Source organism: Tenebrio molitor, chromosome 9 (assembly GCF_963966145.1).
Source record: "Tenebrio molitor chromosome 9, icTenMoli1.1, whole genome shotgun sequence".
In the NCBI taxonomy this organism is placed as follows: domain Eukaryota; kingdom Metazoa; phylum Arthropoda; class Insecta; order Coleoptera; family Tenebrionidae; genus Tenebrio; species Tenebrio molitor.
This window is the reverse complement of record NC_091054.1, coordinates 13,460,071-13,748,428: the sequence shown is the minus strand read 5'-3', so window position 1 is coordinate 13,748,428 and position 288,358 is coordinate 13,460,071. Positions and strand designations below refer to the sequence as shown.

Below are 288,358 nucleotides of genomic sequence, written 5' to 3'. Positions count from 1 at the left end.
AACTCACGTAATTCCGTAACTGTACTCGTAATCCGGTGGTGCGTTCACAATAGACTCTTCAACGCCAGATTAAAAGAAACACCCGTTATATGTACAGGGAGTCCCGAAAAAAAAGACGAGTCCATAAGTCTCTTATTTATTGGAGGATTTTAATTATTTATACACCAAATTAAATGGTTATGAATAGGCTACAAAATGGCTTAATAAATTCCCGTATAGCCCTAAGGGCTTCAAGGCTAAACTGTCAAAAAAAAAATTTTTTAATGGGAACACATAATTTTTTTTAGTAATTCTAATAGAGATTTTTATTCTAAAAACAATGGGCCATATCACGACACTCTTATTAAAGTTGCCGTTAACTAGAGTCCTGATTAAAGTAAACATAAAACGATATAGATTTATGCAATTATAACCTGCCAGAAAGAGATGAATTCGTCACCAAGGTAATTAGAGTCATGATTAAATTTAATAAGGGTGTCGTGATACGGCCCAATGTATCACAAGTATACACTTACATGCCAAAAATAAAAAAAAAATGTAAAAAACGCTACTACCGTGTATACTCCATTTTGCGCTAATCATTGGCCGCATATCTGCGCAATCCCATATGTTATTATTTGTCATTTGTTTTTCCAGCTAACTTAATTTGGTTATTACATTGTAATGCAATGCATTTTGATAGCTTCTCCCTTGGTGTTCGTCGTTTGTTTCAAAAGTTAGTGTTATTTTTTTATGTGAAGTTATACTTGTGATACATTGTTGTTTTCAGAATAAAAATCTCTATCAGAATTACTACAAAAAATATGTATTCCCATTTGAAAAAAAATATTTTGACAGTTTAGCCTTGAAGCCCTTGGAGCTATACGTAAATTTACTAGGCCGTTTTGTAGCCTATTCCCAATCATTTAATTTGGTGTATAGATAATTAAAATCCTCCGATAAATAAAGGAGCTATGGGCCTCGTCTTTTTTTTAGGGACACCATGCATAAAGAGCCAAATGAAAAGATTTCAACATTTTAACAAACCTAGGTATTTCCTCGCCAAAGTGTGTAAAGGTGAAAATCAGCATTCTGGTAATTAACTCGTAAAAACAATTGAACAATTTCGGACAATATCTTAATTGGTCGATCGATTTGACGTTAACAAACTGACGCTGTGTTTTTTTCCGTTGCGAGAGCACGCTTTTTCAGCCCCCGGCCACTAATAATTTTCAGAGATTTCAACGGGGCTCGCTGAAGAGATCCACTAATTAAAAAAACTAGTTTTGTGAAATAGTGTAATGTAATATCACCACCCACAACGTGTGTTGCTCGGGGAAAGTGGTCTTTAAGGAAGCATCACACAAGGACTTGCTTACGAGGACCCGGCCGCCTTTGATTGTAATTGTACCGTATTTAATGGCTTTTAGTGCACAATTAGAGATATATGATATTTATTGCGTCTAGTTTACTATAAATAACGACCGACGAGCTAATTGATGGGATCGGATTGAGATGTTGGTTTCGGTGGCTCTTTATTAGCGGTGAATGTAATTTAAATAAAGTCTCGGCCTTGGATTGATTAAGTTAAGGACTTCGATCTTCAATCGCTTTATTATATTTTTCATATGATTTGTTGTAAATTAAGTTTCGAAAAACAATAAAAAAAGAGCTCAAAATTTTGAAGTGGTGGATACAAAAAAATTAATAATTTTGCAAAAATGGCTAACTACAACGTACAAGATTTACCAAAGCGAAGAAAGATATTCTTGATTCGTTATTGTTGTATGTTTTGTAAAGCATCAATTAAAAAAAAAAACAACAAAAGTCAATTCTTAATTTTTTTGTTTGTGTTTTGGTCAGTGTTGTAAACTGGGTGTCAAAAAAAAATTACTGCGGTACTAAAATCTTTCTATAACACTAAAACACAAAGGGTCGTAGAAATATTTGTGTTATTTTTGTTAAAGTTGTTTGAATAGTTTCAAACTTTAATTATACAAGATACCACTAAATTGGTCAAATGAAATCGTCTTCTTTGACTTCCATTAAAAATTTTAAATATGTTGTGAAATTATTTAACCGACCCTGCAATTCTAACGGTACTTAGCCCATACCTTTTCTAAAGATTTTCATACGAGATTAGAAGCTTTGCAGGCTTTAGTACAAGATCTGACTTGAAATATTGGCGACATGCGATATACTCGTAGTCCATTAGGTCCAGATCTGATGAATATAGAGGCAATCTGTAAAAATGAAAAAAGCGAGATGATTTCCACACCACTGCTAAATTTCTTTAACTTTATGAGCTAGAGCGGAGTTTCATGTTTTCAAAATGTCCTGCTATCAGTAAAGATTCTTATTGATTTGGGCATCATCTACGATGAAAATCAAGGGTGTCTTGCCTCTTACACAAATTCCCCATATCATCATCCAAGACTGAATGTTTTGTCTTTGGCTAAACAGTGGCAAAAGTTCTTGGAGACTGCGTTAACCACATTCTATCATTACGAGAGTGATTGTCGACGTCCTTTAAGCCGTACCCACTTATATTTTCTGTTAGGTAATAACCCTTTTGAAGTCTACGAGATCTACCTTTGATTATTCGCAGATTTACCAATTATCCGTGTGTCAGGATCAATTTTTTCATTACTCTCAAATTTTTTGATTCGTTTCCGAACAATATCTCGGTTTCTCGAAGTCTTCACACTGCGTTCTGGATGATCATCAATGTGACCCAGATCTTTAAACGTTTTATCGCGTCAGAAACTGTTTGTTGAGGAAATTTAAAATCACGAGTAATCTCATTGACGCTCTCCGGAAAAGAAAAGAGCAATAATAGCGGCGCGAATATTTCATATTTTGTTACATTATAATATAGCAGTATAAATTGACAAAACAAAATGAAAATCATGTTTGACAAAATGCATAAATGGGTAAAATTTATCAGATTGTTAATTGATTGACGGAAGGACCAAATTTAACCGAGTTATTTCTATTTGTCGCTTTGGAGATTAGTTTCTTTAAATGATTCTAACATAATTTTTTGAAGAAGAAACGATATAGTTATTTGTGTATCAAGGCCAAAAAGTGCATCTTATTCGTCCGAGTCTGAGCTTGCTGGCCGAGGCGCAGCCGAGGCTTGAAAACAGGCAAGGACAAAAGGCACTTTTTTGCTGAGGGGCACATCAAATTTTTTAAGCGACCGCACGAATTACAAAGCAATTACAAATTTATTTCGTATCTACCTTTTTAAACATATACATTTATTAATACATATTCAATTTTTTTTATAGAGATATTTGTTATCACTCAGCTTGCCAACAGAACTAGAAATTTACTATTTGCAATACAATTACTTATTTACATAATTTATGGTGACAGGACAATTATCGGTTTTGTCGGTTTCGTTGCTAACTTACTAAACAGACCAACAGATGGCGCCACCGACAGCGTCCGAAAAAGGGTTACTTTTCATCCGCTTGTGAGTACATAAAATTACCGTTTTCATTAAGGGTGGCTAGTATCAGTATTTTCAAGAGTATTAATTATTACCTAGAAATGGAACAAAGGAGATATTCATTGATACCATAGTCCGTCAATTTGTATTTGTCTCAATTGTACAAATTTTTAAATTATTTTGAAACGTGTAAAGGCAAAGTCTGCCTGATTAGGATTCTTGTTTGTCTTTCGCCATCCAACCCGCACTTCTTCGGCTAGTTTTGTAATTTTTGCTTGGAGAATAGAAGAAGCCGTAGAGTACCTACGTCGGTCGGGGACTCGGGGGCAAAGCGGCACGTCGTCCGAAGACGTATAATAAAGAAATAATTACGTCGAGGACGGTTCTGCATGTAATTTAATTAAGATTCGTCGGCAATAAGTAAAACTGGAATAAGACAGGGAGGTAGAGAGGTAGATGGTCGGATGGATGATGGTTGTCGGCGTCCATATAGTGGTGTACGATCGCACAACAGATAACTTCATACGTCCATTGAGCGTATAATTTCGTGCGTGCACATTCCGCAGCATCCATCCCACTATTCGTCCCTCTGATCCTTTTGCTGCACAATAACGTTCTTGAAACGCTGATGGTGAGTATCTCATACGTGATCTAAGCAGTCGTCATTACCGACGAGCACGTGTGTCAAACGCAGAGACGTAACTGAATGTAGACAGGCCGGACACGAGTGAATTGTCCAAGGATGAAGAAAGACGTGCGGAATAAAATAACAACAAAAATAATATGAAAAAATATATAAAACCTAGGCGATTATTTTTAATTAATACATACAATAAAATAATCATCTTTTACCTATAGTTGGCGCGGCGAACCAGTGGAATAGTCACGGGGTGTTGACGTGATAGTTCGTAGCGCCGCGCCGTCATGAGAAGCCTGATTTACATTGCCTTGCCAAATTTGAGTTTTGTGCGGGAAATTTAAATCTTACTCGTTTAAGAATGAATTTATGCATCAGTCGAGAATAAATTTAAGTAAAATACAGAAGCACTGAAAACACAAGAGCACGAGGCATACAAGGAGACAGCAACACGCTTTATGGGAGCTTGAAAATTTCGGCTAAGTGCATTGAGCTGCACCATAGTTCTCGTCCTTTAACCAATGGGAAATCATCCCCCTAAAATCGCGTGAAGATCATGTCAGTTTATTACTCTATTGAGTCGCCGCGCCGACTATAAGAAGGCTCACCAAGTGGTAAAAAACGAAAATTTTGCATATATTTTATTAGAGACAACGTTTATGGTAAATTTTTATTGATGTTGGGAACTAAAACAAGTGTTTTGTTTGATTTGTATCGTGAATAGTAATTCTAAAACCACCGCTATGGTCTTAGTGTTAGTGTTTTGTTTGATCTGTTTCCTTAGCAGCAACTCTAAGACTATCGCCATGGATCGTGAGGGTTTAAGTGATTTACAGCATTTACCGACTATGAGATGTGCAAAAACCATTAAAAAACCCATTCAACAATTCTCAGAGCCATACGACGACCTGACCTGACCTGACCTGACCTAAGTAACTAGATTCGTATTGTGTCCCTCATCTAAAAATGACACGAGCTGCCACTGCTTCTTAGAAAAAGGCATTAACAATAACAGTTAATAACTTACGAGGAACCATTAATTTATTACTTAGGTTTGTTCAAATTTATTTAAGCAGAAAATAAATCTGTGGCGGTCGTGAAAAACTAGGTAAGTCGAAAATGTTAATTTTTCAGGGCAACGATTCAAAATTCCACATCATTCCTAAAATCCTGTAATTAAATAGAAGCTTCTTTCTACCTGTACTTGCTTTCAATATAAGTCAATTTTAAACTGTGAAAATCTGAATTATTTAACTCCATAATTTATTATTAAGGTGTAAACATCGCTAACTCATTTTTGAAATAATTTGACTTACCTACTTTTTCACGACCGCCACAGAAATATAAAAGCAGTTTCCAAAGATTACAACTTGCTCCAGAATCAAACAAAACTGATCTTACTTGATCAACTATTTTGCAAAATATCTATCTCCTTTTTTTGATGTTTTTAGAATTTGCAAAAAAATCTTGCAAGAAAATGTTGTCCAGTCAGAACAATTTACAGAAAGAAGGAAAATAAGCCAATACAAAAGTTTTGTCGGGGCAGTATTGTTAAGTATAAGGCCGGCCTGAGATATGACATTTGGTGGGAAAAATCTGCGCGGACAAAATATTCCAGTGGCGTGGCAAAACCGGTCACAGCAGAGAACAGCGGCCACAGTAACAATCAGCTGATTTTGAATCTGTTGAACACCCCTATTTTACGAAAGATGGACTCATCCGACTGTTTCCTGTCTATCCACACCCCCACCAAATGTCATATCTCAGGCAGGCCTTACTCTACGTTGTTTTTCTGAAACAATATGATCAATTCGATATTATTACATTTTTCCTAGAATTAAGACAAGCAGCTTTCATTCTGGACAGCCAAGAACATGTAGTGGCAGTTTACAAATACATGATAAATTCTTGGAAGCCCCAGGAATCTAATACCATGATTTCTCCAACATATGAACAACCTTGGCAACCTTGGAGAACCAGAATTGGTGTTTTTCAGGATTCTTATTTTTTCCTTCAATTGGTCGTAACGATCGATCTACATATGTTGCTTCCATGGTTGCAAATCTTCTTGAAGCTGCTCTGAAGTATTAGGCAAAATCGAGAAAAAGTGATGGAAACGGGTATGTAGAGTGTTAAAATTTTTGTTACATTTCAAATTTTGTTCTTGAGTTATTTAAAACACCTTGTATATATCGCGCGTTCAAATGAAATCCTGGGCTGGGGAGGCGTTGGAAACCGTCATTTGTTGTGCTTTTTTAAAGCGTAAATTAATTGGAGCATGTTGACAGCTAACCTACAATTTAGAGCCCAAAAATCTTTCCTTTTTTTCTTCTTTGCAATGTTTTACATTAAAAATAGAATAACGTAACGATTCCTATTCTCGAAGCAAATATCTAAGGGCACCCTTTGCTGAAAACAATCATGTTCAATTATATCCCGATTAAACATAAACAAATGTCATTCGTGTCAAACGGCGGGAAATTCAAACTTTACACTGTTCTAAACGGTTTAATTTTTCCAACGCCTACTCAGCCCAGGATTTCATTTGAACGCGCGATATTTTTAATATCTTGAACAGTAGATAGTAAGTCAAGAGATTCATTTACATTACAGACAAATAAATGTTATTAAATTGTTGTCAATCACTGTATATGTTTACGAAAAAATAAAAGAGATCCTACAACCGTTCCTTGTGGGTATTTCCATTTTAAAATAATTCTAATTGATTTTTTGTGGATTAAATACTTCGGTAGTTGTCGACGAATAAATAACACCTCAAATCCAGCTTGACATTATAACAATTGTAGATTTTTATTATCAAGAATAAAAAAATTGTAATTCTTTGTCGGTCTTCCTTCTTCCGTTTGATTTAACGCTTTCAATGAATTTACGTTTGCTTCTGAAGTCGTCGATTTCCTCGTTCGACTGCATCGTTTTTATTTTGGAAAGTTCCTCCTGGATTTTTTCGCACCGCCGAGGTCGCTACCCCCATCAGAAACGGCTCTTCGTTCTCGTTAAAAAGTCGTTCTAGTGTTTGTTATTTCTGTGGCGCACCCACTCGTCATTGTCCATAAGCTGCACATCCACTGCACCCAGTGACCCGCGGGCTACCAAACAATCCCGGATTTGAGCTCCGGTCGTGGTCATTATAACCAACAAACAACGACAACACACAACATGCCAAGAAAAAAACCAAGAACCCGCACACAACCCATGGGAAAAAGAAAGTCATCACCGTCCATTGTCTTGGTACAGCGGTAATTATTAATAGATCTGGATGAAGAAACGCGAAACCACCGTCATGTGTATCGATTTTTTCCGTTGTCGAAGAGGAGAGATGATCGATTTGCTTTCTATGGCGGTCGCGGCAGTTCACGATCAAAATGTTCCTGTTGAGAGCCATATACAGAGCCGTAAAATGTATTGTTTCATATATAAGTATACGGGTCCGGATTGATTAATAGTTCGTGTAAATCACGACGTGTCAACACATGGACCAAATAAAAATCTCTTCGGTCGTAAATCAAGAGCGCCGGAGGATACGAACATTTTACGGTTTATTGTCAATGCTAAACAAACCGAGGTGGTTTGCGATATCGCCCGTTAAACAACCTCTAACGGGGCCGAGATGCAGAGCCCTTTGAAATGAAAGGGGTGGATTTTGGAGGCAGGTCACGTGGGAATATTTTACAGACAATTTTCAAATTGATAACAATAACGGCATAATAATAAGTACATTTTTGACATATGTATTTTATTTGAAAAAATAATCGTAGATGAAACAAGGCTGGAAATACCTACTAAAAATGTATGACGTAGAATAGAGAACAAAAGGAACAATGTTTCAATACATTCAGGTTTGGAAATATTTATTTAAAAAGATCGAAAATGTGTGTCGTAGCTAACAATATAACCAAACTTTAATTGCGTTGCAAATTGAATTGTACAGGGTGATTCAAGTTTTACCGCTCGCACGATAAACCCTATTAAAAAATTAATAAAAATTATGAAACGTTGGGCTTACATTCCCTTCATATAAGGCTTCAAATGTGTGCAAACAATTTTCCCGTATCACTTCATTCAGAGCCATAAAATTTAAAAAATCGATTTTGATCCAAAAAATTTTTTTTGAAATTCGCATCAAAAGAAAATTGTTAATTTTCGAATTGCAATTTTAACATTAACTGCAGTGTCATAAACAAATACCTCATTGTTGGGTAGACATCTGTTGACAATTTTTCTAGTAATTCGTAAGTTCCTAAAGGGTACCATAAACAAGCCATATCAACCTCTTTTGTGGAAGTGACCGCACAATTTAATAATAAATCATAGCTAAATCTTGCACTTTAATATCAAATTCCATTTATTTCGGAAACCGGTGATGTCTCCATGATTTCAATGGCACCAAATTTTTCCCAAAGGTTCGAAAGGACTCCCAGTAAAAAATTATGTAAATTAATCTAGCGGTTATTGAATTAAAACGAAATATTTACCTGTTTCATTAAAAAAGTTAAAATTTTTACAGAATGTTCTTCAGCAATACACAATCATTGCTGAATTTTTTGAGAATTTTAAATCGATTAGAAATGGGTGTTTACGCTCGGGCGGTAAAACTTGAATCACCCTGTACTTCGCGATGGCCCCAGGGTCAAGTGTTAGTAGTTCTTAAACTTAATTGTCCAGGAAGTAAATGGTATTTTTTTAAATTTGGCCTCGGAGTTGGCGTTGAAGAGTCGATTGTGAATGAACCACTTGTCTTGAAAACACTGATTTTTCAAATTGCAGATTAAAAACACAACAACGCAAAAAGTGAGGTTAGATTTAAACAGCTGATCAACCACTCGTCTTAAAAAAGACTGATTTTTCAAACCGCATATTAAAAACATGCAAAAAGTGAGGTTAGACTTAAAGGGGTGATCAGATTTGTGTGTTCACAATCAACTCTTCAACGCCAACTTCGACGCCAAATTAAAAAAAAACACTACTTATACCTGGTCAGTAGAAAAGGTCATGAGTTATGACTATTTTTGAGAAGTTGGTAATATGTATGTACTTTTGAAATATCACTTTGGAAAGACTCCCTGGCGTATAGAAAAGTCATTTTGACATTTCTAAAATTATTTTCACTATTGAAGACAACATTTTTATTACAACGGCTTATTTCAGGTGCAGTTTTATTAATGAAAATGGTGCTTGGAAATATTTACAACAATCGATATATCACTAGTTTCTTGTTTTGGATCCAGAAGAGGAAGTGGAAAATTGTGTTTTCAGACACCTTTTTCCTTCCATCTCCAAAATGAACTTCTTTCATGTTAGGACTTGTATGATTCTTCAAAAAATGTCCTAAAGAAAAATTTACTTTTATATTCTTATAAATACTTCTTGGTTCAACAACTCGTCTCTCCTGATTTTTCTGATGAAGTTTGGTTTCAGCTTTCTGGTTTTGTTAACTCTCAAAATTGTATAATTTGGTCGGAATACAATCTCCAAAATGTTTTTGAGGTGCCATTCCATCCAAATAAAATTGGTGTTTGGGTTGCAATCTCTTGAAGGTGAATTACTGGCCCAATCTTCTTTGATGAAACTATTAACGTTCAAGAATACCAATGGCTTCTTCTTGAACCATTTATAATCAATTGGATGATGTGGAAGTAACGAACGACTATTTCCAACAACATTCAGCTACTGTTTACACGGCACGATCAACAATTAATTATTGAGAGGAGTTCTTTCCAGTCTGATTGATAAGTGTAGTACTGTGACTAAGTGATCACCTGACTGATTCCTCTTATTTCCTTCATGTTCTCTTATTTCTAAAATGTCGTTTTTAGAAATGTGAGTAACAATTAGCAAGAACTGCAACAAGTAATAACTTGTTGCTTTTGTTACTCTTCAGTTGAAAATTATTTTCTCTAGTCACTTACTTGTACAGTATACAGCCTGTCCCAGAACTGCCTCTCCATGACTAAAATAAATTAACCTGTAGCTCACATAACTGAGTTATAAAGTTTTCAATTTCAGCAATCTCAGAAGCGCGTCTTCAGGTATTAAGTACTAAAAAATCAGATAGGTTGCGAGGCAGCAATAGTATATTTTATCAAATGAAAGAGCTTCTACTCTCAATGATATACAGGGTGTTTCTGAAATAGGTGCATTAATTTTAATTGGTAATAGAACTCATCAAAAGGAACAACTTTTCTCTCTGCCATTTTGGCGAAAAACGTTGCATAATGGCTTAAAAAACTAGGAAAGATTTTCCTAAAACCGTTCATATCTCCAAAACTAAGCTACCTAAAAACGTGAAACAACCAGATTCTTACGAAGTGGTTTTTTTGCTATACGGGTAGATTTATTTGAATTTCAATTTCGGCGTTAAAACATGTTTCCTGAATGAAAATGGATGTTTTTTTCATATTATTGCTGATCTCAATTAGCCATTGCAGTATTTAGCGGCGTAGGGCTATTTTAGTGAAAAATCTCTCCAATTTTTTTTGGAATTAAACATCGTTTTTCGGCAAAATGGTAGATAGAATAGTTGTTCCTTTTGACGAGTTCTATTACCAGTTAAAATTAATGCACCTATTTCAGAAACACCCTGTATACCTACTATTTTATCTTCAAGCGAATTACAAAAAAAAATCGAACATGAACTCGCTTATTTATTTTTCTTTTCCTGCAGTTACAATCTTCAAATTTTAAGGTATGTACTAGTAATTTCTACTTCCCTTGTTATTGGTACTTGAAGTTTCGATAATATTAGTCAAGTCTACAATGCTATCCATTCTATTCGATGTATTTTCTGCAAATTTTCACGTAAAACTTTCCCAAAATTGTGAATGATCGCGATTTGTAATATTTAGTATCCTGAACTTTTACTACGATAGCAGAGCCCAAATCTTCAATATCTCTCATTGTCAAATTGGTGACTTCATTGCATCGAAAGCGGTCACACTTCAGTGACAAGTAAGACCTACAATTAATAATAATTTATAATTCTTCCTCTAGCGAACTCAGAAATTTTACCTATGCAGCCAGAAACTTTTCATCACGAGCAATTATGTAGAAATCATACATTTTTCGCCCGGGACTGTGGTTAGATTGAGTTTGCCGCGATCTGCATCAATTTTGGTGCCGTCGCCGTGCATTTCGTTTTGGAACAATACACACTTACTTCAGATATTCGCTAAATACAACAAAAGTTATCAAAACGTAAATAGCAAACGATTACAACTTACAACTGTTTACCTATTAACACTGAAGGGCAATCTTGCGCTATTTTTGACATTTGTTTGACATCCGATATCTGACATTCATGGATACGTCCACAAGTCCCATAACGGCCGGTTCGTCTGTAACCACAGTCGAATCGGTTAAATATTGGATAATAATTTCGTTATTTCGCTTTTTTAGAGGTTTTATCTTAATGGGGATAATTTATTTATTAAATATTTCGTGTAATTGATTGTTGTATGTGATAAATAAATCGTGACAAATACTTCAAATAACCTTACATTTGACCCGGTCGAGCCGCCTGTGGGACACTTCTACTCTAGGTCTTTTCGCCCGCTTGAAGATAAAAATAATTATTGATATTGCAACAATCAGCGAAAAGTTTGGAAATTTTAATAATTAGATAGAGAACTTCGAAATCTCGAGAACGCAAAGTTGTTCCGGCAACGCAAAATTGCGGTCATCCTACCCTGATGGTGTTCAACTCTGATTTGTCAAGTTTAGGCGGGACCTACGAGGTAGGTCCCGGTTTAGGATGTCTTCTCTCGATTATCGCTTGACACGGCCTTTTTTTTAAACTCAGATATCACTTCTACCGTTTTTTCTTTGGGGAGGCAGTTCTGGGACAACTGTATACAGGGTATTTCACGAATGATAATGATTAATGAGCCTAACGGAATTGAAAATGCAACCCACAATAGATTTGCAAAGTTAACCTGGATATTTTTTTATTTAAAAAACATAAAACATAGCTGTGTAGTTTCGTAAATTTTGACATAAACGTCATTCCCTTGGTTAAATGAAATTGTGAAAAACGAAGAGTTTTTGGGAAAATTTTTGCATAAACGCGCTATGGTAGAAGCATTTTTATTACATTCGCTATAAATCAGGATCATGTCTGTTTTCTCATCGTTCGAATACATTTTAATTGTCGTATTTTAACTCTTTCGTAAATGCCAGTTGTGACAAATAAAATTATTGGAAGCAAAGCAAAACAATATGATATTTAAAACAGCGACGTTAACTTTGGAAACGTATCGTGGGTTGCATTTTCAATTCCGCCGGATTCATTATCACTCGTGAAATACCCTGTAGAATTTGGTATTATTCTTCTTTATTGTAACATATTCATCGTATCGGTAAAAAATGTAAACAACATTTTCTCTTTTGGTCCGCTTTGTACTGAACGCATTTAAACAGTTCTTAAAAATGAATTCTGCCTCATTATGTTGCAAGAAGATAAACAGAAAATGTTGGGCTGTATCTTCGTTGATGAAGACGACGTAAGCAGCCAATAATCTCAATTGAAAATCTTAGACCTCCACGATTTACACGAGTCGAAACGATTTTCGTTTTTTTCACAATTTTATTTTTTACGGTAGAGTAATTCTGTTGGCTGTTACTTTCTCAGGAGATTTTTTATTACTGTTATTATTGGTTCCATTGATAAAATGTTTACATTTCACAACGACATCCGGCACAGTGTAAGAGTGCGCAATCGTCCACCTAATACAGTGTGACCCCGTCACGTCATACCAGGTGTCCACCTTTTCCAGCAAGCGGAGCCATTCATCGAAGCCGTCGATGCGTGGGCCGTCCGACGTTAAAAATTAAACAGCATTGATTAGTGGCTGTTATGTAATTGAACCCCTCCGAGCGCATATATGTGCACGCATTGTACTTTATAATTGAATTCTTCACAATCGGAACGGCTAAATGATTAGCTCTCGCTAATATCGCAAGTCACTTGGAGCTAATTAAATTTGTGTGTGCGATGAGAGAACACGAGGTGGTCCAGCCGCGCCTAACCATTTTTGTTCTTGCGGTGGCTGCGCCGCCGACGCCGCTCCGTCGTCGGAGATTTCGACGACGCGTCCGACAACCGGCAACGCTGCGAAAAAACCAAAAAAAAAAAAAACAAACGAGCGCCGGCGGCCAGGTGGGGGGAGGCGGCCCGAGCACGATACGATTACGATCACCGCTCCGACATATATCATTGTAGCTATTATTATTGCTATTTGTTACTAATGATTGTGTATGTTGGAATCGGTCGTGCATCATTACTCATTAATATAGTTCGATTTGATCTCGGCCAGCCATGAGAAACAACGGCACGACGTTGTTCGCTCATCGCCAACTCGCCGAAAACGTGTGCCGGTATCTGATTTGACAAGTTGACGGTAGAGGGCGTGATGGTGACTGGCAGCCGACCGCGTACACTCTAATTACTGGAAAACAAACGAAATCGTGATAATGGAGGTGAGCCTCGGGCGGATGCGCGCTGTGTGTTCCAGCCCCGTCTTGTTGAGGGACGGGGTCGCAACATAAACGAAAAACGAAAAAATATACAATCAGGAAACGAAAGCGACTGCGAGTTCCTAAACAGTAAAAAATGTCAATAAGCAACAGCTTAAATAAATTTTAGTTTATTCTTATTTCTGCGAATTTACTTGTTACTTTGAAAATCATGAAAAAATATCAGTTTTCACACCGAAAAGTACTGAAAACAATGTAGCAATTGGATCTATGTAATTAAATGGATTATGAAACAAACAAAACATTGTTTTCTTCAATTTTAGTTACGATGATAAAAATGCATTTAATAAATGCATTACCCAGCTTGGCCAATCATCCGCCTGGGTTTCCTAAATTAATAAAATACCTACTTGATTTAATTTTAAAATACCAAAACACAACGTATGCTTTGTAAAATGTATTTTGGGTTGCATTTTAACCTGATCAGCCTCGTCATCTTACGTGAATAGTGCTTTCGAACCTGAATCTCAAAAAAAGCCAACGTAATGAGTGATTCCCATAGATTTCAATGTAGGAAACAATAATTTATAATTTTTCTTAAAACTTCTAGTTGCAATTCCTGCCTTAGAGAATCAATAAAGATGGCCAGAATGCTTCCAAAAGTGTTTGAAAATTGTGGTTTGCAATAATAGAATCACATAAAAGTATGTATACTAAGTTAAGATGATCTTTTCCTCTTAGTCGTGGGCAAAGATGAAAAAATATATAAAGAAATTATTGTCAATCAACAAAAAATTAAAATCGTCACCCAATACTGTGCATAATATTTTCATAACATTTTCCTAAATTGTTTTCAACGTTCTTCAATATTTATTTACGTGTATCCAGATGAAGTATTGTAAAGGCCCAATCGATCCATTCTTGCAGATTACGTAATATTACGTAACAGTGTAGGAACTTAGCTTTATTATAAACTAGTCTGGCAATGTGGCACAATGGTTTGTTTACTAAAACAGAAGTTAAAGAAACACTAACTATTAGCTAAAACCCCATCAAAATATGTTTAGTAGTTCTTCAGATCTACGAGGCCAGGAGATACATAGATCTAAATTTTCCCTTTTATAATACGTTATGAGATACCTACAAATATGTATTTAAAAAATAGTAGATTATATCATTAAGAGTAGAAGTGTCTTCTTTTGCTAATAGATTGAAGACCGAGACGAAGTCGAGGTCGGAAACTGGGCGAAGCACAAAAAACCTTCTACTCTGAATTTGATCTTTCATATTATTGTAACAGGCAGCTAGAAAAACTAATTTTAAATCGGTTCAATCTCTTATTTTATCATGAAAATAACGTTCGACTTACTTAATATTGAAAGACAAAATAGCTGAAATCCAATTTGCATTTTATGGTTGGGCTATGAAGGCAATAAAGAGTAGGGGTGCACAGGGTTATAAAAACAATTAGGATAATAGAATATAACCAGGATGCAAACATCAAATTCGTTTAAGTAAGTGCCATTAGTGAAAAGATTTCTGCATAATGGCTAAATAAAAAACTTGGGTAATATTATTTAAAAAAATATGTCTATTGCTACTAATTACTCTGACAGAAATATCTCCAAGAGTAAAATAAAGTTTTGTTATATGATGCAAGAGGTTTTTCCTTGCATTTCTGCTACAGTTTCTTTGCACCATTTATTCGTTAACGTTTTACATCTGTTAATGTCCAAGATAGTTTTTTATAGTTGTACAGGTGACTCGGTTATCACCTTTCGACATTCTTCAAACAGCGACAAATCTTCAGTAAAAACAGAAATTGAAATTCCTCCACGTAAATCGTCGCTAAATGAGTAGAGTGTATCGTAATAAATCATAATAAATAACCGTTCTCTCCTAAGTGCATTTTTACCATGCAACACCTATTTTAACAATTTGGAGAAAAAACTAAACGGGATAATTATTATTTCAATCAATTCTAATTGTCAACACTCTAAACTAAAATATTTGTGTCATTTTTTTTACAAAGGACAAAGGTTCCAATAAAATCCAATAGAAAAAGAGGAATTTGAGCAAGATGATAAAATAATTTTAGTTGGAAGCTTTGAAAAGATAATTTAAATTCTAAATTTAGAACAGTTTTTTTTTTAATATTTAATCTTGGAAAACAAGCGATACGGATTTGCATTCTGTGGCACGATTTATTCTGTTCTCATTATTACACTACAAAAAATGACGAATTTGATTTTTTTTTATGTGGTAAAGAGGTTTAAATATACAGACTGATTCGCATAACTTTCCGACCCTAACGAAATTTAAATGCAACCAGTAATACGTTATTCAGTGATAACTTGATACCTTTATTTACTATGAAATCTGGACAATCCTGACACTATTGACAATCACTTGACAGTTCCTTTTTGTATAATTCTGAAATAATTGTTGTTAATTAAAATGTGCTGCAATGACGAAAGGATCCATATGATATTGATATATGATGAATTAGTTTCTTAAATAAACAAAAATATTATCGATTAATGCCATTTAAAAATGTTTGTAATTGAGACTTTTGTGAGGGATGTTCAAACCATGCAAAACTTTAAAATAATTCATGTTTTTGGATCAAGCTATGAGTGAAAAATGTATTGCTGGCTGTATTTCGTCCCGATGCAACCAAATAAACACATTTCTCAAACGAGTAGATACCAATTGATCTTTTTATTTTTTAATGAATCCAAGACTGCTTTTAAGTATTAGGACAATTTTCAGTTGTCATTACGTGACATCTATCATGTATTTGTGTTTAAATAAAAATAACCTAAAAAATTTACATTAATTTAGTCAACTTCATGTCAAATAAAAAAAACCTAAAACCGACTATGTTTTATTTTTCTTTAAATAAATATAAATGATCCACGAAGGCGATGAAAATGTATAACTGGTTGCGTTTCAATGTTTGTAAGGCTCCTTATTACTCGTGAATTACCCTGTATTTCTTCGGTGCTATTTTTGTTGTCGAAGGAATTAGAGGTAAGTCCTTGTCATCTTCGTAAGGGGCTAACAGTCCGAAGAAGCGTAAATTCCCGAAGAGTGTCGTCCGGTTTATTTGCGTGCGAATATAATAACGGCCCTAATGCAGGAACACTAATGCCAATTAGAATGTTGTGTCCGATAGATCTGTGACGTGTAATCTAATATGGAGCGGGATCTGTCACGTTCGTGTCCAGTACGTGACCCCACGCTTCGACCACGTGAACATGCCTCCACTATTTGCCTTTTAATGCGAACTGTCTCCAACTCAAAACAAAGCCTCCCTTCCCACCGACGAAATCGTCTAATGGCCATCTCCGTAATCTTTGCCTTATCGATCACGATCTCGTTCGATAAATCACTGTTAAAACCCCGACAATGGCCTCTTCGGGCACACGTGTTAACCAGGGCCGTCACACGTCAGCCCTGATTGTCACCTTCGCGGCTCGAAAGGCACGACAAAGCTGCAGAGGTGATGGGTGACGACGGAACTGCAACTCTTCTTCCGACTGCTGACCCAGTTTTTCTACAGTGTTTTTGTAACATCCACAGCTTTCAAAATACACTGCAGGACACGGAAACTAGAATGAAAAGATTCAATTTTTGGTTCCTGCTTCATAAATTCTACTGTGTGTTGGTTGATTAATGAAATGTTACTCAGGGAAATATTTTCATTGAATAAATTTACTTATCGCTCTAGAGCGCCAAAATACTTTACTGTCGTTAGGAACTAGTAAACACAACGTACTGTCTTGGAAACAGACGTGGTAAACAAGGAAATACATAACCATTGCATTGTTAATGGTAGGTATATGAAAAATAATGCTGATAAAAAGAAAGCATCAATTTTGTTAAAAAAAAGCAATGCAAGATATTTAAGTCTTCTTGTTAATTAAAATCATTGAAGCAACTAGTACCGTGTTTCATTACGGGCGTGGTAACTACTCCTCAATGAGGGAAAAAAAGATAATTTAAATGTTTCAAAGTTAGAAAAAAAAAGTAAAACACTCCTTTTTTTTTCCCTTCAAGCTATTTACTGACCACATTTTACGTTACTTTACGGCGCGCACTTCAACCAAAGTTAAAATATGTTGTTCGTCAGTTTTCCAAACTATCTTAAAACTATTCAGCCATCCATTTTCTTATGTTTGGGTGTTCTTAACGGCAGCATCCGCCTCATCCCGTTGGACGACGGTGTTAGGAGCGCCGGTAGAGAAGCCGAGGACATGCCGGAAGCGCTTCCATTAAATCTCGTCGAGAGTCCATTATTTTAGCGCTTTCTTTTCACTTCGATTCTCAAAAACTCATCAAATGGAAGAAAGCAATCGCGAGCAATTCCCTTCAGTAAAACTAAAAAGCTGCAATGAGTTGTCACGTACCAATCGATAAATGAGCGAAGTGCGCGACTACTGCGCCGTGATTAGCATTTCTTTCGAGGATTGTCCTCCGTTCCGTTCACGAACCCCGGGGTTTCCCGCTTCCACCCCCTGTCCCGGTGGCGCTTTTTTACACCCTCATGTAACATGTTACTAAATTCGATGCTTCTTTTTTTCCTCCTTGGAGAGGTTAACGCGCCAGACTCACCTTTGCCTCGGACGTGTGACGGACATTCCGGCCGAAGTCATGCGATTTCAAACACTTTTCTTTCTTCGGATTTATTGCTGGAGTTTTTCTGACCGGCGTATACAGAGTGTCTCTTAAAAAGACGCCGATCCCTGCGGTCGACGGCGCAAGCGGTGCAACAGGGGAAAGTGTGGCAGATTGAAAGTTACTAATTCAATTGGGAGCTGAAGAAATTGTCAAAATCTGGTAAAGTCGAAGTGATAATTTAATTTAATTTGACACCAAATAGTTGGGGGAACTATTAATAGAGGCTTATCGCCCTTTTGCTTCAATTACTTGTCTATTCTTAATGAATTGGAGCTGAACGTGAATGGAAGAATAATTTTTTAACATATTCAATGAAAAGTGACTTAAATATTTTATTACTAATAAAGTATCTGTTTACAACTTTTAGGACGAGACAAAAATAAATTTTATTTATAAATAAGTAACGAAACACCAAAATTATGTAAGTAGATAAAATATACAATTTAAAATAAGTGGATTATACCATTAAGAGTAGAAGTGAGTCTTTTTGTGCTAAGCCCAGAGATTGAAGCAACTGGGCGAAGCACAAAAAGACTTTCTTCGGGGTCACCAGCAGGTAATTCAGCCGAACCCCAATCATGTCCCACAACTCTTCAATTAGCGATAAATCTGGCGAACGAGAAGGCTACGGCAGCACTGTTATGTTAGTTTGTTGTAAGTAGTCACCCTTGCTGAATGAGAGCGCGTTGTCCTACTGGAAGGTAGGGTTATTTATCCCTTAAAGATGTGCAATGCATTTGGCTATAGTATCTCGGCAGCATTTAAATTGCCAGGAATAACAACCAAAGGGGACCCATACAACCCCCCAAACCATGACTCTCGGGGTAGAACACCGTGGCGTGCAAAAGTGAATTACAAATTGCGTCATTCTCCACGGCGACGCTTCACATTTCTTCGGCCATCGTGGGCTCATGAATAAAAACGAGATTCACCACAGAACACTACCTGACGATTCTTGCATCCAGTTACCACCATTCCAATTCAAGAGCACGATGTCTTTCAACTGACTAGGTGGGATTAACGTTGGACGCTAAGAATTTAAACCAAATGATCCCACCTCCTGTAGCTTCCTCCAATAATTGTCAATACTTGTTGTGTCGAATTTGTCTCTTAGAGCCATGATTTCCTCAACCCCTGATCCTTCGAAGACATCCAGATCCATGTCGATGCTCATCAACTCCTTACTCCGGTCACCTGGACCACCATCTACTGCTGTTGCTTGACTCCGATTCGCGACGGGTGATTTCCCTAAGCGGATCCCACCCTCTCTCGTGCCAATAATTCTTCCTCTCTCAAAATCACTCATTTGGCGATAATTTGCATTGTGATGAACTGGCGGTATTGTCGACACTATTGTCAAATCAAATGTGGGAAAGATAGTGAATTATCAAACAGTATTTTTAAGAAAGAAGAGTTTAACAACCAAATTAAGCGCACCTAATATGACTTTCATATTTGCATTATCTAGTTCTAGCAGTAATGCGGGTATTTTGAATATTTCAATAAAATTGGAGGAATCCTTCTTTTCGCCAGATCTACCCCCACTGATTACTGTGTATAGTGTCCTCAGGCTATTCAACAAAACATTAATAATTTCCTTATGGATTGTTATTTATGAAAAATTTTAATCAATTGGTTTTTTCATGTTTTGTTGTGTAATAATAAAAAGAATCGATCACTGTTTGGATGGGTGACCGCCAGAGAATAGTACATTCTTCAACGAGCCTATAATGATGACTATTATACAAAAGGATGAAAATTCCAACACGAGCCGTAGGCGAGTGGTACAATCGTCCGATTGAATAATAGCGAGTTGAAGACTATACTTTCTTCACGACTATACCAAGAAAAAACAATCTTTGAAAATTGAATTTAATTTGACAATTAAAATTGTGCCTCGTTTAGCGGTTGCTACGCGATGCGCGACTTATTGTTTACAAAGGCATCCGATTGGCGATCTGCCGGTGATAGAATGTAAATACGAGGGATGGACTGGCCGACAGCCGTGGGTTTTAAGTATTTTTCTATCACTGGGTGTGGAATTGATATCATTCTTTCGTTGAATATCCAACAAGAATGCATTCATTCTTTAATAGTTGTGGAGAAACGGAATTTCTTTCTTCAAAACTATTATAATAATAATAATAATAAAATTAAATACAGGATATTTTACGAGTGATAATGAGCCCGGCGGAATAGAAAATGCAACCCACAATACATCCGGAGGAAAAACGGGATATTTATCGCCTCCATGTCCAGGTTTACGTTCCAATGTATAGTGGGTTGCATTTTCTATTCCGCCGAGTTCATTATTATCACTCGTGAAATACCATGTATTACGGAAAAAAATTAAAAATAAATTTTTGTCAAAATAAGCTTTGAAATGTGTTTTCTTATTATATAAACATTATAAATCATTTAAATAGTCTACTTAAAATTGTATTATGATGCTGTCAGTGGAACACTTTGTGAAACATATATTTCTTTATTTTATCTCTTGATAAAATTAAATTTAAACGTTCTTTCAACACTAATTTATAATTCATACGGTTCTACGTTTTAGTTAATTTGAGATAATACCAAAAGCCCGTCAGATTTCACTTCTTTTTTTATAATATTAAATTAAGTTATACATAATTGCAGAAGTCGTACCGGTCTGGAGTTCTTGTTATTATCTTGGGTTAAATTTAAAAAATAAAAAATTTAAAATAATGCAATCTGCTAAATTATGAATGCCAACTAAGCGCAAGTTTTACTGTTGTTGGATGTGTTAAGATTTAAGAACGACGAAAATCGAGTCAAGGCATCGATCTTCAACTTCTTGTGCTTACGAGAAATTCAAATCCTTGCTAACCAAATTAGGAAAGTGGAGAAACTCTCGCTAAAAAATTCCTTTCGAAATTAAAAAAGCAAAATTAAAAAATCGAAAAACTCGGAATCGTGCAGTGACAAGAAACACTAATTATATCGGTGAGCATAGGCGAGCCGATGTTGGTCGTATTTTTTCCTTCCGCTATTTTAATGCAACATTTCATGGGAGTCGGCCGTTCGGTGCTGGAGGAATCGATTTTTATGAGACGTGCCATCAATAATGAGACATTCATTATGGTAAACCGTCCTCTAAAAAAACAAATGGCACTTTTCTGCTCTGAATGAGGCGATATTGCAACTGCGAAAGTACTCCACAGTCAATCAACTGTACACGATATGGGAACGAGAACCGTGCAATGACTTGCAACTGCACCGTTCCTACTTTTAGAAACTAGAAGAGCGTTCACTTGGACTTGCCGAGAGAGAAAGAGAGGAACGCTCCTGCAACGGAACAACACGGGAAAAAAGATTAAACAAATAGTCCGAAATGTTCAATTCGGAAGCGGCAGCCCGTGAAGAACGGAAAATCCAACGGGGATGACGTCACTGTACGGTCATCTTCGATTTTTTGGCGTGTGGATGTCGTTCCTAATTTGATCACCTCTTAACCGTAACGGATAATCGTGTTTAACATCGTAGGAAATAAACTTTGTGGTGGAATGACAATGTATCAGATGATTTGTGACAAGGTTTCCATCTCTGTATGTTGCCGTGTGTGAAGGAGCTTAATAGGGGGTACTCCGTGGTACTGAAAAAAAAATTAAAAATGAATTGCAATTGTCAAAAAAGAAGGAGAAACAAATACACGAACAAACATCACCTCAAGTTACTTTAATGATCATATAATACTGTCACTTAGGTGATGGGCTTTAAAATCAAAACGACAAAACACTTTGATCTTCAAGCGTTCGAAAATCACGCCTTTGTGATCTCTATAGAAACGGTTGAAGTGGCTTTTTTTGAAACACTTGAAACACTTCAAATCCTAGGAGTTGAAATGGACCACAGGAGTCTGAAGCGAATCAAATGTAAGGTCAAAAATACAAAAATATCAAAAAACAGAATCAATATATCAAAATATCATTCACAGTAGGTCTTTTTGTGCTTCGTCTGGTTGTCGACCTCGACAACGTCTCGGCCTTCAATCTTTGGGCTTAGCACAAAAAGACTCACTTCTACTGTTAATGATATACAGGGTGTTTTTGAAATGCGTGCAGAAATTTTAATCACGAGCTACTGGCTTCATGGAGAACTCGGAAAAAATATTTAAAAAATTCTATGTCAAAAAATAAAATGACATTTATTTTTTGAGCTACAATTTTTGTTGTTGTTGTTGTTTTTAGTTTTCTACGTGGTTCTACAACCTCGTAGGTAAAATTTCGGCACATTTTAAAAATACACCCTGTATATCATGTTTTATAAAATGTACGCCAATGCGAAGTAACCTATAGGAAATATGCTTTAAAATATGATATACAGGGTGTATTTTTAAAATGTGCCGAAATTTTACCTACGACGTTGTAGAACAACGTAGAAGACGAAAAGCAATTAAAAAAAAATGTTGCACAAAAAATACATGTCAACAAAATGTCAAAAAGCAGTTTTCCCATTATTTTCTACTGCGTATTCAGTCAACAGTTTTTTCTTTTTTCTTGTAATTGTCTTTAAATCATCCGTCAGCAGAAGTTCATGTCGTCTAGTCTAAAGGTGAGTCCAAACCGAACGCGCTGCGCTGCAACACAACAAATCTGTTCACACGTTCGCGAGCATTATTTGTTGAGACGGTGTAACGTATAAAAATTATTCCATTGTTAAAATTTAAACATTACATTATGGGTTGAACCAGCATTATCAATACAAATTTAAACAAATGTTAGTAAGGATTTTAGAAGGATAGGAAAGAGCAGGTTTGGAACGAGCAATCAAGGTGCAAAGAAGATAGAACGCTTTTGACAGACAAACGTGTATTTTTCTTTGATGTACCGACACTTCGTCGTTAACCGTGTTCGTTCGTGCGCAAAAGTGCGCATTACTGTCCATACCAAACGTTTTGCGTTTGGTTTGGACGCGCCTTTAGGTCTTCTTTAATGATGCGCAACCAGAATATTGCACTTGACGGTACATTGTTTTTTATTTTTGAAAAAAATTCCTGGAAGTATGAATTCTTTCGACCTGTAGTGTTGAAATGGTGCATGGATTTCATGGGCGTTGTATAGTACAACTAGTGTTTTCAAACAATTTTATCGTACGATATGCAAACATCAGGTTTGTTCCAAATGTGTAGTACTTTTCCCATACCACGATACCAAGTGCTGTTATAGAGCAACTTTCGTTCCTTTTCCAACCTAGACCTAGACCATGACTCTAATGGTGGTTCTCCGGTGTTATATTGTAAATTTAGAGTACCTTTTTTATATTTTTCATTGACGTAGAAATTTTTTATTGTTATTTCAAGTAATTATTTGGATTAAAGGGAAGAAGAAAAAATAAAGAAGAAGGTAAGAATCTCTTATTGGTGCATAAAAATGTGTTTAATAAAATATTTTCCAACAATTGTTTTTAACCACAAATTCTGCTTTTATTTTAAACAAAACCGTAAAAATTATGAGTCAACTGTTAACTCTCTCGTGTCGAAAGCTTAACCTTTACTTTTTTCCAATCCACTTCTTGCGAATTTCTTCATCTCAATAGTCGTTTGTTTTTGTTCTTTCATACATTATTTTAGACTTTTTACTAACTTTTCTATTTATTAGGACACAAATTTAATTTGTCACTCGAACGTCGCAACCTCCTTTCGTTTCCAGATTGATGAAACACGTTGTAGGTAACAATAAACCGGCAAATCAAATTATTTAGATAAATCAGCTGAAATTATTATATTTTTTAGATGACGGGCTTCGATAATCCAATTGAACTAATTCGGGAGGCGTGTCTTTATGACGTTTGCATAGAAAGTGCCACAAATTTCGCATTTCGGCGATCATTTTTATAGTTGACTGACCTTAAATAAGTTTCTTGCAATCGTTCTAACTGTTAACTCGCTCACACATAGTGTTCACCGCTCTGTGCGATTTTTCGTATCATTTGAATAAAAACCGAAACGTACGAAATTACTGACGGATTTTGTTAGGCTTTCCGAAAAACGTGAGATATTTTAGTTTACGACCGAACTCACCGATGCGTATTTTCAGGATGATGCAAAACTGAATCAACATCTAAACTTCAACATCATTAAACAGGTGAAAAAATAAATCATGCACACAACAGTTTCATGTAATATTCTGGATCTAGTTTTGCCATTGACCAGTCAGCACCAATTTATTATTATAAAAACATTTATTTATTTAGCACTTAATAATCATAATCTTCTATGATGTGGTTTGCAGTGTTTTTTGCATCTTATTCAGTAGCCAAGAATGTAAAAAGCTTGAGAAACTCAATACTAGTTGATACACCTCAGAGAAGAATAATTCCTGTCCCTTGATTTGATTTGCCTTGTCCTTCTTCAGGGCCAACAAGAATTTATCTCTCATAGCACTCCCACTAAACGAGTTCTAACTTAGTCCGGTAAAGTTCTTGAATACAACCGCTGCAAAATGTTGAGAAAGAGTAACTTCATTTTATATCATTTATAGTGATTTTTTATTTGCAAAATATTGTTTTTTTGAAGTAATTTGAGTTTATTTCCAGAGTACCGTTAGTGATTTAAATTAGTTTAATCTCTTAGATAGTCAAAATTGGTTAATATGGGATAAAAAATGGTACCGTTGTGACTTATATTGCTTTTTCATGCAGGCATAATCATATTAGTTCCGTAAAAATCGTTTCAGAACAATCCAGGTTGTTCGTATTTATATCTGTAAATTTTTCGACATCTTTGTAGATTACGTAGTTGTGACGAATATAACTTTGTACATGATGGAAAACTGAAAAAATATACATATTTTGTTTTAAACGCAGACATAGCTTAAGTTAAGTTATGCATGAACCTTGCTTAGAGCGCCATCTGGAAAAGCTTTAATTTCTTCCTCTAGAGAAAGCAAGGTCCGTGACCGTGCTTTTTAGTGAATTATGTAAGCTATGAACTATTTGAACATAAAAAGGGGCCAGTTTATGTTTTAAGAGGCGTTGACTAAATGTATCAATGGATAGGGCCTCACCATAGGGTGACAAATTCTGAGAATAACACAAAATATATCATAAGCTTTAGCTTATACATCCCACGCAGTTAATAATTAATTTTTTCCATGATCATTGAATTTCAGTGGTCTTTGGTCACTGAAAATAGTGAGCAAAGATGGCAATTGAATCACTAGTGAGGAAAAATATTTTCTCGCTAGTGAGCAAAATGTAATGTTTTGCGAGTTTGTCGATAGAGGGCGCCAAATCTGTTGTAGTGAGAGTTTTTTTAATATGTTTTTAAAATACTTTCTGAATGTAACTAAAGCTTGGCTTATTTTTGACTTATTTAAATTTTTAAACTGTTATTTAGATTAAAATTCACGAAAAAACGTGAAATTGCATTGGGTAAACTTCAGGAAAAATTCATGCTAAATGCTTTATGTGTTGGTGTCTCTGATTAAATTAAAATCAGTAAACCAATCACAAATAGGTACGCAACGCCTAACAACATAATCTCTTTTTTGGAATTTTGTTGATCCACGTTTTGTCGTGAAAAACTGTTTTCGTGAGTTCCCTGTTGGGCTAATTTTGTAGAAATTATTGTTTTATTTGACAAATCTGAAAATTTGACATTGTTTAATTTGCTAAAACGATTATTTAAACTATGTACTACAATACTCCACAAAGGAAAATTTTGTAAACGGAAAACCATGCTGAACTCTGCTAGAAAAAATTGGAGGGTCCATGCCCCATCGGTGAAGAAATTTAAATTACCTTGGTTTTTGATATTCAACTGTTTCAAAGACCATCTACACCATACAATACGCTTCTCTATTTCAAGAAGCATGTTGGTATCTAAAAAAGATGTTTCAAATTATTCTACGGATTTTTTCTAATCGATACCTCACATCTTCGATAACACCATGTTACGATTCCTGGTGCCGCTCTTCTGCTGAAGATTGCTCGTTTCTCTAAATAGAGCTACGCTGTGAGCAAACGCCTTGTAAAGAGCATTTGATTTGGTCTGATTCGCATTTTGATTTTTGAAAATTTTCGAATTTTGGACCGATCTAAATCAGCTACGGTTTGCACAGGAACTCGCTTATTCTTGAAGATACGGCAGTGATCCTTGCACCGCTCGATTCCTCTCGTTCTCCTGATTAATTTCCTTTTTTGGTTTTACAGATTTGTAATTTGTTTGAAATAGTGGCACAGACATCAATTTATTATGTAAAGACAACGCGGAGCGACATCTGTGGTGGTAGATGTAAAATCGGTAGCTGAGAAAACGAAATTTCAGCTTTCGTTTTCCGTTCCATCATATCAGGTCTGAGAAGTGGGTCGGATGGTGTTTCGGGGGCGTTCGTTTGGAAATAAGTTATAAAACATATCTCGTCGGATCTTAATTTAGAGAAACTAACGAGTAACATTTCGCCGAAGTATTCATAATAGCGGATATCTCGGAATAGTTAATTACCAAAGCAAAGGCTGCTCGATATTAAAATCGTAAAATATGCATTAATCCTGAGAGGCCCAAAGTTTTATGAAGTCCATGTGATAAAATCAAGGCGAATAATAAAATTGTGCGTCGGATCGAGAATAAGGTTTTATGTAAGTATGGGAGCGGAGCCGAGGAGAGGAGATTTTTGTGCGTGCTCTCCTTAATTTCCTTCGGAATACGTGAAGACGATGAATTCAAAACAGTCGCAACGATAATAAAACGAACGGGGTAAAGTTATTCGTATTTTAGCGAGGACGGCTCTTGGTTTTGTTTGAAAATTATTTCGCGCACTCAACACGCTCTCGGAATATTTCCTTCATGGAATTTTATCATAATAATAACAATAATAATTACTTTATCCAATCTTTTTTCTCTCTCGATCAAAAATGATATTTTATACGAATTGGGCCGTAAGTCTCTTAATGGAATACTCTTTACTCCTTACTGGAGTACTTGGTACGATGTACCCGAGGAATATTTTGTAATACGTAATACTAGCTTTTACCCGCGGCTTCGCCCTCAAATTTAAAAATGTTTTAAAATTATGTTTCGACTTTCATGTATTGTGATAAACGCAGTAATTTCCATATGAAGTTTGTCTTTTTACGAAGAATAATTAAAACTTTACTGTAGACTACTTTTTTCCTCGACTATATAAACAAAAAGATCAATACGATAAGAAACTAACACTATGATCACTTACCAATTCATGAAAATTATTTTCAGTTGTAACCTTATTTAGATCCTCCTATTGTTTGATTGTCTCGTTTGATTTCAGATACCTGCCTTTTGATTTTTCCGGTATTAAGCTATTTGAAGCTTGTTCTGCTTCATTTAAGACATCTTCCGGTAAAACACAATCATTCAAACACATTTTGCGAAATTGCTACTTTTATAAACAACCAAATGTAACTATGACACCTGAACATATCATGCAAACGTGATTTCCAACTCGAAAAACCTTTTTTTGTGCTTAATAGGCTTAAAAATGATAATAGGGGTTGCTTTTTGTGGGTGTCAAGCGGCGAAGGTGACGATATACTCAGAGGATGAAATAGGGGTGAAGCGGCGAAGGTGAGGGTATTTTCAACTCGAAAAAACTGTCTTTTTTTCTTAACAGGTTTGAAAATGGTTGTAGGGGTTGGTTTTTGTAAAATTAAAGTAGACAGTAATTTTCTTCTTGTTTTGAAGATCAAGTGTACAAAATTTCATCAAGATCGGAGTAAAACTGTAGATTTGCATACAAAATATACAAACAAACAGACATTCAGTTTTATATATATAGATTTGTTGAAACAAGTTCTCTCTGATAAAAATATGGATTTGTGTCTCAATTTCATTAAGTGTCAGATCGTGGGCTTAACACATTATATAGGGTGTTCATTTAAATGTATCCTCAAAGTAGGCGTTGAAGAGTCGATTGTGAACGCACCACAGATTACAGATCACAGATTAGTTGTTTAAATCTAACTTCACTTTTGCGTTGTTTGTGTTTTTACTCTGCAGACTGATGAGTGGTGCGTTCACAAGCGACTCTTCAACGCCAACTAGGACAAATTCAAATGAACACCCGATAGAAATTAAATTTAGATCAGGTCAGAAGGATATAGTGAAACACTGGAAGTATCACATAACTGTAATTTCCAGCGTCTTTTCACTATTTGGGAAATGGTTTTAAGATTTATTGAGTAGATTTTAGTTTCTTGGAAAGTGGGTCACCTGTCCACTTTAGTTTTTTAGTTGAAACAATAAAAGCTTCTAAAACGCAGTGAACTTTTTGACGTACATTGTCCGCATAAAAGAAATACATATTTTGTGCAATTTATACATTTAATTCCGTCTGGAACTTCTCGCCAAGACTAGGAAAAAATCTGGTCGTACGAGACAAAGAAATCACCGGTCCGAATCCGTCCCTGGATAATTAGTTTCGTGCCATTTCCACATATTTGCGTATTGTCGAAGGCAACAAAAACAAGATTAGCTATAATGGTCAGTGGTAATGATCCCGACGGAGCCGATTCTGGTTTAATTAGAAAACAAAACCGTGAGTGAGTGAGGCGGAAGTAAAGAATGCTGAATAGGAGGAAGTTCGGTGGGAAGGGGAGGAATTAACCTCGGCACGTATTTGCGCGGAAAGAAGAACACGTTACATTTAACTCACCGATACTTTGTAAATAATGTACCAGCAATAATTTCCCTATTAATGATACTCCGGATTGCTCCGGGTTCCGGTGGGGCCCCCTCCGACTATAACGAAACAAGGGTTTTTGTAAGTTTTAACCGAGTTTATATTGACAAATAAATCGAAACAATCTGAAAAGTTTGATGACCCACAATGTAACATAAAAAATGCAGAAGGTACTCTACAGCTACACTGCTGGTTTAAATTTTTTTTAAGGTAAGCCAAAGACTAAATAAATTCGTACTTCCTCAAATGAAAATTTATTAATTTTTTTGTAGAAAGTACAGGGTCGTTATAAATGATTGTCCCATCGCAGTGCGTAGTTGAATGTGCCGCAAGCCTCATAACATGAGTCAGACTAGTATCGCCGATACTGGCGGCAATAGAAATCTGTCTAGTAGTTTGTCTAACGTTGTAAGGCTTGCGGCACATCCAAAATTTGTGTGGGTTTTCAACGCCAACTGCGATGGGACAATCATTTATTAATGACCCTGTATAACTTCTTGTTGCTTTTCACATATTTTCAAAAAAGGAGAGTTTGATATTACGAAAGCCGAATTTAAAAAGACATTCATGGTTCTTCTCCTTCACTTAATTGAATTTGCAGATTATTGGGATAAATCGAATGTTTTTAAATGTTGCCACATTTAGTGTGACAAAAAGGTCCATATCTTCCACAAAAAAGAAGATAGATTTTTTAAATATTTTTACCTGATATTTTAATGATTACTTAACAACCTACTGCTAAGCTGTTTCGCGAATTTTGGGACACCTGTATATTTAAACCAATCCACTCTATACTTCTGCCTATCTTTTCCTAAATTGTTAAACATTCTTATGATCAAATTTGTTGTCGATTACTTTTCTATTCTCTACCATCGTCTTTCTTGCGTTTTTTCTTCCACTTCCTTCACGGCATTTGATACTGATTACGGCGTTTAGCTTGTTTTGTACGTCCCTTCTTTTACTCTGATTTTCTGTATCTTCACTTTTGAGGTTTTCTTGCATATTTCTCTATTTTTCACAAAGTTCTTTTATTTTTTCTTTCTTTTGCTTCACTTATCAATATCTCTTCAAATCTACTATTTTTGATTATCTATTCTCATACCTTCTTTCTTTATGTTCTTTAAACATTTTTGAATGACTTCCAAAATTCTTAAATCTTTGTAAAAATGTTTGATTTGATTTCAAAAATACTCTATCTTCTCTATCGTATCAAATTAAAAGATATGGTATTTTTATTAAATTTGTCCATTGTCCTTTTCATGATCGAAGGACCTGAAGGGAAACGATGTTTTGTTTGGTATTTAATCGAGTCGTAAATGTGGTAATAAACAGGAGGAGAAAAAATCGGTGCATCCGAACAGGTCCCTGCAGCGATTTGCAGCGATCCGATGCACTCCATACCCACAGGATATTGCACGGGCGGAGGAAATAGAAGAGACAATAATCACATTGCCTTTATCGGTCCTCCGAGATCACTTATCGAGTAGGTTAAGCAGACGCTCCCCATTTTTGGTCACTCGACAAATAAACGCTCGAATAGCTGTCACCGGAAGCTCACCCTTTATTGATATAAATCACACACTACCCGGCCGCGGGGTCAGGCGGGGTGACTTCTTCGGGGCGCACTCCTCTATTTTCGGCATAAATCACACCCGCCCCGTTGCTGTTTGCATTCGTCGAAAGTTGGCCATTTCTCCGCACCACGTGAAGGATCCCGCAAAGAAACCTAAGGGAATGCAAAACGCAATGTAAACAGGACGAGGAATTTGAGGCGGCGGCCACGTTAATTATAAAACAAACGAATGTCTGGATGGGGCGGAGGCGGCGTCGGGTCTCACTCTCTCTTTCGCCGGTTCGCGATATGTAAAGCTGGAGGTAATTCACTGACCTAATCAGAAAAACGGCCCTAACGAGCTGGCTAAGCGATATCTGAGACCCCGCGAGCTTCAGCTGAAAAAACACGTGAGTTTTCAGACGCTCCGCTACAGGCGGACGCGCTTTCAGGCTCTTAAGCGGTCGGTAAACAAAACACATGGGCTATTGAATTTTTTTTGTGAAAGCCAGAACGTTCTTTGAAAGTTCTTTAATTAATGCGATAAATAAAAAGTCATTTTGCATGTGTCAGCCCTAACCACATTCAACAACAAATTAAATTAAAACGAAATTGTTCAAAGTTTGTTTTATTATATTTTAAAAACAATTATAGAAAAACAAGTAAGGATGAAAAACTATTATTCTTGTTTAATAAACAGATATTACTAAAACCACTCAACTGAGAAGAGAATTTCATTAGCAAACGAATTTTAAGTGTAGAAATACGAAATACCTGTAGAGGACAACTGGGGAACGGGAAAGATGTTAATATAGAAGATGAAAAAATTAATACATTTTTTTTTATTGTTGTAAATTCCAAAAAGTCAATAGATCAGATGTAGGAAACAACAATGGTTAGAGGATCAACATCAGGACCCACAGAAAAACCGGACTAAAAGCTGTGGGAAACGCAATAATTCAATTCAGAGTTCTCTGACAATGCCTTCATGTACCGGTGACACTAACTGAATGCAACAGAGAATCTAGAGTGCATAGAAGGAAATTAAAAAGCAGATCACCTTGTAAAAAAGGGGTCTGAGAGAGTTCTAATTCAAAGAGGTGGACGCCTCAGGAAGAATAGCTTTTCTTTCTCTTTCTAATATTGCTGTTTGAACTCTCCCTCTATAATTGTTGGAATAATTTTTCATATTTTAAACAAAATCGTTAATTACGCGAGAAAATCTATGGATTCTTGCTGCATTGTGTCTATTCAAGTATCCTTCTTCCGTTAGCGATTTAATTTTCCTTATTTCTTCGACACCCAGTCTTTCTTCACTTCCCATTTTTTTTAATAACGAGTGTCTGCAAATAAAACTGGTAAAATAAGTTATGCTATTTTATTTAAAAAAAAGTGTTGAAAGTACATATCATCACTTTCTTTATGATATATTCTAAGTTTGTTTCTTATTCTATTTATTACATTTTGGAGTACATTTGGTCTATTATTAATTTGCAAATATACAGTGTGTATATGAAATTTGTGTGTTAATTTTAACACGTAACAGAGATTGTTAAATGAAACGTTTTTTCTATTTGAATTTTCTACGTAAAAGCGTTACAAATTGATTTAAAATGTGGAAGGGCGAAGAATTTTGTGTTGTGATTGAAACGAAGTCTTGTCAAATAAGTTACATTGTTATAAAAAATATACAGGGTGTCTCAGCTAAGACTTTCGAGCCTAATAACTCAGTTATTCTCCAGCGGATTTTGAATTTAAAATGCAGATATTTTGGACGGTGAAGAATAAAATCCCATTAATGCAATCACCCAAGTCTTAAAAACGTAATTTTTACATGCCTTTTTAAAATGTTGAATCAATTAAGATTTACATAAAAAATTAATCGTCAATAAAAAATGCTGTAGGGAAAAACTCGTCCTTGAAAGACGTCTGGTTTGCAAGAAAAAAGCAAAAAAACTGTGTTAAACGTGGCTGCAAATGCAAAAACGTAGACGCGTAGGAAACAAACGCGCAATTTTGCAGAATTTTGGTCATCCCTTTTCGCAGAAGCGCAGGTGACATATTTGACGTTTATTTTGCTAACCTTACAAACACTTATAAACTTATAACATTTGGACGTAACTTATTATACTGGATGCTTTCATTCTTCCATAAAGGACTAAAACACGATCGGGATATTTTAGCAAGGTAATTTAGTTCACGTACGCTTCCTGTGTCTTCAAATAAATTGACTCTCTTAACCTTACATTTTGTAAAGCCTACATTTGGATAGTGTTCCACGAGAAAACAAATTGTGTCATTGAAATTCTTACGACACTCTTCATAGGCAAAATTTTCTTCCTTTTTCAACAATATTGAAATTTCTGCCGTTGTAGTCTATTTTTAGAGTATTTTCAATAAATTTTCACAAACACAAACTTTAAAGGCTGTACAAAATGTTGTTTGGCAATTAATCATCAATTGTTTCAAAAGGTAACTGCTCAAATACCTTCAAATTTTACATTAAATTTTTAACGACAAAATCTAATCTTTTCGTTGAATCAGGCAAGTGATTTACTTGATCTAAAATATCTGCATTTTAAATTTCATAAAAATCCGTTGGCAAATAATCAAGATATTAGGCTCGAAAGTCTTAGCTGAGACACCCTGTATATACAATATGTCCTCGGATATGTGAAACGCCTCTTTAAAAGATAAAAAATTCTCGATTTAAATTTTCATTTTTTGGAGTTTATCCCTGCTTCATTAAAGACTAATTTTTAACATAATTTTAGTTTTAAAAAATCACGTATTAGTGTTAAGCCAGTAACTTGTAGTAATAATCTAAGTGTGAATTTTTTTACTCATAACAAAAGAATTGTTAAAAATAAAATTCTTTGATTTGTGAAGAAATAAACATTAAAGAAATGAAAAATCATATTTGGGCGATGATTTTGAAATTTTGTATAGGGTCCTAGATGTTGATCTGAAACAACTTTTCTTAATAACTTTTTGTTGTATTTGTCACATAAAAGGCACTTTATTCCACAGAAAAATAGGTTTCTTGAAAATTTCCAAGGCATACTTGATTTTTAAAAACTAAAATTATGTTAGAAATTAGTCTTTAACCATACAGGGCTGAACCCCAGAAAATGAAAATTTAAATCGAGAATTTTTTTATCTTTTATAAGAGTCGTTTGACGTATCCGGGGACACACAGTATGTATATTTAAATTTAAAATTTTCGTGGTTGCAAAAAAAAAATATATAGAAACTAGTTAATCAGTTAATCACACAAAACGATTCGTTCGGTAAAAATTGGGGGCCAAAAAAATCTTGGAAAACTTTTGTGAATTTTGAAAAGTTTCATAATACCCTGGTTAAAATTAACACACGTATTTCAGATGCACCCTGTATATTATACTTTACAAGGTTGTTAAATATTTATTTATAACAGAATCTCGGCAAATAAAAAAAAATGAATTTATCTGCTTTTTCTAATCTATCCTCGATTCTCTTATATCGTTCTTACTAACCTTGTATGTACAGCAACATACGATTATTTACATAGCACTGTTTTCTACAATAACGAAAAACAACAGTTTATAAAAGGGACTTTTGATGTATACATGAAATAACTAGACTAAATGTAATTGCACTTAATGTGTCACCACGGCGTTTTGAGAAAGGGAGACAATGAAAGATTCTTCTAACACTACCACTGTTTCATAAAGAAAATAAACTTTTAATTGAACTTATGGCCGAAAAACCGTTGCGACGAGGATTGAGAGCGAGTCGCCATTTTTGGTATTACCGGCCTAAAATCGACTTGTTTGATCACCTTAGAAACTGAAAAAAAAAAAATAAAAAGTTGAGGTTACGTGAAATAACCTGTGATTGGTTCGTTACAAAACTCCGGGATGCAAAACTCGGGGTGTTCTGGCTTTCTGGCTAGCGCTTCATTGGATTTTTTTACCGTCGGTGACAAAGGTTTGCAATAAAGGGATACTTTTAAGGTTATGAGGTCCAGTTCTGAGACAGGAAACGTTTCGAGCGAGTATGACCAAGAAAGAACAATATGAGTAGCACCACATTTAGGTTCGTTTATAAAATATTTTTTGGTTTTTGATCCATGTTGTTGGAATCCCTTTGGTCCGTTGGTGCCATCACGTGAGCCATTGTGAGAGATTCCTCGAGGACCGAAGACACGAGATCTCCGTCAAGTCGATCACACATCCTCGCCGTGGCTAATGAGTCCGTGCCACCCCCCGTCGTCCACCCGACAAAGAGACGCTCTCGCACCAGCCACTCCGGGCCTCGCATCATTGTTAGAGAGGACAATGTGTGGTCCACTTTGTACCGTCCGTATAATCGTCCGATGTTGAAAAATGAGCGACACCGTTAAATTTCGTGTACCGAAAAAGAGCAATATGTTTCGGACGAGCAAACGCCGTCATCAATCAATCGGCGCGCCGTCTCTTGTTTGGGTATCTTCCCCGATTGCCGCGATCGCATTTACCTCGACTGTGTGAAACTGACTTTCACATCGATTATCGAATCCAACTCGAAACTAATTCAAAGACCATCGAGTTACGTGTACATGCACGCGTGAACAGATCACGATCGCTTTTTGTTTGGCCGCCATTAAATACCTCCCCCTCGTAGGTGGCTGTGATGGCCTCTGGCCAACTCGATTGTTTCCCGCGAAAATCATGATGTCTTGTTGCGGATTTTTTCGGGTCCGGTGGCGGCCTTGTCGCTGCGCCCCCTGCCGATATTGGGCAATGTGAGCCGAGAGTGGGACGCCCCCGGCGCTCGTGTTATTGTTTTATTGTTCTGTAATCCACAGCACGAGAGAAAAAATTGTTTGCTCGATGTTAATTTATTAGCTAATGGGAAGGATGTTCGTTTCAATTGAATCAGTATTTGGGTCATTGAACAAGGTGTAGAACGAATTGCTCGCCCGAGGCGGTGGGGCGCACTATCGTCTGCAAAATCGACTTTTTTTTATACACACAGCTGTGCCAAGGAGGAAAATCAAGATTGAAGCTAATGCAACTGTTGTAAACACCAAAAAAACTCTACTCACAATTACACGTGATCTACTGTTGTCTGATACTGAAAATTTTACTGAAAGAACACCACGATCATGCACTTTTACAAGAATATAAAGTTATCCGCTCTGCAAAGCTCCACTTGGAGTCCTTTCTTTTTAATGATTTTTAATCTGACGTTATATCAAATTGAGTTGTCAATTTTGTTATTTGTCATATTTTCAAGCTGAATAACAATTAGCAAGAAATACAAATTTAGTTCTAATACTACAAATTGAAATTGAAGAAAATTTCGAAACGTTGTAAATGAAAACAAAGAAGCGCAAAAGAGAGAATCAGTTTTTTGATAAATTTTACATTTAATTGTTTTTGTGCTGAACCTCCAGATGTTGATAATTTCCGAGTTATGATTTGTGAATTATAAATTATATTTAATCATCAATTTCAAGTTGAATTAAATTAAAATTAATTACAAAAAGTACCTGCATAATATTTTTGTTTTACAATACAAAAATTTCTGATAATAATGCGCAATCTGGAAAAGTGCCCCGAATGCTTGCAGCGTTTCCACGTTGAATGGCAAGGGAAATCCTCTCGAAGAGGATTTTTTTTATATTTTGAATAGCCTGATTCCGCAATAAGTAGGTTTCAAAGACTAAACCTTTAAATATGTAATTTGACAAAATAGTTGAACTGTATTTGCTTTGTTTACGTTTACAAACCATTGCAGCGGCAAAGCCTGAAACTTCAGATGTTTTCAAAACGTAACTATCTACAAGTGTATCTACAACAGTAACGTCCCAAACTAAAGGTTGACCTTTAATCCATGGTACTAAAGTCACCCCATCTGGGCGTTTTACATCATCCCAAGACAGTCCGTTTGGTTCTAAAGTTGAATTAACATGAATAGTAGTCAAAGACCGGTTGATAATGGAATTAATTTCAGTGTGTCTGGAAAATCTACCACTGCTTTTGGAACAACTTAGACCGTGGATGCCAATTTCGTCAACTTTCGCATTGCATTTGCAAATATGAGGTGCACAAAGATTACAACCCAATCTTAAACCAATACACACTTGGAAGGAAGTGTTATCTAAAAGAGTACCAATATTAGGAGAAGGTATTGCATGTAACCAAGATCCTGATTCTCTGCATTGCAAAGCCTTAAAACGAGCCAAGTCTCTAGGTGAATTAAAGATTAAGTCATTGGAAATTCTTCGTTTGATATTGATATTATCCCAATTTTTCTGAAGTTGTGGAATTGTTGGTCTTTCGTTCTCATTTTCTGCATTCCAGACTGCTGAAGCTTCATCATAATGGTGAATAATAAGCTCATTATTCTTTGAATTTAGTAATAGAGAAACAAGCTTTTTAACACCACGATTGAAGATAGGAAAGCAGGGAGACAAATATCGGAAATGCGGCGAATTCCCAGTAAATTAAGTATTCTTTCTAAAGAAGACTTTAAAGAACAATCAAGTGAATTAACATAATTAGAAAATTTCCAAAATGGGGTTGTTTTTAATAAAAAATTAAATTTTGGTATGAAAAGACAGTTCTTGATTAAAGTATAAGCCACGTGTCTGCTAAGAAGTTTAGCTTTGTTAAAAAGATTTTCAACTGTAATTATAGTTTTTTCGACAGTGTTTTTGAAACCTTGGTCAAAGATTGGAGAGCCTAAAAGAGATAAACTTCCTCGGTCACAAATTTTAATACCTGGTGCTAAATTTTGAAATTCCTTTATGACTTTTTTTAAATCTTTTAAAATGACTTTTTAAATGACTTTTTTAAATCTGTGTCTCCAAAACAACAAAAGATCTCGCATTTGTTAAAGTTTAATTCAAGACCAATTTTTCTGGATAAATTGATAACTTTCTTAAAGTCAGACAAAACTACTTCTGGGTAATCAGCTAAGGTTCCATAATCTAAATACCAAATATTCAGTTGAGAATCCAAAGATAAAATAATTGGTTGAATGGCAAGACTAAAAATCATAGGACTGCAAGGATCTCCTTGCTGGGCTCCAACAGAAGAAGAAATTAAATGATTAAGTACCGAAAAAAAAATTGAAGGATTTCTATAGCATTGACAAATTCCCTCATATTATGAAAACAGTTGATATTGACCAATAGTGTGCCGAATATCGCGAAAAAAACTAGTCATGGTCAGAAAATGCGTCTTCCGCCGACAAAAATCTTCCTTCCGGTGAAAAACCACGTTGACAAGGCTTTTGTTTTTGTTGGTAACACAAATTAATGAACAAAATGTCAGAAAATTATTTTGACGTTTTCCGAAATGGATTTAAAAAATCGTTTTAGAAACGACTCCAGCAGTGAAAACAGTGTGAAAACAATTTGGAATACAACAGGTAAATTGTTGCAGGAAAAGTGCCACGATGAATATAAACTAACCTTTAATCTGTTTTGTGATGTTGTTCCGAATGTTTGTTTGAATTGTTCATTTGGGAATTTGTCTAGACAAATATAACTCGACTTCCCATTTTTTTTCGGAAAATTTTGATTTTATTAGACTCAAAGTTTGTTGGTTTAGGTAAAACCACTCGACCCTAACGGGTCTCGTGATTATTGCCAAGCAACAAACTCTTCGTCATAAAATCAAAATTTTCCGAAAAAATGGGAAGTCTTGTGATATTGTTTTTGATAAAGATAAGGGTAAAGAAGTGAGGTATGACACTGTACTTCTTTTAGAATACAATACTGAGTTAAAGACGTTTTTGAAATCTAATTAAGAAAAACTTCGAAAAAGATATAATATCTTTCGAGTATTGTGGTCTTATGCCATCTAAACCTTGTGAAGAACCGGCAGGAAAGAAATTGATAGCTTCTCGAACGTTTTGCTCATTGACTATTAAAGAAAAGTCTTCTGGTTTGAAAGAGTCTGTGGAAAAACGGTCGCGAGATGATGAAGGATGTTTTTTTTGAGTTCTTTGGCAACATCTTCATTGAATGAAGCTAATCCAAAAACAATAATTTAATTGCTCCTCTGATATCAAAATCGGCTACTTTTGCTTCCACTTTCTTAGCTAATGATAAATGTAGTGGAGTAACGATAGACAAAAATACGGCGTTATTTCGGAACCGGTAGCAAGACTTCCGATTGTAATAATTTATTTTTTTTATGTCATGAATACAAAATACTAAAACCTTTGTAGGTTAAAAATTGACGCTCATAGTGGGAAATACACTCACCGGCACAAAAAGCGACTCATTATGATTTCTTTAATAAATAATCTTGAAATTATATTTGTGCTTATTTTTTTTTATAATAGTTAAATTGAGATATTTTCAAAGATCGGGAGTGCTATGGTCACCATGGCAACCGAATTGTTTTGTTTAAATAAATTATTGAAAAGTTTGCGCTACTTCCATGTTGTGTTTTCGTCGGTTGTTTTACGTGTTAAAATTTTTAATTTGACAATACGAGATACTAATTCAAAATACTGTTCAAATTTTGACAATTTTTTATAACATAAAATTTTTTTCTAAAAAATAACTTTTATCATTTTTCATTAAAATCTTATTTCCTGTGTTTAATGTTTTGTTTGTCGGATATTTTTTGGCAAAGAATAACTTAAATAGCACCTACCAATACAACATGATACCAAAAAAAAATTCTAAGACAATGAATTACTTAAAATTCAAAGTGAGTAGAACTCTTCAAACGATCATTGTGACGGGTATTGGTAAAAAATATACAAGAGATGCTGAAAGTAAAAATTTATTAAGAGTGTATTATAAAAATTAAATATTTTCCCCGGTTTCATCCTCTTCTATGTCATTTTTATTTAAAATTGTTGATGGTGGGCAATTACAGTGGCCTATTTTTGAACACGTTGTTTTTCAGGAATGGAAAAACAAAATAATCAAGGCAAGTTGTTGGTACAGTTGGGAGTAAAAAAAACGGGCAACAAAATTTTGACATTTTCAAAAATTCAATATAACCCATTCTTTATTGTCAATGTGACAGTTTATGACAACGGGAACATTTGAAGAATTGATCAGACGTACCTACTACCTTGTCAAAAATAAATTACTCCCTATATTTCGAACTTTTAGAGAAACAACGTTTTTCATGTTGTGTAACTAGAATTTTCAGAAGTAATTTTGAATATCTAAGGTTGGTTACTATGAATGGAGGGATTAAGTTCAATTAAATATGCCGACAGAAACCAAAATTGATTGTGAAACGAAAAATCATCTATCACTTAGCGAGGCATTAGTCATTAATTTGCAACTGTGACAAGGAATTAGCCACAGCCTTACATTTTTGAGATATCTTTTGTCTGCCACCAGAAACCACATAGCCCCCAACTTAACCAAATTTATGGCAACCTAGTATCGAATATCCCTAAATCCTAGAGAGTAATTTATTTTTGACACGATTGTAGCACAGTTATTAACTAAACTGTCACAATCAGTCTAAATAAGTTTAAATGTAGGAAAGGCGGTTTCACACTTATGACTGTTATGTCAAAAATTATGTCTGGTTTTTTTTACTCTCCACTGTAAGTGCCTTGAAAGTCCGGAAACTTTTGTTGAAATTCCTGGAAAACTAGAGGTGTTGAATAGGACGATTCGCCGTTTCTGAAGTAACACTGCACAATGAAAATTTTTTGCTCTGAAGTGAACATATTGCAATAGCAATTTTAATAGTCAATAATTAATAATGACAGTTCTCCATTGTAATGACATCTGATGACATTTGAATTACATTTTTACGTGTTGCCAACCGAAGCGTATTACTCACGGACCTCTGGATTTTTTTATTTTCGATCGCATGGTATTACTAAACACTTTTTTGTCAAAAACCATTAAAAATAATTATATATTTTCTTCAAAAAATGCTAACTATGCGACTCTAGAAGACAAACTGAACGTGTTTCTATCTGAGCCGGTCAACACCGGGCTACCAAACATCTGCCTATTGTTCTTTTTTTTCCACATACAATTAATTCCAAACAGTTTCAATATAACAATATACTCTTCCCAAAGTCATTCTATATTGTTCTCTAGTATTTTTCTTGCGAAAATAACGATTTCTAACTGGAAAATTTCAGTTCTTATAAATAAACAATAAATTAATGAAACAAACAATGAGCGGCAATTTTTAACCTATACATTTTTTAATATGTTTTATTTATAACACATTAAAAAAATTTCGTTCAAATCCGAGCTCTTGCTACCGGTTCCGAAATAAAAACCTAACGTTACTCCACTAATGTGTACGTTTCTTAGAAGCAGTTCGTATTTGAGGTACTTCAAAATTAGAAAGATTTTCTTTTATATGTTTATTCAATGACTTACCAGATTTCTCTGCTACACTGAAAGCTCTATAGGAGAAAAGCAGAAGATTCTCAAAAGAAGAGATGGATTTGGTCGAAAGACAATGATTAATAATGGAGCTTGATTTATCTGCAGCTAAATGTCTACAAGCTTTTGGTAATCTTCTAATAGTTGGTAAACTGATAATATAATTATAAAATAATAAGCAATTTTGTGATTGAATTGGTTGAAGAAAGGTAGAAGAAGTGGATAGGTTATTATTGATATGATACTTATGTACGTGAATTTTCAATCTGGTATTATCCTTAAAAGATTTTCCAGGGCATAAAGGTAATCTTTGAGATCCACTAGAATGACTCGACTATCTTGAGATCCGAAGTGCTTCTCATAATCCATGGAAGTAGATGGAGTGTTATTAATTTCTTCATTTTTCCTTCTTGTTTTATTAATTTTTGAGGAAAATGATTTGCATAAAAACGGTTGGCCCATTAATCAATGAATTCTTGTCCTATGAGTTTTAAGGCTCTTTTCGTTTTTAAAATCCCTGTTGCAGTCTTGACATCGAAAAACTAATTTTTCTCCAGAAATTGTATGATGATTGATGACATTTCTTGACATTTCTGAATTTCTATTCTAGAAATTAAAATTTTCAAACAGATTAGTTAATTTGTGATAATTTAACGGGAGGAATTTTCTTTTATGTGTGCGAAGATGCCACCGTAGTAGACAAAACATTTCGTCCTTGCTCCCAGCTGTTTGCCGTTTTATTTATTCATGTCCTTAATTAATACTTAAGTTGGCTAACGGGCTTAGGTCAGCTAATCAACCCTTACGTCTTTTTCTTGTCCGTATCGGTATCGGCCGAACCTCGCATCGCCAAACAACCCCGTCCGTGCAGAAATGAAAATTATTTTGGCGATTAGCCCCCCGGCCGCAACCTCTAAATTAGTTCAGCTTGTTAGTTTCCCTTTCCTCCCCGTGCACTTGTAAACCCCACACATCCCCGGAAGACTCCCACCCGGAGAGGACACCCTGCTGGTAAAAATTCCGCGCGGACCCATCTCCACCCCCTCGACACCTTAAGTATGAGACGATTAGTCGAATCGTCATCGGGCTTTTGCGAATTTACATAGTCATCGGCGGCATAGTCGAACCCGGCACATACATATTACATTAAATCGAAGAGGGCGTAGGGAGCGGGGCACGGTTGCGGGTTCCGAAGGGTTGGGGGTAGTCGAGGGCTGAAGCAGGTCCAGCAGCACGTGCGTGTTAACCACAGTCTAACATCCTCCCACGCAACCCTTGTAAGGAAACAACACAACTACTATATCTAGCTTTCGTTGTCCTCGAGGAACTCGAGGATTCCACCACGGGTCCCGGGGGAGGGCGCCTCCTCGTCGTGGGGCGGGCGGGAAAAATCGCGACCGTGGTGGAATCGGGAGGGGGCGGTTTACAATGTCCATAGGGAAGCTGTCGGGGGTGGCTGGTGTCCGGGTAGGGCCCACTAATAGCGAAGCACACACGCACAGACCGAGATCTGGAATGGAATCAATAATCCACATTAAGGCCCGAACAATGCTACATCTGCACACGCATTATACATTCATATGTACACCACCCTCCCCTAAGAAATTCAATATCGGACTAATTTATGGCCCGGTCCATGAGGGCTTTGCGTTTTAGGCGACCTACCATAGAGGCGCGCTTCATGGGGTTGATTAATAAGGAATCGACCGGAGGGACGAGGTGGACACGATTTATAAAGACCAAATGTCAAGATCCAAGAAATAAACATTAAAAAAAAATCACTTTTAAATGGTTTGTCATATTATTGTACTTAGTGACTTTACTAGAATATTCTTTTCTAAGTTAGACTTGTTTTCTTTCTTTTTTTTTTCTTTAAATTTTACGACTAGAGCTTATTATTAAAATTCATTCAAAATAACATAATTTATCAAAAGATTTTTTTCTGTAGGTATTTAAGAACAAAAGAGCGATAAAAATATAAAGAACTAATTTTTATTTTTCCTCTGCATCTCACTTTTATGGTTCGACGTCCAAAAAACCTTAAAGCATTCATATTTGCGAGGAGCTTAATTTTTAGTTAATCCTAATCAAAATTCGATGGATTTGGGGCTAGCGAAACTTGTTTTCCAATCTGTCTTTTAGGGGAGATATTATTTAGCAGTTCCCTTGCGAGTCCTATGATATAAGGAAGGAAGATCATCATTTAGTTGCAATTGGGGTCGTTCTAAGGTTTGTGATTATAATCAATACAATTTTTAACCCTAGAAGGATTAATTTTTTTAGCCAATAATTCGACCAGAGGGGTTAACAAATGAAGAAGAAATTTTTTAGTGCAGAACTTCTCTGTCTAAGTGACAATCAATCAAAAGCACTCGACCAAGATCTCAAGTGACTGTTGCATAATTAAGAAAAAATAAAATGTTACTCAATATAGAAATGAGAAGAAAATTGTTGTATGTATTCTACTATCTTATTTCATTTTTTGCCAGTTTTCAATTTTGCATTTCTAACTACAACAACTGCCTTTGCCTGATAATTTGATCTGATGTTGTAAAACTTTTTGGGATAATTTTATCTCCAAGTTTTTTGTGACATTGTGATCTTCTTTACACATTTCTCAGCAAAAAGATGAAACCAAGAAGTTCTTTGGGTAGAAATGTCTTTTGGTTTCCTTTTACTATTCTCTGCAATTTCCATTGAAAAAGATTGTATCTGTCTTCATTTCGCTTGATGTGGCTTAAATATTGAAGCTTCCTTGTTTTGATAATATTGAGGCTTTCTTATTCTTTTGACACTTTTCCTAAGGATTTCATCATTGGTTACATGCTCTGTCTTTTGTGATATTGTGATCTGCTGTACACATTTCTCAGCAAAAAGATCAGACCAAGAAGTTCTTTTGGTACAAATGTCTTTGGTTTCCTTTTACTGTTCTCTGCAATATGCGTTGAAAAAGATTGTATTTGTCTTCATTTCGCTTGATATGGCCTAAATATTGAAGCTTTTTTATTTTGATAATATTGAGGCTTTGTTAACAAATATTTTGACACTTTTCCTAAGAATCTCAGCATTGGTTACATGCTCTGTCCAGGATATCCTTGGCATTCTAACTTGACATTCTTCATTACAGATTTTTTTTCATTTAGACATTGACATATTTCATGACATTTTACTTAAAGAATATATTGGCCAAGATTTTTTCTCAAAATTTCTTTATTTTTCGTAACGAGTATTAAAAAAAAAATCTGGTGAAGCAATCTCTTTCTTCTCCAAACGTAGATCATCTTTGATCAAATCTTCATTTATTCTGATAAACGACAAATTGAAGTTTTACCATTGAAGATAAAGCATTAATTATTAATAAAAGATTTTTCGAGAGATAGGCAACCAATAAAACGGCTGTGTGTAGCAAGTATACATATGTGTACGATTGAGCTAAGAGAGACAATAAAACAAAAGATGAGGTAGCACTCTTGATTTGTTTTCTTATCAATCAGTCTGAATAGACATATAGATAGAAATTTTGTCGTTTATATTATGTTAAGATAATAAGTAAAGTGTTAATAAAATACTGTATTATTATTATACGAGTACATGATCTCAGAATTCTATTTCCAGCAACTTTTAATAATTTATAATAATGAACAGTCTCTATCGAGAATTGACTTTTGACAAGCAAGTTTTTGACAGAACAATTTAATCTAAGTTTCCCGTTAAAAGAATCTGACGAAGTTTTCCGTGTCTAATTTTATTAGTCTCGTTGACGTATGTATAAATAGCACTTAACAGTTTTTTATTCTTTTTCTCACATTCTTCTTCCGTACTTTTGCCGAGAGCTTATCCCCGCAGGACGACCCCGCCGTCCTCTCTTTTTCCTGTCCCTGCGACCGTAGCGTCAGAGAGAGAAAGAAGCGTGTGTACGTACGGACAGAACGTTTCGAACAAATTGAGCGTGTCCGTTATGCCGTAACTAGTCATGAAGCAAATGAGGCTAGAATATTGATAAAAGTAATTGTTTGATAATAGTAGGCGATGGAAACGGTCGTGAGCAAACACTACAATTTGCGGGACGCGCGGCGTTAAAGAAAAAATTCAGAACGGGGCTGTTATCTCCGGGTCCGTGTATAAAGATGGAGGAAAGAAAAAAGTATACACTCTCGTTGTGAGAGACTGCGCTTTATATCTTTGCGGTACTCGAGGTGGTACCGCTGGTATGCATGCTGTCCGGGCAATTTGTGTAATCGCGATTCGGCGAACGGGGTGTCGAGGGTGGGCGCAGGAATTAGAAAACGTGTGGCTACACATTATTCGTGCACTTACCCCTATGTTAATTAGAAGATTAGAATATTCAGCTTGTGCGAGCTGATACGGTCGGATAAGAAAAAGTGCTACTTTTTGCGGTCACTTATCTACAGGGTGGTGACATTTTCACCGTTTAATCGTCAATTCAAAAATAAAAAAATCGTTGAGGATATTATTCATGTGTTACGTGATCCCAATTCAATGATTTTAATTGCTTGAAATGGAGTAAAACACACATCACAGCCATAAAAATCAAAAGAATCTATTACCTAATTTTGGTTCGTTTCAAACGGTAATGATATTTGCTAAATTTTAAATAAGGAAGCAATCAATAAGCCGGTTTCAAAAAATAGAGTTATCAAAAAGCAAAGCCAGTGGCATATGCTTATAGATTTAAATGCTCCTCGTTCATTATCTTCTTTTATTAAATATCAACTCCTGATATGACTCGTGAAACCGGAGCCACACATTAAACTCGTCCTACAGTCTTTATGTCTCATCAAAAATCACCGACTCCAGTACCTAACAGAACTTTGGTCAAGTACTGATCGAAGGCAACAAAGCAGTTGGCATCTAGAGGAGTCAGGCCAGGTGGATAAGGAGGCCCTTTCTATATCAAAATTAATTATTTTTTTCGAAACATTTTCTTACATGGACTATAAGGCATTCACGATCTTTTTGGGACCGAGTTGGCTATGACCATCTAGTGATTTTGTTGGCAGTACCTCGGTGATAACTAAATTCCCTAAAGGAAATTGACACTTTTTGTGTTAGGTTAGGTTGTTTTCAGTTTAGGGTTATATTTTCTGAATAGTACATTGTTGCCGGATCTCTTGAATCTGATCTGTTATGTTTAAATTAAATTAAATCGTTTAATAGAAATTTTTTATCGTATAAAATTATTTTGGCAATTTTGACTGTTCCTTTGACGGAAATTTAAATTATTTTTACATACTTAATAAATCATTTAGTTTCTTACGAATATTAAAATAATAAATCTGGCAATCCGGTGGCAAGAAAATGTCGAACCGACACTGACAGAAAAAAAAATTGCATCCGTTGCATCACTGAGTCAGTTAGTCCAATATGAAAAGAAAAAATCATAGCCAACTCGGTCCCAAAAAGATCGTGAATGCATAATACTTTGTGCAGCTTGTTGTTATTGGTCAACAGACTGTTTTATAAAAACCAGAGATAAACTTCCATATTCATAGTGGTTTTTACCGAACACTGTGGCTCCGCTATTAGCGCGTTACTTTGCACTCCGAAGGTGTTGGGTTCTAGTCCCAGGGCCGCCTGACCTGCTATCTATGGGTTTTTTTCTTGAGTATTACTACACCATTACAGCTTGATTTGTCCAAATCACAGATAGTAGAATGTGGAGTCAAATCTCTCTACCCCTCAGGACCCACCCCCCATCCTTCCAAACCAATCCCTACAGCCAGGTCTGTCGTGGATTTCTTTCCAATGTGGGTAAAAAGTCAAGGAGTGTCTCAGCAGTCCACCCTCCCAAGGGATGGAATGAAATGGGTCATTTAATTTTTGGTCGTAATAGTCGGCAGAAAATAGTTTCATCAAAACGACCATCACAACAAACATTCACTTTTGCTACGGTTTTTAATTTATTCTAAACGCGTTCTCATCCTTATATCTGACGTTTCTTCTCCAAACTGTGCAGGAGAGTAACTGCTATTTCCGAAGATTTAACTCTTGTTTTTTAAGCAATTTAAAAATATGATTCTACACTTGGATGAACTATTTCTTCGTGCCTATTATTGCTGTCAATCCTTCCACTAGTACGCCATCTACAGTTTACCAGCAGCACAAATTCCAGGGAATCACATGATAGCTACGTCTGCCCGTGCGTCGGTATTTGGGCGCTTAATTTAAATTATAGATAAAATTTGAACGTCCCTAGTATTTGTTACGTATATTTGGATCCAATATTTCTCAATCATCATCAATCAACAGTAATTCCAACCCACATAAAATTGAATTGAAGAAAATATTGTTTCTTTTTATTCTAAAGCCCAGTTGAAAAGGAATTTTGACGGAAAAAATCTGAAGAAAAATAATTTTTCAGTAGATTGTAGATTAAGACGTACAAATAAAGATTCTTGATTTCTTTAAATTTTCAATTGTTGATATAAAATTTTGTAGTGATAAAATTGTCTTTAAAATGATGGGAAGACAATTGGGATTACTCAATCACTGCAAGAGTTGTGGACGTTCAAAATTCAGATTATATAGTGTGTCGAAATTACCCCTGTGAGGTTTTTCCCGGCAATTCTTGATTATGTTATTCTACAACTTGTTACGTTAACTGGCGTTCCCACATTAGTGCTGTATTAAAACTTTTAATGTAAAATTGGGAGTGTGCAAAACGGGCAAATGCGCTGTACGCCGATTACACTAAAAGAAATAAATTTTAGTGCTTTAAAAAATGCTCTGAGAAGGTATAAACATTTTGAACGTAAAAATTACGAATGTCAAGAATAAATAAACTAGGAACTATTATTTTGAAATTTTTATCGCCCATATCTTAACTAATAAGTAATAACTGTGATACTAAGTAATTCATTTTCAATCACAAATTTAATTCTTTCAGCACGATTTATTCCCAGTTTTTAATGTCTTCTCTTAATTCTATTGTATCGGGTGTGCATTTAAATTTCTCCTCAAAGTTCTTGTCGAAGAGTCGATTGTGAACGCACCATGGATTACGGATCACAGATCAGCTGTTTAAATCTAACCTCACTTTTTGTCTTGTTTATGTTTTTACTCTGCAGACTGACAAGCGGTGTGTTAACAATCGACTCTTCACGCCAACTTTGAGGAGAAATTTAAATGAACATCCGATATAAAATCCTTCAACAATAAGAACACCCCCTTGATATTAATTATTGTTATCAAATATGTATGTATCTCAGATGTATTAATATTAAATGCGTGATTTAAATAATAAAACAAAATATTAGGGTCGATATAAAAAATTACTGAAACTAATCTGAAAACAGCGCACCTATTTACTTTTATTTCATAATAAAACTTTTGTTTCTTGCTTGTTTCATTTTTCTTGATAACAGATAATAAGGTAACATTTTAACTTGGTAAACTAGGTTTGCTTATAAAAAATTACTTATCCTTTATTAATCTTTTAGATTTAGATAATGGCTTCTAGAAATCTTAACATTGAAAACTGAGATCCGTCTGAAAACTGATACAAAACATCTTCTCTTTTATTTAATTTGTTTATATGCATGTATACAAATTAATTTTTTAAATTTGGTATCATAAGTGAGTCTTTGTGAAACTAAAAGTAGTGTCACAAAGGAACTTTTTGTGAAACTGGTTTTTTTTTTTACGTATTATGTTGGTATTGCTGTAATAGCACGCTGGCCGGCGTCCGGCATCTCTAGCGAGCTCCTGTTAACAATTAAAACATTTAAAATTTGACATAAATTTCACACAAAAGTCCCTAGATTATTTCATAATTACATTTTTGAGTTTTTATCAAATTAATGTGACCAAAGTAGAAGTAGATTTTATAAGACGCCCTGCGACACTCGTTTTGTTGGAGCACTCCTCACTGCGTTCGTCGTGCCCCAACTCGTATCACAATCAAGTGTCTTATAAAACTCGTATAATAATATACTATTATAAATTTGGGTGTTGTTATGGAGAGCATGAACCTGGAACATCCTTTATAATTTCTATTGAATGATTATAATCCAAAGGTTATAAATATTATAATATGTATTTCTCGAAACAAATGAAAACAAACACACTAAGCGTATTAAAATCTTAAATCTCGAGAATACCGTAATCGAAGTCTGTGAGAAAACCGCTGAAAATTGCCTGAAGATATTGGAAATTTAGCTTTACTTTGCAATATTTGATGAAAATTCGATGAAAATTTATTACTGCAGTCAATTTTAGACAAACTTTAAATGAAAAAATATAGCAAAAAATGATTGCTTGTTTTTAAATAAATTGTTAATTTGATAAATAAATATAAAATTAAGTGGTAACAAAATTTAGTAGAAACGTTCCAAATTAAGGACAATGGAAATGATAAGATTAATTAAGAAAACAAAGGGCCTTCAAATAAATTTATAATTAGAACAACCTATGGAAATTCAATTGTTTGCAACATTTTTCCAGCGTAGAAAATGACACAAGAAACGTCTGACATTTTAACGAAATAAAATTAGGTTCGAAAATATTTTTAATTTTTGTAGTGCATTCCCCTATTCCCCCTCCACGGAATATAACAATATGAAATTGGGAAAAAACTTACTATGTAACCTGTGTAACTCCGGGGAAAATAATTGGTTACCTGCAAAAATAACTTTACACTGTTAACAGAATTAGAATGTCGCCTACGCCTACTCTGAATATATATTTATTTGAAGGCCCGATAGAACTGGGGCTAGAATTTAAAAAGAAAGAAATACATGATAGATTTAGATTAAAAACAACGTAAGAAAATATGTAGTATAAACTGAAGACTATAATACTATAATTAAACAAGAATCCGTTTACAGAAATTTCAAAAGTAATGTTATTAAGATATAGAAACAAATAAATAAGTTAAAGTAAAAGTGTATTCACATGTTATTTTAAAGTAAAACATTTGAAACAACTTTAACATTTACAAAAGATAGCACCTCATGTAAAATTATTTTTATTAAAATTCTGGTGTTACGCAAATATCGAGTGTTCATTTAAATTTATCCTCAAAGTTGGCGTTGAAGAGTCGGTTGTGAACGCACCACTCATTCGTATGCAGAGTAAAAACACAAACAAGGCAAAAAGTGAGGTGAGATTTAAAGAACAGATCCGTAATCTGTAATCCGTGGTGCGTTCACAATCGGCTCTTCAACGCCAACTTCGAGGATACATGCACCGAAATACCCCAATCATAAGTGTGCGTTGAAAACAATTGAAGATGCCTGACACGATTTTCGCTTTAGAAACGTCAAATTTTAGATTTGTGTTTTGCTGTTCGTTGTTTTTAAAAGTTTTTTCAAATTTTCATTGAAGCATTACCTTTTCCTTTAAAATATTTAGTAGTTTTTCAGTTATTTTTTGTCAAGCCAAAGAAGTTTTAGGTCCGTCCTTTGACGACACTGAACGACAGACTCTCATTAAAACAATATAAACTAGTAAGAATACACAGCAACAGCCCCGTTTACATAATAGATGAAATCGAAGCGGGTGAAAAGTCCCGAAACCCTCCCGAAATGATCGAAAACAGCACCACCACCCTTTCGTCCCATGCTCAGCTCCGGTTATCTCAGAATAAAACTAATGTAGTCGCTCCTAGAAGTTATTAAGCAAGGGGGTAATTTCCCTTAATGTATACTTATGGTAACCGCCCCGGCGGCCTATTAAATATTACCGAGGATATGTATCACTGTTCGCATGCCATCTGTAATTAAATATCTTTTAAAAGTGTTTTAAATGTTTGAAAGAACGCCGTATATACAAGGCCCGGCCCATCTATTCTTCATGATTAAATTACCCGAAAGGATGCGAATGAATTATTCACACTCGATATTCGTAATATAACAAAACCGGTTGCGGTGGCGGTGGCGGCGTCGTTCTAATTGTCGGCTCTATCGACGTCCACGACTTATCAAATTTTAACGTGTTTGCTCCACACTTATTCTAGGATTTGTGTTGTTTTTCCGTCATGCATGAGCCGATGCGGTGTGGCATTGACGGCGGACTCGTAATCGACGAAACGTAATTGAAAAGGCATCCGTAAGGCGAAAAAACACCATCGTCATTAATAAAATGCACTCACATATGCAATCTTGGATTTGCTACAGGGATTTTTTGCCCAAGGTTGTTTGCGGAACGGTCGTCGTGTTTACCACGGATATGACGTGCGTTTTTCTCTTGCTCGAGGTAATGATGGTTTTTTAACAACCTAGAGAATTAACTCGGCGGAACCGACTCACATGTACCTACACACTTCTGCGAAGATCGGGGGTCCGAGTGGGCACCCCTGTCGCACTCTTTTGCCGCTCGACCCCCAAAAACAACACCCCATCCATTTAAACTCTTTTCTTTGATGTATCATTATGTCGTGCACAAACTACCATAAAATAATCATTTGTCTTGGAGATTTTAATTAATTAATGCTGAATATAGGGAATATTTTAAATTTTTTAATAAAATCTGGAGTTACCACCAAAATGGAAACTTGATAAGTGTTATTTAAGGGGGCTGAAAGTAGACGAAATAAAGTCAATAGTCCTACAAATCAGTACGGTTAAATATTCATGTCGACAAGTGTTCATTAAATAGTAAAAAACTGTTTGAATAATAATACGGTGAGTTGAGGCAATAAATTATGTTTAGGAGAAAAGTATTTTGACGGATTATTACATATAAAAAATTAAGGAGTCTAAAGTGGACGTACAAAATTTATACAATTTTTTAAAGAGCCGGATCGTTGGGCATTACATTGGTTTTATTAAAACCAACCAATTATTATTATTCACCAACTACTACACATTAAAATATGACACAATAGTTATTTACATTAGAGACCGGTAGGGGTACTTTACAGCTCGAAAACTAAGTTCCAGGCACGAGGAGAAGCCGAGTGCCTGATTAACTGGAGCGCTGTAAAATACCGTACGACAGTTGTATTAGACTTTTTCACACTAAATTAAAGTAACAACAGTTTAATTTTAAAGTAATTGTAAATACAGTAAATTATCCGTGCGTGTTGTGGCACTCCCCCATAAATTTACAACATCCATTGGTAAATTGCAGCTACCTTAAAACCTAAATTAAAAGATAAAGGTGTGTTTCTATAGTTAGGGAAGCCGAAAAAATTTGTACATGTTTATATTTAAAAATGTTGACTAGTTTTCAGAATCTATTAAAAATTCAATGGACCAGAGGTATTCCCTACTGTAGAAATGGCCATGTCCTGCTTCCTTGAATAATTTCGTTATGTAAAACCGATAACGACCCGTCCGTATTTTGGCCCGGAATGTACCTGTCGTCTTACACAAACTGACGATGTCTGAAATTGCGAGCGACTGTACTAGGAACAGTATGGAAGGGCTAACTAACATCAGTCAGTATGGAAATCAGTGTGTGCTGGCCGAAGGATGTGTTATATAAAGGAGATATTACATTTGCCGCAGGACATTATCTGAAGCTCATCGTGCCGATCCCGTGTACATGAAATCATCGAATGGGGATCAATATTGACACTGACGGTGTCGGGATGTATATGGACATAATTAGGCTTTATTAATTTGGCCAAGCGAAATCACAGAAATAATTCATCGAGAGAGTCAATTAATTTTTTAAAACATCCTCGAGCATGTGGAGTAATTGATACTCGCAATTGGTAACAACTAATCATGAACTTTTGAATAAATCAGTAAAAAATAGTGAAAAATGTTATAATGCATGAATAAAAAATGAAAATTAGTACTAATAAGAGAGAGTAGACACAAAAAAGATAAATTGAAAAACTATTTAATTTTCAACATTCATTGAAGGTTTTTGTTAACAAAAAAACATTCTCATAGTACTGAATTTATGCATTTTAAGCCATTTTAAATTGCATGAAAATTAGAAATTTCAGTAGATGATGTCAAAATTATAAATTCAATTTTAATAAATTACGTAACAATATTTAGTATTTTATGAATCCTTGATGTTTAAATAATAGATTTATTTCAGTTAATAGTATGTAGTTTATTTAACGAGTTCGTGTGTAAATTGGGCTTTTTTTGGTATTAGTGGGCTTAAAATCTTTAAAATTAGCTTGACGTTTCATTTTCACAAGTTGTGACATTTATAAAATCCGTTCTGACAGCGTCGAATAAAAAATATATTTGATACTGAAGAATACGTATTGATAATGAATGTACCGAATATTGATTTGATGTTGATGCTATTATTGATTTATGCTTATTACTTGACAATATTTGATCAAGACTTATATCAAATATATCATTTGAACATTTTTTATCATTTATTAATAAAATCTACATCATTTATCAATTTGAAATGTACCACTTTGATATCTGATATCATCCTATCATTTTATTGCAAAAGGATCATCATAGAGAGTGGATCTTTTCTTCATGAGCCTTTTGATATACCCACTCATTATGATGACTAAAATTTAGTGAGGATCTGATTTTTAATTTTTTGTTGGAATCGCCCAGATTTCTGTTATGCTAAATTCAGTGCTAGTGCATTGATATTTTTTTTTTACATAATTGACGTCACGAAAAGGCAAACTCCAATTAATATTTTATACCATAAAGTTTAAATTATTCCATTTATTTGCAAATCTTTCAAATGAACAAGACGAGGTTCGGACGGACTAGATTAGATGTTATTTTATGTCATTTCATATTATAAAAGACCAACTCGGTTTACTTTATTTCAACAATTGAGTTGCAAAAATCTGATGAAAAATTAAATCGTTTCAGTACACTAGTAGCTACATATGATTGCAAAATTAAAAATCAAAGATACTGGAATAGATTATATCTGTGTGTCTAGTCCTTTCATTTTTCTCCTTTATGAATGACAACATCAAGAACAAATATTTTGGTTTATGATAAAATGTTGTTGTCCTTTCTAAATTAGGTAAAATGTGAAGATTTGAATTAATTTACGTATTGGGATGAAAACTGCTCTCTTCCAAAATTACCATGCACTTTCTTTCAACCTTGTAGTTGTCCGTCCTCTTCACATGAAAGAAAGATGTGATAAAATAAAGTAATTACTAGAATAAAAATTTTGGAAAACTGCTATTGTGCTTATTTAAGTAATTCTATAAGTAAAAAGGATCCTTTCATCAGAAATAGAAGGAAAATCTATATAATGCAAAATTTGTTGGATGATAAGTGGTGGTCAAGTAATTTTTCAGTACCTAAGTTGAGAAATTGGATGCAAATTGCTTTTCTGCATATTATAAAGATGTTTCCAAAACATGGATTATTTTCACAGAATCAAGCATTCATTCGTAGCTGCACGAAAATGCATTTGATTGCATTATTTCTGGTGATAAATGTTTCTAACAATCTCTATGGAGTAGTGATAAGATCCTCCAGGAATAACAAAGAAGAAGACTATAAAGATTTTGTAGCCAAACTACTGACGAGATGTTTTAACATTTAAAGATATTTCCTCTACAAGTATTGAGAACGTTTCCATCAAGAAATGGAAAGAAAAAAATGTATCCTACTGAATTATGTTTGTATATTTTTCCCTATCTTCTTTGGTTTCGGTTCCTTTATGCATGTTTTACATTTCTATATCTATTCTATATCTAATATCAATTGCTATGTCGTTATCATCTGCTTCAGGCTGTATTCTTGACGACGATGGGATGATCTGTCAATTGAGATGATGAAGATCTCCGCATCTCATTTCTTGTATTCCACCAGATATAAAAATTATTATTTCAAAAAATTGTCTTCGTATGAATGAACGACGGGTATGTTGTGTCGTGATATCAACGTCCTCTTTTATCAAAATTTGATAATTCGATATATCATCAGTATAAGTCTCCATGGTATCAATTTTTGTAAACCCTTTGAAAAGCGTCCAGTTTCCGGTTTCCTAGTTGCCTCGTCGACCTTTCGTCGCAATTGTGATACGGCCTTTACAGTCCGAGGTCGGGCGATATATAACGTCGCCTGGTGACATTAGCAAGCTAAGACAGTGGTTGGCAGGCCTGCAGTAAGACATCGCATCGCGGTGGCCGGGCGGACACGCTATGGGCCATCCTTGCTCTGCAGTGGCCCGATAATTAATCATACATTGTAATTAGTTCCTATGAGAGAGCCTACTAGGAGCAGTCGTGACCTCCAGATATACACAAGCCATTGTATCATCGTCGAGTGTATACGACCAGCTTGCGCTCTACGCCCGCACCACGTCTTTGTATGATTCCTGCCCTGCCTGCACACGGTCCCTCCTTTGTCTCTCTCTCGAGTCGTGGACTGTTGCGACAACCCCTTTTCTTGGACGCGCGATACACGCACAGATATGCGACGATAATCGGATGCATTGTCCGAGGCGGGGACGCAAAAAGCGAAGACGGCGGAGGAGTCGGAGGGCCTTTCACCGACACGCCGGAGGGGTTGTGTCATTTGTTACATATTCAGGGTGGAGACGAAGTGTGTGGGAAGGATAAGACGTTCCTTCAAAAACTGTACCTTGATGAATTTCTTTTCTCCACCAAGTATACGCCATTATTTGGAGACGCACCGAAAGGAAACATTCTTATATTTCTTTGTAACCATTCATATCAATGCACTTATGCATTGATGAAATCAGTGATCAGAACAAAAATTTTACTGTTGTATATAGCTTCAGAAAGAAAGCTAGGAAATGATGTTACACCTGAGTGGCAAGCTATTTTCAAAAACAGTCTTGTCATATAATCTGAATTTGTTAGTATTCTGTAACCAATCTTAGCAATGAAGGTGTCTTGGAAATTGACCCAAAGCTAAAGTGGATCCCTATTTTCTAAAAAAGAACTTTAATAAAAGCACTATTTTCCAGATAATGAAGATAGGAAACCTGTGGAATACTTACACCTAAAAGAGTACGATCGAGGAAGTAGGATGCAACAAATTAAAACATTTATTGCTTTTACAGAAGATCTGATCGAAGCGTCTCAACAACGAATGGCGTCGCAATGCAAGTTTTACCAGTGGTGTGTTTCCAGAAATTTGTACGGAGAAGATTTAAAATATTGCAAGAGATAGAAGGCAGCAGAGTGAGAAACATCTAAAATCATATTTGGAAGGAGCAGAAAAGTGATTCAAGTTCTCGAAGTGTGGGGGAGTCTTGGTTTTGGCAGATGATGAATACATCACTTTAGTGTCCAGTATCGAATGTTATACCGAGTGAGTGAGGTTGTGTCTTAAAAAACCGGCCCACGCTATAAATTTGCTATTGAAATGGCTCTAAAAACACTACAAACCTGAGTAAGCATATAATTTTTATCCCATCTACCCATTTATGGGCAATGGAAAACTTTTATTTTTCAAATGGTAACCTATAATTTTTTTAATTGATTCTGTTAGTTTTTTTTCTGATTGTAATGGCTTTAAAAAACTATACCCTCTAATAACAAAATTTTCGGTTATAGTTTTTTTATGCCATTACAATAAAAAAAAAACTAAGAATCAATAAAAAAATATAGGTCACCATTTGAAAAATAAAAGTTGCCCATTGCCCATAAATGGGTAGATGGTATAAAAATTATATGCACATTCAGGTTTGTAATGTTTTTAGAGCCATTTCGTTTCCCTTCATTTGGGTCATCAATATTTAAGTTATAGCGTGAGCCGTTTTTTGTACCATTCTAAATAGGAAAAATAATAATGATAAATTAATTATTAAAAAATAATTTTTTATGATAAAGAAAGAAAAATAATCAAAGCTAATCGCTGCAAATAAAAAAAACTGTTAGAAGAAAAAAATGAAACCGACTTGATTTTCGGACAAAAATAGTAGATTATACACCAAGGGAGTAAAAATCATATTCTGCCGAGGTGTATACACATACATATCTACTATTTTTTGCACGACCCCACGATTTTAATTGAAAAAAGCCAAAAAGATTTCAAATTATTTTTAACTGTCAACATGACACTTGTTTTACGAACCCAATAAATATTTTTGTATTAAGGGCGTGAAGGAGGCGATTTTGGCTCGCGGCGGAATTATAAGCACGAGGCCCGAAGGGCCGAAAGATTATAAGACACCAAAGGGCCAACATCGCCGTTCACGCCCGAAATGAAAACATTATTTCTTGTAAAATCATTTTTGGACGACCTCTATATAATGAGCAATTTTACTCCCTGATCGTAGGGAGTAAAGTGGCTCTTTTTCTCCCTTGGGAAAAAAGCATTCCCAATTCAACCTTTTATGATACATTAAATAGGCAAAATCCATCAGAACCGATATGATTTTTTTGTAAAATAGGCCTAAAATCACATTGACAACCAACAACATAACTCTTGATTTTTGAAAACGAATCATGTCATTTATTTTTTCAAAGCTTGAAGGTGGATTTTTTTGTGTTTGTTTTTTAAAACAATGTGTGGAAGAAGATAGATTTCGAAATTACTTCGTAGAATTATTGTTTTAATTATTTCTTATATGAAAGACAAGCCTTGCATTGAACACTTTCTGCTAAGATTTTTATATTTTATAAGCACCACTTTTTCTCATTTTGCACACCGTACGCAAAATAACAGTATTAGTAATTACCTAATTGTTAACTAACTAATTTACAAATAAAAATACACCACAAAAGTCTTAATTTACTTAACAAGAATCACTCACATATTGATGTAGATTCCATTCACTTTCGAACATTAATGCCTCTACCAGAGTATCCAATTATGTTATTAGAATTAATTACCATCTAATTACAACAATAGTGAAGTTACACTTTAATTACAATGCAGCACTGGTTACGCTTAATTCAGTTATTTGTTACAATTAATTTTAAATATAAACGGACAAATTATGTAGAGGTTCCCAGTTCATTCATTTAAAATTCAATTACAAATTAATTGCGATAGTTTCCTTTTTCGAATGAAAAACATAAATTAACATCTATGTTCGTGTTAAACAGGAAACAAAAGTCCTTCCATAATACAAAATATTTTTTTAACGATATGATTTAATTCGATATGGTTATGCTGAATTAAGATCTAACAAATTGGACATCAAATTTTAATATACTCGTATTATTAACATAAGAATGACTGTAATAGTTATTTAAGCAACATGTGCATAAGAAACCTACTATTTTTTTCTCATCAATGGGGCATATAATTTTTATAGATAAACTGCATACATAATTTTTTGAAACATTGTTGTCCCTGTAAAATAAAATTATCACAAAAGAAGGAAATAAGAATGTTTCAAAAGATGATGGGGTAGCATTAATTTTTCACGGCAACTGCGTAAATTTGGTAAATGAAATAAAATTTTTCAAACTGTAAAGTAATAGTTACATTACGTATGCGGTAGGCGACATTTTTCAGCGCGAGGTTTTTAATTTGAAACACGACCGCGACCATTTGGTATAATGAAAGCTTAAAATTTTCGTGTTAGTTTACACATTCCGTGCGGTAAAGTGACAGTGTGTAAAAATCAAAATACCGTAGCTGTTCAAAATGTGTAAACATGTCAATTAGAGTAAGGAGGCCAAAAAGTACTTAATTCCTTGGCAACGTGTAATGTACCTTTTTAATTGAAATACCCCTGATTTCAAGGGTGTAAACGTGTCTGACAGAAAAAAGTGTGGTACTCTGATGAACAGTAAAGGTTGTAATATCACATAAATTTCACTTTATGTAACTTTTGCAGAGAGACAAGATTGTAATTGTTACGAATCGGAGCAAATTGGACTAGCAACTTATTTTTGCTATACTCCTGACTATATGATATTCTGTGTAACCCGTGGCATATTGACCGCACTGTATAGTATACGAGGTGTGTTCGATTATTCGTCGGAGATATCAGCTCCAAGATCTCTCATGGTGTGAAGAAATTTGCTTCACCGTCAAGCAAACCACCACGCTTTGTTTTATTTGCGGTAAATCTCGTCGAGTGTTGACCATCTGTAAAAAGAAGTAATCGAGTGTAGGAATTTGTTGTTAAGATGTGTGTTTAGGCAATCGATGTGTACGGCGGGGCCCAACGGGAGGGGAAACCGTGCAAGATTAATGGGCCGATGTTGGGTTTAAGGAATGGCTCGGATTAACCGGAAAGTCGGAAGGTCCTCTCCACCCCACCCCTCCGATAAGAAACGTCTTCATTCGGCCAGATCAGGATCGTAATTAAATTATTAGTTTTTTTTTGAGTGGCGCGAGCGATGGACGCTGAAGGGCCGTTATCCTGCGAAATCTGGCCGTTTCACATAATGAAAATTCCGATGTGTTCATTAAACGTGTAACTTCCCGAACGTTCCCATTATCTAAATTCGAGATCGGCAAATAGCGCGCGCTTATAAACCAACACAGAAAAATTGATTTATCTCTAAATGAAATAAAATACCAGAACAACGAGTCTCGCACATAAAGTCTGCAAGTGGCGGTTATGAGACTCTAATAATGGCGTGTGGGGCCGACGGTGCACAGCTGACCTTAGGCCCCCGCCGCAGGTGCGACTCTCCTCCACCACCGATAAACGCTCGTTGATGATGGAACTAATAAGTACCGACGTGGCTATTTGCATTCTTTCGCACTGCATGCATCATTATAACGCGTGGTGAGGTGCCGCCCCCGCCGCCAACGGATCGACGCTAATCTGCCGTGCAAATCCGAAATTACGCGAAACTGACACACGTTCGCGGACAGACCTTAGTCCTTTTGTCTGGAATTTCCAAAAAAATTGAAAGACATGGAGAAACGTGAAATTTTCAAAATGCTTAAAGCATCGGACCAAGCTCTACAGCCCTCGAGCTTTCAGTTTGGAACTGGTACTAGTTGTTATAATAACAATTTTCTTTCCCTCACTCCTCTTTTTATACAGTTTTTACACTAAATGAATCTGTATCTGCTAAATAATTCGCTTTTTTATTTAAACGCAAACCAAACGCGTGATTTATGGCCCAAATGCTATAATTGGCCAACAAAAGGACCATTCACTAATCACTAGTAGCCGGCCGTTTTGAGCCTCTTACTTACAGCTTTGCCATAAAAATGACAGTTTCCATTGTCATCTAAATTTACGACAGCACAATTAGCAGGTCATAAAATAAAAAAGATTTTGAAAATTGAAATGTAAAACTGTGTTTAATTCAAAAACTAATTGATTTTGGGTAGGTCAGTATAAAAATCAGAATTTGATTTTTTGGTTTAAATTTACATTATTTTTTTGGCGTGAAAAATTATCAAAAAAATATGAAATGTACCTTACCAATAGTAAGTGTGAAAAATTTCGACAATTTTATTTAATTAGAAGTCGCGATTTCTTGCGTGCGCGTAGACGATGCCCCACCCTGTATTTACAGGTTCTTTTTAATTCATATGAAACCAACCTTTACTTTTATTATTCATTTTGTCCTTTTAACTCTTTATCTATTTCTCGACTTCGTCTCGGTCTTCAATCTCTGAGCTTAGCACAAAAAGACTCACTTCTACTCTTAATGATATCGGGCCTTCAAATAAATATATATTTAGAGTAGGCGTAGGCGACATTCTAATTCTGTTAACAGTGTAAAGTAATTTTTGTAGGTAACCAATTATTCTCCGGAGTTACACAGGTTACATAGTAAGCTTTTTCCCAATTACATATTGTCATATTCCGTGGAGGGGGAATAGGGAGAATGCACTACAAAAATTAAAAATATTTTCTAACCTAATTTTATTTCGTTAAAATGCCAGACGTTTCTTGTTTCATTTTTTACGCTGGAAAAATGTTGCAAACAATTGAATTTCCATAGGTTGCTCTAAATATAAATTTATTTGAAGGCCCTTTATAATCTACAATCAAATGAAATTACTTCTTCTTATTAGTTATTATAGACAATTGTTGCCCATGTTAGATTTTTGGTAGAACGTATATTATCATTATTATTTTAAAGAAGAGTAATGGGGGTTACGAGCCGCAGAGTGAGGTAAGGAGTGAGAAATCCGGGGGCGGCACATGCGATTATATATTCCGCACCTAGCGTCTCTTCAGTCCGTCTTAAATGTCCGTGCTAATATTGTACCGGTAACGTAATTAAAGCGGGTTACGTGAGGGTGGAGATTTTTCGGAGGAGCCCGATAATTTATAATCGGAATTTTGACAGTTGACAGTCGGGGAGCGCCTTCCAGACGACCCTCCGCATCAACCCTCGCCGCGCCACAAAAATCGCGACCTCTAATCTGGATGCATTCCCGCCGAAAGAGACGGTTCTCGATTTGGGCGAAGTCGCCGCTCCCCAACCCCCCAGCCGGCAATTGTTCAAGATGTTCGCCGAGATCGGCCACAAAACATGATTTTAACGCGTCCGTAAGGTCGCCCACACCCCCGCCACCGCCGTCCCCACGCCACCGACCTCGCTCCCCGGTCCTCTAATCTGCATATACCGGAGTAAAAAGCTCGGAGCTTCCTTCGAAGACACTGCAAACTAGCAGTGGTCCGAGGCATAACTAAGGGTTGTTTTAGGTTGAGCAATCCGAGGGTGGGTCCATTAATCTTGGCTCATTTCGGTCCCCCCATTGCATATTCACGTCCACACATCACGGATCGCCTCGGATGGGAAGGAAGGACCTAAACCAGGCATGCATGCGAAAGATTTACTTAAGACGTTGCCGGTTCGGTCCTAGCAGAGGATAATTAGAAGGCTGTATTCTGGTGCATTATCAACCATCTCTTATTTAGTCAGTAAATAAATGTATCAAATAAGGTCGGCGATGGCGTATTCAGTTGGTTTATCTGATCCCCAGATACTCTAATTCTGTTCTGTTTTGACTAATTGTAAGATTTAAGTGAAATAATACACTGACATTTAACATTTCCAACTTTTTTTTATCTTATATCCATGCGAAAGAAATTAAAGTACCTCTACGCTTGATATTAACACAGTTTCACAAAAACGTAGCAATTTTATACATCATTTTAACAGGTGTTCAAATGAAAAGTTCATCGAGTTGGCTTTGACTTGTTGGCGCTGAAGAGTCGATTGTGAACGCACCAGAATAAAAACATAAACAACGCAAAAAGTGAGGTTAGATTTAATAATCCGTGGTGCGTTCATAATCGACTCTTCAACGCCTATTTTGAGGATAAATTTAAATGAACACCCGATACATTTCTAGGCAGTTTTTTTTGAGATGGTGCAATTCAGCCAAGAGAAGAATATATGTTATTTTTATAGTGCCATATTTTTTTTACTCGTGAAATGCATTTTTCACATCCATGATCACTGTGTTATTTCACATAAAAATAATAAATTCAAGTCATAAAATAACTGAAAATTTGAATGAAACTCTGATACTGACACTTAAATGACATTTATCGTTTGATGATTTTATGGTTTTCCAAAGCTATATATGTTTTTTCCTTAATTTTACTTCAAGGTCAAGTTATTAGATATCATTTGATTTGGAAAAAATCCTCTACCATACCAAATAAAAACATGCATACATCATCTTTTGAAAAAAAATTACTATCGCTTCACATTAAAGTTAATGCGGGAAAAAATCCAAATTAATACGTTCTTGTATTGGGTCATTATAAATGATTGTCCCATCGCAGTTGGCGTTGAAAACCCACACAAATTTGGGATGTGCCGCTAGCTTCGCAACGTTAGACAAATTAGTAGACAAATTTACACTACCGCCAGCAGCGCTACCTATCGGCGATGCTAGTTTCACTCATGTTATAAAGCTTGGGGCACATTCAACTACGTCACCAACGCCTACTGCGATGAGACAATCATTTATAATGACCCCGTAGTACTTCCTTGAACAATCATTTATTTGGGTTTTTTCTGAAATCGGACAATAAATAACTGAGCTAGAGCGTGCGGCGTTTTTTGGGAATCACCCTGTATATATCATTTACAGTTACTTTAATTTTACTTTAGGTTTTTTTCGTATGGATTAAGTAACTTTTCACGCAACTGTTTTTCTACGAAAATATATCTCTTAAAAACCAATTGTCATTAAAAAAATATTTTACAAAAAATTTTACTTATCCCATAATGTTATGGCGTAAACTTCAAAAATAGTAATATGTAAACGTTTAATTTAAATTACAAAACAATAATAGTAAATCTATTGAATATTGGTTTGTTAATTTAGAAAAAATACTTATAACATAATTTTATAATTTGATTTTTTTAGCTGGGAATGTATTCAACAAAAGGTGGCAATAAAATGCTTCCCTTCCCATATAAAATGTAGGTGATCTACATCAGAAAACAAATTACCACATCATGACATTAGAATTCTGTTCATAATATTGCCATCAAATTTAATTAAACTGACTGTAAGCAATCTAAGAAAACAAAACATTCTGTTATACCAATAACGAGTAAATGGATCATAGATAATATGTCTTTGTGTATTCCCTCCAGTAGCCGCATTGCCGTGCCTTATGTCCTACATCATCCACCTTATCTCCAAATCAGGAATATTCATGAAACGTCGTCCTTGCAAGCTTTTCTTTGCGTGTGAGCCACATCTTCCCTTGCAAAACTTGACTTTCTTCAAGTTCACACAGACTGCCAGATTTTTATTTTCTTCAGCTGGAGTCCAGGAATGGGCAACTCTTTTACCGCATCCACGTCCGCCCTGATCGGCTTTCTTCCGCATTAATACCGAATTAGCACACATAAATTCCCCGAATGACAGTCGAGGCTTATGTCTGCACTATATCCGGTGGTAATAACTCACGTATAGGTGGGATGTGTATCTGGTCGAGATAGAGTCAAGTTGTAATACGACCCTGGCAAGGGTTAGAGGGTAGAATCGGCCAGTACAGCACAGATATGTTACCCAACAAGGACCAAGCTAGGTGGTGGTGGTGGTGCTGCTGCTGGCCACATGCTATAAGGGTAGTTGCTTACTCTCTAATCAATAGATTCATACGCGGCCGTATCTGCATGCACACACACGAGCCGGGGGTCTAGGACAGACCAACCGCCCCCACCCCACACAACCCTCACGGAAAGGACCCGGGGACGGGGGCGGAATAAGGAATTGATTGTACACCGACCATGCCTTAGTCCTGCTGAATATGTACAAGGCTTGTCCTTGTCGATCTTTCGACTCCTTCTGACGTCGCTTGGGAAACAAAGTTCAGGATCAAGAACCCTTGTTTTAGAAAAAATTTTGAAAATCGACGAAAAACGTCTCAAAAATGTTGTCCCCGGACTCGCACGTCCGTCTCGAAAACATGCCCGGAATATGCGTGCCGCATCCTGGCAATAACAACAACACACCGGAATTATTTAATTTGAAGTTGGCAATTTGTATCAGGTGTCGGGGGTTGAGGGGTCGACGTTCTGTTGCTTAGCTTTGTTTATCTTACGTCCAATTAGGACTATCCGGTTCGATGTTATGTGTTTTTAATTAAAACACCGGAATAATTTAATTGTAATTTGAAAAGGACGCCGGCTCCGGGTGGTTTTTTTCCGGCCGTTCGGGTCCGAAAGGAGCAATTATTTAAAAGTTAGACGATATGTTCGCCTAACATGTGAATCTCGATCGGCGGACAACTTGAGCGGAAACACATCATCCCTATACATAAAATTAATTTTCTGCAGGGCGAGAGGGATTACGGCTGGAATTAAGAGAGAAGTTGAAACGGATTTGTTTCGAGAGCCTCCGGACACACACGCAGCGTGCCGGAAAAATGTCGGGGTTCGCCCGGATGGAAAGACAACAACGATAATCACAATATCTGTCAAAAATTCAAATGAAAACTTATTGCGAATTTCTAATCAAAAATCAAAAATTTTAACTAAAATAGTAAAAAGTTTTTCAAAAAAAAATTATGCAATTATCATCTCAAGGGGTAATAGCAATATCGTAAGGGAATAAATTAGATAAAAATGAAGAACGAAGAACAAAACAGTTGATGTTGTGATTAAAGAAATAAAACCGAAATATAAATTTAGACAACAGCTTGTTGTAACGGTTTAAAAAAGTACTAACAAAACTACTAACAATAGCTATTTACATTCATTATAGTACGATAGGGGTATTTTACAGCGCGAAAACTAGGTTTCAGACACGAGGCGAAGCCGAGTGCCTGATTAGTTGGAGCTCTGTAAAATACCTACCTAAAAGGTACTTTTACTTCCTTCCAGCATCCGGCGGCCCGGCAATTTTGCCGGAGTACATACACTATTACGGATATTACTATCAAGTAATAGTGCAGCGCTAATCAACATAATTACTGGCGTCTTGCCTCCACATTTTGACTTATTATGTTTTATTATGTTCTGTGTCAATGTTAAGGAACTTCCTCACGATATGACATGAGTAGGTATAATAATATGTATACCTTTTTGAATTTCAACTACCAATGTGTTCCCTAAATCCAGAATTTTTAAATTTTTAAAAAGAGATTGCGGTGCTATTCTCTTTGCTGGTAAAGTGGTAAAATCGGACTTTTTTCTAAACTCCAAAGATTTCTCATAGCAACGGAGAGCTCTAAATATTTATTAATTTTTGTGTTATATGTCTGTGTTATATTGTGTGAATTTGGAATAGCTATATCTAAAAGATATGCTTACTTTTGTTGTTTATTTAAAATAATAATGTTTGGTCTGTTATGCTTAATATGAATGTCAGTTAAAACTGTTCGATCAAAATATAATTTGTAATTGTCATTTTCCAAACAACTTTCTGGTTTATAAATATAATGTCGTTGTGTATCCTTTAATAAGTTGAATTTAACTGCTAAATTCATGTGTATAATTTTAGCGTATATATCATGACGTTTCTTATATTCGCTTTGAGCCAAAACGGTGCAAGAAGAAATGATGTGTTCAATTGTTTCCCCTTTAGTTCTGCAAATCTGATATTTATCAATGATCGATTGCAAAGCGCATATGTGTTTTTTATCATTTCTTGTATTTATAACACGGTCTTGTACTGCAAAACCCTCCGTTTCAGGGTGAATATTTGATTTCTTAAGCCATGCATGAGAAGCCTGAATATTAATTTCTGGTTGTTCCAGTTCTTTAAAGTATCTTCCATGTAAAGATTTCTGTTTTATATTTGCTATAGTGCCAGGTTTATTTGGCTCAACAATATTTGAAATTATATTATCACTTAAATTTAAACGTGTGTAACTTATCGGCTGAAACCAAAGCATTAAAAAAGGTGTTATCACGAGCTCCATTGAGGAAATAATTTTTTAGTGAAAAATTTGATTGTGTTGCAGTATTTCTAGATTTGAAAAACCCCTACCACCGTTTTCGCGTGGTAAATTAAATCTTTCAATAACAGATTTGGGGCGATGTTTACAAAATTTTGTAAAAAGAACTCTGGTTTTAATGTTTATATTCACTAAATTAGTTTTGGACCATTTTATAACACCAAAAGAATAGGTCAGCAATGGAACAGCATTTGTATTAACTGCTTTAATTAAATTATTACCGTTTAATTTTGTTTTTAAAAGAGGTTTAATTCTTAAATAAAAGTGCTTTTCTAAATTTTCTTTTATAATTGAGTGTTGAATATGATTTGATTGATTAATACCTAAATATTTATAAAATCCTCCTTTATTTAAATTTTTAATGATTTCTCCTTCTTGAGTTATATATTCTAAATTTTCGTAATGACTGCGACATATTGCTTGCGTTTTACACTTATCAATACCAAAACTCATCCCAATATCATTTGAGAAATTTTCAGTTATTGTTAGTAAAGATAAAATGTGATTCTTTTTAGATGCATAAAGTTTTATGTCATCCATATAAAGAAGGTGATTTAATTTGGATAGTGTGGTATTATTAAGTCTAATATTGAAACCATATCCAGTGCTATTTAATAGATTTGTCAAAGGATTAATGGCTAGACAAAACCATAAAGGACTTAAAGAATCTCCTTGATAAATTCCCCGTTTAAATAGGCTTGGATTTTAATTTAGTATTGTTTATTGATAAATTTAAAGTAGTTCTCTAAAATGTCATAACATGGGAAAAAAGTTAATCAAATCCAAAATAATTTTATAAATTTTAAGAATTTTAAGTAACCATGAATGTGGTATTGAATCATAGGCTTTTTTGTAGTCTATGAATACGGTATAAATATTTCTATTATTTTTTCGAGCTTGTTCCATTATCATCGTATCTATTATGAGCTGTTCTTTACAACCAAAAGACTCCTCAACACAACCTTTTTGTTCTTCATTAAGTATATTTAATTTTTGACAATGGTCATAAATTATTACTTTAATGCAAGATGTCATAATTTTATAAATTGTAGGCAGACATGTGATTGGCCTATATTTTGATGGATTTTTAGTATCGGAATCTTTTGGTTTCAGATATGTTATACCATCATGGGCCAAAAACTCTAGAAATGTGTTAAGTTCACTAATAAATCCCTTAAAGTGAAGAAGTAAGCATTTATGAATACAATTACTATTATTTCACTATTATTACAAACCGATGTTTTACATATAAAAAATGAAAATAGACTACAGTTTTTTAAACATCTGATGGCTGAATTGTTACATGTACAAATTTTTCATGTGATAAAGTTTCTCTAACAAGTTTTTTTTGTTTCAGGTTATTTCTGGTGAAAAAGGAGAAATATCAATCAGGGAAATCGAGCCATCTCTTGCGAAAACTTCATATCATCAGCGATCAAATTAATTAACTGTGATCAAAAGTGTGGAACGTAACGGGCCCCAATTAATAAACGGCGAGTTCTGACCGCTGCGCCCGGAAAAATCCGGGTATGCGATGTCGATCAGATGCACGCCGCGGCACTAAAAAAACCACTTCTGCTCGGGGTGCGATCACCATTATTGACTCCTCGCGCTAACATTACGGCATTATTACAAACTAAGTAATAGTTATTGCAGGCTGTACTTATGTACCAACTACTTATTACACTTAACTTTAACGCTCATCTCGTCGAGTTAACCTCCGTCTCGTTGCTGTAAACATATTGTGGAAAGGATTATCGCACCGTTGAATTATCTACTTGGGGCATGATGTTGACTTTTAAATAAACTGGAGCATGTGCGAATCTTGATAATTATAATGGCAATAATAAATGAGAGTTTGTCGGATTTTTACGAGTATCGAGATTGGGTTTTATTGCCGGTGCTGACTGGAGGATAACATGGAAAATCGCGATAAATTTCAAGGAACTCGGAGATTAATTTTTATATTATTCGTCCTGGTCTATAAAGTTCGACGAAAGCAGACAATGATCGATTGTGTTGTGTTCAGTCTAGTCGGGCCAGGGCCGTATCTGCACCGTCAGAATTTTTGCAACAGTCGAAGGAGTATTTTTGGTGGAAAATGTTGCAAACAGACTAAAACATCGCTAAGAGCCTTTTTATTAATAGTCGGGGACTCTAATCGATTCAAATAAAAAAACATGGACCGCATGAATAAACAGTAATATATCAGAAATGATAAAAATCTACATTCTGACACAAACATTCATTTGAATCCAAAACCACAAACAGTCAAAATAAATTGAGTAGGTACTTAAGCAGTGAAAAATTATTCTACGTGTTCTTACTATATTCATCCAATTTTTGAAAAAAGCTCATTGGAGCTTTAAAAGTGTCTATTGCCTAGGAAAACTTCTCAACAGTGTGCAACCAGAAGTTTGAAAAAATGGAAATATTTGCTTCCCCTTAAGTTTTTCGAAAAAAATAAGAAACATGAAAATTGGACTGTTCGAGTTCTGTTGGAAGAGCTCAACGGAGAAGAAAATATTTTCATTATTCCAGACTTTTCGCGTGTACTGAATTATCAATCTCATCAGTACCGTAATAACAGAATTGTACTTGTACTTGTACTTGAAAAATAGTAGCTTGAGAAAAATATGTACATATTTTCATTTATGTCTTTTGAACTGCCTGATGTGTTAGTTTGTGAACTCTGATACACTTTAGGATGTGTCTTGTTATGTTTAGTGATGGATACGAGTAAGTCCCAACGTTATGTTTGTGTTATAACAAAGGTTTTCAGGAAAATAAGAAAGCAATAGCTCAACATACAGGTGTCCCAAAACTGGCGTACAAAGTACTTACTCCCTTATCGAGGATGCTTAAATGTACATACATGAAAAAAAAAATGTAAAAAATGTTTCCAACAAAAAAATCAATGTAAACAAAGATATATTCGTACATGATTACCTTGCAATGTTACCGTAGTAGATTTAAAATATTTTTTTCGATTTCCATAGCTTCTAAATTCTCTATTATGCAAGATTAAACACTTTGTGATAATTTGTACGATTAGAGGTAGCTGTCATGACAATTTCATACATATATTTCAAAATAATTGACGTGTTAAGTGCCACTTTCAAAGACCGCCAATCAGCAAATAAGTCCAATAGAATTTTTTTAACATTTTTCTGACGTTTACGGTAATCTCTTGTACACCGTAGTGTACCGTTAGTACGCCATTTTTGGGACAGCCTGTATAAACACACAAACAAAACAAAATGTTCGAGAATGAAGAATATGAAATAATAGTAGTTTATTTGACGAGTTCTTGTGTAAATTGGGTTTTTTTGGCACAAGTGGGTCAGTTTAAAGGCCCACGAGTGCCAAAAAAGCCCAATTGACACAAGAACGAGTTGAATACATACAACGTTTTTTTGTTCGACGAGCCCCTTAAAGGCTCCAAATCGCTTAAAATCTTTAAAATTAGCTTGACGTTTCGTTTTGACAAGTGGTGACATTTATCAAAATCCGTTCACACAGGAGAAAATTCTCAAATTCTGAGTGTCGAACAAAAAAAAAAAAATTTTGTGAATGCATTTGTGTCTCGATTGATTCCCCAAATGTTCATTCTCATATAATAATAGATACAGTGTGTTCAAAAAGTCTGGACACACCCCAATAAAATAGAAACGAATGATTTTCGAGAAAAACGCAAAAACAGGTGAACTAGCGTTTTCAAAAAGCTTTCTGTTGATGGTATCTGTTTGCTGTTTTAGATGACCATGAGTTATGTTATGATGTGATCAGAGTTTTTTTTAAATGGCAACGTCGCATTTTTACTACCGTTTTTAATAGATCTTTTAATTGTCTACCCGACGTTCAAAAAAAAATTCTATTTACATAAGAAATTTCCTGAAAAAACCTAATTTTTTATAACATAACTTTTTCAAGGTCATCGAAAAGACCAAACAGAAAATATCAACAGAAATCTTTTTTAAAACACTAATAATTAACCTGTCTAGATTTTTTTCAAAAATAATGCGTTACGTTTTCATTTGGGTGTTTCCAGACTTTTTGGACAAACTGTATAATAATAATAAGCTTTATTTTGCCCAACGGGCTTTGGGATTCCTGATTACATTTTCTTTAAACACAAAATAGCAATTCTAAAAAAAAAAAAAATATCCCCCACCCCTTTCCTTCTCTGTTCTTTCACTCCTCTTCCATATTTCTTTCACCCATCTTTCCGTCTTCATTTAGTATTTCTCGATTGTCTCTCTCTCTCTTCGTAGTACATTCTGCACCTTCTTCTGTTTTCTCTTTCCACATTCCAACATCTGAATCTCGCCATCATTTTCCTTTCTCTTGCACTGTCTCTCGCCAGGTACTCCGGAATTTCCTCTGCCATACACCTCTCACACTCCCTGTCGTATCTGGATTCTATGATTCTCTCCCTTCTTCCTCGCTTGTCTGTGTCTTGTCCCTTTCACTCAGCTCTACATTCATCCATCTTCTTTTTGATTTCAATCTTTTCACTTCTTCACTGGCATACCCGTTCTTCTGGTAGTATCTCTCCCTCCTTCTCAATGTTCTTTTTCTTTTCTCTCCAGCATTCCGCCAGTATTCTGCACTCTTCCCTTCCATTCATTTTGGCCTCAAATCTTGCCGCTCTCTTTCCCGCTTTCACACTCAATGCACTCTTCCCTCATTATGTAACCTGGCGTTTCTCTGCCCACTCCTAGCAACCCTCTCAAATATTTTTCTTCCACCCTCTTTACCTCTTATGTTCATTCTCATATATACCTACTAGAAGTGTGATCAATTTTCTTTGAATTAAATAAGAAACAACATTTAGGTGTTTGAAGCCATGTTTTCTTTAAATGAACTGTTTCCTTACAACAAGAAAATTGAAACGGTAAACAATATAGGAAGATCGCGGATAAACTTTATCCTTAGAATTTAGAGTTAGAGATTTTCTCTGATAGATAGAATATATTAAGATAGAATTGTTTTTACTTTATCTATACCATTGTGATCCCATGGACTAAAGAAAAGAAGTTTGAAGTTTTAGGTTTGAGTCTTGACGTTTCTTTAGAAGAAGGAAGTAAATTTATTATACTCGGTGTTCTGTCTGTTTCATCAATTAAAGCCATTACACAGGCCTGCAAAACAAAACTTTTTAATCGATGTTTTGATTTTGATAACTGATTTTGTATAACATTGGAGCCCTGATTACAAAAATACAATTCATTTTTTTGTATCACGTCAGGTTTTTTCACAATTAACAAAAAAAAATTAAGCAATTTATTTAGGAAAATAAGATGTTTATAATAATTCTTGGTTAATAATCTAACTAAATTTTTTATTCCTTATGAGAATGGCATCTTTAACGCTTTGTGAGGAAACTTCTTTTAATTGATTGCCTGCTGTATTTTTTTTTTTTGGGTACATCGCGCTGTAACATCCAGCAAAAGTCTACCATCATTGATACGCTCCACCTTCCTTGATATCACCTCTCCATTTGTTTTATATCTTGATCAAGACGTTCCCCTTGTTCCTCGCTGACAGCACCAAGATTTTTAGGAAAAAGATTTAAGTGCGAAAAGAGGAAATTCACTTTCAAACTCATATTACATCCCAAGATGTGAAAATTTTTAAACATGATTCTTACAATATTTTCGTAGTCTTCATCTTTGTGATTTCCAAGCAATTTTTCTATGACATTCTTAAATGCCGTCCAGGCATTCCTTTCAACAACATTCATAGAATTTTGAAAATCATTACCTTTGTACAAAGATCTTATTTGAGGTCCTAACCTCTTTTCATTTGGCATTGGAGAGATCTGGTAACTTTGTACATTAATACTTGAAACATTGTCCATTTTTATCAAGAGGCTTTACAAATTGCTTCATCAACAAAGTTTGATATGCGTTGGTCGTACCTAATACTACATTTTTAGGATACAACTAAATTATTTTTTATTATTGCTTCCCGGTACAAGTCTAGTTGTTAAAGGCCACTTCTTTTGAGTCCAATGCTTGTCTCGTGCCCGGCAGTCCCACTCGCAAATAAAACAAGGAAATTTCGAATATCCATATTGTTGTCCGATATTACAATATCGAAATTTTGAAATAATTCATTCATTCTAGGTGGACATTTCAATTTTAAGAAAAAACGATTTGTGAAAAAACTAGACGTGATAGCGCAAAACCAAAATCATTTTCGTAATCAGGGGGTCGAAATTGTTCAAAAACTGTCAATTTTATGCAAACATCGAAATCAGTGCAGGCTTGTGTTATCATTATTATGATAAGGACTTGGTTTGGAGTCCTTTTTGAAGATTGGAAAATTGGAAATTGATTTTGTAAAACTACCACTTGCACCTTGAACCAGTGCGTTTATTCCAATCGTCTTTATTTGTTACCAGTTGTAGATGAGTGATTCTTTTTTTTTAGGAAAAGAAAAGAAAACCAAGTTTGCAAATCTTTTTGTCTTCGAAAACAAGACTCACAGAAACAAAGATACTGAAGAAGGGTTATAATATCATTCTAAACACTAAAGTCTTCGCTGAGAAGCATTAAATTTCATCAGGAAAAGAGCAGAAAAGAGTTCTTACGATGACGAAATGCACGCGATAAATAGAAGAAAAGTAAATTATAAAATGATAATAATAATCGCGAAATAAACGCACTTCGACATAGATGTTGTGAAAAAAGTGGAAATATAGCAAAATAAATTATAATACAAAAAATAGTGCTTTCAAAAGAATTATCATTACTTCATAGAAATATCGGAAATGACAAATAAATCTGGCCCCGATGCCGTGCCCTCTTTTTTTTACAAAGTAGGTACTTAATGAAATAGAATAAAACATTGTTCTAAAATTGTTTTCATGTTCGTTTCCTGAGATACATAACCGAGAAAGTGGTATATAACTAAATATACAGAGTGATCAACAAGAAACCAAATCAAGAGTGCTACCTCATCTTTTGTTTTATCGAAACGTATTTCTATCATGGATCAGCCGCTTTTATTTACTTGCTGTGGACCCTCGTTTTGTTGGTTGCCTACCTCTCAAAAATCTATCATTAATAGCCTTTATAAATTTTTTGTAATTCATGAATAATAGATTTAAAAGCAAGTTATAATTAATTATTATTTATTATTGATTAAGGAAAAAACACAGTTACACAAAATTCCTTCATAAGGCAATCTTGAGTTACAAAATTTTAAAAATAATTATTTTTCACAATTCTTTGTTTTGTTGTTTTCTGTAAGAAAAATGTAAAAGTTATTATTCTCTAAATTTTGGGTAATTGAGAACTTACTTGTATCTTTTCTAGCAGTGTTTAAAACATTTAAATTATTCCAAGGTCAAAAAATAAGTTTTCACAAAAACTGCTCAAAATGTTCTCCATTGTGGTCCAGACAGAATCAAACTCACCTCTCATAATTTCAAAAACCCTTAAGAAGCTGTCAATTTGTTTAGGGTAATGTGTGGGTTTTATTTCTTGCAACACACAAAGGGAAACAAATTAATATCCTTCTTAAAAAATTTCTGATAAGTGCCATAACACAATTTAACTTGTTGTCTTAAACGCCTTATGGAAGTTGAGGGATGTTCCTTGATAATTTGTTGAACATTTTGCACCATTTCTAAAATTTGAACTAAGGACTGACCTGACTTCTTCTTAATGATGGGTTATGATTTGCTAAAATTAGGCACTATAATTTTAAGACATTGAAAAACTTGTTGATAACCAATACCATCAGGTTCGGACATCTGCCTTAAAATTCTTCGGTGTAAGGGGGTACAAAGTAAGGCCAGTCTTCATTTTCTTGTTTCACCCTCTTTCGAAAATAATCTAATAAAAATGCCTTCTCTTTAATGGTAAAACCCATTTTACAACTTATTCTGGGATAATTATTGCTTACAACTTCAATAAACGTCTGTAAACTTTGCCGAAATCGAAGATTTGTTTTCTAGGTTAAATCACTTAAATTGTCAACAACAACAACCTTGAATTTTGCAATGTGGCATTTCAACGAAGCATCTTCGTACCAGTAGCGTCGCGTTTGGCAATAAAGATGATAATTTACTTACTCTTACAAATGTAAAATGTTGCTCTTGTTAATCTTATAAATTGTTTCCCTTATCTTATAATAATAATAAAATGCACAATTATAATTCCAACGTCTAAAATTCATAAAGTATCATTTTTATTAAGTAGCGTTTGAGACCATAAATTGTCTACGCCCTTGTTTCGACCGCTTATGTGCATATGATTTTGCTACGACGTGACCGATAATTTGCAACGCTTGCTCTGATTTGGATTCTTGTTGATCACTCTGTATAAACTTTCCGCGTTATATACCTAACTTGACATCTGTCCAAGATAACCTCAAAATTGACAATTAATTAATGTTTTTTTTAGACTTTGCCCAAACGAACAAGAACACACGTTATTCAACATTCGTGCGCTGTCACCTTTCAGGTATTCGGCGTGTTTTGCAACACTCGGCTACCGCCTCGTGCTTCAAATTTCGGCCTCATACCTGAAAAGTGATCTGACAGCGCTACTCACATGAAAATAACTACATATTACAATACTGTCTGTATCTGACAGGTCTATGTATTGATCTATTTTTAATAATAATAAATGAATGAAATGAAAATTGTAATAATTATTTATCAATTTATATCCATCTATGGCAGTTTTGACCCTACGTAAAGCCGAAATTTAGATAATTTAATATGTAATTTAATTGACTAAAATCGTTGATGCATTTTATAGTGGAGTTCTGGGAAAGATCTCTCCTTCATGTTTTCTATTATTAATCTAAACTTCACAACTTTTTCAGGAAACTAACTTTAACAAGTGTTATGTAAAGCACGAATGATGCATTCGAATAAAGGAGTGTCTGCACTATTCAATTTTCTACCAGTAGCTAAGCTAACAAGAATTTCAGTTTAAAAAGTTAAAGCTTGTAACATTTAAACCTCTTCCCAGAACAAAAAATGCAACATGTCTTGCCAGCATCCAAGCTCTAGTAAAAATTATCCATTTGATTGTATTGCTTTACCGGCTCACCTGGATAATACAACCGGTCCAGTGTTTAGTCTTCTTCGGTCATACCTACCACCATCCTCCATCACCAAATCAGTGACTGTTATTGTTCCGTCAAAATTCCAACCCACCACCCCCGGTCTCTCTCCCCATTATCGCCGGGCTTTAGCGAGAACCGAACGCGAGAAGAGGGTACCGAACATGTGGTCAGCGATGTCTTTTCGAACGTTTTAAGTGAAGAGGGTTGACTAATGTTCGTGAGGAACAGGATACATTACCTAGTTCGTGGTTGTTTCCGAGGTGGCTTGTTTTTATTTTCGTCTAGTGTGGCTGCGGTCGTCCCAACTATTCGCCCTTCACCCCGAATCTGCCGTTGCGGCGCTCTTCACATACTCGTACGTTTTGTACGGAGCAGAATGGACAAAAGAAAATGGGGAAGGAGTCTGTGGCGAGATTTCGCGTCAAAGAAAAGAATCCTGGGACGCGTAAAAGCTAAGGCCGATCGGCCTTAGTAACTCATTTCGAAATATAAAAATATGAAGGAAGAAGAATAATAGAAGTATTTTTCTTAATAAATAAAAATGTAATCATAAATAAACAAAGGCGTTCATTAAAATCTCATACAAATAATGTAGTATGTAGGCCACGAAATCATTCTTTAATGTACCGAGAGAAAAATTGTCGCCGAGGACGCTTACGGCCGAGGCAGCACAACCTCAAGGATGTTAAAGGATTTCGCGGCCAAGTAATTTTGTATGAATGTGCAGAATACTTTATTACCATTTATTAAACAATTTTTGATGAGTTTTCCGATTTCACACTCGAATGATAAGAGAGATCCTAACAATCCTATTGAACTTCCCGAAATTACCTTTCGAGGTTGATTTAGTTTAAGCAGAGCGCTTGGTTTATAAATTTGTAATCGAATCTCACCTACATTTCTACTAGCACATCGGTCCATATGCTACGTTCCAGCTTTCAATACATTTGAAAATTCCAGCAACGTTACATTTTATTTTTCATGGATCATACCAGAGTATTGAGTGGAATTCTTAGGATTTGTGTTAATCAACTGGGTTATCGAGAATTATATCATTTGTGAACAATGTTAAAATTAACGCATGTGTGGCTGTAGTAGCTATAAAGCTCCGACAAGTGTGGAAGCAGCAACTGAAAAAAAAATTGAATAAATTTCACTCTCCAGGAGTATGGTTTGCGGAAATGGTACTCATAAACGAATTATTAATACCACAATTTAAATGTACAGATATTAATTAATGATAATTAATAAGTACAAAAGCTCATTATCCTGATTTATCACACAATTCAGGAATGCGGGGTAAAGAAACCTCCAAGGCAGATATTTTGAACTGATTTAAAAGGAAAGAATTTGCTTTTGTATGTTAAACAAATATTTGATATATCTGACAAGAAATAGAAACACCAGCAAATACCACAGAACAAAATTGACATAAAATTGGCTTTGAAAATATTCAGGAAACAAATAGTGCGTTCTATTTCTTGCGAAGTGGCTTTTCACACGAGGTGTCGCTTGACATACCATTATACCTATTTGAAAAAAAAAAAAAATAGGGGTGGTTGCACACTTCTGGGAGCCAATAAACAAAAACCATATGTGCCAAAATGTGAGTAAGAAAAATAGTTATTTTTATATTAAGTGCGCGAAGAGAGTGTTTTTTGTGCATGAAAAGGTCTTTTACGCCGAGACGAAGGTCGAGGCAGTATAAGCCTTTGAATGCACAAAAACATCTTCGCGCACGAAATATAAACAATATTTTTTCTATAATTGATTCAAAAAATTGAAATTAAAAATTCAAATTTTTGAAGGAACTCTGAAGTTTCAATGCAGTGACCATCTTGCTAGGTAACTAATAAAAAACAGTGCGTGAAATGAAAAACAGAAATAGTCGTATGCGTGAAATTGCATTTCACACACTGTTTTGTATGGTTTCTATGGTTTCGATCTTACTAACAATGTAAAAAAAAAGACACGTAAGAAAATGACCCACTTCATGCACAGATAACTATGCGTGAATTTCAATTTTTTGAATCAATTATATAAAAACAATATTTTTTTTACAAAAATCCTAGTTACGAATTTTATTCCAGTTAAAGTTTCCACACTGTGTATGTTGTGAGAATATTTTTGTAATATTTTTTTGGCCAAAAATGTAATGTGAATTTAGTAAAAGATTGTGTAATTCCTTATCAAATTTATATTACCATCATTATTACTAATGTTATTATCTCTAGCACCATTACCATATTTGTTTCTGTTGCAATATACACATGAAAGATGAACGACCGTGGGAAGTCGCGTTTACCAAACAATACCAGAGCCGGATTCGATCCAATAATCAGGTAAATCACTCGTGTGGTTCCCATCTCCTTCTTCCATCTTATCCCGTCTCTCTCTCCCGTTGTGCACCGGTGCATCTACGTGGAGTGCAAAGAGTGTACCCCTCCTCAGAGTGTATGCAAATTCACTTTGCAATTTCTAATTTCTAAAACACGTAATAATTGCTTTCGATACGCCGGTTGACATTACTCGACCGGTTGGTCGGATCCCATTAGAAATCGGATTTTACATGGAAACTCACCGCAGATATAATAATTTACGGTTTCTATTATTCATACGTTGTTTTTGTGCGATTTTTGTTGCGGAATATAATCATTCAGGTCCAGTGGTGAGGCGAGAACCGGTGAAATTGGACAGGAAAGGAAGAAATTCGGCCGAGACGACCTAATAATAATAATAATTTGTTAGCTGTAAAATGCAAAATTGGACGAAATTTATCACATCTAACATCCACTAGAAATATAGACTATTATAAAAAATAAAGGTAACAAAAAAAGTAGCAAAATTATACAGTTTCTTGATAAACCCAAAATTCCACAAGTGCATAATAATAACTAGGATGATTTTTTACAATTTCGATTTTATTTTGGTATTTATTGAAGCTTTTTCTTTGATTATACTCTATAGGGAATAATACAACTTTAATTTCTTGTGGTGAAGAATCTAGGTAAATTAATCTAGCAATGTTCTGCAAATTTTTTTGATGTCAGAAGATCTCGTCAGTGATATCTATGTAATTATAACTATAATCAGATAGTGATAAATATAGTGGTGATCAAGAAAATTTGTAATCGAGTCTGCCTTGAAGATAAAATCGTATGTTTTTTTTCAATTGATATCCTTAAATGTGGCATCTAAAGTTACGTGATTTGAAGACATTATAGTAGGGTTGATTTGGCGCACGAGTCCCAAGTGTAGAAAACGAGCGGTAGGGGAGTTTTCTATGGGACGAGTGAGCCAATGCCCTTATAAAACGAGTTTTTTATGTTATTTTTTAGAATTTGCACCTTTGTTTTAATTTTTAAATAAAAAAATTACATTTTCAAATTCTAGGGAATTTTATTTTAATTGGTAATTCAAGGTAACGGATGCAACTACATCTGCAACAGATGTTAAAAAGTAGAATTTGAACATTAATATTGGAAGTTTTTTGGTGTAAATGACAATAATACACTGAAATATGTATACAAATTTTCTTAGAGATCTATTAAACCACGAGTGCTCTAATAGATAGCCATAAACGACTCCAAATTGAATACAATAATATACCTATTAGAGACGCAAATTCTAAAAACACAATTAATTTTAGTTGCAAAAAGAGTTTACGTACTTAATGCTTTAAAGTTTAAACGTATAGGTGGAAACTGCAGCACTTATAATTTATTATCTGGCGCAAATTTAAAATGTTCGTCAGATTCTTGGTGGGACCACGGCGCGACACATGCCATCATGGGCGTCCACAGTTTATAAGCAAGAGGGGGCGAATGATAAATTGACCGCAATACGTTTACAAACAATGTAAAAAGTGACCCAAAAATGTATGGAGAGGGGATCACAAATTTGAACTGTGACAATTATGAGTGGTGGAGTTGCAGAAAATAAAAAAAATTATCGGTATAATTTATTTCATTTATCAAGAAATAAATACATACATATGTACAAAACGAACAATTAATAAAAATTATGAAAAGAACAATAAAAAACGGACAGATTTTTTGGTAAATACATAGAAAGTATTCTTTGAAAAGTAACTGAAGTCGCATTTTTTGCGAATTGGGAAATGTTATTAATTAATAAACGAATTGGATATAATAGTAGTCAAAAGTATGACAAGATGATGTTATAAATTTTAGCCAATTGGATAAAATGTACAAACCACTCTATCGTGTTTAAATATACGACATATCAAGGTAAAAATGTCTGAAAACCTGGAGAGAGCAAGTGCTCCTTGTTGCCCCACTGGGGACGCCCATTCATGAAACAATAAACAACTACATATGTAACATGTAACAACCTTACCTTCTCACATTCCAGTGACGTTTCGACGTTTATACATTATACCTACAGGGTTATTCACGTAAGATGACGAGCCTCACCAGGTAAAAATGCAACCCAAAATACATTTTACAACGCATTCATTGTAATTTGGTATTTAAAAATTAAATCAGGACCAAGTAGGTATTTTATTAGTTTGAAAGGTGTACATCTGTCATTGCATTTTGCGTTCAAATTTAGTATTTGAAAATGTTTTTGAACGATGACAGAACCTACATGATCCTACTTACCCATTACTTTTGTGATTTTAATTGCTTATTATTGTTATTAAATCATACTTTGTTGAGAGAGGTACTTTCCTGTCAGAACTTGACATTCACTAGGCTGACGTTAAAAGCTATCTATGTTTTATAAATTGTATTTTGGGTTAAGTACATTTTTACCTGGTCAAGCTCATCATCTTACATTAATAAGTAATAACCCTGTACAATAATATTACAATTAATTATACAGGGTTATTCTAAATAATTCTAGTCATAGTAGGCCATGCCCATGTTATTACATTTTTGCCGCTTTCATGTGAACTGTCAGTTTTGTCGCTGTCACTGTCATTTTTTAGGTGAAAAGTGGGGTGATGTGATTTTTATTTATTTTTGTTAAATTAACGATTGAATCCAGAAATTTGAGTTGTTTTACAATCAATTTTAAAAATATTGAGTCGTTTTGCACCCAATTTAACTCCCATGTGTGAACGGTGTGTACTCACTTATTCACATCATTTTGATGTTTTTTTTATGTGCAGCGGCAACCATAAATTTTACATTCAGTTTTCACGCCTACTTCGACTACAATCATTTACGAGTAGAATAACCCTGTATGACAGGGTCGCTAAAAAGTATGGATACAACTAATTATTTTCAGAAGGGTTTAGCAGAGCTCGTTGAAATTTGGCACACAATTAGAAGTATTTAAATTCAATCATTGGAGATTTTTTTCAATTTTCTAACGTCATTTGTTCTAAAGATACATATTTTTTTTTAATAGCACGAGAAGTCAAATTTAATATCTTTAAAAAGAGTACTTTTTTGTGAATTCAGTTCAGTGATGTAACACATGCATATCTTATTTTAATCTAAACTTTATAAAAAATCATCGAATTAATAAAATTTAAAAAATGTAAAATTTAGTTAGCCTTGGAAATGTTGCCTTTAGTTATCGTTAGTTCTTTGCCGCCTATATTTTGACCAAAACATAAATAAAAGTTAATAATAAGTGTAAAAATAAGACATTTAACTGAAACAGAATAAATTTTAATAAATAAAAATAAAGAGTTTAAACGCGAAATACATAAATTTTATGCTAATTTTTTCAAAATGGTGGCGATTCACAAAAAATACTCTTTTCAAAAATATTAAATTAGACCCCGTGCCATTTAAAAAAAAATCAATTTAGCCTTGCATCTTCAAAACAAATGACGCTAGAAAATTAAAATTAGAATTTAAATACTTCTAACCAAATTTGCCAAATTTCAACGAACTCTGCTAAACCGTTCTGAAAATATTTCCTGTATCCATACTTTTTAGCGATCCTTCATGTATAGGTACTCCGCGACAACTGATTAGCCTTACCCATAAAATTCAGATTTTTTCAAAATTTTGATGCTAATTGGTATTATTGCTAGACTCGATGCATTAAGGTAGGTAACGATTGGTTTGGAAGACAATTAATTTGTCACTTCTGACAACTTAGAATTAACTGCAGAATTGTTTTTCTCCAAAAGAAGTAGGTAGGTATTTTAATCGCGACAACTGATTAGCCTCACTAATTATATTTATGTTTAAAGTAAATAAAATTTTCAAAAAAAATATAAATAGGTTATTTACATTAAACTTTGAAGTTGTGGAAATAAAATGGGTTGCGGAAAAAGACTAACTGCCGAAGAGATGTATCATGTATCTCGTAAGAAATTCTTGTAAAAATTCATATAAAATTAGCAATTTTTCTTTTGATTTTTCATTTTGTTTAGCAATTATGGAAGCAGTTCAATCAGCGACATTTCCACGACTGATTCGATTACAAATTTTCTTTGATAACACAATATTAATGATGTAATGACATTTAAGTGATGACCTTTAGAAATAAGACTTTTATTTGTCCCTCGAGTCATCTACCTCTATCATCACTGAAATTCTAAAAGAAATACAACAAGGTACTTTCTTAACTTTGGGAATGTTCGGTAGTCTGATGAATAAATGGATTTCTCCCACATGTTATGTATTGGTGTTCATTTAAATTTCTCCTCAAAGTTGGCGTTGAAGAGTCGATTGAGAACGCATCACGGATTACGGATCACGGATCAGCTGTTTAAATCTAACCTTACTTTTTCCGTTGCTTGTGTTTTTACTCAGCAGATTGACGAGTGGTGCGTTCACAATCGACTCTTTAACGCCAACTTTGAGGAGAAGTTTAAATGAACACCTATATCTATATTGTAAGTGGATAATATTAAAAATCAGAATACTTTGCCTTTAAAAATATGTCTTATAAATGTCAACAAGACAGAAAAGACGTTTTAAAAGAAGGAAAATATTGTTCTAAAATTAGATTTGTCAATAATAATAATAATATCAGTCTGTTTCCCTTATTTAACAACTCTTCATTGCAGGATAACAAGATAAAAAATAAAAATTTAAACAATAAACGAAAAGATTAAGAACAACATTGCACTGATGATGTTTAGCTAAGTCTCAGTATCTGCATATTTCATGATTTGCCAAGAAGCGGCAAAAACTTTGAATGTCTAGCTATTATGCTGGTTTAAGACATATATGTAATTATTATTTCAACTGCCATTTTGTAGGGTTTTCTTAACAAAACAAGTAACGTGTCTAGAATCGCATAAAATCGGAAATTGAACAATTTCTGTAGATACAGGGATAGTGCTAATCATGACAACAAATGTATCCATTACGTAAAATGTCTTTTTGTAAAGTGCGATCAGTAAATCGCCGGAAAGACACAATTTTACCAAAGAAAGGAATCGAGAATTCTGCAGTAGGTACATTGTATGATATTTTATCAAGATATAAGAAACATGAAACTATAGCAGTAAAAAAATCCCAGTCGTGATGTGTCTGAGGAATGAAAGAACTGAAAGAATGGTTTTTGCGTCATTTACAAGGAGGATCTTAACGTCTTAAAGCAGTTACTAAATAATACTCCTGTATATGAACATAAAACTTATTTGCATCAAATGTAAGTAGCTAAAGTAGACGCAGCTTGCAAAAAACCACTTGTCATTTGCAACAGCATTTTTTCAATATTTTTGAACCAAATAAAGGCACAAAGGGGCCAGAAAATCATAGTTTGGATTGAATATTTTCCAAATAACTATAGTTTTAAAGTAATTTCAAATGACTAATGCCCTAAAAGTTCTGTTGCAAATGTAAAGTAGTTTTTTGCAACTTGAGTCAACTTTAAATTGGGGTTGAAAAGTTATTAAGTCGTTAAAAAAGCATCCCGTTGAAGTGGCCCAAACCATAACACTGGAAAAAATCTTAATGAAAGGCACCTTTAATGAAAAAGGTAATTTTACGTACTCCCAAGCGGACCAAAAGTAACTCTTTTTCGGCCGCACCTTTCTATTTAGTAAGTTAACAACAAAACCGACAAAACCGAGTAAACCGACCGAAAACAAATAAAAATTTGATAATTAAATTTAACTAAAGTATTTTATTTGCTCGAAAAAGTGTTGTATCATTTATTTCTGATGCTTATTTGGTGCATAATAAGAAAATTAACCTTCATATAATCGATAGATGAAGAAATGTGTAATACAACAGCGAAAGTGATGAATAAATGTCTAATACGCCGCTAAATTATGTAAATAAGTAATTGTATTGCAAATAGTAAATTTCTCGTTTTGTTGGCAAGCTGATAAAAAACACTACCTATAAAAAATTGTTAACATGTATTAATAAATGTGTTTAGGTATTTGAAAAAGTAGATACAAGATAATTTTGTAATTTTTCCAATGATGTCTTTTGCTTTGTGGTTCGTGCGATCGCCTAAAAACTGTAATGTGGACCTCGGCCAAAAGTGCCTTTTGTCCTCCCCTGCTTTTAAGACTCGGCTGCGTCTCGACTAGAAAACCCAGACTCGGACGAAAAAGATGCACTTATTGGCTTTGATACACAATAGTTATTTGTGTTTGGACGAGTTTTAGACGTAATGGTATTTCTTCTCATCGAGTACAATATCCAAATCTTTCACTATGTCATATCTTCTAAACCGGTACTAATGAGTACCTCAATTACAGATATTGAGATTGAGAAAAAATCATCATACTTAACATTGTTTAGAGAAGCTCTTAACTCATTAAAAAAGCAAAATCAATTTAATTTGAATCCATCAACATCGGACTCCAAAACTGGTCATTTGTGTCACGGGATAAGGCAGAAGGAACATTTTTTTCTTCTTAGCAAAACGGTAATTAATGACAAATTTGAACCATTTTGTTTAATAAATATTTTCAAGGCAAATGTTTTTTCTAAAAAAAAAATATTTAACTGAGAAACATAAAGTTGATGGTGAACAATATGTTTCCCCAAAACAAAACAAATTTTATAGAAAACATTTACTTATGTGTAGTTTAAAAGTCAATGAATATAAAATATGGCATCCACAGTTACAGAATCCCTTAATGTTTTTTTTTTGGCGATAATAATAAATATCTACCTATATTCTCAGCATATTGTTTTATCGTGGTAACGTAAAAAAAAAATTAAACTGGAACTGATGTTTTGTAGTCACAAAGAAGACTTTAAAAAATAATAATTATTACTGTAGATAACTTAATTACATACGAAATGTAAAACAACAATAAGTAAAATAGGTGTGAATAAAGTGTTTTTTTTTCTTTTATACTTTCAGACTTTTCGGTCAGTATGTGAGAAATTTTACCATCGTCGAAAACCAAAGAAATGCGCTTATCGGTGCAGTTTGTTAGGTCATTGTTGGCGGCGGTTAATGACAGTAAATCAATCTCGGTTAATTGTTGATAATGCCCGGCTAACAATGACAAGAAAACGGGAGTGGACGGAACTGTCAGCAAACTACAAGGCAAGGAGTCTGTATGTAAATGAGCCGGAGGGAGGTTTCCCCGAAACCTCTAAGATCCTCGCCTCACTAAACCAACGTAGCAAGGACCCCGGTCTTATCAAGTCCTGCTCCAGTCACACACAAGGACGAACATTTCTGTCCTGTCAGGACCCTTCTCCCGGACAATGCTTCAGCTCCAACCTCTTCCGAATCTAAATACAGGACCTGCATCATACATTATCAAAACCGGACGGATTTCAAAAATTCATTAGATGACGCAACACCTCCTGTTTCAATTTTTTTTTCCATTTTTCCAACACTAGAAAAAATAGTCAGGCTGGAATCTTGATTGTTTAGTCTCGATCATAAGAAAAATAAAAATATTTTGCAACGTTATAATTTAATACAAAATGGTGTAGCTGCTACTTACTACTGCATTTAGTGACGAGAATAAAAAATAATAAAAAAAACAATGTACCATTTCAAGATGTTTTAATTTGGTAGCCCAGTAGCGAGGGAAACCTAAAATGGTCAAAAAAGCGTTTTAATCAGATTTGTGTCAGTCCGATCTGAAAATGATTCAAACAATTTTTGTAGCTTATTAAATTATGAATATCTTTTCTCATGTGCAAAATTTCGATAGGACTAATATTTTTCATGATAATGCCGTTAGAAAGTTCGCCGCGCGACGCAACAAATCACTAACCAATTCAAATGTTGCCGCAATGTTGAAGCTACCAATTGCTAAACTGATGGTTATATTTTGAATTTTTAACACGAGGTTTTGTAGTAAAGAAAATTATGTTTAAAACGATGGCAGAAAAATTGCTATTGGACAATTATTTCAAAAGTTATAGCCGTTCAAACTTGATACTTATCGGTCATGTCTTTCCAAATTAAATTGAATTAAAATTTTCATGGATAGTTAAAATTGAAATTTATTTGATCACTTGATAATTCTTGTCTTTTTTATTATTAGAAGAGCAGATAAAATAGCAAATGTAAAATATACACACGAATGTGAAACGTAAAAATGAATGTAAAACAACACTAATTTCGAAGTAATGATGTTTACAACCTGGTCGGAAATTCTCATCTCAAAAGAAAAGTTATTATTTAGGGGTAAAACCTTGAAAGAGAGTCGAAGAAAATCTGAAAATTGAAACATAACGATATGTGGTTTCTACAATGACCAATTTTTATTAATGATTTTTTATAAAATTGATGAAAAAATTTTGAACAGTTGATGACGAGTTATGTATACATTATGAAATTTTATTTTTCCTCATTTATTTCTCATTGCCAACAAGTTTATTACGACATCAACCTCTTTCTTGCTCTCTAGCAGCATTTTGTTCTATCTTAAATTGAAATATAAAAATCTGTTGAAAGTTACGTTTTTGCATTATTCATTTAAAAAAACGATAGAAAAATAAAATTAAGAACAAATCAGAAACCACAAAGTGCCGGAATCGCAAGAAATGGTGCCAAACACGATGACATACTCGAAATGATTGTCACCTGTTTTCAGCATGCAATCTGTGACATTTTGACAACCGACGTTTATGATGGGACATTTTGCGAAGCTAATAATGCAAGGCATTTTAAAATTAATCATGCAGATCATTTTGAACTGTTGGTTAATAAAGCACGATGATCGATGCAGCTTTCCTGCATTAAAAATTAACCTTCGCCAAACTAAATCTGCAAATTTCCATATGAAGAACGAGAGCCTCGCCAGCGCCGACTTTCGAAGTAAAACAGTTTCCGGACTAATATTTCGCGTTCCCCCGTGAAATTACAGCCCTGAAAAGTAGTTAAAAAGCAAGCCCAGTAGTAAATTCGGCTGCACAAAGAGTTCGCGTGAATACAATTAATAAACATGCAGCCGTATTCACCGTTCGATACGGACCTTCCTCGTTTCTGATTTATTAGACTGCACCGATTCCGTTCCGGTACCCAAAACAACAAGAAAAAAAAACCCGAACAGACCGACAAGCAGAAGAAGTCGAATCAATGGGAGCCCCTTCCTCGCTTTTCGAAGGCAGCGCTAATAAAATGGAAAGCCGTGTGAGCGGAAATCATCGCATTCTCGTGACGACGTCTCGGATCGGACCTCACAAGTTTTCGATTGCCAAACTAGACTTATTACCATTTTAATGTCTTCATTATGCCATTTCGACGTAATTGCGAGTTTTGGTATGTGCGGAGTCACGAAGGAAAAGTACGGTGTTGCGTCACGGCGAGTCGGTACGTTTTGGTGGTGTATGAGCCGGTCCTGAACTATAATGGAATAAGAGCCCCACCTTACTACACTCCAAAATTGGGTTAGAGGAAATTGAGTTTTCGTGAAGAAGCGGTGTGCCACTGAGCCTTACTTGAACCGAAGATGAATGTCAGAGTTCGAAACAACGCCACACGACTAAGAAGAAGAAGAATCATGCTTGTTTCGACACATTTCAAAAATTATTTAAACTGAATAAGGGCCAGTTTATAGAAAGAGAATTAAATATTTCATTCGAATTAAATTTTAATGCGCGATTAACCCATGAATCTGAAATTTTGATTGGTTCAATCTGATCACGTCTTCAGTTAATCTCGCATTTGATTACGATTAAGTTAATTTCGCTTCTGTAAACTGACCATAAGTGTGTTTAAATTTTTACAAGAAATTTACACTATTTAGCAAAGAATATTCTGGCACTAGTCTTTTTTAGTATGTTTTTAGGCACCCTTAATGAGAACGGTAATTTTACGTACTCATAAGCGGACGAAAAGTAACTCTTTTTCGGACGCTGACCGTGGCGCCATCTGTTGGTCTGTTTAGTAAGTTAGCAATGAAACCCCTGTCACCATACATTATGTAAATAAGTACATAATTGTATTACAAATTTCTAGTTTTGTTGGCAACCTGATAATAAATACTATTAAAAAATGGTTAATATGTATTAATAAATGTATCTATGTATTTGTAAAAGATATATACGAAATAATTTGTAATTTTCCAATGATGCCTTTTGCTTTGTACTTCGTGCGGTGTTCTCCCCTATTGTGAAGCCTCGGCTGCGCCTCGGCCAGAAAACTCAGACAAAAAAGATGTACTTCTTGGCCTTGATACACTATTAAAACTGTTTGTCGTCGAAACGTGCCTCAGCTTTAAGAAAAAGCGTATTTGAGGTCTGGGAAATTTCATCAAATACAACGAAAGTTTACTTCCGAAAATGTGAAACTTTGTTCTTTTTATTTTCATTATCATTTTTTTCATTTATTTTCTACCAACTATATTTATCTCTTGTTCTATTCATCGAATTGTTACTGGACATAGACATCTAACTTGCTAGTTTTTCCTATCTTATGCCAACGGAGAGTAATGGTTGAGTGGGATATACGGATTTTCTTCGATACTTACTTACTGGTGATTTGTGTAGGTCTTGTTCTACAACAGTCGTCAAAACATCATCATCAATGTCAGACGTTTGACCTTATGTCAGTTCATCACTCAGCATCGTACATCCGGAACCACCTTCTTGCAGATCTCTTACGGCGTCTGGTCTGTCCACGTTGCAGAATGTTTCAATTGTCGTCAGAGTACTATCATATGTCATTCATATTACAACAATTATTTATTTCCCTTCTAAGCACACATAATATTGAAAACAAAACAGGTTAACTAATATCTAATAAGTGATCAATACACAATTACGCCTGTGTTATCAGAGACACAAAAAACAAATTGAGAAAGTGAATAACAGTTCAATTAATGGTGGCTAACCTCGAGGCTAACCTGTTAGTGAACTGGAAGTTATTTTGACTCAAACCAATTTTTCCACCATTCAGACAAAAATTCGTCGTTTTCCTTTTGTAATTTCTTCTTAAAAATTTTTTTCTTCCGTATTATTAGAATCTCAGGAGCTCCTTTAAGAGTACGTTACGTAAGTTGAAGCTTTTCGTTCCAAACCAAAGAAATAGTTATTTCTATCACTAGGCCAGAAACGACACGTTTGCGAGCGCGAGTAAGACTTGCGGGCCGAGGCGATAGCCGAATGCGAGTACTCAAAATCCCTACTTTTTACCGGACCAGGCCGGCAAGACATGTGTTTCTGGACGATTTCGAGATCTACATAATACAAAATTCCGGCCGGAGGCACGAAAACTGTCAAATTTCTTCACGCTTCAAATTTTTTTGAGAAACTAGTATCCATTTGGTAACACCCTTAATCATTGTTGTTCTTTCAAAACTTACCTTCAACATTGCCTTCCTTACCTATGTTCTGAATTTGTTGCAAAAAAAAGATTAAGAGGGGAAAAAAACATATGGCAACATTTTTCGCAAAAATTTTGAATTATTTTATTTTGTTGCCCGACAATTGGAAGAAAGTAGAATAAAATTAATATAATGTAGTAATTTTTGAGAAAATTTTGAATAACACGGAACAAAAAAAAATCTCCGTTCTCAGTCCGTTTAAGTAAAATTAAAAAAAAAAAAAACGGTAAAATATACTCGTAGTACACACTTTCCCAGCACCTTTTAATTATTGCATTTTTAATGCCCTCCGCTGGACTAGTTTCGTGATCCTGGCCCCCGGTACCGGGACGAGCGGCGTCAGGAGGGCACGTTGCAATTACTGCAGTCCCGGATCATGCACGTCACTCTTCGTCGGCATGCAACTCCGGGGTGTAGCGTCCATTGTGATGGGTGCGTACGACTATCTCGATTGTGTCGAAAAAAATCCGACAAACGTGATCGCAATTAACATTTCGTTGGTAGTATTGCGAGTACGATCGAATTTTCGTCATTCACAACAACAGATAAAGAACAGAAATGTGGAGCTTCCTCTGAAACGGTGTCACGATCCGGCTGTTAAAAATCGGATTGTCGAACGCAAAATGGGCACTTAATACGAAATCAAACATTAAATCAGATAAAACGATAGATGATAAAGTATGGTATTGGTCTAACTCGTTCTGAAACGGTCTAGTAAACACTGTAATTTCGCTAATGCAATGGCCAGCCCATGGAGGAACGGATACACATTCAACGGCCAATCTTCCAGAGGAAGGTTCATTATCATTTATTGAATTTTTTTCGCCCTATCTGGTTACGTGTGTGTGCCGTGTAATTTGCCGAAGGGTCAGCGGTCCCCGTGCATGTGTGTGTGATTTATTAGAGAGCCGCCTCTGGGGGATTTATCATGTACAATTCACCCAATTCGATGTTACGTAACGTGTGACATAAATAAAGAGTTTGTAATGTGGGGAATTGCGACGTTTACAATGTCCACGACAAAGGATGATAAATTGCGGTTTATTGAACTGTTTTCAGAGATTGCAACCGGATAAGAACCGATGTTGTGATGCTGCAACTGTCATTTTTCATATGTTTTTCTACACATGTGGGCCGACAACGACGAGAACTTTGACCTTCTTTAATACACAAATTGAACCTCACATTCCTTGACCAAATATACAACTGACGAAAATTTCTCCAACGGACAAATAATATAAAATGTAAATTAGATACCTATTTGGAAAATATTTATCTAGAAAATTCTATTTTAATTTTTTAAAGATACTTAACTTTGCAGTAGCTTTAGTCTTACTAGAAATAACCTTTACCAACACAACCAGCAACAATAACAAAGATAGAAAAAATCTATTGTTATCTATTTTTATTGTTAGTTTCATGACCTAAATCTTTCTAGTCCTGTTTCTGATCGTAGCTCTATGAGTTTTTTTTATCTTTATGTAATTCACCTGCGCATTACATACATTTCTTATTTGCATTTTACTTTTTTACTATTGAAAATTACAATTTATTTCTTTTCTTCTTCAAGAGGTCGGTGACCTGATTTGTTCCTATTTATTTTATTAAATCTGTCTCACTTTTATTTGCTTATTTTATAAATTAATATTAATATTCCTACGAGTATTTTTTTCTATACTTTTCTGTTTTTGCAATTTGTTACTTAATTTCAACTTTCGTTTGGTACATGATTTTTTATAGACGATATTCCGATTTTTCACATTCCTCATTTTCTCAATTCCCTCAAGACTTTCTGCAGTTTTCAAAAATGTATGTTTTTTTGACAAATTATGATTTAGTGAACTATCGAGGATAATAAAATCCGAAACTTATAAACTTCGTATGTATTTTCAAGGAAAAAGAGAATTATCCTGTGAGATTAAAACTGAAAATTCTTAACTGTCTTATTGTATGATTTGCAGCACTCTTCTTTAGTTCCTACCTTTTCTCTATTTATCCAAGTAAAGCAAACGTTCTTCTCGTGGAAAAACTATTATAGAAGTAAAATCTTTCCCAGGGTGTCATCCATTAAAATACTGAAGCTGAAAACAGTATAGTTACAGTAGATGTAGCTTGGATTCCTCATTAAGAGCCAGAGAGCAAAAAATTTTCAAAAAAGTGAAAATATGTTGGTTCTCGACCTGAAACATTTCTCAAGCCGAAAGTCTGTCGGAAAAGTGTACGCTTCCATTTTCTGGGATAAAGATGGGGTCATTTTTAGGATTATATGCAGCAAGGAAAATCGATAACGGGAGATTGTTACTGTTCTTTGTTAAGAAAACTTTGAACTAAAATTGTGAAAACGCGTCGTGGAAAACTTTCTAAAGGTGCGTTGTTCTTGCAAGACAATGAAGACCTACTCTGTGCCTGCTAAAATTCAATGAAATTGGTTATAAAACTGTCGATGATCCAGCATATTCTCCGGACTTAGCTCTCTCGGATTATTGCTGATTTTGAAATCTCAAGAAAGTCTTAAAAGAATGAAGATCCACTTCAAAAGAGATCGTGGTCAAGTAAATGTTGCTAAGTTTCTCAACGCTTAATAGTCTGAAATGAAAAAATTTTCTCCACTATAATGTTTCCAGTAACAATCAACTTTTAACTTTTCACGCTGTCTTCTCTTAATAAATAATAAAAAAATACCACTAGGACATTTATTATATTGAATTGTACCAACAATACGCATTGCATGAAACATAGCCAGAAATAATTAATGCGGGAGAATAAGGTTAGGAAGTTATTTGCTAACGGTTCCGAACAAAATAGTAAAAAAATTGTAATGTTAATTTAATTACCATCAAAATACAAGGTACAGAGACTGCAGATTCTACATATGTCTTTAAAACATTAGTTAATTATACAGTTAGCGGCAAAAGTATGGAATAAATTCCTTAAAAATTAAACAAAATTTTTTTCCAAAAAACAGGTCAATTTTAGTTTATAAAAATACATGCCTCAGTACCAAAGAAAATTCCAAGCAGTCATTTGTTTTCGAGTTATGACGTCATCGATAGTTTTTTTAAATGGAAACCCCCTATTTTTTTTCTTGATTTTTATAGCTCTTTTAATTGTCTAAATGACAGTATAAAAATTTTGTTATCTTACATAAGGAAATTTTTGAGAAAAAAATAAATAAATTTGAAAAAAATAAATTTTATAACGAACAAAAACAAGTCAAAAAATCAAGTAGGTAAATCAAACAGTCAAATGTTACTGTCAATTTCATTCGTATGTTTTACAAAACGTTTTCGAAAATGACTCATTTAACAGAAACACAACGTATAGAAATTTTAATTTTGATTGGGTGCGGGGTTAAAACTAGATAAAACTAAAACAGGGGGAATTTCTTCATAAACTTGCTTATTGTCAACAAGCTGGAGGATGGCCATTCGAACATTTAATTCCATAATTTTAAGTACTTACTAACACAGTTTTTGACTTGTTTTTGTTCGTTATAAAATTTATTTTTTTCAACTTTATTTTTTTTCCTCAAAAATTTCCTTATGTAAGGTAACAAAATTTTTATATTGGCGTTTAGACAATTAAAAGGGCTATCAGAATCAAGAAAAAAAATATGGGGTTTCCATTAAAAAAAAACTATCGATCACGTCATAACTCGAAAACAAATGACTGCTTGGAATTTTATTTTGTATTAACATATATATTTTTATAAACTAAAATTGACTTGTCCAAAGATTTTTTTGAAAAAAATTTTGTTTAATTTTTAATGAATTTATTCCATACTTTTCCCGCTCACTGTATAAAGTGTTTCATGAGTTACGTCATTACTTGTCCTAAACGTCGTAACAATACAATGTTCCCAAATGTGGCCACCTAAATTAAAACTGTTCGGAAGCGCATATGGTGTAAATTCTAAACAGAGAACTGACAAATGAAATCGAATCTGGCAACGTTGCACAGTATTGCCAACGGTATTTTCTTTCCCCTAAACGTTTATTCCGAACTGTCGGGTGTTCATTTAAATTTAACCTCAAAGTTGGTGTTGAAGAGTCGATTGTGAACGCACCACTCGTCAGTCTGCAGAGTAAAATCACAAACAACGCAAAAAGTGAGGTTAGATTTAAACAGCTGATCCGTGGTCTGTAATTCGTGGTGCGTTCACAATCGACTCTTCAACGGATAAATTTAAATGAACACCCGTATAGGTAGTTCAATTGAGTTCTGTTAAAGTTTATTGTCTTAACTCTTGAAACACACTATATCAAATTTTTAGCAACAAAAATTAATTACACAAGACTCTTAAAATGACCCAACTTTTCATCATAAAGCATATCAATGATATGATCAATCCGAAAAGACTGACAGGACTGACTTATTTAAACATTTTTTTAATCACGTGTTATTATCAGCTCAATGGTCTACTTAAGATAATACACAAAAAGAAACCACGTTTTGAAGACTTTTGGAATAAAATTAATTAGAAGATCCGCCGTATAGTCTTCACCTGTCAACTTGCGATTTTTTTTGATCTCCCAAAATTTTTTTAACAAAACCGATCAAAGTTAAAATACATACCTTGTAAAGTAATTCAGAAGAAGTGGAATTTATGTTTTGATCACTGGTTGGTTACATGGAATACATATTCAAATGACCCAATAAAACGATAAATAGGTACTTCCAATCTATCTATTTAATTGCTGTTAGTTGCCAATAATATAAACCAACAGGTTGTCGCGCATTACGGCATTTAAATAGTGTACAGTAACAAAGAAATTGTGACCAAAAGTTGGCCAGTGACAGCTCCGGGCTCTCAGGGGGTTTTCGGGGCATAGGGCGTGGGTTCGGATTATAAAAAAATGGGCGCCAGGCAGCTATTGTCTTGAGCTGGTTGTTAAGCTTGTCCAGCTGCCGGGACAAGTGCTCAGTTTCTCGGATGCTTCGGAGTCAATACGAAAGAACTTAATTCCTTGCGAATTAAATAATTGGTTTATTCAATTTTTGTCCAACAGTCCAGGAAATTCGAAATGCTTACTTAAGTGTGCACTGGTCCGTGGAATTGGCAACGTTACTCTACGTAATTTTGTTAATTGAAATTTCGAACCAGTTCACATTAATGATCTTATTCAATACCTTATTCTGGTCTTATCAAGAAAGCTTTCCTTTACAGGTGACCTTGTAACTTATTTGTGAATAAACTTAAAATTAATACAACTCCGAAAAAAAAAAAAACGAAAGGAAAATCTGTTGCATGCGTGAAACAAGAATGAAGCGCAGTCTTCTGCTTTCATAAATTTACAACGTTAATTTAACATCGATTCTATAATTGAAAAAATTGCAAATTTACTGGAAGTAGAAGAACTGCTACTAATAATTGAAATGTGAAATTTGAAAACTTGAGCTTTGTGAAGTCTTTCTAAAAATTTGAAATTATTGAAATGCGAGATTTTTACAAATTGAAACGGTTCTAAATATTGAGAAGCGGGATATTTGAGGCGTTCTTTGATTTTTCGCAAATCCGCAATTAAATTGTGCGACTTATCTTACGCCGGTAACGTGGTGTGACCTTGACGATTTTCTTTAGTCCTTGGTGAAACGGTACGTGGTCCGATGACCTTAATGGACGGTTTGCGGTCTGGCGACGACCACTCTGACGAACGATGTGGCGACGATCACCCCATATAACGATAGTCCTGGTGAACAATCACCCTAAAAGCGACGCGGCGACGAATGACCCTAAAGAATAACGTTCCTGGTCCGAACTATCGCCCCAAATAACGATGACTGGTCCGGCTGACCCTAAAGAACAACCCCTAACGAATTGTCGTTAGTGTTGCGAAACTCAATCGATTCGGTAATTACCTTTCCGCTGAAAGGGGTTGCTTCTCGATAATTCGAAGGAGGACTTTCCGGTTCTCCTTCGCGGTACGGTAACGGTAATCTGGCTCGAACTACCCCTAACGGACGAAAATTAGTGAAGTGAATTCGCTAATGAAGGATAATTACCTCTATCTCGCTAGATGACGAGGGGTTTCTCGACCACGGCAAAACGGTAAACGGTAAAACGGTAAATCTTCGGGCTCCTCGACGGCCCCGAAGGCTGGCAGCGCCGGACGATAAGCGCCATGGCGTTCGGCAATCCACCCACAGGGATGATTGCGGATCCCGAACGCCACGCACGTGATTCGCAGCTCGCGACTTGCGGCACCTGCCGCCCGCTCGGCGGTCGCCGACCGAGTCCTCTTTAATTTCCGCTCGCGATCGGTTTTTTTTTTTTTTTGGCTACCCCCGGCTCTAGGAGATCAACCCGAAAGATCTGGACCTTATTCCGTTGGGCGATAAGGCGTCCCGGTTATTGTACTGACCGCGCATCTTGATGACAACTTCCGGCGATCCTACACTTGCACGCTAAATGACAGATGGTCGAACATGGCGCCGGTTTGTTTACGTTGGACTTCACCGATCGAAAAATCCGGATGTCGAAGCGGTAATGTGTCGGTGAGTCCACGCGTAACACACGATAGATGTTGACGGCAATTTCCCGCAGGATCTCAAAAGGTTGGACACCACAAGGATGAAGGAAGAAGGTTAGGGAAAAGAAGAGAAGAAGATAACTTTCCGGCAAGTCACGGGAACAAAAGGGAATCGGAATTAACTTTGCCGTACGGTTACCCGAGCTGAGAAGAAGAAGAGGAAGGATTGAAGGAAAAGGAAAGGAGAAAGAAGAAAAAAGCGAACGATGAATAGATAGGCCGCAGCTAGACAGCCTAGAGGCGTGAGGCCACCTCAGCCTAAAATTTAGGGGCTAACATGTGTGATTCCAGCCGCCCCAAAACTGGCTGGCACAAAGACTCTACAATGAAAACTCTAAAGAAACCGCGAAAGAAACAAACGAAAACCGAAAGTAAAACTGAAAGTGATCCGATAAACAAAAATGAACCCTGAACCGATAAACTCAAAATGAATTGACTGACGGCACAAACAAACTGAATTATTTCGAAATGAGCGTCCCCAAAAAAGGTTACGGCAGGGTGGGCGCGTCGCGACGTCATATGCCGTGCGTTGTGTTGCTTGTTCCTGATCTTCGAACAGCGATCTTATTGTCCCGCGAGCATAAGTAGGACCTCTTGGCCTCCTACCCCGGCCAAGACGAATAGTGGCACTTTGACCTGCTACAAAATGTTAAATTTAGATAAATCATATTTTTCTAGTCCTTTATTTGTTGTAGATTTGTGGTGCACCTGTGCCACCGGACATCACCAGTCACCCCATCCGCGAAGACGAGTGCAAACCCCCACCCCGCCCAGCCCTCACTTACCGCACCCCGTTAAAAAAATCTCCACCTGTATCCCGATCCTCGCTCCCGTCCTTCGGCAAAAATCCACTCTCGCAGGTAAAAAAGGGCGCACCACTTGGAACTTTCGTTTTTTCCCCCATCCGAAACGCATTTTTCGCCCTGACCGTTCCGAGTCATCAACCCTTGGGGTAGGCCAGGTACGGTGCGGGTCGATGAACCCCACAAAAAATCGCAGGTAAGCGCCGCAGGGGCGCGAATCCCGCAAAAAAAGACGATCGGCCGAGCATCGGCTCGACTCCTCCCTCGCCATGTGACAAAAAGTCATGTCAACGTAATCAAAGCGGGCAGCGCATTAAGAATAAACAATCGCCGACTATACCGAGTGGAAGTAGAAGAACGGCGACCAATGCTGGCTTTTGAAGACGGTCGAAGGCGGTCGTTCTTGCCCAGCCGACTTCGATGTACCCACTACTTTTCGTCAAAACACTATCGTCTTAGTAGCCGGCGTCGACGCAGCGTTCTTTTGTTTTCGGTTCGCGCGCACCTCGTACTCAGCGCCGACGGCGTGTGTGTGTTGTTTTTGGTGGGTGACATGTGACATGTGCTCGACCGGCGACTGTCGCGAGGGTAAGTGGAGCCGGGGCCTTAGGCCGCGCCGCCTAATTAGTCAGGAAAAATTACGCCGACGATTGTGCGGAGGAATTACGTCGTTATCGGTCGTTTCGATCGCAATTTCCGCGCTTACATATTTATTTAAAGCACTGACATACATAATTCCATTTAGATGCTAATAAATCCCTCTTCGGTGAAACAATAATAAATTACACACGTTGATGAAGACCGCCGCGCGATTTATGTAGGTCCGATCTGGAAGAATCGCATCGCCTGTGGCGATAATGGGCGCCTAATGACGTAATTACGTGTCGGTCTTCCGATTGGCGGGGTCGGTGGCGACTTTTGACCGACGCCCGATTGCGCCCACAAGACAAAAGAACTCGACCGTCAATTACGGAAACAATGCAACTTTACATATTTCGACTGTCTCTTCTTATTGTTTTGCTTCCTCTTTATCAATCTAGAGCCGCTCTTGTGCTTCTGTGTAATTTCGGCATGCGTGAGACTTTTTTTCTTCTTCGCCTTCGGAAGCGGTTATTAAACAAATCGCTCCATCATTCGCTAGGGTTATTTGAACAGTCGCTGGGAATAATTGTTCTGTTGTGACAATTAATCATACCATATCTGACACACACTCTTCTTCTGTTTAATTAATTAATTCGGACAGATTTACCTCTTTCGAAAAACACCGCCGCAAACCTGACCATCAACTCTCTCGATTTCCGCGCTGCTCCCGGAGTCCCTCAAGGCTCCACTCCGGACCCGATTTTATTTCCCTGTACGCCAGCAATCGCTCACACCATTTCCGGAAGCTGACGCAAATGATAGTTTTGATAAAATCACGCGCTGCAACATCTACCGACGATAGAAATAATCTTTGTTTTGATTGATGATTGAGTAATTAATAAATGAGACCAATTACGGCATCCACAATTTGGCTAAATGATTTAATAATTGTGTCAATTTGTTCAAGTTGGAGTTGTTAATTCCGAAATATTCGTAGGTAAAGCTTAGCTAGAGAAGTTTTAATTTACAAAAATAATTAATTAAAACACTGGTTTTTAAAGATTTTTCTGTGATTAATGTTGGTCGACTTTTTTATTTTGCTTTAAGAAAAAGTAATTACCCGAGTAGACAAGAACTTACTGAAAGTCTCTACTTTAGACCGGAATCGATTACTCAACTATTCGGCTCTCCACATGTTTAAAATTTTATATTTAGATTGAATACTGTCTACTTTTACACATTTGTACCTTTTTACAACAAAGCTAAAAACCTTAGAGAATTTAAATGCAAAATCACTTCAGATGGTTATTGCTTTGTTTTTCTGTCGTTGCCATTTACTAAACATTAATTGTTGTGACTGTAATTGATTGATTATCTGTTTTCTTCCCGAATGTGTTTGTTTTACCGTTAAGTAAATAAATTATTGTTATTCTCATAAAGCAAAGCATTTAACAGTTATGACTGATTAGTTTCACTTTCTTTAAAATTTTAGCGAAATTTCTACGATTTCAATTGAAACCACTAAAAAAGAACAAACTAGGAAAGAATAAAATACTAGGTATGAATTGTGCTCAGTAAAAGAAATTTGTACGTTTTACTTAAATTTGCTGGATTTATTTGAGTGTGAAATTTAAGATATCACGGGTGACAAAGACACGATGTTATTTTTGAAAATCTGAACCATTTCCACATTCGAATTGTCGGTAATTTTGAAAAACGAGAACGATTTCGTTGCGTAATGGAACGGTTACGTGGATACACATCTAGGGGCATTCAGAAAATTATGAAACGTTTTAAGTTTTATAATTTACCGTTTCGGCCTAGAATTTATAAACGTTTTGTGCATAAATTTGTGTTGAATTATGTTAAGCTAAATGGACGGCAATTTGTTCTAGTGGGTAAAGGTATCTGAAATAGAGAGATCAAGAAAGAATTTATTAGCAGAATTCTACAAAGGGTTTTCAATTGCTAGATGTAATCTCTTGTATTATATCACAGAGGAATGATTCTAATTCAAAAGAATTTTGCACAATGGAGTGTGGTTGAAGAAATGGAGAACAATAATCGGTAACTGCTCGCCTTAATGCAAATCCTTCATAGTTCAAGTTATCGAAAAATCTTCAGGTTTAACGTCCATACTAAATTGCTAAGACTTGTTTTAATTAATTTTTCGTATTTTCACCAGACACTATCTTGTGGAAAATGATGCCGAAAAAATTATCATAGTTTTATTAAATAACGCAATTAATCAGATAAAAATGCACAATCGATTGTGAATTAATAATGCTTTTTGTATTTGACAGATTGACAACTTAATTATCTACCATTTTGCAATAAATTTAACTAACAACACTCAACCATTGCTACTTTTCAATTCAGGAAACAATGTTGTCCTCCGATAGGTATGATTCATTTTACTACGCTGCAGTTATTAAAGTGGAAAAAATCTATCTTATCTAAATTAATTACTTAGATAAAATTTTCAATCTCAATGTATTCACGTATTTTATTTTAAACGACATGTTGTAGATATGAATACATTTTTAAAATATCACCCAATAGTCTTTTTTCCCTTTTTAAAATTAAAGACATTAAGCGATATATTTGCCAATTTTCGCAATATTTTTTAATAATATTTACAATTTACAATAGCATCGTCATTAACCGCTTTAAGCCAAAAGTTAAGCCAGTATGTAATTCATTTCCTAATTCCGTATGTGTACTTCAAAGGCATAAAAAATGACTTTATTCCCCACAAAATCTGTTTTTGTGATCCCTACTTTGTTATTTGATATTTATGAGGATAATTCAAAGTTAAGTCGCAATTTTGCTTCCAAAGACAAGATCATTCTCCAGTGAGGAAATGACTTTTTTCGATATTGTAACAAACTATCTAGAAGCCTGTATACCATTAATATCATTATCAATTGTTTTTGTATACTGTTTACTACCATAATAGGACAACCAGTTGACACTCCTGTTGCGCAAAGGATTATCAATACATTTATTTGCAATGCAAATGTTAGACCCACTGGAATTCTTATAAGACTTCAGCAATAGTTTGCGGAAGAAACTCTATCAAAGATGCAACAATATTCCACTGGTGTCAAAATTTTTGACAAGATCCAAACGCGTTCGAAAACTCGGCGCACGTAAAACAGCGATAAAAGCGGCGACAAGAGCGAACTGCCATAGTTTTCAAGTGGCAATTCGCTCTTATCGCCGCTTTTATCGCTCATCGCAGCTCCAACATAAACGTTCCCTAAAACACCGTTTTGCATTAGTCCTACGCACTGTGTCATATATTTTTGAGTTTATTAGATCCTGAACAAATTTTGTTATTTTCGGTAACACTAATACTTCCCAGGATAATATCAAATGTTTGATTGCGCGTCGCGACAGGCGACTAAGCAACCCAAATATCGCCACAGAATTGAAGCTGCCTATCGCTAAACTGATAACTGTATTTTCAATTTTTGATACATGGTTTCGTAGCGAATAAGTTTGTCTTTCAAATGGTGGCAGAAGATTTGGGATTGCTCAATAAGTGCATCAGTTACAGAGGTTCAAATTTAATAGTTATCTGTCGTATCTGTTGAAATTATCCCTGTAAGGTTTTTCCCGGGAATTCTTCATTATTAGACGTAATTTAGAAAAACTACCATGAAATCGATTAAAAATTGAATTACCTTTTAATTGGTGTCTCGTTTATTAAACTATTTCAAATAGTTCAAACTCAGATATTTTTTAAGTTGTATTGCAATTTTGATAAACGAAAATATTTTAAACATTACTACAGACAAATTGTTACAAGGCTTTTATTAATAAAAATTTGAAATGACAATTTCTTTTATGTTCACCTAGGTACATCATAATTACTTGATTATTGTGTTATGCAATGCAATTTAGCGACCATAAAGTACCATTTTATGGACTAGTTCGTAGCGATAAAGTAAAACAGCAGCATGTCAATATCAATAATTTATTATTATCAAAATCATCGTAAAAATAAATGCATCATTTTGTTCAAATCAAAAAAGTATTACTTCAAATAAAAACTTTCCAAACATCAATCAGATATTCAATTTATCAATTCATTACACTAATAGTTGATGTCGATAACATAATTTACATTATTACTTATCGAGGTCGGTACTGCTGATTTATTTAATTGTTGAATTACTTCGTTCTCAACAACAGAGAGACCTGTTTCTTTTAAAATGTTTGTGGCAACATTGCTTTTCATGCTTTCGGATTCTTCTACATCTCCTTCGGCAACACTAACCCCCCATGACGCATGTTGTCACTCTTTCTTCCGCCAGAATTGGCCACAATACTGACTACACTATCAACTTTGTCAATTCCAAAAATTTTAACTGTGGGAACAACGCTAAATGTGTTTTGTCAAAAATACTCTCCTTCGCACCTTCTCACCTGTGTAAAATCACCGGCGCACTGGGATAGGCGCGAAAAATGAATATGTTTTTGTACAGAGTTAAGTACAAAGTGTCTATAAAAGAACGCATATCAAGAGTGCTGTGGAATTGTGCGGCTCTATAATTTTATTGTGTCAAACTATGTTGAGACCTTGAAGCCGTCAAATCAGATGTCAATGGTCAAATCTCAAATTCTTAAATCTTAGCGTCAGTTGTGGAGTTCGACGTCTTAGTTGCTTTGCTTCTGATTTTCTTCAGTTTTTCTCATTACTTTTCATCTTACAACAATCTATTAAAAACTTGTCATTAATGGACTTACATAACCTCTGTTTTTCTATTTGGTACCACTATATGCTACAGAGCCTCAAAAATTAAATATCTTCGAATTCCACAAAACTCTTCATATACGTTCTTTATAGACACTTTGTAGGGTATTCTACTTAGCGACGGGACCACTCCTGCGACGCCTAATATTAAAATAACCTATAAAACGTAGCTTCATTAATCTTCATCTAAAATAAAAATAATTAAGTACCTACCTTGTTTAACAAATGATGTGTTCCCTCGGCGTTCAATAAAAACTAATCGTACATTTTCTTTACTTAAAGTAAGCCACTTTTTGGCGCATATCCTTCAACTTTCCGTTTCAGATAAGCAACAATACTGGAGAACTTGCTCATGTCTATTACTTCGTTTAAATAAATTGTGATACGCAGCATCCAATATTTGCTCCACAAGACAATTATTGAAATACACCATTGTAGAATCTTTGGCAGTTTTCGTAATTTTTTTCTTTAAGAACCATTTTTTGTACTTACGTGGTGTAAATCTCTTCGTATAATTGTTCATGGGGGGAGTATTACTTAGGGAAGTGTCAGGTAGTATTTGCAATATGTGGTATTGTGTTCTTCTAGTGCAATTACATATACATGGAAGCCTTATAAAGATGTGCAGCCTTCCATAGTAGTTGCAGTAGTAGTAGTAGTAGTAGTATCGGGTGTTCATTTAGTGTTGGCGTTAAATAGTCGATTGTGACCGCACCACTCGTCAGTTTGCAGAGTAAAAACACAAACAATACAAAAAGTGAGGTTAGATTTAAACAGTTGATCCGTGATCATAATCCGTGGTGCGTTCACAATCGACTCTTCAATGCCAACTTTGACAGGAAATTATATGAACACCCGATACATCGTACATAGTATGTGATTGTTTAATTGGACTTCAAAAGCTCAAAAAGAATAACGTCTAACATATTCCACCAAACTTACACAAGAATATTGGTTGTTATTGTTATTCACTAAAACCGATCATAGCTTAGGTTGGTACCAATTTTCCGAGCGTCATAACTTTACTTATTGGTAATGATGAGCAAGACCATAAGGTGCATTTTTAAACATTCTCCTAATTATTAACTGCTTAATTCGGTTCATCAAGCACATCTAAAAGATAATTATCAAATGTAACAAGGCGTCCAGTAGGAGTTATATGTTCTACAAGAATCATTTTTTATTATTAAACCACTCTTCTGGTGACGGAATGTCACAATGCATTAACCTGCCAAATAAAATAATTTTCAAAGCTAATTGAGATATTTTTTGTCAAAATATGTGTGTTATCAATCAGAAAAAAATATACGCACAACCTGACCCAATACAACTTATTTTTTAAGATAACACCATTAATTTTATTAAACAAAAAGTACCTATTTTTTTAATGGGGTTTGTTCGAAAAGGCGGATGGGTGCAAAATTATCTAGTGAACACCTATCTTAAGGAAGTTTATTTCTCAACAACTTGTGTTATGTCTGGTTCTGATTCTTAATCCCTCCTTACGTGAAGAGTGAATTTCTGCTGTTCAAATTTTAATTAATATATCGGGTGTTCATTTAAATTTATCCTGAAACTTCGCGTTGAAGAGTCGATTGTGAACGCACCACTCGTCAGTCTGCAGAGTAAAAACACACAACGCAAAAAATGAGGTTAGATTTAAACAGCTGATCCGTAATCCGTGATGCGTTCACAATCGACCCTTCAACGCCAACTTTGAGGATAAATTTAACGAATACATACATTTTTTTTTGTTTTGAAATTTTGAATGCATCTCTACAAAAACTGAACAATTAGAAATTTTTGTCATTGTCCAGTTATGTCCAATCATGGCATTTGTGATGCGTTAATGGCAGAATGAATAACTGTCACTAGCTCTTCGAGTAAGCGATTCCTTTTCTTGGCTAGATATAATCAGCGAAGTAATTGCTGTCTTTATATTTCTTTGTGAAGATCACTTTTATTTTTTGCAAGAAAATAATTTTTGCTATTTCCAGTTGATGTAAAATGTTTGTGTTTAAGTAGATATCGCACTGATTTTTACAGTCTCAAGGTCTCTAAACTGACAAGATCTCAAAGCATTTGTTTCCAACTTTGACACGATAGAGTCGTAAAATCAAATGCAATTACCAAACAAAAAAGAATTTCTCTAAAACAATCGGGTCCAACCGAAAGTGTGGGAATCCATTTTTGCCTAGTAGCCGAAAATCCAAGTAGGCTAATAACACTGTGTCAAAAATGTAAATGAGTCATTATGTTCGTGTCCGTGTGTATGTTCCGTTGTTTCCCCATCTGTCACTTCCCCGCATGATCGCGGTGACGGTGCATCTCGTCCCGGCATGCAGCACAAACGTTCGGCGAACATCCGCGGGCACCCGTAAAAACCATTAAACCTTTCGGCACGCACTTTCCGCACACAGGCCCTCGATAATTAACGCGGAGCGTATCCGCAGAAGGCCATCATGTCACGTTGGCTTTTTTCAACTCAATAATCATCTTGTCGGACATATGTTTGTTACATTGTGTCCATTGTACGGTTTGTTGGATGCAGATTAAGGCAATCGTTCCTCTCGGACAGCTCTAATGAACAACATCGCCTCGAGAATCCCCATTTTTACGCCGAACGCTCGCTCGCACCGTCCGCCTCTATCAGCGACATGCATTTTTTCTCTCCGCGCTTGCACAATCCGACGAATTTCGTCTAATTGAGCGCGCCCTCCAAAAGAATAGATCAGATAAGGGCCACCGTTGACTGACAGCGTCCTCCCACCACCGGACAAATATTTTAATTGGGAGGCATCGATACAGCCGCTCGAAATCCGTGTTTCGGCTCCGGTTGAATGCTCCGGGTACGTTAAACTCAATTAAAAAGGACGAATTTCGAACGACGTCGACCATAACGATTCACATCATCACCTGAGAGGTGCCGTGTGTGAATAAAGACTGGCATCATCAACAGGTTGTTAGAGTGCTGGGGGCGGGGCCGGACCACAAAACGACGCTTTGTGTCATTCAATCATCAAATTAATCCATTGAGAGCGTAACTCGGCAGCTATACCTGTAAACAGCGCCCGATGGACCTCGGCTGTCCATCGCACTAGTTGAGCTTTTTTCCGGACGGGGACCTCGCAGGAGCGGAGCTAGAGAAGCGCATTCCTTGTGCTTATTCCGCCATATTAACACTCAAATGACATAATGCGACCAGATCAAAACTCTTTGTGATAGCAATTTATTTTTCTCGGAGGCATACAATACGGTTTCCTTGTTTTAAAGTATATTTCCTATAGGTTACTTCGCATTGGCGTACATTTTATAAAACATGATATATGTACTTACAAGGGTGTATTTTTAAAATGTGCCGAAATTTTACCTACGAGGTTGTAGGACAACGTAGAAAACTAAAAGAAATTTAAAAAAATTGTAGCGCAAAAAATAAATGTCATTTTATTTTTTGACATAGGATTTTTTAAATATTTTTTCCGAGTTCTACATGAAGCCAGTAGCTCGTGATTAAAATATCTGCACAACTTTCAAAATCACCCTGTATAAAAAAAAATTAAATACGGATTAGTACAAAGGAGAATATTCTACAAGAAGAGAAACGAATTAAAATGTGCAACAGAAATGTTTGATGTCAAAATGTAAATCACAGTAAATAGAATGAAACGTTTTCCCAAACATTCTCAATTAGGTCTAGGTCCGGCGTCCGCGACGCACCGTTCGCTCAATCCGGGCCGCAATCACTCAGCTCGACTAATTAAAAAGGACGAGACGTCCCCGAAAGGAGCAAGTAACACAGGTTTGTTGTCCTGTCTCCGCCAGCTACACACACACACACACACACACAAACAAATATGGTAGACGGAGTCGCGATTTCCGGCATTTTGCATTTGACATTTGTTATTAAATGCCCACATGTGGTCAGATTGCTCTCCGAGATTATGCAGTTAAATGTAAATCCGAACGCGTTCTCTGAATTACGACCGTCATGACACGGCTTTTCCTCCCATATAGGCGCGTTCCGTTCGTGTTTTCGAACGGGAGTATTTTTAACACCTCGTCAAAGACGCGGAAGGAACGGATCGGCGGATGGGGCACGGAAAAGTCGGAAGTGGCCGCTTGGGGAAATTCGAGCAGGCAGAAATTGGGAGTTTAGAATGAAAAGAAGAAAAGAAGGAGAGAACGAGTTGAAATTTAACAGAATCATGACTGGTAAAAAAAGATACGACAGGAGAGTTCTTGTAAAGATTCAAACTTATCTGGATACCAACAAGTGAAGAAAAATTCTTGTTTCGTAAACAACATGATCTAAAAGTACATACATTAAAATATGTAGGTATATTCCTTTCATTGCAATAACATAATTTTTAAATAAAATAACGTTTTAATAGTATATTATTCAATGAGCGGATAATGATGGCTATTACTCGTGAAGATAATTTTGTGTCACGAGCCGCAAGCGAGTGGCGTAATTCATTCTAGCGAGTAATAGCCATTATTCGCGAATAGAATACTGTACGTTTTCTAAGACTATGAAGAGAAATTGAATAAGTTTCATTATTAGACAAATTGAAACTGACGTTTTCAAATTACATATTACTTTGAATATTTGATGCCATTGCATTAAAATTTGCGTTGCACTTCATAAACTAGTTGCTATGATATTATTCAACGGGCCGTGGGTAATGAATCCTGTTATCTAATCAAAAACACTTGAATAATTAATTAATTACAGTATTATCCAATTGGAGTAGATTTTTTTTAACAAAAAAAAAATCATATAAAAATCACCCAAAAAAGAAACGCTTCTGCCATTAAGTTTCTATACTGAATTAGTCAATAAACATTTTTTAAAATGGTTTCCACTGTTGAGCACAACATATTTATTACAATGGCCTATTTTCGACACGATTTTATTAATAGAAACGGTTATTGAGAATTTTCAAAATGCTCCCTGTATCATCACTTTCTTGTTTTGAATCCAGAAGTGGAATATCGTGTTTTCTCACAACATTGTGGAAGCCTGGCTGAACGCTTTTTAAATACTGACAGTGTAGCTGTCGGAAAGTCTATTGGACGTGTTACAGCAGCTACACCAGATGTTGTGGAAAATGTTAATCAAATTGTTCAACGAAATCTACACATTTCCGTGTATCATTTATCTCAACAAATAAAATTAACCTTTTTCTTTCCCCCTCAAAATTAATTTTCTTCATTTTTTAGGACTTTCCTATTAATCCTCAAAAAAAAAATCAAAGAAAATGTTCTATTTACACCCTTAAAAATATTCCTTGTTTCAACAAATCCTACCTCCTGGTTGCTTGCCGTGAATCCAATTGTGCAATTGGTGTAACAACAATTTGCGTAATAATGAAGTACAAGACATTACTTTGTTTTCTTATGAGGCTTGGTTCACGTTTCTGGTTTCGTTAACTCTCAAAGTTATTGCATTTGCTCAATATGTTATTGTTATTGTTATGTTATTGAAGTGTCACTGCATCCAAATTAAAGGCGAATTTTAGCTCCATCTTTTTTAATAAAACTATTAACTCTCAAAGATACCAAAGAGCCCTTGTTGAACTATTTATAAATCAATTGGATAATGTGGAACTGACAAACTGCTATTTCCAACAGGATTCACCCACTGCTCACACAGCACGAGAAACAATTAATATTATTTAGAAGAGTCTTCCCAGGTCGATTGATAACTGTAGGATTGTGGCCAAACCGATCATACGAGTATGATTCATATGTTTTGGCTCCTCCAATTTAAAAGATGTAGTGTTGAGAAATCCAATTAACAATTTGCAAGAACTGCAACAAGCAATTGTAAATGTCATAGCAAATGTGGGATCTGAAATATTTTTAATAATTCAAAAGAAAGAGTGCAATGTTGTTTACATCAATTTGGACATAATTTCTAACATTTTCTCTAATCACAATTTTTTATTATGTTGATTAAGATATACAGTTTTTTCGGTTTACAATTAATTCAATGCATTCACAGTTTTCACGCCCCTTCCTAGATGTGTACGCCTATGTCTATTGTCATACAAGCAATATTTGCATGACCAATTATGAAAAATATATGAAAAAACATGACAATCGTTTATAGTCACTTGGTATATTTTAATGCTTCCAACTTCAAAGAGGGAGTAAAATTTCTTATTTATCTTCCAAAAGTGCAAAACAAAATCATTTTTTAATTATTTTAATACCTTTTTCGCTAGACAATTATTTTACAATTTTTAGTCTCTTTTATTAGCATAGCAAGGTTGTTATCTTAAAATTTTAAAATGTCTTTATCATTATTTACTTCTTAATAAAAAAATATTTAGAATTTCTTTTATTTTCAACAGCAATAAATAAGAAATAGAATATTCTTTAGCAGTTAGTACCGAGCGATCATTTAAAAAATAAATCGAGTTTGCTTTGGAGCCTATGCTATAGCATGGGTTGCCATAGGTAACACGCCGACTCGATTTATTTTTTAATTGATCGCACCGTATAATTATTATATATATTTTCAGCGTTCAATAATGTTTACAATAAGTAAGATATAACACAGACATATAATAGAAAAATTAATAAATATTTAGAGCTCTCCGTAGCTATGACAAATCTTTGGTGTTTAGAAAAAATTTCGATTTTACCACTTGTAATTTCAGCAACGGGAATTTTAAAATTTAAAAATTCTGGATTTAAGTAACACATTGGTAGTTGAAATTCAAAAAGGTATATTATTAGGCTGTCCAGAAAGTTCTGAGAGTTTTTGTGGTATTCTCTTTCATGATATAAAATAAATGTAAAATCAATTTTGTAATTTTTGTTAGTTTTTTAAAATATGAAGTACACTTGTCCATAAACAATTTGACGTTTCTCAGTTAAATAATTTTCAATTGATTACATTCTGGTAATTGATTGTTTACATGGAAAAAGAACGAAATTGTAATTTAATGTTATATGAATTTAAATGTGGACATTCAGCGGCAGCAGCCACAAGAAATATATGTAGAAATTGAAGGTGCGGGGACGGTAAAAGAGTCTTTTGGGACAATAACGGCGAATATTTGGTTTAATTGTTATTTAATTTTTTAAGTACATAATAGATATTTATTTATTTTTATCTGTTTTTCTAAAAAATGCTCAGAACTTTCTGAACACCCTAATATTATACTCATGTCATATCGTGAGGAAGTTCCTTAACACTGACACAGAACATAATAAAACACAACAAAGTCAAAATGTGGAGGCGAGACGGCGGTAATTATGTTGATTAGCACTGCACTATTACTTGATAGTAATATCCGTAATAGTGTATGTACTCCGGCAAAATTGCCGTGCCGCCGGGTGGTGGAGGGTAAAGAGATATCAAGGTCAACCTGCCTCATGCGTAGCTCCATTACTGTTTAATTTTTCGAAATCGAAATGCTTCATGTTACTTAAAATCCAGAACCTACCAAGTTTTATGTTGAATGTGGCCAAATTGTCGTTATATCCTATTGTAGAAGATTCTACATAATAATCTCTTAATAATTTCTAACTGTTATATCATCGCAAGGATCTACTTATCAAGATTCTGGAAGCTCATATCTTCTTTCATAAACGTAGAGATGCAAGTGACATGTTAAATTATCATCCTTTATTAAAACTATTTAATTTTCATGAAGCATGTTACCGTTTTATGATCCGGCTGGATTCATTAAAAAGTGATTGACTACTGAAACAAATACCAAGAAAGTTGTTGTCTCCACCGTTTGCTTATTAAATAACAAAACAAATGTTGGTGAAATGTCATTCATCCTTGAATGAATGAATTCTTTAACACAAGAAATCAGCAGATTTCTCTGTACTTATACTTTTAGGCATTAATTTTTGAAGCCCACGAACTGCTGAAGTCTTTTATAATACAATAAATATTAAGACAGGGAATATGATAAATCTCAATATTTAAATAATTAAATTTAAATTTCTAAAGCGTTAGTGCAGAAAAGAGAATTAAGTAATTATTTAATAAATACTAATTCAAAGTACAAAATAATTAACGACTATTAAAAAAAATTGCAACGTAGTTTTGTTTCGTGCAAAATTTAAGAACTAAAATCTCGATTTGTTAAATTAATCGCTATATCAACTTACTGGTGTTAACAAATTTTAATTATCTCTCAGTTTAAGTATACCTAATTAAATCTTTAAATTATAGTATTTAAAACAGTCAGAATTTTATGGTTTAGCGTTTTAGATTCATGCTTGAAATATTTCAAGAAATATTAGTTCCTAGAAATTAAAAAGTAATATTTTAAATTTAAATTTATAGCGTTGTAACTGTTACTATGAATAAGAACTAACACTGATAATAATAATTATTATAATTATCATTTATTTTATTGTTTTAATTTTTATATGCATGTACTTACTATATTAAATAACAGAATTGAGTTAAAAAAAAAACTAATTAATGAGAAAATTAGTTAAAAATTAATTAATAGTTCTTTGATACATTCGTTCATTTACACAACTTTTAAAGTACCCATTTGGAATGATACCACACATACTCAGTTGGACTTAGATCTGGTTTTCCAATTGGCATTTTTGCCGTCCAAAGCTGAAAACAGCACTGTTTCTGAATAACAAACATGATATCAAAATCAAATGATATCGTACTTAGCAATGTCCTCAATTTATATGGTTTTTGTTTTCCCGCTTCTGTCTTCAGATACAACGTCCTAATATTTAAAGATTTAGAAGAGTAAGAATCAGAATGAGTTACTTTGTCAAAGCTTAAAAAGAGAATTTGATTGATTTTTGTTGAAATCAAGCGTTAAGAAAAGAAGACATAACGAGCCGATCGAGAAGTCTCCAATACAAAGAAGCCCACGTCATCGGGTTGAAAGGAAAGAAGGCCGATTTATGCTAATTCCTCCTATAACGATAATGTTAATCTGTTAACACGCATTAAAGTCGTTCTTGTAAATAATTCAGTGTTGCTTTATGTAAATAGTCAAGTTCACACGTCACATATCAAGATGGTGAATCATCATCTAATGTTTCCACTAATTACATCGAATAACTCAACTGTGTTCACATAATAAAACCATCATTTCGGATTCTTCACGCCTGCGATGGATGCATTCATAACACATGATATTTACTCGACTGTGCACCGTCTTAATTAAGAATAATTCAAGAAGGCCTCTTCTGTGCCGGCCAATTGGACGACGAAATCGGATTTGGCGTTGAAGAAGGCATCAGCCAGCACCAACAAAGGCCTAATCCTAATAGTTACGATTTACATGTTGTTAGATGATGAATCGCCGAATCGGGAATTCCTCAGGTAGTCGGAATTCATTCTCTTCTTTTCAAAGTGATGAACAGATAAGGAACGATTTGTACTGAATTAAAACAACACAAAGCAATTTGAATGGACGCCTGTGACCGGAATACATCCTTCAGGTGGATAATCGCACCTTGTTTATTTATTTGTTTATTCGTAAAACCATTCTAAGCTTCGAATTCAAGCTGACCAATTGATAACACCAAAACGTAAATAACTTCAACTCCCCAGTAAGAGTTCGTTTTTTATTTGAGTTACATGCTGCCGAGAACTTCCGGTGTAATTAAAACATATTCTCGAAGTTTGGAAGTTATATTTTTTAATAAAAATTGTAAGTAAAGTTTCGTGTTGGTACCTAAACAATCGCCAAAAATAATAACATCGGGTGTTCATTTAAATGTACCAGTATGGTCAAAGTTGGCTTTGAAGAGTCGATTGTGAACGCATCACGGATCAGCTGTGTAAATTTAACCTCACTTCTTGCGTTGTTTGTGTTTTTACTCTGCAGACGGACGAGTGGTGCGTTCACAATCGACTCTTCAACTTCAACTTTGATGCTAAATTTAAATGAACACCCGTTACTAATTATTTGTTTACCTATGTCATTGTCACTATGCCCTTGCGCAATAAAAAAAAAATAGAATATAGCCTAAGGGAGTCCGTTTCGGCTCAGGGACGCGAGGGTCGCGGGTTCGATTCCCACCCAGGGCGGAAGAAAAAAGGCTATATTCTATCTCGTGATTCGGAATTCACGTTAAGCCATTGGTCCCGGTCTATTGAGTTGGTCATCATCATCACGCCCCTCATAGATTTGTAAACCAGTCCTAGACTGTGTAACAACATTTATGTGTATTAAATGTATTAAATGTATTAAATAAATAAAATAAAAGCAGTACATCGACTAAGAAGTAGAGTAAATTACATGACAGTTAAAATTAAATTTACATTGTTACACCACAAAATAGAACAGACTACAATAGAAATGAATAGAAAGAAAGATAGACATCTTTGCAACAGTTACCCCATTATCACTTTGTCAACACAGAAGATACAAAAATGTCCATTCTTGTACATCATGTTTGTATCCAAAGTAAGTAATTTTGGGCATTTTGAGGGTTTTTTAATGTTGTTAAAATTAGCCTATAGTTTTGGTTTTTGTCGAAAGGGACACCCTGTATCCGGAATAATGCAAGAACCCCACCGTCCACCACACAAAGCGCGATAATGGATTATGAGAACGCCGACATATGTGCGAACCTTCATAAACTTATTACGGCTAAATAATGGATGCGTTCTTTGTCAAGAAATTACCTCCTCCTCGTCGCCACTCTAATTATTTACAAATTTAGATTTATTTCTTTATATGCGCCCCAGACGGCTTAATCACGAGACCCGTCCCATCCTTTATTTCATTTTATTTTTTCATTACCGTTGTTGTTATTAATTTCACGAACACCACAACATATAAATTCATTGCCTAAAAGGCATAAAGGCAAACAATAGATTCCTCGACTATTGTAGGCAGAAATATCATCTCCACGGGCAAGGAGTGGTCCTTTAACATATGTACTTGTTCCAATAATAATATAGATAAAGGTACATAATAATAATGTATCGATTCTTTTAAGAGTGTGGGCGTGATTTGCATGTATAGATTGTTTATTTCTTACTCAAACGCAAGAGCTATTGTGTAACGAACTATTTTTTTTGAGTCGTGCGCCACCCCCCGACTACCATCGATTAAAAATTGACACGTGCTGGTTGAGGTTTGGCCAATTTATTACTGAATGGCGATGTCGTACAAGTGATATGCCACGTGTGGGGACGTAAACAATCGCGATGCTTGTAAACATGAAAAATTGTAATTATAAAATGTTAAGTACAGGTTCGGTCGTAGTCAGCAAGAAAATTGTTCTTCTTAAATCATCATAAATTCTACACTGAAAGTAATTTTATTGGTTGCTGATACAGAATAGGAAAAGAAATTGTACCGAAAGTGACAAGCAATGTTTTGTTAAGAAATGTGTCCCTCCGCCACCCGGCGGCACGGCAATTTTGCCGGAGTACATACACTATTACGGATATTACTATCAAGTAATAGTGCAGTGCTTATCAACATAATTACCGGCGCCTCGCCTCCGCATTTTGACTTTGTTGTGTATTATGTACAATAATATACCTTTTAGAATTTCAACTACCAATGTGTTCCCTAAATCCAGAATTTTTAAATTTTTAAAAAGAGATTGCGGTACTATTCCCGTTGCTGAAATTATAAGTGGTAAAATAGAATTTTTTTCTAAACTCCAAAGATTTCTCATAGCAACGGAGAGCTCTAAATATTTATTAATTTTTGTGTTATATGTCTGTGTTATATTATGGGAATTTGGAACAGCTATATCTAAAAGATATGCTTGCTTTTGTTGTTTATTTAAAATAATAATGTCTGGTCTGTTATGCTGAATGTGAATGTCAGTTAAAACTGTGCGATCAAAATATAATTTGTAATTGTCATTTTTCAAACAACTTTCTGGTTTATAAATGTAATGTGGTTGTGTATCCTTTAATAAATTGAATTTAACAGCTAAATTCATGTGTATAATTTTAGTGAATATATCATGACGTTTCTTATATTCGCTTTGAGCCAAAACGGTGCAAGAAGAAATGATGTGTTCAATGGTTTCCCCTTCAGTTCCGCAAATCCTACATTTATCGATGATCGATTGTAAACCGCATATGTGTTTTTTTATAATTTCTTGTATTGATAACACGATCTTGTATTGCAAATATAAAATCCTCAGTCTCAGGGTGAATATTTGATTTCTTAAGCCATGCATGAGAAGCCTGAATATTAATTTCTGGTTGTTCCAGTTCTTTAAAATATCTCCCATGTAAAGACTTCTGTTTTATATTTGCTATAGTGTCAGGTATATTTGGCTCAACAATATCTGAAATTATATTATCACTTAAATTTAAAGGTGTGTAACCTTTATCCGCTGAAACCAAAGCATTAAAAGAAGTGTTATCAGTTATCACGAGCTCTATTGTGAAAATAATTTTTTAGTGAAGCAATTTGATTGTGTTGTAGAATTTCTAGATTTGAAAAACCCCTACCACCATTTTCGCGTGGTAAATTAAATCTTTCAATAGCAGATTTGGGGTTTGAATGTTTAAATTAGTTTTGGACCATTTTATAACACCAAAAGAATAGGTCAACAATGCAACAGCATATGTATTAACTGCTTTAATTAAATTATTACCGTTTAATTTTGATTTTAAAATAGATTTAATTCTTAAATAAAATTGTTTTTCTAAATTTTCTTTTATAATTGAATGTTGAATATGATTTGATTAAGAAATTAGTTTTAAGGAATAATTCCGAGACAAAATTTGTATTTATTACTGAATTATTGTTACAACAAAAAACTAACATTTTGAACCCAAATTTTACATTTTTTCATAAGGTAGCTAAAACATCTTCAGTATTTTACATACATATTTGAAACATTTTTAAATTACCGTCATTTTTTTTTTAATATTTTCTAATAATATTTTTTTGTTTCAGTTAATGTCTTCTGTTCCGACTTTTCCAAATCAATCGACTAGGGGTAAGTGAAAAGTACATACTTTTGTTTTGGAATCTTTATATTTGCATTCTTTTACGTTTCGAAATTTTAATTTAAGTTTGTACTATTTAAGAATTACGATATGGAAGAAGAATAAGTGAGAAAAAGGCTATTTGTGTGATAACTTTAGGTATCTCATTATTAATCAAGAAAATAAAAAACATTAAGATTAGTATATTATGCACCGAGGGAGTGAAGTGGATGATTTTTACCCAAGGTGCAGTTTGTAGCCCGAGGGTTCTGCAAAGCACTGAGGGTAAAAATCATTCACTCCCGAGATCCATATACTATTTATTGCACGACCCAACGATTGTAATTGAAAAAAACCGAAAATTTGTAAATTGTCACTAACTGTTAAGCTAAATTTAAATGTCATGTTGACAGTTAAAAATAATTTTTAACCTTTCGGCTTTTTCAATTAAAATTTTTGGATCGTGCAAATAATAGTGGCTTCGCCTTCGGGCTACAAACTGCACCTCAAGTAAAAAAAACAAATTAATTTGAAATAAATATGTATCATAAAAGGTTGAATTGGCTATGGATTTTTGCCCCAGGGGAAAAAAGATGGCTAAAAGCTTGAGTTGGCTATGGTTTTTTGCCCAAGGGGTAAAAAGACCCGGTTTACTCCATACAATCAGGGAGTAAAGTTGCTCATTATACAGGCTGTTTGATGAAAAACGCCTCAACCCATAACTTTTTTATTTATTACCCGATTTCAATGAACAAAAAAATCAAAGATATGGTTTTTCAAGCGCTACAAAACAGCCATAAAATGTATTTTTTTGGCGTTATCTTCAATAGCTAACGATAGTCAACTTTTTTTAATGGACACATGTAGTTTTTTAGGCTTGGTCTGGTAAGGGTTTTTTTTCTGAATCTAATGATGTATTGAAAGTTATCATTTGATTCATAGCTAACTGAAAAAAAAAATAAAACATTTTTTTGTGGTTCAGCTTATTATAAAATTTTTAAGAGTGCCGTGAAAAACAATCGGAATACAAAGTACGATAAGTGTCATCTAAACGTCAGCTTAGAAATTTTCATCTGCTTTTTTAAACTTTTTTTACTTAAGAATAAAATAACGTTGTCAGTCATGCAGGATAGCAGTCATTTGACTATTATTTTATGTTCGAGTGTAAGAAAAATCGTAATTCGTTAAAAACAAAAAGTTAATAGAAAAAAAAATAATTGTTATTATTCATGTTTTCTAAGAAAGTAATAATAAAACTCTTCAAGATTGCACCTGAAAATTTTCAAACTCACACTTGACATTTGTTGCTATTTGTATTCCAATTGTTTTTCACGACACACTTGAAAATTTCATAATAAACTGAACCACAATTAAAAATTGTTTTATTTTTTTTTCAGTCAGCTGTGGACCAAACGATAACTTTTAATACATTATTAGATTCAGAAAAAAAAACTTTACCAGACTGAGCCTAAAAAACTACATGTGTCCATTTAAAAAAAAAAAGGTTGACTATCGTTAGCTACTGAAAATAACTCCAAAAAAATTATTTTATGGCTGCTTCATAGCGCATGAAAAACCATATCTTTGGTTTATTTGTTCATTGAAATCGGATAATAAATAAAAAAGTTGTGGGTTGAGGCGTTTTTTATCAAACAGCCGGTATGCAGGTCGTGCAAAACATAATTTTGTAACTTTCATTTTTTCTCTTTAAAATTCAGATTATACTTATAAAGATTACAACACAAAATATATAAAGATCTTAAAAGAAAATAAAGAAAAGCTCGACCAAAATAAGAAAAACAAGATGATATAAAATTGGAATAAAGGCTACCGGATTATTAAAACATTATGAGACTGACTTGAGACTGACTTAGATTTGAATTTTGAAAAATATTTGATTTCTTGCGACTGTAGGTACAGTTGGTTGCAAAAAAAATGGGAACTGGGAGAATAAAATTGACACATTTTTACAATGTTTCCATTGTGTGAAACCTTCTCACGAGAGATAGGTTAGAATTATGGTCAAAGTGAATGACATTTAAAAAAATTAATTGAGAGGTATTGTCAAGTAGATAATTAATTGACAAATGGACAAAACCAAATTTATTGCCGGAACATTATAGATGTGGATTGGGGACTGCTCGTTAAGTTGGCACTACCAGGAAAAGTAACTAGCCGCGCTTATTGCGTATGTGGAATTAATGACAGATTTCTCACAAACGTATAAGTTTTAAGCGACCTTGAGTTTGACAATCCACATCTAAAACGTCTTTACTATACATGCATTACGGAAAGTTTCATTTCCCGTTTTTTTGCAACCAATTGTACTATGTAAATATTGAAATAATGGTTTAGAATACGTTTTAATTTTAACAAGATACCATTTTCTATTTTAAAATATAGATGAAATATTTTTTATACTGTCGTACAATGAAGGACATGGAATCCTGGGCAGTCTGTTATTGTCATTTCAAAAAGTGTCAATGTAAATGCACCTTTACCGTCATTATGATTGATATTTTCAAAAAAACTGTCAACTTGGTTATGAGTAGCTAAGGTATGGTTTAGTAATTTTGACAACTGAATCACACATCTGCCCAGTTTTCCGTGTTCCCAATAGTAGGTACTATGGCGGCCAAAAAATTTTAGCCGTCAATTTCTGTCACTTCAAAAAAAAAATTGTAAGCCATACTTTATTGTCATTATGATTACCGTCGTGATTATGATTATGGTATTTTTTGGGTGGTAAATTTGAAAACTCGACATTATTTACACCGACGTTTACATCAGGTTATCTATGTACGACTGCTCTAATAGATAACCTGAGGTAAACGTCTGTGTAGTAGAAAATGACAAAATGTACGACTGCTCTAATTTTGTTCATTCATGTCGGATTTCTGGAATATCTGAGCTTTAAACAGTTTAAATTGATTGTCAAAATGACAAGATTCGAAAGTGGGGTTACGGTTCCTAAAGGTTTATTTATACTTTACATGAATGTCAAGATAGTGACGGCTAAAATTTTTTGCCCGCCGTAGTACTACGTTTCAAATAATTTCTGCGTCAGAGCCCTTAACTTTAATAATCCAACATATGTATGTGTTTCAACAGTTTCAGCAAGATTAGAAACGATTCTGGATCGCGAACGGTTCTTACATGAATGAGCCATCGCCACTAACATTTCACCGCGCCTCCCTCCCATCGATGCGGTCAAATAAATAAACCAAAAACCATCAAAGTTACGTTATATGTTTTCGATATTTTTGTTTTTCATAGTTGCTCTTGATCAGGAATCTGAAGCTAAATCCTTCCGAAGGACATTTTATTCTATAGTGAATGCTCCTTGAAACGTTTAATTTGATATGTGGTTGGATGCATGACTGACTGTGATAATGTGTAGTACTGTACTTACTACAACGTCGTTATTCATCTAGTTCGCCGTGTTGTCGTTAGCGCTGTATAGAGGGCGTACTGTCACACTGACTCTTAAACTTCCGGTTATGGGACCTCAATAGGTCACCGAAACCAATCATATCTTGAAATTCCTCCATTATACTTATTTCACAGTTAAAAAACGATTCTATTTATTCAAAAATGTCAAAGTCAATTAATTTTACGTAATTTGTATTTTTTTTTTCTTAAAATTGTAACCGGACTCTTGCAAAAGATATTTTTATATTGTAGCGTAAATGTTCCTTGAAATGTTAAATTTGATGCGTGGTTTAATGCATGGTCGACTATGATAATATCCAACACTTCATCTAGTTCACAGTGTGGTTGTTGCTGTTGTACAGAACTTGTACTGTCACTGGTCATATCCGGTTTTCGGACATGACTTTACAAAAGCATCTTGCAAATTCTTGACTGTACGAGAACGAGTCACTCATATTGACAAGAACTGTCATTTTGACAGATGATGTGCACCAACGATGAAAAAATGAAATGGTGTAAGTGTAGTGTGTTCCATTGTGCGTCACGTTCAAAAGCTGCGGCGCTTTTTCGTGACCACCTGTATAAAATAATTAGTTGTCAAGATATTATTTCCCCCAGTTTTTGTTATCGGCCAGCCCCGGAATCATTTGCCGGACCGGGCCGCAGCAATAGCTTGCAATTAGTCAGGATGGAATTAAAGCAATTATCTAGTTAACGAATCGTCCGGGCCCGGAGCGGGATCCGGCTCATTTTTGCGGCCCTTTTCCGCCGTCAAAATCCCTATTTAATTTCACACACGGTCATCCCCCGTGATTAATCGCGGCCGAGTTCACCTTTTTGTCGTTGTTCTTGTTCCGACTTTTTAATAAACCCATCAGAGGACGGTCAGGTGTGCGCGTGCAGTCGTCCATCGGCGTCGTCGACGCTGCGGCGACCTCCGCCGGAGTCGTCCTTCGATCTGGTCGGGTGGTAATGGCGGCACGCCCCCCATTGTACGAAATGCCATTAAAAATTTCACATGGCACTTGCTCTTTGTTCAGTCGATGGCATTTCGAAGAGGACGTCCCACCTGGGACGCCCGTTGTCCACACGATGTGTGAGCGCTGGCACGTCTTTCCACTTCCGGATCCGCTTAACCAAGGACGGGGAAATGTCAGCGATTAAGATTTATTCGATGGCCCTCCGTCGACGCCAAATATCAACGGTCGCAATAAACAACTGACCCTGTGCACGCGGCGGAGGGACTCCGGACTTATCAGATGGGACGGGGATGGCGCCGGAGTGGCACACGTCACACATTCTTCCTACCTAAGGCCGATAAAAAACACTGCCGGAGTAGCGAATTGTTTCGCTTTGCGCAGGGACTTCCGTCTGAAACTGAAGAGAAATTGGAGCCAATTCTGGCAATCGTGGGGGATGTAAATAACACCAAGTCCCGTCAGGGAATAAGTTTACAAGAACAACAATACTTGCCTTTATAACCACATGTTGCATTTTGTATATCTGTGCACGGACTGCATATTTTTAAGAAATCCCTCCCACCTTCATGTAGGATTTTTTTTTAAATTTGCTATTTTTGCACTTTCAGTTGGAGTCAGTTGTTTTTGTTCTCGTTCTCTTACAAACTGAGAAAAAGTTAAAAACATTATTTTGAAAGAAAAATAAAAGTCAAATAAAAAAAAAAATCGAATTGCTTATACTACAGGGTTATTGTAAATATTTGTTACTCGTAGTTGGTTGTGAAATCTGCCACCCACAGTACACAGCGCAACCGTACCGTACTAAAGGTAAATTGATGTGAATACTTGGTTGCCTACATTGAAGGGGAATTAAAACGATGTATTTTAAAATAAAAAAGTTGTTACAAACAATTAAAACCAGATCACCCTATAATAAATTGTGTTTGTTCAATTGATTAAAATTTTATTGAAAATAAATGAAAATTAAAAAATCAGCACAGAAACAAATGAAAGAATGTTCAATCTTCTTTGGCTATGTTCAAAAATGTTTTTCCCTATAATATTGGGGCAGTAACGAAGTAATTTATTCCTGTGGTCTTTGAAATGTCATTTAAATACTTGGTCTTTAAAATACCTAAAAAGTAAGATTTATTCGTGGGGTGTATTTTAGTCATTTCTTTAATCATCAACAGCTTCTTCTCTCATAAACAAATATTGAATGTTTACTATTTTATATTTTTCTTTCTTACAAATTTAATTAATACGTAAGTTTTCTTATTTTATAGTTTTAATTATTCAATGTACTCGTAATTGTTTAAGCTTGTCGTGATTACGTTGGGAAAACTAAAAGCCTTGGCCCGATTAAAATACTTTTAAAGGTTTTAATTCACGGAATTAATTCATCAGCTAATTAACGGTTAATAAACCTATAAAACTTACGAAATTGGTTTAAAAACAACAGAGTGTATATTTAAAACAATTCAATTTTAAGGAATCAGCTAGGATTCTCAATAGAAGTTTATTAAAATGTTTCGTCATGAGCTATCTTCCATTAATCGTTATACTAATATTTTCTGTCATTAACAAACATCTTATTACGTAAAAACAAAATCTTGTGGAAGTTTAATGGACAATGTGATCTACCTTTTTTGTTTTTTATATTGGAACAAACAATGAAATCACTTTCTTGTTTCTGATTTGATATCACTTATTTTTATTTATACTTTTCTTGTCTTTATTGCAAATTAGCCAAATTAAAAATTTACTCTTGGGTTTTACTAAACATAACTGATTCTCTAGATACCCCTACATTTTTTTAAATAATCAGATAAAATTCGAAAATGTTCAAAAATTTTACATGTTTATTAAAATTATAATAATTTCAAAAGTGTAACCTTAGCATTTGCTGCAGTAATTTCTTCAGGTTCTTCAGCATAATATGTATCTTCGACATTTATTTTATATCATTAAAAACTTGTCTACATAAATTTTCACTGGTGTCAAGGAATTTTTAAAATTTATCTACTACTAATCATTTTAAATTTAGTAAATGTCAATTAACTAAGTTTTTAAAAACCAGTTTATTATTTTAATCTTACGTGAGCCGTAAAAAAAATTAGTAATTACATCTTAGGAGAAAATGCTATTTTTCATTCGGTATTTTGTAGCCTAGGCTCCACCCTCTGGTTGCATTACATTTAGGAAAAATGATGCATTTCTCTCTCTAGGTGTATAATATAAGGGGTGAGTCAAGTTTTATCGCCCGCACGATTAACCCTATTAAAAAATTAATAAAAATTACGAAACTTTAGTGTTACATTCCCTTGATATAAGACTGTGCAATCAATTTTCCAGAGCCATAAAATTTTAAAAATCGATTTTGAGCAAAAAAACATTTTTTGCACTACCTGTATATAATGAGCAACTTTACTCCCTGATTGTATGGAGTAAAGTGGCTCTTTTTTCCCCTTGGGCAAAAAACCGCAGCCAACTCAAGCTTTTAGTCATCTTTTTTCCCCTTGGGCAAAAAACCATAGCCTATTCAACCTTTTATGGTACATATTTATTTCGAATTAATTTTTTTTTTTTTCACTCGAGGTGCAGTTTGTAGCCCGAAGGCGAAGCCCGAGGGTCCTACAAAGCAACGACGGTAACAATCATGCATTCCCGAGGTGCAGATACTATTATTTGCACGATTCAAAAATTTTAATTGAGAAAAGCCGAAAGGTTAAAAATAATTTTTAACTGTCAACATGACACTTCAATTTAGCTTGACAGTTAGTGATAATTTACAAATTTTCGGCTTTTTTCTATTAAAATCGGTGAGTCGTGCAAAAAATAGTATATGGACCTCGGGAGTGAATGATTTTTACCCTCAGTGCTTTGTAGAACCCTCGGGCTACGCTACAAATTGCACCTCGAGTAAAAATCATCCACTTCACTCCCTCGGTGCATAATATACTATTTTTCGTACACGCTTATTCGCAATTAACACATTTATGAAATTCGCATCAAAAGAAAATTATTCGTTTTGAATTATTCCAATTTTAACATTAAGAGCGAAAAATGACCAAGATTTACAACTGCAGGGTCATAAATAAATATCTCATTGTTGGGAAACATCTGTTGACCACTTTTCTAGTAATTCTTAAGTCCCTAAAGAGTACTATAAACAACCTACGTATATTAATGTAGCGGTTATTGAATTAAAACGAAATCTTTACCTGTTTTATTAAAATTTTTGAAATTTTTACAGATTGTTCTACAGTGATACACAATCATTCCTGAATTTTTTGAGAATTTTAAATTATTTAGAAGTGGGTGTTTTCGCTCGAGCGGTAAAACTTGACTCACCCGGTACAATTTTGTGCTGTAATCTATTAATTCTTTCTCTAAGAAAGAAATGAAAAATATTACTGAAAAATGTAACAAGTGTTCAATTGAAATGTTCATCAAGTTGGCTTTGACTTTATTTTTTAAAAGACAACAACATCGTAAATTAAGTTGGTTAGACAAAGATAGCGACAAAGATCAAAGCCAATTTGATGAACTTTTCAATTCAACACGGGTATTAAACAATGTATTCTATTCTACTATAGTGCATTCATTTTAAATGTTGGGTTTTGTAATAAAACTTGCCTGCTTTGACACTTGTCCGAAACTCAGTGAATCTAAAACTGTGTTCAATATATTCGGGTCCAAAATTAAAGAATGGTGGGATCGAGATCAACTTTTAGAAGACCAAGTGAAACCATTAACATTTGTTGCCAATACTGGTGAATCATCTAGTGAATTTGATTCAGATGACGATTAATTTTTTACTTGTTTACGTATTTTATTATTTATTTTTTACTTACTGTAAAAGATACATGTAATGGATACTTTACTAATTACTCTTATTTCTTTATTAAGTAATCTTATTTGTCAAATACATTATTTAAAATCAACAATCTCTTTACATTTTTTTGGTCACTGATCACAAAATGTGTTTTAATTTTTTTTTACTTGTGGATATTTTAACGTCTCTTTCTTTTGCTCGTCGATAAGATGGTGAAAGTACGACGTGGTACCAGTTTTATATGAACAGAGGGATTCCTACTTTACGGTACCGATACAATGAAAATTTGCCGCTTTCGTAATTTATGGTGTTTTGAGTTTACAACTTTACCCAACGTTTAAAATGAATGCCCTATAGTTACAATTTTTATTCTGTTTATTCTTTCTGTAACTATGTTATTCCATTTTTTCAAATTACATTTCTTCCTTTGTTATTATTTATACACCGTAATAACTACAATTTTGTCTCTTCCGCACTTGCGATTCCTGTCAATGAAAAAAATTAATCACTTTAGAATTAAAGCTCTGTGTGATGATCCCAGGCGATTGTAACCCACCTAGTAAAAATCTTCCGCTCATTGCAAAATGGGTGTGAAGGCAGCGAAGACATATGCATATAAACAATAATTCAACTTTCACTCGAAGATTGACCATTTATCAGCACGGATGACCGCGATCACGTAACCCATTCCTTCGATTCTAGCCCGGCACGATCATCTCCAGCAAGTTCACGACACTCTCCTCCCGACGAACGCAACCGGAGCATTTTTCAACCCAAATACCCAAATAATTAAAAGCTCACTCGCCGTATGAAAGTTAATAATTTAATTGATACATTGATAATTACGCCGATTTGTAATGGCCTATTGAGTCACTTCCTGCAAGTGCAAGACCAGGTTTACATTCACATTATTTTGTAAATTAAAGCGAAGACGAACCTTTTGTTGTTCCACACGCACACAACCTTCATGTTCACATTATGTTCATTTGTTTCTTTTTTTTTAATTATTATCGTTGTGAAAATGATATCTGATGTTGTTGAAACTGTTTTGTTATTATTGTTGTTTTTTTTTTAGTGTAACAATGATAAAATTACGGAACCTTGGAGGATTTAGCGACATTTTTATAATTATTCACAGCACACTTGATCACCGGCCATAAAAAAGCGATCATTGCTTCAGTACATTCGATGCCATCGGGCTCACATTTAAGTCCTTGTTGTGTAAACAAACCTACACTGACAATGAGGCAAAATGCCACGTGGCAAAGGTCGCACTGAAGGTGCATTCTTGCGGAGGCACATGAGAGCTTCACACGGTTTTTTGACTTTCGAAGCAAATTTTCCATTCGGGTTTGCAAATTTTGGGACTGAGCTTAACAATTTAACACCAAACCAGTTGCTCAAACTGTAAGAAGGATGTTATTATAATAATTTATTTTATTCTTGAGGTCTTTACAAATTCCTTGTTTGTGGCAGCATGATGAAGAGTAAGCTAGAAACACTTTGGAAGAAATATTGTTGTGTTAAGAAAAAAATAGTTGCATATTTGTATCAAGGCCAAAAAGTGCATTTTTTCATGTTTTTAAGCCTCGGCTGCGCCTCGGCCAAAAAACTCAGACTCGGACGAATACACAAATAACTAGTTTTTTCTTAACTTCCTGTTGATAGTCAATACGAAATTGTTATTGAAGGACTTGATGCTTCCAAAACAAAAATTTTCCAAAAAGTAAAAATTTTCAAACCAAAACTCGAAATTCTGCCTTCCTCTTCAGCAGAAGCCACCTCACAGTGTTCGCAAGATTTATGGATACACGTGCAGAACGCGAGGGACGTTAACGACAATGGAAGAAGTAGCCGGTAATTAGCCTCATTGTCCTCATCTCGGGTCGCACGCTCACATGTGGGAGTTCTTTCGATCTGACTCCCGATAAGGCCTAAATTGCGTCTAAATTTTACAACTCGTGTGATGCAAACGGCCCTCGTTCCGACGCAACACCACGACCGAACACAAAAATAATAACACACAACATACAGAAAATAATAATTAAAAGCGTGTTTCCCACGTCTTCGGGCCAACGTTTATCACTTAACACTCGCCTCGTAAATGTAGTAATAATTGCACGTTTGCTGTTTTGCCCGCGAACTATTGTTGTTAAGTGCGAGGTTTTATTTAAATGGGGGCAATTAGCCAGCGTGGACTCGAACCAGGTCTCGTCGACCGCATAAATCCACAAGCGAGAACGACACCGATCCGGCGACGGTTTGCGATGTCCCATCGACCAATTATGATGATTTCGTGGGACACGTGATACTGCTCCACTAATAAAATCAAAGAGAGTTTTCAAATTGACCAGTCGCAGTGGCGACGAGCTGTCAAACGATTTCGACGGACCAATAGAATGTAGCGATCTTGAAAAGCATCAAATCGGAATGAATCCTTAAATTAGAAATTGATCTGATTTGACATTTTACCTTAGTATCATCAGCCTCACTTTTGACTGTACCGAACAAGAATTTATTGAAACATGATGTTGCGAAGTTTACGTGAACGCAACAGCAACAATTATCTCTTTACGTTACGGAGATAATGTAAAAAATATACGTAAACGTACGTTCAAAAATACTATTTTTTTTGCATACTTGAAACAAAGAAAGCAAACGCATAATACATATGTACACAACACAGCCGTAAACACAGACGTAAACGTCAGACATTTGTTTTCTTTATAACTGTTTGATACTTACATTACCGCCTACTCTATCTTTAGTTACATAATAAAACGCAATAAGAATGTCAAGTGCAGTATAGACGTACCGTACTTAAAACACGTAAATAAAAGACAGTTACGTTGATTGAGCACATAAATACACAGTTACATAAACGTAATCATAAATAGAGAATTTTCTTAAAAGAACTTTACAGATGCAGTTAACACTAACTTTAAGTTGCTTACGGCGATTGCCAATTCAAAGCTATTTTAATAATGGCTGATTTGACGTTCGTGTAAAGTACGGTATTTTAACTTCAACATCATATGCTCTTACAACAGGAGAGAATTTATTTTGAAAAGACACTGTCAGTAAACAGAGACGTAGACGTAGAGATAGCTATTTTTCACAACGTGAAATTCTAAGTATGTTACCATTATTAAAAAAATCAGTAAAAATATGTGCATAAACTTAACAAATAAATACGTAAATGAAAACGAGTTGCAACGAGGGAACTTTGTTTTAGATGAGTTGGCACATATGGTTAACGCTAACGTTAAGTTGATCGGTTTAACGTTTATGTATAGTAATCTTTTTAACTTTAAACATATGTCTAAAACAACAACAAAAATATATAAGCATAGCAACAACGGCAAAAAACCTAACGTAAGCGGAGATATAGTCGTCGTGGGATATTTGTTTGGCTTAAACGAAAACGTCATGTGAACTTTACGTATTGCAAGTACTTAGTACTTAAGTGTGGTAAAGCTAGGTTCAGTAAGGGACTATAGTAATATTAACAATAAAAACATTACGTAACGACACAGCAACGTTAATAAGGGAAGCGTGTTATGCAAATAACGCTGAAATTAGTTTAGATAAAGTTGTTGAATATAAACGTAAACAGAATCACGTAAGAAGCTACTTATCGTAAACTATCCCATTGATTTCTTGACGTAACTCCAGTTTAGGTATAACAATAGGTATAGTTTCTGTACTTTAGTTACGTTAACGATACATTTTAAGTTTAAGTTAAAACATTGCAAATAACGTATCTACATCTTCTAATAGTACTAATAATACGTAAAGGTAACTATAATGGTAATATTATGTAGATGCAAATATCTAACCGAAATTGTTTACTTTGTTTAATTTCAGTTTACAAAACTAATAAATTAGAACAACAAAATTATAAAAACGTCTACGTCAACTCACCTAAAACTATACAATAAAATGTAATGCTTACTTTAGTGATAATGGTTTATAAATACTTACCTATACATAAAACAATGATGCGTTTCGTTAAGAAAGTAGTGTTTTCTTTAAGATTATACAGAAATGTTTGCTTTGAATTTACATAAGCGCAATCGCAAGCGTAAAATCATTTTAGCTGCTCGTGTTGTGGGACCTTTGCGGTATCTACACGGTTGAGTAGTAAAATAAAGTAGTTTTCCAATTTGGACAACCATGATTTTCTGTTTATCATTTGACTCTTGATGTCCACTTGTTTGTTACTAAAGCTAAAAATATCCAATGCACGCCAAAGTTTGGAATAATGTAAATATTGTCGTTACCCTTAAGCTTTTCGAAAAAAACTCAAAGAGGTGAATTTAATTTATTTTTAATAGAACGATTTTCCGTTAATTTTCAATTTTCTAATCAACGTCATCGCGCGGAAACGGAAAGGAGCAGAAAAATGAAAATTATCCGAAAATATTTATGACTTATCAGAATGGGTTCCGAAAAGCCTAGGCAGAAAGAAAATGTTCTCATTATTCCAAACTTTTGGCGCTCACTGTATTATTATACAAAGTGTTCCAAAATGATTGTGGTACATATCGTAGTAGGTTCTGACAATTTGAGTGTTTTGAATTTTGACGCATGCTATAAAAATGATACCAACTATCAAGAACCGTCAAAATGACAAGTATAAGAAAGATTAGGTTTATCAATAAAAAAAAATATTAACTACAAAATAGAACTCCTTAGAATAATACAATGTTTTGACGAGTTTTCGTTGGGTAAACCCGAGGTATCATTTCACTTTCATCCGAATTTTTGAATATGTATTGACAACAGGCAGTGAATGACAGAAATGATATTTGACACTTGTCAGCCGCTTGAAGGTTATGTTTGGTGTAGTGTAGTGCGGGACGTTATCTTCGAAAGGTGGCAAACAATTTTTCCGATGCAAGCACCCTACGATACCACAATCGTTTTGGAACACTTTCTAGAAGCGGTGATGCATAATAATTGTTTAGGGAAACTCCGTACGTCAATGTGTAAAGTGTTTGTGAATTCGTCGATTGAGAGTTTCCGGGGAAACACGCGTTGTTCCACCGTCTGGAAAACGGCAAGCCGGAGAGGTATTCGTCCCGATCATTTTTCCGCAAAACACCACCACGTAAAATTCCACCGCGGTTCTGGCCGGGCCGCCGCCGACCACCGCTCACTTGATGTGGGTTCGAGTAATTCCCGTTTTATATGTGCTGTCTGAAGTAGAAGTTTTCGCGGTTCGGCAAAAATCCGACTCCGCAGATCCACCCTCGCAGTTCGGGGTGGCGAAGAAGAAAGAAACGGACAACATTTTATCCGGGGACAGCGTCGGATACCTGGTTAAATTGCGCGAGTTTTGTAAAGCTGTAAAATATATCGGTGCGTCCAATAAATTTTCCGGATGGGTTTTCGATGGGTCTAAATTAGATTAGATGGGAAAAAGAAGTCGGAGCTCGGAACGTTTTAAATCAAGCAGGCGTGCCTGTGAGGCTCTATCATTTACATTTCGACAAATTTACAAGCAGTTTAATTAAGAATGGGGCACTTTGTTATTTGCACACGTGATAACTCACTGACGTGTGTGATGGACGACTCGTTGCTTCTCGCTCGCGCTCGTTCGTCGCTGAGTTATTTGCTATAGCTACCTGCAGGGCCGTAATAACCCATAAATTTCAGGATGAGATTATTTTCGACAGTATACAATAAAATTAAAGAAAAGTTGTTGGACCACGAAACGAATGAAGTTCGAAATTTTTCAACGAACCCACAATCGAAACAAAACATGAATCTGTACTGACTGTTCCCTTCCATGGCACACAGCGTACCTACCATTTAAATGTTGTCTTGTCTTGAGTGTTAGTTAAGGTAGGCGTTCACTAGTCTGCACCGTACGCATTTGGCGGTTAGTATATTTAGGTCCTTTATAGTATGTTAAATGTAAGTGCATTACGTATGCAGATGACACTAGAATAGAATATTTCTATGGTAGGTTCTATGGTAGGTGGCTCGGTGGCCGCATGGCTGTCGGAGAAAGTACTCCGAGGTCGCGGTCCCGATGCTAGTGGGTTCGAATCCCACCGAAGGGGGAGGATTTTTTCAAAGGAAGGAACCTCCGCCGGGCCATGGATGTGTGTGTATGTCTCCTCGGGGCTGACGGTAGGGTGGTGGAAGGAAGAATCAACACTCTTTCGGCCACCACCGCGAGGTCAGCACGGGTTCGAGTCCCGTCGGAAAAAGGCGCCCATGGGTGTATAAATGTTGTTGTGTATGTCTGTGAATGTGAGGTGGAATGGGCGTGGGTGGCCGGGGAAAGTGCCCCGGAGCCCCGTCGCATCACCTGAGAAGGCAAAGGAACAAGGAAATTGGTATGGAAAAGACAGCCGACCGAAAGGTACCGTAAAAAGCCGTATGGCAAAAAACGGGAATGGCAAATTAAAAAAAAAAAAAAAAAGAATATTTCTATGGTAGTGTGTAATAATTGTAATAATCATACAGTGGTTCCACTGCCATCGAAGCACTATCATCATTTGATCAGTGAAGTTGAGCAAAATCAGTATTTGGGTGGGTTCCCACTGGGTGAGGACGGGTTCTGTTGTAACTTCATTAATAGGAGTACTATTTAAGTTCATTACTTGATTTTAGTAAATGGTGCTCCCTTTATATTAATCATAATATACAGGGTGTATTAAATATGCCGCATAATATCTATGTAATGGGAATATACGTTGAATACCAAATACAAAATTCTAATTTGAATTTGGTCCTAGACAAATAGTTTTTAAGTTATTATTATCATCAAAAGTTCGAAAAATCATTCTACCTTAGTTGTAATGTTGCAATAGCTCAAAATTTAGGAAAAGCAATGAAATTACAAATAAACCAATAATAAATTAGTGCTGGGGTATTTATTTTACCTACTTGTTATTATTACATTCGATTACAATCGAAACAAATTTACAAGTTGGATAATTAATAACTCTATGAGCAGAGGATTAACAGTAAATTGGTATTAGAGTTTTTTGCTTGTATTTCAACATAGAATCATGTGATGTAAATATTACGCGCCATTTTTAATACACCCTGTATAATTTATTTTCTAATGGAGTAGCTCAACATTAGCTTGTAATGAATTTAAAAAAATGGGAGCACGTCATCGATGCCGGATGTATCATTAAGGATATTTCTATCAAGTAATTAAACATTTAAGCTAGTTTGACACGATGCTTAATTTTGTAGAAAATTTGTTAGAAAATGAGAGAGACCCTCGATCAGGACCAATGAACGATCAGGATCCTAGTCTGTCTTTGTCATTTTTACAGAATTTTCTGTGAAATTTAGTATGGTGTCACACTAGCTTTATAAAATTATTATGTATTGAAAAAAGTTAAATTTATCTCAGATAAGAACAAAATAAATTTAAGTAAAAATTAAAAACAAGATAAAAGGGGATGTTCAAACCATAATGTACAATTGCGGACACGGAATCTTGGCCACGACCGACATTTAACTGACAAATATGTGTGAACTGGAGGTAGCTCGGTGGCCGTATGGCTGTCGGAGACAGTGCTCCGAGGTCGCGGTCCCGGCGCTAGTGGGTTCGAATCCCACCGAAGGGGGAGGATTTTTTCGAAGGAAGGAACCTCCGCCGGGCCATGGATGTGTGTGTATGTCTATCCGGGGCTGACGGTAGGGTGGTGGAAGGAAGAGCGACACTCTTCCGACACCACCGCGAGGTCAGCAGGGTTCGAATCCCAGGCCGGATGGGCCTCCCATGGATGTTGTGTGTTATTGTATTCGTGTTGTGTCGTCCAGAAAAAGGAGAAGAGAGAGGGTGGGCGTGGGTAGCCGGGGAAAGTACACCGGAGCCCCGCCGCACCACAGGAAAGATGACAAAAACAAGCCGACCGTAAAAGGTATCTGATACGCCAAGTAAGGTGAAAGGGGAAAGGCTAAAAAAAAAAAAAATGTGTGAACTGGCCTTTATCGAATATAACCCACCTTTTGACTTGATAATGCTATTTCCCTGCTTTTTTGATGTCACAAGAAAAACTTCAAAGTGATTTTTAATACCTAATTGTCATTCATTAATGACACTATAATGATTGGTTTGCATCATTTTTTTTTTTAAATGTCTAAAAAATGTTGGCCATGATTCCGTGTCCGAAATAGTACAGGAATCGCCTTAAAACTTCTCATCTAGGCATATAGATGTCAGTGTTGTGTGTACAATTTTTATAGGGTTGTAATGCTACATCTGTCATATGAATGCTATGAAGTATCTGTCATCTGTCAGTGTGTCTAACTTTTAAAAGTCATATAATATATGCATATTTGAATTGTATAAGTACTAAAAAAAGAAAAAAAATAATTTTGAGAATCTTAAAATGGTATAAAATACAGAGACCCATCACTAAACCAAGTGAGTTTAAATTTAGGGGAATTCTATTGAAAAAGAAAAATATTTGCCAGGTAGCAAATTGTTCAAATTATCCTCGTATATCACAGACGTGATGTAATTGTGATTCTGATTCTATCTGTGATTTTGGTTTCGTAGATGACACAAAACTACATTTTTAAAGCGAGTGACCTGTATTTATGTAATTTAGCTATCAATAACTACAAAAATGTAGGTGCTGCTCTAGTTGAGAACCACTGAATCAAAGAATAAAAATAAAAAGACGTTGAAGAGCATAAATGCAAAATGTATACAGAAAAGGTAAAATAATATTAACTTATTAGATTAGAAAAGTAATGTCGAAGACGTTTAAAATTAAATTAATAATAATTAAAACAGGAAAGAATTTACAACAGGATAGGCATTACATATTCGGAAGTGAGAATGGATAAACTACTTGAACATGAAGATAAACAAAAATTAAATTCAAAATGAAAAACTTACACTACAAAAATAAGTGGATAAAAGGAGAAAAACACTAAGGTTTTATTTTTCTTAATATCTTTTAATTAAAATGTTTACTCAATATATCATAATTTATTTCTTCTATTCTGACCATGAAGAATACAATCTTGCTTAGACTGAATCATATCTATAACTTACATATACAGGCTGTCCCCAAAAAAAAAAGACGAGTCAATAGCTCCCTTATTTATCGGAGGATTGTTGTTTTTTTTTTAATTGCCTTTCCCGTTTTTTGCCATACGGCTTTTTACGGTACCTTTCGTCGGCCGTTTTTTCCATTCCAATTTCCTTGTTCCTTTGCCTTCTCAGGTGATGCGACGGGGCTCCGGGGCACTTTCCCCGGCCACCCACGCCCATTCCACCTCACATTCACAGATATACACAACAACATTTATACACCCATGGGCGCCTTTTGCCGACGGGACTCGAACCCGTGCTGACCTCGCGGTGGTGGCCGAAAGAGTGTTGATTCTTCCTTCCACCACCCTACCGTCAGCCCCGAGGAGACATACACACACATCCATGGCCCGGCGGAGGTTCCTTCCTTTGAAAAAATCCTCCCCCTTCGGTGGGATTCGAACCCACTAGCATCAGGACCGCGACCTCGGAGTACTTTCTCCGACAGCCATGCGGCCACCGAGTTAATAGGCTACAAAACGGCTTAATAAATTCACGTATAGCTCCAAGGCCTTCAAGACTAAACTGTCAAAATATTTTTTTTTCAAATGGGATTACATACTTTTTTTTAGTAATTCTGATTTTAATTCTGAAAACAACAATGTAGCACAAGTATAACTTCACATTAAAAAAATAACACTAACTTTTGAAACAAATGACGAGCACCAAGCGAAAAGCTATGAAAATGCATTGCGTCACAATGTAATAAAATAACCAAAGGTAGCTGGCAACATTTGCGCAAAATGGAACATAGACGATAGTAGCGTTCTTTTACATTTTTTTTGTGAATGTTTGGTGTTTAAGTGTATGCTTGTGATACATTGTTGTTTTCAGAATAAAAATCTATATCAGAATTACTAAAAAAAATTATGTAATCCCATTTGAAAAAAAATATTTTGACAGTTTACCCTTGAAGTATATGGGGCTATACTTGAATTTATTAAGCTATTTTGTAGCCTATTAACAACCATTTAATTTGGTGTGTAGAGATAATTAAAATCTTCCAATTAATAACGGAGTTATGGACTCGTCTTCTTTTTTGGGGACACTCTGTATATGAATTAAATACATATTTGAAAAAATAAATACACGTTTATTACTTTTTAACGTAATGCCGAAGCATGAATCTGCAAAGATGGCGCTGGGATAGCTGTCAATTTTAAAACTTCAAATACCAAAGAAGGGCATGTCTACCCAATAGTGACTTGATTTTTCAATTCCATTAATTCATTCTGGAGTTATGATTATTTGAAATTTCAAAAATGACAGCGCCTCCAGCGCCATTTTTTTGCAGATTTACTCTTATTTTAAGAAGCAGTAAACTTGTTAGGATTTTATTTAATTTTTGTCCGATGTCGCTATCTTAGTAGGGTCAAAAAGGAGGAGCTTATTTACGTCAGCACTGAATAACAGAAACAACAAAGAAAATGTGGAAAACAATCAGTTAATTAGAATGTGCACCTCTCTTACTTTAAATTACATAATCTAAAATTTGAAAATTGAAAAAAAATTCCTGAAAATTTTAACCTAATTTATTTCTATTAATCATAATTATTAAACATTTTATCAACAAATACAGCAAAGATTTAACCAAGAATACAGCATTTTCAGAGTACAATGCCACTTCCATAGAACAAAATTAAATATTTTATTTTTTAGTAACCCGATATTGTTTCTTTTCGTCATAGATACAGATCGTGAAAAATAACTCATATCTCCCTTGGGATTTGTCAAATTTTTTCGCCCTCCACATTGTTGGCAACAAACTCATGAGAACGAAACTATAGCAACCACATATTCACGAAATCTTCCCTGCTAAATATTTTTAATAAAATTTTAACTTTTAAGTAGAGAGACTAAAAAATAAAATATTGTATGCACCACGGGAGATATTCATGTTTTTCCCCTCGGTTAACTTATAATTCCTCAGGCCAAAGGCCCTCGGATTATAACCACGTCAACCTTAGGGAAAAATCATGTTCATATCTCCCTTAATGCATAAATATCTATTTAATATCGATCTTTTGAAAAGTACTAATTATGTATGTAAAGTTGGAATTTCCCGCCGTTTGACACAAATGACATTTGTTTATGTTTAATCGGCACCTGATTGAACATTTGTTTTCAGCGAAGAGTGCCCTTAGAATTAGATATTTGTTTCTAGAATAGGAATCGTTAGTTATTCTATTTTTAATATAAAACATTGCAAAGAAAGAAAATAAAACGGAAAGATTTTAAAAAATAAATTTTAGGTTAGCTGTCAACATGGTCTAATTGACGGTTTCCAACGCCTTCCCAGCCCAGGATTTCATTTGAGATGTTGTCTGGGACCGGTGTCACACGAGGTTCCAATATGACTAGCAATAGTGTTGCAGGCCGGCCCTGTCCATCCAGCTCCCGTCGCCTCTCGATGCAACGCTGTCTCGCTGCAACTGCAATTTCGAAATCATCGAATATTTTGAGGGTGCTCGAAAGAATATTTCCGGTGCTCACAACCGGAGGTAATTACGTATTTAGAGATGATTCCGGAATTTTATTAAGCTGCAAATTCGCGATATCTGCGTTTTCGGAATGAAGTCAATAACGAGATTAACCCGACTCGATATTGTTCCCGAATCGAATTAAATTACGAATTTACTTTTGCTTTATTTTAAAACTGAAACTTAATGACTTTAATGGCTCTCGGCACGAACCGGGGAGGGCCGGCTTCGAAACTGGCGCCCGAACTTTCGATTGGTCGATTTTCAAAGCGGAGCTTTCCGATTGGCCAGTTTTGGCGGCCCGTTTGAGTCGGGGCCGACGGGGGCGTCCGTCCTGGAAGAGCAGCGCCTGAAATCGTCTTTCAGAGGGATTAACGGCGCTGCTGAAATCCTTTATTTATCCAGTAATCAACTTACGCAGTTAATGGGTAATCCTACCCGGGACCTTCAATTAAATTTTTCGATCCCTGAAAAATTTTGACACACTAAACTAACCTCATTACACTTAGGAATCGGTTGTTTACGGTGCGATTACGCCACGAACAAGGCCGTTATTAAACAATTTTCTGGCCAATAATTACAGAAATAGAATTTTTAATTGACGTAGACCGCAACTGGAAAACGTGGATTTTTTTCGGTGTTTTGTGTGCGAGCTTGACAAGGACGAGAGCCGTCGTCGTGGTTCTTGCGATAAGTTTTTTTTCTCCTCTCCCGTTCGCTTTCTTCTCCTTCTTATTGGTCGAGTTATAAAACACTGCATTATAAGTTGCTCTTGGAGAACCATTAAGTCATTAAGAAGTTACTGGTGTGCTTATCCATGCTTTAATTCCGCAGTATCGGGGAGTAAAAAATTTATTTATAACCGGCCGTTATGAGCCGATGATTCCTTCAACTTTTGTCTAATAAAATGCTCGACTCTTCGCAGAAATCGTAATTGGAAAACTAATTCTTTTTGTTTATTCGTTGCGGCGCAAAAAATCGGGAGGAGAGGCGCGGTCGTTAATTTTCGGTAATGTAAACAGGAGTTTTGAGGGGAGAGGGTGAAATTATGGGGAATCAGGACCATACGCGACCGCTGCCACGGTTTGGAGGGCTTCTTTCCCGAACTGGTGGCGGCGGCAAAAAGAGCCTTTTTCAGTTTTCCAAGTCAGTTTCGAGGCTTAGGCGAAAACCCTAAATTTGACTTTGAAGATATTATCAAACAGTAATCACGGCCGCTTCCAGGTATTAGCAAAGCAATAATGGTATTTGAAAAAATATATTTGTATTAGAATTTTTTCAATAATTGAATTGTATTCAACTGCAGCAGATCTTGGGTCCATATGACCACCAAATTCTTCATAACTTTTGAGGAGGTTAGTAATCATTTCTGGACAATTCATAATTTAACAATTTTATTATCTAAAAAGTAGCACTGCAAGTAAAACCAAAGTGCAATTTGTGACCAAAATTGTCTAAATAATAATTAAAATCCATCAACTGGAATGCAGACATTTTTTTCTGGTTTTTCATTCTTTTATATGTTTATTTTATTTCCATTTATTAACAATTATAATAGTTTGCAAATATGTTGTAGAGTTAATTAAAGTTTATAACTAAGAATAAACAATTAATTAAATTAAATTGATTCAAAATTTCCATACTTTTAAAAACTCTTGAAAATGTACAGAACAAAATGTTATTTCTTGTATTTTTGTTACCTGAAATTAATTTCCTTGCTTTGAAAGTATTTCTGGGTCGTGATTTAGAGATATCTTCCATGAAACCAGTGTAGTCATTTAGTGTAATGATTTGAAGAGGTAAAAAAAAATTCGAAGCTTCCAATTTGTTCCGGTTTTTACACAGTAGCTGTAATTGTTCGATTAACAAATAACTAAATTGCCTAAACTTTGAGTAACATGATTACGTCAAATTGTATTTTTATTACATTATCTGTATTTTTTTCTATACACACATCCGCAACGCATACCTGACGACTCTCAAATTATATTATTTTTATTTTAGTGTTAGTGTTTAGTGTACATTATAATAAAGTAACATATTCAAAACAAATTAAATCCTGTGCAACTAAAATACAGACACAAGTTTTTACAGTTAACTTTGTATAAAATATATTTACAGTCCGTGCCAAACCCAAATAACAACCACCTGTTGAATTCAGTTGGTGAAAACAAAATTACACTAAATGTACAGGGTGGAAACTTTAACTGGAATAAAATTCATAACTTGGAAATAGGCAATTTTTGTAAAAAATTCCGAAACAGGTCGATTTTTATTTTTCCTTGTCCACATTTTGACGCATATGGTTTTTGCACATCTGCTCCCGGAAGTGCGCAACTACCCCCAACTTTTTTTTTTTCAAATGGAAGGGTATGTCAAGTGGCACCCTGTATAATGGCAATTTCGATATTATGTACTAGAATGCCAGACCAATCAAATCTACGTACACAATGTTACCGGTGGATTTTCTGGGTAGAATGCAATGTTGGTGGTTATTTCGTTTTGGCAAAGACTATATAATACAGAGTGATCAACTGACCAAGAAGAAAACAAAGCAAGAGTGCTACCTCATTTTTTGTTTTATCGAAACGTCTGTCTTAGCTTAATCGTACACATATGTATACTTGCTATACACAGTCGTTTTATTGGTTGCCCACCTATTGAAAAATCTTTTTTTTTTAATTAATTCATTATTAATATTTAATGTTTTATCTTCAATGGTAAAACTCATTTTACCACTTATTTTAGGAGATATGTTGCTTACAAGTCCGTAAACTTTGCTGAAATCGAAAAGTTTTTTTAAGATTAACATCAACACCGTTGCTTTAAAACTGACGTTACTTTGACATTTCACCAAATAATCTCTTTAAACTTCGTCCAGTGAGAGATTGGGAGATTTTAAATTGTATTAAATTAACCCAACACTACAAAATGCACTAGAATACATTAAATAGAGCATAATTTCAGGGCAAAAATCTTACTGCTTGAAGGATATATTTCAAACTTTGCGTGCGCTAGGAACTACTCTCTCTACGTAGAATTTAGTGACATTTATGTCAACCAATCTCTCGCTGGACAAACTATACCAGTGGTGTCAGATATTATTATTTTTTAATTATTCTTTATGAAACTTTAAACATGACGAACACTGCAATCATCCTAAAGGGCTAAAAGTTTCAATCAAAATTTCAATATGCGGGATGACAATAATAATAATAATATTTGTTAATCCAACATACCAAAAGGTACAACATTGGACATTCTCGAATTTATATTTATGTTCCCAGGTACATTTTAATTACAACTTAATTAAATTACTCTTAAATTTTTCCAAACTCAACATGGCATTTGCATCAAACATTCTTGGCTTCAATTCTAAAGCTAACAAAAGGATAAATGATTTATCCACATTCTTAAGGTAATTCTTGATGATTTCACTAATTTACATAAATTGTTGCACGCAATAGCAAAAGCGACAAAAAATTTTCAAAGACGACAAATATAGGTTGTATCTATATTTAATTATACAAAATGTCAAATGTCTCGGATTATAACAGAAAAGAGTTGAATTTTCCTTTCATTATATCTAATGTATTTACATTTTTTTTTAAATTATCTGAGTAATTCATAGTTATTTTCAAAATAATTTACCGTAATTTATTTAGACTTCACGAAGAAAAAAAAGTAGCTCCACCGGTTTCCCGTTTAATTATGTTTTATCAAAAAAAAAAAAAAAACAGAATGCTTTTCAATGTTTAATACAGATCTATTTAACATATCCATGAGCTCATAAAAATTGCCCAAAAGATGTCACTTAAAAATGTCCAAAAATTCTAGAGTTGTTGAAAAAATCTTATTAGTTGAGTTGAGACCCAAATTAAAAATACAATAGTTATTTACACAATTAGTGGGATAAAAGCAATATTACAGGATTCGAGTGTGAAGATTGCAGATGACGAGGGCGTTAGCCCGAGTTCATCTGTAATCACACGAGTTTCCTGTAATATGCTTTAGCCCACGTGTTGTGTACAAAATTTTATCTAAGGCCGCCCCGAATTAAAAAAAAAGGTAAATCTTATTTATTTCCGCCAGTTTCATTACACCACTCAGTGGAATATGACTTACTTATCTCACTGAGTGGGGTAATGAAGCTCACTTATCCCACTGAGTGGAGTATGAAATGTGTCCGGTAATGAAGTTCCTTATTCCACTCAAATGAGTGGGATAAGTGTCATTTATCCCACGGGATTAGATAAAATACCTTATTCTGTTTTTTACAGTCACACTTTGGAAAGCAACCTTCACAAGGATTGTAATGTGCACGGCTGTGTTATCATGAGGCGATAACACAATTGGAGGCAGCTTTCGGCATGCCTCAATTCTGTTACGAATCAGCTTGGTGATAGTGATTCTTTAAAATCAACCAGAAGAATTTCCCTAGAGAGCTGAGTCATCTTTGCTTTTTGAAGATTAGATGAAACAAAACCTTTATATTTAGCCTTTTGATAGAACGTCATGACACAATATCATGCTTTCGGTAATTTTAAATTTAACAAAATGTTCCTTTGGGTTGTTCCAAAAAGATAAAAATTCGATATCACTGATCAACTGAACTCAACTGTGCCGACCATTTCACGTCAAAATGATCGTGTAAAATTAACAGTTATCTAGTTTCAAAATATATTATTTTGTTGCTATTTTCTTCTTATTTTTTTATTTTACCTTCAGATCTCTGCTTGGTGGAGAGTACAAAGATCTTGTCAATACACTCTCTGGACAGGGACACCTCTTTGGATTTAGTAAAATCATTCTAGGGGCTTTTGCAAAAAGTTGCAAAGAGAGAAGAAGGGACTTGTTGTTTCTTATGGGCTATCAAAAATCCTCACACACTCCTTGTAATGATACAATTCACAATGCTTTGTTTTCCGAAACAGCAAATTTTGCCGGTGGTTTCTTAATTTTTAACTTCCTTTTGAGATGGTGATATGTTTACATTTTCAGCTTCTCTTCTCTCTTCCTACGATGATTCTTTTTCTAAACTGCCGAAAAAACTTCTCGTTTTCCACCGAGCATAAGAGTGCTTCAGTCGAATTTCTTTTGATAGATTAAAAATTGAATAAAAATAGCAAATTCTTCCATACTAGAAAGAGAGTTTTTAATTTATGACAAACGTTTTGTTCCTTTTGTTATATCACATGGTTCCTTTTCAAGGATTTTAACTGGTTGACACAGGGAGGCAAGAGATTATCACAACGATGATGATCAATTACAAAAGAAAATATCACCTTATTTTAGTCTGTTTCTAAAGGTGACAACATTTATTGAATTCTCTCATCAAATACAAACTCGTAATATGATTAATAATCGATGATATATCTCGCGAAACCAGAGCAGCATTTTCAACTCTTTCTTTGGAGCCGTTGAATCTGCAACTCGGTTTCACTCGTAAATTTCATCGATGATATTTATATCACTTGACAAGATCTAAAGAAATTTCAATCAAGATTTTATCTGAACTTTTCAAAGTAGGTATACAGGGTTTCTTAAAATTATCGTATTCCGAGTTCGGGGCTAGTAGGGGACATCCTGTTGACTAATCTAAGTAAAAATGTTTAAAAAAAATTGCTGTCACTTTGAAAAAAATATCAAATTTGCCAATATTTGTTCAAAAGTACCTGATTAATATTCTAGCTATGTTGTATGTACTTCCCTTTTGAACAAAAATTGGAAAAATAAAACTTTTATTTTTTCGAGGTAAAGCTGTTTTTTTCAAGAAATGTCTTTTCATTTATATTTTAATATTTTACATAATCATCCTCACCATATTTCAAAATGAATGTCAACCATTTATATTTTTTATTTGAAGAAAACATGATGAAACGTTTGAACCTTCAGACCCATATATCTTTGTAAAGACCCCCCCTATATTTTTTATTTTATGTTTTCGAGATTCCTGAGATTTTTCCCTACAAGACCCCCGACTTGGAATAAGTTAATTTTGCGGCACCCTGTATACTTGTTAATAAATTAACCAATAACAAAGCTGCATTGCTAATTCCATGAAGTATTTTTCAAGTTTACACAGTTACGCACAATATAGGAACGAGTTAGTTTAGGACCAGACTATAGTTTAACATCTTGTTTTTACTCAATTTTAAATTCAAATCTCATTTGAGTAATTGATCTAATTCAGTGCGTTCTGACAGTGGTGACCCCTTTATACTAAGCCTCTGCCTCTTCTCCCTATACTTTTACAACTTAAATTCCCTTCTCTCGAAAGTTTTCTAATTAGTATTCTCTTTTGATTGGTTGATAACTTTTAATTTTTAATCTAAAAATTCTCCATATTTTTAAACAAACATAGAATAAATAAGTTAGTATGATTTATAATTAACTGATTCTCTAAATAGTGCCCAAATAACTTATTACAAGACAATGAAAACATCTCATTTTTATACTTCACATGAATATATTGAGAAATAATAAAACTTATAACGAAACTATGTAATTAAAAATGGGGCACGGTATCGAGGCCGGATTAATTTATCGTTACAGATATTTCCGTCAAGCATTATTTTATATACTTATTATTATTATTTTACATTACGTCCACTTTCTTTCACGAATCTAATTATTAATTATGTAATTATAAACAATATTAAACAATATTTTTGTTTCATCTCTTCGCTCCCTTGTTAGGTTTTTTTTTATTTTTCTCTTTGTATTTCTCCCTTTACATGATGTGTTGCCTGTCATTTAAGGAACCAGCGTCCAGTTGTCCGACAGCGCTGACCAAAATTTTAGTCACCTCCGGAATCACCGGAGCCGCTTCCCTCTCGCCGACTCGTCACCCTCGCTCCGGTTTCGTTTTTACCGCATTAAACTAGACCCAGCTTAGAATATTGCGTTTTCTCCTAACGAAACGTCTGAATTTCACTTTTGATTAGGGCGTCTAGGGCCCATTACTCCTCTGGTCGACTGTCGGCAGCAGGAGTGTCGGAGCGCAGCCGGAGCGATATAAATTATGCGCGTTTACCTCCACGCACGCACCTCTCCTGCTGCGTGTGTGTGTATGTATCCTGCTACTTTATTCCTGCGAAATGTTAAGTGCTCCGTTTGCTGTTTAATTGTCCCGCCGTAATTTACGGCGCCCCCGGCTTTCCCACATGCTTTTCCGTTTTGAATTTCACGCACGATTTTCCGACGTCTCTCGACGTGACGCACCGCGACGGCCGCAGGATCGATGGATAATCGATCGGATCGTGTGTGTGGGACAAGGAATAAATCCGAATTAATGCGGGACCGGCTAAAATACGGGAGATTATAGTAATAAAATCGGAGAAGGGGCCCACAAATTATACCATATTTAGTATCGCGTGCCTCCTGTTGAGAATTAAATTAAAGCGTATCTGGCGAACATCAAAAATAATATATCTGCGGGATTTTGCATGCGTACGAGACCCGAAGGGCCATGTGTGTCGTCGGGAAAGAGCGGGGATGAGGAGTTGCGCTAGTTATTTAATAACACGAATGTTTGTCTTCGCGGTAAAGGAATTGTTAAGGCAGCCTCAGAACTCGAGGCAGAAGAAAACTGATAATTCGGATCGTTTAAAGTTCTGCAGAAATTTGGACGCTTTGCTGTTGGAACGCAGACACTGTGAGGCCTGTGCGTTAATTTGCACACTCCTGCTAATAAGGAAATTGAACAACAAAAATGAAGAATCAAAAGTGCGATGAAAGTCATTTGTTCCGGTAGGATAATTCTTCTTCTAAGTAAAGAATGATGACAGAATTTTTACAAAAACAAGTCCCAATTAAAGCATTTTCTCGTTTTCTGTCTTGCAATGTGTTGGCGACATTTCTGAGATAGCTTCAACACATTCCTTGCCAACAGCTTTTTGAAAGTAGATCCCTCAAGATATTTTATAGAAGATTGTTTTGAAAGTGATTGTTTTCAAAAATGTACATTGTCTTTTCCTCAATCAATTATTCAAATAAAATTTAATTACAGAATAAAACAGAAAAAATTATTAAACAATGGTCAGGTCAATGGTCGGAACTGTAGAGCATTAAAGGTGTGAGGAAAGTACAATCTACACATATTTGTAAAATATACAAATATGTGTAGATTGTACTGCAGACAGGGCAGTGAACAGTTTTCTTACGAAAACGATACATTTGTTTTTGTGCTGTGTTTTTGTTTCTATAATTTTTAAATAAAACATTAAGTCACATAATCTTGAGCCCCTTGCGTTTAGGCAACCAAGTAATCACATCAACTGAACTTTAGGATAGTATACTTACCCTATGTATTGTAGAGGTGTTGGATTTTCTCGTGGGCTATGAGTCATATCTACGCAAACGACGAATATCGGTCTCAAGTAGGTGCTACAAACCGATCGGAAAACATCGATTCGATTTTATGTTGGTACACTCGACTGTCAAATTCAAATATAACAGTTCAAACGCCAAAATAAGTCAAATTGTCATTATTTATTTCCAGAATCTTAACCTAGAAAGTGAATCAACAGACAATTCTTTGACAAATTAGTAGGCGTACCAATTATTCGGGAGTGCCAACCCACTAAATTGATCTCAATCATTATTAAAAGTCACCCGGTATATAAAGCTGCGCTACATGTTTTCGATCCTTTTGTTTTTCATAGCTGCTCTTGATCATCATTTTTTTTTAGAGATAATAGATAGTAGATAGTTAAGCTAGTTACATTTTTAATGGCAAACTAAAGCAGAACAGCAACTGTTGTTGCAGTTGCAGAAACAAAACGAAAAGAGCTTCTCACTATGTACATGTTCATTTTAATGAAACATCTGGTATTTTAATTTTTACATTTTTATTGTTTTTCCACCTGTGCCAGTAATTATAGTTGGTATGTTCCTTACAGCCATTTTCACACTCCTTAAACCTTGGCATTCTCGTATTCTACTGTATTACTTCTTGATGATGATTCCCTTTAAGACTTTCACCATTTCTAATTAAAAGAAAATCAATCGCAATCAGTGTAAATAATCATGGTGTAGTAATTATTGTGTGTGGGATTAAAAGAATCGCTACAGCATTTAGTGGACCGACGCAGCGCGTCCAGAAGTGGCGCGTCCGTCGAAAAACAGAACAAATCCCTCCGCCGCAGCAGGAGCATCAGGAGCGGCGTCGGTGGCGGCAGCAGCGGCTGTTGTAATTCGTCGCGAATTCGACGAAGCCATAACGAGTACGAGACCGATACACGTAGGTACCGTTTGGCATATTTAACGAAAGACATCGCAGAGAAACAGCCTCCTCCTGTATGTGTGTAATGAAAGACTGCACGGGTGTAGAAAATTTCGTTTTCGCAAGGGGAACTTTAATTTCGTCTCCGGCTGACGTCACATTTCCATACGGGAGCGACGGAGACGGCGGCGGGACGGCGCCGCTCCCCAGACAGAGACGGACGATTACTAATTAAGAATCCGAAAGAAAGGGGCCGATGTTTAAAATGCGTGAGCCGAGAAAGTATATACGTATATATGAGACAAAGGAATAAGACTCCTTCAAGACGAGAATTGAGTTAGAAAATGGCGGATTGTACATTCACGGCAAGAATTTGCATGTAATTAAGGCATGGGGAAAAATCGCGGAGGCGCGAGCGTCGGAGCGGGGGCGGCGAAGGGACGGCGGACGGGACCGCGTGGTGGACGTGGTCAGTTCGCTGACCGGCGGAAACAGAAAAAATATGATCGAGGGGTGGCGGCCGTGGGCGATGCAACGATTTGCATCGCCGGTCAAGGTCGCCCAAGGGTGGCACACTTTTCCTTAAAAAGCTGTCAACACCGTTTATAACAAACGAATTTTTTATCCGACAATTAATCAACGGAAAATTGTTGCAACAAGTCTCGTAAAGACAGAAATAGTTATCGTTACCTATTTTCAAAGAGGGAAATTATAAAAATCACTCTTTTTGAACTGTCAGGGAAAAACTAGAAGATAAAATATAATTATAAAGAAAAAGAGAAGAAGAATAGAGAAGAAAGAATTCAATAAAAAGGAAAAGATTAGAAATCTATTCTAAACCTTGTAACTTCAAGTAAATTCAGAAATACAGAAACATCAACGCAAAAAAAATAAATACCAAAAATGTTGTACTTTAACTGAAAGAAAATTCATGAAGTATCAAAATATGGAAAAAAATCACAATTATGTGATTGCATGATTAACAACGAAAACTGAAGAAATTGGAAACCAATACTAGATATTTGAAGAAAAGGAAAATCATTAGTACAAACGATTACAATGGGGAAGGAATAGATGAAAAAAATCATGAAGAAGAGAAAAAGGAAGATATTTTTTTCTCCGTATGTTGTTCCGATATTTTTAGATACATATTTAATTCTAACGAGCGTTGAATAAAACTGTACGCAATGATTTTCTCTCTCTTTTACAAATACAGTCGTTTTTGTAATAGGTATGTTTTAATTCATACCACTGCTTGTTCATTGAATAAGTGACATTCAACATCTATGTTTTGACAGCTGATGAAGCTACGCCATATGTTCACGGAAACAAAAGCAAGCGCTTGACTACAAATATTTTTGAACACACGTTATATGACAAAAACGTATTCTAGTTGAAATTAAATATAGAAACAATAGACACTTCTAATAGGGAAAAGCATAGAAAGAATCCAAATTTTACTAATAATTTTAAATGATAATTGATAAGATTTCATTTGGATAAGTTGAACTGAAGTTGGGAGATGTAACATGTGTACTTTTAGAAATATTTTTCAAAATTGTACTTGTTATCAAAACATCAGAAAAGATTTCTGTATCATCATTATTCTTTTTATATTCTCTTTTTCTATTTCAACTTTGGGCACAATCCTATTTGGAGATTGCTTTTTGAAAAAGACTGATTTTAAAGCTTTTGGTTTGATGATGGACGATGTTGATAATTTTTGAAAATTTGTGTTCAGTTTTATCGGAATATATTTTGGGAAAAAAAAATTGTATACATATTGTACCCAAAAGTACGTCTTAACATTTCTCATCCAGGTGCCGTTTAATGCGCTCAGTGTAACGGCCCGTTGAGAACGTATCGTAAAAGAAGTTGTAAAAGTTGGCGTGGCTATTATTGGCCGGAATTATTTACGGCCCGGGATACTGCCGTCGCAATTAACCGCCAGTCCGGCCCTGGTTTTAAAACGTCCCCAATAAACAACACCGCCGAACGTATGCAAATGATCGGCCCCAATTCGCCGTTTTACGACGAATAAACCAAAGGTCCGCTAAGGGCGCCGTGTGTGTCTAAAACTCACCCCCGTGTCGAGGCGGGCCGAGGCGGGGGCGCTCATCTCATTTCGCCCGCACTCTCTTTACTGTTTTTACCCCGACACACACTGACTACAATCAGTCTTCTTCATCCCACCCCAGCTTCCCGACCCACCCCTCCAGCCGGCCCTCATCAGCATCAACCCCTTCGGTACACTCAAGAAAGAAGATCCTCAATTATTAATCGAAAGGAATTTTTAATCGATCCCGGCCGCCCTCCGCCACCCCCTACCCCCTCGACCCCCCCGGGCTCGTCCCCACCCCACACACGCGAACACGTGACCGATAATTACGCGTAAACACGGCCGGGCAAAAAACAGCATCTCCCCCCGCGACCGACTGGAGGAGGGAGGGGAGGAAGCGCCTTGGAAATTTGCAGGCGCGTCTTGTCCCTCCTCCTCCCACCCCTCGCCTCATACGCGACTTGATAATTAACAAAAAAATCGTTATCGCGGACGGCCGTGCCGTGATGCATAAGCGGGGGATCCGTCGGTCCCCCCTCCGCGACGCCCTCCCCACCCCGAGAGACGTCACACACGCTGCTCCCGGAGCCGTCTTGATTGTCATTATAAGGGAGTTTTAATAAGGGAAGTATTGATGTTCGTTTTTAATGCACGTATTCTTATTCTTAGCGCAAGTCGGCGGCGTCCCGCCCCCGTCCCGCGCCCTGCCCCGCGAACGGGGCGAGTTTTCTTTCTCCCCTTTCTCCACATACGCTCCCAGGCCGCTTGATTGTCATTAAGGGGGAGGGAGGTTTAATAAGAAAGTATTGATGTTTTACGTTTTTAATTTATGCATGTATTCTCGGGATTCGCCCCTCGCGTCTTATCTCGCTTTTTCAGGGGGCGGCGAGGGACGGACGCCGGCAATTACGTCGAACTGCGGAGGGACAGTACCCCTACATACCTGCTCATACGTGACTTGTCCTGTTTTTTTTTGCTGAAAGTACCTGAGTATTGTTTCGCCAGTCGGAGGGTCGAAACAGGTAGACGGACCAAGATGTTATCGCTGATGTCGTTGTTCTCGGGCTATTTTTAGCGGGGGTGCAGGAATAACAACAAACATGCAATAAAAAAATGACGGGACTCCTAGATGGGCACGCTCGGAAATGTAATGAGGAAACTTTAATTAATAGTGAGTTAAGACTATGGAGTAAAAACGAAATAAGAATGTTAAATAATTAATTAATAAGAAACGGCGGCTCGTAAACATGCTGAAGATGAAGACGATGCCAGTTATTAACAAACAATGCTTCCTACTCTATTGTGCCTTTTAAATTAGTAACTCAGTAAGTTGAATACTTATCGATTGCCACGGATGTGACAATTTCTTTCAAAATATCTAATTTGTTTATAATAAGATAATTCAACTAATTTTATGTTTTAATGTTTTTTATCTAAGCCAATAGACTTAAAATATACCCATTCTATTTTTTTCTCTTATAGCATTGAAACGGGAAAAGCAGTGTTTTTCGGCACAAAAATTGAAGAAAAATGTTTGACCAAACAACAATAAAAGAAGTACATAGTCCTCAAAAAATGTTTCCAAGTGTTCTAAGTTTCCGTAAATAAATTATGCATTTTGAATAGTAATTTGTTAAGTGAAGTTTTAGGTTGCACTACGATGATATGTCAGTTATCAAGACTTTCTAAACATCTAAACCGAAGCAGATTTGAAATATTGGTGATTCTTCTGACGGAATTTTACAACTTATGTCTTTATATCTGCTAATGAGAAGCAATTTATTCGATATATACAGTACACACCATATGGATTCCAGCTGTTCACTACTCCACTGGTGTTCCACAAGTTCTACTTTCGAATCATTGCAATTTTTTTGTGATTCCAAGAATGATATATACATACTTCGTACTGACGGTTATTCTTCAAGCTCTTTTAATGTATCGGATCTTCATTTAAATTTATTCTCAAAGTTGGCGTTGAAAAGTCGATTGTGAACACACCACTCGTCAGTCTGCAGAGTAGAAACACAAACAACGCAAAAAGTGAGGTTGGATTTAAACAGCTGAGCCGTGGCCTGTAATCCGTGGTGCATTCACAATCGACTCTTCAACGTCTACTTTGAGGATAAATTTAAATGAACACCCGAAACAATAATTCCTCTTATAAATCTTTGTCCAATCAGTGCCATTACTTAATCGAAATACCAGAATGATAAATATAAACCGGCCTCGATGCTGTGCCCCGCTACTTATCGAAATAATTTGAAAAATCTTGGCAAATTAAATAACTCACCTAGAATTCAGCCACACACCCCACATTTGCACGCAGTGTGAATTTTTACCTTCTTTACCGACACAAATCGTTTATATTTTTGAGTGCGATTTTTTTAAATAAGATAAAAAAATATCAAGCATTTAAAAAATTCACGTTCTTATCGTATTTTTTTTAATTGTTTTTTCTGCACGTAACCTAGTTCGCCTTGTATTTTTCGATGGTATCAAACAGCAACACTGTAGATATCATCGATCTAAGTCGCAGGTTAATCGCTTCAGTTTTATTGACTCTTGACATTTAGCGGAACCGTAAAGAGTCTCTATTGATTTTGAAAATATGTAATTTGTTGCAGGATAACAAACGTACAGTTTACTTTCACATATTATACCAAGTGTAAAAATAATTTTTTCTATGGAATTTCTATAGTTAATTAGTTACAGCATTAAAGTGTTACTTCAATCAATGTCGAATGGAATTTTGCCATAAATGTTATTTAGAAATGTCGATGTTTTCAGCACAACTTGCATGTATCAGTTAATTTCTGCAATTTCATTAGCTCTCTACACGTACAGGGTGGGGCAGCTAAACTGTGCGATCGTTTAACAAATGCATAAAATAGAGTCCAGCGGCGGTTTTGTTATTAGTTAGAAGAAGTAAAAGGCACACGAGAATGTGGTTCTTCGGTTATTTTTCTTCTCTACTTGGGGAAAATATTTTCTGTTGATGGCACCCTAACTAGTAAACGTGTAAAGGAATTCAAATAAAAATATATTGATTATTCTCGTCTTAACTTATATATTACAACAAACTTATGCATTTTTAAGGTGAATTATACCTTGAAAATTTAATTTAATGACTTTTTAAAATTTATCTTTCATGTTTTCTTTACACCGATTTTTTTTTATTATTGTCTGTTTAGGTCAAAAAAGGCTTAACCGTTTCCTGTCCCATGCAGGGCCGATATGTCGGAAACCGTCCAATAAAAAATAAACGGGGGAAGTTAATATTTTTCTATTTTTATTGCCTTTATTGCCGTAACGCCTTAATTCGGGTGGTCTATGTTTGACTTTTACCACCCATTCTTAAAGTTTCGGCGTTCGAGACCAAAAAATATTACATTCAACATATCCCCAAATATAGATTGAAAAACACGACATCCACATACATTTTTCTGACATGTTTTGTTCTTTATTGGTGTTGGTGTGTAGTTTCAAGATGAAAAAACTTGATTACGTTAATTAAAGATATTGAAGAAATTTAATTTTACTAATAAACTACTAATTAAATAGAAATTAATTAAAATGGGATCGAAAGTACTATTGATAAGCAATTCAATTATAAATACATCAGGTTGAATAAAAAAGAATGAAGAGAAAAATATTTCATGCAACACCATGAAGAGTATTTGTTTTGTAAACATGCTTCTAGAATGGGCGTTATTTTCACAGTGTGAAATAAATGATTTATCCAACACCTACTCATAATAAGCATATTACTATGGTAATTTCAAATAAATAATGTTCACCATTACACACTAGTGAGAGAATAATAGAAAGTCACAAAGAAATAAATTATTATAGATTTGTTCATATTGCGCAACTTGAATCGTGGTCTCTTTGACTCTCGAGTAGCAGAGGAGACCACTGTGGAGACCGCGGTAAAGCTTCTTCCCTTCTTCTGTTGCTAACAATATATATTTTCGTATAACTGCTGGAAAAAAATTCACATCTACACTAGCAGAAGGCATCAAATCAACCCTGTCAATGTATGGTCGAGCATTTAGAACACCTCTAATGAAATCCAGGAGCGACCGATTGTTCATCCAGACTAGTTGCCAAACAATGACCAAGTGACGTCTTTGAACAAAGACCAAATTGCTTCTTTCTTCCTACCTGCCTGGCAAGGCAATTGATTGTGGTTCATTCCCTCAATGGTGATTCTCAAGACACCATACCAGTTTTCCATACCATATTCGTCGTGTTTTTCTTCTTCTGTCTATAATCAAGGACGTCACAGGCAAATTCTTCATAGGATACGTAATAAACAATTTTTCTTAAATACCCGATAATTATGTGCTAGCAAACTATCAACGACATTAGCATTAATAGTAACAAATCAAAGAACAAAATTCATAATACCAGTGAGTATTTCTGATTTTTTGTCGTCACATCATGACCAAAATCTTCCTTTATGTCGCAGATATTTTGCAAAAATGTTTTGTTGTTTCTGTAAGTGAGTAAGATACTGAACGAACTCATAATGCTTCAATACAAAAAGAAGATCTACAAGAAATACAATTCAAATGAACTTAATACTAGTAAATTTCGATTTGAATCTTGTAGAATACTTACCGAGTTGTTCTACGTCCTTCAGGTTTCCTTGTCGAAGGGACTAGAATAGAATTAATGTTGATCAATTCTCTATATGAAGTGAAAATATTTTTGGATAACAAACGCCGCTCCCGCCCCACATCGATCTCAATTACATCCCAGACGTCCAGAAAAATAATTCCCGACCAGTATTTAATCCACCCAAACTCCAATTTCATCACGGATCCGCTATTTAAATGCGGCCCTTTCGCCACATGCCCCGACGAATTTTTCCACACGAAACGTGCAGACCATACACTCAGCATTTACACATACATATGCAGTACTCGATGTTGCGTGAAGAAACACAACAGAAACAAGGCCCCTCTTACATATATGCATAAATATGGAACGCTGCGGACTCCGTTACTTTCTTCTTGTTTGAGGAGGGCGACGGAAGAATTCGCACAGCCGCTAAAGCTATTTTATTTAAATGCAATCTTGTATTGATTAAAAACGCGCCGAGGAAGCACGAATGTTTTAACAACCCCTTCAGACTTCATACGGAGGGATTAAGACGGAAACGAATGATCCCCGCGTACACCCTCCGCTATCTGGCGACAGGTTTTCCAGGAGGTCATCGGATCTGTTGATTCGCGTATGAATATATAAGGAACATAATGCGATTTCTTTTCGTGTCTGTTACAGCGTTTTATTTCTTTATCGGTTTTGGTTTCGCGCCTTCGTCAAGGTTATCTAGAACACAAACAATACTGTATCTATTCACCCATCGAAAACATTAAAATGTAGGAATCTAGTCTTTTCTCTAAAACATTGTTTTATCTCACTGCGTTAAAAATGGTTTATCTGTTGATGAAAGACATAAAGCAGTAGTCATAAAATTGACGTCTCTCAACAAAAACTAGAAAATATAAGTTCATCTGGATCTATTCGTTATACGGTGACAAAATGTCAATTAGATATCAAGATATAAAAGACAGCGATAGATAACTTGTAGGAATTTCTCAAAAGCGTGGAAGATGAATTGAAAACTATGAAATGTTGGTAAAGGAACAAGGAAAAATATGTATTTCATTTTTTCTCACTACATTATGCCTGGAAGTTCTTCGAGAAATAAAGAGGATAATTCAGAAAACATTAAATCAAAAGAATAAGTCTTAGACTGGGCACCCATTCTGAAGAAAAAATTTCAAAGGTTTTCCCAATTGTCCATTGAAGTCATGATGTTGATAAATATGTGTTTTCATTCCATCTAGCTGATTTATCAATTCCAAAAATAATCTTTTTAATTCCTATCCCCACCCCTCTCCTTCTCTATCATTTCCCTCCTTTTCCATATCTCTTTCATCCATCTTACCTCCCTTCCATCTTAATTCAGTATGTCTTCCCATTCCTTTCCCTCCCTCTCTCTCATTTTGCTACATCCATTCCACATGTACTCGATTATCTCTTCATAGCACATTCAGTACGTTCTTCCTTTCCTTTCATGCAATACCTGTGTTCTCTCTACTCATCCCCACATCTGAATCTCACCATCGTTTTTCTTTCTCTTGCACTCTCTCTTCCCAGGTAATCCGGAATTCCTCTGTCATATACCTATCATATTCCTTGTTGTATCTAGATTCTTTGATTCTGTCTCTTTTTTCTTTCTTGTCTGTGTCTTTGTCTCTTTCACTCAGCTCTACATTCATCCATCTTCCTTTTGCTCTCAATCTTTCCACTTCTTCACTGGCATACCAGGTCCTCTGGTAGTACATATTTCTCTCTCTCCTTCTTCTCTGTGTTCTTTTTCTTTTCTCTCCAGCATTCCGTTAGTATCCGACACTCTTCCTTTCCACCCATTTTGTCCTCAAACTTTTTCGCTCTCTTTCCCGCCTTCACTCTCAGCCTATTCCTCTTGCACTCTTCCCTCACTATGTAACCTGGCGTTTCTCTGTCCACTCCTGGCACCCATCTCAAATATTTTTCTTGCACTCTCTCTACCTCCTCTATCTCTCTGATGTGTGCCTTATCCGTGATTTTTTCAGTTGTGCCACTTTTGAAGCCCATGAGCGAACTTGTGTCCAAATTACTTCCAATAAATAATATGCCCATCAACATCACTTCACTTTCGTAAGGGTCTACTCGAGTCGAAACCACTTTGATCGGTAGTTTTATACGTCCCGTTCATTTTTTTAGGGAGTTGGGTCTTAAGGGACCCCGGTGGTTCTTTCGTCGAAACCTAACCGCAACGCCGCCACTTATTCTACAAACGCACGCTATATGGATATATAGAAGAAAATTTTTCTTGCGGGAGCTAATTAACTGTTCAATGGCGGCAAGTTCGTGAGTTTGGTATAAAGAATTCAGCCAGGAGCATCCTTCATGTACTGTGTACTAAATAATTCAGGCTTTCGCACAAAGAACTGCTAATTATTTGTTTTTTCCTTCGTCTTGACGGAGCTTAGCAGAAAGGGGTGAGATGCGGAGTCCTTCGTAAAGAAAAAAAAGATTTGCAAATTTACGTCGTCGGTGGCCCCAAACCTCGACCGGTCCTTCGCCACCCCTCCACATTTAATGCCGACCCCCAATTTTCTAATTTCCACCCGATTGAAGTAACTTAATTAAATTAAATTAATTAAATACGGAACAACTCGATCCGAATTAATTCCGGTCAAAGGATGAGAACCGTTCGTTATCGTTTATGAAACGAGAGAGTCTCGTCACATGCATTAAAAAAGGGGTCGCACCGTCTTCCCTTCCTACTGATTTTATGTATTTTTAATTATTAAGATATCGATTTTGTATTATTTTCCTTCGGCCGTCCCCGATGCGACCTAATCGTTATTATTGCGTCGGAAGGGGTGCTGCTAGGTTTATTGTCTGCTTTGTGTGCATGTGTGAGTGTAGAGCACGAGGGAATTTCTGCAGAGCGGAGCACTACAGGTGGTCACTTACCGAGCCAGTTTACAATATCGTTTTTGATTGTATCTTTGACATAAAACAAATTTTATGACTTTATAGTCTTTAAAGTCTTGCAATCCGTTTAAGATAGCAATTATTTTATTGCGTGCTTTATTGCATCGGATAAGGGTCGATATTTCGATACATTGTCTCTGCGGATAGGTGTTTACGTCCGAAATTTAGATTAGAGAATTAGAAAAATATTTAAGATATCTCGCAATTCCTTCTTATTAACGTTGCAATAAATTAAATAAAAATTGATAAGCTATGACATAATCCAAAGTCAAATTAAAATATTATATATTTATATTTATGATATTTCATCACTAGTTGCGAAAAGAGTCGTTTATAAAATTCAATCGATTTTGACAGATTGTCAGTATTAAAAAAATCATGTTGCAGCAAATAACAGAAGGTTTAAAACTCCTAAACAATGAAAGGAGGAAAATAAATAATTATTAAAGATCTTTAGAAAAAATAGACGTAATAAACATAGATTGTTCAGAAGCGAAAAATTAAAAAAATGCAATAAATTGAAAAAACTTCAAGATATCTTCACAGATAAGCGTAATTTTACAGTCGTAATTATAGCAATATCGTTCCATGCCCTTGACCGTGAAACCGTTTTATTTGGATCACCGCTTACATCACCGATTCATCTCGTGTCATCGCCACATACCCGGCGTCTCAATGAAACCCACCTGGCGCGTAATTCTAGTGGCCGTGCCGCGTCCAATTAATTCCCCCGTAAAAAAACTGTGAATCCCACAATTAGTATTCAACAAAATACACCATTAAATGTCCGTGTTGGTCATAAATCAGACGGGCGATCGAGTGGCGAGGAGCACACGGTGTAATACCAACCTTACATGGAACAAGTATCTCAGGTCTCCACGGTTGGCTAACCTGCAACGTGCTTACAAATTGTGTCCGCTCGCTTTATGCATACATGAACTATTGTTTATTATTTTTTCATCGTCGATCCCGTCCCCGTCCCCCTCGTCGAAAAACGTTTTCCTGGTCTACGGCTCGGTATGAATTATCGCCGTATACTTAGCTCATATCCCGTGGAAACTCCCCGTATCTATAATCAGGATGCCTTATAATCAGTTGGATGTCTTATTAACGACGATTCGTGATCGATTATTTTTTTTTATTCTTCTTCTTTCGAATGGTATCGGTCGAGTTTAAATTACGTGAGGAGAGAGGAAGTCGAGGAGACACACACGTGAAAGACGTTCGAAATGGATTCGCATGATCGAGTGTGTTAAGAATCGTGAGCTCGAATTTCGAATGGGATTCGAGAGTCATTGCTGAAGACAAATTTGTCATACTCGGGTACATCAAAATGAAAAAGAATATTATGAAGGTACGGCTGACGAACAAAAGTCAATTCGTAGATTAGTTCATATCAGCCTTCAGTTGCCATATCTGTCAACAGCGTCAAAATGTAAAAATTTATGAATTACACCACAAGAGAAACTTTTTGGTTGAAAAACGAAAATTGACTCGATTCGTTTGGGATATATCGGGTGTTCGTTTAAATTTATCCTCAACGTTGGCGTTGAAGAGTCGATTGTGAACGCACTATACGGGTAACGGATCACGGATCAGCTGTTTAAATCTAACCTCACTTTTTGCGTTGTTTATGTTTTCACTCTGCAAACTGACGAGTGGTTCACCATCGACTCTTCAATGCCAACTTTGAGGATAAATTTAAATGAACACCCGATACATGTCAGTTTTACTACATATTTGTTAACTCTTCTTTCTCTTCGAGACCTTCGGACCAAAGATATTTTTTGTACAATATATTGTATTGGAAATACATTGAGAATAATATTACTTCATACCAGTACTAATTCGATTCTAAATAGTAAAAATCCTAACAATACATGGTACGTTATGAATGAATTATGTAATTACAACAAACAGCTTCCGGAATTTAAACTGTTGTAATACTCAAGATTATCTTACGAGTTTCTGTACTGTAATAACCACACACTTTGATTGTATTTTATTAGACAGGCGACAAACAATGCAAGCATGAAACTTCAAGGCCACGTTACGGCCATTTGTTAAAGATGCAGAATATTGAAAGGTAAATTACAATTTACATTTTAGATAATTATTAAAAGTCAAAAAGGCAGTTTCTTTTTCTTATTTTGTAATATTTATGTAAGATATTCTAAAAAAAAGGAGTTGTTTAATGAAAAACCAAGGAATCGAAACGGAGTATAGTACCGGCCAGGGAAAATGGGAATCTGACTGTCGTAGATTTTAATAATGATAACCCTTACAGTTTTATTTAAATAAAGCCCAAAGTTATTGAAGTCAAGAAGCTAGATTCCCATTTTCCCCGGCCGCTACTATTCCACCTGATCCATAAGCACCACCTACCTACACAATTGTTATATTCTTATTATAATAACCCCCATTCATCAAAATTAATTCTTGTTTTTTTTTGCCTCTTCAGCAAATGTCCGATTCCTGACACTGGCGCTTCACCTTCACTTCACGCTGCAAGTTATATCGAGCGTTCAAATGAAATCCTGGGCTGGGGAGGCGTTGGAAACCGTCAATTGTTTTGCTTTTTTAAAGTGTAAATTGACGGTTGTAATTATAGCATGTTGACAACTAACCTAAAATTTATAAACAAAAAATCGTTCTGTTTTTTCCTTTCTTTGCAATGTTTTACATTAAAAATAGAATAACTAACGATTCCTATTCTCGGAGTAAATATTTAAGAGCACCCTTTGCTGAAAAAAAACATGTCTAATCATGTACCGATTAAACATAAACAAATGTCATTTGTGTCAAATGGCGGGAAATTCAAACTCTACACTGTTCCAAAGATTTTATTTTTCTCACCGCCGACTCAACCCAAGTTTTCATTTGAAGGCATGATATATTGGATGAAGTGCAGTATAATAAAAAAAAATGTATGGTAATGAAAAGGATTAACTTTTGATTCTGCCAAATTACATTAATACAGAGAAGACATTTATTGTAGTTGTGTCTCTATTATTACAAGGCTAAAAACTATGTTAATTAAGAAACTCTTCCAGGTCGTAGAGAAACCGCACACAAGAGAAGAAGAAAAATGTTTTGATTTGAAAAAATAAAACCTCAGAACTCGAAATGATATCAAAAATTGATGTGAACTATCTCACGATTTGACCTGAATTGTAAATCTCTATAATCTGTATAAATCCGTTCAATCTTTAACTCCTTTTGTTTTTATAGTCATCGTTGGTATAGTAAATTTTTCACATGTCGAGTAAAACTAGTATCCAAATGTGATTATATTTCATGTGTAGGACAATAAATTACTCGACACTGAATCACGGTGAATAAATTAAAAAGAAATTAAATAAACAAATCTTTGTTTGAAGTTAAACAGTCTGTTTCACTTATCGTGGGATCATATCTATTCATTGTACCTTTTTTTCAGTTTTGTCTTATTTGTAATTCTGTTTTTATCATGTATAATGGGTTAATCTTGTTACATAATTGGATTCAATTATGTTCATCTATGACCTATAAAGCTGGTTTAAAAAAAGACTTCTTAAAACACTAAAGATAATAATCTACAATGCAAACAAAATAGTAATAATAATAGTTATAAACCAGAAAGTTGTTTGGAAAATGAATAGTTTTAACTGACATTCATATTAAGCATGACATTATTATTTTAAATAAACAACAAAAGCAAGCATATCTTTTAGATATAGCTGTTCCAAATTCACATAATATAACACAGACATATAACACAAAAATTAATAAATATTTAGAGCTCTCTTTGAGAAATCTTTGGTGTTTAGAAAAAATTTCGATTTTACCACTTATAATTTCAGCAACGGGAATAGTACCGCAATTTCTTTATAAAAATTTAAACATTCTGGATTTAGGGAACACACTGGTAGTTGAAATTCAAAAAGGTATATTATTATACTCATGTCATATCGTCAGGAAGTTCCTTAACATTGACACAGAAAATAATAAAACACAACAAAGTCAAAATATGGAGGCGAGACGCCGGTAATTATGTTGATTAGCACTGCACTATTACTTGATAGTAATATCCGTAATAGTGTATGTACTCCGGCAAAATTGCCGTGCCGCCGGGTGGTGGAGGGAAAGTATTGAAAAATAATTACAAGCAAATAATTAGTTTGTATCTGTACATTTATGATTGTTGTCTTCTCTTCACAACCATCGTTTGATGTGAAGAATATGATATTGCTCTAGTTCCTATACAGATACACCAAGCAACTCTCCAACATTTCTTAAATTTTTTATGATCTCTTATCATAGTAGAAGATATTTTTAGTGAATAGTCTTTTTGAGTTATTTGATTTTTAAATCTGATATCCTTTGTGTACTAACTTTCATTGAATCGTAACACCTTAAAGCTTTTGAACGTAGTCGAATTATTAGGATGAGAGAGGTCGGACTTTCAATTTGAACAATCGTTGACCGTGTGTGCTAACGGTCAGCGATGTCGATCTAGATGGTCTGAAGAAGGAATTCATGATCGTCGCCGTTGATGTGGAGCTCAACGTAGAACTTCAGATCGTGAAGAACGCCGACTTCGTCCCTCACAGATGGATCATCCACAACCCGAACCATTGGAAATAAATGGAGGGAAGATGTTGGACGCCCAATTTTATTCGTATATCGCCGAATAAGGTGCTTTGCCTTCCAATCGTCTGTTTTTGTGGATGCATGACGAGTAAATGCAGAATTTCTTGTGTCCATACACAAAGAGTGGTGATATGGGGTGGAATAAACCTCACCTTTACTCTCCATCCTAGACAACTCAAAGGCCGCAAGTTACATGACCAATGTACTAGAAAGCTTATTGTTCTTCTATACCTTCAGGGACTGGTAAACCCCATTTCTCGGCATGATAATGCGCGCCCTCACACGGCAAGATTTACAACACAGTTCCTGGAAGAGGCTAATGTCAACATCCTTTCATGACCTGCTCTGCTTCCCGATTTGTCCCCAATCGAACGAGTCTGGGATTTTTACGGGAGGACAACTGAGTAATTTAGACCCCACTCCAAGAAACTCGAATGACCTCCGAGTATACATTTTGGGAAAATTTAATTGAAATCAGTTAACACTTAAGATAGTCCTTTTGGGCCTTTCAATATTCTTAAAATAATTGTAAATTTTTGTCAAGTTCGTTTATTTTCATTGAAAAAATATTTGTTTAACTAACTAGTTTTTCTTTCGTTTCAGAACGTCACCGATAGTCTCGTTTAAATGGAAATATATGGTAAGTCCCATTTTCTGACATTACGATTTAATCATTTCCAAAAGCTTCCGTTTTTACGTCGCAGCGACGAAAAACGAAATAATTTGTTTGAAAACGCCTTCATCCCAGCGGCATCCATCTTATCGCCAACATCCGCGATAACAGCAAACAAAGACATAGAAACAAGTGAGTAAATGGTGACGTTAAACCCTGAAAATCAAGTGGCGTGTGTCGTCATAGTCTTGACAATATAAACTGTACGTATACACACTCGTCGGTGTGCTTAAGAAAAGCCGTCGAGATGCTCGCTCCTGCACACACAGCTTTTGTCGCGATGCTCATCTCGCTGATGATGATGATGACGATTATGATGATATTGTCATACCGGATTAAATACGAAACGCCAACTTATTACAACACACAATTTACACACACTAATTCTGATCCGAACGGGAACATGTTCTGGCTTTAATCAATTATCCATGTGAATCTATTAGGAATGGCTTTCACATATTGCGATAATTGCACTGAAATAAGCGCCAAGCTTAGGCTTCCTGCCTCTAAATTATTCCGATTCGATCGATATCTTTAGATGTTATCACAACTTCAGTTTTTATTCAGTGCGAGTATATTGTTTTCTTTATTTGATTTTATAGAGGAAAAAATCTGAGGCATCAATGGGCCATGAAACACAAACGTCAGCTCGTAGATTGATTCACACGAGATAAGTAAATTTTATTGACGGAACAAACTGATTTATCTCTGCCCTTATAATATTCATTTAAAAAGCAGTAAAGGTATTGACTCCTGTAAAAGTACGGATAAAAATATGGTAGCAAAATTGATATGGTTATTTTATTAGGTAGTTGTACCAATACAACATAGGAATTTAACTTCAAATTTAAAAAAAAATCCCTCTGAAGACTCCAACATTATAAATGGTCAATTGTCATTACCGCCGAAGTGAACAACTCTTTTAAAGATCTAAAATGACTGTAATGTTGGCCTTCAATTAAATCATCAAGACTATCCCACGTATTTTCTGTTGGGTTTAAATCAGGCCAATGTAAACATATGTAGGCGCACTCAGGAATCTATACTTTTATTCTCTAGATATAAATATTTTTCCTGTCAAAGAACAATACATTCTTCAGTGAGAGTATAATGATGGTTATTATTCAAGAGGATGAAAATTTCAACACGAGCCTAGGGCGAGTGGTGGAATCATTCGAGTGAATTCATACTATTCATCGTAGAATTTAAAAAAAAGTAGGTTGATAACAAGAATAAGTTCATAACAAAGTTTATCGGGTGTTCATTTAAATTTATTCTCAAAGTAGGCGTTGAAGATTCGATTGTGATCGCACCATGGATTACAGATCACGGATCAGCTGTTTCAACATAACCTCACTTTTTGCATCGTTTGTGTTTTTACTGTACAGACTGACGAGTGGTGCGTTCACAATCGACTCTTCAAGGCCAACTATGAGGATAAATCTAAAAATCTCTAGCGAGCTCCTGTAACAATTAAAACATTTGACATTTGGCATAAATTTCACAGAAATGCCACCATAACTCATCCCACACAAAAGACCCTAGATTATTTCATAATTAGATTTTTAAGTTTTTATGAAATTAATGCGACCAAAATTGAAAAAATTGTATATTACACTCGTTTTATAAGACGCACTGTGACACTCGCTCTGTTGGAGCACTCCTCACTGCGTTCGTCGTGCCCTAACCAAGTCAAGCGTCATATAAATCTCGTATAATAAAATAATACACTATTGTTCACCATTTCGGAGGTGACACCCTCAAACTGGTCATAATTCTAGAGTCAAAATGTTCACCACTTTCTCGGAAGTAGGGATAAGTACCGTGCATCCAAACCGTAATTGCAAAACATTTTTGCGTAATTACTCCTTTTGTCCAGTTTTAATATAAATGACCAGAAACGTCGTGAGATAAGTTGGAAGAGTGGGATTTTTCGAAAAGCAACCACCACCACCTAATTACCTCTCAGCTTGTCGTTCAAAAATTAGTACCATCACGATGGGAACGCCACCGCTGAATAGCCTCCACGTCCTTTATTATTTTCGGGGTACAATACCATCACCGTCCGCGTCCATAAACCAGAGATATTCGTAACAATTCACATGAACATCTCTCGGTAATTACACGGAGAGGAGATCTCGCCAAGTAACACAAAGTGCCAGTTACGTTACGCTACCTGTAATTATCCATTAAAAGTACAAATAGTTAGTTAACCTTAGATTTAACGGACATGTAAGCATCACATGGCGCACTCTCCACCGTATTTATTGTTCGAAGATCGAATCTTCACAGATTCACGGTCTATTTGGTCCTTTTTGTCCGGCCGATGACTCTCCGATAAGTCATCGGCGGCACGCAAACCGCCGATTAATTAAAATGGGATTATGATAATTCGCCGGAAAAATTAATCGATTATCATATCGTAACATAAGCGGGCTCTTTCGGCCTTTCTCTTCGACGTACAAGAAAACGGAATATCGGAGGGCATGCACGAGGTGCCAGTCTAAACCTAGCACGGGCCATGATAATTGCATGCTTTAAACAAATTTAGTCGGCAGGTTAATTTGTATGAGACGTAAACGGATCCACTCATCTGACTATTGTTAAACCGCAAGAGCTCCGTCTCTTTCGGGTTCGTTGCCGGAAGCTAGTTTAGACGAAGACGGACTGTGGAGTTCTTGATGGCGAGTAATTTACTGCAGCCGATCGCGAACTAAATGTTTCTGCTGATGGTGGCGATAACGTGGTGCATATGGGGTGAAATGCACCCGCTTTTTACACAGAACTCTGACGTAATTGCCACGAGAATTACTAAATTCAACTTCTACACTACTAATTTATTTTGACATTTTCTCTCGAATTTGTTGCAATTAAAGAAGACATATTTCCAGTTATCCTCGACCGAATGTGTCTAATTATTAAAAAAAAAAACATAAACCTAAAAAACTTTTCTGTAATTTTTTTTTGGTAATTGTTCACTTTAGCTACTTGTGAAATTTTCGCGTTTTTTCTGGCCAGACACCCTTAGGGCATCCTCCTACATTGTTTCCCACCACTCTAACCTTGTGCAAATGCCCTTGTTTTTCTCTCTTGTTGTGTTTCAAGGTCGCGTCAAGGTCGCATCAATGTCTAGTAAACTAAAGGGCAAGGAAAATTAATTTGCACAAGATTCGAGTGGTGAGAAACGATGTAGGAGGACGCCCTGAGGCTGTCTAGCCACAAAAAACGCGAAAATTCCAGAAGTAGGTAAAGTACACAATTACCTTTGTGTCCCGCAAGGCTCAAGTCCAGATCCTTTTCTTGTTTCACTTTTTACCCATACATAGAGTCGGGCTTACGAAAAGTAAGTACATATTGTTTAGAGGTTGTTGACAGATTATTTTTTTCGACACACAGTTTAGTTTCTATAAGTTTTGTGTCTTCAGAGTACTAGAATAAAATAAAACAAGAAATTGCATAGAATGATGATTTTATAATAAAAGATAGGGAGATAAAGTGTTTTGTAACCTCCATGGTTTTGTATTTCAGATAAGTTAAAATTTTTGAGAATATCATTTACATGTAGTAAAGAAGGATAATCTTGCTACCTGCCAGTTAATGACATTCCAGGAAGAAGGTGGAGGAACTGATAACACGTTTACCTGGAAAGTCCGATCAAAGCAGAAAGAACCTATATCTCATTTCTGTTTAAATAATATGGAAAACTTATAAAAAACATATGACTATAAGTAAAATAATATAAAAAAAGCATAAGGGAATATTTGTGATATATTTGTGCTTTCTCTACATATTCTTCAGAAACCAATAATGGACCAAGCAAAGAAAAAACCTTTCATACATTTTATTTATTCACATATTCATATTACTTTTTTTTTTGAACTCACTAACTTCAAAATGACATTTCGCAAACGCAACAGTTAACCGTGAACGTAGATTTCGCGCACTAGTGCTTCAAAATCATCCAAAAAGCATTGACCTTTTTGAGCATTCTGAAAATAATTTGACATGATAATAATAAAATCTAGTTTACAGAACGTCATTTCTCCAATTTGAATGTTGAAAATTTCGAAAGAATGAAAATAAATCGCTATTAATTCGATTGACACTTGGGCAAACACCATCTATTCACTAAATTGAGAACTATTGGGTAACAATTTAAAAATGCTCATGTTCGTTTCAAAAAATATTGTACAAACCTCGATGGGCAAAGACGTATTCGGCACATTCGCGCAAATGAAGCACTCGCTCCTTCGTCGCTTGTGCTTCAAATAATGCGCTCATGTGCGAAAAATGTCTTCTCGCACTCGGTTCGTAAATAACTATTACATTACCTAGACATTGTAGAACTAGTGAGATATATTTTTATAATAAAAATGACTACGTCTGTGAACATTCTAAAAATGTTTTTCTTCAAACGTCAGTAGACATTATATTGCTGGATTGATAATGCTCAAGTGTTATTTTATTGCCATGGCATCTGACGAGCGGCAGATAAAGTTATTATCTCCACTGACGAGCGGCACATAAAATAAACTAGCTGAATCATTTGAAATTCCTAACTTAAATTTTAACGTTTCTGAATCTGACATATTGAAAGCTTCGTATACTATTATCCTATCCTATTTTTTTTTTGTTCGATTTTCACTTTCAACAAATTTTAGAGGTTCATGTAACTAAATATTTAAATTTTTGACTTGGACCATGTAAACAGTCTGAAATTTTAAGGTCCGTTTGACTCCTTTACTTGTCCTAAGCACTAAACTTTACAGTTTAAAACTTCTTACGCGACACAGGACGCACTGAATATTTTTCATTAAAAAGGTTACGAATCAGTACTGTGCCTTATTGTAGTTCAAGCAACGTATTCAGTCACGATTAAAATTTCCATTCTTTGAGATTCAATCAGATCCGACGTAAAGTGTTTGAACCAAGATGCAATTTAAGATGTTTTGTTTCGTATAACGTCCACACTGAATGGACATATAATTTTAACGATAAATTCGTCAGATTAAATGAATTATCTATATTGTCATGTTCAGTTTTCAAAGCTGCAAAAAACAAATATAAAATCCCAATTTTTCAAAAATGTGTCTCCACACCACTGACAAACTTGTTCTTGTGTTGTAAATCTTGACGGTGACTGCATTTGCTTTCTAGATTATGAAACAGTTCAAAATTTAAATAAGAAAATTGGTAGCGTTAAACATCTAGTTATGTATTTTAACAAAGAGCTTAGTTTCGCTTAACTCATTGAAAAAACGGTACCTTTGTGATGACGAGTTTAGGTTACATCGTGCGGAACACTAAATACCAAATCATTTAAATTGGTTTCTGCTCTTATAATTTTACCTATGCTTTTAATGATTTCAAACTGTAGTGCGCCTTTGGTGTGGTACCGAAACATAGTACCCAGAGCGTAGATTGCGAGTGTAATAAATAAATAATTATTAAAATTATCCAAAACTTTGTGTTTCTTAAATGGTAGTATAATATAGTCAACTTATGAAAAAAATTAGAGGAAAAACAAATTCAGTTATGGAACTTCCTCCTTGTTCACCTAATTTTTGGCTCTCATAGCTTTGATATCCACAAAAGTCATTTGAAAGCCATTCGACGAGAAGGTTGTTCAGAATTCAGAAATATAATTTGAGTTCTTTAAACAGGGTCATTATAAAATATTGTACCATCGCAGTAGGCGTTGGTGGCTTAGTTGAATGTGCCGCAAGCTTCATAACACGAGTGAGACTAGTATCGCCGATAGGTGGCGCTCCTGGCGGTACTGGAAATCTGTCTATTAAGGCCCATACACAATGGCGTTAACGTTACGTCGATGTTAAAACGTTAATGTTAACATTAGATCTAGAAATTCAAGATTACATGTATTTCATTGTGGACTGTTCACAATGACGTTATGATGAAAATTAATGTTGCATGATATTGTTAAGGTTAACGTTAATTCTAGAAATGTTCTGGATTCTTAACGTTACATTCTAACATTAGCCAACGGAAATAATTTATAAAAAGTAGTGAAATACATGTAATAAGATCTAACGTTAACATTAACGTTTTAACATCGACGTAACGTTAACGCCATTGTGAAAGGGCTGTTAGTTTGTCTAACGTTGCGAGGCTAACGGCACATCCAAAATTTGTGTGGGTTTTCAACGCCAACTACGATGCTACAATATTTTATAATGATCCTGTAATACAGGATGTATACATTTGTCTCAAGATGTTACTGTCGATGATAGAAAATTGTCACCATATTTATATTTCCCATTTAAATTCATTTGTATTTCGTTGAGATGTTTGTTTTTGCTGGTTTCAAAATGGGCACACTATAATTGCAACTGCACTTTTTCTAAAAGATTATTGCAACCAATCTTTTTATAAATTACAATTAATATTTAATTGTTTACTTTAGACGAAAAATGCAAATTTGTCACCGAATTATTTTCTTGTCTAGTGATCAATGTTATCCAATTCTAATAAGTTTTTTCACCAACAATTGTTATTATCCATCAAGAAACGTAAATGCAGCTGATACAAACACACTACGTTCTGAGGTGCATACATTTTTTTTTCCTACCAGCTCTCTAAATAAAATTTGGTAATGTTTTCGTAAAATGTTCGTTGAATTGTGAATTCTCTTTTGTTTTACTTATGAATCATGGGACTTTTTACAACTTTTTTGTGCATGCCCTCTAAGTGGTTGTTACGGCTTTGAAATCGACATTCTTACAAAGTTGGCGGTAGAAAAATAGTTATTTATGCAACATGTATATAAAGCACTACTTTTTTTCACACACGAGAGCGCGACAAGTGTTGTTATCCCACACGTAAAAATATGGTTCAGACACAAGTTGCAAACATACTCTAGTTGCTAGTTTTAAGGGGATGCAAAATATTTTTAATGAAACTCCAAATCTCGTTAATTTTTGTCCGTTTTCTTTCGGGAAATTAAAGCGTTTCCATGAAATTTTTCCCTTTTCATAAATTCGTGCGACCTCTCCACTAAAGCTCCGACCCACCGCCCGACCATTGCGAACACCAAGACCCTAGAACTCGTGTAAAAGAGAACCATCAGGTGAGAACTTACATACAGTGCGTGTACATAACATACGAACACCTCGCCTTCTCTCTAATCGTTGATCCTTCTCCTTCTCGCACCCGTTTCCTCGATCCCCATCCTTCTTTGTCTTATTTGTTCCGGGGGCCTTCCCGGAGCCATACGCTATTACCGCTGTCTTTCTGAATAATGGATTGCATTTCTCTAAACGTTCTTGTTGTGTTAGCGTTTCGGACTGTTATTTGTATAAAGTACATGAGAACGACGTATACGTATGCCAAATATCGTTTCTGCAACACAATAGAGACCGGCCATTGTTCCATCCACCCCCTCCTCTAATCAATTTTACCAAAAATTTGCAGAAACCCAGATTCCCCGCCCGAATCAAACACGACCAAAAAGACAAAACTGAATCATTTAACTTTTTTTCCCCAACAGTATAGACCGAGATTTAACATGATGGTGCTGCACCACTTTCAACACCATCTACTACAACATCATTTCAATTCCGATTTGATCTAGATGAGCGAAATAATTGTAGCAATTTAATTTTTGCCGTTTTGAGAGCCCCTGCTCGACAGTGCTCTTCCGTGCTCCACCACATATACAGTACGTCCCACTTAAACTCCTCTCGGTTATGATTACCCCTTCACCGTCTTTCACTCGATCATAAAGCTAATCTGATGACTATATTTACGATCAAGTTCATCAGGCATTATAACAGGTGGTGTGTTTAATTCCGGCACATTTTTGCCAAGTAAAGAGCCTAGTGTGTTGTTGTAAAGGCGTTCGTGGTCTGCGAAACGTCGAGGAATTTCCTAGATACGCCTCTAATTGCATGGATAATTACCAAGAGAGTTGTTAAAGCGATCGAGTTGCAATCTGCAAATAAATGTGTATCGACGAATTTTCAGTTTGACTGGATCTCTGATTGATGGAGATTGTTCTGTTACGGCCAATAAGGAAGCTGCAACGATTCCGTCGCGGCTTTAAAAAGAGGCGAATGCAGAAAGGGGACAGTAAATCATAATAATAATTGAAAAGTCACCTGCAACATTTCAAACGGGCACGGTTCCTAACAGTAAAAGTAAACAAACGCAGGATGTACCAATGACGCGAGACGTCCAACAAAAAAGGAAGAGCACGGTGGTAAATCTAACGCCGAATGGAAAATTATTCTGAAGAAATGAAAACAAACAAATTGCGAGGTGTCCAGTGTAAACCTTTTCTCTATTCGATGAAGAAAATTAAGAAGAAGAAATGAAAGTAATAAATGAGGAAAATCTTCTTCAACATAATAAACAATTTAACTATAATCCTAATGATGACTAAATAATATGAATTTGTGCTTAGTAAGATGAGTAAAATTTTTTATCTTACAGGTGGAGTTTTGAGCTACCTTAGACCATTGTTTTCGGTGACAGAAGTCAAATTTTAATCACGAGTGAGATAAAGTATACTTTATTTTTTAATCAACGAACCACAACACCGCAATTTACACCCAAAATAGAGCTGACAACATTGTACACTTTTGACATAGGGTGAAAAATCTCATCATATAAAAACTGAGGTTATTAGAGATATTAGTAGTGCAGCATGTTAATAAACTTAATAACAACTAATTTGAGAGTTTAATAAATGTCTTACTTTGCGAGGCATTTTTAATAACACGTTCAAATTTTAGCTGCGAGTTTGCGTACTATCAAGGACATTAAAAATGACAGACGTTGGCTGGTATAGCCAATAGATATCATTAAATTCCCTGAATTTAGTAAAATTTTATATTTACAAACCTGAATCAACATGTCGTAGTTCTTTGATTAAAAAATAGACTATTCTCACGAGTAAATTTGACAGCTGCCATTTAACTTGATATAAAGTACTCACAAGTGACTAAATTTGACAGCTGTCATTTTATTGAATGAAACTTCATTTCTTGGATTTTTTGCAATAGTTGCACCTGTAAGATAAAACGTCGTATGTCACACGTGATCGAAATGCCATTATGAAACTCGTGAAAAGTGTCCCACTCGTGCGCAAGCGCACTCGTCGGTCACTCTTGTATAATCATGCATTGCTATCACTTATATACTATTGTTTAATTTTGCTAGCTACTAAATGGTACCCATTTTTGAAGCAATTTGAATCTTTTGCAATTTCAGATGTTAAATTAGGAATTATCCCGTATTTTGTAAATAATTCGTACATTATTATTACTAATTTAACATGCTGTCACTTATGACAGAAATGTTGTGTTAATTGACACGTTGTCGATCTTCACCGTTTTATCCCACAGTCGGTGTCCACGACATAATGTAGTAAATACACGTACTCGTTCAATACGTACGATGTGGACTAGTGAACACCTACCCTTAGGTGTTTTCCAGCTGTTCAATTTCTGATTCTTTACAAGATTCCAATGGATAAATCTGACGTATCTTACACAGATGACATACAAGAATAAATGTAAATTATTGAATACACATTTCAATCATGATGACTGTACCATGATGTTAACAGAAGATTTTCACGATAGTTCTGCGGTGCTTGCTCTTATTTCGCATTCCAAAGTAATAAGCTTCGTGTGGTGCTCACTATTGCATTATCCGATGATTTTATTTTTCAAGGAAGAACTATTAGAATTAATTTTTTATACGTGTTCTCACTTTGAAGAAATAAAAATAACAAAGTATAAAAAATATCTGAAATTATTGTCCAAAATATCGAACATCGAAATTGATTTATTCTTTTTTTACTTTTTTAACACACTTGATAAACAGATTATTTTTTCCTGTTTTGTACAAATTGTCTTTACGAGATTTGATTTTTGTATTGGCAGTGTTTTTTATTCATCACTTTTAGGAAACAGTTGATTAAGTGTTCCACAAAGGTCAGTTTTAGACCCGTTATTTTTAATTTTATTTTGAATCTTAAGTATTTTGATGTATGTTAACGTTAAGCACTGTTTATTTCTAATAGTTCTCACAGAATATTAGCAAGAACTTAACTTTCTCAGACAAACATAAATTGTAATTTCTCTACCAAAGATGTGTCAAATATGAATAATGAGTTGAACTTTAGACTCATCATTGTTTTCTGTCACAGAGTAGAAGTAAAAATCACTCTTTCGAAAAAAAAACTTAATATAATTTGGAATAGTATCAGTTCATTTTTATTATTTTCATTTGAAATCATTAACTCCATGTGCTGAGAAACCCGCGCTCCGAGCGCGCCTTCCCTCCCCTACTCGCACGCACCAGAGACAATTTCGCATCGAGTCAGGTAGTCGTTTTCACATATTCACCTGTCCGAAGGTGATGTATTGTGTCGGGGTTGGCGCCGCAACCCCACGCGCCTCCACCTCAACGTCTGCACGCTCCAGTGCCGTACCGGCGCGGATCCTCTTCGGCGACAGGTGCGTCGCAGCCGGCCGAGACGTAAAAAACGCGAGCATCGCCGTTGTTCTTCTCGTCCCGTCCACGGCCGACCAGATTTCGGTCACGGATCGGCGGCCAAAGACGCGTATGATGGTCATATACGCGATCCTCTGGTGTGTGACGATCATTTACCGCTCCAGCTGTTCCGCCGTCTTCGGCCTGATCGAGTGAGATGGAGCGGCGGAGGCGAGCCTAATTGGTGGCGGATGACACCGACGTTTCGTCTTTTTGTCTCGGGGAGAAGACGGGGATGATGGCCGGGAGGGCCGCGGACGACCGGTGACCGATGGGGTTTTGGGTGGCGAGGTGGGACGGAACGAATGGCGGTGGAGAATCGATAATCGATTTCTTGGATTTTTAACGACGGAAGTGTGGAAGACTATGGGATTGTTTTATGTTTTTTAGGTTTCCGAAAAAATAAATACTTTTGAAGGTACGGGATGCGGTCAGTGCGAGCTGGCCGAAAGAGTTTTACCAAGTTTAATTTTCTTTTCTAGTGTTTCCAACTATACTAGAAATTTGAAAATTACAAAATCTGAAATGAACTAAAACATTTTGAAAGTACAAAATATGTACAGGGTGACTTTGAAAGTTGTGCAGATATTTTAACCAGTGGTAGAACTCTACAATAGGTAACGATTGAGCCAATAATGCCTTATGCAAATGTTTGAAAAAGAGGCTAAAAGGTTTTCAAAAAAAATTTGGGAGCCACTGCATTTTTTGTATAATTTTGTGTTGTGAAAAAATGGTGAACAAAACTATTAAAAATCGAAGAAGAATTCCTGCTTTATTTCAGTTTTATTAAGATAGAGAAATCCTCATTACTTGAAACCCACTTGTTATGTTACGTGTAATGTACAAGGTACCCACGCATTGTAAAGAGTGCCTAAAGTCAGTAGTAAAGATTGAAATAAATCGTGTAACATATTTGCCTAGGCGGTAGGCGTCAAGTGAAAACGTCATATATAAGATTAATTCTAGGTACAATTTGTTCAAACAACAAATTAAAAACAAATCTGGAATAACTTGTTAATCAATGAACTGGTTAAATCCAATCCTAGACAACAAAGAAAGAAAAAAAAAATTATTTGGCATAAAGAATTATTAGCAGCAAAAATGAAGTTTTATGTGCTGGGGCTGGCAGACAAACCGGCCAAAGCACATAAAACTATTTTTGCTCCGAATAACATATACAGGGTGTTACTAAATGGTTGGGAACAAATTTCAGGGTGAATTCCTTACGAAAAATGTGGCTTAAAACCTAAATAAAGGTTTTCGTTAAAATGAGTAGTTTTCTCAAAAAAAAAATGTAGTCCACTGTTGAGAATTTCTCTAATTAGTTCATTTGTCTGCCTAAAATCGCATTAGTTTTGATTTTTTTTTTAATTCAACGTTCCAAGTTTAATTTTTTTTAAAACCATTATTTCGCAGTATTTCAAAAAAAAATACGGATATGCCAGAATATATTAATTTTTATTTTTTTGAGAAAACTACTCATTTTAACGAAAAACTTTATTTAGGTTTTAAGCCACATTTTTCATAAGGAATTCACCCCGAAATTTATTCCCAACCATTTACTAACACCCTGTACATACTATTTTTTCATCAAACATTCATAACAAATTAAGAAATGTTAAGAAATTATTTTAATAATTATTCGTCTGTCAGCCCGTTTTAATTTGAATAGATTTTGTAAGTACATACGTTTTGCAATTATGTACAAGTTTCTTGATTAAACCTTATTTATTCACTTCAGCTTTCAATATGTCACATTCAGAAACGAATTTGTTGGGAATTTCAAATGATTTAAGCAAGTTTACTTTATCTGCCAGTTCTCAGCGGTGATACTGACTTTATCTGCCGCTCGCCAGATGCCCATGGCAATGAAGTGACACTTTTGCATTATCAAACCAGCAGTATAATGTAATATTTTACTGAGGTTTGAAGAAATAGTTATTTATTTAACGAGTTCGCGTGTAATTTTGGCTTTTTTTGGCATGAGTGGACCAGTTTAAAACTCGAGTGAAACGAGAGTTTTAAAGGTCCACGAGTGCCAAAAAAAGCCCAAATTACACAAGAACGAATTGAATACAACGTTTTTTTTTTCGACGAGCCCCTTAAAGGCTCCAAATCGCTAAAAATCTTTAAAATTAGCTTGACGTTTCGTTTTGACAAGTTGTCAAATTTATCAAAATCCATTCACACAGGAGAAAATTCTCAAATTCTGACAGTGTAGAACAAAAAACATATTTTAATACTATTTCTAGAGTATCAAGAAAATAAAGTTAGTTGTTTCATCTATAGTTAAAAATTCTTGATATTTTGTGTCGAGAAATTTTTCGCAGAAGGAATGTCTAAATTTCCATGTTTGAGTTGTTATTTTCGGAACAGCCTCTACACAGATAAATGAATGCAGCAACTTCGGACCGAGGTCTATTCGTGTAGATTTGAGTGTGGACACGGAAACCCGGAATAAAAATAGTCTCGCGTGACTGTCGACGTCGTTTAAGATTAACCTTTTGATCGGTTCGAATATGTCTTAATCGGAACAAACGAGATGCGATACACACCCAATTTACATATATAAAATATCGGAAAGCTCCGATCGCCATCGATAACGACACTCATCGACCAACGTCCAAGTGTCTACACACTCACTCTCTGTTACACATCTGTACAAGTGTACATACAAGAATAATGGGAAATCGCGAAGCGTGAACCACGCCGCACGTCATTCCATGTCGGCGCTTTTTATTTTTCTTCTTTCCAACATGCCTTCTCATGCGTTTAGTTACCTCATTGTGTGCACTATTGCTGTTTTAGGGAGTGTGCTAAGTGCTCGTTTAGCGCTCTTCTGCCTTAATCGACGATTACGCCAAACTGGATTAGCGAATATTGTCTAACACGGGTGTTTGCATACGTGGGGCGTAGCACGAGAAACGAAACTTTTTTCAAGAAACAAACAAAAAATATTTCAAAGTAGATTTATTGAGACACAGGGTATTTTCTATATTAAATGTATAATATGTACTTCTCCCAAGGATGTAACAAAAGGTTTTAGTCCTTTGAACTTCATGAACTCACTCAAGCAGTCTTCTTAAAGAAATTTATGAAAGCTACACTCAAAGTCTATCATTAGTGAGGTAAACAAGTTTTGGTCTCCAAAAGCAATAATTCTCGTATTCCTTGTTTAATAAGTCAGGTGTACCTCAGGGCTCTCACATTGGTCCATCATTATCTTGGTTTATGTCAACGGTATCGATGTGGTTTTTATTTAAAGTTTCTTCATTTGCTGATGATTTGAAGTTTATTCGTGCTTGTCTTCACGATTTAGATAAGTTGTAATGGATTCTAAGCAGCACCAAGCGACCTGTCTCAAAAGTAATATCTTGGAATGGATACACAAGCACTTACTACTTTATTTTTACTAGAAATACAGCATCACTTAATGCATCATTTTGTCGTATTATTTATTTGCAAATTGAATTTAAAAGCTCTCAACTAAGTCATTATTTCCAGTGACATTAATCTTTCCTTGCTGTTTTTGCCTTGGCGCTAATGACTTATCCATCTACTCAAGCGCATCTAATGTGCCTGATGTACAATTTTTTAAAGATGCTTTAGATAAGTTAACAAACAGGTGCTAATCTAATTATGTGAAAGATAAGGGAAGGGGTTCGTGTGTTCACTTTTAGTTGGATTGAGTTAGTTGGTGTAACCAGATAATCTGCTAATCGATTTTTAAGCAAAATTGACCAATTACAATATCTCCAAAATAATTGGGAACAATACATGAACATGAAGCTCATAAAACGCGCTACTTTCTCCACATAAACTATCAAAATTTCATAAATACTGATGCTCTATGAAAATAATAACGCTGATTTATTAGATCACGTCTTGAATAAATCTATTATCTGCAACCTTTCTATAATATACACACCTATTGTTAATAGAATCTATTCAAAACATTCATGTTTTTAGCAATTATTCTATCAAAGGCCTTGAATAATCCTTCTTATTACCGTATCCCACCTCCACCCGGCGGCACGGCAATTTTGCCGGAGTACATACACTATTACGGATAATACTATCAAGTAATAGTGCAGTGCTTATCAACATAATTACCGGCGTCTCGCCTCCACATTTTGACTTTTTTGTGTTTTATGTTTTATTATTATTATTAAATCCAATGATATAACTGATAATTCATGTGCATCAATTCAATCATACGTCATAAAACTCGTACTTTCTGCAATGACACGATTTGTTCTTTAGAATCCAGTGTTTGTTGATTTAAGTTCAAATTGAATAATTTGGATGCATTCTGTTGCAACTGTTCCTGTATTTTTTCTTATGGTTTCCCGCTGCGCATGCGGCTACCACAGCACACTCCTGAGCTTTCCAATTTGGTACGACCATGTCAAACGTAATTCCCACGCGTAAGAGCCATCAGTTCCCATCGCAACTTCCACGAAACTTCATGACTTATTAAAAATAAAAAACTGAAAAGTCGCACTTATTCCGTGGCGTGATTTCGGGGAACCTGCACCCGATCCTCTCCTAAATCGTCTCCAATTTAAATCGAATGGTGTCCCGTGTTGGGCACGTTTTTCCTTGTCATTCTCTAAACACCTCTAAATGGCCCATTTCACATCGCTCCTCGTCATTTTTGCGTAAACTCCAACAATAACATCGTGCATCGACTTTTTATCATCCCATTATTCGGTTTTATTACAGTTTCTAGGAATCGTCCGGTAATGTTGTCTATTGTTGGACGGGATTCGATGTATTTTCATAGAGGCTTTGGTTGTACCGTTATTAAATCTCGCCGTACCACTGGAAATGTCATTTCGGATCGTTAAAGGTAGTTCGGCGAAGATGTTGCCTGTTAATGGTGGCTTCATGTATTGGAATCGTTTACCAATATGTTTTGTGTCATTAGCGACAAGAATTAATTCATAATTCAAGACGAAGAAAACGAACTGCGACTCGAATGCAAACAGACGGTTGATTACACGAACACGGAACGATTTTCTTAGACCAATAATAAAAATGCAATTAGGGACCGGTAATCATTTTCAGCGGTGAGGAATTCGTGAAACAAAGGGGATGGAGGGATGAAAAAATTTAATCGAACAAAAATTTGACATTCTAATTGATTTCGAATTTGCAATTTTTAAATCGCCAACGGTGTTAAAATCAACGAAATTGTTACAGCTGATGATCCTGATTACAATTTTGAAAATATTTTTTATGAAAAGCGCTACTCTATTTCAGTTTTGTTTTGTAACACTTAAGTAGTAGAAAGGTGTTGGATTCACTCATGGGCTCTGACCTTGAAAATATCTGCGCGAAGGCGGAGCGATACCAGTGAAAAGTCTACGAGACGGAACTAACGTAACGAATGACGATGTTTTCCAGTCGGTTCGTAGCGCGTACTTGAGACCGATATTCGTCGTTTGCGCAGATATGACTCATAGCCCATGAGAAAATCCAAGACGTCTACTACCAAATTCTCGTAGAAAATACTTTTCTAATCGAATCGACCAAGAATAACAACCAAGAAAATATAAAATAATAATTTTACCAATGTGCAGATATTTGCTCTACTTATTCTATGTTTCATTACCACCCCACCATTTAACCAAATCGGGAAACGAAATCTTGTTGAATTTTTGGCAAGAATCGGTCTTTTAAGCTGACTCCTTGTTTAATTTTAATTCAAAACTTTCTAAATTCTCAAACAATTGATTTCCACTGGACTTTAACGACATATTCTACTGACTACAAAAAGCACATTATTTGGAAATTACTGAACCCGCCCTTTCCAATTCTATACTCATCAAAAGGTAATATTCCAGTCGTGAACTCATTTAAATAAATGTTGCGAACAAAAACTTTATCTCGAGACGCAACTAAAAGAAGTAAAAATTACTCCAACAAATTCTAAATTTAATTTCACTTCGATAGAATAATTATTTTTTTTTTGGTTATTACTCATCAACAACATTATTTCTTTTATCAAAATCTAAAAAACCGCTACTTTGAACCGTTTAAAATTTAGTATTTTTTCGTTTATAAAAAATATGTATTATTATTCTCTTAAATGTCAAATTTCACAACAGACTAATTTTAATAGTTTTATTAAGTTTTTGCACATTTACTAATTTAAATTTTAAAATGGTGTTTACTGTATGTTTTTTAATTCCGTTTGTGTTAATTCAACAGTGTATGTCGTAAACAACAATGAGCAACCTTGCTTCACACCTTTTTTTATCCAAACATTCAGCTTTTTCTGACGTATAGCTTTAGGATGTTTCTTGGTCATTATTTTCTTTTGTGCTGTCCAATATCTTCTTTCTTGTTTTCTCACTCACTTTCACAGTTCTCTCATAACTGAATCACTTTAGATTTTAGAAGGAAGTAGTATAGTTTGATTTCATTTTCTACTTTTGTTTTTGTCACTATTTCCTCGTAATTATGTAATTATATACTTAATTGAAAACTAATTTAATATAAAACAATATAATTTAATGTTAAAATTCTTGAGGTTGGTTAAAAAAAATTAATTTCTTTTTCATTTCGTAAAGTTTTTGGTAGATGATTCAGCATTTGAACATGAGTGTGTATACGAGTACTACATACATTATCATGCTGCATAGTTGTGTAGAATATACTGCTAAATAAATCAAAAATCCCCTTGTATATATTTTTTGAAATACATTAAATTTTGAGAAACCGTTTCTTTTTTTATCATTTTATTGAGATAACTGTTTTTTCGTTTAATTAGCATAAAATGAAAAAAGCGCGAGCCGTGCATCTTACGGTGTGTCTAAGGCCGCGTCCACACGCAAAAAGAAAGTAGCCGCCATAATCCATTCGGGACAGTGGTCAGTGATGTCTTTTTTCCCGTTGGTCGGACTGCTCCGGAGTAATCAATGGATCGAGCCGTGCTATTTGTGTTTCTCATGTGAATTGCGGAGGTCTTTTAACTTTTGGAATGATTTGCAAATTGCAGTTAGACAGCGAAGAGGAACGGCCAGGTACACGGAGAGTTCCGCTCAATGATTCATGTCCGATTGACTGTTCTGCAGTCGATTTCACCTACAAAAACCACGGCCGAAGAAAAACTAGCGCGATCAGGACCGTACCGATACGGCCGACGCGGCCGGGGCCACCCTCCGGAGGTTCCCACATTTTCTTTTTGCAGCAAAAAATTACATCTAGTTTTTGCACTGCAATACAACAAACAAAAAAGTTGAACAAAACTTTGAATGAAGTCTGACGAAAATAATAGGAGTTTGACTTTTATCAAATAATATGCAAAGACATTACACAAAATTGTAATCAAAGTGTTGTAAAGAACAAGACTAGTAAAAAAATGTTATGGACCAGTTAAAAATTAATTTTAGGCAACTTAATTTTTACATATTTATTTATCTTGTCTGCTTTGATTTATTCCGAGATAAATTTTTGTATGAATGAATGGCTAATAATTACCAATCAGAGCGGAATGTTATAAAAATATTGTCACTTTCGGTTTATGCGGAAGTGTAGTTCTAATAACATGCTTTAGTGGATAATTAATTACTAACAAATAATTAAAAATAAATCAGAATAAAGTACAGTCTAGTTAGGAGTCGTTGACATATAGGAAGTAACAAAGTCGAGTGTCATGGATTGTTAAACTAGTTAGCGATTGGTTCATCTTCAAAAAAAAACCAAAATAGTGTGATTGGTGATAATGATCTAAAGCATTAAAATTTTAATTGCAATCAACAACTCTATCAAGAATGCAACTCTAAAGGATATGACATATCTTACTGTTTATATTATCTTATTAATTATCACCAATCACTACTTTGCTAGGGGCTACTAATTTTAACATGACCATGTAACTGTTCAAACAATATTGTTCTTAAGAAAGCAGTTTCACAGCTTAGTTGGAAAATCTCAGCTGAATTAGACCAATTTTGAATTTTCAAATTTTTGGATTTATCAAAAATAAATGAGTGATTTCAACAATAACGAGCTGATAGAATAATTTGAGAGTTACAAAAAGAAGATCTTCAAATTGAGCCGCCTGTAGACATTGCAACTCCTAGGACTTGAAGTGTTTCAAGTCCGGTTACAAAACAAAATCACTTCAATCGTATAGAGATACACAAAGGCGCGATTTCGACCGCTTAAAGATAAAATGAAATTATTCATTTGTTGCTTCACATGTGTTAGCAATTTCCAAATCAAAAACTGACACATCTTCATTTTTGTTATTTTGAATATCACTATTATCAAAATTTTGAAAATTAAGACCCAACATACAGGAATATTACAAAATTGTTGAGGTTCATCAAAAACCAACACCTTGTACTAAATGAGACCAAAATTATTTATAGACTGTTGCTAATTATTTTTTTCGAAATATTTTCCATCGCGAAGATGGACCAAGAAATATAATAATCCATATGATATCCACATCTATACAGGGTGATTCTGAAATAAGTTTGGAAAAAAAACCGGTAACTGGTGATGATGAGAAGAAGTCATTGACGAAAAATTTTCCTTATAAAAGATTTTTCGTTTTCCAGATACAAATGATTGAAAATTTGGTCAAAATTGCTAGTACGCTGCTGAGTTAAAGATGATTATACCTGATTATCTTGGTAGGTTAGCAACTAAGGTGCCCGTCAGTCACAAACGTAACCTTACTCCTCTCGATCATTTCCATAGAAACATTTACAAAGCAGTGTGCTTGCACCTACGACTTTATTGTGGCGTTGATGTAACAATGGTTGCTAATGAAATGAACAAATTCGGACAAAATTTCCCTATTCATAGGCGTTGGAAATACAAGGATATAGGGTAATTTCCATCCTTTTGATTTCACCTCCGAAAGTCATTTACGCAGAATTATTTTGTGTCAAAGATACTCCACATTTTTTTCCATACTTATTTCAGAATCACCCTGTATAATACTCGGTATTATACGGTAATACGGTAAGATCGTAGTAGACTATTTTTGTAAAAACATTTTCTGTTACTAGCGTTGCTACCAAGAGATCAGCTTTGATTACTTATCAAGTGTCAAAAATGTTTGATAACTTTGGTTCCTACTTTGTACGACACAATATTCTATTTAAATCAGTATTTTTTGAAAAATTTCTAGTCTTTCCATGGAAATCGACTAATTTAAAAATGTGAAAAACTTGTAGATGATTCTTCTAGTGTTACCTTTTGCAAAAACTCCTCTTTTAAACTAAATTCAATTAAACAAGGAAATAATTTGTGACGTCACTACAGTTAAGTCACGTAGAATGTGACACTGCAGCATTTGGACTTTCTGATGGACCCTCTGTCAGCAGAGTACCATGAGTGGGCGCAAGACCTTGCGTGTGATCTCTTGGTATGATTTCTTCGCCTCGATCCGTCCCTGGCTCCGCTTCACATATCCCATTTGAAATTTTTCCATGGCCGACAAGAAAGCAATAAAGTCTCAACCGCAAATTTCCTGACATCTCGGCTACCGGTCATGCGGCTATTTCTCGGACACAATCTAATGTGTCGACGCGATCGTTTTTTGACCAGCGCTGCCATAATAAAGGAACTATACACATCCATCAAATTTAGAGTGACAGCCATGGAGTCATTCCTCAACTACCGACTTCATTACAACGTCCCCTTCGTATTTCTTCGATTCTATGTGGAAACACGCGATCCACACGGCGCTCTTCGGGACTGACCTTTAGGAGTGAAAGGCGCCCGATCGGAAAAAATCCCAAAGATGATCGAATTTATCCCATCCTGCGGTTTGCAGGAACGAATCGGGGCCCACGTTTTTGCAGGGGCGTCCCGATTTTTTCGCGGCCTTTTTTCCGACCCACTTGGGATTGGACGAGCACAATAAGGCGACTTTTTGCGAGCGCATCTTATTAGAATGCTATTATTGAAATTTATTACAATTTCTGCAAGATACGTTCCGTTTCTTGTGTATTGAGGATTTACCGTTGCCACTGACACACGTACGCCGCCATTCTTTGCAGATTAATTGTCCGTTCCGGGAACCTTATTATTATTGGTACTGTTCGACTCTTTATTTTGAGTTTTTGCCCTGGAATTATATCAAAGACCAAAGACGATTTTTTTCCAGGCAAAACAATGATTTTGACTTTTGCGTTCTAATCGAAACAAATTTCTTCGAAAGAGGTGCTGATTTTCATCTGACCTTTGCTAAAATCATTCATTCATAGTTGGGTTTCTCTTCTACCACAATGTGGTGTCGAGGCTATTTCTACAATTGCATTTTGATACGCTTTCGGCATTTGATTTTGTCTTATTGATGTCGATCTCGTCTTTTTCATTATCCAAAAGCTAATTGTTTATTCTGCTTTTTATTAAACTTGAAATATTTGCTACTATTCTAATTTAAAAAAATGTCTGCTTCTATGTTTGATAGAATAAAGTAGGCTTTGTGAATCTACACATAATGTTTTATCTACTGCAGTTGTAGCAGAAACAATACAACAAAAGACCTGATGTCTGACGTATATCGTGTTCCAGCGCGCCTCAAGGTATCCGCGTAGGACCACTTCTTCTCCCAACGATAATATTATTTCCGATTTAGATCCGCGTAGTTCGCTCTTCGCTGATGATTCGTTAAATCCACAGAGACTGTAAACATTCTCCACTAATGCCAGTCCAATTAGAATTTATTTAAAAAATATTGCAATTTTACTTAATTAAATGAAACAACAGGAATCATTAAAATACATGAGTGGAATTTTATTTCTATTCTATTGAGTGCCAACCGAAACTCGTACAATAACACCCAAAGTCGAACTGTGACTAACAATCACAATAAAATTTTACAAGCCATCCACGTCCATCCACCCTCAGCTCGCGGGAATTTCCCATGTTTCAGGTACACGCCAAGTCATAAAACAGAACGTTTTCTAATCCCTTTCACATGCACATGAACCGTCAACCACCCTCGTTCCTACGAATTCGCCAAATAACTTTGGCAGCGTTGTGAAAGGGCGGATGGTGGTTTGCTCTATGCTAATGTACATCCGATGGTCAACTTGGATGTTTTTACGACGAGGCCTTTCTACAAACATATTGACATGACAGGAATTTGATTGTTATACGGCTGTTGTCAACGGTTTTTACAGCTTAGTCCGATGCAGATTCTTTCTGCAAAAATTTTTGCCGAACCGTGAAGCACTTATCGGGGCACGGGTAGGTCTGGTATATGAACCTCAGGGGGTACGAAATAAATCGGAGGGCTCAATAGTGTAGGTAAACATGAATAGAATGGAATGGGGACAGTATTTTCAAAATATTTATTATTTTAGTACATCAGGTGTGTTTGGGAAATATGTCATATTTTTGGTAATTGTTCACTTTAACTACTTCTGGAATTTTCGCGTTTTTTCTGGCTAGACAGCCTCAGGGCGTCCTCCTAGATCGTGTCCCACCATTCGAACCTTGTGCAAATGCCATTTTTTTCTCTCTTGTTGTGTTTCAAGGTCGCGTCAAGTCTTAGTATAACTAAAGGGTAAGGAAAATTTTCATTTGCACAAGGTTTGACTGGTGGGAAACGATGTAGGAGGACGTCCTGAGGCTGTCTAGCCAGAAAAAACGCGAAAATTCCAGAAGTAGTTAAAGTGAACAATTACCATATTTTTTATTACATTTTCAAAAACCGATTTACTAAAAAGTGAGCAACAGTTTTTGGAACTCTGTTACCAGGCTAGTAGTTTAGGTGATTATGTATCTAAATTTATTGATGGTAATTAGGATGGGTAAGTGCGGGCTTTAACAACTCCCTAGAAGTATCTAATACAAAAATTCATTCCGAGAAACATACATTGCAGGTATTTGTTCTACAAAGCAACAAAATCATGCTAAACGTTTAGTTTATGACTTGTCGGAAAGTTAAAAGTGTACAGGACACTGTTTTTGTTCTGTGGATTATAAACAACAATGAGAACAAGTCAGGTAAACACTGTTGAAAATGATCAAGCTGAGAAGGCCAAAATATAAGAATGCAAATTAGAATTTTTGGACTCCAAAATTCTTCGAAACACACCGCTCTTATCTTGTATTTTCAAAATTCTCTAAAACCTATAACAATGTACAAAAATATGACAGATGGATTTTGTCTTGTTAATCTTTTCGAAACGAAGAAATTTTTTTTTTTACTTTTCAGTCCTTTTTCGCTTCTGCTTCTTCTTCTTCCTTCTTCCTGGGCTGGGAAAGCGTTGGAAACCGTCAATTGTTGTGGTTTTTTAAAGCGTAGATTAATTGGAGCATGTTGACAGCTAACCTAAAATTTAGAGCCAACAAAATCTTTCTTTTTTTCTTTCTTTGCAATATTTTACATTAAAAATAAAATAACTTCCTATTCTCGCAGCAATTATCAAAGGGCACCTTTTGCTGAAAACAGACATGTCCAATTATGTGCAGATTAAACATAAACAAATGTCATTTGTGTCAAAGGGCGGGAAATTCAAAATTTACACTGTTCTAAACCGTTTAATTTTTCCAACGCCTACTCAGCCCAGGATTTCAATTGAAGGCGCGATAGATATTACTTTCGGATTGATGATTCCGATGTTTAAAGATGAGAACAGAATGGTATGAAATTTCAAGTTTACAACGTAATTTCTGCGAAAGAATTATTTCATAATAAAATGACACTCACATTGCTGAATTTCGATATTTCAATAGCAGAATTGCAGATTATAACATTAAGAGTAGAAGTGAGACTTTTTGTGCTAAGCCCAGAAATTGAAGACCGAGACGAAGTCGATAAAAAGAAATCAAGTACCAGGATTTCTAAAATTATAACCTTTCTATAAAAAATTCGAAATGTACAAAACTCGGATTAGCTGATGAAACTATTTTCCAAAATACTCGTATATCAGAAACGATCGTATGAGTTGCAGAAAAATACTGAAACCTCGAACTACCAGCGATTAAAATTGTAAGAAACTTTCTTTTTGTGCGTCAACAAAACCTTCCCGCACACATTCATATGTGTAGGTGTGTGGATACGTCTTATGTGTGTTTAAAATTCGTGTGCACTTGTGACGTTTGCAGTGAGTATCACCTCGTCATCCGCGACCAGATTCGCCTTCGATTCTGTCTCTCAGGCCGCCGCGTCCTCCCTTACGTGGGGGTGCGTGTGTGTTGAGCACGGCCGTGACAATTATCGATTCGAATTCTTCCTTCTTGCATGCAACGAGCGAAAAGACAAGAAGGAGAAGAAGAGAACGGCGTCGGTCATTAAAACTTTTGCCCCGATGAAAAGAAACGGACTCATTTCCTCCGCTCGATAAACAAAGAGAGCCTGCACGGATTAAAACCAGAATATGTTATAACTTGAATAATTGTGCTGCGGATGAGTTTAAAATCCTACAGTCGTATTTATTGGTCGAGAATAAAGCTCTTGATTATTATTCCGCGAGACTTTCGCTTTCCGAAGAAAAACCAGAACACCTCCCCGAAGAAAGACAGAGACGGACCGGGACGGTTCGAAACGCGCGCCCCACCCCCTCCACGCGACGCTCCCCACCACCAAATTTTTAATAATAATAATAACAATAGGTTTGCTTATTAAAGAAAATGCAATTAGTGAGGTTTGCGCAATTGTGGCGAGGCGAAGTCTAGCCGCAGCTATTAGTTAGTTCATTTTCAAATACTTAATAACTGTTAACGTGTATAACTCGTTTTAACAAAGATGACAATTATAATTTCAGAAGATCCAATAAAAGTTTAAAGAATATTTTCTTTCGGTGGAATAAACCACACTAGTTTAAATATTTCTGAAAGTTCTTTTCTAATATTTTTTAACTTCTCAACATTCCAAACATTCTTGACACTTTGTCTACTCTAAACTTTTTCTTCTTTGTCTACTCCTCTAATTCCTTTATCGTATTTTTACACAATTCCTTTCGATTTTCTACATTATCTTCAGTCCATCTTATCACATTTAATTAATTTCTTCAAAATATCCATTCTGTAATCACATGTTTATTCTGGAACTGGTGTGTTTTCTCTTGATTACATTTCTTCCTTCTATTTCCTAACTATGAAGTCTAGTACCATCACACATCATTTCTTCTGTTCTTCTTCTTCTATTTTGAAATTCCTACTTTAATTCTTACTTTAAAACTTCTGGTACATGCTGTATATTATGCCGTGTTTTACTTGCTTCTCTTTCAAATTTTCTTCAATTTCTTCTTTGTCTTTATCTAGACATTTTCTTATTTCTTCATCTATCAGGATTATTAATACGGGTTTCAGCTTGCTTTGTTTCTAATTACCATTTTTTTTTGTTGTAGCACCTTTTTCTAAGCATACTTCAACATGTTTTAAGATAGAAAATAGGAGACATTTTCTAATTATTACTGATTTATCGAAAAATTTCCAAATAGTTTTAAAATATCTTTAACGCAAAATTTGTTCTGCTTTTAGTGATCTATGGCTTAAACACTTAAAAGTTTGTAATTTAGAAAGCAATGAGAAACTACTAACGTAATTAAAAGATTCAAATTTACACGGTTGCAGTTCAGTTTCATTCAAATACTTGGAAAAACTATTACTACAGTAAGTAAATAATTCCATTTAAGTGTCGGTTGGATAAATTAAATCTCTTCGTAATATATTATTATTAATGAAATATGCGACGAAAATCTTTGTTCCTCATCAACTTGATTTTCTTCTGCCTCTTAGTGTTCAGCCCTGTCAATTCCGTCAAAGTTGTCTGAAACTGCCTCAACCCCAGTTGCGGTTTTTCCATTTTCCGCGTTTTGATTCGACAGAATCGGGCTAAGCGAGACCACGTGACCGGCGGCGGGCCCAGGTGCCACCCTGGCATTAGCCGGTGACGCTTCGAGTGATATATGCGTTTGTATTATTACGTTCACATGTAGAACTTATATCTGAACTTCGGATTCATTTAAAGTTTCGAATTATTAATGAGCCAGCTCGGATACATTACTCCGCATATGCCTCGCTAATGAGTTTGTTTGAATTATTAATTTATTACAATTTCATTTGCGGCGCTGTTACGTGTTCTGAGGCGTCGATCGTTCTTTGATCGATTGACTGACGGCCGAGGGTTGGCTTTCTCGGGTCTCCCCTGGGCGGTGGGGTGGGGTGCCATCTCTCCGGTGGTACTTCTTGGAAAAATGATGGGTGTTTTGACGGACAACGGCCTCACAACCTGGTCTTAGTTTGCGCGAGGACGCCCAACAGGTTAATAGTGCCATTTCGTCGGGGAGTTGAATTTTAATGGCGAACGCGGCGTGTTAGTGGCGGAATTTATACGGGAAGAGGGAGCAAATTTGATCGAGAAAGTTGCAACAAGTAATCCGTTTTGGTGCGGGAGTTTCGTTTTTTTTCAAAAATTTGCCAACGGGAGTCCGTATGTCAAATCACAACGGTACTCGTCTGGAATCTACCCTCCAAAATAGTGGACAAAGTTGTTAATCGTTCAGGAATATTTCTTGGTGCTCTAGTTTCTTAACTTCTTCACCTAATGGCTGAGACAAACGTAAGTAACAATATAAGGGCAACGGTAGAATTTTTGCAAAACAGTTGTTAAGAAGTAGTGCAAACTTCAGGATTTATTTTGTCACAGACCAGCGTCTATGGTTTGTTCCTCTTAGTGAAACAAAATTTTCAATGCTTGCTTCAATTCTTGGAAATGCAGTCACACCACCTTTCTGGAACTTTGGTGATTCACTTCTTATTTGGCCACCATATTTTTTTCTATCCATCATATGTATTCCCGAAAAAATATTCTTCTGAACTAAAGCAGTCAAGTTGTCTTGTATTTTTTAAATCGGATTTTCTTTATGAATTCTCCAGTTGCACAACACGAGTAAAAAAAAGGTTGCTGTCATTTTCAACAAATCTAAATTTTCAAGCATCATTTCACTAATCCTGGTGTAAGATTACTAATAGGTACATTACTACAGGTAATATTTTCCAACCGCAAAGCAGTTTTCAGTTATAATCTCCTAAGTGCATGAATTATTTAGGAGCTTAGGAATACTTTTGTTGTTGTGGAAATAAGCACGAGTCGCAGACAAGTTCATGCACGTGAGAGATTCTACAAGAAAATTGCCTTCCAGCATCAAGTTTGAGTTTACATTGCAACAGTAAATAAAAAATGACCAACGGGATGCACGAAAAACATTTCTGTTTACAAATTTTTTGAAACGGTCAAAACATTTCGAAAAATTTTGTTGGTGCTTTGACAGCCGCACCAACAAATGCAAGCTTTCTATTGAATGTTTATTGCAAGAGTGTTATTATCAAATTAATTTAATTATTAGGTATTACCGTCATTATTATTCCTTGTTGCTGAAGCATTTTCCCCTTTGCAGTTATGCCGTTATTTTAGTTTTTTTAATTATTTTTAAAAAATTTTCGCTGGTATTTCTTCTTCGATTTCAACATAATTCCAGCGAGCATTTTATTTGTCGGATTGTCACCGTGTCACAGTTCCAGTCTTGAGACACTTTTTGCTTTACATATTTCAAGTGAAATTAAATGTAGAAAGCCTAGAAAACAGCGTGTGTTTGCAAGAGTGCAAAACGATTCGAGCGTGCTACTCGTTCGATTGTTTTAATGTTATGTCACAAGACGAGAATATTGACAAAAATCTGCTATCAGGCTGCATAATCTACAGACTGGCACGTTCGAAATGCGACAAACACTCACCTGCATCTACGCGGTGTATCCAAGAATTTTTCTAATCTAGCGTTTTGATTTATCGACCGAGTGACGTATGGTACAATGTAAGCCTAAAAGATTGACGTCAGACGTGAGTCACATGTCATTCTTGTTCTTACTCTTTTTGACATTGTTACGGGATTAAACACTCCGTCATCTTAAATGTTCGACGCTTTCTCCGTCCGGTGCTTTCCACGCTCTACGTTACGTCCTGTTTTGACGTAAATCATGATGCTACTTGCAGATAAAGGTTGGACCGTAAGTGACGTAGCGTAAGAGGTAAAATTCGCAAATTCTTTCAGTGATAGTGAACAGAAACGAAAATGATGTAAACGATGAGCGTCTCATTTATCTTGTCATGTCAGAAACTGTTGTCTAGTTATCAATAGTTTTATTTTCTCGTGCTGCCACCCTCACTTTTGTATTCTTTATCACCACGGTGACTAATGCAAATTTTTGAATGCTGATGCATTACGATTTTGCGACAAATAACACAATGTGATATGACCAGTTTATGCAAACGTTGTGTTAATCTTTACGGTGATTTACATTTGCGTCGTTACCCGATCGATACGTTATGGTGGTGATATGAAAGTATAAATCCGGCCTTACAAGAAACACATAACGTAAAAAACAGAACTATAATAACGATCAAGATAAGTTTATGTTTGTAGATTAACCGAATGTTAGCGACTGTTTTATTTGAAATCAATATAATGCAACAGTTTTTACTGCGAAAAGAAAAGGTGTGCGAGGGTATTCTCTTAAGAGGGATTCTTTCTATTGGGTGTGGATCAAAAAAAATATTACCTTCGCGAAGAATCTTATTATTTCTATGTCCTGTAGGTTATTTAATTAGGCCGTTATTATAAAAATTCTCATTGGGTATTATTTTCCTTTGCTAAAATTGCATTTACGTACTCATTTGCATAATTCCACTTTAAAATGTTTTAGTAATGTACAGGGTGGGTATGCAGAAATTTAATATCAATTAAAACCAAATGTTAAATGTCAAAAAATATGTTAAAATGCCTTAAGATAACTCCGAAGATATTGCTAATAAAAACAAAAACATTGCCGTGAGTAATGACTCATTTTTTACTAAAAGTAGTAATAAATGAATTGTGACAGCAGAAATGATGAAATTTATACGTCATAGAAAAAATATCATATTCTGCTGGCTCGTAATGACTGTTACCCACTCAGATGATTATGACAGTCGCCTCCTAAGGTTGGTGCCGCAAACTTCACCTCGTGGGTAATAGCCATCATTACGTGCTCGTTGAATAGTGTACTATTATTAAACTGTTGTAAGCTAACAGATGCCGATTTTTTTTATGTAATGACTATTTTTTAGAAAAAAATGGTCGTTCTTACTGCATAATATTTTGCGTTTCTTCTGCAATAAATAGGTAGAAAACTTAATCACTTAATGTAACATGAATGACTAATAACAATGTAAAACTCACTTTAAAGGGTTTATTGAATCAAGATTTTTACACAACTTTCAAAATTAACTGCCTGTTATTTAAATTTAATTTTGAAATAAGGAACATTATTTCATATTATAAATTTCAAATGAGAATTGTTCCTTTTTAGAATTTAAAAAATACAAAAAAAAAAATGGTGGCGGCAAAAAAACGCACAAAATGTTATTGTTAATCGTATCATCATAACTTTTACGAATCACTCTGTATCTAGTGTTGGGGAGTGAAGTTTCAATATCATATTTAACTAGGATTTTATAGAAACGTAAAGGAAAATATTTCAAAGCAAACTATTCAAAAGTTTTCGCTTATCATACAAGCTTCAGATCCTTCACAAGATTTATAAATCTTGCTGCAGGAATCCTGATTTAACAGAGTCCACTTTTAAGGTAACAATTACTCCTTCATTTACTCAAATAAAATTAATTTTTTAGAGAAATTGCGTTCAGGTTTTTTTATCAATCAAAATTTAAAAAGTGGGGGATTTATGAATCATCTTATTTGATACATTTTCAATGTCTTGAATGATGGTCAAAATCAGGCCATTTACAATGTAATACCTGTTATAAATGCCGGAAGACGATTTGCAGGAGGTCAGAAGCTTTTAATGCAGTGCAGAAAGTATGTCGTTTTATCGGTCACAAATATCAGGTGAATTAACTGAAAATCGAATGGTCGTATTAATGAATAACGTGAAAAATATCAATTCCAGATGACCACTGTGCGTAAATACCTCACCGATCGTCTGTTAGATTCGTGATAAAAGACGGCCGGACACTCCTTTCCCATTTGGAATCGCAGAATTCGCCTTTATCGGTCAGTAAACCTCCCCCGATTCATATTTCCATCGGTGAACCTAACCGACCTGAAGGCCACCCTTTCCAGGTCCGTAATTCACCTGTTCCCGATCCGCCCGACAGATACCTGACCGGCCCTTATCACCCCGACTTAACATCGTCTTCGGCCCCCGCCCTCCTCCTTGTGAAAAAAGCGTTCGGGGGCCGGGTTCCTGGGGGGAAGCGTCGTCGTCGGCCCGCGTTGGCGCGCCACAGAAAACCCAAGCCGCTCGTCCGCATCGCCTCAGTACGTCCCGGAACTCCCGGAAACTGGCGCTGTCGAAAAATCCGGCCGGCGCTCCGTGCGTGTGTGCCCCGAGAAGGACGTCCGTCGCGGCGCCGCCGGTTTCTTAGTGCACTTATGCAAAGCGGAGGGGGGGCGCTCGGTCCTCGTCGGGAGTAATTAGCGGTCGGCCGGGCCGAGAGAGAGGGCAGGAGTACGTGTGTGATTCTAAGTACTCGCCGCCCCTTAATTTATATCTAAGGGTAAAACAGTAAGAGTAAAGAGAGGGTGGGGAGAGAGTCTTGCATGAGGGGAGGCAAGGCGCAAGCGTTCTTGCCTCTCGCCAAGCTTTGTCTAATCGGATTCATTAACGGGGATCCGGGAATTATGCGTCCATTGCGAGTCGGCATATTTTTGAAAGCAGTCGGACCCGTCACAAGGAGCCTTCCTGCGGGACCCGGTGCAAGGTGCGTCCCCACGTGCTCGCGTCCTCGGTGTGTGTGGACGGCGTCGCGACGCTTCGCCCTCGCTAATTGCGCGAAGCGCGACGCGCCCGACCACGTGCTCCACAACTTTTTATCCTGGGTGCACTTTTCCAAATCCGCACGCATGCCTTCCGGGATGGAAAACGCGCCGTGTGTGCTGGTTATGTGCTTTGTGCCTCTCCTGGTAAGCTGGTTTTGGGTACCTACGACGAGGTGGAACCCGACGATTTTTTACCGCCCGCTTTCACCGGCTGGTGTTGTTATGCCTTCGACGGACACTTCCTAATCTGACACCGTAAGAAATCTCATTCATTCGATCTTGTCAGAGATGGTGGTTCGAGGCGGCAAAGTGATTGCTTTCTTGCCAGTGTCATGTGTCCTCCTCCTGTTTATTCACACCGGTACCAGATGAGACCGTAAGTGCAAGTCCTCAAAATGTACAAAATTATGACAGTCAGGACGAAGACGTCCTGCTGACCGCTCATATCGACGCTTGATTTTCGATTATTCAGAAAAAATGTGCTTTCCTTCCGTTCACCAGTTCGTTTGTTTAGATTTGAAAACGTAAGTTTACATTCATGTAACTCTGAATTGTCGCTAAATTGGTTCTATGACGAATTTATACGATTCTCTCGTCGTAAGTTAAACTTACCCTGAGCGCTGTTAATTTAATAGACAGCATTTGTTATTGCAACGAAATTACCGCTGATTTACTAATCAAAGGATTAAAGTGTTTTTTAACTTCTGATATTTGAATAGCGTAAAATTCTATATCATCACAAAAAAATAAATACATATGTGAATTGAGTCTTCTGTCGGTAAACAAAGCAATCAATTAATTAAACACAATTAACTAATCGTTACTAATTTAAATTTAATATTATGTGACATACTTTTTTTTTGTTCACAAAGGAACTAGGTAATTTACATTTTTTGAAACGTCATTTACTTATACACATATTTTGACACATCTGTTCCAAGAAAATGATAATTCCTTAATTTGAAATATGTTTATGAAATACATATTTACATGATACCACTATGTTTTGCTGTTTAACATATTTTTAAAACAAAGTAAAATTAACAAAATAAACACAAAAAATGAAAGACGCGAACAATTCACGCTACAAGCTATACAGGGTGGATGATTAAATTTTCCGCAAGCTTTAGCGCTCTTTACATAATAGCAACGTGACAACTGTACATACTATTCTGGACACGGAATCTTGGCCACAACTGACATTTAATTGAGTATGTGTGAACTGGCCTTTATTGAGTATAACCCAACTTTTGATTCGATAGTGCCATTTCCTTGCTTTTTTGATGTCACAAGAAAAACTTCAAAGTGATTTTTAATAATTGTCATTTATCAATGACACTAATGATTGGTTTACATCATTTTTTTTAGCAATGTCTAAAAAATGTTGCCCAAGATTTTTGTACACGATTGTCAGTCATTTAATTTCAGGCAGGCCCCGCTATATTACGTAATATCTGTACGTAATAAATTTACGGTGTTCGGCCGAAATTTACTAATTACACGTTATTAGCCAATTTCCAATCAACCTTAAAAAATTGACATGTTTTGCAGCACTTCTTGTGTTATCACGGAAGTTTTCATTAACCTCATAAATTCTTTAACCATAAATAAAAATGTGACAATCGTTAAAATATACGTGTTATATCATGCAGAGACTGCTGAGATTGTTTACTTATTTTTTATTTTGTGTTTTCCGATCAGTGGGATGATTTTTTTAATTTCATATTAAATTATAATGATCACCCGGTATATTATGTTAATTAAACTAATGTTTAAGAATTAAATTCAGTTAATTAATTTTATTTTTATAATAATATTGATTATACAGGCATTAAATTCTTTATTCACATAGTGCTAGACAATGTTAAAAAGCCCGAAGAAATATTGTCTAAAAGTGTAAATTAAACCAGCAATGAGACAGGAATCAAAATATGTATTTACAATCTTTGCCAAGATTTTTTTTAGCTGTCCATTTATTAGCTCAGTTGACATCTCTAGTAAACATTTCTATACGTGACAAAAATGGTTGAATTTAAGCAGCTAAATCCAGTATGGTGTAATTTGTTGTGAAATTAATTGTACAGGTGTCCATAAACAACTACAAACCGTTGGAGCCACTAGTATTCAGAATCGTCAAGCAGCTTAGATGGATGATTCATGACATCAAAAGACACCAATAAGATCCAATCGCAATTATTTTATTAATAAAGTGTGCGAATGCTAAGTAGCGTATTGAATTGCATAGCCAATTAGCATTCAGCTTTCTTTTATAGCTGTACTCTCTGTACGATAATGATTTAAATCTTTTCCGAGCAACTTTACATGTTTTAAATGGCAGAAATCACGAAATTAATGTTTAGACGACCTTTAAAAAAACAGAGGCAGAGGTTAATAACTTGAGGCAATTGAAGCAGATTCTTTACTTACCTTGCGGCGCAAGATCGTGCAATATCTTGTTACAATTATTTCTCTGGCGAATACATAAACGTACAATTTTGGGACAAGATGCAACCTGAAAATTGAAATCGTAAACGAGGAAAGATCTTATCGGAACTTCAGTGCATTTACTGATTACTAACCAATAATCAGCTAAACTTTTCATTTTTTAACCATAATCATATTGCTTTTTTTTCAGTCTTCTTGACAATGTATACACGAATATATGTACATATTTAAAAAAAAAAGTATGTCTTAAGGTCATCGGAGTTGACACTGTCTGAGTATGTATTTTCTTAATAGGTACTACAATAATTTGTTCTGTACTTTTAACTTTATTAAAAAAACCTACACACAAAAATTCCCTAAAGATCATACAGACCATAATGGAAAAATAAAAACCGTTGAGCATGTTAAAGAGGTTGTCATAAACATTCTGTTAATCATTCAGGAATAAAAAGATTTTGATTATTTTTTAAATGAAAAAAAGTTATTGTACTCGTAGATCCCTTGAAACTGTTTCAAAATTAAAAAGTGATTTTTAAACTCTTATGCTGTCATTAAATTATGTCTTATACAGGGTGTAATGGAAAAAAAAATACGCCATCATAGCGGCAATCTTCGCCATACGCGACACAGGAAACATCGTCAATTTAAACAGAAGTAATAAATTACACGTTCTGCTGTGGACCCACTGATGGGTGATGGTTTGCTTTCTGTTTTTAAAGGCAATAGTTCTTTTAACTGATTATTTTCGATTATTTTCGAAAACAAAAAATCAAATTTATTTATTAAATAACTTATAAGAAAAAACTTAGCTACCTCTAAACCATCATTTAATTTTAAAATTGGAATTCTTCCGGTGCTTTTTACCTCAATACAATACACAATACTGCCTGTATTGCTCAAACTGTAGTGGTCTATGCGTAGCTGACATCTTTTTGCAACCGACAACGTAACGTTAATGTTACGGTCTTAGTAGGGTTTAAATAGACCCTGATACACTGCAAGCATTAATAATTCGTTGCCTCAAGATTTCGATGCTGTCTGGGCAAGTAAGATGTAGTTTATCTTAAATATGTAAGTATTCTCAAGGAAAGAAATCCAGAGGAGACAGATCTGGAGAACGAGCTGACTGCTGGATTAGTTCCCATGTGCCAATCCAATTTTTGCCGAATTGTTCTTGTATATAATTAATGTTTATTCGAGCATTGTGGGTCATGGTTCCGTCTCGTCCAAAAACGAAGCTACGCTGGAATTTTAAAACGAATATAATTTGCTAGATCTTGCCTTAACAAAGAATGGACCATAATTGGACCATCGCCCATCAATGGGTCCCCGATAAAAAGTATTAATTATTACCACTGTTTATAGAATTATTTAGAACCATTTTGTTTCCTGTGTTGCCTTTTCAATTTGGATCAGGAATAGGATAAAAATATGATGGTTATGATGGCATCCGTTATATTACACTCTGTATATTCTTGTTGCTGATAATATTTGGGGTTAAACCAACAATTTTACTTCTTTGATACGTGAAAAAGAAAGAAGTATTTTGTTAGATTTAATATCAGAAAAAGACAACAACAAAATAAAGTTTCAAAATTGGATACCCTATACATATTTTGTAAGGGCCTAACCAGTATATTAATTTTCTCACAAATAAAACAAGAATTAATTGACGAAATTATAATACTTCATTATTGCAGTCTTGGACCATTTTGATTCAAAATATGTATAATTTATCTTCAAGCGGTCGAAAATCGCGACTTGAAACACTAGGAGTTGAAATGTCCACAGGCGGCTTGACCGAGTCAAAAGTAAGGTCATTTGAAGCAGAGATATTTAGTTATTAAATTATCATATATTATACAACTAGAGGATTGAAAATTCTCGATTATACGAGACGTGTTGCCCGGAAACACCACGAGATCGTAGATCGAGTGGTGTTTCCGGTAACACGTCGAGTAAACGAGAATTTTCCATCCTCGAGTTGTATACGGGTAGACTATATCATGAATTAAATAAATAAATAAATAAATAAATAAACAGGTTCCCGAAATCGACTGGGCGCATTCAGTAGCAGAGCGATTTGATGTGACGTTGATGTGACGGTTAGCGAAAAAAATTTTGTAAGTTAAGGTGGCGAGCGAAAATACAAAGGTTGGTATATTCGAATATACAAAGGTTCGTATATTCGAAATCGCCCTGGTTACTACAATAACCGCTGTAATACATGGTAACTAAAGAAAATCAAAGATTCTTATTGGTTTATAAAGTAATGAATGATATAGTCCCTATTAAAAAAAGCCTCTAAAAAAGCGAAATAACGAAATTATTACCCAATATTTAACCGGTGCCACTGTGGTGTAACACTAGTCGTCATTCAGAGTAGGTCTTTTTGTGCTTCGCCCAGTTGCTCATCAGTCTCTGGGCTTAGCATAAAAAGAGTCACTTCTACTCTTAATGAGATAATCTACTCTTTTAGTCATGTCTTACAATATTTCCATTTTTTCTTTACTTTTCTTCAATCGACATCTAAAGTAACATGTTATGACTCTACATATTTTTGGCAGGCTTCTGCGATACACAGGTGGTCGCGAAGTCGTTCCCGGTCCTGTCCGACCGTTGATAAATTCGTAATTTATGTGTATTACCGAATTCCGTGTGTTCACGATAATATAAAATATGTAAATAAGTCTGATGCTTGTAAAGTTGGTAACTTATGTGTAATGGCTCCCGTTAATCATCACGAAAATAGAAAGACCTCTGTTCGTTTAATAAATGATAATCCTCCTTTTATGTGGTATCGATCGGCCAATTAAATACTGAAATCATCAATGTCAATACTTAATGGCGTAATTATAATGCCGGTACGTACCCGCAAATTAAACTGTTGTGTTTGTGTCCGGACTAACGGGGTAAGATTCCCAAGTAAAGAAATAACGAAAACAGGAGAGAGACATGTTAGTATCGATTGTGCACTTTCGACGTTATAAAACTGTTATCGAATCGGACTCTAATAAGCGATTATGGGGTACGTGCGCGAATATGTCACATACGCACGCGACTAAGGCCTTGCATGTCTCGGATAGGTCCTTCGTGACTCCCTTCATATGAGTTTTATTCTAGGAATTTAATATGAATTTTGATCGGTTAATTGTTTACATGATTTGTGTATGCGGCAGGGGAAAAACGGGATTGACCCCGCGGAGGAATCGATCCCCGGGTTGGAAACCAACGACGGAATTCGCACGTTTTTTCCGTCAGGTGGTGATGTTTGTTAATGTTTGACCGTGCCGCTCGGTGCAAATTGTTGCGCGCTCTAAAACATGTAGGATATATCTCCCAACGAAATAAAGCGTCATCTAAATTTGCAACTCTTTAAAAAAATCAATTTTCTCTTTGCAATTTTTCGACCTATATCTAACGTAATCAATGCACAAATTTTCAACAGAGATATTTTTCAACCAATATTATTTTTTTCTTAGGTTTAAAAATAAACAATTTTATTCGAGCAGAATATGAAGAGTAATGGGCGCACATTATAAAACATGAAATTACCTCTAGTGTAAATTAGAACCAAAGTGTCAACCGGATTAGCATCTTATATAAAAAAAAATATTTTTCTTACTTAAAATTTTATATTCCACCTCGTACATGTCAACGATAAAACCCAAAACCAGCTAAGTATCACTGCTTGTAGTTTTTGTTTTTGTTTCTTGAACAAAAAAGGTGACAGTCATGTCTTTATTTTGTTTTATTTATTTTTTTAATATACAGGGTGTATCTGAAATACGGGTGGTAATTTTAACCATTGGAAGAACTCGCCAATTCATGAAACTTTTCTCTATAACATTTTGCAAAATTCGCAAACATTTTCAAAGATTTTTTGCCCCCCAATTTTTACCAAACGAGTCGTTTTGTGTGATTAACTAGTCTCTATTTTTTTGTAACCCTTACCCATAGGCAGGTATAGTATTTTTATCCCTAGTAGAAATATTGACTAAAATCAGAAATCACACCAACAAAGAAACAATCTTAAAACACCCCATCCGGTAATTTATGGTGGGGTGTTAAATAATCTCAGCCAAATATTTGGCGGCAAAAATGACCGGTTTCTTATCTGTAAGTGAATTGTAAACTGCTTCTTTGTTGGTGTGATTTATGATTTTAGTCAATATTTCTATTAGGGGTAAAAATACTACAGGGTGTTTTCGAAGTTGAGGCGTTCCTCGTAACACGAGATACTATACATTATTCTTAAGAATTTTAGCCTAAATCTTCTTAGTAAAATGTTTGTATTAACGGAGATAATTGATTGTATATTTTTATTGTTTTCTAAAATTTTGAGTACGGTCCTGTCTATTTCTCCGCTGTACTAGATTAATAACTGACGTGGCCCAGGATGGTGTTTTTCTGGAAATCGCTCTGCGTACTCTCTGGACGCCGCAGCTGCATTCTGAGAACTTGATAACATTGCCCATACCTACATTAGCAACATATCTGTGAGCTCATTATTTTCGTAATGATAAAGCCATTCCGACTAATTAGATGACACCTCTGACAGAATTTTTGATTAACGTCCATGGTCATTTGATTTTTTTTTTGTCAATTCTAATTTCTAACAAATCAGCGCAAATTTGAGCAGGACCGGTTTCAAAAATTTCAAAAAAATTAACTTATTGTATTTTCATTGCCGTACACATTTTACTAAGGTGACTTTGGCTAAAACTCTTTAGAACAACGCATACTATCACATGTTAAAAGGAACACCTCAACTTCAAAAACACCCTGTATATACATTTTGATGCCTAATTTATCCCACATTTTAAATCAATTTGTAACGGTTTTTCGCAAAAAATTCAAATAGAAAAAACGTTTCATTTAACAAGCTCTACTACCTGTTAAAATTAACACACGCATTTTAGATACACCCTGTATACTTCATTCATTGTCGTTGTAGTTAGTGTAATTGTCATTATTGTTGTCATCGTTACTATTGTTGTTTTCAGATAATCTTGCTATATTTGATTTAATTAGGAACATATGGGGTGTCTTTTGCAACTGCAAGGAACACATTGAGTGCTAGTAAAATATTTCGTGAACCACCCCATATAGTTCCATCGTTTTTGTTCTTGTTTCACCACTAGTTCGTTTTTGCAGAAATTCAAAATTCCGGAGGAGACGAAAGAGAATGACGACCGTGGTCTGACGCCGACCTCCAAGAGAAACTCCGGCAAAACCCAGACCCCAAGCTTGACCTTAACTTCGGGCAAGATGACCCAGTCCCACTACTCGCTGAGATGGAACAACCATCAGACGCACATCCTGGCGGCGTTCGACGCCCTCCTCCAGGCCGAGACTCTGGTAGACGTGACGTTGGTGTGCGCCGAGACGTCGGTCCGCGCCCACAAGGTGGTGCTCAGCGCCTGCTCGCCCTTCTTCCAGCGGATATTCTCGGAGAACCCCTGCAAGCACCCGGTCATCGTCCTGAAGGACTTCAGCGGGTGGGAAGTGCAAGCCATCGTAGACTTCATGTACAAGGGCGAAATCAGCGTCGTACAGGAACAGCTCCAGAGCCTGATCAAGGCCGCGGAGAGCCTGCAGGTGCGCGGCCTCGCCAACCAGGACCCCTTCGGCGTGGACAAGGAGTCCACCTCCATCATCAACCAGACGCCCACGCCCTCCACGTCGCCCAACGAGTTCGAAAGGAGCTACTTCGGCAGGTAAATGATCAATCGGATTTAGACGACGATCCCGTGCGAGCCTCGTTAAATATTAATCATTGCTCCAGGTTCCCGACGCCGGGGATCACCGTCCGGACGCCAGGAGAGCGCTCGTCGCCCTTCTCGCCCTTATCCTGCCCCTCCAACTACGAACCCTCGGTGAAGCTGCCCCACATGTCCAGGCTGTCGTTCCCCGAGTCCCTTCTCCCCAGGCCCGAGTGCCAGTCCCCAATCCCTCGACGGAAACAGGCCAGACCCCGGCGGCGGTCGGGCGAGATGTGCGGCCCCCAGGACTTGACGAAACCGTCCCCGCCGCCCTCCGACGATCCCGCCCCCGAGAACCTGAGCGTGAAGAAGCCCGTCAGGGAGGACAGGCACAAAGAGGAGGACAAGATCCGGACGCCAGACCCGTCGGGGAGTCCCGAGATCGACCTGAGCATGGGCAGCGGCGCCAAGGAGTTCAGATCCTCGCCACCTGTTAGTCTGCAGCCCACTCTCAACATGAAACAAGAAATTGATAGCCACTCGCCTCTACCGTTCCCACCCATGCCGTCAGTTTCCGCACTTACCATGACTCCTCCGCAGAGTAAATGTAAGTTTTTGCGGGAAGTTTTTTCTTCGTTGCTTGCAAATCACTAGGAAATCGACGAGTGTGACTCATTCGGCCAACACGAAAATGCCGCGGTAATTGAATATTGTTATTATCGATGGCTTGATGGATGATCGAGCGCGGTTGCCGTTGCGGGAGTGTGAATACATTATTGTTGTTTATGCGTTTGTGACCACCCCGTATGTGAAGCATTTATCACTTCTTGCACGCCTCCTACAGGGCGAGAATAATTACGAGGTTCAAATATTTTTCCAAACAAAATAAAAAACAAGAAAACGAAAAGTACTGTTGAAAAACAAGTACAAGACGTTCTGAGAACAAAAGTGAAGAAAAATCCAGTGTGCCCTGTTTTGTTGTATCGTGTTGTGTAAAAACTACTACTTGCATACCAGGGTTCTAAAGTGCCATTTTCATCCCTCTTGTAATTATTGCCCTCGCTGCACTAGTCCAATACACTAACACTCAGGGTGAAAAGATGCTCTTTAGTCTCCTGTCATATAATACAAACATTTTTTGTTTTCTTTACATTTTGCAAAAAGTGAAAAATATGCTATTTAGATTAATTGAATGATTCGAATGAAAACTCTTAATTGGGCGATATAAAAATAAGTTATTTAATATTTCCTATATTTGTGTTTCTTTTAACTAACTACGTTAATAAATTAAAACTGTCGTTCATATTTCACTCGATAAAAAAGCTTCAGTTTTCTGTAAAAATAAATAAAGCAAAAAATTGGAAACCCTAATGTCATTGTAATTTTATGCTTTGATGACCACTTTGTAAAAACATTCACACTTCATGTGATGATTATCGACGTTTTCTTTAATTATTTATCTTTTTATTCAAATGTAATTATAACCGACAAGTACACTTCATGCTTAATAGAAACACTTTTCGCTTTTTGCAAACCGAGCTAAAATAGAAAGCACCGCGTCTCAAGTTTTTCTCTCACATAACCTCAAAAAACTTTTCCGCCCTTACATAACCTCACTCTGACCAGAAGTATTGATTGATGCGGCCAAGATTTGATCGATAGATCGGTCGATCAATCAATCAAATTAATGATCGATTTCTAACTCCTCGTTTCGCACACCGTTCAAAAAATGCCAACTAAACGGCAGCGAATCGATTCGATTATCGCGGTCACGTCATGATTAATGATGGTGTGATTGGTCAAGCGACGATCACGTGATGCATATTTGATCCAACTGTCATTTTGCTACGTCTCTATAGCCTGCTCGGCGTTTTATTATTCTTACGTATTTAGTGTTATTTTTTCTCGAGTCGGATGAATAATGGAGGACGCGCTGATTTATTGAAAATGAAGTTGGAACTTCTCTGTTGAATAGGAGCGATATATTTTTAATGAGGATTCATGTACTTATTAAAGACGGTTTTTTCTCCCCCCTGAATTATCCATGGGGATAAAATTTTATTTTCGTAATAATTATAAGAAATACCGGAGGAGTTTCACGCAAGCCATAAATAATTCAGGGACTCGTACACGGCGATCGACCATAGATGCATTAACTCAGAGAATTACGGATAAATAGATACATACCGGGAGGTTTTAAAGCAAAAACGACAATGAATGCTAATAACGATACAACATAACGATTCCAATTTCCCCAAAAAATCTAATTCTACCGATTTCCTTTACTATTAGTTCTAAATATTCCACATTATACAGAGGGTTATTGTAAATATATAACTGTAGTCCAAGTAGGCGTAAAAACTGAATAGTTAGTAAAATTTATGGTTGCCGCTTCATATAAAAAACATCAAAATGATGTGAATAAGTGAGTACACACCGTTCACACACAGGAGTTAAATTGGATGCAAAACAACTCAGTATTTTTAGAATTGGTTGCAAAACAACTCAATATTTTTGGATTCAATCGTTAATTTCAAAAAAATAAATAAAATTCTCATCACCGCACTTTTCACTTAAAAAATGACAGTGGCAGCGACAAAAATTGACAGTTTACATGAAAGCGGCAAAAATTTCATGGCCTGTTTCGACTACAATCATTTATAATAATTCTGTACCTATACTCCTTATTTCTACATTTCTTTCTTTATGTCTATAACTCATCTACAATTCGTTTTATCCTTTCCTTTTTTCTTTACTTTTTTTTTCATTCATGTATCTTCTCATGTATATCTTGTTGCTTCCTTCCTATTCACCCAGCATACATTTACTGGGTCAAAAGTACCATTGTTATTTGATTTTTCTCCCACTTATTCTCCTGACCATCCTTCTCTCAAAATCTATGCTTTGTTCTGCTTTCTGTACCTATATCTTATCGTTTGTTTTTTAAAATTCACCTCAAAGTAGGCGTTGAAGAGTCAAGTGTGAACGCACCACGGATTACAGATCACGGATCAGCTATTTAAATCTAACCTCACTTTTCGCATTGTTTGTGTTTTTACTCTGCAGACTGACGAGTGGCGCGTTCACAATCGACTTTTCAACGCCAACTTTGAGGTGACATTTTAAAAAACACCCGATATATGGGGGTAATCCATCTCACACCAATCTATACGGCTTTTAGAGTAACTTGTCGTCACCAACCTACGTTGGGTTTTTTCCATTTGAAGATTATATTATTATAAAAAAATTACATCAGATTCTTTTTCCAGTTTTCGGCTTGGATTCGCCCCTAGGACTGTTCCCTCCTGGACTCGACGGCTGCAGGAATCCCCTGTTCGACTTGACGGACCCGCGGACCACCCCCGACTCTCAGCTCTTCGTCAAGAAAAAGAGTAAGTCTCGTCGAAGCTTTCGCCTTCAGTTTTATTAACAGGGCGGTTTCAGTGGGGCGCCCCAAGGGCCAGCACTCGGCCCCTCGCGGCGGCCCCCCGCGCTCGTGGACCAACGCCGAACTGACCGAAGCCCTCCAACACGTGTGGAACAAGAAGATGACGACGAGCCAGGCGTCGCGCATCTTCGGCATCCCCTACAACTCGCTGCTGATGTACGTCCGCGGCAAGTACGGTAAGAGCCTGAAGCTGGAGCAGTTGCGGAAGGACTGCATCGGGGGGCCGGCGCCCTCAATGGACATCCTCAGCATGGGCAACAACAACAACAACTCGTGCAAGAGCGACCGGGACAACGAAGCTATCCAGCCGAACACGCGGCCCTCCAGCACCGAAGAGCACCCCCAGCCGCCGGTGTTCAACCCTTTCGCGCACAACTTCTACCCGGACTTCGGCACGGGGTTCCCCATTCCCGTCAGCATGATCCACCTGCTGCCACAGAGCGAGAAGAGCAGGGATCACTACGGGGCCCAGCAGCAGGTCGACGACGACTGCAAGGGCGAAAGGGTGAAGAAGGAGATGGACGACGAGGACATGTTCAGACCGCCGGCGCTCACGGTGGACGACCGGCGGGAGCTGGTTCAGCAGAACGGGCAGGACTAAGGGGTCGCGGTTGATTCTTTTTCGTTGTTTAAATGTTGTTTCTTAGACTAATAAGCTGTACGTGCTTCCTAATTTTTCTCATTCGTTTCCGGTATTAGAAAGATGTTCGCTCGAATTCTCACTGAAGGCTTCAGTGACAATTCGATTTTTTATAAGACTGATATATCATATTGCCAACGTTCCAACAATTGACAGTTTATTATTTACAGACTACCACTTTACAGTTCCTCGCATATTTTAATACATATACAGATTTTTATTGACCGAAGATGTATTTCTATGATATACAAGGTTTTCTGTTCACAGCTCCTCGGCCCGGGTAACCCCCGGGCCCCCAAAACAATTCTCAACTGCGATATTAGTAACAGTAATTTTTTACGCAAGTTTGTACAGTAACAGATTATAATGATATAACAGAATATTTTGTTCTACAGAAACGCTACTTTCAGTATTTTTGTAACCTGACCCAATAATACAGACTATTATACAGATTTTTATACAATTTACAGCAGTTAATCGTTGATACTATGAAAACGTTGGAACCGACTGAAATTTATTTGTTGACTCTCAACGTTGTGATTGTTATTATTTATTCGATATTCTCACCTGGTTTCGTGTTTTGGCAAGATGATTGAAAAAGCGGTCTAGGAAAATTACAAACAAACCTACCGGACAAGCCTTTAGACATGCAAACAAAAAGAAAACCTGCAAGACAAAAAAATACATAAAACGTTTGTACAAAAAACTATGTGTTGACTTAGTGTATGTATACATAAGATTCTGAACTAATGTAGAGCAAATTCGGTGTGTTATTGCAAATGAGACATTTGCGCTGTATAAATTTAGGTCATTCTAGGTATACGGTCAACAAAAGAAAAACCAATGTACAAATCTTCTCTCTTAAAACTTTGGCTGCAAGTGAAATTCAACCGCTTTTCATCTCGACATGGTCACGCTAGCGTGACGCCCGCATTTTTGTGATAACTATTTTCTTACTTGAGTCGGTTATGATTCGCACTATCACCGCTTGGGTGCACTTCGAGCACTTGGATTCTGTTCCATTACGTCCATTGCAGGGTACTAGTGAGTTCAAAAACTTGCAGTTTCAAATTCGAATCATACAAACTCGATGACACATCACTAGGATAATAATTTCAGATAGGATTCTTACTCTGTGTGATTCTTTCCTTTTGTTCTTCAGTCGCTGATTGTATTATATTTAAAGAAAAAAATAATAATGTAAATTAGGATTCTTGATAAAATGTGATAACAGCCCATGCGGCTCGACATTTGTTAGATATATTTAGTAGTAGTACGGGACGGGACTGGCAGATGGCGGCTTTTGTGTCCTGACAGACGTTTGACGGTCCCGTCTTCAAGTGAGATATATGTTACCACTATTCTTCTGTTTATTTATTGAATTCCCTCGATTTCCTACTCTTTTCGAATGAAAAAAAAAACTTATCGACGAAGGTTGTGCACTTATAGTATTATTTTTTATGTTTCGCTTTTATTTATGATTTTGCGCTTCAGAGTTCCTTGAGTTGTTCAGATATTATAATTAGCCCGTGGAGGGACGGTCCGGTCGCGACGACCTCCGGAACCTTCCCTCTATGCTCCACAGAGATTATGATACAGTAAATAAAGGAAATGGTGCTGGTAATTTTAATGTTAAGTTGTACATATGACACACAGACATTCCTATGAAAGTATTATTAATTCTTTGCAGGTAGAATTTTAACTATTTTTTGTGAGTTCCTTTTGTGTATAGTTAGAGCACCTGTTAGTTAGTTAGGTTTCTGTTTAGTTAAGCACTGTTTTTTTATTTATTCGTTTAGTTATGCACAAGCACAAAATAGACAATATTGATGAGTAAAAAAAGTAAAAAAAAGTACGTTAATTAATAATCCGCCGATGCAGGGTATTTGAGTTGTCCCCTCAGCAGCAGTACCGAAAAATACTCGAGTGCAATATTTTCGAAATTCGTTCGTTTTTTAGATGTGTAAAAGAATTTTCGGAATTCTGAAAAGGAACGTATCCTTGGCATAATTGTGTATAAAATTTAATGTTGCAATCTGTAAATGGTGCAATTTGTAAAAAAAATAATTACAATAGATAAGATTAAATATGTTAAAAAATGATGATGAAAAAGTGTGAAGCTCGGGCACCTCGTACTTTTCAGTTTCAGTTTTCAGTTGTGGGTTTCTCGCGGAATCAAGTTAAAACAGGGTAAATTAAAACAATATCCATAGAGATTTATTTTACAAATCGACGAATAACGAAAGTAAATAATCACAATGTATACCAAATGGAGCACAGTATACAAATATAGATTGTTAGCAAACTAGTTCGTTGCTGGGACACAGTAACTAACTATTTTGCCTCGTACGAGGTGTTACTATATGACAAATGTGCATTTTACAGCACATATAATAAGAACATTGTATTATAAATATGTAGGTACATACATTATACAAAATAGATATTTGATATTTAGGTAGGCCTAGTTTTTGATGATGTTAAAATAAAATTAATAAAGCTTCGTGAAAACGACGTTTTTCAATGTTTCCCTAGCCCTCGTACGAAAGAGGCTTCCCAAAAAACCTAAATCCACCTTTTTATTTTGAAACAAACAAACAAAGTAAAGACAAATAATTAATCTAAAAACTTGTGAAAAAGAAATTTTTAATTTCAAAAACGTTTACACTTTGCTGCGGGCCTTACAATGTTCAAATTGTCCTATTTATAAGAAGATTGTTGCAGCGACGATACTGTTTTTGTTAGTTTTCCTATTTCAGTTGAAAGTGGCTCAGTTTATCCAGGCAAATTTTAAACAAAGACAATTTTTATTAAAAAAAAACATAAGTAAAGGCCGTGGCAAAATTAAAAGACCACCACCTGTTGAATTAAGTTGGTGAAAACAAAATTACACCAAGTGTACTATTACTAGGATGCCAGGACCAATCAAATTTAACTACACAACGTTGCCGGTTGATTTTCTGGGGAGAATGCAGTGTTATTTGGTTATTTGATTTTAGCACGACGTTTAGGGCACTGACCTCTATAACATGGACCGAGGATGCTATGTTTCAAAAGTGAAGCAAAAAAGTCGGCCATATTGCTAGTCTCAGTTTTTAGTAACTTTCTTTTTGTCCAGTTGTTAACTGAATTCTCTCCTGCGTTTCACCGGAGTTCACTGACGTTTGACGTTGACACCTGTGGTTGACACTGACTGTTGACTAGTTAATAGATATATGGTGTTGTGCTCGTTGTTGGGCATAGATAAAAGACGTTGTTGGGAACGAGTTAAATATAACCTAACTTTTACAGTTTTCCACGCCAGTAACCGATATAATTGTTAAGATTCATGTATAAACATTTTTCGTTATACATTAGATTGTTACCGATTACATTTTAGTTGTAAATAATTTATCAAGATCGTCCACCGTAAGAGAGGGGATTATAAAGGTATCGAGAAAAATTCACCATGAAAATAAAAACCTTGTAGAGAAGATGAAAAGTCAAATTCAAAAGGAAAAAGCAAAGCGAAGACTATTGGAAAAAGAATACAGACGTATTAAAAAGAAAATCAGGAGTATCACTGTTTGGGGCCTAATGGGGGCTCCAGGAATTGCTCGGAACCAAATGGGGCTCCTGGGTTTGCTCAGCCTAATGGAGGCTTCACTGGTTTGACTGTAGGCGCGCGTGAACTGACACACCGTATCGCTTTGTGTAAAACCTTTATTTACATTTATACAATTCTTTGGACCGTACGACCGTACTCGAGATGTTGGGTAAGAATGACTTCTGACTTGTGACTCTGACTGTTCTACCCTGAGTCCATCTCGGTACTGTCGTCTCAAATCTCTCTCTTCACCCACGCAGGGGTGGTTCTCGGTTCTGAAAGGAGGGGGGTGGCTCTACGCCCCGACAATCACTTTAAAATGTAAAGAATGAAATTATCTTAGCCTTGCAACCCTAGTACAAATTTTATTGGATACAGTTATACACTATTTTGAAGTTGTGTCCACTGTATGGGTTGGAAAATTATTATTTGCAACAGCATTTTTTTCATATTTTTGAAGTTGGCATAAAAACTGAATGTAAAATTTATCGTTGCCACTCCATATAAAAATTTTCAAAATAATAAATAAACAGAACATTGGAAAGGAACAAACTTGTAATTTAAACAGAGGGAGTAACAATATTAACAAAATAAAGATTCTTACAATGAACATTAATTACTGATTACTAAATATTACAAGTCGTGACAATTTTTTCCTAATTAAGCTTTTGTGAAGCTGCTCACTTTCTTAGCAGCTTCATGATGGAGCCGTATTTTTAAATAACTTCCACAAATTTCCGTGCATGTGACTACGATACCGATACGATATCAGCGATGCCACTAAATCTGCCGCCAACAGCATTTTGGTGTAAAACTAAAAGTTTCCAGTGTGGGACTACAAAGATGGCCGACTTTTTTGCTTCACTTTTGCTGTGGCAGGGAGTACTGTACACGCAGTCCATGTTATAGAGGTCAGTGGTTTAGGGTAGAATAACCGTTTAGGGGACAATGGTTGAAAAAAGTTTGAGAGGCACTGACTTTACGACGACTTTTAAAAGAACTCTGCTAAGAGAACGGGAGCCCCTGGAATTTGAGCTTCTGCCTTATAGATGGCGCCCGACCGACCTTGCTTTTAAACTCTTGCAGATACAAGGAATTAATTACATTCTTTTGATTTTACCTTATTGCAACTCAAGATACTTTTAAAACGGGACACGGGATTTATTTGTTTCGGATCCTTACTGGCGATAATATAAGAAACATCTAGGTACCTTGTCGGATGATGTGGTGGAAGTTTGAAGTGGTCCGGGAAGTTCTCAGGAACAGAGACGAGAAAAACAGGAAACAGGATCAACCACATTCTTTCACTTTGTTCTAAATCTAAACAATCACACTAAATGGAACGATATAATAAAAGCAATTTAAATTTGTATTACTGGCGGAATCTAACACTTAGACTTATGACATCTGCTACCAACGGATTTACTGCCAATCGTTACCAAAAAAAGTACTAAAATGTTAAACAGCGAATACGAGAAATGATACAAAAGTGAAGAAAAACCAGAAATTGCAATCACGCAAAATAAACGTGTTAATTTTGTATTTTTGCTAAATATGCGAACCGTTTTCATCTATTACTAGAGTGCTTTCAAAATGAAACCTAGACATCACGTGGTGCCTAAGTCGCTTGATTATGACGTAAATTATAGTGTTTTATATTTAAGCCATAAATAAACCGAACAAAGACCCTACTTAAAGAAATTTTTTGTTATATTGTGTCTGTCAATCACTAGACGGTCTCGGACAAAAAAAAACCTGGGGTATTACTCAGAATAGGGTCTTTGTTCGGTTGACTTATTTTATGGCTTAAGTCAAAATTCCTTATAAAAATAAAAACACTATAGGTACTATATACAGGCTGTCCCAAAAATGGCGTACTAACTACTTACTACCGTATCGAGGATGTTGAAATGTACACGAAAAAAATATGGAAAAAATTTTTCAGACAAAAGAATTAATTTTTATTATTCTTTCGTATCCCACTTCCACCCGGCGGCACGGCAATTTTGCCGGAGTACATACACTATTACGGATAATACTATCAAGTAATAGAAAAATGTGTTACACAGTCTAGGACTGGTTTACAAATCTATGAGGGGCATGATGACCAACTCAATAGACTGGGACCAATGGCTTAACGTGACTTCCGAATCACGAGACAGAATATAGCCTTTTTTTTAAATTTCGCCCTGGGTCGGAATTGAACCCGCGACCCCCGCGTCCCTGAGCCGAAACGAACTCCGTTAGGCTATATTCTGCCTAATAATGGTAATACAATGTAAACAAAGATGTACTCGTACAACATTACCATGCAACGTTACCGTAGTGGATTTAAAATAATTTTTTCGATTTCCAAAGCTTCTAAATTCTCTATTATGCAGGATTAGATATTGGTAGTGAGTAATCTTGTACTTTGTGATAATGTGTACGATTAGAAGTAGCTGTCATGACAATTTAATAAATATATTTTGAAATAATTTACCTGTTAAATGCTGCTTTCAAAGACTGCCAAATCAGCAAATAAGTCCAATAGAATTTTTTTAACATTTTTCTGACGTTTACGGTAGTCTCTTCTACACCGTAGTGCACCGTTAGTACGCCATTTTTGGGACACCCTGTACATATCTACTTCTCGATTTGAACTCACTCTATTAAATGATTATTAAAAAAGTTAAGTAACGAGAATTGCAGTTAAAGGACTAATTACTGCTTTAATCTATGGAATTACCTACTGTACCAACGAGCCATTTCCAACAACTGTACCTATTAGTTACGAGTAGTTAAAGGTTTCAAAAAATTACTAGGTATGTTAACAAGAATACTCTTTTACTCTATTAAAAAATCCAAAGACACTATTATTAAAATTTCTCTTATTTGCTGATTTCAGTTATAATTTCGATTACATTTTTCAGCTTTCGGCTTCGCCTCGAGCCTGAAACCTAGTTGTCGCGCTGGAAAATACACCTATCGTACTCTAATGTAAATAACTACATAATACGCCGGACATAAAAACTGAATTTCGTTTTTAAATGTATCTACGATATAGTTTGCGTAATTTTTTAGCTCGTCCTTGTAAGATTTCTGCAAAAATATTGAGAAACCTTGAATAAAATCCAGGAAACCTTATTTGATATTATCATTACTGTCTACTGTTAGTACAAGTACACCTACGGCCACATTCTGGATTCGGCTTCTAATTGTACAGATTCGAACAAGTCTAAAATCAACTTCATTTGCGTTTTGAATAATGATTGTAAAACAAAAACACAAACACAACAGTGCTGATGATTTATTTACTTATTAAATTGCTCATACAACATACAACACGTTAACAAATAAGAAATATTTTCAAAAATTACTTAGGTATTAGATATACATATTTTTATACTCATCAATATCTTTTCTGATCCTCAAATCTCACCTTCCAGCTCTTCTTGTTTTTTTCATAATCTTCAATTACGAAAGGATTTTCTTTTTCGAAATTTTCAAACTCGGAAGTGCAACATATCTCTAAAAGCAAGCACCTCAAACTTCTCTTGACCTTGAACCATATCTGAAGAGTAAAATTAAGAAAAGTGTAGAGAAGAGGGTTTAAGAAACAGTTGACGATGTGAAGAGCCATGAACGAGAAGCTGAGGTACCAAAGGGTTTCCATACAAATGTCTGTACTGTGTACAGATTTATAAATTTGAATGCCGAAATATGGAAATCGGCACGCGATGAACACCACCATTAAAACAATGATTATTTTAAAAGTCCTGATCTTCCGCTCCATCCTGATTTCATCTTGGGTTTTGGGTTTCTTGGGGTCTTTTACTTCCGAAAAATTTCTACTGGTGGACGACGAGTTTTCAGCTTGGCTTTTGTTGTTGAATTTGATAGAAAGGGGTTTTCTATGCTTCCAAATTAACAAGGCGATCTTATAATAGAACCACATGAAGACAAAAAAGAGAGGAAGAAATATTATGATAACCATGTAAAGGTAGTAGTCTCGTTGAGTTTCTTTCTTTACCATCATCATGCAGACATATATCGTTTCAAGTTCTTCGTTTTCGTTAACAACTTTAAGAGGAAAGTACCAGAAGTAATGGTAGATCGGATAAGAAATCCCAAAACTCGCCAACCAGAGGATCGCAGCACCACCCAAACAGAAGCACAATCTAGGGTTCCATCTCTTGCTCAACGCATGCACGACGTTTCGGTACCGGTCTATCGCAATAAACACCAGAGCAAAAGAGCTTGCCAAGATCCCGGTCATCTGACACATCGGCAAGAAACGACACAGGAAATCACCTAAAGGCTACAACATTTCTCTTGAATGAAGTACCACACCACACCGACAACTTACCCAAACCATTACGTCTTGGGCAAGATCCACCATGTTGATGGCAGCTATGGCCACGGTGCCCAAGATGTCGGACAAGGCCAAAGATATGATGCAAGTCTTCTGGAGGTACCTGTAGTTGCGTTTAGTGGTGGAGTAGATGGCGGCGAAGTTGCCCCCAAGAGACACGGCCGTCACCACGACGAAGATGGAAAGGAAGACGATCCGCACATGGTCCGAAAACAGGACGTAGGCATTGTACTTGGTCACATTAGATGAATTATTTGAAATCGTGTCCGAATTGAAGGCGATTAGTGGCATTAGTGCGAAGGCTGCGGTCGGAATGAGTGGAGAGGTGACGTTGCGTAAAATTTACCGATAGTGTGCCAGTTATTTAATAAAGATTCATGTCGTTTTGTTTAATCTGCGTGTAAATATTGAAAACAGTGATTTGTTATGTTGATTTCGTCGAGATATTAGTGTTGACAATGGCGGCAGATTGGGTTTGCCGAGCAATAAAGCGATGATAGCAAAGCAGACTGATCAACAATTGAGGATTTTATTACAGACAATGTATCAAGGAAGAATTGTGATAAGAGTCAAACGTGTAGTCGAAAAGGGAATTATGAATTATCTAATCAGTAATAACAGACAAAAGAAAAAAAGGTTTTCAAAAACACATACCTATTTGAGAATGTAATTTATATGTCATAAGATTCTTTTCATCGATTTTAATTGGCTATAAATGTTTCTCATTTGTTTATTCCTTATATTTTTTCATCTCCTAAACTCTAAACTAAACTAAATCGATAATATGACTCGTGATACCTAAGCAGCACATTCAATTTGTCCTACGGATTCGGTGTCACTCGTAGATAATAACCATACCACTTGTTGTGTTATTATAACTTATAATTAAAAATAATTTTGAAAAAACGCTTAAAAAATGAAAGTTTCTTCTTCCTTTTGTTCTTGTAATTTAACACGACAGCCTTATAATTAAGAAACGACAAATTAAGAGAAGTGGGAATTATAAGGGTGGTTTATTAGTTACGAGCCCTGTCATAGAAGACGTTGGGTGAAATTTACCAATCAAGTTCTCTGAAGGGCTTGTCGATGTAAGAAATGTAATTATGAGCGAAGTAGTAACAGGAATTTACCAGCTCTTCAAATATTTTGTGCAACCACTTAAGCAAGAAGAGTTATGACAGAAGTATGACTGACGGTCAGGTGAACAGAGTGTTGAGATGCAAGATGCAATATGCAATACTTTCAAGTAAATAGAAAGTGTAAATTCAAGAGTAAGGTGGAGTTGTGTTTGGGCAACATTTCTACTTACTGGATTTCCACCATATTATCCATTATACCGTTTCAAAATATTAGAGCATCTCCTTATTCGACAATTTATTTTTCAGTATGTACTGTTGATTCCCAAGATTAAAGGAGTGCTTTCCCAGTACTCATTTTTCCAACCACGATCGAGAGAAACTCAAGGTATAGAAACAAAGAATTTCTGACTAAAGGTGTCAATATCGTTATTCCAAATGTATTAAGCTCTAAAACAACTGCATTGATATCTAAACTTGATTGAACTATTCGAATGTTTTGATTGTCAAGGAGAGTCCTCGTGAAGGTAAATGTCTATGTTATATAATTTTATGATATTTCTCTTTCATCTTTGACAGCTTTAATAGCAATTTTCTCAGACATTATAATATTTATTTACCTGGTGAGAAATAACAAATAATGAACCACACTTGTATATTACCTGAAACTTGCCAACGGAGAGTTTTCTTCTGTGTTTTACCTTCGCAAGGGCTCTTTGCATTGTTTTTGTAGGGTGGAAAATTTTCTTCATTCTATGTAATTATTTACTTGCTCGAATTTTTTCTAAGGGATAATATAAAAGTAAAATAATTAATTCTATCCGGCGTTTCTTGGATCTTGGAACTCTTTTAATCAGTTATCCTCACTTATACTTCCAAACTTAATTTCACAACTAAATAATCCATCTAATGAAGAAGCAATTTTAAATTTAAGTTTAATTACTACCATGAAACCTTTGGAAATTCCAACGCCTTATAATCAGAAAATTTGGAAAGAAAAAATCCAAAATATTTCATACAAAACGTTATTATCTTCAGACAAAGACCAAGCCCGTTTATTAGCTCTTCAAGAAAAAGAATCTGGAACTTGGCTACATGCACTCCCTGCTACAAGTTTAGGTACGTTTTCAGATAATCAATCTTTCAGAATTTTAATTTGTTTACGACTTGGTATTCCAATGTGTGTTCCTCACCCATGTGAGGCGAAATTGTCGACAAATTGGGCCATCATGGTCTATCATGCTACAGAAGTGCTGGAAGAAGAACACGTCATGAAATGATCAACGACCTTGTTAAACGAGCTCTAACATCTGCTGAAATTCCTTTGATACGAGAACCAAATTGATACTATAGAAAAGACAACAAAAGACCAGACGGTAACTTTAATTTCCTGGTTATGTGGCAAACCTCTTTTATGGGATGTAACATGCACTGATACATTGGCTCAATCATACAGGTGTCCAGAACTCGCGGATCAAATTGAAACTGTATAGTCCTTGATGGTAATGAAGGTAAAAAACGTTTAGAAAAATATTCAGGGTGCAACAGCTTTTTAGTTATGAATTAATCAAATTGACCAATAGAGCTCGATTTAATTTTCCCTTTATGAGAAAATTCAGTACCTTCCCTCAATTGCCAAGCAACGTATAATTCGATGAATAATAAAATTATTTTCAATATTTATCTGGTCAACTTGTCGAAACAGACGTCAAAAGTGACAGCTACTTTTGAAATAACCAAAAATGGGATAATTTCGCCAAAGGCAGGTGAACAAATGTATAGAATCTAAATCAGAGAACGCAAGAAGTTTCTTCTTCCGGCAAAGAATGAAATATGGTTTGTTATAAGTGAAAATTTCCAAAGCAATTGTAACCTTCAGAGGTATGGGAAATTGACGGGAGGGATATGATGAATTGAACCTTTGTTGATGGAAGGTAAAATGGCGACGTAGCGTTAAGTGAGTAATATTACTAGATACCTTAAAAATCTTAGTAAAAAGTGAAATATGCAGGGCCTGTGAAGTGAATCGGAATCACAAGAAATTTATCCTGACTCCTGTGTATACACTCTGCATCTGGAACGTATTAGCGCGGCTACATGAGCGGGACTCGTCATCGTCGAAATGAAAGAAAAGACTTTTAGGAACATTCTTGACATTGCAAAAAAAGCTGGAGTTACACGTAGGTTTTGAACAACAGATCAAGCATAGTGGCAATTCTGAAAGACAGAAGACAAAACTGGATTGAACTATTTATTTAACTATTTATTTTAGCATCATTATTAGTAAAAATTTAAGATCAAATTTTATAATCAAACGATGTAGAATGCAACAAATGAAATAAGAAACATGCAAAATAAAAAGAATAATTTATAACAAATGTTCCAAATTACCACCTTTCATCTGAAGGAATAGGCGAGCTCGTTTTATTAAATTATCCCTTGCTTGCTAGGCAATTCAAACCGTTGGTTAAATTTACGTGAAATTCAAATTAACAGCGTCCTTCTGATTGGTCAACTTTAATTATTCATTACAAAAAATCGATTATACCCTGTCCTTTTTTTTAAACGCTATTGCTTTCAGTTATCACCAAGGAACACGCACTGTAAGTTTGATCCCCGAGTTCTGGGACACCTGTATATTCGATTATTCTCAAAAAAAAGCTCGCCTACAAAATGTAAAGAAATCAAAACACGTAACCGCGGAGACTAATAATAATAATTACTATTTTGTACCTATTGCTATTGAGACTATCGATTCTTGGGGTGATGATGCGGAAAAAAAGAATTCATGAGATTCCTCAGAACTTCTTATTTGATCCAAAGAATAAGTATTGCAGTGCAACGGGGTAATGCAGCGTCAATCCTTGGAACAATACAACATTCAAGTGATGATAAATTAGAAGAAATATTTTATATTTTATAAAGTACTCGTATTTCTGTTATTCAGAATTGATTTATTGTTAATAAATTCTTTGAATAATGTCGCCTTCACTCATTTGCCTTTCCAACTGCAAGTCGTTGTCCTTACTTCTTTAAATTTATATTGAACGCTGCAACAAGATTCCATCTTTCAAGCTAGAAACAAAATACATTCAACCTGTTCTTTGAAAATATTTCTTTCACGAACCAAAGAGTTGTGTTAGGAGTTCAAATAAAAAATGACTTCTTTCAAATATCCTAATCCTAATCTTCATCAGAATTAAAGTAGATACCTAGTTATTGCTAAAATTCAAATTTTCTGAAAGATTTGTTACAGGCGAATCTTTGACGTATCGTTATAGATAACAATTTTGAATATTTTCCTGTGCCGTTCCGCTACTATGTAATCTCTATGACGTTTGTTAAACAAAAACAATACCTAATCGATTTGGTGTTTTTTTTTATTCTTTCCAAACCATAAAAATAGCGAATGGAATTTTACGCTAACCACTTATCCATTATGTAAGAAATTTTTCCAGCGTATGACAAACCCAACCAACTTACACCCCAATAAAATTCATAATATTTATTTATAACAAAAGGCATAAATTTTATCTTTGAGATACGAACTACAAACACATTTATTAATTTTAAAATAATTAGTAGCCACATGAATTAAAAAAAATTTATATATATAAGTGTATAAAACTGAATGTCTGTTTGTTTGTATATTTCGTATGCAAATCTACAGTTTTACTCCGATCTTGATGAAATTTTGTACACTTGATCTTCAAAACAAGAAGAAAATTACTGTCTAGTTTAATTTTACAAAAACCAACCCCTAATACGATTTTCAACCCTGTTAAGAAAAAAAGACAGTTTTTTCGAGTTGGAAATACAGTCAAATTCGCAGCTTCACCCCTATTTCATCCTCTGTGTATATCGTCACTGGGCGTATCCGAGTTCCTCCCGGTGTTCACTTCTTTACCTGCATAACCCTTTTTAACGGACGAGTTCCTCCCGAGGTTATCGGGGATTACTGCGATAGGTAGGACTAGATTATAATGACGAGTATTTTGCTTGAAATTGGTAATAAATACACTGATGCCAGGGAGAAACAATTTTATTTACAAGGGTAAAATAAAATGACATACGGCATTTACAAATTGTACTCTATTTATGTAGATGATATGAGTATACAGTGAGTTTTTTTTTAAGACTGGCCATAGGGTTTTACATCTCCAACGTATACGGTTATCACTTATTACATAACTTTCTGGCTTGACGAAATTTTGCACCATTCACTACAAGTTTGCCTTTTTCACTCAGTTTCCATGGTGACGTTTTTAAAGAAATAATTAAACTAAAAATTTTACTTTGAAATGGGCTTATTTATAAGTGAGATTTACTCCTGCATCCCACCAAAAAAGAAATGGTTTTAATCATTGGTCGCAAGAAGTATGTCTTCTTATAAGCAAATATTTAATTTAATATTTTAGGAAAGGTAATGTAATTCCTAATTACCGGATCATTCTTATCACCAGTGCTAATCCCTTACCGTTCACTACCTGCTACAAGACCTGAAAATTTCTGACCGCGGGGAGGAACTCCGCTGCCGCCTCGTCACTTTCGCCGCTTGACACCCACAAAAAGCAACCCCTATTATCATTTTTAAGACTGTTAAGCACAAAAAAAGTTTTTTCTAGTTGGAAATCGCGTTTGCATGATATTTTCAGGTGTCATAGTTACATTTGGTTGTTTATAAAAGTAGCAATTTCGCAAAATGTGTTTGTATGATTGTGTTTTACCGGAAGATGTCTTAAATGAAGCAGAACAAGCTTCAAATAGCTTAATACTGGAAAAATCAAAAGGCAGGTATCTGAAATCAAACGAGACAATCAAACAATAGGAAGATCTAAATAAGGTTACAACTGCAAATAAAAGTGTTATGTTGGCGTATTTTTATGAATTGGTAAGTGATCATAGTGTTAGTTTCTTATCGTATTGATTTTTTTGTTTATATAGTCGAAGAAAAAAGTAGTCTACAGTAAAGTTTTAATTATTCTTCGTAAAAAGACAAACTTCATATTGAAATTACTGCGTTTATAGCAATACATGAAAGTAGAAACATAATTTTAAAACATTCTGAAATTTGCGGGCAAAGCCGTGGGTAAAAGCTATAGCTATATAGTTGATGATAAAAGATGGATGTCGATGACTTTTCTGTAGAAGAATTTGAAGAAATAACTGAAGCAGCAAGTGCTACCATTTTAACTTTAATAAACCTGTACCATTTCTTACAATTTCCTATTTTTATTTGATTCATAATGAAACCCCCCTAGGGAATTCTTTAAAAAATTATTTACCTTGGAAATAATTTGCTAATTCTGTCATCTCAGAAACTAATTTCTACTCGCGGTAGTGAAAAAAGCAGAAGATCTGCCCCAAACATGTAATAGCAAGAACAAGTAAAAAATTTACATAAAATCATACGCATAAATAGCAGTTTCTGCAAATATTTTATTTTCAATCAAAACGCAATAAACACGACGTAAAAATCCCATCCCGAATGACATTTACGGGCACCCATCCGTACGATCGCCATCTGTCATTAGATATGTCGCACAAGGCTACGTCCTTTGTTTGCAATCAGTACTTACCCAGAAGTACTGCTATTATCAGGCATTTTGACAATCTAAATTTATTTATTGGAGATATCATAATCGCGTCAAGTGTTGCTTATGTTTCGCATTATGGGTCTAATAAATTCTTTACGACTACTGATAAAGTCACAAGCAATATTTTTTAAAAAAATATTTATTGCTTCGCATAAAAAACTTACAAAATAAAAAATCAATAAAATAAATAAATATAGCCTCACGATTGCTCTTCAGGAATCAATGATCAAACAATAAATCAAAATCAATTATTAACACGGGTGTCTCGTAATGATGATTCAAAACTTCACTGATAGTTTATAACAAGAATGAAATAAAAAATGAAATCTTCAAGTCAAGTATCTTGATGTGAAAAAGTTTTGAAATTGTGAACCACAATTAAGAAACACCAAGTCTAGTTTCTCTAGAACTCTGAAAGTCTAGATCCCCAATGAAAAAAACCTAGATCTCCAGAGGGCTAGATCTCGTGTTTTTTTTTACAAGATGGCTTCGTGTGTACTTGAAGCAAATCGTACGACAGCGTCTTTCCTTTTGGTTTCTTCGCTGTCACTTGCACCACATAGTACCGGCCAGGCTTCAGCTGACCTATCTTCTCTACCACGACTTGTCTGAAACAGAAGGAGTCACGCCTCAATCGACAAGAAATGTTAAGAACTTACTCCCTGCCGTCGTGTCGAATGTCTTCGCAGTACTTCACAGCGAAATCTGCTGACTTCTTCAGTCGACTTTCCAGACCACACTGGTTGGGTATTCTGTAATCGTCGGTCCCTCGGATGCGACCCTCTTTGGCTGCCCAGCAGTAATGGACCGTCTTGGGGCCCGGCGCGGCCATCCAACCCACTGTTACGCTGTCGCAGGTGGTCAACCCTTTGTACTCTTTCACTTTGACAACTTGGGGCATGGTCGGTAGAGGGATTCTGGTTGAAGATCTTGTGGTGGCATAAATCTGCAGAATGTAATAATTTTATCATAACACGAGACTGACAAAAGTGAAATACCCTGCGATTAAAAATTAAAAAATCGAGATGGCCATGATTAATACACTTTAGTTGGCAGCACGTAAAAATTTAATTCAAATGTCATCAGATGTCATTAATTACAATAGTAACTGTCATTCCGGACTTTCAAGGCACTTACCAAGAACTTGCCTTGATTATTTTGTTTTTCCGTACCTGAAAAACAACGTGTTCAAAAACAGGACTGGTACAATTCCCGAATTAATGCAAGTAATTACTGATAACTGCAATTTAATTGATGTCCCGACTTTGCGAAGGTCATTTGAAAACATGAAGCGAAGAGAGTAGCATTATGTTTGGAAGCTGAAGGCAGACATTTCGAACATTTGCTCTAGTTCGTAAATACGATTGGAGCTCCTCATGATTCTTTTACAACCGACAGGTCACACATAATGCACACCTTTATGAAAATCAAGATTTCAACGTTCTCAAAATCACTAACCTAACTTTTAAGACTGGCATCTGATAATTGAAATTTTAACGAATTGCCAACCGAAACACCCTATTTTTTTTTCGATCTCACGGTATTACATTATTTGCGGTAGTACTTGAGATACTTCTGAAAAACCTGAATGGAAAATTTTATGTAATGAACGAGATAAAATTGTAATTTACGTGATAAGGGATTCTCCATTATCTCTTATTACACGTCACGTGATCACTCGATAATAATGAGTTAGAGCCGAAGACGATGATGCAAGTTCCACTAGTGTTAAAAATGAATATCCCTGTGTAGATTTTTGAAAATAAAATATATGTTTTTATTTCTTCACCGAAACTTAATAAACAAACCCTTGATGGTCTAGCTTGGAGTTAGCTGTGCATACGATACCTCAACTCCCGTACTCTTCTTCAACTCCTCTCGATTCAGAGCAAAGATCTTGATGTAGTATCTCGCTGAAAGCACCGGATTGGGTATGGAAACATTCCAAAAACTCTCCACCCGCTTCGGAGGAATCACCGTAGCGTCTTTGAGTGTGACCTCAACGTCAATAGCGCCTCCACAAGGAATGACATACAAGTCCAAAGACTTGGCATTCGCTCCGACCTTATAACGAAATACGGCTTTTCCGTCTAATTTCTTCAAGTTGGCAAACGTGATCTTGCCATCTTTGAGACTGGTGTGTCTGAAGCGACCGTCGAAGATGGAGGAGATGGAGCCATAAGGGTAGGTCAAGTTGGACTGGTGGTTGATGGCGAAGAGATTGAAGTAGTACTTTTGGCCGTGCTTGAGTTCGGTGAGAGTGTGGTGGGTTTTGCGACCTACACAGATCACGCGAGGGTCTGTTTGTTTGGAGCTTTGCTGGGCCGCACAGAGAGAGCTTTGAGAGGAATTGGAGCTCATCGTCAAGCAATAGTCGGTGCCTTGAGGGTCCACTAAGCTGGAAAATTAAATTTATTTGTATCGCAAAAATTTGTATCTTATCTAAAATATGACAGCAAAATGTTACTATGTAATAATTTTTTAAAAATTCTTATTTTTTGAACAATCTGAATCTAGAAAAAAAATAATTTTCTTTATACCATACTGTTATTAAGATTTATCAGTACTCAATGCTTGATTGATATGATACCTAAAACAGACTAGGCCGTTATTCAAAATTATCAGACCGAGGCCGTTATTTTTGCTACCGTTGCTACGGTTACGGCATAGATGACAACTAAATTTAATTTTTGAAGTAAAGAGAAATGTCAGTCTTACAAATAAATCATCGTTAAATGTTAAGTATTATTGGTATAAAGAAAACTATAAAACAACATACGGCCGATATGGATATAACAGACTTGGTTGATTATAAAATCTCGGCTCCGCCTCGATTTTACAATACCTCAACCATGTCTGTTATATAACCCATATCGGCCTAATACCGTTATATACTATTTATGTAGTCCTAATTTTAACTTCTAGACCTTTTGAGTAAGTGTTGATAAAAAGTCTAAAAATAATATCCCCGTAGATTGTCGAAATAATTCTAAACATATTTTTCCAGGATACAATTTGAACTCTTCTACCTGACCAAAAAGCTCAACATTCCCCGGATATCTCCCGCCTCGTTAACAAACCAGCGGTGTACGATATCTCTTGTCCGCAATAAATTTCCCCGCAAGAACCTCACCGGAAAAAATCCCCGGATCATAATGAACTAATTCCGATTCAGAGAGCGAAATCAATTAGAATCGCTAAGGCGACTGCATTTCGCCATATTAATCACCTCGATCCTGACCTGGCTCAACCACGCATACCTCGGATTCCACTTCACAGTCAGCCGCTTCCCTTTTTGCCTCTTCAGCAGCCTGAGTTTGGTCAGCTTGGCCTTCTGCAGGGCCTGGGGGCCGCCTTCCTCGGTGCTGACGTACACGTGGACGAAAGAGTCCTTCTCCCGGGAGGCGAGACGCAAGGTGTAGACACCTCTCGACGGCGCCTCCACGTGGAAGGTGTCCATAGTCGTGGTGAAGAGGTACGGTTCAGTGGTGTTATCCGGCGCGAAGGACCACACAATTGGGGAAGCGCAGGCGATCAGGGTCAAGGATAAGGCACCGTGGTCCGAGTGTGAGGTGTAGAAGAATCTGTTGGGTGTAAATATAGGATCAGGGTCACGTGCTTGACATTGGGTGCTGTTTTGTCGTTGCATAAAGCGCGGACGGATGGTGACGAAAAAATTTCGTTAAGACTTTTAGGCGCAACGCCAACTTTGCAGTTTGTCATTTTATTTACCTAAAGGTGTCTTGTAATTTTAACTTAAAGATCCTTTAAAATTTCCTTGTTGGTTTGATAAATACATATTTTTTTGGACAAAAATTACTCATACTCTGCGTTAATGTCAAAACTTTTTGTTCATGCTGTCAGACAGCAAATTTTCAGTGTTGGTGTTTGCCCAAAAATGCAAATGATCGTAATTCCGTTGTCCCAAATCAGGTCGATCCGCTGTCGATCGATCTTTCGACAGGTCCAAGTGAAATATGCCTGAAAGTGACACCGTTCTAAATCTCTGAACTAATGCATTATGGATGTAATGTAAATTTGCACAGTTTGCAGTTTTGTAGACTTTTATGTCTTCGTTCGGTCATAAACTGCCTAATTACTTTCATGCGCCTCGAAACGTCTCAATACGCCGCTCGAAATAGAAAATGCTAATCGTGGACCGTTCGTTCGGCTTATTATTATACAGAAACATAGGTATCTTTTTTTGTTTTGATCTCCAGATGCGGAATATTTTGGCATCTCGTGTCGATATATTATTGCTTTAATGGTCGTCTATGATGTCGGAAAACAAACACTATATTTTATTAAAGTGACAGTTTTAATGGGGGCCCGAACGACATTCAAACGAAATCATTTTAAATTTAATTGTAAGACGACAGTAAAAATGTCAAATTCGCAGAAAAACCGTCACCTGCGACGATTATAAATTATTTCGCGGGTAACAAAGACGGGAAAGTCTCGAGGGGAGTGCTCCAGGGACGGACTCACTCAAAATTAACACCAACGCACTTCCACTTCCAAAAAATTGGACAAAACACTTCCGGTGCAATTTATCTGAGAATTTTTTTCTTGGTTCATCGGACACAAAATATTATGGAAATTCGTAAAGCTCTACTCCTTTCATCATTATGCAAATGTATTGAGTAACATAATAAGAAATGGTGATTGAAGCAACGTTCTGACAATGAGATAACCTTCTGATGCCACAATGACTGATGCAAATTGAGATTTTGATCAATAACTGTTAATGAGGTCAGAGGGGAACTTAGAAAATATACTTTATATGCAAAGCTGGAATAAACTCTAAGGATAAGTTTTAAATTACAGCTAATTTTATCTACTTTCAGTAAACAAAACAGTTATTTCAGGCAGTTTACAGCGAGTAGTTTCTCGTTTTTCATGTGTATTGGATATGTTTGTTTGCAAACAACTTTAAATCATTTTTATTGTGTTAGATGGTTTTCAAAAAATCTGAAAATATGTATATCGAAGGATAATTTGTCGGAAACAGTACAATATAGAATAAACAATAAAGGACTAAAAAATTATTATCTGTTTCATATACCTAGGTAGCGCTTATTTTTGCAGATAAAATACATCTGCTGTTGTCATGATGTCAAGACCAAAACGACATTTATTTAAGTCGTCATTCAGCCACATAAGTATTCTGTTTATCAATAATTCATCTCAATTAATTCTACAATGGCCTGAAGGTAGTACTGCTTTCCGGCTGGTTCTATTGGAACTGTTAGTTACGGTGCTTTTTTCAACAAAGTGGGAACCTACAAATCTTGTAAACTTGTCAACGCTGTGTTTTATAATGAATCATCATCCCAGTTTACTAACGCTATTTTTGGTACCGAAACCATGAAAAAAAAACATAAGGGGTCAACTATTTTTACACAAAAGACTGGAATCGTTTTCACAAAAAATTAAACAGGTCAATCTAAAATGCCTACTTTAGTGTGTGTATTCTTGGATATTACCTATAAAGCAAGACCTGTCAGAGGTTCCAAAAGAAGCCTTTAGGGATGCTCAGACAAAAGAAAGGGCAGTGCTCGGCCATTAACATTGGATGGTATCCAGTTACACTTTTAATATTTATAGCAATGAATAGTTGTTGATTTGGATGTGGCGTTTTATTTATGAAATAGTCATCCGCATATCATTCGTGGTAAAATTTTGTCTTGGTAAAATTTTCCTATAGATTTACCAAAGTTTGTTGCCAATTTATCAATATGTTGTAATAATCTTAAAATTTTGCCGACAAAATTTTACCACTTATGAAATGAAATTATGAGAAAATTTTAGAGCTATGATTTATGATGATTTTAAAAATGTTCACATTTCTAAACAGTACCACCAAAGACTCTCCCTTTGGTGAAGGAGTACTTTGTCAAAGACAAGAACACTTTCTGCAGTGACTGAACAAACCATAGTTTCAATGCGAAGCATGATTGAAGATGACAGATGACTAGAATTATCAAAAGCATCTTGGACATTACACCATCATCTAGATGTTAGAACAATTAGTCATTATTGGCTTCCTCACCAAATAATATGTAGATTCTCAAAAATAACAATCTATCCTATGGGGCAAGGACACGTAAAAAATTCAATAAAGGTAGATCCAAGAAAGTGTACAACACTACAACTGGTTATGAAACATGGATATTTGCTTAAGCCTGAATTTTAAAGACAATCAGCACAATGGATGTGTCCAAGAGATCCCAAGCCTGTTTAACAGTCTCGTAGTGTTGGAAAAAAGATCATTGGTTCCGTTTTTCCAAAATCTGGATCCTTTGAAACGATTGCACAGGAGAATCAACTGACAGTTAATACACGGTGGTGTGTAAATATATGTCTGCCAAAACTATTTGAAAATTTCAGTTTGCGATGTCTTAGAAGTGAAATTGCTTTACATTATGATAATATTTTATCTCGTACTGCTCAACGAACAAACCACATTTTTATAAATTAAAGAGTAAAGATTTTAGAAGATCTTCCTTTAATGTCCGACCTGTGACTTTGGGCTTTGTTTATTTCCCATATTGAAAGACAAAATGCCTTGTATTCAATTTTCGAGTCTTGATAGTTTCCAAAAATTTCGCCTCAAGTGACTCAAAAATAATGAAATTGGTTTCGATAAATGGTTACATACAGTATGATTCGCGATAATAATGATCCTAACAAAATTTGTGATGCAGCCAACATTACATTTACACCTATTATATGGATTTAAAAAAAACTATGGGGACATGTATTGTTGGTTGCATCACAAATTTTGTTAGACTCATGATTACTCGTGAATCACTTTGTACATAGAATAAGTAAACGTATAAAATGGCAAATATATTGAAAAACAAAAATAAAAACGTTTGTTAAAATTACAATCTGTTTTATTAGGCATCCAGTAAAAATTCCAAAACAAACACGTAAGTGTATGTCATTCCTTGTAGAATCCCTCATTCTAAAAATGTGTAACATTAAAAGATTTTAACAATAAAAAAATTTCCAAAGAAATGTTTGTTTATAAACAATGTATGTATTCTCCATTTTGCCAAAATGAATTATTTTTTTTTACAGTACCTAATTAATTAGTTAAACCATTTTCCCACCATATTTTAAGTAGGAAAAGAACTATGAATTGCCGATGTTACTAAATGATTTTCTAAATATTTTCACAAATTCAGAAAATATCGTGATCCGTTCCTGGTCCAAGTGAAAGAACTTGTATTTAATAATACAGGGTATTTCATGAGTGATAATGAGCCCGGCGGAATAGAAAATGCAACCCACAATACATTGGAACGAAAACCTGGACATGGAGGCGATAAAAATCCGACTTTTCCCCCTGATGTATTGTGGGCTGCATTTTCTATTCCGCCGACCTCATTATCACTCGTGAAATACCCTGTATATAGTATGTATATACGTGTCCCAAAAGTATCGCCTTTCCTTGAAGGTGCGTCATCTAGAAGTGTTATGGAGTACTGAAAAATATTTAAAAGATTCAATATCTGCTGCTACAGTGACTCCTGAAATACGGCAACATCGTTAAAAGAGCCAACGTATGTTTAGACGCAAATTGGCAAATTTTTTAACATTTATTTAAAAAAAAACTGTTATTTTTGAAGTGTTTGATTGTTGTGTTACCTCTCAAGCTCATCAAAATGATTGGCTAGGTATTCAATAATACAATGATATTATTGATATTACGTATTTCTAGGTAGAGGTAATTCACAGGTTACAGCGTTGCCTTTTTTATATTTTAAAATTGCGTATATTTCCTAAATAGAGTCAGGATTTAAAAAATATTTTTCCAGTACTCTACAACATCCCTAAATGACGTACCTTCAAGGAAAGGTGGTACTTTTGGTACATTCTGTATAATAATGATTAAATAGTCCATAATTGTTAGTTTATTATTTTTTTAAACCAAAGCTCAAAAGGCACTTATGGAAATAGTTATTTACGAACCGAGTGCGAGAAGACATTTTCCTCACATGAACACATTATTTGAGGCACAAGCGACAAAGGAGCGCATCGAGGTTTGTACAATATTTTTTGAAACGAACATTAGCATTTAAATTATTACCCAATAGTTTCTAATTTAGTGAATAGATGGCGCTTGCCCAAGTGTCAATCGAATTAATTAATAGCGATTTAAGTATTTTCATTCTTTCGAAATTTTCAACATCCAAATTGGAGAAATGACATTTTGTAAACCATATTTTATTATTATCAAGTCAAATTATTTTCAGAATGCTCAAAACGGCCAATGCTTTTTGGATGATTTTGACGCACTAGTGCGCGGAATCTATGTTCGCGGTTAACTGTTGCGTTTGCGAAATGTCACTTTGAAGTTAGTGAGTTCAAAAAAAAAGTTATTACGATTATGTATATACTTCAGGAACCACGAACATTCTTGAAAGAAGAATATTTTTTATAATTTATTGCAAAGTTAAAATTATGTACATAAGGTATTAAATTTTATTTTTCAATGAAAACAAATGCAAAGAGAGAGGAAAAAGATTTGTAGAAACGTTCAACACAAGTGAGTTACAAAAAAAAACTAGATTAGTCAAGCTTTTACAATTATAGAATTTAAGAGATCATAAATCTTTTTTGTGAATTTAGTAATCTATAATCTGTTTATTTATAACATAAAATAAGCGACTTTCAATTATTATTTATCATTTTTGCCACCACCCGTTTCGCAGAAAAAATCCGCGACCCCACTTAATTTTTTGCCCATGAAACCTCTCTCGCCGCCCATCCGCGAACCCATAAACCTCTATCCTTCTAAAAATATTTACGCGCGAACGCAAGCAAACAAACAGCGCCAACAAACAGACGAAGACCTAGACCTAGGCCACTGCGACGCGAGTTGCGTCGTGCCAGGGCCGGACCGGCACCTTTTGCTCTCTCCTTTGAGCAGGAAAGCGGTGATCTGCAGGTCCGCGGGTAGCGTTTGGTTGGGGTGGATGTGGTGGAGGGGCGCCACCCGGGTTTCCTTCTTTCTGCAGCAGCTGCTCGGCAACAGCACGGAAATGGAGTGCAGGACGAGGATGGTGCTCACCATGCGGACGCCCATCTGCGGACAAAAGCCAGTTACGGTCCTGACTGATTACAATGACAATGGGCCGGATTTAATAATAAATTCCGATTTGCTGGCACATTTATTAACTATGTAGGTATGCATGGCTGCTAATGTTGAAATATTGGTATATTTATTAATTCCTAACGGTAATAGAAACTAGGAAGTGCTTATCCTTGCCCGGATGACGGTGAAAGTGTCACTTGGAGACGAGATTATGGACAAGAGAGCGATACTGGAATCTAATTGGATTAATTTAGACTAATTTGGTTTTGGTGCAGTGCTTGGGTACCCATTTGCAGCTGCTCCAAACTAATTAATTACAGATTCCATTTATGTAATTGCAACAATTAAGTAGGCGCTGTAGTTGTATTATTTTGTAAATTAATAAAAAATATGATTTATTTTATATTTTTAATTAATTAAGATTGGTTAAGTTTTTTGTAATTTGTAATCAGAAATAATTTAAAAAATAAATAATATTTGGTTCGGGCAATCATATAAATAACTACTACGTTAAGTATGTTTAACTAAATTAATACATATACTTATAAATTTTAAGTAATTCAATAAAGTAACACTACATTTGTTTGTCGGGTGTTCATTTAAATTTCTCCTCAAAGTTGGGGTTGAAGAGTCGATTGTGAACACACCACGAATTACGGATCACGAATCAACTGTTTAAATCTAACCTCACTTTTTGCGTTGTTTGTGTTTTACTGCAGACTGACGAATGGTGTGTTCACAATCGACTTTTCAACGCCAACTTTGAGGAGAAATTTAAATGAACACCCGATATAACTAACTAATGAGGGACTTCTAAGTTATAATTTGCAAGAATCTAGAATATATTTCAATTAAATCATGAAGTTAATTAAATTTGTTGTTTAATTACTGTCATGGTGACATAACAAAAATTACAATTACATTATAAAAGCTTCAGTATATGTATTTGCCTATGCGATTACAAAACTTGTGCCTCTAACTGAATCTGTTCAAATCAAATTAAAACGTTATTCGATCGCAGCTGTTACAATATTTAATTAATATCAATTTCACTTAATTAGTGCATCATTTAAATTTTCGTTTAAATATCTCCTAATCCCAACGTATGTCAAATCATAAAATGAATGGACGTAAAATAATCCGCCTAATTGGATTATTCAAATTAAACCAAGACATTTACAGCACTCCAGATTAGTTTATTTTGTAATTTACATTAACCTAACTCGTCCGAGTCAAATAAATTCAAGACTTAACCTAAATTTTAACGAGACTAAAAAAAACCATCCTTCTGACATGTTACACGTTTTGATTATTTTCGTAACAATCGACTGAAACCTGTGGCAAATCAAAAGCGATAAAGTTACACGATATTAGCGTGATTTCTGTTTTGTCTAGTGGAACAATGTGTCAAAATTAAGCGCATTGCGGTTCTGTTTTCAGTGGGTCCCTTTCACCGAGCTTTGGCAGTAAATCAGATCTTAATAATCCCTAATTTGTGTGGTGCTTTTTTAATGATTTTAGGTCGATTAATTAGGAGCGATTCCACTCGACCGTCCCTCAAGCCCCCGTTTCAGTTCCTCTTTTTTCGGTAATTAATTCTAATTAAGCCATTCAATAACAGGAGCAATAAAATTAATTAGATTCAGATTAGCTCCTAATTAATGCGACGGCATCATCAGAACAAAATAAAAACCAGAACACTGCGCACTAATCCGATCAAATCGGCGATTCCTTTATCAAATCATAAAAAAAAAAACAAAAGCCAACCAGGCCACCTGAGAAGCCAAACACCGGATCCCATTACCGCGAAAATCCCCAAACCGAATTAAATTACCTTGACCTTAGCACCGCTGAAAACTGAAAACTCCTTCACCGTCACCCACTTCGCACTGTCGCTTTCAGGCCCGAAAGCTCACTGCTTGTAATTTCTTTCAGCGAGTGCCTTACCCGTTACAATGGTGTTTCATGACGGCCTCGGAGTCCTTACGGGCCCCCTCTCCGCGCCCGCCTCTTAACCGGCCCCCTTCCCCCTTTTACAAATTCATTCAGACCGAAATGAGTGTGTAAATTTAAACGCGACAGGATCGTTTCGCTCGATTGTTTATAAACCGTCGAACAATGTGTTGCGGCGTGATTTTTACACAAATAAGGCCCCCGGAGGTGGGGCGGGGGCCAGCTGAGGCGGCGTGACGGCTCGCAGTGACGTTACGTGCCTCCGAACAATTAAATTCGGGATCGCGGCGGGCCCTGTCAGAGAGGCGGACATGGGGCTAGTTGGGGGCAGGGCTGCATCAGAAGGACAGACGCACAGACTGGACTAAATTGGTCTTCTTGGGGGCAAGTGTTTTTTTATTCTGCAATCTTTTTAATTTACAAAACTCTTCAATTAGATCTTCTTCTACTTACTCTTTTCCCTCACTCGATTGTTTCCCACGACTGTACCGGTTTCTTATCTTCTTTTCTTCCCATCTTCTCATAAATATCCTGATAGCTAGATTGTTAGAATTTTTTCCGACATGTAATCAAAAACCCTTGAGATACCAGATGGGCGACAAAAAACAAAATCTTACACCGATTCGTACAGACCTCAGCTATCATCCATTGTCAAAATAAAAATAGGTACCATCTGACTATAATGTTTAACTTAAGATTGTTCTTTATCTTCAGTGTAAGAAATTTTGCTAAATTTGCAAGACTTCTTGTTATGGGGCTCTGCAAAAACTAGTACTACCTAACCACACTAGCAGATTTGTTTGTATCTAAAAACACACTGTTATGTAGGTTATCTGATTACTATGTTACCATCACAGTAGTAAGACTCCTACAACAAAGTACCCTTTGATAGCATTAGAAAAGAATTCTTTTGTTTGTTGTTCCACTTTTTGATTGTAAATTGAAACCACGAGGGTGCCATTGATTAAATACAAATTTGTATTTAACAATGAAAATACTTTTTAAATTTTGTACACAAATTATTTATGGATTGAACAATTTTTTTGCCAGGCTTAGCAAATAGTCAATATCGAAAACCTGTTTCGAAAATTTTCCTACTGAGGGTGGTACATGAAATTTTAAAGGAAGTATCCTTTGCATCACAATTTGGAATTTTGGCCGTGGAGTAGAATGATTAACTTAAATTTCCTTCAGACAAACTTCATTGAAAAATTATTAGATGCAAAAGGGGATTATCTCAAACTATTTTTAGTCCGCTTCCAAGAGACTACGTAACTCTTCTACTTCTTCATTTTAAAGACTTCACAATCCCAAAATCCCATCAACCTCAACAAAAACTTTCTATAGTAAGTATAGTTTTTCCTGGTAGGCGGTTGCGCGCGTCATTTACAAAATCCTGCAACGAAATGCGACCTCCCTATTGGTTACTCTATTGCACTAAGCAACGTCGATTTCGCGCACTAGTGCTTCAAAATAGCCTGCGACCGCATAGTAGTGCGCGAATATCGATTTCGTGCACTGCTAGGCGGTCGCGAAATATAATTTTGAAGGTAGTGAGTTCAAAAATTATATTTATAATTGCAATAAATATATGCAATAAGAAAATTTAGAGACTAAATTTGTGTTGTCGCAAAAATAGAACACTTGGTTTTTCACAATTTAAAATTCAAAGGAATTTGTCAACAATGAAAACCTAATTAAATAAAATCGTCGAAATTTTTCACACTTACCTGGCTATTGGTAAGGTACATTTTATAGTTTTTTGATAATTTTTCAGTTACAAACAAAGCCAAAAAAAAATGTAAATTTCAACCAAAAAATCAAATTCTGATCTTTATACTGAGCCACCCAGATTCACTTCCTATAATAATTATTTACCAAATCAGCGGAAAAAACACCAATTAGATTTTGAAATAAAGGCAGTTTTACATTTCAACTCTCAAAATCATTTTTATTTATGACCTGCTACTTGTACTGCCGTAAATTTAGGTGACAATGGGAACTGTCATTTTTATGGCAAAGCTGTAAGTAAGAGGCAGTAAAATGGCAGTAATCGACAGTATTTTTTTTTATTGGAGAAATTGATTCACCATATATCAATTTCATATCGACCCTTTCGTCATTGGAGCACATTTTAATTAACAAAAAATATTTCAGAATTATACAAAAAAGAATTGTCAAGTGATTATTTTGTCAATAATGTCCAGATCTCATAGTAAATAAAGGTATCGAGTTATAACTGAATAACGTATTACTGACGCATTTAAAAAAATTCGTTAGCGTCGGAAAGTTGTGTGAATCAGTCTGTATATTGTTCTACGAGTACTGTTTTAATAAACTCTGTGTAATTTTGTGTACGATTTTCTATATTCTTCGAGAAATTGTTAATTGTAGAAGAACTGCGATCTTAATGTCTCTTGGTAACAGAATTCGTCTTTCTTGAAAGCTTTTGTACATTTTTCTTCTGCACAAAATTATTGTATCATTTCCTTATGAGGACAGTCAATAACGACATACATATGTATTTGCAAATGTCAGTTTAGAAATAAAACAACAAACAATTGGTTTCATGATTCATTTATACAAAATGTAATCACCGATTAACAAATATTTACAAAATTATTTGACAAAGCAATGATTTAGAGTTGAAACATTTCTTCAAATCATTAATTTAACAAATCCTCTAGTTTCATATATTACATAATTCAAATGACAGATGACAGATGAGATCTACTTTTCTAATCCTAAAAAAAAATGTATTTAGACTGACAATGTTTTCTATTTGTTCTTTTTACGCAAATAATAAAACGAACGAATATCAAAAGAGATCAATCTGAAACTTGATTTGCACAGTCTGTATTGATTAGACAAAAACAAGTGACTAATCAAAATTTATAATCAAACTTTATTCCAATTATAAAAGTCATTTGTCAAAAAGATCTTTGAGTCTTTTATAATTTGGCCACTAGTCCGTTATCTCATAATTTAAATAAAATTCGTAGCGTTTCTTCACTCTCTAATATACGTATTATCTTCTCGAGCATAGCCTAATTTAAAATACATTTTTTGCTAACATTCTCCGTCGAAAAAATCTATTAACCTGGCATCCGGAAATATCGCCGGTCATTATCCATTCTTGAAAAAAACTTGAATGAATAGTATGGCATGCAAGTGTAGAAAGTTTGCATAATGCCTAACATAAACCACAATAAGAAACATCTACATTGCGCAACAATTATGTTTTAGACATTGTTGAAAATTTAGGCACTGTCATGAAAGTTGAATGATGCATACAGTGGGCATCAAAAGTTTGGAACAAGTGAAATATTTTCTTTATCTTTCTGGTTGAGATTTTTCAAAAGATCTCGGCTAGATAAAGATTTTCTTTTTTTTTTTCAAGAAACATTTTTGGATGATTTTCATTTTTCTGTCGCTTTCAGTTTTCTCGCACTGACGTCATCATCTTTTTTTTTTTTAATTCTTTGTCTTTGCACATCCAAGTAAAATAAAGAATCACTTTGTGAGTTATGGGGAAGAGATAAAAACAATTAGCGAAAGAGCACAAATCACAAAGACACAATTTTAACAGGAATTATATGCATTACAAAGCCAGTAGAATAAAATAAACCAGTAAAATTATGTTTTCCTACAATTGATGTAGAAAGTAGGTCTTTGCGCTTGCATTTGACAACGCAAAGTTGACATTTTCCGAGGACTGTCACTTTGTCGCTCACGCGCGAAAAAATGTACAAAACGCTCGCTCTTCGAATTTTTTGTTAAAATCAGATGTCCAGTGATTATTGTAACTAGTGACAACGAATCAACAGAAAGAATTGTTGTGTCGGTGTTCTTTGTGTTTTTACAAAAAACATTCCTCAAAAGCCTGTAGAACGAAGGGAAACTGTTGAGGAAGCGTTTTCGTGTACACCTCCCGAAATTGTAAGTGCAGCAAAAGAACCAGAATGCACACTTCCAGAGCATGGATTACTTTTCAAAAACCGTAATTATTGTACTTTTAATATCAATATTGTGAATAATTAGTTTCTGATTTTAAGAAGGTATTACATTGATTTGGTCCAAATAAAATAATATGTAGTAGTCATAGTTGCGATTGTAGGAAAAATCTTGTGTGTGTTGCGAGCGCAAATGTACATTGTCGACAATGTATCACTTTGAGCTCTTAATACACAAATAGCTATTGTATGATCTAAATGGAAAAAAATATATATCTTTTTGAAGTAAGGAAAGAAGAGAACTTCACTTGGAGCGACGTTGTAGTAGAACGGGGAACAAAATGGGAAATGACCGAAGAGCGCAATGGATATTGCAAGATGATGGTGATGATACAAATAATAAAATTATCACTTATCAGTTTGAAGAAGAAAAACTTGAAGTTTTGGGAATGATCTAGTTTTTACTTTTATTTAGACATACCTAATTAAAATGAAAACCTGTGGAGTTGTCTGTCAAGGAAGATTTATGCTATACATTAAAATTGTATGGAACGAAATAGCATAGAATCTGCTGGAGTCCTTTTACAATTGGTTGTCAAGTAGGATACCTGAAATAATAATCAATACGTCGTAATGTGTAGACAACAAAAGTACACGCTCAAGTTACAGAATATTACGTTCACGTAGGTACAAGAAAAATTTTAAGACTCCAAAAGAAGATATCCCATTTCAGCCCTTGCAGGACTTTTTATACACTATTACCTAGTTGGAGTGAAAAAATCTCAGTGCGGCCCTGTTAGCCCCTACACCTCGACCCGTCCAAAGCCCAGCAATTACCGCGCCCCATCCCGAAATAATATCGCATCGGTGGCAGACCGTCGCCGCCCCTCTTTCGGGTGTCAAATTCGGAATTAGTTGTGCCGCGGGCGCTCTCCCAGCAAAGCAACACTGTTGCATTTCTATTAGCGCCCCTTTTTTCGTAATACTACGGTCGTCTGTGACGTCACAGCCGAAAAACCGCACACCCGCCGTCTTTGATTTATCTGTCAACGTCCCGTCTCTCTATATGGGCAGCTTCTTTCGAAATTTACTTAAGTGTATCAATCAAAGTAGGCCGTTTCCGATAAATAAAACATCGGACCATGAGAACAGACCACACGCGCGATCGAAATTCGCGCGTTTCCCTTCGCTGTACAGGGTGTGCCAAGAAAAATGGTGCCAGAGTGTACCAAAATATCTCTTTTGGTACCGTACCAACAATAATTAATCATTTTCTTCCTTTTACTAGAGGAAAAGAAGAAGAAACATTGTTTGGGGTCGAAATTGTGACACTCATCCGACTAGCTTAGTCTAGTTCTAGTACTGTGGTACCAGTAGAGATGGGTACGGGGATGAGTTTTGTAAGTAATGTTATGTAAAATAGGTCAGTTTCAGTTGGTTTTTATGTTTACCCTGTATATGTTAGTCTCGATGATAATTAATTTGCGTCGGTCCGGCCATAAAATCGGTCGTGGTCGTAAAGGCAACGGCGGACCCATCACGCGTGTAATGGGCGCTCCCCGGACGCTGGGAATCGATCGTTTCAGGGGTACCATAATGAAGACGTGCGTATGATCGATGGGTGAGCTAACGCAAATTAAGGGTAATTTGGCTAAATGCAGTCATCGGATTGATCGATTGGAGGCGATTTTTTAATAGCGCCCATCATCTTATGGTAATCGAATGAAGATCGGACTCGAAAGTGCCTCCTGGTTGATTCCATCAAATGTTTTAGGTCAGTTTTTTGCAGGTCCGCAATTTTGCTCGTAATGAGAGGATTTTCGGATAATTTTTCTTTGTGTCTACAAATTCGAATCTGATCTTTATTTTAGACCTACCGTTTTGTAGAATTTCGAAAAATATCCAGTTTATGAAATGTGGAAAACATTATGAAGATCTAAGAAATAATAATTAAATGAGTATTTTAGCGATGAGTTAAATGGTTTCTGACAACTCATCATAACAAGGTTTTGATTCTGACTCCCTCTAGAGGCTAATCTTTAGAGGTGTTGGATTCTGTCATGGACTGTGACCTTGGAAATATCTGCGCGAAGGCGGAGCGATAAACCAGTGAAAAATCTGTAAATGAAAACTGAAAACGTCGACTACTTTCAAATATAAATAGACGAGAGAGAAACGAAACTAACGTAACGAATGACGATGTTTTCCGGTCGGTTTGTACAGGGTTATTATAAATGATTGTAGTCCAAGTAGGCGTAAAAACTGAATGTAAAAAAAAAATTTTGGTTGCCGCTTCATATAAAAAACATCAAAATGATGTGAATAAGTGAGAACACACAGGAGATAAATTGGATGCAAAACAACTCAATATTTTTAGAATTGGTTGCAAAACAACTCAATATTTTTGGATTCAATCGTTAATTTAAAAAAATAAATAAAATCCTCATCACCGCACTTCTCACCTAAAAATTGACAGTGACAGCGACAAAAATTGACAGTTCTCATGAAAGCGGCAAAAATTTCTAACATGGGCATGACCTGCTTCGACTACAATCATTTATAATAACCCTGTAGCTCCTACTTGAGACCGATATTCCTCGTTTGCGCAGATATGACTCATAGTCCATGAGAAAATCCAAGACCTCTACTTAACTGTGATACTATGGACACAAAAATGACTACTAGTCGGAGATTTCTCAGATAATGCTGGTCTTCTTCTTCTTTATCTTCTTATCTTAGGGTTAGTCGTGTCTTTTCTAAATATTCTTTAGTCTTCAATCGTTGTTTTGTGATGTGGATTGATGACTCGATCCATCTCTTTTTACAGATCTTCTGGTATTTGGTTTTTTCTTTGCCTCGTACCGATCTAATCACATCTGGTACTTGGTTACACTTTTGTGTAATGCCAGGTTCTTTTTTCTTTGCCTGTCCCAGATGGTTACTCCCCCCATCGATTACTGCACAAGAATATTGAACGCACCGCCGTTTTATAGATACGAGCGTTGCTTGAAATCGACATATATTTATTGTGCCATATAATAATATAAATAAATAATAATAGCGGCCACTACCGGTACCAAGCCCGGAAAAAGGAAAACGGTTCTTAGGTGAGGCAGCAACTTACTTTTGATAAAAAGAACCAACACCAATGATCATAAATGTTCGACAGAATCAGTAGGTTATCAGATTATGTTACAAATATTTCTACTTAGGTGTTACAACAAATTACCGTTTTCACAATCTGTTCAATATTCAATAATTTTATATTATGTTATTAGGAGCAAAAATGAAGTTTTATGTACTGGTAGTTTGGCTGCCGAGCGAAGTGAGTGAGCACACCAGTTGCTGAAAATGCCACTCTTTCCGTCTTCTTCAAAAAATGGTTGTATGATTTGCTTTCTATAACAAGCATTCTAACCCTAAGTATTGAAATGTCTGAATTCCCCTGGAATGTTTATTTTTCCACCTGTCAGGTACTGTTTTAATAATGAAAGCATATCAAGAAATGTTAGGGTATTAAGAAGTTGGTTTTATTATCATGATTCCACTGTTTGTGGAAGTACTAGAAAAGTCCCAAAGTACCAGCACGTCTTGCGTGTCCGATTTTTCCCGCCCCAGACCACCTCGCAATTACATAAAATTAGCGACGCTTCCAGATCCTCGTGGATGAGTTAGGAATGCGAGGTAGAAAATAGCCCGACGTGTGTGATTCTCGTTCCATTTTAATTTATTTAAATGAGTCGTCGATGACGGAGCCGACTCCAATTCTCTAAACACTATACTAAACGATCCTAGTGCAAGTTATTTATGCAAATGTCGGACGGATATAGACCTAGGGACAAGGCGACCTAACAGTTCCTCCGATCTCGATCATATCCGAGGCGCGAAAGATGGCGACACTATTAAATTACTTGACAAATGTGGAGGTCCCCGAGTCTCGTTAAGCGATCCATTATTTCGTTGTAACGTGAAACTGTCCACATCAAAGGTCAACAGTACCATCATTTCGTTGCGGCTTATGTAATTTATATTGTTGCGGGTGGCGTGGACCAGGTGTGCGAGGATAATAATTCTCGACGGCGAAATCGCGACCTGTTTCAGTAGGATCCGGGGATTTTCGACGGTTATTTCATTAATTCAAAGTCGAAATGCGTCATGCTCATTTGACGGATCCGATACATTCTTCGGCCGCGACCGGCGTAGACGGAGACGAGGACTGACTTCTTGACCGGATTTTTTCTACGTACGTTTTGGCAAAGGGTGTTGTCACGTGAACAGATCAAAAATAACAAATATTGGGTGGAGGAACTAAGATCAAGAAAATGACCAAAACGGTGAGTCGAATAAAGAAAAAGAGAAAGTTCAGAGATGAATTTGAAGGAAGTATAACAAAGGACACGATAACTGAGAAAGAGATAGAAACGAGTCAAAGGATATTGTACACGAGAAACAAGTTAAGAGAGAAGAATTTTATGTATTTTTGCATATTTCCTAATAATATCGGTGTTCTTTAAATGTATCCTCAAAGTTGGCGTCGAAGAGTCGATTGTGAACGCGCCACGGATCAGTCGGATCACGGATCAGTTTTTTAATCTAACCTAACTTTTTGCGTTGTTTGTGTTTTTACTGTGCAGATTGACAACTGGTGCGTTCACAATCGACTCTTCAACGCCAACTTTAATGAGAAATTTAAATGAACACCCAATATAATTTCTAACTAAGGCTTATCGCCATCTGCAGTAGTACTGTAAGCTGTAAGGATTTCCAAGTTTAGTTACTGTTACTGTTTCTATTACTTAGTAACTCTGCCACAAAAGGGAAGGTCGGATTTGTATGAACGGCATCTTTTGTGGTTTTTCATTAGGCTAATAACTCAGAACTAAGTAGCCAAGCAATAAGCATTAAGGCGTTTATTGTAAACGCAAGAGTGAAATACATAACACTTATCTGGGTTAAAATCGCATATTAAATTTGTCATTTTGAGACATTAACTGAATTTGTTTTCATCTTGCGAATTTTATTGTTTGTTTGGAGCGTAGGCTGTGTCAAGGAAACTTTCTTACTTTGCTTTTAAAGAATGATTATTTGTGTTTCGATTGTAAACACTAATTTATCGATGTTTTATAGACTTTACCACAATATGTAAATCTTATCACTTTTATCATAATAGAGCTTCCCATTAATGAACTATGAAAGCGTCCCCTTACTCCTTATCAACCGACGTCATTTCTAAAAAAGCAAACGATAAGGCCTTATCCATTTTTTTCTTACTTTAATTGAATCGAAACTTCACGTGATAACATAGCCATGGTCGTTATACATGTGGATTGGGGACTTGTCGTTAAGTTGGCACTACCAGGAAAAGTAACTAGGCGCGCTTATAAGGTACATATTTGGAATTTATGACAGATTTCTCACTAATGTGCATTTCAATCATACATACATCATTTTAAGCGACCTTGAGTTTGACAATCCACATCTAAAACATTTTTACTATACAGTGAGCGCCAAAAGTATGGAATAAAGTCCTTAAAAATTAAACAAAATTTTTTTCAAAAAAACCTTTGGACAGGTCAATTTTAGTTTATAAAAATACATGTTTTAGTACCAAAGAAAATTCCAAGGAGTCATTTGTTTTCGAGTGATGACGTCATCTATACTTTTTTTAAATAGAAACCCCCTATTTTTTTTCTTGATTCTGATAGCCCTTTTAATTTTCTAAATGACAGTATAAAAATTTTGTTATCTTACTAAAGGAAATTTTTGAGAAAAAAATAATAAATTTGGAAAAAACAAACTTTATAACGAACAAAAACAAGTCAAAAAATTAAGAAGGTAAATCAAACAGTCAAATGTTACTGTCAATTTCATTCGTATGTGTTATTTGTTTTACAAAACGTTTTCGAAAATGTCTAATTTAACAGAAACACAACGTATAGAAATTTTAATTTTGATTGGGTGCGGGGATAAAACTAGATAAAACTAAAACAGGGGGAATTTCTTCATAAACTTGCTTGTTGTCAACAAGCTGGGGGATGGTAATTCGAACATTTAATTACATTTTAAGTACTTACTAACACAGTTTTTGACTTGTTTTTGTTCACTTATTGTATCCCAAATGCAAAAAAATTTTTCGGAAAATTTTGTGCTAATGAACGAAAACATCCATAAATGAGGTCAGAAGACCAATTATTATCAAATAAGAGCACGAGACGAAGTCGAGGGCTTTTATTTGATAATAATTGGTCTTCTGACCGAATAATTTATGGATGTTTGAGTTCATTAGCAAAAAATTTGCACGAGGGGTATACGGCTAATTATTTCCTGAATAGAACAAAAACAAACGCATTGTTTCCAATCCTTTTTATTCAAAATAATTTATTTAAAAAAAAAAACAGGTACCGACATTTTTTATCCGATTATTGCAGTGTGCATTTTAGAGAAATTTTATCGGGTTATTTTTTGTTTTCTCGTTTTGATTGGTCAATATTTGTCACGAAATTAGTTGCTAGACACTTGAAGGAAATAATCGTTATAATAGTTATTTATTTAACGAGTTCGTGTGTAATTTGGGCTTTTTTGGCATGAGTGGGCCAGTTTAAAACTCGAGTGAAACTAGAGTTTTAAAGGTCCACGAGTGCCAAAAAGGCGCAAATTACACAAGAACGAGTTGAATACAACGTTTTTTTGTTCGACGAGCCCCCCAAAGGCTCCAAATGGCTGAAAATCTTTAAAATTAGCTTGACGTTTCGTTTTGACAAGTTGTCAAATTCATCAAAATCCGTTCACACAGGAGAAAATTCTCAAATTCTGACAGTGTCGAACAAAAAAAATTATTATTTCCAACTTTTTTTTTTCAAACATTTCTTTATGTAAGGTAACAAAATTTTTATACTGGCGTTTAGACAATTAAAAGGGCTACCAGAATCAAGAAAAAAAAATAGGGGATTTCCCTTTAAAAAACTATCTATGGCGTCATAACTCGAAAACAAATGACCGCTTGGAATTTTATTTTATATTAAAACATGTATTTTTATAAACTAAAATTGACCTGTCCAAAGATTTTTTTGAAAAAAAATTTGTTTAATTTTTAATGAATTTATTCCATACTGTATGCACTTGAATTTTTAGTAATATGTAGAACAATTGAATTTTTCACAACGAAAGTTCGTTTGTTAAAGTTGTCATCAGATCTACGTATTCTTCTAAGTAGCTAAATAATGATTAACTTGACATTTGCAATTAAAAATTAAATCCTAATAAGTGCTAATCCACATGACTTAGTCATAATAAAATAAAATAAAGAACCGACTCTCATCTAAATATAAATACAATGATTTTAAACTTAACTTTATGTTTCAAACGTGAAAAAACTGGTTTGAATCTAGATCAGTGTCTAAGATAACCTTACGTTGTCTTAGTTGTTACTAAGGAGTTCCGTATAAAATATATTTTGCTTCGATTTTAACATTATTAATTACAACTGAATACAATTTTAGTAAAAAAATCAACAGCCATGTATTGTTTATTTCTTAAGACAGTACTATCTATCTGGACTAGTTTCGAATTGAAAATTTCGGAGTTAAATCCAGATTACTGACATATTCCATATAAAGCTCTAGGTACGTCTCCTCAAGCTTTTGAAGCAATTTTTGTCCCCACAATATAACTGATTTGGACTTAAAAATTAATCTCGATTCTGTATTTAGAAATCCATTTTTGGAAAAGGAATGTGGGAGCATGAATTAACCACATTAGCTAAAATACAAGAAGTTGAGTCATGAGTTGTGAAGAAATGAAGAGTAATGAAGCTAATCTTGACCTGAGGTGGAGTTGATTTTTGACTTGACGAGACAAGCAAGTTTAGTTTATCGCGACAAAATCACCCTTCGAATTTGTAATCGAATCATCATAAATAATAAATATGCGATGTAATTTTTATATTTGTAGATTTTAGATGAGACTAAAGGATTCTGTGGTAATCAGTCAATTTCTTTTTGAGGAGTTACCAGATTACCTTCTCAGGAAGAAAGAAAATTAACACAACGGATCATTCGAGAACTCATTGAATAAGAAACAACTTTGGGATTAAAATATTTTAAACATACAAAAGAACAAATGTGTAAAGTTCTCGGCAAGCTTTTACATGGTTCAGTCACTTGAAACCTCTTCACGAATGAGATATTACTAGACAAGCTTAGTTAAGCTGTTGAAGCTATTTTTGACAAATAAGAGTACAGTAAGAAATAGCTCTCATGCTAACTTCAGAGAGTAGCGGTTCGTAATCGCAAGAATATCTCTGCAATCTGCAAGATGAACCCCATTCGATAAAGATTATTCTCGCAGGACACTTTAAGTGAAAGGAGAAAAATATGTTGCAGCTTTCGTTGCATCTATACGACCATGCCAATTACTTCACTTGAAGATCCTCTTCATTCTTCGATGTATCAGTTGAGTCCAGTGAAAGTGAGAACCCATTTGCAAATGTTAATATTATAATGTTTACTGTCTGTGGATTCGTCGATCTAAATAAATTTTTTGGTTCGACACTGTCAGAATTTGAGAATTGTCTCCTATGTAAACGGATTTTGATAAATGTCACAACTTGTCAAAACGAAACGTCAAGCCAATTTTAAAGATTTTAAACGATTTGGAGCTTTTAAGGGGCTTGTCGAACCAAAAAACGTTGTATTCAACTCGTTCGTGTGTAAATTGGGCCTTTTTGGGCACTCGTGGGCTTTTAAAACGCTCGTTTCACTCGCGTTTTAAAATGGCCCACACGTGCCAAAAATGGCCCAATTTACACACAAACTCGTCAAATAAACTACTAATGTGCACGATTATATTATACAGGGTTATTCACGAGAAGGGTATTTCTGAATTTCTTTTTGCCGCAACCCATTATACACATTGCAACAATATCTTGATTTCAAATTTTGAAAATAATTATAACTGAATCCACGATGGCTCTTAGTCCTGTCTCTTTGACGTTAAAGCAAAAAATCTTTGTCAATTCGAAAAAAATGTTTTTACAATAACGACGAAAAGACTGATATGATCCTCATTTTGGAGAGCGTGGAAGGAATTCTGTCGCCGCTGCGGATGTTTCCAAGCCGATGGTAGACACTTCGAACACCTTTTACATTAACTTAATTTGTTAATTTATTTGTTGAATTTTAATTAAATACAGGTTATCTGCCAATCTGACATTTCTGACAAATCTATTCAACTTACTTTGATTTCTAATTTAAAAGAAATAACACATTTGATTTAGTAGTCACTGCCATTGTATTGTTGGTTGCGGCAAAATAAAAATTCAGAAGTACCCCTCTCGTGAATAACCCTGTATGTAATTTGACAATTATGCACAAATTTTCTTGACATAAACATCTCTTTATGGCCCACGGATCACTTTATGCCCGTGAGCCATAAGGATATGTCAAATAAAAGTCAAAAATATTTTTGGTGAAATTAGGAAAAAAATTGCCACTTAACTTATTTTACCTACCTAATCCCGAATGGGGATTACTCGATACTGGACACTCATTTCTGCCGCTTTCTCATCCTCGTTTATCATTTCGTTAATGAATTTATAACCGAAAATTGCAATTGGCATAATGGCTACGGGTGTTTTCACTGTTCCCAAGGTTACGCGCAAAACTAAAAAATTTGACGGGAGCACTACGCGATGCAAACATCCCGTGGTGTGGGCAGACATTTATTTATTAATTTTTGTTAAATGTTAAGGTTTTAGGTGTTAATCGTGCATAAAATAGTGTATGTACTGCGGGCGTGAACTGGCTTTAGTGGCCTTCAGCGTGTTTTTAGCCCTCGTTATCACTCGGGCTCAAAATCACACCTCAGGCCATAAAAGCCCTCTTACGCCATTAATACATAAATAACTATTGTAAACAGCAAATTTATTATTGATTAGCAATTTACACTAAATTCTCTTCATACTCTCTTCATTTTTTTTTGTATGGAGATCGTAGAATGGAGATAGAAGTCTAGACAAAAACAAACTACAAATAATATTAATGATAACAAAATATCGATGTTTATGTGTAGGTACTCAAATTCCTATATGGATATTTTTAGATATCGTATCATTACAGACTTCCTATTTTTACTACAATTACATGTAAGCTACATTTCCATTTTAATCGTTTCGTTTTCTGTTGGTGATTTTTTTTAACATTCACTGCGAAAATTTTGATTTAAACAATCATCTGCGAACATTCTACTCCGGTCTAGATATTTCAGAAAGTTCACTCCTACGACAAGAATATTATCAAATTTTCCATATTTTATTTCATTATTTATATCGGGTGTTCGCTTAATTTTCTCCTCAAAGTTGTCAATTGTGAACGCACCACTCATCAGTCTGCAGAGTAAAAAGACAAACAACGCAAAAAGTGAGATTAGATTTAAACAGCTGATCCGTAATCTGTAATCCGTGGTGCGTTCACAATCGACTCTTTCAGGTCAACTTTGAGGAGAAATTTAAATGAACAACTTATATTTAGAGTAAGGCCGCGCTGAGATATGACATTTGGTGGGGGTGGGCATAGATGGAAAATAGTCGGACGAGTCCATCCTTCGCAAAATAGGGGTGTTCAACAAATTAACAATCAGCTGATTGTAACTGTGACCGCTATTCTCTGCTGTGACTGCTTTTGTCACGCCACTGGAATAGTTTTTCCGCGCAGATTTCCTCCACCAAATGTCATATCTCAAACCGGCCTTACTCTAAAAAGTAACAGAAAGAACTAAAAGTTTTAAGATTGAAGAGTAGATTAACAGGAAGAATAGTTATTGCAACAATCTGCATCTATCATGACTAGTTGAAATAGAAATAAATCGATTTTTGCATCGGCAAAGTCATTGTTTACAATCTCTTAAGAGTTATTTCACCATCGCGGTAAATATAGCCCATATCACCAGGTCGACATGTTTAATGTGATCCTAACCGAGCCCTCACAAAAAAATCCACTTGTCTGTTTGAGCGCTGGATATTAGGCCAATTAAAATCTCGAGTGTCCGGGAATTTATCTAGACAGATCGTTCTTTATCAGAGATCAATCGCTATTAAATTGCCCTTTTATCAGACCAGCTCCACCATATTCATACGAATCAATTAATTTACATTTTCGCACCAGTTCAGTCGAAAGTACCGTGACGAAATGAACGGAGAGGACTGTTTCCTCAACAACACGACCACGACCACCAGAAGAACTACCGAAGCGGAACAAAATGATTGCGTCTTAAGAGAGACCTTCGTGATCTTGAGCGACACCTCGAGATACGTCTTCATGGGAATTTTTATACTAATTTCCATAGTGTCTCTTACTGGGAATTGTGCCGCCATCTACTCCATCACCAAGAGGTAAAGACTGATTTTCTACGAATGGGGAGTTAATTTTTGAACACTTGCAGAAAGTACAGGTTTGTGCAAAAGACTTGTATCATCTCACTCGCCGTTTCGGATATTTTGAGCACGATTGTCATCGCTATGAACAACTTGGAAACTTTCTCCCACGAATTACTAATCTGGGTAGGTGACGGAACCAACAGCACCATCACGAATTTAATTTTGATTTGTTGCTTCACAGACGTTGGGATCTTTCCTTTGCTCTTTCATCCCCATGTGCCAGATGGTCGGGTTCATCGCTAGCTCAGCAGCTCTGATGTTCATCGCCATGGACCGCTACCGAAACGTCGTTCACGCTTTGAGCAAGCGCTGGAACCCTTCACCCACTTTCTGCCTCACTTTCACAGCTTTTGTGTGGCTCGTCATCTTCGGACTCTCCTATCCAATGTACTACTTCTTCACGCAAGCAAACGTCACCATCATTGACTACAATGGAGTAGACTTCGATTTCGAGAACTCCTACGTTTGCATCACCTTCGACAAAGACAACATGAGGATCTACTACATCACAATGGTGATCTTGGTATTTTTACCAGTCCTAATAGTGTTTCTGTGGTTTTACTACAACATTGCTTCTTTGGTGTGGAAGCACCGCAAGCCTTTGTCTAACAAGTTCGACAAAAACGAGTTCTCGGGTCCTGAGAGTTCGTCATCACATTCAGAAATTCGGGTCAAGAAGGTGAAGAAATTGGGGAAGAGACGCGACATCAGAGTTGAAAGGAAGATTCGAACGTTCAAGATCATCATAACGTTGATGATCGTTTTCATTTCTTGTCGTTTACCTTACTTTACCGTTTACATTCTTAAGCTGTCGCTTGCGACCGATACTTATGGCTTGTGGACCTGGAATTTGAACTACGCCTTCGTGGCCCTCCACATCGTAAACTGCTGCCTCAACCCTCTGTTGTACACCTTCCTCAACCCAACCCTGACAGTGTGGATCAGAGTGAAGAAGGTGGTCAAGGACTTCACTTGGGAGATCTGCTGCTTCTGCTTCTCTAACGCCGAGTTTGAAGAATTTGAGAAGGAAAACCCGTTCGTGGTGGACAACTACAAGAGCAACAGGAGCTCGAAGGTGAAATTTGAGGAGAATGTGCAACAGATACAAGCGAAATATTAATGTAATGTGTGTATTTATCAATAAATTATTCTTTGGATAAATCGATTTTGTTTCGTTCGACCCAGTTGGTAAATTCTTTCTTTGAGGAAGCGATCAGGTTTAGAAGTTTTTCGCCTGCCGGAGACGATGTTTCGTATTTGAGGACGCTAGCGGCTTCGGTGAGGGACTGGTGGCATTCTTTGATCATTGCTAGCATTGACTTCACTTTAGACTTGATCCCCAAATCCCATTTGCGCTTGATCATGATCATGTTGGCGAGGTACAGTTCGTGGTAAACCACACCAGTGTAAAGAGGCAATCTGCAGAGACACATTTGTTCAAATTTACTCAACCAGAAGCTTTTACAACCTCACCTGGCATTCCCTGGATCGATCTTTTTGGTAATATCCAGCAACTCCCGACACATCGCCGCCTTCCTCAAAACCGTGTCGTCGCTAATCTGACTGGGAGTGTACCCTTGTTGGTATCCGTACAACTGCACCAGTGAATGCTTCACCGAGTAGACGTGGTAATGATTCGGGTGCAAAAACGTCAACATCTTGGTCAGCAGATTATCCAGCTCCCTGACAGTGGGATTAGCTAACTGCACTTGATCCACTTCTTCTCCGATCTGATTGATCAGATAGGATACATCGTTGTTGTTCAATCTGATGTCGCACTTGTTGCACAACCATTCCGTCTTGTCATCTGTGGGATCTGCTGGAAGCTGGAAACCATCACAACTGTCTGGTCCTGTACCCAGACACCTCAAAGCGCTGAGGTAGCTTCCGAGCTCGGTGGGATCTTGACACCTCTTGCACTTGCACGAAAAGTATTTTGTTTCCCTCAGGTGTTCGCGGCGGGCTTGGGTGCCCCAAAGGGCGTGGGTGTACATGGTGCTGATGTGGTCGCCTTTCTTGATAGGCAGCGCTGCTCTCACTGTTATCCTACAAAACATTACTATTAGTAATCCAACACTGTTACTGTTAACTCACCGATAGCCTTGTTCTTCGGTGTCAAAATTATGAGCAGTGTTGCAGACACATTCGTGTTCCATAAGGTAAGCTGTAGGATAAAGTGCTGAAATCTCAGCGTCTTGATTAATTTCCAAAGCGTTGACGTCGATGATGCCGCAGATCTTGTGGATCGTCTCTTTACTCATATCCTCCAGAACTTCTTTCCCCGTCCTGGTTTGAAGAATCTTTAGTGGATTGAAGAAGGCGTCGTCTAGATACTCAAAAGTGCGTTCTTGGATTGTCTTGTAAGTTTCTGTATCTGGACCTCTTTGATCAATGTGAGATTCCATTTCCATGAGTTGTGCGTACTTCTTGGGGTTTTTCTTCTGGAGGAGTAAACATCTCAAGGCCAAGAGTGTGTCTTGTCTAAAATTCTCGTTGTCTGTGTTGTTTGCATAAGAGTGTGGAATTACCTGTAAAAGTCGTGGAGGCCATTGATGGCTCTAACTTCGCGCAAGCTCAGGATTAAGCATTCGTGTCCATGTTTGTCCATGTCCTTGAGTCCTGGACAGTTGGGGTGACAGATTGGAAAGTCGCAGGCAGGACATCTTGGTGAGGATTCGCAAATGATAAGCCTGAAATGTGCTACTTTTAGTTGTAAATCTTTATTTCTCTCTTATCATTTTTTAAGTGTTTTATTCAGATTCGTAGACAACAACAACAGTTGTTATCAAATATGATCTAAGAGATTTTTCCACTATTACAAGTCTGAATTTTCCGATTTATTAATTTTTCAATTATAGCTTTTCAAGACAAAATAGAGGCTAACGTCCTCTAGCTATTATTCTTAGATAATAACGACTGTATCCTTTAGAGTACCTCAAGGTTCTATTTCTGGACTTCTGCTCTGCGCTTGTTTATTAATGATATAATTTCTGCGATGCGATTCAACAGACTTCCTCTCAATCTGGAATTTACTCCGAGAGGAAGTCCACAAATTACTCTGTTGAGGAATTCCTGAACAGACTCTGGAAAATAGAACAATGTGTTTTCTCTTGCCTTTATATTTATTTGCATTGGTAAAAAAACAACTAGATTGGTAACAGAACGATTTGTGACTTGTTTAATTAAAGCGTCATTATAGTCATATGATTATTTATTTTATTTTATGATTTTTTATTTGCTTTAGTTCACTTCATTATGCTTTTATTTCGTTCTTATATAATTATATTAAATTACGTTAATATACAGGGTGTTATTGAAAGTTGTACAGATATTTTAACCACGAGCTACTGGCTTCATGACATTTATTTTTTGAGCTACAATTTTTTTTAATTGCTTTAATCTTCTACGTTGTCAAACAACCTAGTAGGTAAAATTTCGGCACATTTTAAAAATACACCCTGTATATCATATTTTATAAAATGTACGCCAATTCGAAGTAACCTATAAGAAATATGCTTTAAAACAAGGAAACCGCATTGGTGTACGTTTTATAAAATATGTATACAGGGTGTATTTTTAAAATGTGCCGAAATTTTACTTACGAGGTTGTTTGAGAACATAGAAGACTAAAAGCAATAAAAAAAAATGTCTTTATTTTTTAACAGAATTTTTTAGATATTTTTTCCGAATTCTACATGAAGCCAGTAGCTCGTGGTTAAAATATCTGTACAACTTTCAATAACACCCTGTATTAATGAAAATTTCATTTTAAGTATGTTTTATAATAGTATATTATTCAATGATGATGAATGATGATTTTGTCACGAGCCGCAGGCGAGTGGCATAATTCACCCGAGCGAGTAATAGCCATTATCCACCTACTTTGCATTAAAATTTGCGATTGGATTGCATAAACTAGCACTTTTTGCACACCTCACCTGCAACATCCCGGACAAGGCACCGGACCCTCTTCTACCATATGAGGGCGTGGCCCGTACGCTACAGGCAACTCAGACAGGATCAAGTCCCCAGGACTCAAATCTCGCGTTGCCACCAAACACCTTCCTACCTCCTTCGTGGTCACGACTTCGAACGGGCGACATAGCGCCTTGTGCGTCTTCCAGTGCTTCTTCTGGTGGTCCTTGCTGCAATAGGCGACCAGTTTGCAAGCGGAACATTTCAAATCGGCCGGTTTTTGACACTCTGCACAGCTATTTTCGGCCATTGAGACGATGTCGATGAGAATCGCGCGGTTACTGTTCCACTGGATAAACTCGATCGGTAAAAATAGAAGCGAGTGGGGAAGAAATATTTTCGTAAGAAACATGGTTTAGTTGGAACGACGCCAGCGCTGTTAGTCAGTGAAAGGGGGCAGATTGACTAAACACATTTTTTAAATAATCAATCTATTAATAACAAGGTGAACACTTAAGAGAGTGAATTCTGCTTCAGCAAAGCGTCGAGTTTTGATCCATCTTCTGACACGGATTGACGGAGCTTTGGCACGGACTGAACAAGCTTCTTATTTTCTTCAAAAAGTTCAGACAGTTTTCGAATTTCTTCATCTCGACCAGACACGTTTTCACTTCTAGTCAAAAGAAGAAATTTACAGTCGAACAACTGGTGCAGCAGTTCTGCAAGATGAAGACCACCAAGTTGAAGCTTTCTTCCAATCTCGATCAAATCCTCACTCATTTGAATCTTCTTCAACAAGAACTCTTCACTAGTGTCGCTCATTTGGACCAAGGCGTGTTTAACTGAGTACACATAGAAGTGGTTAGGGTGCAAGAACATTAACAACTTGTGTAGCAAATCTTCCAAATCTTTGACTGTATATTCTTTGGACAAAATTTTTGCAACTTGCTTTCCCAGATGCTTTACAAATTTAACCACTTGGTCGTTGGGCAATTCGATTCTGCACATGTCGCAAATCCATACAGTGTTGTGATGCAAGGGGTCTGCAGGAAGCTGAGTCCCTCCGCAAGGCTTCTCTTTTGTTCCAAGACATTTCAAGGCGCTGAAAAAGGTACGAAATTCAGTGGGATCTTTGCAACGATAGCATCTACATGAAGTGTTTTTTGTCTTTAAATCGTCGAGTCTATTGTGAGTTCCCACTAGAAGATTGGTAAAAGAGCAAGTCAAGTTAGTGTCTTTGGAGATGTGTGTGGTGGCTTTCATCGTTAATTTGTGTTGCTCGATGATGTAGGTGGTGTTGGATGTACAACTGTGTTCAGTTAGACTAGCTGTAAGGTAGAACACCTCCACGTCGTCACAATCAAAAGGTTTTAGATTGCTGAGAACTTTGCGAAGAAAATCCTTCGAGTCTTGTTCAAAAAGTGTCGCACCACTTTCTTCCTCGTATTTCTTGAGAGGGATCAAGTAGTTTTGTTCTAAAAACTCGATTGAGTCGTCGGCGATTCTAAAAAAATCAAGAAATTACTAAAATCATGACACTTTTAGAAATTTACTCTAAAGTATTGTTGTTTGTGCTGTTCTTATTCGAATCATCTTCTTCCAGTTGTTTCAGTAATTTTTCCCACTCAATTTTGTTAGTTTTTTGAAGACAGATGATTCTCAAAGGTAGCAAAATATCAAATCTGCAACAGTAACAGTTTGAAGAATACTGAAAAATATTTCTTTGTGTGGAACCTGAAGATTTCCGAAGAAGTAGATTTTCCTAGTTTTAAAATTTTACATTCGAGCTGATGTTGTGTGTTGAGGTGCTCGCACTCGAGGGCACAAACTGGCCACAAACATTCAGGACATTTGAGACAGTTTTCTTCAAGAATGGGACTAAAATGTATTCAAAAATTTCTGCTCAGATTGAATTTAAATCAAAATACCGATTACATCCGACACAAGGTACTTTTCCTTCTTCATTAACAGGATACTTGGGGACTAGAACTAAGGGCGATTCACTGAAAATTATTTCTCCAGGCCACAGCTCTCTCAGTGCTTTTACAACAAATCCAGATCCAGACAAGTAGCACACCTAGAATATCATACAGAGTTATGGGACAAACTGTAGTTCTAGTTCTTCCAATTTGCCTCGTTGCTCTTATGCAACTTACTTCGCAGCTCTTGCAACCTTCCCAATGACTTTGAACTTCGCAGCCACTGCAGTAATTTAGTCTACATACTCCACACTTGCGCACAGTTGGTTGCCTACACGACTCGCACAAAATTTCAGGAATTTCAGACATTATTTTCAGTAGCACGACCTGAAAACCAATCAATGATCATCGCCACTCATGAGATCGAAGATGTGACACTGAGAGACAGTTTGCTTATTTGCTCATGAATGTTAAGAGAGAAGAGACTAGCAGAGATTTGTTGTTATTATTGCACTGAGTCGACGACACAGATTTATGAAAAATAAAACCAACGAATAATCATGCAACGCGTATTAGTGTGTGATTAGTGTGTGAAAAATGTCATACAGTCGTTTCGGGGAACAATCATTCAGCGACTCCCGAAAATAGACAGGTTGCGTAAGGGGCGTGAGTGTAACGTGGACGGTTTTCGAAACAGTTTGAATTTGTATTTTGAGAGACGCTGAATCTGGAGAGTTAATTACATTTTGACAAAATGATTTTGTTATTCATATTGGCAACTAGGGAATGTGATAAAAAAAAGAAATCTCTAAAATAGGTATTTTAAACATTTGAAATTCATAAAGTCCAATTTAACTTATATTAATTGTATCCCGAACGAGACGCTTCTAGAAGCTCTAATAGATCGAAACATGAATAGCTGCAAAAACATTTTAAAAACAGTCACAAAACCTTACTATGAATAAAATAGCCGGAAAAAAATGTGACAATGTCTATTAAGAGTGAAAACGCGATAGTTCTAACACCACCGATAACAAAACTTTTTGCACCTTTTTTCGTTGCACTCGATAATTGTTTATATGTAGTTTCACACAGCAAGTTGCGAAAATGTAATGTTGGTTGCATCGAGAATTTGGTCAGGCTCATTATTCCTCGTGAATATGTATGCCTATTTTAGAGATAAAAACTGAAAAAAAGAGTGTGTGCTTAAGACCACACGACAGAAGTGAAAACTTCTATGATGCTCGTTACTGATTTTAAGAAATATGTACTTATTCTGTAAAAAAATATATCATTATGGATGATAGTACTTGGAGGAATAAGGAGCAAGGCATAAATAATTAATGTTATTTAAATCCAATGCTGTTTTTAAATAAACATCAAAAATCTGTATTTTTCAATAGAAACTGCAAATACGTCCGCTTTTAGAGGTACACTCTGGCAAAATTTGTGAGGTTAGGTTTGGGTGTTTAAGTTTTATTTTCTTGACGATGAAATTGAACACAACACAAGTTTTCATAGCAATACCCTGTATTATGATAATTTGTCCATTTTCCTCTTCACATTTTACTACACAAATTTTTCCAATAGATGAATTGTTGAAGCCACATAATTGAGAATTACGTATTAAATCCTACATTCATCTGTAAACTTACAATATTTGTCCTGTCTTTATCGTTTATATTATATAAAACTATACAGGGTATTTCACGAGTGATAATGCGCCTGACAGAATAATAAATTCAACCCACAATACATTTTCAAAAAAAGCCGGACATTTTAATGACAGTAGCCAGCTTTTTTCGGAAATATAGTATGAGTTGCATTTTAAATTACGTCAGGCTTATTATCACTCATGAAATATCCTGCATATATATACAGTTACTCCTGCAGCTCTGCACTGAGGTCAGTCAGGTCACAACACAACGTACAATGAAAATTTAAAATTGACAAGTGACGCACAGTTAATTGTTTTTCGCTCGCTCCGGTAAAAAACTCGACTCTTGATTTTAGCTTTCCGTGTCGTGTTGCGAACGATTTTCCGATTTTAATTTGTGCTGCCAACGATTTTACCGTGTCGCATGAAACTAATTCACTGCCCGGGAATAAAATGTATGTGGCGCGCCTAAAGAAGTTTTCACTTCAAAAATCTTTCCATAAATGTATGTCACAATTTTGCAACGTGTTCTGTTTGTCTGGCACAATTAATTCTAATTATCTGTAGGCACTGATTTACTTTATAGAACAAACTATGAAGATAAGGGAAATCAGTAACAAACAAACCTTTCAAACGAACGTGAAAAATCAAGTGAAGTTACAGGTTTTTCTGACTCGCTCTGATTTTGCAACAGTCTCAACCGATATTTAGACAATGGCGTATAACTTGTTGCCTACACAACAACATATTTTAAGCATTTTAAGTAAATCTTGACGCACACGTGAGAATTTATGAACTCGTCGACAAATTCAAGATTCTGGCGTAAATCCACGTCATCAAATCTCATATTTTTCCATCAAGTTATTAGTGTATCCAGCAACTAAACACCCAGGTTAATTCATGCTTTTAGAGGTGGTAAAACCTCGACAGAACAGTAAAATATCTGAATTTTCGACCATATTAACATCACTGAAGGGTTCTGAAAATAGCCCTGTTACGAAACAAACGAGCGCGTGGCAAGATTCATTACGCGCTTTAGATTCTTCAGTTAGCACCGAAATGTCGAACAAGTGTGCCGTTTGTAAAAAAAGCGCCACCCAGACATGTTCCGCTTGCGGCCAAGTCTTCTACTGCGCCCGAGAGCACCAGAAGCAGGACTGGAAGCAGCACAAAAAATTTTGTGTCCCGTTCAAAATTACCACCGACGAGGTGCTGGGTCGGTGCGTGGTGGCAACGCGGAACCTCCGCCCCGGAGAAGTGATCATGAAGCAAGCGCCCTTGATTCTAGGCCCCAAAGTCGTGAGCGCCCCTCTTTGTCTTTCTTGTCATAAGAAACTAAACCTTGAAGAGAAGGCTCGATACGAGTGTGACAAGTGTAAGTGGCCTTTGTGCGGCCAAGAGTGTGAAGCCTCGCCTTTGCACCAGGCTGAGTGTCAGGTTTTCGCCCAGGCTGAGTTCGTGCCAACTGTCAAAAGCGACAACTCTAGACAGCCTGTCTACTCGTCCATTGCACCGCTCCGGGCGCTCTTGTTGAAGAGAGACCACCCGGAAAAGTTCAAGATTCTGCGGCAGTGTCAGTCGCATCTTAGCGAACACTTGGCGACTCCGGTCTACCAAATCCTGCGGAACAATCTGGTGTCTTTCTTCATCGATGTCCTCAAGATGGACACCGACGAGACCGAGATCCTCACCATTTGCTCTATCTTCGATACTAACTGCTTCGACGTACGCAACCCCAAGGGAACTGTCAACGTGCGGGGTCTCTACCCCACGATTTCGCTCTTGTCGCACGACTGCAAGCAAAACACCAGACACTCGTTCCACGGTGACGATTTCCACCTGCTTTTGACAGCAACGGTTCCCATCAAGAAGGGCGAGTTGATTACCACCACGTACACGCAAACTCTCTGGGGGACTCTTACCAGGAGGGCCCACTTGAAGATGTCCAAGCACTTCGATTGTACGTGCGATCGGTGCAAGGACCCTACAGAGTTGGGGAGTTACGTCGGAGCTGTTAACTGCACTGAATGTGGTGATGGGAGCAAGATTGTGAGTTGCAATCCTCTGGACAAGGCGGCGGATTGGAAATGCCAGAAGTGTGGGTTTGTGATCGAGGGCAAGGAGATGGTGTGGGGGACTGATTTTCTGAAAGATGAGATTTCGAAGCTAGACAAGAGAGATCCGAAGGGTTTTGAAGAGTTTCTGGTGAAGTACAAAGAAACGCTCCATCAGAAGAATAGTTTCTGTTTGCAAGTGAAATATGCGCTGATTCAGATGTATGGGAGTCTGGAAGGGTATCGGCTTGCAGGTAAGAATTATTTGAGAGTACCTAATTGAAAAAGGAATTTGAAAATAAACTAGGCCAAAATGAATAGGGAATTCCACAATTTTTCTTGGAAAGCAAAATAATTGCCCTAATCCTCCCACGTATTCTTAAACACTAGATAAATTTAAAATGTTACAGGTACTTGAAACATTACATTTAATGTGTATATATTTATATTTCTAACACATTTCATTACAAATTTTAAACTGCATTTATAAAAAAATTCAAAAATGCAAAAATTCCCTATTCATTTTTGCCTAGTTTAGTATATTATATCATTAAGAGTGGAAGTGAGTCCTTTTGTGCTAAGCCAAGAGTTTGAAGACCCAGACGAAGTCGAGATCGGCAACTGGATGAAGCAGAAAAAGACCTTCCTCTCTGAATGATATACTTATACTATTTTATTTTCAAGCAGATCACAAAAAAAAACCGGACAATTACAGTAAAATGACATTTTCCAAACTTACAATGTTCTAATTTTCAACCGTTTCTATAGAGATAGATAAAGGCGCAATTTTTGACCGCTTGAAGATAAAAGTCTTGTATTGAACTCATACATAAAGTTTTTTTCACGAATGGAAAGTTTGACCGCAAGACTCGTACCTACTCATGGGATTGCCGCAAGCGTCTACGCTCTTGATGTCAAACTTTCCGTTCGTAAAAAAAATAATCCTTTATGCACTTGTTACATAATAGCTATTTATGCAACGAGTTGCAAAATGAGCGTCTTTTTTGCACTAGACATGACAATTGGACCACGAGTGTCAACGAGTGATCCAACATGTCGTGTGCAAAAAAATAGCCATTTTGCTACGAGTTTCATACAAGATTTTTTCTAATTTAGTTACGAAAAGCACACATTCTAATTAAAATCCTGTTTAAATCTGCTATTTCAATAATTTTCCGGGATAATAATACTAATGTCACTTTTTAACACTAGTGATAATATAATGTCCCTTTTTTGACTAGTTATTAAATGAAGCACGTTTGACAACTAAAATGACATATCACAATGTTTACTTTTCGTAACTGAATTAGAAAAAGTATTTTTCTATTGTTAACCTTCTGTAAGTCCTATCGTGTAGGCAAGCATGTGTCTTCTTAAGGAGCGTTTCCCAAACCATGCTTCCCGCTTCGGTATTGGTCTCCAGGGACAAACGGGTCAAAAAATATTTAATTAATCACCCAATGAAACATAAAAAAATCTCCTTTTTCATTGTAGACCTCTTTTGAATTGAAAGATGATGTTTTCCTATTTCTAGATCAACACCCTTCATGGAGCAGAGATGTCATATTTGAATTTAAAGATAGATGAACTACGGCGTGGCCTACTTACGCGACATATTTTGTTTAAACGAATTAAATTCAAATTAGCAAGACACAAACAACTATTTTTAAATAAACTTAAAAGTATACATACTTCGACCGGTCATTACTTGTTGCGAAGAGATTCGTGGGATCAGGACCGTCTTTACTGTCCTTAATTCTTGTTTCGAGGCCTATGGGAATGATAAATACAGTTTGTTGCAAATATCGTTGCAAAATATCTATCTATTGATAATGCTAATTTTCATATGTTTATTTTTGTTATCTATAAATACGCCTGCAACTGTATCTGAATCAGAGTAATTTTTTTATTTATGCAAAGATGTTTGTTATGATAACCTATTTTTTGTTAGTGATTTTAATGCTCCAGTCCTTAACACAGATAATAATATCTGATGAGAGGAAATTAATCTTGTTAATTTAATTCAGTGCCACACGGCCCTTAATTGCTCTCAACATATTTCAAATCTAGTTTTGTCTAACGTGGACGAAATTACATACTTCTAATTGACATTCAAAATGTCTTTGCATTATCTTAATTTTTTAGCAACATTTACTTTTATTTGAAAAAACTGTGAATAAGTCAGCTCACTGAAGAATCTAGAAGTCATGCGAAATTGTATATTTAGCGACGCGCTTGTGAACGTTTTTCACGTCTACCTTACAATAGTCACAATACGAGTGTTGCTGACTCATTTCTAGGAAAATTTTTACTCTGCAAAAGAGGTTCTGTACAATTTTAATCCGTCTCAGTTTTGGATATGCAGACGCGTAAGGTTGAAGATTTTAACAAACTTTATAAATTGTTTAAACAATTCCTTTCGTATTTCTTGCGGTACAAAAATATATAATAAGACTGGACAATTCTAGATCCTTCATTTAATCTATATTTTGAAAGTGTTGAGGAATAGTATATTATGATACAAGTTTATAAGGAAGCCTTTAAAGCACGTGCGACGAGTTTATTAAGAACACGACGCGTAGCGGAGTGCTTTTAACGTCGCAAGTGCTTTTATATTATACCTGCACTACAATCTGAAAATCATAACAAAAAAAGTAAATTGAAATACCTTTTCCGAAGTAATCTGTGTCATTAATCGTTGATATAGAAATGGTCAATTGTTGTTGTTTCGTTGCTATTATAAATTATGTATAAATGTCTATTTACCATTGTTCAAAATATAGGTGAATTTGTTGTTACCTAAGCGACCTTAAAGCTTTGGTGTTTTAAGGGCCCTTTTTCGCACGCATTTTAGTGTGAAAAACAGGGATTATGATTCAGGTATAATAAAAAAGTTTTAAAAATGTTTACTACTTCGACTCAGTTGTTTTAAATAAATCAATAAATACATCAAAATTATGTATTTAAACATCCTTCATGTGAATGTATTTTACAGTTAAATTAATAACAAAATATCATTTAACTAAATACAAAACACGTTTAATATTCTGTAGACAAGTAAATAAATGATCACATTGTTTTTCTTAAGTTTTATTTAGGTTAAGACCGATTGTAAATATTGATAAAGTTATGTCGCAAAATTTGTAAGTACGAGTGAATTATCGGTTAAAAATGTTATGTATGATGAATTGTGGCCGTTCATAGAACCACATTGTTTTAATAGATTACAGCTCAGATTTTACGAGATCAAATTGATAAAATTTTAAAAAGTAATTCCAATAAAATTTCATAATATCCGCAGGGTGTAGATATTTAAAAAGTTTATGACCAAGAGCGACTGTGAAAAAGAAAAAAATCTGATCATGTATGACTTAACTTAGATAATCCAGCCGCAAATGTCATTATTACAAAATTAAATATTATCAAAAATAATATTGGTTTATGAACGGTTCCTATATGAATGAGTCTCCATTATTAACATTTGGCCGAGCCACTGTAGCGTAGATACGGTCCAATAGCACCGTAATTCAAAGTTATATAGGTTATTAGTCAGTTGTACATATAATATACTTGTACATAATATACAGGTGTCCCAAAAAAAAGAGACGAGCCCATAGCTCCCTTATTTATCGGAGAATTATCTGTACACCAAATTAAGTTAACTGGAAAAACAAATGAAAAATAATAACATGTGGGATTGCGCGGATTTGCCGCCAATGTTTAACGCAAAATGGAGCATAGATGATAGTAGCGTTTTTTTTTAACATTTTTTTTTTTGTATTTTGGTATGTACTATCGCGGCCATTCAAAAGTGAACGTTTTTTTTTAATAGTTTGATTTTTACTTTAAATCATAGGCGTCCTAATATGTCAAAGTTTGACACTAGCGTTATTGAAACTATTTTTTTTAAATGCCACATCTCACTCCGATTCAGACAGCTAGGGCTATTGCAAAGCTAGAAGAAAATTGGTCGCTGGCTGCTGTGGCGAGAGAATTAGATAGATTGCAGTAAGACTCGCATCTTCAATATAAAGAGGCTTTGGCAAGAAAACAGGCTTGAGACGCCAATACGAATACGTGTTGGAAAGGTTTCTTTACTAAAGTTTACTTTCACTTTAATAATGTATGAATTGCTTCTGAGCCTCATTTTAAAAAAAATATTTATTACAATTTTTTATTATTAAAATAGTAACGACTGCTGCACGAACGCCAATGAATACAGCCTGATTTAATCTAACGAAAAATACGAAAATTTTGGCAAGCTATCGTTCACTTTTGGATGGCCGCGATTGTACTGTCGCGAGCAAAAAAAAACTGGTCGTCAAAATCATGCTTTGACGCAATGGAAAATGCTCCATTGTAAAACGGTCGTAAATATCATAACCTACTCGTATCATTATGATGTATGGCATTAATTCTCATTTTTTTTGTAATTTTTTTGACACTTTGTTGACATGGCCATAATCAGGCAAGGACATTTTTTTTAATTTGTGACAATCTAACCAAATTTTGAAATGACATTGACGACCAGAATTTTTTGCTCACGACAGTAAGTGTATACTGTTGATATACACTGTTGTTTTCAGAATGAAAATTTCAGAATCAGAATTTCTAAAAAAATGTACTATCGCGGTCAAAAATAACTGGGACAGTATGTTAATGTAGACACTTCCAAACTGAATGAGTTTTGCAAGTGTCTACAGTAACACACAATGGGGCGTATTCTGTAATTTTTAAAAAGGCGTTAAAATTTTAGCGTTGTTTAAAATTTAAAATTTCAAGCCCTGATTGGTCATTGCTATGACAATTTAATTTAACGCCCTTTAAAATTTAGCGGAGCAATTACAGAATACGCCCCTGTATGAATTATTTTTGACCGCGATGGTATGTGTTCGCATTTGAAAAAAAATATTTTGACAGTTTAGCCTTGAAGCCCTTAGGGCTATAGGGGAATTAATTAGGCCCTTTTGTAGCCTATTCATAACCATTTAATTTGGTGTATAAATAATTAAAATCCTCCGATAAATAAGGGAGTTATGGACTTGTCTTCTTTTTTAGGGACATCAGTTTCTTTTAGAAAAACTTATTTCTTATGGGATCAGAGAAGTAGCACCAATAATAAGCGAGAATAAAATAATTAGATTCCAAACCTAAACGTATTACGAAAGGGGTTTCGCAAGGATCAATACGTGACCCGCTTTTATTTACACTATGCGATAACGATCTTGAAATTTTGTAAAATTTTACTCGTATATCAGTTTCCTGACGATACGACGAGTGTCGTAATCGTTACATGAACTCATATTTTGAGTATTATCTCAGTTCACTCAATGGGTAAATATTCGTCACTCAAAAACGAATTGTAAAAACTATGCGGCACAAAGGTTTTAAAAAGCTTAGTAAACTGTTATATAAAAAAAAGTGTCTTTGAACATAGGTCTCTCAAAATAAAAGGAGCAGTTCGTCGTGATGGATTCTTTACACCAATCTGAGGCAAAAATGTTAATATAATTGTATCGAATATTATTGTCACCAATTAATTTCAATCAGGACTCTGTTAAAGTGGCGCACAACATATCTATTTTGTGTTGTGGTTGTAGTTTATTAATTTATAGATAGTAGTATAGTAGTAGTAATCGTAGTGAATTTATTAATAACATCTGTTAATTGGTTGTCAGTAGCTTCTCCATTTCAATAATCGTAACCTCATAGAATTTGGCTGTTTCGAAAACCTAGCAAATTATTTAAACTTGCTAGTTGTTGGATTTTTTAAATTCACTATTATTATCATTACATTTCATTAGTAATCATATCTAATCATAAAAGAGAATCTGCTACCAGTTCCCTAATAATATTTCAGATAACAGTTTATAGGGAACATCACGTGCATCAGAATTGGTGTCTCTATTGATTTTTATAAAATGCATTCACATATTTTTTGGCATAATGAGAAGCGATGAAAATTTTGCATTTAATTTGGCAGTAAAACTGCCTGTTGAATTAGGTTATGTTTTTTTAAGTTTGAGGTTGTTATGTTTCTTCTTTTGGGTTCTTTTTCTTTTCCGATTCAATGGAGTAGATATTGTCTTTCACTTTATTTGACACTAATACATTTGACTTAACTATTGCTAACTATTTCGCTATTTCTTCTTCTTATCTTCTTGTCTGATTTTAAAATGGATAAAGTGCGTATTTATACAAAAAAAGTAATTTTTAGAATGTGGTGAACGGCGATACATAATGGTGTTTTAAAATGCAATTAATGATGATCCTGACCTTACGCTAATTTACCTAAATTACAATTTTTCCATAACAAGGTTACAAATAGCGTCCATGTCTAGTATATTGAGCAGTGTTGTCAGTTTCATTATTTTGCAATAGAAGAATCCTCAGATATCGCGGGAAATTCAGCAACATGTTATGTTCATTTTGATAGGTCCGCATGTTAGGCACTTTAGTGACGGAAAACAGTGTGTCCAACGTTAAAAAAATAAATCATGTGAACGGTGTTTAATTGCAAAGACATATTTTCATAAAATATAAAGTTGCTGCAATACGTAAGATCTTTTGTTGGGGTGGCCGAGTATCTAGCTCATCTTACAGATATCTGACTAAAATGTGTAGCAAAGCCTTCCGCGTTTCAAGAAGCTGCTTCTGGCGTTTTCCAACATTTCTGCCGTCACCATTGCCTGAATGCGAGGCGATTTAGTCGAGGCGAAGCAACACGAGCACTCGCAAAACATTTTCTGGACGTGTAATCCACAAAATTTTTCATGCCGACAAATTTAAATCATTTTTAAAAAGTAAAAAATTTGTTTCACAAGCGGAATCGAACCCGCGACCCTCGCATTCCTGAGCCGAAACGGAGTCCGTTGGCTATATTCAATGCTGCCTGTCCATTCTCTAGCGAATTTTTAGTCAAGGTCACTTTTGTAAGTACTAGGCCCGGAATTTAACGTTCCCGGCGGATTTTGAATCATGCAAAACCGTCGATAACGGCCGGCGGCATGAAAACATATTTGCGAAAGTTGCTAGAAGTACGTCATTCAGTAGATCAGGTAAGTTTTTCGTCAAAACTCTCGATGAGTGTCACTATCTAATCGTGGGGGAAATACAAAGGATCCAATCTAGAAAATGATCTGATATGTGAGGAAATAAAAATGTCCTTTCTAGAAAATTACCGAGAATATCAACAGAAAGATTTATTCCAAAACGATGTTGCAAACTGCAAATAAGAACTCGTGCGGATTTTATACAGCCGGCATTGAAAATTGTAACAGTTGAAAAAAAAAGAACTCGTCCGTAAATAAAATCTTTGTAAGTCTGGATTTTCTTCATGCGTGCGCCGCTACGCCCACTTGTTGTTACAAACATTTATAATGACCCCGTAGTTCCCCCTTTTAGTTTTGACATTTTAAAAATTGCAAAATGTCAATTGATAATCGAGTGACTGTTATTATTTTGTAATAACTTTCTATAGTCATTAGTTCATTAGTCGACAAAATTTTTAAGTATTTACTTATTATATACTGTTTTTTGATGACTAATTTTCATATTGAGGAAAGTTCTTAACTGATAAAAGATAAGGATACAGTAAATTGAAATTTTAAAATGAATTTTTTTTTTTGTCGGAAACTAAACATCAGTGGAATATTTTGTTATTGAGACATCAGCCAAAGTTTTTCCTAAGATCCTTGTCCTTTAATCATTCTCTGGATCCTTGATGACTCTTTGAGGCATCAGGCAGTTTCGAAGTCATGTTTTCTAGTCTAATTTGAAACAAGTGGGAAGTGAATATTTCTTCTGTAAAAACAAAAGCATTTATCCCGCAATTCACTATTTTTACAGTGTTATTTATGATCATTTTGAATTGACTGCGCAAAGAAAATATTAATTTTCGTATCACTAACCAGTATGACCCATCGCAACATAGACATATTTATCTTGTTAGTTCTAAGTTAGCCGCTTACCGTTTTTTAACTTTCGTTAGATCCCAATGGTTTTTTTAAATTTTTAACTTGTCATTAAAACTGCAGAAAGATTTTGAAACAGCAGCAAAGCAAGATAATATAGAGAAGCTTTTATGGAGATGGTTTAATTTCGTGTCTATAAATTTTTTCAGGTTTAAAAAATATTTAAGCAAATAAAAAATGTATTTAAGGAAGATGATCAGTGATCACTTACTGAAGTGGAACTCTACATGACATCTTTTCGAGTCATAACAAACGCCTATTGCCCACTGGGAGAGTGCAGGTCTCTCTTGAAGAAAAAAAAGGAGGGCAAATTCTTTAAGTATTATGTATGCGAGATGGCTTAAGAAAAATATGATATATGTATTAATTATATTACAGGTAAAAGCATGACCATATTAAGAAGAAAATTGCAAACGGAATTTGTATGATATTAGATGAATTAGTATTTGTAGAGTTGGAGTTTTCGGTGGTGCTACTGTCGGTTGTAGTAGTGGCGGTGGTTTTGGTGCCGGTGGTGCCGGTGGTGCCGGTGCCTGTAGTGCCAGTGTTGCTGGTGCCGGTGGTGCCGGTGTTGGTAGTGCCGGTGTTGCCAGTACCTGTGGTGCCGGTGTTGCCGGTGCCTGTGGTGCCGGTATTGGTATTACCGGTGTTGCCGGTGGTAGTGCCGCTAGCGCCGGTGCTGTCGGTTCCTGTGATGCCGTTGTTGCCGGTGCGGGTGGTGGCGGTGTCTCCGAGCACCAAGAAATCTAAATGTTAATGGTTCGTAATTTAAGTGACTTTTACAAATTAACTTACATGTATGGAACATGGTCAGTATCAAGACAACTAAGAGCACTTTCATTTTGGTATTTTGTTTTATAAACAATTAGCAAACTATAGACAGCCAACGATGGTCTAAGAATACTAAACAATAGTGGATCAGAAACGGTCCTTAAATACTGAATCAGCAAAAACCCCGTCTCATTTATGTGATTGCAGAATATTTATCATAATTACAATTTCAAAATACACTCGATGTTGAATACGCTTTTTTTTTTGGTCTGCATAAATCTTATCTGTGCATTACCAAAATGTAATCTTTCAACACGTAGCGACAACTATTTCTAAATTCATTTTGTGTCGTGTTTGATCAGTACCTTTATTACGTATGTACATGTATGTATGTATGTCAATTTCGAAAGTAAAATTCTCTTGTATCACGCTGGAGAAGATTCAGTCTTTTAACCTGGAACCTAGAAGTTCTTCTGCTTCTTCTTGACTGCCGCTAGTGTGAGTCATTATCGCTTGTTTTAATTTTCCTGGAGATTCTGACATAGGTAGGTCTTCACTATGAAAGACTAGTCTCTTTGCAGAAAGTACATTACGATGTTTCAAGATATAATTGAATTTAGATGTGATTCCTGTTGCGTTTATCAAAAAGAAACAACAGATGTTGAGTTATCTTTTGGTTGTCTCTGAATTATTTGAACTGAAATGAGCTATAACGAGAACCATTTGACCATCTCGCAAGAAGTTTAACACATATTATACAGCTGATATGAAGAACTCAACTCTTGTCTCGGTCGCCTACCTTCCAATCAAAATGAAGCTGATAACACTATTTAATGAATGGTGTAGAGTTACGTCTTTGAGCTTTAAAAGTTATTTCGTCAGAATGTGTCAGAGTGGTTTAAACACTTCTCCAGCATGTCCACATACATGATTCGTTTATTATTGCTGTAATAACTAACCTGTGTAATACCTTTTCACATTTCCTTGCCAAAAAGTAGATCTTTCGATAGCAGATTTAGGACAATTTTTATGAAATTTTGAAAATAACGTTCTCCTCCTCTTGCATTCCGATGTGGCACATTTTGCCAACAAGATGGAACTATGCCCCACAATTCCCGTATAGACATTAATGACATACAAGAACAATTCGGCAACAATTGGATTGGTACGCCGGAACCAATCCCGTGGCCAGCTCGTTCTCCAGATCTGTCTTCTTTGGATTTCTCCCTTGAGGATATATCCAAGATAACAACATCTTAATCGCGGAGACAGTATCGAAATCTGGAGACAACGAATTATTAACACTTGTCGTGACTCAAGTGTGACTGTGACAAAAAAAATATGTGAAAACGTATTGACTTAACTTAAGTAATTCCGCCTCAATATTTTTAGTAGACGTGATCAAAATTAAATTATTATCTGTAACAAACCAATTCGCGTAAAATTTGTAATATTCTAATTTAATGATGAATTAAATAAATAACTGTTGAAAATGGCAAGCAAGCATGACTTTCGTTGCACATTGCAACACCCATCTTCTTGTTCCATGATTATCTGGTAATGGAGAAAATTTATAAAATAAATAAGAGCAACATTTTATGGGTAAGCAGTTGATGTAAGCAGTTTTTCCCTGAAATGACAAAGAAACGTCAACGATGTGCTGTTGTTAACTTAGAAAACAACAAAGTTTACAGACGTTTACTGTAGTTGTAAACAACAATATTCCCAGAATATGTGTTAAAATGGATTTTATCATTGAAGATGAAGCATTAATGATTAATAGTTAATTAATTAATAATAATAGATTTTTCGGGAGATAGGCAACCAATAAAACAAGTATACTCGTACATATCCGTTCGATCAAGCTCAGACAAATTTTTCGATAGATGAGGTACAGTTAACTTCAAAATTATAGAGTACACCTAATTTTCTACAGTGTGAAATGCACTTATATTTTTTTTGTCAATGATCAATGTCAATTTTGACAAACAAAATGCCTGATCTAACCGAAAACGCGAAAGTGCTCATTCTTTCCAAATTAGAAGAAGGGTGGTCGATCCGAATTCCGAAGGGTAGCCCACTATTATAACATCGCGAAGAGCACCGTGCAGAGGATAAAACAGACACTGTTATGGTGTTCTAAAATATCAGCGACATTTTATGTTGTCAAACTTACCTAACCTATATAAAAAATATGAGACTCAAATTTCAGAAAGGCATCTTTACATGTGGAAAAAACTGTAATAAATCGACTTCTTGATTTTTGAGGTGTACTCGATAATTTTGAAATTAACTGTAGCATTCTTGATTTGTTTTTTTTATCACTCGGTATATTATATGGAAGCAATTACTACAATTTGTTTATGTAATAGTTTGCTATTTTCAGACTTATCTGACGAGCTGTTAGAAAGAAAAATTCAGTTGTGTCAGGAGTTGCTCGAAGTCGCCGACATTCTCGAACCAGGGCATTCAAGATTTCGAGGTTCACTTTTGTACGATCTTCACGAAGCGATGATGGTGCAAGTGAGACGTGGTGGAGGCGAGGTGATTTTTTCAAAACAAAAAAAAAATGTCCAGGATTAACTTAACTAGGTTTTAGGGGGTTGAAGACAAAGCGAAAAGTTGCTTAAAGGAAGCGGCCGTCATTCTAGATACAGAACCGGATTTTAAAGAAATTGTTCGAAAGAAGTTGGAAAGTTTGTAATATAATTTTTCAGTTTTGATGATGGTCAATAAATTATTACAAATTATTACAAATGAATTAACCGAATAGGTGTCTATTTAGCATTTAAAGCAAAAGAGTAGAATTTTTGACGTAATTCATCAAGATAAAATAATAGCATGAGAAAATTATTTCTTTTTGTTTTGGCGTACAATTGGAAGAATGATTAAATAAAGAGAATGAATACATTACGTAAATTTTATTTAACAAGAATAGAAAAAAAAGGATTAAACTGGAAGTTGATAAATAAATCAACACCATCACAGCTTGTACATGAATGATACGAGTTTATAAGGAAGTCTTTAAAGGAGCACGACGCGTAGCGGAGTATTTTTAACGTCGCAAGTGCTTTAAAGGCCCTTATAAACGTGTATCATCCGCTATTTTGTATTATACCTGCACTACAATCTGAAAATTATAACAAAAAAAGTAAATTGAAATACCTTTTCCGAAGTAATCTGTCATTAATCGTTGATATAGAAATGATCAATTGTTGTTGTTGCGTTGCTATTATAAATGTTCTATAAATGGCTTTAAGTACCTTAGGCTTTAATAGTACTGGGTGATTTTAAATCAATGTGACTTTTTTTCATAGGTTGGTAATATTATTGTTGGTTATTCTGCTTTTTAATGTGATAGTTGACATAAACATAGGCATCCTCGCCTATTTGATACAATTTATTAATACATAAAATGTCAAAATGACGTACGTACGTACGCCAATGTGTTGATTAACGTATCAAGTTTGCCAAAGTAATTTATGAAAAATGTTCCCAACTTAAGAAAAAAAGTCACAATCATTTAAAATCACCCGGTATGTACCGAGTGACTATCAATGATTGAAAATTATTTTGTTATGTTGGTAACACATTTGAAATCTTTAGTTGGCAACATCGTTGGCATGAGCATGACACAAGCAACCTAAATAGAAATGATGATGCACGAGAAGATTTGCACTACCAACTGCATCAATGTTGCCAATCCACTATTTTGCTTCAATCATTTATAGTCACCCGGTATATTAAAAAACAAGTTTCATAAGACCAGTCTTGAAGCACGAATTTCAGTTTAAAAAACGAGTGACGTAGCCACCAGTTATTTTAAAGAATTAGTGCTTCAAGGAGTTCAAGTTCTTATGACACGAGTTTTTTTACACTATTTTTTGGAATTTGTCCTTTTAATGCCGTTTTTAAACAAAATTTGTTACTTTAGTCGATTTAGGGATTTTTGTGGCTGTTGGTATAATGTCTTAATTTTAAAAGTAAAAATCGCCGTTTGTTTTATCCAAATTCTGTCACAAAACACGAATATGGAAGATAATCAAGATAATCTTACAGTACGCCCCTTGAAATACGTGAAATTGGTAAAAATATGGTCAAATTTTTCCACTGGACAATTCCTGTTCTTGAAACATTTTCTAATTTAAACTGACATTCATGATAAGATAATTCCGCATCAACACTGCCGTCTCTATTTACAAGCCATGAACACGTAAAACTGGCAACAATGCGAAGTAGTCCGACTGGTAGTCTGTGGCTGGTAGAGTTCTTATGGCCGATGTTGTTTAAGTGCTTGTTGGTTGTTGGTTGTAATTTTTGAATTGATAATTCCATTCTCAGTGAATTTTTTTTTTGTACAGTGTGGAATAAAATGATTTACATCTAGTTACCTTTGCATTACCCTTGTAAAAATACGAAATGCCGCTCTACAAAAAAAAGAAAGCCTAACTTCAAAATATATATCCAAATTCCAAATGTGATTTATTGCGAGGGATGATATAAATGTAAAGTTGAGATTGAAATTAAAAAGGTGTCAACAAAAGCAAGTCACAGCTAGTGTTGAAAGTAGCCACCAACGTTTGTTAATTCAATTTAGTAAATTGTAATAATTGTCAATTCGATTGATGACATTTATTGACAGAACTAATAGTTCGGCACTTCGAAAAAAAAAGTAGAGCGGTACTGGGAAATTTACATGTGCAAAAATTCCAAAGGTAACTAGATGTAAATCATTTTATTCCACACTGTATATTTGTTTCTGATTATTTAGAAATCTGCAAAATCAGTGAAGGAGTTACTCTTTATGTAACGGGTGTTTTTTTAAATCTGGCGTCGAAGTAGGCGTTGAACTGTCGATTGTGAACGCACTATGCAGGTTACGGATCAGAGATCAGCTGTTTAAATCGTACGCTTTACACGAGTGGTGCGATCTCAATCGACTCTCCAACGCCTACTTCGACGCCAAATTTAAAAAAACACCCTTTATGTGGCGTGCTAATTGCCACAATATCACAATATCTTTAAAATTGACAATTCGGGAGATACTAGTTTGCAAAGAGGTGGTTTATGTTTACCGTCAGATTTTGTTATATTTATCTTTCTTCATATGTACGCCATTTTTCAATATATTATTTTTATTAGTAACAGCGACCTAGAAAATGTTTTTTCTACAACCGTCAAAAAAACGCGACATTTATGCATCATTATCAAGTCGCAAAGTAACCTATGTCATTTTTTGATAGATCAAAAATAGTTGTAGAAAAGTTTCCTTGGATGTTTTAATTTTTTTTTTTCTTCAAACGTCCGTAAATTATGACATTATCCTGCTGCATGCTGCATTGATAAAGTGTCACTTCATTGTCATGGCATCTAACGAGCTGACGAGCGGCAGATAAAGTTATTATCTCCGCTGAGAGCGGCAGATAAAGTTATTATCTCCGCTGAGAGCGGCAGATAAAGTTATTATCTCCGCTGAGGGCGTCCGTGAAGTTATTATCTCCGCTGATGAGCGGCAGTAAAGTAAACTAGCTAAATCATTTGAAAATCCCTGTCCAGACTGTGGTGAATAGGTTTTTTTTTCAGAGGTTTTCCTCGTCTAATCGTGTAGAATTAGAATACTTGTTCACCAGGTACGCTTTTAATTTATTGAATAATTATCAAGACAAATTATTTATAAAAGAATTGGGAAGACCACGTCCCGATCTTCCAAATTTTCAAACCGTTGCAGGTAGGTCAAAATGGTGTTTTAATGCTTCGCGAGATAATACTCGTATTTGTAAGTGGCTCACAGGAAGTAATGTACGTAATAAATTGTATTCCTGGCAGCGTATACTTTTTAATCAGCGATCAGATAATTCAGTATGGTGCAAATTAGGATACAGTGATTTAAAAAATGTATTCCCTTCAAGTGAACGGCATCGAAAGTCTAAAGATTAAAGAACACATTAATCCAAGCGTGCAAGTTTCAGTTACTAGGCAAATTAAATGGAACAACAGCATTAGATGATGCGAGAAAAATTCACATTGAGTCTCATAATCTTTACGTTAAACATAATCGCGATTGTAAGAGAATTTTAAAAACGCAACAGAAAAACTACCTCTTCCACCCAAACATGTGGCTCATAAATTATGTTCTGAAAGGTCCTTGACTCGGGGGTGATTTTTACGAGTCCCACAGGCGAGACAGGGACAGTGTAGCTTTGGCAGCTGGAACCGACGGGCTGTCCAAGGTACGAGTACGAGAGTGACGGCAGGTGAATAGTCTGTGACCCGGGAGTGGTGCAGTGAATTAGGCTTGTGCTAGCCGGTGATACAGTTACCAGGTGTGTCGGTAACTGGGTGATAGCAGGTTTGGGCAATCTGGGCTACGATATCAGTACCAACAATGTGTTAGAACCTCTGGCAGATACCATGGTATAATTCCTGAGCACCGGATGTCCGGGTGAGGCATCTTTGGCTCATGACACGGCTCGGCCGTTGACTGGGCGCGTCTTATCGAGACGGCCAGTGGTGACAACCAAATGTAACAGATCATACGTGCTTGATGAACGGTTGGGAGGTAACCCCGGCTCTCCTGTACTGAGGGAGCACAGTATCGTATGGAAGTGGGTTGTAGGCTCACACGCTGGCCGTGGCGGTCTTCTTCTGTGGAGACCGCGGGCGGGCCGTGCATCCCAAACTGCACAAGGGGCTGTTACAGGTGCTACCAGACCATCCAACGCAACCCCGGAACGTAGCGCTCTGAAGACGACGCCTGTGATTGGAGCCCCTCGTCATGATCGGACTAGGGGGAGGAATCCCCCGGGTGAGTCACTGTATGACCTTGATTCGCGACAGATGTGTCAGGTGTTTATCATTTACATGTTTGTACCGTCCCATTGAGCAAACCCGAGTCCGGACCTGTGCTTTACCCTTTGAATGACTGAATGAGGTGGAGGTGAGTCCGATTGTAGATTATCGTATGACTGTAGCTGAGATTGTCTAATTTAATGTGTACCGATGAGTCTGATCGATTAATTATCAAATATTGAGGGATAACGCCCTTGGGCAAAAACCCAGTCTTACACGATATAATTAAAAGATTAATTATTGATTGTACAATTTTTTAATCTTGTCAAAACCTGCCTCCCCCATTTACGGATTCACGAGCCGCCACTGCCACTCGCTCTACCCCAGGGCCGCCACTGCTTATTAATAAATTGAGCTTTTGTTGCTCCAGTGGAGTAAAATAAAATTCCAGTTTTAAGGAAAGTGGGTTGTATACTCTTTAATTTTGACGGGTGTCAATCAATTTGCCGGGGGTCCTTCGAGCAGAAGTTATGGTCATAAAATGCATGCATTTTCGGTCAGGTAGAAATGCCGACACAGACGACGGCCAACAAACCCGTTCCCGTTATTCCATAAACTATTATTTCGGAATACTGACACTACAAATACGGTAAAAGAAATTTTGTATTCAGAAAAATCATCCATTCGAAGTTCTGTGACAAAACAAAGCGAAAAATTGGAGCACATTATCGGGTTGAATGTTAAAAGTTGTGCCATGTTTATTGATAAATATAAATCATTTTTAGCAAAGAGATGGATTAATAAATTCGGATGCAATTCTTGAAATAAAGTACCCATTTCCCCCACGTGAAGTAACAATTGAAGAAGGTATCAAAGATAAGATGATAATGATTTATTTAACGATGGATATTAAACGTTGTTCACGTTGAGTTAATAATCTCAATGCCAAATAATTTAATTTTTTGGCTCTGCAATTATGTTTTGTAAATAATGCAGCTAACCAACATAATGCAATTTAGCAATGTTCAATTCAACGTGAACGGTGTTTACCTGCATGTCACTATTTACAAAACATAATTACAGAGCCTAAAAATAAAATTATTTGACCTTTAAATTGTCAAATCAACGTGAACAACATATACATATTAGGTACAAGGACCACAAATATCACCAATCGTGATACTTGTTACTTCGTTGTTTATACTCCTACCAAAGAGAAAATCAATTCTGATTTAATATATTTCATAATTAAAAGAGATAATAGATTCTGGCATGAAATTGGAAAAGGAAAATACTTAGAAACATTTTATTTTGGGACTTTCTTCCCGAATTAGGGGATCCTAGACTTCAAAGAGGTCAGCCAAATACTAAAAAATAGTTATAATTTTGCATTGTTAATATTTTAAAATTAAGTCAATTCGAATTTTTATTCATTTAGATAAGGATAAGATAAAAACATATTTTTATTAAAATTTAAAAAAAATTAATTATACTCTAAATATTGTAAGAAGTCTTGTCAAACGTGACAGTGGCGCTGATGCATGTGTAATTTCATTAAAAATCAAAATCAAAAAAGTTTCGATTTGTAATAGAAATGAAATGTGGATGTCAAATAAAGTAGTTTTGAATGTTCCTACTTTAAATTTTTAAGTCGTTACCATAAATGTCCATTAGTCCATATTTTTGCCGTGGGACTTCTTACATTATTTAGAGTATAATGACAGTTGATAAGTTGATTATCTGAAAAAATTGTAGTAAGTAATAACTAATAACAGTATGTCGATATTCTCTACCTTCTTGTTTACCTGCAATATTTTTGAGAAACATTTGGAAGGGTCGTTTCACTTTATTATACCTGAATCTTTCATATTGTAGGTAAAAAAAAATACCATTTGTTTGTCAAGTTTTGCATTTTGTCCTGTGCACTAAGAAGTTACTTGACTATTTACAGAAAAATATTGATAATCTTCCAGGGCTTTAATAGGGTCCATTATGGTCGTATGAATCCAGATATTTCCAGTAATTGCTGGCTTAGAAACCACTGGAGATTATATTCTGCAAGTTGTCTTGAGGGTATACGCTTTGATACCTTCTAAGAAAATACTTACTGATTATTAATATGGGGTGGGGGTCAGTCAGTCAGTTTATACAAAATTTCCAAAATATTTTACCATTTGATTTGTGACTCTCTTCATCTAAAGTTGATTGACAAATACGACATACTTGCTTTGCTTCTGTCGAAGTTATCTGCTGTAGCCCGCAATATAGTTTTATTTTAAACTATATTTTTTTTAATATAGGTTTTTTAATTTAAATTTAGTGTAGTAGGTACTATTAGTGTATATTAGTGGTAAGTTTTTTTTAAATTTAATATAGTAGCAATATAGTTTTCTTTTAAACTATTTTTTTTATATAGGTTTTTTTTTTAATTTAAATTTAGTGTAGTAGGTACTATTAGTGTAGATTAGTAGTAAGTTTTTTTTTAGTAATTTAATACAGTTTCGTTTTAAAGTTAGTTTTAGTCGGTTTACTGTTTAGGAGTACTTAGATAATATTTAGCATTCATCTTTTTTGACAAAATGGGGAATAATAGTAAATTATCTGTTTCGAAAAAACGAAAGAGTAGAAAACAAGTTGCACGCGATTTGTGGAAAAAACAAAGAATAGGTTCCCAACGTGATAATCAGCGCCACGAAAATATTATTGCTCGTGATTTTAGTAGTTCGGACGATGAAGTTTTTTTTTATTGAACAAGATAATAATCCAAAAGAAAGTTTTGTTCCAGGAGGTCGGAGGGTTGTTGACATAGGTCATTTACTATCAGCTTTGAAAAATATAAATCACAAAATTTATGGATGTGCTTTTTCTAATATTGATATTATTAACGAAAAACATTTAGGATTGAAAAGTATTTTTAAATACAGGGTGTCCCCAAAAAAGAAGACGAGTCCATAACTCCGTTATTTATCGGAAGATTTTAATTATCTGTACACCAAATTAAATGGTTGTTAATAGGCTACAAAATGGCGTAATAAATTCAAGTATAGCCCTATGGGCTTCAAGGGTAAACTGTCAAAAAAAAATTTTTTAAATGGGAATACATATTTTTTTCTACTAATTCTGATAGAGATTTATATTCTGAAAACAACAATGTATCACAAATATACACTTAAATACCAAAAATTCACAAAAAAAAAAATGTAAAAAACCGCTACTATCGTCTATGTTCCATTTTGCGCTAAACATTGGCGGCATATCTGCGCAATCCCACATGTTATTATTTATCATTTGTTTTTCCAGCTACCTTAATTTGGTTATTACACTGTAACGCAGTGCATTTTGATAGCGTTTCGCTTGATGCTCGTCATTTGTTTCAAAAGTTGGTGTTATTTTTTTTAATGTGAAGTTATACTTGTGATACATTGTTGTTTTCAGAATTAAAATCTCTATCAGAATTACTAATAAAAGGTATGTAATCCCATTAAAAAAAAATATTTTGACAGTTTACTCTTGAAGCCCATTGGGCTATACTTGAATTTATTAGGCCATTTTGTAGCCTATTAACAACCATTTAATTTGGTGTATAGATAATTAAAATCCTCCGATAAATAAGGGAGCTATGGACTCGTTTTTTTTTTTGGGGACACCTGTATAAATGTAATATGTGCGGTATTGTGGGAACTTTTAGTACGGAAAAAGAAAATATCATTATCCAAGTGAACGAAGCTGCTGTTTGTGGTACAGTTGCCATTGGTGCAGGATATACGCAACTCACAGAATTTTGTGCAGCCTTAGACATTCCAGTGTTTAGTCGAAAGACATATTTGCGAGCGGAAGAAAAATTTTTAGACATAACAGAAAAAGTAGCTTTGGAGGAAATGTTGGCGGCAGGTGCGGAAGAGCGTGCTCTAGCAATAGATGCCGGTGAAGTTGATAAAGATGGTGTACCCTATATCACAGTTGCAGTTGATGGTGCGTGGTCTAAGCGATCGTACAAGTCAAATTACAATGCTTTGTCTGGAGTTGCAACAATAATTGGAGCCAGAACTAAAAAAGTTTTATATGTGGGAGTTAAAAACAAATATTGCAAAAAATGTTTTTACTACAAAAATTTAGAAAAACCTTCTCCAGTTCACAAATGTTTTAAAAACTGGAAGAGTACGTCTACCTCAATGGAAGCTGCAATTATTATTATAGATGGGTTCAAACAATCACTCGATATGCATAAATTACGATTTAAAAATTTAATAGGGGATGGTGACAGTAGTGTATATAAAAAAATTCGAAACGGTAGACCATACGGACCAAGTTATTTTATACATAAAATTGAATGTCGTAATCACATATTACGAAATTTCTGCAATAAAATCCGGGAAATTGCAAAAACTCCTCGTTCTGACATCACAATACGAAATTTTTTGAAAGCTAATTACATGAAATTTAGAACTTCTATTGTTTGCGTCATCAGATTTAGAAAAAACGAACATACCTCTTTTGAACAAAAAACCGAAAATCTAACAAATGACATTTTAAACGCACCAGCACATATTTTTGGCGATCATTCGAAGTGTGCCCCCTATTTTTGTAAAAACGTTGGTCAGGTTACAAATGTAGTAGAATATTCTGAATTTTTAAATAGTTCTTTGTTTATATCATTTATTCAGGCTCTAAAAAGAGTTGCGAACTTGTCGTCTAGCCTTTTATACGACGTTGACAATAACTCCGTTGAATCTTACAATTCTATAGTAAATAAATTTGTTGGGGGAAAAAGAATTAACTTTTCACTCCGCGGTTTCTACCGCGGAAGATGTTTTGCGGCAGCCATAAGTTTTAATAACAAAAAAACATTTGTGTATAAAATACTGGAGAAGGTTTTAGGTTGTAATGATGTTGGTATTTACACCAAAAAATTTTCGGACCATTCATTGAAAAATAGACAAACTCAAAAGGCAGATAATAAAAGAAGGAAAATTCCAAAATTGAGTGCAGATTCAGATTACGGTGCTTGTTATAGTGGATTGGGTGATGAGGAAATGATGGATATGCCAGAGGCATCAGAAAATAAAACAAGATTTTTTAAATGAGTTGACTTTGTGTGATGTTACATCAATTCCAATTTTAACAATGGGGCAACGCAATAATGACGAGTGGGAGAGACTAAGAAATAATAGGTTAACCGCTAGTAATTTTGGAAGAATAATAATAAATATGAAACTTACCACGGACACTGCAAATACGATAAAAGATATTTTATGTCGCGTCGGAAAATCAAAATTTAAAAAATTGCCTGAATTACTGCAATGGGGTATTGACAACGAAGAAAAAGCAAAACAAAAATTTGAAGAAGTAACGGGTTTAAATGTTAGTTCGTGCGGTTTATTTGTAGACACCGAGAAAAAATTTTTGGGGGCATCACCAGATGGATTGGTTGATTTGGATTCAATTGTTGAAATCAAATCTCCATTTGCTGCTCGAAACACCGACATCAAAACGGCAATAGAAAAAAAAATTATTAAATATTTAGAAATTGATCCCAGGGATGATGATAAAATATTATTAAAAGAAAATGACAATTATATGTACCAGGTTTATTTATTAATTATCTCGTATCCCACCTCCACCCGGCGGCACGGCAATTTTGCCGGAGTACATACACTATTACGGATAATACTATCAAGTAATAGTGCAGTGCTTATCAACATAATTACCGGCGTCTCGCCTCCACATTTTGACTTTTTTGTGTTTTATGTTCTGTGTCAATGTTAAGGAATTTCCTCACGATGTGACATGAGTATAATAATATACCTTTTTGAATTTCAACCACCAATGTGTTCTCTAAGTCCAAAATTTTTAAATTTTTAAAAAGAGATTGCGGTACTATTCCTGTTGCTGAAATTATAAATGGTAAAATCGAAATTTTTTCTAAACACCAAAGATTTCTCATAGCAACGGAGAGTTCTAAATATTTATTATATTAATAATTTTATTATTCGACCATGTTCTAGAACGATTAGGTTACTAGGTAGTCGTATTTAGCAGCTTTTGGCAAACAGTTTGAGCATTTAAATTACTACTCCTAAAATATTTGTCCACCTCTTTAGTTTAAAATTTATAATTTAGATCGTAAATTTTTCATTACATAAAATAGTTTCCCTATGGTTCATTGATAAAAAAAATTTCACTCACTCATTAAAAATGGTTGAATAGCAAACAAAAAATTTTAATGTGAATTTGGTTTTTGACGAATCATTTTTAAATTAAATCATTATTATTATCAAAGATGACATTTATGACAATTCTGATCAGTGCAACCTGTTTTTATAATATCGCAAAAATTGCAGAGCACAAGTGCGTTAAAGACCCCCTGTAATAAATGACGGCCCAAAGCAATGGGCTGACCGAACCCTCGGTCATAAAAGTATTAGTGCGTTATAAGGACCTGCGTAAGTCGCTCTCACTAGCCATAAACCATGTCCGAGCGGCAAGGGCCGCGTCGTCTTAAGTACTTTTGGTTGCCTATTTTCGGATTTATTTTTTATAAATAACAAAAAAACTACGACAGTAAACGAAAAAAAAAAATGTTATCGACCTCCGTATTTTAATTATCTATCAAATGGAAATGAGTGTTTACTTACCGCGAAAAAACGTTCCAGGACAAAAAAATCCGAAAAAAATGATTTCGCGTTTTTATTTAATTACAAATTAATTATTATACTTTTTGCTTGCCTCCTCACAAATACTATCGGACTATCGGACTACTTCTAGTGGAAGATGCGGTGTTGCCGATGTGCATGGCACGGCTTGTTAAATAGAGACGGCAGTGGCATCAAGCTTTGCCGACCTAAAAATGTTCGTAAAATGTTCCGTAAATTAATGGCTGTAGTGACATCGCAGATGATGACGTCGCATTCGTTAATATGTCTATTAGAGAATCAAAATGGAGGCAAATTACAAAAAAGCCCTTATAGTTATAAACGTGTATCATACGCTATTTTTGAAGTGAAACTTTTTATGGGAGCGTTTTGAAATTCTGATCGGCAACCTTTTTGTGTGACGAAAGTGGTGGGGGTAAACACTGTCGGGTCGAGTGGGCTAAAAAATATTTTTTTCACAACTTTTTCGACAGTTTGGGATATTGAATTGTCATCTATCCGATAGTTTGAAAAATCTTCCAACTTTGTTCCAAAAATGATTTGAATATTTTCATCAGAACAAAAGTTAACAGGGGGTTGAAAAATTAGCATGTAAAATCCTGTAGCCAGTCTTAAAAAAAACTCACTGTATATATCTCTATCTCTTCTCTATCTCTTCTCTATCTCTTCTCTTCTCTTCTCTTCTCTTCTCTTCTCTATCTCTATCTCTATCTCTATCTCTATATAATATAAAACAAAGTCGGGTTAGTTACGCCATTTATAACTCAAGAACGGCTGGACAGATTTTTATGATCTTTATATTGTTGGATTTGTCTCCGCCCCGATTAGCAGAATATAGTATATTAAAGTATAAGTGGATATTAAGGTCTTTAAAACACGCGCGATTTTTCGAGCACGACGGCGCAGCCGGAGTGTTCGAAATAGAGCAAGTGTTTTAAAGACCAGTTATCCACGAATACTTTACGATATTTTTTTTATAAATGTTAAATGAGGTAACATTTAGACTTCACGTTTCTCCGGTCCTGTTGGGTTTGGTGATGTTTCCATGGAAAACGCGCGATGTTGCCATGGAAAAGAGCGTTTTTTAAAGTTCGATTTAAACACGCTCAGGCGTGTTTTAAATGAGCAAAATTGGTTACCAATAAAAAAAAACTATGAAAACATCGAATAACTAACGAAAAAAAAAATTAGGAAGAAAATTCATTTTGAGAGGTTGTCATCTGTCACAATCTGTAATTGTGAGCGCATTGACAATTTGAACTTAATTGAGATTTAACATCAGCTGAGTTTTAACACCAAGTGTGATCAATGGTGATCAACAACACCTACTTTTGCATTGTACAGGGTGCGACAACATAACTTCCTTTTTTGAAATGCGCGCTATTCAGACTGTAGGGGTCGTAATGGGACAGGAGTGGTCTCATTCGGAACCCGTGGTTTTCAAGATTTGTTCCCTATCCCTGTCAGCTGCCATCATGCGTTGGAAGAGTGGAACTGGAAAGCCTGCGTTTGCCGTCGAGGTCTACTTTTCAAACTGACTTTCTGTGATCGCAACCCTTCCGAAATTGCTTCAATGTTGGGTCGTGTCCCGAACCAGAAATCAATTGTTACATGTGTCACTACGTTCAGACCATGATTTCAGACAAACCGGGAGTGCGACAAGACAAAGAATTGGAATCTCACCTCAATAAGGGGCTATTTGTAGTAGAGAGCCCATTCGCCGGATTTGTCCCCTTGCAATTTTGTTTTTTTTTTTTTAATCTCGCGTTTATATCAACCATCAAAGGACCCTACAAGGCCAACATCCGTGCAGAAATTGCGAACATACCCGCTGCTATTGTCATGGCTAACGCTAGAAATGGGCTTATTCCGTGGAGGGAGAAAAGACTGGAGATGGCACTAATTCAAATAAGTGTACCGGCCCGCGAAAACTAGTCATAAAAGGTTTCTGAATATAGACGCTAGAGTGCTAGACCAATGGCTTCCTTCGCCTTCTTTCCAAGCGCATTGTGCTTCTTTATCTAGCGCATTGTGGACTGGGTCATAAAAGGTTGTTGCACGTGCTTTTAGAGGGTTCGGATTGTTAACATGGGAAGCATAGGAAATGCCATCTCCAGTCTTTTCTCCCTCCACGGCTTATTCACTTATTCAGTGTATCGCACCTGTATCTAACTAATTATGCATTTAAGTACGTCAACTGTCTGTAATTATTTAAATGCTACCCCAAGTAATGCTACGTCGCGGGGGAAGCTGTTTTAGGGTTGAACATTTATTGCTGTGCGGCATACCTAACCTCGAAACTATCAAACAAAAACAAGTGAACAGTGCGTCCAAACCATCAAACCAACAAACCAGTGGAACAAAATCTTCATCTACAAAATGTTTCCAACAAACACGCATATGCTTAGTAATTCTCTTTCCAATTTTTAATTAAATTTTCCATATTTTCTTCCCGTCAGATGTTGACTGCATCCCAACCAAACTCATTAAAATATTCAATCCGTTTATAGTGATTGTTAATTCCGGATTATTTTTATACAGTGAATTTTTTTATCAATGAACCATAGAGATTTACATGGTATAAAGTATAAACTTTATTTCGCGTCAATGGTGTTTCTATTGCAAATTTCGAAATTATTTTGTGTGCAACCGTACGCGAAATGAGCACTTCGCGTGCCTAGAGCAGGCCGCGAAATTGAATTTCGCAGCCGTTGCCTTGACGACGGCCGTAAAAATAAAAGTCATTTCAATATTTATTTATTATCACAATTACAACATATCTATCTCTATATTTGCGGTGTGATCTTACAAAATCTGGATTGGGTACAGTTAAAGTTTGATTTATGCCAGTCTTTGTGTCAGGAACGGCCGCTATTAGTACAGAATTTTCATCCGGTTTGAAGTTCCCGCTAATTTCAAATGGAGTGGTCGCCTCATGAATGACGAGTCGGTAAAAAAGATCTCCATTATCGATCTAGAACAGACCCGTATGAATTAGGTTAATTTTTCACCGGTCAAAAAGGGAAATATCTAGTAACTAGTAACATATCTTGAATCCTGAATGGCATCAACAGACATTTTGGTTTATTTGTCTCTTCGCACGGCATCTGATATTTCCACGATTAAAATAACCTAAAGGGGAGCAGATGATACAACTTATCATAACAGAATTTAACATTTACCTGCCACAATAAATAAATTCCAGTAAATAGGTAAGCCAATGCAACGTTATCTGACACGGTTTTCACATTCTTCTTGTTACATCGGTCTCAAAGTCACTGTAACATTTTTTATATTGCTGTTTCGATTTTTCAGGTTTCAAATGCGACACTGCACAATTTATAATATTTTTTTAACTCTGGATGAGTACACGGAACAAGAGCTACATATTTGCGGTATAATCTTACAAATTCTGGATTGGTGACAGTAAAAGTTCGTTTTATGCCAGTTTTTGTATCAGGAACGGCCACTATTAATACAGAATGTTCACCCTTGATGTCATCGATAGACATTTTGGTTAGTTCGTCTCTTCGCATGGCTCCTGATATTCCCATGATTAAAATGACCTAAAAAAAAGGGCAGATTATACAGCAAATTGATCTGGTCTCGTGTCAATACCTTAGACTTTTTCGCCTGATAACCAACTGACTTTTTTTCAAAAAAGGTACCAATTTCAGAAACTTCGTAACACCAATGCCATCCCGTATGTTCAGCGTGGGCTTCATAAAGTTGAACTTTTCACAGTTTTTGATTTTTCCATTAAATAAGCCAAAACAACATTCTCCGACACCGTTTTCACATTATTTTTATTACACCGCTCTTTAAAGTCATTGTAACACTTATCGTACTGCCGTTTGGACTTTTCTGGTATTAAATTGGACACTGAACAATCTGCAATATTTTTTAACTCCGGGGAAGTGGACGGAACAAAAACATTGTAATTTTCTTGCGACATTTTTCCAATTTTTCTCAAAATGAATTGTTTTATTTATGTCGTTTCCATAGCGACATGGCGACATGTAGGCCGACTTTATTTTTATTGACAGTGAAGGAAATTTTACTTGTTCATTTTATAATTACAAATTTTCGGGTTGCACACAAAATGTGTACACCTTGGCTACGAAATCCTTTGACGACTTCGAGATTGTCTTGTCTCGGCCGCAAAGCGGCCTTGACGCCAATTTTTCTCTCGGTTTGTCAAAGTAGGATTTCGCAGCCTTGCTATACAAATAACTATTTCGGACATGAAATAAAGTTTACATCCTATGGTTGATTGATAAAAAATTCACTGTATAGTTAGTTACAAATCGGGACACAGCAATTTGCTCTACTACTCATTATACTCTCACTTCTTGCAAATGAATTTACCGAAAAAACTTAATTTTTCAGTACTCTATCAATGAATTGTAAATTCATCGGAGTTAATCACATTTGCACATCACCACAGACACATCACGTGACGTGAATACCAATTATCTCCGTCAGAGGGCGTAGTGCATTAAATTTGTGCAAGGCCATCTGAATCAAAAAGCTACGCTTATAAGGCCGTTTCTATTTTCGATTTTTCCATATAAACTTTGTTTCTGTGACATTTCGGGCGGCAAAACCAAGGTTGGTAGAACTGACTAATTTGTATAATAGGTTGCCTCGTTTCCATTTAAAGCAATAGTCTGAATTTTTTCCCCCCGCAAAAGTTACTCGTGACGTCACAGTGTAGTAAACTTTTACTACAGAGTCTGTCGATCATGCATTAGGTGTTCCTTCGCTAGAATAAATCCCAAAAAGCCACCCAATAAACTCCACGGAGCTTATAAACCTTAGGTTCTATTCGAACACCCAAAATTTGTGGGTTGATTTTACGTCACGAGTTACTTTCCCCCCCGTCCCGCAATTTTCAACGAGGCAACCTATTATACAAATTAGTCAGTTCTACCAACCTTGGGCAGAATCTTTTTGCGCTCCATCTACCGATTTCGAACGCAGTCGATTGAGACTTTTTCTCCTTGCTTTTTCCTCTTTTTACTTTGAGGTAAAGTGCTTAAAACATCAAGTAAAATATGAGTGCTATAAAATATCCAAGATCCGAGCTTATTTTGGATACATTCATTATTTTGACCGTTGAATTTTCCAAGATGTCTCAAAATTGTTAATTTTGAAGGTAATTTTGTTAAGTTGTTATGTCAAAACCGGTAATCTTTAGCTGAACAGACCATCTCGGTACTCTTTTGCTATAATTGTTTATAAGATCCATCAGAAAAATGGCCTTCTCATCACCGTTTTGAACTATATTATTTATTAAGTACATATTTTTTGAATTTTTACGTTTCTCTTCCTCTAAATCTTTTAATTTAGCTAAACAATTTGTTCGTTTCAGCTTTTGGGTCAACACTTTGCAGTGGTACTGGAGATTAACCATATACTCCGCAGAAATACTATTTACTTGAATTGATTTGGATGTGATAGGAATGGTTGGAATGCCGAAAGACTCTACAGGATTTTGGGGTACAGGAATTTCAAGCGGAGTTTCAGTGGGAAAAATGTAAAAAACAAAAACATTAACAAGATGACAGTAATTAATAACTGGAGGTTCCTGATTATGACTGTGAAAACTAATAAGTAATTGATCGAAAAATGAGGAGAGGAAGCTCATTTTGTTTTCTCATATTTCGTGGTTGACTTCGCTGCTATGTAAACATATTTCATGTATCAATAAACACCACAAGTCTGTTTTAATTATAGATACTTATAAAAATAGAAGGAACAGCATCTTTACATAAGCGTCGTTTTTGGGGGTTGTAATTATAGTCTTGTTGAAAATGCAGGTTACAAATTTCTGAGTAATCTGTAATTTTTGTAGTGTCTTATACTACAAATACAAATTAAACGGTTGTCCTTATCATTGTCTGCATAAATTTGCTTACCGCAAAACGTTTCAAAAGCTTCAAAGCATTTTTGTCTTTGTTCCATATTGCTCGGAATTTCAAATAAGAACATCTTTTGCCCCACAAATTAAACACGCTTTTACCATTTTATGTAAAATAGAAGAGCAACATTTTAAATTGCCGCCACTATTGTAGCTTTGATTCGTTCATCGGCCACCGAGGGCGCGCAATAAGGTTCTGTCTTCTTTTGTTTCATGGCCACTCTGCAGAAACAATTATCATGGACAGTGAAACGGCCTTATAAGCGTAGCTTTTTGATTCAGACGGCCTTGAATTTGTGTAAGGCACTCTATCACAAAGGTATCGCCAAGTACCTTAAATTTGTGTATGCATTAAATCATTAAATTTCAATTCATTTTGATTATTCATTTTATCCTAATAAAAAAACTTCATTCAATTCAGCTAATAAGTTAACACAACATTTATTGATTCTGAGGCGGTACGAAGTTCGCCGGGTCAGCTAGTATTAGATAAAACTAAAATTTAGTATCATTCCTTAATGAACGTTGCTATGCAATTACAAGCACCAACCATATAACAAAGTTAGCAACAAAACTGCCAAGGAAATTTGATTGACTGCAGCACCATCTTTACTGTCTGGAGCAGGCGTGGGAGTTTCAGCCGTCGGAGCGCTTGGAGTTTCTCCCGTCGGTGAGCTGGGAGTTTCGGCCGTCGGAACGCTTGGAGTTTCCCCCGTTGGTGAGCTGGGAGTTTCTGCCGTCGGAACGCTGGGAGTTTTTGCCGTCGGAACGCTAGGAGTTTCTGCCGTCGGAACGCTTGGAGTTTTTGCCGTCGGAACGCTGGGAGTTTTTGCCGTCGGAACGCTCGGAGTTTTTGCCGTCGGAACGCTGGGAGTTTCTGCCGTCGGAACGCTTGGAGTTTCTGCCGTCGGAACGCTGGGAGTTTCTGCCGTCGGAACGCTCGGAGTTTTTGCCGTCGGAACGCTGGGAGTTTTTGCCGTCGGAACGCTGGGAGTTTCTGCCGTCGGAACGCTGGGAGTTTTTGCCGTCGGAACGCTGGGAGTTTCTGCCGTCGGAACGCTGGGAGTTTTTGCCGTCGGAACGCTGGGAGTTTCTGCCGTCGGAACGCTTGGAGTTTCTGCCGTCGGAACGCTTGGAGTTTCTGCCGTCGGAACGCTGGGAGTTTTTGCCGTCGGAACGCTGGGAGTTTTTGCCGTCGGAATGCTGGGAGTTTCTGCCGTCGGAACGCTGGGAGTTTTTGCCGTCGGAACGCTTGGAGTTTTTGCCGTCGGAACGCTGGGAGTTTCTGCCGTCGGAATGCTGGGAGTTTCTGCCGTCGGAATGCTGGGAGTTTTTGCCGTCGGAACGCTTGGTGTTTCTGCCGTCGGAACGCTTGGAGTTTCTGCCGTCGGAACGCTTGGAGTTTCTGCCGTCGGAACGCTGGGAGTTTCTGCCGTCGGAACGCTGGGAGTTTCTGCCGTCGGAACGCTGGGAGTTTTTGCCGTCGGAACGCTTGGAGTTTCTGCCGTCGGAACGCTTGGAGTTTCTGCCGTCGGAACGCTGGGAGTTTCTGCCGTCGGAACGCTAGGAGTTTCTGCCGTCGGAACGCTGGGAGTTTCTGCCGTCGGAACGCTCGGAGTTTTTGCCGTCGGAACGCTGGGAGTTTCTGCCGTCGGAACGCTGGGAGTTTTTGCCGTCGGAACGCTGGGAGTTTCTGCCGTCGGAACGCTGGGAGTTTTTGCCGTCGGGACGCTGGGAGTTTCTGCCGTCGGAACGCTGGGAGTTTCTCCCGTTTCCCTTAGTAACTGAGGATTTTTTACACTACAACTTGTCACACCTTCATTTTCTTTAATCAGTTGGTTGCATACATCGTATCCAGGATTGGTAACGATGCACTGACTTATTTCCTCCAACTCGCCATCTATTTAAACCAAGTGTTTACTCAAAATCTACAATTTATAAATTATTTTTGTACCTTTTATGTGTTCCAGATGCAGACAAGCGTAATTAGAATCAGCTTGGAAAACGGATGTTTTGACACTCGCAATCAAAGGAAAAGGATGACGGAAGTTACATTCTTCCATCGGAACATTGTCACTTTTACAGCTGGCACCTCTACATGTGGGACATTTCAGGGCAAGAACTGAAAAGTTTTAATAATATAGTCACTTCTACGACAATAGTAGATTGTTTTATTAGGATAAAGTGTCACTTTTTTGACAACGAAATTTTGTATTTGCGAGGCGAGCATAGAGAAGCCGAGCGGATGGAAAATTTGCAAGTAAAAAAAAAGGTCACTTTTAATCCAAATGAAACATGCTATTTTTTCTCCAGTCAACAGTACATTGCAAAAATACAAAATCTATAAATTCTAATAGTATTTTACAGTAGAAGTCCGTTAGGATAGCCTTTACTGCCGAGCCAGAGATTTTGTGGGACGAGCTCGCAGAGCGAGTCGAATAATACTGGCGAGGCAGTAAAGGCCTTAACGGACGTGTATTGTACTATTGCGGGCAAAAAAAGTGGGACATCAACGTCATTGTCTTGACTTTTAATGTGAAATAACCCTTATCTGATTCTAACCCTACTTTGAATTGATTGACGTTGTCATTAAGTATTGTAGGTTGAGGGAATGATTGTAAGTAAGCACGTAGTGAATATTTATTTAATGCAAAGTTCTAATCAAAATCTACCTTTATCAAAAGAAGAGGGCATTTGGAAAAGGGAAATAGGAGTATAAAATAAATTTTTAAACTGTCAGCTGGAATAGTGTCAAAAAAATGACAATAAAGCTTCAACTACATCGAATTTTTCAAAACTGACAGAAATTTGTTGTCCCACTTTTTTTGCCCGCAATAGTACAAAAGTTTTTGTAATACCTCTACGATTCGTTCACAATTATCTTTTTGAAATACATTTTTTTCAACTCCATCGAAAAAACCGAATGATTAATAAGTGTGCCGAGGACGTCGTCATGTCAACCGTTGTTTGTGAAAAAAAATTGTTTCAATGTTGTTTGTCAGATTTGCTCAACGCTTAACTTTCCGTTGAAAATAAATGAATGAAATCAATAAAAAATCGCAATCAAGATATTTCCGATGTCCGGAAGTGAGGTCATCGTTATTGCCTGCAAAATCGTGCTTGTGTTAGTGTTAAAATTGTGAAGCAGCATCTTCGATCTTGTCTACATTTGCTGCTGTTTGTCAGATTTGTTCAATACTTAACTTTCCGTTGGAAATAAACGAGTGAAATCAATAAAAAATTGCGATCAAGATATTCCCGATGTCGGGATGGCCGCAGAGCAAGTGAGGTCATCGTTATTCCCTGCAAAATCGCGCTTGTGTTGGTGTTAAAATTCCGTAACATCATCTTCGATCTCGTCTACATCTGCTAAAAAAAAAATAGTGGCATTCGGATTTCGATTAATTCAAGGTGTGTCCCATAACATTAAACATTAATTTATTGTACCAATTGTAAAAAAGTTGAAAAATAAAGTTTAGATCTACGTTGCTATAGTTATTTAGTCATTCATAACGGCCGCTCCCGCTCATAACGGACACCCTTAACGGACTCCGGCCGTTATGACTTATAAGGTTGTTTACATTGTGACAAACAGTCCGGAAAGCCACCTTTAACAACTAGATATTACAATAGTATATTAAAACATGAGTTTTATAAAACTTATATTAAGACAGGAGTCAGGACTGCTGCAAGCAGGAGTGCCTGTAAATGACGAGTGCGCTTAAGTTTTATAAAACAAATTTTTTATGCTATTTTTTCTAATTTGCATGTTACATGTTTTTTTTACAAATAAAATCAATTTTGGTAATTTTGGTAATTTAGAGAATTTTGTGACAGTTGGTGACACATTTATTTCATGGTTAACATTTAAAGTAAAATTCTAAATTTGAATCTAGACTAAACATAATTGTCATTTTTCGCAAGTGAAATTGCAATTAAAGATGAATTATTCAGAAATGCGGCAAATAGCAGAGAATACCAGAGTCAATTTGCTGCCGGCAATGTGTGTTACCAACTGAAAATAGTTCCTAGATTTCGGATGTGTTAATAGCTTATTAACGCATTCAAAACGAATGTTAACAGCTTTATTAAAACAGCAAGTTAGAAAAAAAATATTAAAAACATGCCGAGTATTTACGTCGTCATGACATTGTTTACTTATGTCATTGTTTTGTGAAAAAACTCAAATTAATTTTTTCAAAATAGGTATTAAAAATGGCATATTTTAAGACGGCTGGAGAAAAATTAACATTTTGTACGTTTGAATTTTTTTATGCATATTAATTAGTTATTGCAGTTGGTTAGATTTTGAACTGTTATCTAAAACGGTATTTAGCTAAAGAATCTTCCAGCATTATGTCGAAACACATTTTTAACAAAAAAAAGCTTAACTTATATTTCAACAATATTTATCATAATTTATATCTAAATAAACTCACTTGAATGGACAGAGAAGACGATCGACACCACAAGAATTGCTTTCATTTTGACCGTTCACTAAATTAGGGTTGAATAATATAATAAGACCCTACAATCACCAACGCGAACTAAAGTAATGAATCTAGAAAATGTATTTAAGTAGTTGTTTTTCCCACTCCATTTTACAGTTTATCAATCTGGCACAAATTTTTAAGTACCTACTTTTCAATAATTGATTTCGTTACCACATAAAATTCTAATAATTTTATTATCTTATACAAATGTCACGTTTAGAATATAATAATAACTATGAAATAATTATCCTTATTCGATTAGCGAGGTAAAGTATCATCAGGCGTCGCCACTATTTGGATGGGTGGTCGCGGGTGACCGGCATTCATTTATAAGCTCATAGCTTCATTTCAATGTTATCTGTCATCGGTAAAGTTGTGGGAACTTTCCCGTGGATGTCCTATAAATATAGATGTATAGCAAAATTAATAATAATATAAAAAATTATCGCTTTCAAAATAATAAAGTAAAATACTGTTACGTTAATAAATTAATTGTGTTTCTTTAAATCGTCGATCCACGGAGTGTGAAAACGTTACACTATTACTTATTATTATGCCATATATCCCCAAAAATAGAATAAGTTGTCTGGCAGTTGGGCACCACTTGTCCTTTCAAGTGTCGTAAATTTACTGGTGACAAAACTGTCGTTGCCCTGTTGTAAACCAATTATGAGAAGGTACCAGCGAAGCCAACACGACGTAGAAAAATTTTATACTGAACACAGCATTTCGTGAAGAGCGCTAAATGTGAAAATTAGAATTTGGCTCTCACCACTGGCGTATTCTTCCCCTTAAAGGAGCTGTGAGCTCGATGCAGTGTCGATTTCCGAGTATGCTATTACGTCATACGTGCGGGAGTCAGTTTATACCCGTCAAGCGCTGTTGTGTTTTCTTTATTATTCTATAGTTATTTAAGTGACAAGTGATCGTCGAGCGTGGTGATAATTGTGAGTTAATGATGAATAAAAAAGACAAAATAACGCCATATGCCTTTGAACCCAATTATTCTGAATATGGGAGACATTTAGCCGAAAACGTAGAAGATACCAGCACAATTCCCGACACTAGAATCGGAAATACCGATTGGTGTGCATGTGGGCATTGTCCACAAATGACAACTGAACATGAATCATACTGTTGCACAGAATCAGAAAATGTTAGGAATTTAAAAGGTGGCTTAACCTGCATTACACACCATGAGTCTTTTCAAAGTGTTATTTTAAATAAAGATACCCTGCAAGCAGCACGTTATCAAATGATGCTTCATGCAGATAACGCTGCTAGAAGGGAGGCTTTGAAGAAAATAAGCAATAGATTATGGCGACACATCGCATACAAACAGTTTGTATACTGGGTAAATGCCTGGTTCCCCTTGGGAAAAAAGAAGAGAAAAGTTATACCAGCCTGTGTTATTGCCAAAATCAGGGAAGAGTATGGTGAAGAGGCTGATTCCTATGTTGGATTTCAATCTGCAGAAGGCGAAGATCCTGATTATTTTGATTGAATTTTAAAAATAATCTTTTTAGGTACTAATTTACAACGTCAAATTAATGTTCTTATTGTTCTCAGCTGTCACCAATTGTAAAATTTTGTCTTTGTAAACGGTCTTTGGCAATTTTAAAATACTTGTCAAAACAAACGTCAAACTATTTTTAAGAGATTTTGGAACTTGGAGAGCCTTGTCGCCCCATTTCAAATAAATCTGTGTTATTTCGTGTGTTAGAGTGTTCAGATATTGATGATAAAATAAATAAAGATTTACAATGTTTCATGTTTTATTGTAAACTCGAAACAAAAATGTAAAAATTCACAATAAATTGTGAACAAACTGTTCATGGTTGAAACAAATAAAATAAATGTATTATTTTTATTAAAAGTTATTCAATTATACATTGAATCGTGAAAAATGTTTCTGTCGAGCTTCACTCATAGAAGGACGCTCAGTTGGAGCAATATTTGCAGGAACTTCCGCATAGTACTCATCTTCGTTATCAGTAGAAAATGAAACATCTTTGTGTTTTACGAAGCTGCGAATTTCTGTAAGTAAATTTTGGCGCCACTCGTTGGATTTGGCTGCAGGAAGTTTTTTGTAAATCCATTTCTTCTGTGCTTTAGACCACTGCAGTTTTTCTTTTATTTTTAATCTCTTTACATTAGCATTATGATCTAATACAGCAAGTATTCCGCGAGCCACCATTCCATCATAACTGAAATGACTTCTTTTTGGTAAGTATTTTAACCATACATTATGGTAACATTCTAGGAGGCCAGTGTGACAGTATTTATTGATATGGGTCAAATCCTTCAACCATCTTTTATCCTCTATAACATCCTTTAGGTATCTGTAATCAGCAGATCCCGGAGATATCCACATTTTTTCCCTGCTTTCGCTGTCCGAGATAGGGGGATGGTCACACTTTTGAAAATGTTTATTCCCTTCCCACGAATGAACATTTGATATGTGATTCAACACAGATTTAAATTTTTCTAACAATACTTCCGCATCTCCGTTGCAAGTTGCAGCAGACCACCACAAATGGTTGACAATACTGGATCTCCACGCCCCCAACAAGGGTGCTTTTTTGTCTACACTTTTAAGTCTTTTTACTAAACTCTTTGCAAGATGCCATACATCAAATTGGTGTTCAATATGTGAATATTTTTGTTTCATCATACACCTAATGCCGATATGTCTATCCGAAAGAAAAAGTTTAAATTTTACCCCTTTTGCCTCAAATTTTGATAATAGTCGGTCACATGCTTGCTTTTCCAATTCTCCATCCACCTGTCCTCTTTGCAAAACTATGAAATCTAAAATTTTGTCGGTCTCTAAATCCATTAGTGAGTATGTTACATATTTAGCGGAAAAACCAGGAGAATCGAATTGACCATCACCAGCTACAGCGCAAGTGTTACTAGATTTTATATTTGTCAACAGTGCATTTCTTTGAACGTTCCAGGTATGCTTTATGCAGGGAATGGCAAGGTTTTTTATAATTCGATAATATGTATGATTTGAGAACAGCTGAATACCAGCTGTTTTGCATAAAGTTTCAAATTTGCTAAAATTTAGGCCACATAGATACATCGCAGCAGACAGTTGTACATTTCCACTGGAATAATAATTTTCCGTGGACTGTGATTTCCAGGTGAGAGAATGGTTATTTTGACATAAGAAAGTGGCTAGCAACATAGACCCGCTGGAACAAGTCTTTTGTAATTTGAAAGTACTTCCGCAGTCAAATCATCGCAACAAATCGAATAATTTTGCAAGTTGATTAAAAGGAAATAAATAAATAGTATTATTATTGTTTGTACTTCCAGTTTCACAATTAGAGGGTGGATTTTCAGAATCTGCACTGGAATCTGAATCTAATTCATCGTCACTAAGCGCCTCAAACTCACAATCAAACTTTTCTTCATCGCTCATATCCAGCTCTTCATCTTTTATAAAATGACTAATATTTCGTAATACTTCTTGGCCTAACTCGCACTGCAAACCAATTCCTGTCTCCACATCTGTTATGTTTTCCTCCAAATCTAATGTACTATTGTGAATTCCGATTTCTTCGAAAATAATCTAAATAACGAACGATACATTTATAATGAAGACGTAAGAAAATATGAAAAGAATATACCTGTTGCTGACTTGTGGAGGCAATGGCATTGTCTACAATTTCCTTTCTGCTCTTCTTTTCTTGGTAAAGAGAATGTCTGTTTGATTCATTTTCATTATTACCAGGTAATCGCAATGTTGGGATGGCATCTTTTTTAAGAAATAACTTAGTCTTTCCGTGAGCAGATAATAATTGTTTTTTCAATAGAGCACTGTATTCATAATCACTTTCTTTAAAATGAGAAGAACAAACCCGACTATGTTTGGACGGAGTAAATTTCGACCTTTTAATTTTATTTAACCACTGCCTATATATTTTCGGACTTTTATTTTTATTAGGAAATGAAAAAAAATGAATATTCGTTGATTTTTCATTGTTATCACAACCAAATACACAACACCGTGGCATTTTTGCGATAATTTTGTGTAGAACTGCAAGAAACTCCATAGCAGCATGTTTGTGCGGGTGGCCGAGTAGGCACTTATGACGTCATAGTCTGGCGCCGCGATGACTTCAAACGCTCATATCTCAGCTTATTTGGGAGCAAAAAAAAAAGAATATACCGCATGAATGGACATTTTT

The 288,358-nt window shown here is 35.7% G+C and overlaps 9 protein-coding genes and 3 long non-coding RNA genes across 18 annotated transcripts; 4 read left to right on the top strand and 8 right to left on the bottom strand.

Annotated features, from left to right (window-relative positions):
* Positions 1 to 93,806: 93,806 nt before the first annotated feature.
* On the bottom strand, positions 93,807 to 94,797 carry LOC138138222 (uncharacterized). The gene is made up of 2 exons (XR_011161989.1): positions 94,703 to 94,797; positions 93,807 to 94,653 (listed from the first exon to the last, which is right to left on the bottom strand). It is a non-coding gene; the product is annotated as an uncharacterized lncRNA (long non-coding RNA).
* A 437-nt stretch (positions 94,798 to 95,234) lies between these two features.
* LOC138138223 (uncharacterized) lies at positions 95,235 to 95,595 on the top strand. Its single transcript, XR_011161990.1, has 2 exons — positions 95,235 to 95,334; positions 95,388 to 95,595. It is a non-coding gene; the product is annotated as an uncharacterized lncRNA (long non-coding RNA).
* Positions 95,596 to 96,629: 1,034 nt separating this feature from the next.
* Positions 96,630 to 203,470, top strand: lov (jim lovell). 2 transcript variants are annotated; one of them, XM_069059719.1, is made up of 7 exons: positions 96,630 to 96,764; positions 114,417 to 114,459; positions 158,323 to 158,359; positions 196,321 to 196,883; positions 196,952 to 197,475; positions 200,138 to 200,260; positions 200,313 to 203,470. In XM_069059719.1, exons 3-7 carry the CDS (start codon positions 158,357 to 158,359, stop codon positions 200,915 to 200,917), a joined length of 1,818 nt encoding a protein of 605 aa, XP_068915820.1. In that variant the 5' UTR covers positions 96,630 to 96,764; positions 114,417 to 114,459; positions 158,323 to 158,356; the 3' UTR covers positions 200,918 to 203,470. The 2 variants fall into 2 exon arrangements, with proteins under 2 accessions (XP_068915820.1, XP_068915821.1); XM_069059720.1 differs by lacking the exons at positions 96,630 to 96,764; positions 114,417 to 114,459; positions 158,323 to 158,359 and adding an exon at positions 188,234 to 188,660.
* LOC138139469 (uncharacterized) lies at positions 190,473 to 205,966 on the bottom strand. The gene is made up of 3 exons (XR_011162301.1): positions 205,754 to 205,966; positions 191,146 to 191,230; positions 190,473 to 191,083 (listed from the first exon to the last, which is right to left on the bottom strand). It is a non-coding gene; the product is annotated as an uncharacterized lncRNA (long non-coding RNA).
* A 1,847-nt stretch (positions 205,967 to 207,813) lies between these two features.
* On the bottom strand, positions 207,814 to 209,208 carry LOC138139457 (QRFP-like peptide receptor). The gene is made up of 2 exons (XM_069059743.1): positions 208,891 to 209,208; positions 207,814 to 208,842 (listed from the first exon to the last, which is right to left on the bottom strand). The coding sequence occupies exons 1-2, from the start codon at positions 209,185 to 209,187 to the stop codon at positions 207,934 to 207,936; spliced, it is 1,206 nt and encodes a 401-aa protein (XP_068915844.1). The 5' UTR covers positions 209,188 to 209,208; the 3' UTR covers positions 207,814 to 207,933.
* A 6,456-nt stretch (positions 209,209 to 215,664) lies between these two features.
* Positions 215,665 to 226,687, bottom strand: nord. Its single transcript, XM_069059736.1, has 6 exons — positions 226,510 to 226,687; positions 224,488 to 224,666; positions 218,830 to 219,153; positions 217,418 to 217,967; positions 216,229 to 216,515; positions 215,665 to 216,177 (listed from the first exon to the last, which is right to left on the bottom strand). The coding sequence occupies exons 2-6, from the start codon at positions 224,664 to 224,666 to the stop codon at positions 216,027 to 216,029; spliced, it is 1,491 nt and encodes a 496-aa protein (XP_068915837.1). The 5' UTR covers positions 226,510 to 226,687; the 3' UTR covers positions 215,665 to 216,026.
* A 374-nt stretch (positions 226,688 to 227,061) lies between these two features.
* LOC138139456 (QRFP-like peptide receptor) lies at positions 227,062 to 243,173 on the top strand. Its single transcript, XM_069059742.1, has 4 exons — positions 227,062 to 227,294; positions 241,741 to 241,967; positions 242,018 to 242,135; positions 242,194 to 243,173. The coding sequence occupies exons 2-4, from the start codon at positions 241,765 to 241,767 to the stop codon at positions 243,130 to 243,132; spliced, it is 1,260 nt and encodes a 419-aa protein (XP_068915843.1). The 5' UTR covers positions 227,062 to 227,294; positions 241,741 to 241,764; the 3' UTR covers positions 243,133 to 243,173.
* LOC138139445 (SET domain-containing protein SmydA-8-like) lies at positions 243,127 to 246,298 on the bottom strand. Its single transcript, XM_069059723.1, has 5 exons — positions 245,951 to 246,298; positions 244,541 to 244,702; positions 244,107 to 244,493; positions 243,486 to 244,058; positions 243,127 to 243,431 (listed from the first exon to the last, which is right to left on the bottom strand). The coding sequence occupies exons 1-5, from the start codon at positions 246,235 to 246,237 to the stop codon at positions 243,158 to 243,160; spliced, it is 1,683 nt and encodes a 560-aa protein (XP_068915824.1). The 5' UTR covers positions 246,238 to 246,298; the 3' UTR covers positions 243,127 to 243,157.
* A 141-nt stretch (positions 246,299 to 246,439) lies between these two features.
* On the bottom strand, positions 246,440 to 253,267 carry LOC138139448 (SET domain-containing protein SmydA-8-like). Of its 6 annotated transcripts, none has more exons than XM_069059734.1 (6): positions 253,250 to 253,267; positions 248,084 to 248,233; positions 247,856 to 248,004; positions 247,662 to 247,805; positions 247,481 to 247,609; positions 246,440 to 247,431 (listed from the first exon to the last, which is right to left on the bottom strand). In XM_069059734.1, exons 2-6 carry the CDS (start codon positions 248,213 to 248,215, stop codon positions 246,441 to 246,443), a joined length of 1,545 nt encoding a protein of 514 aa, XP_068915835.1. In that variant the 5' UTR covers positions 248,216 to 248,233; positions 253,250 to 253,267; the 3' UTR covers position 246,440. The 6 variants fall into 6 exon arrangements, with proteins under 6 accessions (XP_068915835.1, XP_068915829.1, XP_068915831.1 ...); XM_069059728.1 differs by lacking the exon at positions 253,250 to 253,267 and adding an exon at positions 249,683 to 250,012; XM_069059730.1 differs by lacking the exon at positions 253,250 to 253,267 and adding an exon at positions 249,726 to 250,004.
* On the top strand, positions 250,117 to 263,246 carry SmydA-2 (SET and MYND domain containing, arthropod-specific, member 2). The gene is made up of 3 exons (XM_069059727.1): positions 250,117 to 251,811; positions 262,688 to 262,845; positions 262,901 to 263,246. The coding sequence occupies exons 1-3, from the start codon at positions 250,404 to 250,406 to the stop codon at positions 263,003 to 263,005; spliced, it is 1,671 nt and encodes a 556-aa protein (XP_068915828.1). The 5' UTR covers positions 250,117 to 250,403; the 3' UTR covers positions 263,006 to 263,246.
* Positions 259,871 to 260,486, bottom strand: LOC138139467 (period circadian protein). The gene is made up of 2 exons (XM_069059755.1): positions 260,326 to 260,486; positions 259,871 to 260,276 (listed from the first exon to the last, which is right to left on the bottom strand). Exons 1-2 carry the CDS (start codon positions 260,369 to 260,371, stop codon positions 259,903 to 259,905), a joined length of 420 nt encoding a protein of 139 aa, XP_068915856.1. The 5' UTR covers positions 260,372 to 260,486; the 3' UTR covers positions 259,871 to 259,902.
* A 16,836-nt stretch (positions 263,247 to 280,082) lies between the features above and the next one.
* LOC138139449 (mucin-5AC-like) lies at positions 280,083 to 284,270 on the bottom strand. The gene is made up of 3 exons (XM_069059735.1): positions 284,106 to 284,270; positions 281,621 to 281,788; positions 280,083 to 281,566 (listed from the first exon to the last, which is right to left on the bottom strand). The coding sequence occupies exons 1-3, from the start codon at positions 284,149 to 284,151 to the stop codon at positions 280,203 to 280,205; spliced, it is 1,578 nt and encodes a 525-aa protein (XP_068915836.1). The 5' UTR covers positions 284,152 to 284,270; the 3' UTR covers positions 280,083 to 280,202.
* Between the last annotated feature and the right edge of the window lie 4,088 nt (positions 284,271 to 288,358).

Excerpts from the sequence above, each read along its gene's own strand:
- lov (XM_069059719.1), top strand. Across the intron at positions 197,476-200,137 it reads GACTCCTCCGCAGAGTAAAT|TTTTCGGCTTGGATTCGCCC; the intron begins GTAAGTTTTTGC and ends TTCTTTTTCCAG. Across the intron at positions 200,261-200,312 it reads GCTCTTCGTCAAGAAAAAGA|TGGGGCGCCCCAAGGGCCAG; the intron begins GTAAGTCTCGTC and ends GGGCGGTTTCAG.
- LOC138139456 (XM_069059742.1), top strand. The coding sequence starts at position 241,765 with ATGAACGGAGAGGACTGTTTCCTCAACAACACGACCACGACCACCAGA. Across the intron at positions 241,968-242,017 it reads ATCTACTCCATCACCAAGAG|AAAGTACAGGTTTGTGCAAA; the intron begins GTAAAGACTGAT and ends GAACACTTGCAG. Across the intron at positions 242,136-242,193 it reads CCCACGAATTACTAATCTGG|ACGTTGGGATCTTTCCTTTG; the intron begins GTAGGTGACGGA and ends GTTGCTTCACAG.
- LOC138139457 (XM_069059743.1), bottom strand. The coding sequence starts at position 209,187 with ATGCCACTAATCGCCTTCAATTCGGACACGATTTCAAATAATTCATCT. Across the intron at positions 208,843-208,890 it reads CCCAAGACGTAATGGTTTGG|CCTTTAGGTGATTTCCTGTG; the intron begins GTAAGTTGTCGG and ends GAAATGTTGTAG.
- LOC138139449 (XM_069059735.1), bottom strand. The coding sequence starts at position 284,151 with ATGAAAGCAATTCTTGTGGTGTCGATCGTCTTCTCTGTCCATTCAA. Across the intron at positions 281,789-284,105 it reads CGTCTTCTCTGTCCATTCAA|TTCTTGCCCTGAAATGTCCC; the intron begins GTGAGTTTATTT and ends AAAACTTTTCAG. Across the intron at positions 281,567-281,620 it reads GCATCTGGAACACATAAAAG|ATGGCGAGTTGGAGGAAATA; the intron begins GTACAAAAATAA and ends TGGTTTAAATAG.
- SmydA-2 (XM_069059727.1), top strand. The coding sequence starts at position 250,404 with ATGCTTTTAGAGGTGGTAAAACCTCGACAGAACAGTAAAATATCTGAA. Across the intron at positions 251,812-262,687 it reads GGAAGGGTATCGGCTTGCAG|ACTTATCTGACGAGCTGTTA; the intron begins GTAAGAATTATT and ends TGCTATTTTCAG. Across the intron at positions 262,846-262,900 it reads TGAGACGTGGTGGAGGCGAG|GGGGTTGAAGACAAAGCGAA; the intron begins GTGATTTTTTCA and ends ACTAGGTTTTAG.
- LOC138139445 (XM_069059723.1), bottom strand. The coding sequence starts at position 246,237 with ATGGCCGAAAATAGCTGTGCAGAGTGTCAAAAACCGGCCGATTTGAAA. Across the intron at positions 244,494-244,540 it reads GGCCTCCACGACTTTTACAG|ACAAGACACACTCTTGGCCT; the intron begins GTAATTCCACAC and ends CGAGAATTTTAG. Across the intron at positions 244,059-244,106 it reads ACCGAAGAACAAGGCTATCG|GATAACAGTGAGAGCAGCGC; the intron begins GTGAGTTAACAG and ends AATGTTTTGTAG.
- LOC138139448 (XM_069059728.1), bottom strand. The coding sequence starts at position 249,703 with ATGAGTGATAATAAGCCTGAC. Across the intron at positions 247,610-247,661 it reads ACTTCTTCGGAAATCTTCAG|ATTTGATATTTTGCTACCTT; the intron begins GTTCCACACAAA and ends TTACTGTTGCAG. Across the intron at positions 247,432-247,480 it reads ACAAACAACAATACTTTAGA|AATCGCCGACGACTCAATCG; the intron begins GTAAATTTCTAA and ends TGATTTTTTTAG.
- nord (XM_069059736.1), bottom strand. The coding sequence starts at position 224,666 with ATGGGCGTCCGCATGGTGAGCACCATCCTCGTCCTGCACTCCATTTCC. Across the intron at positions 216,516-217,417 it reads AGAAGAGTACGGGAGTTGAG|ATTTATGCCACCACAAGATC; the intron begins GTATCGTATGCA and ends TACATTCTGCAG. Across the intron at positions 216,178-216,228 it reads ATTCGACACGACGGCAGGGA|ACAAGTCGTGGTAGAGAAGA; the intron begins GTAAGTTCTTAA and ends CTTCTGTTTCAG.
- LOC138139467 (XM_069059755.1), bottom strand. The coding sequence starts at position 260,371 with ATGAAAGTGCTCTTAGTTGTCTTGATACTGACCATGTTCCATACAT. Across the intron at positions 260,277-260,325 it reads ACTGACCATGTTCCATACAT|ATTTCTTGGTGCTCGGAGAC; the intron begins GTAAGTTAATTT and ends ATTAACATTTAG.